Below are 285,716 nucleotides of genomic sequence, written 5' to 3'. Positions count from 1 at the left end.
TGAAATGTTAAATCATCGTGCCAGACTTGAATATTAAGAGTCACATCTGCACCCATAAATCCCCTGGTCCATCTACAGGCAGTAACAGTGCCAGAGCTACCGAGTCACCGTGTCTTCTGCTGGGGGGGGGGACAGGCATTGAAACAAAATGAGCGACTAATTTAAACATGGGCTTTGAGGAGAAAGGAGGGCAGTGTAACTCTGCCTTCTGTCCTGCTTCCAAAGATACAACTGTCCATATCTATGGCTTTTTGCTGCCATCTATAGATAGAGATCAGCGTTTGTACTCGGTGCTCAGTACATCTGAGTACAACATACACGGATTTCAGTATTAATATAATGTCAATACTGCAAAAAACAGTAAAATGTATTTTTAGATAAGCATAACAATGATTAAATCCTCCACCAACTGTCTGAACAACGTGCAGAATGTTTGAAATTTCCATTATCAACCCTGAATTGACCTTGAAACTCAGTGCTCATCATCTGACCTTGTTCTGAAGTGGTATCTGAAGATTTAAAAAGTACTCTGATTCCTCAAAACAGGGGACAGTTGTTGTATCCCTGCTTAAGACCTCTAGGATGGTGACGGTTTGATACCCGATACTTAAAGAGCCTTTGAAATAGCAGAGTTATGACGGTTCCCTTGACTCTTAGCACTTAGCATTTTATTTAAAGCGCTCCGCATACAGTATGTCCATGTGAGAATGTCTCTGCCGCTGTGTTTGACACGGTTGGAATCAGGTTAACTTGACACACACAGAAGCGACGGGACTGACACTATTGTTATCTGGGTTACTGAAGGCTAAAACGGAAAAGAACCTGCCAAATTATTCGATTTTGGGGAATAAGGGAGATGTGGGATTAATCAGCATGCAAAACCCTGGTCACGTGCATTTCCCTCCCAAAAGGGAAGTAGGCCACGCCTTCATCCCCACCATCAAATCAAATAATAGCTTTTTCCCACCTCCGTGTGACTGTCATGTCAGCTTAAACAATCTGGACCACTCCAACAGCTGCACTGGTTATTTGAAAGAGCAGTATGTTGCATGTGTATCTCACAATGTGCTTTTTCAGGTACAAGCACTTACAAGACTGGATATTTTTTTGGCACTGCCATAAAAAGCTGTTTTTGACTTCAACAGTTGTACAAAACTGAAAACTCGAGGGCTATGGCACCTAGAGACCCAACCTTCAGCCTTATAATTCATGTCTCGCTGTGCAGCATTCAGTTTCTCACCAGTGCCACCTACAGGCCGGCGCATGCAGAGCTGCCATTCTATTAACCTGGTGTGGTTAGCCTAGCGTGCTCGCTCAGACACACACCATTTTAGCTACGGAAAAAAAATGCATTTGTATTCCTTTTAAAGGGGAATGCATGTTCCTTACAGGGAGACGAGTTATTTCTGCTGTTCAGCTCTTCACTTGATGACAGACGAACCACTGAGCTTAACATCTCCCCTAGTGCCGTTGCATAAGATATGCTAATAGGACTAGTTTCCTCTGTTGTCGCATTGTACATTTTCTCCTTCCATGCTGTGGTTTATCTGCTTTTACTCAGAGGCCAATTTTAAATGCATAACAATCACAGTCAAACAATGTTTTTTAAATAGTTAGTGGAACAGGCCAAAAAAAACTAATTAAAATTTCCAGAATTTTTCTAAATGCAAAATAGTGTAGAAAAAAACAGTATACATTTGGTATACTTTAATTAATGGCATCTGGGGAAAAAACTGCATTTAAAATCATTCCAGATGCTTGTTAACAAATTAAGTTTAGCTTATGCTGCTATTTGCACTCTACCAAGTGTCAAGTGATATGACAAATAATGCAATTTGATTGGTCAGTTCTGACTTTGCATAAGCCAATATAGCAGCAGTACATGTCTCATGGGTCTTACAGTTTGGGGGAGGGGCACCTGATTGTATAACACTCAAGCACTCTGATAACTGGAAAGAAGAAGCCGGATAATTGATGAGAGACCTTCGGTGACATGTGCGTGCGTGTGCTTGCGCGTGTGTTTGCACACCCTCGACACACCCATAATCAAACATGAAACCCGATGACAAAACAAAGATTGAACGCTGTCCCGTCCTCGCTACAGCGAGACCTGAGGAAAGACCGCTTTAGTGGAAGTTTACGGCCCCGCTGAAAGAGCCCTTAATTACTTAAACCTCTGAGGGCATGCTACAGTAATTACTTTGTCTTTTGATACCTAACCCTGGCAACATTTTCCAGGGCTACAGCCAATTACCAGGTGGCAGTCCTGTAGCTTCCCCATAATGGAATCTCTTTGTCACAAGATCCCAGTTAACCAGTGTCATTCTGCACTGGTAATGCAAACAATGTTATGGTTAAATTGCCATCCCAAACCACCCCCCCCCCGAGCACCTGAGTTTTGGATTTTAGCTTCTCCCAAACACTCTTCCAACCTCGCTTTGCAAGACTCGGCTCAGCATTTACCTCCAGCCCATGGAGGTCTCTGATGTTTGGAAGACTCGCTTCTGTTGGAGGTTAAGTATCCTGTAGGGATCATCAAGTGCTCCTGAAGGTAATCACAATCCTCCACAATAGTTTGCGGCCCAGTCAAGCAGAGCTGAATCAAAGCAAATCTAAATTGGGATATTTTGCTAGCAGGGCCTTATTGATAGCGCTTTCCGACGTGTGTGCATCAGCCCACCCCCCCAGTCTCCACCAGCACTGCCATACATGAGAATGTTCTCCAAATGAAATCTCCACCGGAAAGGAACGTTACTGGCAGGCTAGCTACATCCAGTGAGGTTTGCATACTTTACAGGCTGCTCTCGTTTCCATCTCAATGACACCCCTCCCACTCTGCTCAATACAAGGCGTATTCACCGACCGGCGAATAACGGTCTCGGGGGTGGGATTCCGGACGGGACGTCCGTGCATATTTACCCGCCCTATTTAGCTGATGTGACTGCACGGATCCCTGTATGGGGTGCTGCTTCCATCGAAGATGATTTAGCGAAGACTGCAGTAGTGGCTTGATCGGGATGCTTCACTTATACCGTTAATCTTCATTTCAATATGAGGAGAAGAAGCAGGTTGCTGATTTGAGGTTAACCGCAGGGAGGCTCGGCTGATCCTGCCAGCCTGTGAATGTGCCGTCGCCCTCTGCTTTTAACTGCTTCAGTATTTATAGAGCGCTGCATACTGCAGGTGGCTAACTGGCTTATCGACCTTCCGGTTCATAGCTTAGCGCAGGGGGCTGGGTGCTTGAGCCAGGCCGCAGAGCGAGAAGCGTAAAATTGCTCAAGCAATAATTCATTAATGATTATAAGATTATTTAACGAGTAGACACTTACCCAATGGGTTCTTGTATAAAATCCCCACTATGTTGTAAGCATGTAAGCAGTATATAGCAAAACAGTTACAGCTGTTCATTGATCCAGGGTGAGGGTCACGTTTCCCTGCTTTCCTTTGGTTAAGCCAGTTTTCTCGCATGATTTGTAGCCATGCCATTTAGGTAACTGCAAACTGCCCTCAATGCATAAATGAACACCAGAGTATATGTATTAATGGAATATAGCCTTTTCTGATCAGTCCCGTGCCAGATCTCAGTGAACCACGTGTAAATGAACTATTACCAAAACAGGAAATACCGATGATTTGAGCACGATGGAATTCGCTGCCCTTCAACGCTGCTGTGATAGCAAACAAACATGATCAGAAGCTTCAGAATAGGGTCCTGCTCTCTATCTTGCCCCACAACATTGCCATTTAGCTGCAGTCAGGCAGCTTAAAGGGACTGCTTTACATCCACGCATCGCTGTCCTGCATGAGCCCTCATCGCGATCAAAGAAGCCAGACAGAAGCACCAATAAGTCCCCCAAACATGGTTGAAGGATCCTTGTAGTCTGATGTAGCCTATCGCCACCATTAGGTTTAGATGGTATTACGGTAATATGGTATACCGCAGTGTTTTGGGTTTGCTGTGGAATTATGGGAACACCATAGTATTTCGAAATCTTGGTGATAAAATTAGTCCAGTAGGGTCGGGGGGTGGTGGTTCTGTGAAAAATATCAAATTTTATCGGCAACACAGAAATGGTGTTACTCTTGGAAAATGGCATCAAAATACCATATACCACAGTATAAAGTCACAGTAAGACGTTATGAAAAGTTAAATACAGGCCAAGCTTAGCACTGACAGAATAAAAAAAATGCTACTTCACATGAATGTAATATTTCATTCATTCCTGACTGGTTAAAATTAGCTAAACCAACAAGAAACAGTATATCCATGTAAACTAGCTGCCTAACGGACATTAGACCGTCTCTCAGGCAGTTTATTTTATGTGGGGAAACAAGCAAATCTAATTTATACATGATAAGTCCAACAAGATGGATTAGAATTTCAGTCTAGGTATTTCATCTTACACCCCATGAACTCTGACAAATGGAGCCGGGAGATGGATAGGGTTCTCTCAGGAGGGTCACTGCGAAGTGAAGGCACTGGAGGTACCACCACAAGGACGCACACTAACGCAAGCCAGACCTACATTAAATCCAGATTAATTTAATTTGCTTCCTGGTTGAAACGAACATGCTACCTTTTTTTTTACCATAAGCTGCTCAGACATTGGTGAAGTGGTAAAATAGTATTTAAAGACAAAGTTACATACCGACGCTCCCCGGGTTACGATGGTCTGTATTACGATATTTCGACTTTAAGATAGGTATTCAAATTCCATTCTGTTTTTCACTTTCAGTACATCATTCAATACATTTAGGGATGGGAACCGAAATTAAGTTCCAAATAAGAACCGATTCGAAAATACCCGGTACCCGGTTTTTATTTCGGATCTGTTAATCGGCTCTTAAACACCGCATCTGCTAGGACGTGTGTGGTTATCTGCCAGGACCTGTTTTAGTTGAGATTCGCTAGGTTTGTTTAAAAAAAAAAAAAAAAAGTTAAGCCCAAATACACATTTATTTCACGTGATGTTACTTTCTTAAGTTATTTATTTAATGTAAAATTTCAAATTGTTAAAAAAATATATCACGTGCCTAACGTCACCACTAAACGTTACTGCCAGAGAAGAAGAGTGCTAGCAGTGTTCGACATGGATCGCAAACGGTCAAAAGTGTGACTTCAGTACACTAAAAAAAGAAACGATAAGGCAGCATGCAACATATGCACAAAATTGATAAGTTGCTCAAAGGGCTGTACATCCAACCTCACCAAACATTTAAGGCAGCACGGGATCGATCTCAAAGAGTGCACAGCGTTTGATGTTTTGCAGTCTCTGAGCACGAGTAAGCCCTCTTCCGCTAGCGATATCACTACCAATCCGCAATCACGGAGTACTAGAGGCGACACACCATTCACGTTAGCAATAAAAGGAAGCATGACCTTTGTGGAATCGAAATAGGGAATCGATAAGAACCGGAATCGATTAAACGGAACCGTAATCGGAATCGAAAAAATTCAAACGATACCCATCCCTAAATACATTACATGAGATATTCAACACCTTACTATAAAATAGGCTTGTTCATGTAGGCTAGGGCAGGCTATAATGTATGTTACGATATTTTTACCTTACAACAGGTTTATTGGAACATAACCCCATCCTAACTGTCACATGTGTATGTTTCCTCTACTTTGGTTAATGCACTTTTGGCTAATGTACTTTTTTTACCCCCTACCCCTCCTAGTGTGTGAGACCCAAAAACAGCACGATTTCCTGCCTGTCCTGCTTCCTGCAACACCTCAGCTACCTGTGATGTCCTTCCAGCCTCTGCTGCCAACGTGCATTTTCATCTGGACTTAAATTAAAGCATATAAATCAGGACTTTGTCAATTCAACTTCCTATTTTGGCCCCTGGAGGATGGGCTTCCCCTTTGAGTCTGGTTCCTTCCAAGGTTTCCTCCTTCTAGTTGTTTTTTCCTTGGCTCTGTCGCCTCTGGCTTGCTCAGTGGAGGTATCGGGCAGGGACAATGTAAAGTACTTTAAGACAATGTAATGTGAAAATGCGCTATACAAATAAAACAGAACTGAATAACTATACATTTAACACGTAAATGGCTGCTGCTTTCATACTTTAACTGCCTAAAGCATACTCTTTTTTTTTTTGTATGTTTTGCCATGTCATTGTTCAGCTGAGGTCATTTCCAAAAGAAATATTATTGTGTTACCTGGAGGCTGTTTTAGGTCAAGCTTCCCCCCCCCAAAGTTCTGCTGGAACCCATGTCCACCTCAGAATTGGAAGGGTCTGAATATTCTCTCAATATCTGCTCAAGTCTCCAACAGATGTTCTGGCTTGCACAGCGCGGTGACCTACAATCCAGGTGAGACAGTGCCTTCGCTTTCCCTGTAACGTGCTTTTTGCCAGATGGACGTTTTCGGTGGGCTGCCGTCCAGTGTGTACCCCGCTTCATGCACTAGACTTCCTGAAATAGATTTTGGATCGCCACAATCCTGATGAAAAAATTGGTTACTGGAATTAGGAGGTTATAGGATACATGGATTGATGTTACACAGAGGTGGCTAATTCAGGCACAGAGAGTAAAAGTCCAGACCAGAATTTTGTTTCAACCAACTGGTTGAGCATAAAGAGTCACAGAGTACTCTACTGGTTGGTTGAAACAAAATCCTGGTCTGGACTTGAATTCTCAGTGCCAGCTTCAAGTTCACAGAGCATGCCGCAGCTCTCACCAAAAAGGCCCACCAACGTCTTTACTTCCTCAGACGTCTGAAGATAGCTAGGATGTCTACCTCAGTCCTCATAAGCTTCTACAGGTGTGCTGTGGAGTCCATCCTCACGGAGAGCATCACATCCTGGTATGGTGGCTGCACTGCACAAGACAAAGAGGCCTTGCAGAGAGTGATGAAGACAGCGCAGAGGATCATCGGCACACCATTTTCTGCGATAAAGGAAAAGACAAGGCGCATCATGGAGGACTGTAGCCACCCTGCACTGCCATTTTTCACTTTTCTGCCATCTGGCAAGAGAATCAGGACAATATATACACACACAGCACGATTCAGGAACAGCTTTTACCCCAGTGCTGTAAGACTGTTCAACACCCAGTAACACAGTAACAAGAGAGGCTTTTCTTTCTCTCTTTTTCTCCAGGCAATAAAAATTCTGTCTCCTCATACCATGCGCAATGCTGTAGCACACAACACTTTAAATGGCACTGACACTTTATGTTATATGCACTATTATGTATTCTATGTTTTGTCTTAAGTCTTATATGTTTTATCTGTAGAGATGGTACTCAAGTAAGAATTTCATTGTGCTTTGTACACTGTACGCTGTACATATGATAATAATAATAATAAACTCATAAACTCAACTCTGATGTTACACTACTTTTACGCAGAAATATTGCGCTCAGACTTTCAGAAGAGTGCTAAACAGCATAGCATGTCTGGATTATACAGTAACCCCATTATATTAGCGGCAACCGAAAATGGATGGATAAAAGATATGCCCTCATCCCCCAGTTTTTGATTCAAAAGAGATAAATTTGACTGTGACTGTTACCAAATCCTCTACAGTTTTGTTTCTGCGTTTAGCTCGGCTCACATTTTTTGTTTGAAGCTTTTGTTGCACGACTCTCTTAAAATACTCATCCAGGCTCTGAAGATCTGAGCGCTTTGCTTATTTTCTGCCTCTTTAAATTTTAAATAGCTTCTTTCTCTGAAGCGCAGAAAGTAAATGAAAGGGAGATGATATTTCCTTATTAATGGAAACCTATTTTTTTGAACACGCGGGCCTTCATTTACCGTGAATGTAACACTTTCCCTTTTTTTATTTGCCGAGCTCAATAGTGTTGATATAAATTAATATGAGACATGATTAAATTTACAGTTTTGCAAATAACAAAAGATCACGTTTCAAATATTCAATCAAAGGAGCTGTGTGCACATTAATCTTTTCATTGCTTGCGGTAGCATTTTAAGGTCCTACTTTGTTTTCAAAGCTCAAACTTATTTCTACAAAATGTCGGTTTACAAGCAGTCATTCTGCTACTCTTTCTACTCTCAGGCACTACAAATAAGTTATCAAACAGAAAGTATTACAAGCCGACTGAAACCAGGAGCCGTCAGCCAATGGGGTCCTTAATTCACATCGACGGCTGCTACTTGGGACGCTGACTAAACACCATTCTTAGGAACTCTTTTTTAGAAACAGGCTGAACCTCAGCATAAGAGCTTGAGCACAATGACAGCAGAAACGATGGGAGACAGGGTCACACGGTCATGTGATTATAACAAATGACGTCATCATCACATGATGCGTACACGTCATTTTGACGTGCATTTCGAGTCACGATGTTCATCTTGACATTTCACTGTGGACTGTGTGATAAAGGAGAAACATTTCAACAAATCATTTACAGAGCCATAAACCAAGAACTTTTACGAGCATTTTGACATTTATAGAAAGGCAGTTTTAGGCGACAGGCAGGTCTTTCATCTGTTGTACACTCTGGGTGGGCTGTATACTGATTTGTGTTCAACAGGACGTCATTTAAGGCAGTTTTTCTCAAACCAGTTCTCGGGGTCCATGTTTTTGCTCCCAGTAGGGAAGCTGGGAGGGAGCAAAAATGTGGATTGTCTAGGGGTTCCCAAGGACCTAGTTGAGAATCACTGAAGCCCAGGACAAAGCACCAATCCCAAAACCCCATAATGCAACACCATCTTCTTGCTTACGGCCTAAGACATGACAACAATCCCATAATGCAACACCATCTTCTTGCCTAAGGCCTAAGACAAAACATTGACCCCATAATTCCCCCAACCCTATTACCATGTAATCTTTCTTCCACAGAACCTTTTCGCTAAGGCCATGTGCCTTATGATTTGCTATTTCAGATCTACCTGTTATGGTAAAATACATATGCTCTTTTGTTCACTCTGTTTTGTTCTCTTTGAAGGCCTGCTTGAGTTCTGCCAGGAAGTTTAATTCAATTCCCTTGTCTACCTGATGCACATATTCAAAGTCAGTTGTGGTTGGTCATTAGCTACCAATGGAAAAAATAGGCATTTGAACTGTTGAAGCACAATGACAATGTCAGATGGACTAACACAGTGCAAATTCTGTAAATCAGCGGCTTTGGGATGCAACTTCACATTCACTCTCTAAAAGAGAAGTTCCAGAAATAAGGAGCTTTATGAGTAGAATGTTTATTTGTCCTTATACAGGTTTACTAGGGAAACAGTCACAGATTATAGATAATAACCGCAGACCAGCAAATAAGGGTTAGGGCCTTACAATTTGTTTAACTGGCCCAGTTACTAGCAGATCATTAATTAATTTCTGAAAAGTTTCAGTCAACAGAAAGGATATGATTTAGTTCTATCAATGTAAACAACGTTTTAGAAATACATTTCTTTCATTCACATGTAAAATCCAAAACTAGAACACGCTCTGAATCTGCCCTTTCCGTCATAATCTAAAACAGAGGACAGAGTTTCTGTTATTACGGAAGGTTCCCTACTCTTACACATAACACAACGGACACAGCGCGGATCACAAATTAATTGCCCGGCGCAGAAGCAAATGTCACATATTCGGAAACCATCTGCAATATCTTTTCCTCTCCCATCCATCAGTGTGAATGGCACAAATAATGCAACCTAATGCCCAGATAAGAAGATCGCTTCCAGGCAAAAATATTACTCTGGCTGCCAGAAACCCTGCACTTTCACACTTCCTTTTTCAGCTCCCTTTTTTGGGCTATTCATCATTGGAACATGTACCATGTTGAGAGGGTCATTGTTTGCAACAGGCCGAGTCAGTCAAAAGTTCCGGAACACCCATTCAAGGGATTTTCTCCTTTTTATGCTGTCTGTGGTTCTGTAGTATTTCCTGGGGAGACAAACGGTCAAATAAACAAAACAAAAATGAAGACGGAAATGGGGCCAAGGTGTCATGCCGCCCATTGCCCAGATTCACTCGCAGACGCATCCGCTGGCTTAGCGTTAAACGAGAACAACACCTGAAATTAAACGGGCTTGGATCTGAAAGCGGCTGCCAGATGCTACTCCTAGACCTGGATGCCGACAGTTCACACCGCGACTGATATCGATTTCAGCTTGAATAATCGTCTATTGCCTTTTCCATTCCAGTTTAAACAAAAAAAAAATGAAAAGAAAAAAGATCCAGTTGAAGTAAAAACCCATTTTCCTTCCCAGGCTTTGCAGGCTTTTTCTGCTGGTATCTCAGCGTATTAGGAGACAAAAAACCGAAACAAGAATCAAAAGAGGACAAGGTCAATAATGGAGGGTTGGGATAAACTCAGAAAGCTTAAATCCATTATGTTATTTCATGTAATGGTTTTAAAGAGGTTTAACAATATAAGAAATATTTCAAGGTTTAAAAAGCGTGATGTAGCAGGCAACCACAAAGGACTACAAAAGAGCATGAGACACCTGATTCAAACACAGGTGGAGGACCTTGTTTTCAAACACGTACTCGCTTAAGCGTTAAAGTTGGGAGTGGGGGGGGGGCACTTTATGTGAGGAACGAACCGCGCGGAGCTGTGAAGCCACGGCTGCCAACGATTGCTTCCGCACATCAACCCAAGTGCCGCCTCCCCAGACGGTAAACCCCGCCCACACATGGATACACACAGACCGGTGAGGAAAAATGTGCTTCTGCTCAAGGCCTGGATTGACCCGATGGGAATCAGCAGAGTGACCAATGAGAAGCCAGGGACTGACATCCTACTGTAACCAGGGCTAGTCTCATTTATTCGATTCACTGATGCAGAAACGCACAAAAACACTTAACAGAGACCAAGTGTCAGGGAACAGGCTCTGGACGAGAGGAATAGCGACTCATCCACTATCCATCTGTTCCTTTTTGCTGACTTACGCACCAGGTTTACAATATATTAAGGCCCCATTTCCGTGCACGTAATCAAAGGCCATGGTGCGATCCCACCCCCTCAGGTGCCTGGGAATGCAGCTCCTCAAAGAGATTTTTCTTTCCAGGTGTGTCAGAACCAACGATGGAAGCTTCACTGCAAAAGTCAGCCCAGGGGAGCCCATTAAACGAAGGCGCTCTTATTTTTTATGAGCTGGGGAGGGGGGGGGGGGGGGGGGACGAAAATTCGAGTGACAGAAGGTGCATGTAAAAATAGTGTGCCATCTGTTTAAAATGCGGGGATTGAAATTCCTCCGTTGCAACTCAGAAGGGACACAATTAAAACGTGGATTCGGCGGCCGCAGAAACGGCGGCTCACCGGCGTCGTCGACCGCTGTACTGACATGGGGGCTGCGGGCTTTTTAAGTGAGACCCTCCATCTCGGGTTCAAGCAATGTTCAGTGGGCTGTCAGGTGGTTGGAGTGCACTGCTGGCGATGTGACAGGTGGTCTAACAATACTGAAGATAGAAATCCGCTCTTTATGGTTTACATAAAAAATAAATACAGCCCTAACAGGTTCCTTAAAAAAACATCATCAATCTACAGCACACACACACACAGGTTTGTAATTATATCTTTGTGGGAACTCTCCATTAATTTCTATGGGGAAAACTCTAATCCCAACATGACGACCTTAACCCCTACCCTGACCTAACCTTAACCATAAGTAACCAAACAAAATACGAGACTTTTGGCATTTTTACTTTTTTGATTGCATTCACAAATCTTTGTGGGGACCTGAAAAATGGTCTCCACAACATTAAAAAACAGGTTTTTATTACATTGTGGGGGGCATTTTGTCTCCACAATGTAATATAAACCTAATCCACACACACTCTAAATGATCAATTTCCATTACCTCTCTGCTTCTTCTCTTTTTCCAAACTTAAAAATTAACATTCATTAATTTTGCACAACTGTGATTTTGCTAATTGTCCTTCTCCAGTCGGCTTTCGCCATGGTCACGGTAAGACCCGCCCTGCGCTAAGTGCCTCGGAGCTCCCGTGCTGGGAAAGGTCTCCAATAAAAATAATCCTGCCACGGTACTCCGGTTGATCTCGAGCAGGACCCATAGTTCGGTTCGCTTTCTTTTGCCCGTGTGGGATGCGATTTAGGTCTCCGGCACATAGCTTGGTTTTAAAGAGCATCACGAGTAGAGTGATTTTGAGAGTGAAAACGCAGGCACTCGTTAGGAGCGGCCTAGCTAGACTGTGTCACGACGCATCCTGCAACATCACAGCTTTGGGGCCAGGAGCACTGGGACATGACCCTGACTCTACCTACCGCTTTTTTTCCAAAAGTCTGCCATCCTCCTCACCCCTTGAGATCTCCATTACAGTCATCGTTCAGGCCCCCAGGATACTGGTCGATGCATCGGGCTTCGTGAGAGTTAGGAGAGCGTGAGTCTTTGAAATAAACACTTAAAAAAAAAAAAACAGAGCAGGCCATGTCTGACCTCGCATCGATCAACCCGATACTGTAAACACGGCTGCGCTGAAATAAGAACTCAGTAGCCGCTAGCTAACTAGACGAGTGGTTCAAGGTCGCCGTGGAAACAAAAAATGGGTCTCAAGCTGATGGATTAGCCTGAGCCGTCAGCACGGCAGAGATCAGCCGCTGGTCAGCTTCCACTAGTAAACCTCTGCTGATCCTAATGATCTGTCAGAGCGCAGCAGAAGTGCGTAACGGCAGGGTGTCACGCCTGTACACGCACGTGCAAGTTTGCAATCCTTATAAAGTTAGCCGCCGGCCGCTATCTGTGTCCCACGGTTGCTCCCGCCCCCCCCCCCCGCATTAATCCTCCACCTCCCCCGCCACACCAATGGCCACCGCGTTAGTTACGGCGACAGCGGGACAAGATCCACCAGAAGGTAATCCCCACCGGTACAAGCTCCACGACCACCCGCACGCTAACCCCCTTTTTTTTGGTGTGTGTGTGTGGGGGGGTGATAAACATTATCAAAGAAAAGCGAATGAAAGTCACGGCAAATATTGCTCATGTCTAGGATGACAGAAGAAAAAGATGAGATTATAAAGCCTCTATACCTTAATATACCGCGTTACTGACCCCTTATGGTGTGTATTTATGATGTGGATGAAAACACCATGTAGCAATATATTTATGGCACAGGGGGAAAAAATAATCTGCAAATTGTGTTGTTTTGCCTTCATTATTAGATTTATGTACAAGCTTGGCAATGACCCAAATCCAAGAAGCTTGGCTGCCGGCCAGGCCATACGCCGTTGCTAGGCATGAAGATGGCGGCAAACGACACAGGAATGACCACCGGAATCGGGCCTCCGACTGCAACACCCTGTTCATTTGGCTCCCACGCCCACCCCCACCCCCAAAGATGACAAACCACTTCCTGTCCAGATGCCAGTTTAAGATGCCCTCCAGTGTAAGCTTGCAGTGTAAGCTGGCAGCCTTGGTGGTCCCCCTGTATTACAGCACTGCATAAAATGAAATACAAGACACCAAAGAACTAACCTTGCTGTAGTATTTTTACAGAGTTACCGTGGATATAGAATAGAATAGAGATTTTTTTATTCATCCCTGTGGGAAAACTGTCTCTTTGCCTATCCCATCATGCTCTCCATGAGGCGTATTTACAGATGAGAGCATATTTGGGGGTCAAAAAAAAAAAAAAGGGCTGGCCAACATCCGGTAATCCAGGAGTAATCTGAGGTGGCATCACTAAGCCAGGCGTGGGATTTGAACTGGCAACCTTCTGGTCATGAGTCGAGAGTCCCAACCACAAGCCGCACACTGGACACGCACACAAACTGCACGTACACAGAGCTCAATTATCATTTTTAACATTTTATTTTAAATGGTCAAGTATTCAGACAGGGGCGGCAGGGTGGTGCACTGTCGCCTCACCCATCTGGAACTGGGGTTTGAGTCCCAGCTGGGGCTCTGTTTGTGTCTGTGTGAAGTTTGCATGCTCTCGCTGTGTGGTGGTGGGGCTTCCTCCAGGTCCTCTGCTTCTCCACCCAGCCAAGTCCAAAAACATGCTGAGGTTAATTGGTGTGCATGTGTCCGGTGATGAGTTAGCGCCCCATCCTGAGTTGATCCCACGTGACCTTCAACAGGATAAGCAGAAATAATTATTTAAAAAAATGGAGGGATGGATGGAAATATTCAGATAAAACTAAATATGGTCATAACAGACAGGACAGGAAGCACCAACCAGCTGCAACATCTGAAAGGGCCACAACATGACTGAACCACCTTTACAAAAGCTGTCAATAATAAAGGAAAAAAAGCAGTTGAACTGACTGACCTACGATGGCTGTCATCTCATTCTCATGTGTGGTGTTAAGGGAGGCCTTGTGGCTATCAGGCAAACATCAAACTACAACCTGGACAGTCTTGAGATGGGCGGGAGAGAGAGAGAGAGATGAGGGAGAGGTGGTGCAAGAACCGCCATGTGACAGGAGGCCGATGAATCTCTAGGGTAATTGGCGGGGGGATTTTCACTTTTCTCCCCCCCCCCAGCCCCCCGATGTGCAGTTCATCAGCCTACATCCTGTCTCCTGGCCTCCGTGGCCCGGCTTCCCCACACTTTTATTGGTACCTTTCAATTAGTCACTGATTACAACCTGCAGGTGAGTCAGCTCCTGCTTAGGCATAATAGCTCTATGTTAAGAGTAATTAAGGCCTGGGGAGAGAGGCATTGTGGTCCAGACGACTGTAGCAGAGCCCGGGAAAAGCCCCCACCCCCCCCCCACCCGTGAATTAAAACAGGCTTCCACTGCATGGTGCGCCCCCTGGTGCTCCATCAGCCACGCCTCCTCCCCGGCCTGTTTACCAGCTACCGCGGAGGAGTGCTCTTCAAAGCACGCCACCTGCGTGGCAGGGAAATTGCCGTCTCGCCCGCAGATGCAAATCCGCTTTTCAGCTAAACGCACTAATTGGGCTCCCGTCTTGTGCCATTGTTAAGTCTCAGGTTCAGAGAAGACCGCGTTCGGGGGCATTTACCGGCACAGCAAACAGCTACGGTTTAATCTCGCCCTTTTGGGAATTCTGAAGCACAAACGGTATCGCATTCGACTTGAAAACTGACAACCGCCTAACATTCAGCATCACAACCAACCTGAGGAGATGAAGAGCGTTTTTTTTCCCTACCCAGTCACCCCGTTCAACGTCGCTGCAAACCAGCAGAGACATGGGGGGGGGGGGGGGGGGTTACAATAAAGCCGGGATTTTGCCAGCTCAGTCACACGCAAATCTGCACCATGTCAGATGTAAGCTTCAAATCCAGATTATTCGATACGAGCAGGTAAATATGGAACGCAGTGGATATATGAAGCGCAGGAAAAGTCCTCCGATCTGACAGCCAGTACCACCGAGGCACCGATCTGTGGTCCAGAGTTACCCAGAGAAGGTTCCATATCATCATATTAGCGACTTACAGAGAACCTGCAAGCCTCTCATTCACCTGGCACTCCTGGCGATGCGTTCAATTTTGAAAAAAATTTACAGGGTATAAATAATAATTAAAAAAACATGTTTTCTTGGAGGCGTTGTCGGGCAGCCTGGCCACCCACCGACAGGCATGACCTTGCTAGGAAGCGCAAGCGAAATGTCAGCCAGAGAGGAGCAGAGCGTGCAAACCCTGCGGATGACCCGCAAGCACCCGACTCCCGCAAACAGATACGATATTTTTTCATTAAATATTCAAATCACCCTCACCATTACATGTGCACGCTCAAACAGTTTGAACAACAATGACCAGCCACTCTTCCTCTTGATTATGAGAAAATTCAAAATGCGATAATGGTTTTCCAAACGACTTTTCATGGTGGAGACACCTTGCCAGTAGTTTTACTTGCCAGCCTTTACTGGACCTGATGGCTTTCAAAGACGTGCAGAACTATCCGGTTCAGATATTTTAAAACGAGATCTGAGATCAGCCAGTGGGCACTGGAGTGACATTCTAGGGATGTGTCAGCAGCCCGGGGTGCGGAGAAAGGGGCCACAGCTACCCACTTCTGTACCTCACCTGAACGGTAACGTTGGAGCTAAAGGACAAGGTGTGAGAAATTTCTGTTTTCGATGAGAATAGGATGTGACCTGCCGGGGACACTAGCAAGGGCGTAACTTTGGGTTGAGCACTGGGGGAGTTGAGGTCTCCAAAGGGGGCATGCCGGGGCATTGATCATGCTACATCGGGCCCAATCAAAAACGCCACCCAGACCCATTTAGAGCCAAACTGAAAATCACGCCAGCTTCTGGTAAACCCCAAAATTCTGGAAGGTCTTAGTTGAAGAACCGTTTTTAACGACCAAACTCAACATGGCTGCGTTTGCCAAGCGCCGACAGGCATCAGAAAACCTTTAAGATCTCCATCAGGCATGCAGTTTGGGTTCAGTACTTGGGACGTTACTTCTTAAGAGGATTTTGGCAGCAGGGGAGCTGTTATGAGTTCCAAATACCGAGAAAAATTATTTTAGTTCAGAAGCCCATCAGCTCATATTAAATTAGTGGTTTAACCATTCTTCCAGAAGAAGAACACAATCACATTGATCGAGATGTCAGTCCAAAGAAGGCTAAGTGACACTCCCCACTACAAACTCAACCCAGATGTGTAACAATATCTAACAACAGCTGTTTAGTTAGAGGAGCAAAGCATGTGGAAGTATGGTCACTCCATTTCTGATTTGGAAATCCCAAGTTCATAGCTATACAGGGCAGGCTATGGATATGAGGCACAGCAAGAGAATTCAGGTGAGGCAATCTGAGTCCCATTCACCAAAGCACATGTAGGCACGCCCACCAATGGAAACATCAATGCAGAAGTCAAAAGGGGGCGGGGCTTAGAGCCTCCGCCACAGAGGAATGCAACACCGGCTGTCCTGACAGGATTTCAGCTGATACCACAGATACATTCCTTGCAACAATCATCGCCATCCTTACCAGCGAGTTGGGGGAGAACCCCACACCCTCTTGCAGGATAAACAGATTTACGCCATTGTCCCTCCAGAGCAGGGGTCTCAAACTCCAGCCCTGGGGGGCCAGAGGCCTGCACATTTTTGGGTTTCCCCTCATTTAACACACCCGATTCAACTCCTTGTGCTAATTACCACGCAGCTCTTGAGCTGAATCATTTGTGGTGGAACAGGGAAAGAGCTAAGCTACACAGGGCTCCGGCCCCCCAGGATCGGAATTTGACACCCCTGCTCCTGAGTTTCCAAAACAACTCAACGACAACTCAAATCAAAGCTTAAACAGCCACCACAGAGCACAGTGCATGTGTCTGACGAAACTTTGCATAGAATCAACCACCCCACACATACCCATCACCGGCTGGCCATGGGATCTCATGTAAGGTACCTGCGATTGCTCAAATGGAAATCCAGGTATATACACCTTAAAGAAGCACCCAATGATGCAAATGTTGCAAGCCTACAAATCACATGCGGCAGCTAGAGATACATGACATCATCAGCAGCTGTGTTGCCATTATCACCCAGTCAGCTCCAAGTCTCAGCCTCTTTGTGAAATTGGCACGACAGGCATGGCACTGCAGCATAGAGTCATTTGGGTTTCTCTGTTGTACCACCGTAGCCTACAAACTCAACCCAGATGCAAACCACCAGCTGTACAAAAAAAATTAAGTGGGTCATTATATAATATAAAGTTGCACCATTAAGTGATAAGCATTATTCAAAAATACTATGTGTATGGTCCCACCCTCCCCACCAAATCCTAGTAATAATCTGTCATCAAGCACATCACAAAGGAGAGGACATAAAAAATGCAAAACGCCCCCCGTAAAAGTGACTATATACGACTTTTGCACCAGGTCAGCATATGGGAACTTCAACGCGATGCACCTTGGCGGGTGTTGAGGGACGTCCTACTTTGATCATGTTTCCGGAGCAGCCCTGACAAGCCGTCCACACAGACAGACACACACACACACACAAAGTGCACAGACAGCAGGAACCACCGCGATGTCCCCTCCGGAAGGCAACCCACGGACAGCCATCGCGGGAGGGGCCCGACGCAAATAGGACAGAGCTTGGCTGCATATTAACAAGGCGCCGGTCCTATACCGCGGTACGGGAAATACACCAGCGGCCGGCGGAACAATGATTGCTCTGAGACCGTGAGGCCTGTCCTAAAAATAAATAAGCAAATAAATAAATAAAAATAAGCACCTGCTTGCCTTTGATCTCTCTGAACCTGTGACGCAATGATGTGGGTGTCATTTAATTACTGTCATTTGTATGCACAAAACAATGCTTGAGTAAGCAGATCTGGAAAGAAGCTTTGGGATTTTTTCTTTTTTGTCAACTAAAGAACAAACGGATTCAGACGGCTACGTGCTTCAGGCTGAGGACTATTCAACTGTATGTCAGCGTCGAGTCAGCAGGCAGAAAATGACGTACTGCTAGCAGCCTTCGGCGTAAACTAAAAACACAAAGTGTTATGGCCGATGACAGTTATGACAGTTTAAAAAAAAAACACCCACTTTGAATTGAACCTACCCGTTATCATCGATCTTGCAATTTTCCACCGATTATTCAATGCAGAGCCACGGAAAACCTGGAGCCTGTCCCAGCAAACGCAGAGATGGGGCAAAGAGCAGCAGCCCGTGGCAGACCAATGACAGACTAAGGGCAAGTTAGAAATGCCCTTTTCTAATGGTGATGACCTTGGAATACCAGAAGGAGCTGCACTCAAACTGAAACGCACATACGTGGATGATTGAGGCCACTGGATACGCTATAATAGGACTGTGGGAGCCACGAGGACTGCGGCCCCCCTGGAAAGCCACCAAACACATCGCCGCTTGCTAATCGCGGAGGGGAATAATATGCGAGATCAATGAACCTGCAAAAATGCGCCGCATGCTGACTGCGATTAAATACAGCCGACTTTTCCCGCAATTAATTTCTGTTCTTTGGCAATTACAGTTATTAACTATCAAAATCATTGTCATAAGCGTCGTCTATTTTCGTCTTCATTATCTTGTAAAACGCCGCGCAGTAAACATTGCTTTGCAGAAGTTAAGTGGTTTCGTTTAATGAGGAAATGCTGCCACCTAGCGTCTGTGCTTTGTGACAATTACCGGCTGCATGAGCACTACAATAATTTGCTGTTATTTGATTACATTTATGTGCGGGCAAATTAATTTAAACTCTCAGCAGAAAGAAATACTGTGACAAAAATGAACAATAAAATTCAGGGGTTGCAGGTGTATGCACAACATCTTTCGTCGTTTTGACTACAGGTGCAAAACAGGAATATAGGCCAACGCGAAATACGAATAACGGCACATTACCGGTAGTTCAAGAGGATACTTTCATGGATTGTTAAACGTATCGCTAGGTCCCAAATGGCTTCAAACATCAATTATGTAATGCAATCATTTGTTAGATGATGATCTTACAAAAACACTATAGTCTGAACTTGGCGCCAGGAGCTCTGATCCGTCGGTATTTATAGAAAATAATGGAAGAGAGATTCATGCACTTTACTGTAGATAGTTGCTCACTCTGATCAGTTACAGTAAACGGGACCTTTGAGAATAGTGTGCGGCGAATTTTGCAGCGTTGGCAAACGAAACTTGTATGCAAGACTTTGACATTGCCCTGTTCCGTCGGTTTTATTTATTAGAAAATGCGAAATATGATTTGCTGCAAACTTCTGACAGATCATTAAGTGCAATGACCATGAAAATTAATAGATTTCCTTCACGCGTTACGTCCTGACAGTACCAACAATGAAATCTCCACAGACCTTACCCGTGTTTACTGCCCGCTTTTTTATTATTAAACTTTCAAAAAGCTGAAATCTATCAACATGCTCTAAATCGTCGAAGCGTTGATGCATGCTGAAAACATTAAATAATGTTTAACTGCACTTTCGGAGTAATAGTTTCGGTGTTAGTGGATATGCGATTCCGGAATATGATCGATAAATGACCCTAAACCTAACGGTAATGGGGAATGCCAAATATAATTCCTAACCTGCAGTTTCAGCTACACTGCCGTCGAAAGAAGAGTTAAACACACCCTTATTATGCTCCTGGCAAAATAAAACTACCCAGTACGACCCTCCATTTGTCAGAGGCTCGTACTGCCTACGTAAGAAATGGAATTTCGACGGAACAATTACAAACGGTGTCATGGCGACAGTGCACTAAGTTCGTGGTTCGGTGCATCAATGGTTGCCAACTCTCACGCATCTGGCGCCAGACTCATGATTTCAGACTCTCACGCAAGAAATCTTACAGAAAACCTACATTATTCTATTATTAAAATAATATCACCTACATCAGGAGTGTCAAACTCCAGTACTGGGGGGCCGGAGCCCTGCACAGTTTTTGCGTTTACCCTCATTTAACACACCAGATTCAACTCCCTGTGCTAATTACCACACAGCTCTTGAGCTGAATCATTTGTGGTGGAAAACAGAAAGAACTAAGCTACAAAGGGCTCTGGCCCCCCAGGACTGGAGTTTGACACACCTGACCTACATCAAAAATGCAGGGGGTATTTTGCAAACCCTACAGAATGTTTTCAAAATGATAACACTGTTATATGCATGTAAACGCATGTGCATGTGTGTGCAGACGTGCCTCAAATTGAAAATCTCCCTCCAGCCAGCTGACCAAAGTTGGCAACCCTGGTGTGTAACATGGAGTCTGTTAGCTTTCGTACCAACGACGACATCAAGAGCGACACAATTAAACAATATTCCCAGGTTAAAGACAAGTTAGAGTGACTGGCTGGGAGGAACAGGCAAACAGCATAATGAAATTCGCACTTTGTAGTTTATTTCAAAGCATTTCTTCTGTACACTGGTAGGGCGGTAGTTGATGTATACATTTGGTTCACCTATGAGGTTCCTTAATGCTATGTTGTTGTTACTACCGAATCCTCCCGAGTTGTGGCCCCTAGGTAATTCTGCTTGGCAGAGTAGCTCAGATAAAAGATAACCAGACTTTGCGGGAGCTGGGAAAAGTTCTCTCCTTTGGGTGCCACTTCTCCAGAAGTATCATACAGCAGTTCTGTGCACGAACCCTCAGGCATGGAAATTAATAATGAAAAAAGACTTGGACGAGAGCCCACCGACTACAAAAGATGTAACTTCTTTGTCGGCCTTTTAAGTCGCCAGTTATTATTATAATGTTATTTTCGCAAATTTACACCATCCAGAATGCGTCAGTGACATCAGAGAAAAGTGAAACGGCCTGAGAATTTTACCATCTGATCAGAGTTCTCATTATCACGGTACGAAGGACGCAAACGTGACTCGTCTTCTGCGGCAGCAGCAATCACGTGGCCCACTTAACGTAACCCGAAATGAGTCATTTTTAATCTGTGCACGCTGATTAACACACAATTTACAAAGGCGAATACATGCCTTTTTGAGATTTAAAGATTATAGATTTGCACTCCTGCATCTCTCTCGTTTCTCGTCCTTACAGGAGCACCCATAATGCGATATACGAGGCGAGTGAATACACGGCGACTGCACCGGCCGCTTTGATCAGGTAATCTATGATCTGCTCAGAGTCTACAAAATGGTCTGCACGGCTTCCCATTCGCAGGAGGTCGTTAGAAGAACGTCTCTCTACACAAAGGGCAAGTGGACTTGTTGCTTGATGTGAACCACTTGTACTGTAAAGAAAAAGGGGGGGGAGGGGGAAGAGAAAGTGTAACAACAGTTATTATAAAAGCTGTGGCTACATGTGTGATTGAAGAACATCATTAAAAGACAGGCTAATGAACATATGTCTCTATACATATACAGTGGTGATGTCATCTCAGTGACACATTGTAAAACTAACTGAAGCAGCTCATTGGTATATTTACATTATCAGTACAGACATCCATCCATCCATCTACCCATACCTACATCCATCCATCCATCCATCCATCACTTTTAACCAAAACAATGTGCATTTTAGAAAGCATGGTCAGCCAGCTCCTGGAGCAACTGGGGTTAAGAGGGAAGTTCAAGGGAAGTTATTCTGCTGATCATGGGATGTAAGCAGGCAACCTTCTGATGATGGTCATAGTGTCCTAACCCAGTGAGTCGAGCCACGCACTCAGCTCTCATTAAACAGCATCTTCAACTATCCATTATCTGAGTTTGTTTTTCTGTTTCGTGAAAGAAAATTAAAATGGCGGAGCAATTAAAATAGGAAACAAATGGTCCATCTGTTTCAACTAAAAAAACTTAATTTTTAGAAATGTTTGAGTTCGTTGTGTTTGGGCTTAACCACATTAAAGTCGACATGCAAACTGGAAAGCATATGTTCAGGGGCGTGTGCGTGTGCGTGGACTCTGACCAGACACGCCGAGTGGAACTTCTTCTTGCACGTTCGGCAGGCCTTCTTGGGCAGGGAGTAGTTCGACCCGTGGATGACAGAAAAGCAGATCATGCAGTCTTCCACACCCTCAAAGCGTTTGTCCACGTTGTTCTTCCACAGAGCCAGGCCCTCCATGATGCTGCCGTTCTGAATACACACACACACACACACACACACACACACACACACACACACACACACACACACACACACACACACACACACACACACACACACACACACATGGTCAGCTGACTCAGCCATCATCAGACCCTCCACTTTCAGTCATCTTGTCTGATGGGGAGTGGCCTGAGGTACTGTGACCTCTTCTGATTGGTGTGATTTATATGGTATTACGGAAAGAGTCATTACCCAGACTGCACTGCTTCTCGATGGCCTGCCTCACTGTAGCCACTAATGGCTGCTTAGCAGCTTCTCTTCCATGACAGTCTGACATTATGCAATCATGGCCATAAAATGACTCCTATTATACCCTGAATGCACTGGGGAGTATGGTGGTTCAAGTCAGACTTGTACCCAGGCAGCTATGGATTCAAGTGCAAAGACTCCCTGCTGTTATACCAAAAGAAAGGTGCTTAAACTGGACTTACCCAGTAAAACATCCAGCTGTTTATAAGGGGTGACACTAAATCGTCTCGGATAAAACACAGTGGTATAGTAGTGGAGCATATTATAATATTTATCTGAAGGGCCGCCTACTGACAAGCACATGGCTGGGTCAGGAGCAGATATAGGGGCGGGACCACAGGGGCTGAAAACATATCATTGGCTAATGATACTGCTGGACCCCCTAAATGAATTTTGGTCCCTCTCATGTCCCCCACTGTGTGCAGCTATACCTGGTGCGTCAGGTAGGTGCTCAGCTGCAGCGTCCAGTTGCGCCACTGCTGCGCGGAGACGCCGACACGGCGTCCGCTCTCCACCGAGATGGAGCCCAGGGGGTAATTCAGAGGCAGCTGGATCACCAGCTCGATGAAGATGTCATCCACGGAGTAGGTGGCAATTGCTTCCCTCGCGGCTGACCGCGCCTTCACCTAAGTGTGCAGAGATACCCAAGCTTTTTAGAGCTAGACCCAACCAGCTAACATTTGATTTAACTGATCAGAGGCCTGTACTACGAAGCGGGGTTACTGGCTCATCAGGGTAACTTGTAGGATTTAAGGTAGCACAGTTTAAATGGACTTCATATTTGTTCACTTTTTGCCCAGACTACCTTAAATGCGACAAGTTACCCCGATAAGCCAGCAACCCCGCTTCATAGTACAGGCCGCAGATTAGCGTTTCTTAACATAACTGTCCAGTTAGGACATCTGATTATAATAAAGACTTTTTCATTTAAGGAGTGCCTTAAGAAGTTCGGATATCCGGGAGGGCCTCGGAGTAGAACCGCTGCTTCTTCACGTCGAAAGGAGCCAGTTGAGGTGGTTTGGACATCTGGTGCGGATGCCTCCTGGGCGGCTACCCGGAGAGGTTTTCCGTGCATGTCCTACAGGGAGGAGGCCCCGGGGCAGGCCCAGGACTCGCTGGAGGGATTATATCTCTCGGCTGGCCTGGGAACGCCTCGGCATCCCCCCCGAGGAGCTGGTGGGGTTAGCTGGGGAGAGGGAGGCCTGGGTGCCTCTACTGAAGCTGCTACCCCCGCGACCCGAACCCCGGACAAGCGGAAGATGATGGATGGATGGATGGATGGATGGATGGAGTGCCTTAGTTTGGTTTTGGTTTCATCTGGCCCCGAGGACCGGGTTGGCAAACACTGGATTAGGTAAATAATGGACGAATGACCAAAAATCTTCATTATGTACCTAATTCTACACAGCTCTAATGAAGAGGAAAAACTGGATGGGGGAAGGGGGGCATGCCAAGAGTGAAGTGAAGTGAAGTGGGCTTCACTGTCATACAGGTACACGGCGGCACGAGATAAGGTGCCCCAAGGACCGTGGCGCAACACAGGCAGCCAGCGAGGAGTGGATTCACAAGCAGTAAAAAAAATAATAAAAAACTAGAACAATAATAAAACAGCAACAATGACAAAAATGTAATAGTCATTTGAAAAAGTGCATAACAGAGCGGGACGAGGAGAAGGAGCGGTTACCGTGACTACAATGAGAATGAACACAATGGACCCAACTGGTTGGGGCACTCACCGTCATGTTCTCGAAGGTCTGCGTGCTGCCGTGCACGGCGGCGATCTCCTGGGAGGACAGCACGCCGCTCACGTACTTGCTGGTGAAGCGGTCGACGGCGGCGGAGACGCGCTTGTCCTGGCCGTTCCACCAGAGGCGCACCATGGCCGGCATGTCCTTGAGCGTGGCGTAGTACACTGAGCAGGCCAGGTGGGCCAGCTCCCTCTCCAGCCCCTTGCTTCCTAAGGAGGGGGGTGTCAAAGGTTAAACAGATATACCAAAAAAAAAAAAACGACCCCGGCCAAGGTCATCGCAATAATTTGTCCAAATTATTTAGCCAGCTGACTACTGTGAGGCAGCCCAAACCGAATTCAGGTCACTGCTTCAAGTGGTCACCAGCCAAAGGCTGACAGCAGGGGGCGCCGCTAGGGCTGTTTACTCGTAAAATTTCCTTTAGCCCCTCAAATAAAACGTATACTGATTAGTTTAAAGTGTCTTCTCATTCATTGTCATTAAAACCTGGCCCACCTAATAATGGGGGCTGTAATTCTCCTCCCGGTTCTTTATACCGGAACCCTTTATGCCTCTCTTTCCATACACCTCTAGCGCCACTTTAGGCTGATAATGAACCCTCAGCTTACCCTTGCTGACTTAAGGACGCTGAGCGGGTTGTGGGTGACTGCTGGAAGAGAGCTGACACCCACCAGGTAGGGGGGAGGCTTTGCCACATCCTCAGCGTGTACGGCTTTAAGTCAGCCCCCACCCCCCTTCCACATTTTGGGAGCCCCCACCCCCCCCCACCCCTCACTTTGTCCCGATTTCTTGTTTGAATTTGTGTTTAACTGAACCTTTTGTTTTCCCCCAAACCCCCGCCGCGTGTTCGTCCTGCCCCGCGGCCGTCCTCCACCCCCCATAACTTGCCGCACTACAATAAATCACAGCGGAAAAGCCTGAAGGATCTGGGTTAGCATGCAGTATGAGACAAAGCGGGCTGCTGCAAATAGTTCAGCCCAGTAAATTCAAAGTCACACCCAGAGGCAGGGAGCACAACAATAGGTATTTAACCTCATGCTGTACCGATGAGATTTTACCGTGAAACGAAACAATACCCACTGTGGTCTGGAGAGTCAAGGGAACCTCGACCTGAACTCGAAGCCCGGACCTGTTGCTAAGCAGCCCCCCCCACCCCCCAGCTTCCGGGGCCAATTGTTGCATTTAGGCCTCTCCCGTCACTCGTGTGACGAGCAGAGCGTGTCGACTCACCGCGGACAGACAGCTCCAGAGCCTCAGTGAATAAGGTCTTGGCGTCACGGGCGCCCGACTCGGCCGGCTGCCCGGGGAGGACGGGGTTCTCTGGCATGAGCCGGAACAGATGCTGCAGCAAGCAGTGGAGGGAGCCGCTCTTCCGCAGGTACTGCGAGTACTGCACACGCAGCTGGAGACACACCCGCAGATGCTTGCAAGTCTAGTATAAAATATCCTCTTGGATGCATTTTACATATTTGACATTTTATACATTTACTTGATGCTTTTACGACGTACATTTTTGAGAGACAGCAGGGTCAGACAGCCCCTGGAGCGATTGGGGGTTAGGGGCCTCGCTCAGGGGCCCAACCGTGCAATCACTCTGCCAAGTCTGGGATTTGGACTGGCGACCTTCCGATCACAGGCACAACATGCAAACCCACCAAGTCGCACCACACTATATGAATACATGAACTGTGGTTTGACAGTTTGCTAAGAATTTAATTTTGTGCACGAATGACAACAATGTCACAAAATAGGGCGCAAAAGCTGACAGGTTCAAATTCAAAATTTGCTGCACCCTACAGCGCTGTACCAGTGGTATAACTTAGTGAGCTAAGAAACACCACAATGTTACTTAAACAAGAAAAATTGAAAAATAATAAAAGCTAAAATAATTGCTCTCTGACCAGGTGAAACAGCAGACGCTCACCTGGGAGGAAGAGGCTTTGAAGAAAGTGAGAATGAGCTTCCAGATGAGCAGGTAACCCAGGATGCAGCAGGACTCGTCGCTGAGGGGCTGCACCACGGCAAACTCGCCCACCTGCAGGGCACCCAGGACACCGTCCATCAGCTCCTCCATAGCCACCAGGACGGACATCAGGGCGGCGGGGGGCGAGCTGCGGGCAGGCAATGAAGGGTTAACGAAAGAATAAGGCCGTTAAAGGATGAATGTGGGAGTTAATGAATGAGGGAGTTGATGAAAGGATGAATTAATGACGAATGAGGGAGTTAAAGGATGAATGTGGGAGTAAATGAATGGGGGAGTTAAATGACGAATGAATGATAAATGAATGTGGGAATTGATGATGATGGATGGACAAATGAGGGAGTTGAATTAATGAGTTAAAGGATGGATGGATGAGTTGGCACCAGACTGTTACTGTAATACATTTGTAATTAGCACCTATTCAGACCTCGGAACCCCAGCTGGGCTGACTGAGCCCCATGTGAACCTGCAAAGCCGTTACAAAAACAGTGTTTGTAAAGAGAGCGGAGGGCTTACAGGCTGGGCTCTTCCTCATCGTTGTCATCCTCGCATCTGGCATTGTTGCTGTCGACGTCATACTTCGGCAGCTCCGGCATCACCCTGATCGTGAATAAGTATATGGGTTCCGTCACAAACAAACACGCGCGTGCGTACGTGTACACACACGCACATGTAGGGCATACCTATCCTTATGGGGGCCGCTCATTCATTTCAATGGGAAAAATGCTAACGCTAACTATGACAACCTTAACCCCCACCCTGCCCTAACCATAACCATAAGTAACCTAACAAAATACAAGAGTTTTTGCATTTTTAGTTTTTTCATAGCAGTCACCGATTTTAAAAAAATAGGGTCCCCATAAGGGGAAAAAAACGGATATTTATCACGTTATGGGGACATTGTGTCCCCATAAGGATAGGTAAACCCGCTCGCGCACACACAAACACACACACGTGTCATCATACTTGTGAAGGACGTGGAACACGGCGAGCTGCACCGGCCGCGCCTTGAACAGCAGCAAAGGGGCCAGAGTGTTCAGGAGGGTCTGCAGCGGTTCAGGCAGGTTGGTCCGCTGGGCCACCACAAAACGAGGTGGCAGCTTGTTCTGCATGACCATCTGCACCGGCATGTAGCACAGCACCTCCCCGACCGCGCCCAGCACAGGCAGGGGGAAGAGAGCATCATCTGGGTCTGGGAACTCCTCTGAAGACCGAAACAGGCAGGTGTTAACATCAAACCAGAAAACCACCCGCGAGCAGAAGAGATGTGCTGCGTTGGCATCCGACCCGTGATGGTGACCAAGAGGGGCAAGAGCCGGGTGTGGATTCCCTCAAGGAAGAACTCCTCCCACTCGCTGGTCAGGTTGGCAGGAATTTGGTCAGCCGCTCCAGCAGGGGGCGATGAGAAAAACTGGCTCAGCTGCACAATGAGGTCACAGTTCTCACAAACAAACAGCTGCACCCAGGGGTTCCAGAATGAGGCCGTATTCTCAGTGACAGTCTGGCAAAGAGGATCAGCTTGTCAGTACTTTACAGATTTAAAAACATCTGTAATTTTACATTTAAACTGATATAGAAATATCTATTGCTTGGCATGTACTTTTATTCGTTTAAAAAAAATAATAAAATTACTGCCCTAATGCAGCTGCAAGTTAAGTACCTTACAACAAACTATAGTACAGCTCCTTCTGGGAGAGGAACCAGCAATTTTTAGGTTACAAGTCGACGTCATTAACCACTATGCTACCTGCAGCCCCGGAGTTAAGTAATTATGTATTATTATCCCCTGAAGAAGTGGCCTGTTGCAGCAGGATATTTTCCCATCATTAATAATGTTTTTGCCACTTTCATTCACCTCCAGCCAGGCCAACATGGAGCAGAGCAGGAAGTCCCACTGTGTATCCAGGAGGATCTCCGAACATTGCGTGACCCCCCAGCACAGGAAGCGCCCCATCTCCACATTGAGTGACAGCAGCCCAGCAGGGACCTTCTTCAGGTCACTGAAACCAGGTCAAAATACATATAAAAAATGTATAAGGGGAAAAAACCAGCCACAGCACTCATTAGCAGTCTATTCACAGCTATACAAAACCAATAGCTTCAATTACAATTATCAACACTGCTGATTCTTAATCTTGGTTCACAGCCAACGTTTATAATTAGCTGTTAATAAGCGAAAAGCTGCAATTTCTGACCATTTTCTACTGAATTTAAATGGCCCGGTGCAACAGAGCTTCTTACGGAGGCTGAGAAACACTGATGACATTAATAGATCCTCAACTCATTTTGCATTTTTAATCAAAAACTAACAGCCACTGAGACAGATCCATTTCAAACATCTACGTCTGTTGCCTTCAGTTTGCGAATTAAAACTGCAGATTGTCTCCCACACGTACACGTACACACGCACGTACACACACACACACACACACACACACACACGTTTGTATTCATATATTTGTGGGGACTCTCCATTCATTTCAATGGGGAAAACCATAATCCCAACAACGACAACCGTAACCCCACCCTTAACCTTAACCGTAAGTAACCAAACAAAACATTTTTAGTCATAGATTTTCATAAAATTGATGTCTCTTAACAGCTGCCACTCTTCTGGGAAGAGTTTCCACAAGATTCTGAAGTGTATCTGTGGGAATTTTTGCCCGTTCATCCAGAAAAGCATTTGTGAGATTGGGCACTGATGTTGGACATGAAGGCCTGGCTTGCGATCTCCATTCCAGTTCATCCCAAAAATGTTCGATGGGGTTGAGGTCAGGGCTCTGTGTGGGCCAGTCAAGTTCTTCCACACCAAATTCACCTAATCATGTCCTTATGGACTTTGCTTTGTGCACTGGGGCACAGTCATGCTGTTCCCACAAAGTTGGAAGCATAGAATTGTCCAAAATGTCTTAGCATGCCAAAGCATTGAGTTCCCTTCACTGGAACTAAGGGACCCAACCCGGGAGGTACAGCCCCATACCATTATCCCTCCTCCACCAAACTGTACAGTTGGCACAATGCAGCCAGGCAGGTAACGTTCTGCTGGCATCTGCCAAACCCAGACTCGTCCATCAGACTGCCAGAGAGAGGCATGATTCGTCACTCCACAGAACACATTTCCACTCCAGTCCAGTAGTGGTGTGCTTTATCTGACGCTTGGCATTGCGCTTGGTGATGTGAGGCTTGCATGCAGCTGCTCAGCCAAGGAAGCCCATTCCATGAAGCTCCCAGAGCACAGTTTTTGTGCTGCGGTTAATGCCAGAGGAACTTTGGAACTCTGCAGTTGTTGAGGGAACAGAGCGTTGGTGACGTCTAACGCACTATGTGCCTCAGCACAGAGCAACCCCGCTCTGTTACTTTACGAGATCTGTCACTTCATGGCTGAGTTTCTGTTGTTCATAAACACTTCCACTATTCAATGATACCACTACAGTTGATGTGGAATATCGAGCACAAAAGATATTTCATGAACTGACTTACTGCAAAGGTGGTCGTCCTATGACGGCACCATGCCTGAATTCACTCATTCACAATGACCCATTCTTTCACAAATTTCTGTAAACCTGACTGCATGGCTAAGTGCTTTTATATACTTGTGGCAATGGATTTGAATGAAACATCTGAATTCAATGATTGAGAGACGCATCTCAATACTTTTATCTAGGGTTGAACGATTAAAATATTTCCATGATGTGCTTTACAGAGAGATCGTTAGTATTGTGATGCACAATAAACATCCTATCAGTTGCTGTTCTATGGCTTGTACATGCATCTGAAGTTGTTTTGTGAGTCAAATCTGTTTCAACACACCAATAAACTGGTGACAGCCAACAGCAAGCAGTGCCTTGGATTTCCTCCTCACTCTCTTTCGCCCCCTTGTCCCAAGCAATGAGCAACATGCTACACATTCCCTATTTGGTAACGTAGGGACAGAGACGACATGGAGGAGCTGGTCCCTAAAAATAATTCAACATCGGTAATATGGAACTTGTTTGGATTTTCCAAAATCCACACGGTCACTGTAGAGTAACTTGCAAACCAACATGAAAAAGAATCGTGATAAGATCGTGGATCATGAAAAAAAAACCGTGATATGATATTCGATATTTTTGCTGTATCGCCCACCCCTACTTTTGTCCATATAGTGTACAAACCCACACAATACACAGTACATCTCTTCTCAATCTATGATCAAACGTTCTCACCTGCCAAACAGAAAGCGCTCTTCCTTGGAGTTGCGCCATTCCATCAACATGGCCATAACGCCCTGCAGCACCTCCGCGCCGACCTCGGTCCCGGCGCGCAAGCAGCAATGCAGGGCCGCCAGATTCGCCGTCGCAACTGTAAGCGAACCATCCTCAGACCGCTGACCAACGCCACACCTCCAAAGAGCTGGTTCACATGCAGCACCTCGCCTACCACGTTTTATCAGTTTAATGTGGACTGGCTATGTGTCAGAGCTTACAGCTATTACTGGAAACTACGCGATTAATAAGTTGATTTTTTGTTATCGATTCACACCCCTTGTAAAATGAAAAACCAATGAGCCCCTTGGCCTGAAAGTGTAATAATTAGATTTCTAAAACAGAGCTTACCGTGCTCGTTGTCCTGGCTCCCACAGTGCCAGTCTAGAAGGGCTGCCACACTCAGGGTCGCCATGTGACCCCTCTCTTCTGGGGACAGGGAGGGACAGAGGACCTGGGCGGTGCAGAGACCCGGCTCTGTCAGGGGGAAAAGGCTAGGAGGAAGAGGAAGGAGAGGAAGGAGCACAAACACTGGCTAAATAACTGAACAGTACTCAGATCCCGTCGTGTGGGTTCTCTATAGATGTCTGTGTATACACAGTGGTTACAGAACCTCTTGGGACGCTTGCTTAATAATGCTGCAAATTTACTGGTTTCATAACAAAACATATCTGCACATACCCCCACACAGACATATTAAACACAAATGTTTGGTCTTTTATGTCATTACAAAGGTGTTACTAATTAAAAAGCACCCACTGAAACTGCTTGTCAATGAACTTTTTAATTCATAACTTTTAGACCTATAACTTGGATTTCAATTTATTAATACTTCAATGTTTTACTTTAAAACTTGTTTTTTCTAAGGTGATACATAATTTTTTGAAACAAATACATGAAGCGATGATTTACATGATATGACACTGCAAATCTGTTGTCCTGCGATTGATATCAGTACCCAAGTCCAATACAACGCAAAACTGCATTTGTGTTTGCGCAATTTTCTGTTGGAAATACTTGTTGTATATCTAAGTCAAAGTCTTAGATTCTAAAGATCTAAAAACATTTTAGACAAATCATATAAAAACACACAGCAAACTAATTCACTTACAGGCACTTTTCATAGGCTGTCTGTAGCCATGTTGCTTTCAGCACCCCCCCCCCCCCCCACCCCGCATTGTATTTGTGCTGCGTGCATGGCCGGCTGCATTGTGGCTGCGGCTCACTACTCCCGACTCAGCAATCGACAAGTTTGCGAGTTCAACAAGTTTGGTTGAAGTGGATATTAGACAATTCTCAGGAGACTTATAAGACCCGTAGGACATGTTAATATATTAATACATTATATCATAATTATTATTTCTTACCTAAAATGCATATTTTTACATTATCGGCCACTGGCATCATGACTTTTATTATTTAATTCATTTTATTTGGTTACTAAGCTTTGGACTCATTCCCATTGTGACATTTTCCCATAGGATATGTGTATTTTGGTATGTGATTTTAGTGAAATCATTAGTCGCATTTAGTTTGTCAGAAATGTATTAGTGGCTTTGTCGCAGGGTTGACCGTATGTGCAGTACTTGCACACTAAGATTACCCACCACCTCATTTAGTTGTGTATGCGCACACTGTCAATGAAGTTGACTTTGACTTTTACCTCTCGACGCTTTTGCAAAGCTTTTGGACATCAGCACTGTCGACTTCTGACTGGATGTAGCTCTCCAGAGTCAAGGACCACAGCGCCCCCTCGTTTCGCGACCTGGGGGTAAATGGGAAATATGTCCGGTTACTGATGGGCAAAACGATGATTCATGAACCATTTGCTGCATTTTCTGCTCTCTATTCAAAAAAGGGCTCAGTATTTGCCCCAACACAAACCAGGAGCTCCATCTAGTGGAGGTCAGAAAATACAGGAAATGGTTCATGAAGCTTCATTTGGCCATAACTAAAGGAATATGTACTGGTACAAAACTATACAGTGACCCATGCAAACTGCAACAAGGTGCCCAGCCTGCGTAGAAGAATCGGCGAGTAGGCATTGCGGCAGATTTAATGTAGGGATCACCGGGGGCGGGGGGCGGGGGGGCTTACCTCTCAAACAGGGTCTCTAATACTTCACATCCTCCTTTGTGCCTCAATCGCTCCGCGGTGACATTCAGTTCCCGGAGCATCCCACAGAACTCGGACACCACGACGGGGCTACCCTCCATCTCCTCGCACCACTGAAGTGCGTACAAGACCTCAGAAACTGGGGCAGGGAGTCATTAAACAAGAAATCAAACTTCATTACGAAGTCATACAAAAAGATTACACACATGTACATATCGCAGGAAATGTGGGACTTCAAACTGTGACTTTACATCGCGGCTCTCACGGGACTGCACTGGATTACAGCGCTTTTCCGGCTCATCTTGGATCTTGGGGTCATTCATTACATTTAGCTGCTAAGCAGATGGTTTTACCCAAAGCGGCTTAAAATATAAACCCTTTTGGACCAGCTGGATATTTTACGACAATTCAGGTCAAGTGCCTTTTCATAAGGGAAGTACGGCTCTTCATGGGAAATGAAGTAGAAACTCCATGATTTCAACTATTACATCCCTTGCTAACCAGTTACGGTTGAATTATTCCATATCGAACGACGTAGGAAACACTAATAATGAGTCATTTTTTTTTTGTTTTACCACAGTCGTGTTGCAATAAGACTCATCACCACAAGATGTCAGCACAGAGGTCACAGGAACTCTGCGTGTCGGCGGAGGCCAGCTTACCTGTGTGCTTGGCATCCGGCGGCCATAGTGAGGCCACACCCTGCTGCTCTTCAGGAACCATGCAGAGGAGCTGGCCCAGAAGGGCTACAGTGGACAGGTGGGAGGGGAGCCGGGGGGAGGCGCGGAGCTTCCACACATCCGCGGGGGGGTAATCGCAGGTGATCCTGAGCCGACCTGACAACAGCGGCCGCTTGACCCACTGCGAAGGCAAGGCGGAGGGCAGGCACATAAGGGACTCAGGCAGGCTGGCCTACTTGCGTAACTGCAGGGCTTAGAGTCTCAGGGTTTGTCGCGAAATCCGGAATTTAAAAACCAGGCCACGCCGCTCTGTAAAGCCCCCACCAGGTGCTGTCCTGCAGATCATATAAATTCCCCCCGGGTCTGTAGATCAGGGAGAGAGCTTCCAGTGTGAGCAGCTGGTTCAAACTTGGAGCTCCAGCTGCATCAAGCCGTACATCATGTCATAAGAACATTAAAGTGACTAAGAGTGAAGGTACAGGCGAAAACCACCCAGCATGCAATGGGGCACCTGGGTTGCCCAGCACAGGTCTACAGCAAGACATCCCCGAGTGTCAGGATACCCTTCATCTGCAAGAATGAACCCTGAGTGAAGACGAGGCCTTTGTCGAGGCAGCTGCAGAACACAACAACCACCAGGATATCCATCCACAGAACACTGCTGTCAAGTCGTAACTGCAGGTGGGATCGCATGTAGGTCAGGGAGCCACAACGAATTAGCCAATTAACGCCGGTAATTAATGGGATATGCGAACACAGTGGTGGTACCCGTGTCTGCCATGCCAAGCACGCACACAGGCATAAAACTTGTTTCCTCACAGCTTGTGAATGGCCGCGTTTACCTGTGGGGGCAGTGCCTGTCTCATCTTTCTCCATTCCTCCTCGGTGGGGGTCAGGTGGGAGATGAATTGCACCAGCAGATGGGGGCCGCGCTGCCCGGCATTGATAACGGTCTCCGCCAGGTTCTGCACTGCTGCTATCAGCACCTGGAGGCTGGATAGTGTGTCGGGATCCAATTAGCTGACAAGCCCCGCCCCCAAGCCCTGCCCACCAAGCCCCGCCCCCAAGCCCTGCCCACCAAGCCCCGCCCACCAAGCCCCACCCCCCAAACAAGGCAACCTTTCATCAGGCAAAAGTTTAACTGGATCCTAACAATCATATCCCCCTCACCTCTTCATCCCAAAGGTGCACGAGAACAGCTGGTTTTTGACCCACAGGGCGGCGCCATAGAGGAAGCTGCCCTTCCTTATCTCCGGGTCAGAGTGGCCCACCAGCGAGCTAGCTCCGGTGAAGCAGGCGTGCCTCAGCTTCAGCAGGGATGAGTCTGCGCCCACGGAGAACATACGAAGCTTTAGAAGGATGGCTCAAAAAGACTTGTTGTTCTGAGAACTTTCTCTGAATGATATTACATTGTTCAGCCCACTGGTTGACACAGTATACTCTCCCACACTCTGTAATGGAATCATAATGCTGTAACAAATACCCAGTCTTGCCCATAATACTGTAACCAAAATCTATTCTTACACATACGTCTACTAGCCTGATGCCTCTTTACGTCCCATGAATGTTCTTGTGCTGCACTTTCTGGTCTCTGAATAGTCTTACCATGTCCTTGCTTTATTGGATGATGTCGTGCGGCTCTTGCTCCAATACTCCTCACATTCGTACCTGGACATTCATTGGAAGCTCAGCCTAGCTGCACTTATGCCTATTTGCCTCACCCGTACGTTGCTCTGGACAAAAGTTCCTGCTAAATATGTTACATATAAATGCAAATGTAAATAGAACCCATTGCCGATTCGCGCAACTGTATTCTCTGCCTGAGAGGCAACGTAAAGAGTAAGGAGCTGTATAATGGGACGAGCATTCAGCAGCTAGCTAAGGGTTACCAGAGAGACGCGTGGCGTCCTGGTCCTGGGCGCAGAGCTGGAACAGCGTCAGCAGGAGGTCTTCGGCCGAGACCAGCTGCAGGCAGCCCTTCATGGACGAGAAGAAGTTGGACGCCACGTCGCAGATAAAGGAGACCAGCGGCTCCATGTCGCCAGCATCCAGCAGGCCCTTGGCCTCCGAAAGCGTGGAGTGCAGCTGCTCGATGATCTTCTCCACGTACGACTCGCCGATTACCGCCTCTGTGCACAAGGGGGAGGGGGTGCAGTTAGGGTCTGAAGATCCATCACATTAAAGATGGGTAACTCTAAAACTATTTATCCAGCTGGGATCCAGTGAAGAAAACGTTTCTTAATACTGATTGAAATATTGATTCAACATGAAGAGGAAGTTGGCAAGGTCACACTGCCACAAGTGTGACATCATCTTAAAGCCCCACCTTTCCTCTGTATATCCTGTATAGTACAGGGTAGGAAATAATTGCTGGATTTCAGGTGGATGTGCTTGAGCAGACTCAAAAAAAAACAGTGATGCACAGAAAAAAGAAACTATAGCAACTAATATGTATGACTGAGGTTTGTATTGGTAAGGGGACCCAAGAGGGCGTCACAGTTAAGGTAAGACGTCACAATGCCTGAATGAAATGATCAGATTAGATGAAGAGGTGAGAGAGTCAGGGGAATGAGGAATGGGAGCCCTTGCCGTTGTTCAGCTGCTGGGAGAGCACCAAGCTAACCAGTGCCCAGCTGTGTGTGTGGCTGCCCGCACTGGGGGAGCCCCCCATGGGGCCCCTCAAACCGGCCGTGCAGAGCCTCCCGGCCAGCTGCACCAGCTTCTCCCCCAGAACGGGGCCCTTCATCCAGCTCGCAGCGGCATCCAGCAAGTCTGTGTCTGCGCACGCCTGAGACAGACGGAGAGGGGGAAGGAGGGAAGGAAGAAAGAAAGAAAGAAAAAGAAAGAGAAAGAAAGAAAGAAAAAGAAAAAGAAAAAGAAAGAAAGAAAAAGAAAGAACTATCTATTACAAACATGAATCACTGGTTCCGTCTAGCCAAAAGACAACCCTTGTTAAACACAAACTGAATTTCATAACCCCGAGCCTACCTTCTGGATGATCTGGAGGAGGACACCCCAGCTGAGGTCCATCTAAGTGAGGAGAAAGACCCATTCACTATATACGCTTTCAGCACTTTTTTATTTATCTCACAGTCCTGTCCAGTTTATCTGAAATTTACTCTGACCGTCATAACATGTCCAGCAGTCCAGCTAATTTGATGTCCAGCTTATGTTGACCACCCTTTGTTTGGCAAATTTTGCCACCCATAATTCAAAATCCCGCCTTACCGTAATATCGCCCAAGCCTAAGTCACAGTTATTCTGGCCCATCAAACATCCAGAGTCTTTTATAACCATACATCAGTGACACAAAATGGGCTTTAATGATCCTGTAGTTTTGTTGCGGGTCTTACATTGGTCATGTGGTTGAGAATGAGGGTCTTCTCCTCCTGTGTGCTGCAGCAGAGGAGGGAGCTGAAGACCATGCTGACCAGGAGCTCCGTATCCTCCTCTCGCTCCCGCCTCAGCCAGACGACTACCTTCCGTAGGAGGAAGAGAACGGCAGGGTTTTGGGTCAGCGCCTCCCCAGGCTTCCTCAGGCCTTCGAGGCTTGAGTCCATCCCTCTGTCCGCCTCCACATCCGCGTCCAGCAGGGCCTGGAACAAGCGAGGCGAGGCGAAGGAGCGCAGGAGGGCAGAGAGGAAGCGTAGGTGGTGCGCGGAGTCGCGCTCAGTCACGTACGTCACGGCCAACTCCGCCAGTGCGCACACCAGCCCCTCCAGACGGCTGCTCTTCAGGGGGGGCGGCTCCTCAGTCCTCTTTCCCTCTTCCCGAACCTCCTGCTTGCCATCTTCACCATCTGGGTCAGCGAAGCAGAGCTTCACTGCCTTCTTCCCGCGTCCAATTGCACCAGATCCAGCCCTGGGGTCCCTCATGGTCCGTAGCAGCACCGCCACACCCATCAGCGCCCCCTGCTGTGCCTCCTCACTGTCCACACGCTGCACGCACAGCCGCTCCAGGCCCTCCCAGAGGTCAGACACCAGCCGGCAGAAGGTGGGGTCAGCAGCCTCGGCCCCGCCCTCACCGGGGGGGCCCGCTCCCCATCCACCTCGCTTCTCCCAGGAAGCCAGAATGTGTGTGACCTGTGGAAAGAGGGGCCCGTTCTGTAGGGCAGAGTTGCCGATCGCGCTGTCCACCAAGGGCAGGAGCTGAAATGACAGACAGGGGGCGCCATTTCAAACCAATGCACAGGGAGAACCACACTTCAGACTAGATGCAGACTGGTAACAGTTTCAAAAATAATAAAGTATCACAGGTGTCAAGTCTCCCAATTTCACCTACACAGTTTATTATTTAGCCCATATTGCCATCTCACAGATCGTCGTGCCACCAAACCAGACAAAATGATGGTGTGAGTCAACGTGGAACATGAATTAATCCAGCAAGTCTCACCATCTCCAACCCGCCGTCTCCGCTGGCAAGTTTAAGGAGACACCACCTTTTTCCGATGGCTCACTGTTTTCAGCAAATCGTGCAGGTTTTAATTTAATCACCCATCTCACCGTTTTCACTGCAGCTGAGTTGCTATGTGAGAAGCATCAAGCAGAGAATGTTGACCTGATCTGCATCCCTGTCAGCTTGGGGGTTCGGGTAGAGATACTGCCCTTTACCACTAAGAAAATCCCAGAAAAATCAAAGCCAGAGAGAAGCCGCCGCCCCACCTGGTCTCGGAGCATCATGTTCTGGACCCTGCGATGCTCCTCATCCTCCGTCGCATTCTGCAGCACGCTGTACCGCAGGCACTCCATAGTGGCGGAGATTATGGCTGCGCTCTCCGATGGGCTGCAGGCGGCCCGCTCACTGGACAGCCTGGGGTGGGTGGGGGGGGGGGGGGGGTGAGCACTTCAAAGGCAGTGAAGCTTTTGTGCATTCAAAGCCTGGACTGGACACTGTCAGAGGCAGGTCCAGAAAGTACAAATCCAGAGCAAAATCTTGGTCCGGATTTGTTCTTTCTGGACCTGAAATTTCCACCTCTGGATACTACGTTCAATTCCACAGTTTATTTTCCCTTCAATAGTTCCTATCTTTTCACACTCCATTTTGCAAAAGCTTATCCCGTGCAGACTGGCAGGGGCCTGGGAGCCTGTCTCAGGCAGCACTGGCCACAGGATCCCAGGAAGCTCACACACCAGTTACCCAAACTGGATTTGTCTGGAATAGTAACCAGAGCAGCCAAACACCATGCATGTGGGGGGTGGGGATGAAGGCGACCGTAGTGCCCATTGAGGCAATACGGCGACAATACTTGTCATTAGGAAACTGAAATTTATTGCCTATAAATTACAGATTAAGGCCCTAATTGCCCTTACAAAATCAAATGCTCTGCGCCGTTATCAGACATCGTGTGCCTCTTGACGTTTTTCCACTGCCGCCAGGAACCGAGCCGTACCGTAAACCGACGGATTTCCACTGCAAATTATGAGAGCCGGACCCGACCCGACCAGGGCAAAAAGTGTGGCCAAACCCAGCTGGCTGCATCACCGCCATCTGGTTTGTCAAAAATGGTCGAGATATGGGTGTTCTGTGCAGGAAAAATTATTAGCAGTATTGCACACCCAACTGTATTAATGCATTTCTGATAACTCGGAACTTGAAAATTTCCAACCTCCTACTTAAAAAAGCACTACAGCTAAATGGAATGTATTTCTAATGCAAATTCACATAAGCAAATGCTAATTCCACTAGAGATTGATTGATGCTAATATAACACAACGATTCTCATAGATGTGCGAGTGGGAATTAGCACAGAGTAGCTAAATATCAATAATCATTGCATACAGTAAACCATGATGTACACTGTATGGACAGGTTTTATGTTACTGTCACTCCCCAAACCCGGCAATGCCTTTACTGATCCGACCCATCTGCAGTGGAAAACCGAAGGGAGCAGTAACCGCACTGTAACTAGTTTCTCTTCGCGGTACGGCTCGGGTACGGCTCGGGTACGGCTCGGGTACGGCTCGGGTACGGCTCGGGTACGGCTCGGGTACGGCTCGGGTACGGCTCAGTCCCTATATGCCAATGAAAAAGCGCCATCTGTCCGGCCAGAGGCAGCAACAACCAATAAGGGCCAATGGACTGGGAGGCACGCACCCCTGGATGATGGAGGTGAAGAAGGTGCTGTAGAAGTCCAAGCCCGGGTCAACAACCTCCTGAGGAAGCTTGCTGATGAAGGGTAGCAGGTTGGGGTAGAGAACGGTGGCCAGGCCCCGTCCACCCTCTCTCAAGAGGAGCCAGAGCTTGGGGAGAACCCCCTTCCGGGCATTAACATGGAGCCAGCAGTCCTGTCGGAAAGTGGGGGGGGGGGGTGATTGTGAACGATTAACGATAAATGATAAAGTTGACACAGAGGTTAACCTTGGATATCGGTGTCGGTAAGCAAGCTGCAATTCCATTAATTGTCACTAGGTGGTGCTAACTAAAGAAAACACATGAAAGTGGAGAGATCTGAAATGCTCTCTAAAACCCGCATTTTTTTTGGGTTAAAGTTTCATCCATCCACCTGTGTTGGTATAGGCGTGATATTCGGAGGGGCACAGGATTTCTGCAGCGTGTGCATGCCTACACACACTCACCATCAGAGTATGGTTTCAATAATGTCGAGACTTCATTAGTATTTGTTGTAGCGAGGTATCGCAGGTGCATCACTGCTCTGCCGATGATTTAAAACAGACGGCTGCTTCCCTCTGCCCCCCCCACAAAATACATTTACTTTGCCTGTTCTGACACACCTTTGCAAGATGTACTTTTCAGCACATCTGACGGTGGCACCAAATCTTACATTCCTTCAGCACAGGCACTCCACCACCCCCAAGTGGAAATACTAAGAATAGCAGGCTGGATTAGAATTTTTATTAGCTGAAGGAGGAATGAAGCAGTGCTTAGAATTCAGCTCTTGAGTTTAACATCTTGTGCTTAAGACCATATGTCAGCTGACCACCTGCTTCTAGCGTCAATCAGGTGCTAATTACACCATGTTCCAATAATTATTTTAGTTTTATTAATTTAGCAGATGCTTTTATCCAAAGCGACATACTGAGTAAGCAAGGTCTCACAGCCCATGGAGTAATTGGAGGTTAGGGACCTTTGCTCAGGGGCCCAATGGTGACATCACTCTGCAGACCCTGGGATTAAAATCTGTAACCTTCCTAAACCCCGAGTCACACGCCACACCTAAGATTTGTAGCACTCAGTTTCTCAAAGATCAAGGACATTCAACTGCGGTGCAAGCGGAAGCTTAAAGTTCTCCCTCAGCAGACAACACGTTTTAAATTATATTGCACTACGTATTACCAATATCAAGCCCTTTCATCTAAACTTTATTAAACAGCCATAATACGGGAAAACGACTGTATACTGGGAGGTTCATCCAGCTCCAGGACCAAGGGTGTTTATCAAAACCAAGATCGCAAAGAAGGTACTTAGTATTCTTGGCAAGAGCAGTCTTGCTAACTTGTCTCCCAAGAATGATCTTGGGATGCAATGAATTATGGGATCGTTCCCGTTTGGTGATGTTGCAACTGATGCATGCCTGATATTTGAGGCAGGGCAAGAACATCATCCAAGGATTTTTACTGTCCTCTGTACTTATGTTCTTGAGTATTGGAACTGTACTTCAACAATGGAAGATGACGTCAAACAGGTATGTGAGAACGCAAGTACAGCTAAATACGCATACTGATAAACACCCCTAGGGAAGCTGGTGGACCAGGGAGGGGGCACTTTGGAGACACTCACGGGGACGCTGGACAGAACGTGCAGGACAGCTTCCCACAGAGCGGGAAGCACCACAGGGTCCGTGTCGTCGATGCTGAGGAGGACCATGGGGCAGGCGCGGGAGGACTCGGCCAGGATCAGCTGGGGCGTGCACTCGCAGAGCGCAGACACGGCCTCGAAGAAGGCCCCGCGAATCTGGCGAGACGGAGAGGGCGTACGATGATTTAATGAACAAACCTGAGACACAATGAATCATGGGATTGGTCTTGTTTGGTGAGGGTGCGACTGATGTATCCTTCACATTTGGGGCAGGGCAAGGATGACATCCGGGGACTTTTACCATCCTCTCTTCTTAGTATTGGAACCTCTTCAGCAATGATAGACGACATAAAACGGGGAACCGAGAAATACGTTCAAGTACGCAAGAGAAACACCCAATATTGTTAGCCGGCTATGCTAACGCAAAGCCCAAGGTGCTGCTGCCGGCGCAGAGAACACGGCCCACAGATGGCACCCCTGTGTTCCCCCCCCTCACCTGTGGGCTCTTGTGCTTGCCGTACTTCCAGAACTTGCTCTGCGCGAGGAGGTGGGCGAGCTTCTCTGCCAGGGGATCCAGGTCCCGTTGGGGCAGAGAGGTCAGCAGCTTCTTCACAGCCAGCAACGAGCTGGTCAGCAGGCGCGTATATTTGGCCGTCCTCTCCTCCTCAGGCACAGTCCTGAAGGGGGCAGTATTGAGCGTCAGTCTACAGGACAACTCTTCCCTTGCATAACAAACTCTGCTGCATTCAGGAGCTTTGCACTCTACCGTGCTGTGCTGAGGGTCTGGGGGAGGGGGTGCATAAAAAGGAGAGTGATGGAGCGTCGCATGTCGCATCACATGACCTGGCTACATGACCAGTTTGACCAGAGTGAAGGAAAAGCAGCCAATGAGAGCTCAGCATATGTGGGAGCTCCATCAGGACAGATGGGAAAGGATCCCAGGAGGCCACTGGTGTAGAGGAGACAGCAGGGTCAGCCAGTCCCTGGGGCCCAATGGTGGCATCATTCTACCGACCACGGGATTTGAACCAACAACCGTCTGAGTCCCATCCCACAGAACCAAACAAAAAATTACATTGTTTTGCCATAATTTAGCCACAAACACAGAACAGTCCTGTGGCAGGCATGTTTCTCCCTATACGGACAGGTTGATGACCCCTGGTGATGGGGTTAGTATTTAAGCTTGGGTAGTTTGGACAGAAAACCGTGCTGACGTGTGTCTGTGGCTTGCTACTTACTGGGGATCACTGACGGTCTCAGGGGTCTCCTTCAGCAGGTTGTCGAGGAGGATCTAAAGACAACAATGCTCACTTTGTAGATAAAAACTGCACCAAGGTGACGTTTCATCGCTGGGGCGAATGGAGGGGGCAGGGATGCTGCTAGAGATTACAGGCCTCATGAAAACTCATCATATTAGGCCCCCAACCCAGACTAATTCAATTAAAAAATTTTAGGGCCCCAATATCCAATACTTACACTGAGCACTTCCTCCTTGCAGAAACTCAGTGCTTCCGTCTGCTTGTTGAGAGGGAAGGCCACCTGGAATGCCACAACCGCAGCAGAGGCCGCCGGGGGATACGTGTCGCACTGAGCGATGAGCCAGTGTCCCATGATGCTCTTTAGGTACGGGGCCAGGTTCCGCCGGACCTTCAAAATCAGCTGTTCGAATGCCTGCTGTGTGGCCTCTCGGACGCGACGGTCGTGATCCTGATGGAATGTGTTTCAGAGCAATAACCGTGTCACCATTTATGGACACACAATTGAGATGAAGACATCATACACAAAATGGAACCAGACTCACATACAGCGCTATGTAATCAGTGACAACACATCTTACCAGAGATATCCTGCAGTAGATCCTGGGCCAGTAAGGAAGAACACCTTTGACAATCTCAGATTCCCGCTCTTGGCACATGGCACCAAATTCCTGAACAGCCTTTAGGGAGTAAATTTCATTCACCAGTTCAGTCTTGCCAAATTAAAAATAAATGAAACTATAGTTGACAAGCACAGACTCTATTTCTTCACGCATATTCTCATAAGAACGAAACCATATGTAAATATAAAAGGACCACTTCGTAACAAACCTTCAGTTTGGTGACGGTGTCTCTTTTGGACAGTTTTCGCAAAACCATCCGGAAATCGGCGTCTACTAGGCTGTCGATCTCGTCTGCCCCGTGCACCGCGGGCACGTAGCCCATATCGCCGGACGAGGAGGTGCTGAAGCCTACGAAACCGGGTACGGCACCCGTCTCCCTGGCCAGGAGCTCGGCGGCCCTGCCGCTGCTAGAAGGCTACCAGCAAAGCGAAAAAACAACGTATAAACACACACTGTGTACAGCTGTCGCATATACGTGGATTTAACAAGTACTGATCTCAAAGAGTCACTGTCACTTGACAAGACATATTACAAACATAAGAAACATCAGACTTAAAGGAGGTTACATCATGCATTCTGAAATGGATAAAAGTACGCGAACGCACCCGAAAGTTTCCTTTGGTCCTTTGCTTATTTTTGCCTCCCATTTTGTCCGGTTCACGAATCCTGCGTGCGACGGAACTCGGAGACTCACATGTAAACTCTCGTCACTCCGCTGTGCGACAGCGTTGAGCGGCCGGTCCCCGGAAACACGTGATGTCTGAGGGCTCTTAACCGTAAGACGCCATTTTGACTGCTGGCAAACGCCTGTAGAGTGGAGTTTCACCGGAAATACGTCACCTCCACAGGAAACACGTGATCTTTAAGGACGTAAAGTGGAGCTCCGGTTAGGGTTAGGGTTAGGGTTAAGGTTTATTTGCTGTGACACAGAGTTGAGGCCACGTGTTTCCTGTGGAGGTGACTTATTTCCGGTGGAGCTTCACTCTACAGGCATCTGCAGCTGGACCCTTCTCAACCCAGTGGAGACGCTAGTCGTATGTGATGTATAGTTTCTCGTTCGTGCTGCCATATTATTAAACTTTAAGAAATACACTCACCTAAAGGATTATTAGGAACACCTGTTCAATTTTGAGCGTGGCATGGTTGTTGGTGCCAGACGGGTCGGTCTGAGTATTTCACAATCTGCTCAGTTACTGGGATTTTCACGCACAACCATTTCTAGGGTTTACAAAGAATGGTGTGCAAAGGGAAAAACATCCAGTATGCGGCAGTCCTGTGGGCGAAAATGCCTTGTTGATGCTAGAGGTCAGAGGAGAATGGGCCGACTGATTCAAGCTGATAGAAGAGCAACTTTGACTGAAATAACCACTCGTTACAACCGAGGTATGCAGCAAAGCATTTGTGAAGCCACAACATGCACAACCTTGAGGCGGATGGGCTACAACAGCAGAAGACCCCACCGGGTACCACTCATCTTCACTACAAATAGGAAAAAGAGGCTACAATTTGCACGAGCTCACCAAAATTGGACAGTTGAAGACTGGAAAAATGTTGCCTGGTCTGATGAGTCTCGATTTCTGTTGAGACATTCAAATGGTAGAGTCAGAATTTGGCGTAAACAGAATGAGAACATGGATCCATCATGCCTTGTTACCACTGTGCAGGCGGTGGTGGTGTAATGGTGTGGGGGATGTTTTCTTGGCACACTTTAGGCCCCTTAGTGCCAATTGGGCATCGTTTAAATGCCACGGCCTACCTGAGCATTGTTTCTGACCATGTCCATCCCTTTATGACCACCATGTACCCATCATCTGATGGCTACTTCCAGCAGGATAATGCACCATGTCACAAAGCTCAAATCATTTCAAATTGGTTTCTTGAACATGACAATGAGTTCACTGTACTAAAATGGCCCCCACAGTCACCAGATCTCAACCCAATAGAGCATCTTTGGGATGTGGTGGAACGGGAGCTTCGTGCCCTGGATGTGCATCCCACAAATCTCCATCAACTGCAAGATGCTATCCTATCAATATGGGCCAACATTTCTAAAGAATGCTTACAGCACCTTGTTGAATCAATGCCACGTAGAATTAAGGCAGTTCTGAAGGCGAAAGGGGGTCAAACACCGTATTAGTATGGTGTTCCTAATAATCCCTTTAGGTGAGTGTATATTCCAGTAGACTGCTTGAAGCGCTGTAGCATCAAACCTCCAGGGTTATTTAATTTGTGTGATAGGGTTATCTATAATGTGTGATTATATATCTCATTTACTTGTTAATTCGTTCTAGTGATTTGCCGATAAAAGTCATTTGATTTTTTATATTTGCTTTATGTTGGTCAAAAATCCAAACCAGTGACCTTAGCCTCCTGCACTTCAATAACATCATGAAATTGCCATTTATCAAGTTCATACAGCTTAAGGTCAAGTAATCCTACTGCCAGATTGCTAGTAAATTCAAAGGTACAGCATGACCATTTCAAACATTAATCAGTTAATAAAGTTATTGGTCAAAAAGTTAGATTAAGAATGCTATGGAATAATGTCGCCCTTTTTATGACAACACTGGACAAATGTTAAATCTGGTTTTTAGTTCTGTTTGACAAGTTTAAACATGAGGCTCAATTTCAGAAACAGATGACAACAGCTCAAGTGCCGTTTATTGGTATAACAAAAAAAACAACGCATTACCAGCCATATATTGTTACTTGAACAATGAATAGTTATTCCTAAGGGGAAAAAATGTTGTAGAGCAGTCATTAAATAAACGTATACAAGTGATTCAGGGAGACTGAGTGTGAGTCAGGGTCTGTCCATGAGGGAGAAAAATCAGCTCAGTCTTCCTCATCCCAGCCTTTCTTGCCCTCAGGGGCTTTGGGTCCTCCTGCGGGTTTAGCCATGATGATCTGCATCAGAGGGAAAAAAGGCACAGATCAGTAGAGACTAAGATACCACCGGACAGTCTGTCAGGCAGGAGCAACATTTTTCAAAAGTTCTATTTCAATGCCACCCCAGAAAACTAGCCTGTTACTACACACGCAGCATGCATAAGTGCATCAAGTGGTCTGCATTACACGCAAAACGCTTCTCTTCTATATCACACTTCAGTTAAGTGAAACTCGGCGCCTCATGCTTGCCAGTGTCACACCGAACATTTGCGGGTTAAGAAAAATCACAATACGTTAGCTTCAGTGAGAATAAGGAGACCAGGTCACGTGCTCCTGTGGTACAAAACATAGGTGCCATAACGAGCTTGTTATTTCAGCACACACACATCCCCCGAGTGTGAACATATCCATGCTTTTTCAAACTGTGCGTGCTTCGCTCCAGCACCTGTCATGTCCAAATACGCCTAATAATGGCTGTCAAATTTATCAGGCTCCTCGTCCAAACCATCTTTGTCCCAGTGTCCCTGCTGCTTGGGAGCCTTAGGTCCACCGGCTGGCTTAGCCATAATGATCTGATACATCGCACACAAGACCACGTTAACATCCCAAATGAGAACTGTCTTCGGAAACATGGTTTTAACTGCGTGCGCGATGCATGGCCTGACCTGGTCTACTCGGAGCACGGTGATCGCGGCGTTGGTGGCCAGTTTGATGCCCCAGTGCTTCACCAGGTACGGGTCCAGGATTCCAGCCTCCAGCATGTCCTTCACTGTCGCCCCCTCAGTCTGAGGCAGAAGGAAACACATTGCCAATGCCCCTTGGATTAGGATGGTTCAGCTTTACGACGGTCTGACAGTCATGCATATTTAGTCATCAACTTTGAATTTTGATCCATTCCCAGGCTAATGCCGTATGATAATTCCTGCTGATGCTGGGCAATGGGAGCAAATACCCAGCCACGCTTGAAGTGAAGTGTTTGACAACACATCATACAGCGCTTTACTTTTCAATAACTGGCATTTAGTTACAATAATTATTTACTTATTCAGTGACTTTTTTTGTTTTATCGTATCATTCTCATATACGACTGATATTTTCCACTTACGATGGGTCCGTCGTAACATTACCCCATCGTAAGTCAAGGAGCACTTGCATTTTTAATGTATTGTATTTATTTTTTTGTGCTGTCCCACCCTCCCTGATCTCACCTCGATGTCAAAGCCGATGTTCTTGTTCCCCTCGTGATGCGCCGCGTACAGCTTAGAAACAAGCTCGTTACCCTTGACACCAGAGTTCTCCGCTAGGGCCCGCGGCAACGCCTCAAAAGCCTCTGCGAACTTCTTGATGGCATACTGCTCCAGGCCCGGACAGGACTGCAAGGAACGACAACCAAAGTGAGGCCCTGTGACCATGGCGATGCTGGAACAGAGACCAGGACATCAACTGCCGTTCACTTACCTCCCCGTATGATGCAATCTGTTTGGCCAGCTCAATCTCAGTGGCTCCTGCGCCCGGCAGAAGGCGTTTATCCTGGGGTGGAGGGTTCAAGAGTTTTGTTTTTTGATCATACAGTCACATCTGTTGTTTATACACCTGCTGCTACGTTAATGATCAGCCTAAGCGGGCCTTACCCGGATGAGAACCTTGAACGTGTTGACGGCATCGTCGATGGCCCGCTCAATGTCATCCATCATGTTGTCAGTGGACCCACGAATCACCAGAGTAGAAATTGCGCTGTCCTCTTTCTCTGCGAGTGACACGAAGCCCGTGACCACATGCGTCCCCCGCCCTCCTGCCCCCCCCCCCCCCCGCCAACAGTTTACCGATTTCCATCCTTTCCGGAGGCATTTAGCTACGAGTCTCACCGTGTTTGAAGACGACAACCTGAGTGTCGCCAACTTCTGTGAGGTAAACAGTGTCACAGTGGCCCATCTCCTCGGGGGTGGGGACCGTCTGTGAATGGAAAAAAAAAATAATAGTTAAGACTTATTCCAAAGGGTTTAGCAGGCAACCAGGCTTATGTTATATATATATATCCATCCATCCATTTTTTTGAAAGCACCTGTCCTATTCAGGGCCGGGGGGGGGGGGGGGGGGTAACGCTGTGCGCTACTTACCAGTCTGGGCAGAGCTACGGCTCCCACAGTTTTGCACAGTCTTCTTAAGTCCCATTTTGAATTCAGCCTAATAGAATGTCACAAGAAACTCTTATTAATGCAAAGCCAGTCACTTTCATTCCTTCACTAACAATCAAGTGCATCAAAGCATTGCAAAGCACCTGCAGTGAGTGGACCGAGGGATGTCAGCAGTGAACAATGTCCACGTCGCACATTCAGAAGGTATGGCAGATAACTGTGTAACATGTACTAACAGAGTAACATTTGCTGCTAGGAGTAATAACTTGCTTCATTACTTGCCCTCATGTGTTCTCTTGTATTTGCAGACACATTGTAACATGTACATGACAATAACAGTGTAAACGGCGTCGGCAGGGCGACGGTGCCTCACCTGACCACCATGAGCTGGTACTTGTTGGCGTAGTGCAGTGCCATGTCGGCCACTTTGCCCCCGGTCACCACCACGTTGGCGCCAGCCTCTGCGACAGCCTTCACCTGGGCCTCCATCAGACTCTCCTCGCCCTTGCTGAAGTTCAGGAGCTCGTCCGCGTTGTTGATCAGAACTGTGCCCTAGTGCAGAAAAATGTACATAGTTTTCCATCTTTTATACAGAGAACCAGACCTCACACTTAAGTGCAATGGGGATTTCAAGGGTTTTGTCACATGCAAGGTATACAGTCAGACCATAACCTGCAGTGAAATGTAAGGTTAACACTGCCATATGAACAGTGACAGCAGGAAGACATTTTAAAAGAGTGACATGGTAATAAACAGATATGCATGTAACTGGTGTGCAACTATGCATTCGCCGTATAATGCAATACGTGCTGCAATTTTCAGATGCGTATTTATACACATTCACTCTGCGATGATGAGGAATCACTGTGCATTTTAACATTTAAACTGCAAATGAAGTACAAATTAGCTGTATAAAAGTTAAAATGCACAGTAATCTTCTAGCAGGGAAAATGCATAAGTATCGCATTATACAGCGAATGTGTACTTGCGTACCAGTTATGTGCATCTCTGATAAAAAAAAAATGAGTTACACTAAAAAATAATAATAATTACACTGAAATCAGAAATTAAAAGAAAAAAAACACAAGTTATGCTGTTAAAAAAGTATATGGGCCTTAGATGTCCAACTCAGCTCGAATTAAGTGGTGGCGCGTAGAAAGGAGGGGATATGAGTAACGAGACCTCGGGGATCAGTCTCTGGCCAAAATGAGGTCCATGAGCGATCGGCTTACTTTGGTCTCAGTCACCATGCAGTCGAACGGACAGGAGAACACCGCGATCTTGGCGTCCTTCACCGACGTGATGTCCCCCTCAGCTTCCTTCTTGAACACCATCCCCCGCAGCACCGACGAAGCATTCAGGCCGCTGCCCTGAGGTCGCAGCAAAACAACGGAGTCGCATCAGGTGCCTGCTGCAATCTGCTGGAGACCCGTGCGATTCCGAAGTCAAGGGGACTTACCAGTATTTTGCACACCCGGACGTTGTCCACGTTGAAATTTCCAGACTCTGGGAAAATGGAAACTGCAACACAAATAGGATGTTTTTCAAGTGGGGAAATGGCCAGATCATGTTTAACCAGAGGTCTCCAACTCCGGCCCTGGACAGCTACTGTCCAGTCCATTTCCTATCCTACCTGGCTTCTGATGAGCCACAGCTATTCCCAGTTACATACCAGGAACAGGTGTGGCTCATGAGAAGCCAGATAGAATAGAAATCCTACTGGCTAGTAGCTCTCCAGGACCGGAGTTGGAGACCCCTGTGTTAAACACGTAACTCTAGGAGCACAGAGCCAACCCAACCTCAAAAAAAGATTTAGAGTATAAAAACAGAAGGCAGATGTGACTCATTTTAACATTAACAGCAGACACAAACAGCACTCACCACAGGCCTGGGCGATGAGGCTGGCCAGGAAGTCCTCGTTGCCGTACTGCTTGCTCATGACGGCCGGGCGGATCACAGCAGTGGCCTCATTCTCGTCCCGAAGGCTCTTGGCTGATGAGCACACGCAGTCTGGCAGGATTTCCAGGGCCTTCTTGCAGGCCATCTCGTACCCCTCGATGACCTGCCGACATTGACCCGGAGCGTCAGAAGATGGGTCCCCCCAGGGCAGTGTAGCAGTGCTTCCTTTGTTTATTCATTTTGTCGCCCACTCACCTCAGAGACAGACAGCCCCATCCTGAGAAGCTCCTCGGCCAGCTCCAGCAGAGCCCCGGCAAACACCAGGACAAAGTTTGTGCCATCGCCCACCTCCTGCTCCTGCATATGGGATGCCATCACGATCATCTTTGCGGCGGGGTGCTGGACCTGAGGAACAAGCAACGCTTCAGTCAGCACATAAACAAGTAACCATCTAGTAGTGATGGCCAAGAGAGGTTTCATTAACCATTTGCTGTATTTTTTTGTTCAAAAAAGGGCTCAACACATGTCCCAAAGCAAACCAAGAACACCATCTACTGGGGTCAAAAAAATACAGCAAATGGTTCGTGAAGCCTCACTTGGCCATCACTACCATCTACTCCTGCCACACCTCATCAGGGCACTGTGACCTACCTCAAGCTCTCTCAGGATGGTTGCGGCATCATTTGTGACAAAGAGCTTCTCCAGGTGGTTGATGACCATCTTGTTCATCCCTACAAAAAAAAAAAACACATGGCATTCATACATATATAGTCAGCTGCTGCTGCACTACTCCACAGACCGAACCCAGAGCCCCGAGATGTGTTCAACCGGGGAAGCAGTCCATACCATTTGGCCCATAAGCAGTCCGTGTGGTCTGTGCCAGCTCTTTGCATGCCTGAATGTTCCGGAAGACAGCTTCCTCCAAACCAGAATAGTGCTGAAAATATCAGATAAACCACATTAATGAAACTAAAATTATCCATATCATCATAAATTCACCCTCTGCTGTCTTTAACTTAAGATTTTTAACATGAAACATATCAGAGATAACAATTGCTAGTTCAAATAAACAGAATGAATACACAATTCTATAAAAAAGAATTTTTAGAGAATTTAGCAGGTGGTGGGGAGGCATGATAATATTGCTGCAAATATTAAAAACAATGGTGCAGGCCACCGCGCAATGCTTTAATGTATGCAAGTGTACCTACAAATAAACACCGGAAAACAGAAAAAAATAATATTTTAATTCACACATATCGATAATATTCTTGCAAATAACATAATAATCAGTAATCCGCTACTTTCATCAAACGAAGAAGAGCACAACACCAGTCAATCGAATTAACTTTACACAAAAATGTGGCATCTAAACTGTCATGTCGGTAGTTAAAAACGATTCGTCGCCTGATTTAACACGAAGGACTCACTATCAGAGGAGAATGAATGAGTTGCTAACTAGCATCCGAGCTAACTATGAACACATGCACGTGTGGGATGCCATAACCAGGAAAAATAGCCGTGCGCTGGTTAATAAATCCCCGAAAGGCAATACTGTCTCTAAAATAAATAACATAAAGATAATGCATATAAAATGCTGAGGTTCTCTGTTATCGCAAAGGATGAAACGAAAAGAAGGCGATGCGGAGCCAGAGGCTGGGCCTACTGTTCCAGAAACGTCCAGCACATGACGGGACAAAACTGCTGCTGCACAAGAGAACCGCGAACAAACAGCAAAGACAAAGATGATAAAGTACAATACCTTCGCGCCATCTTTCAGCATTTGGGCAAAGCCCGGGGCTTTGGGCACATGTAGAGCCATATTTGTCGTCTCTGTTCTTTACAGTAAGATTTCGCCGCCCCAAGTACTTAGAAGAAAGAACCAGCGGCCGGCGCACGAGCTCAAAATTCAGCGAAGGCAGCCCAGCTCTATCGATAGTCGAACGGATCGATTCACAAGGCAGTCTGATGAATCGCAGAATGATTATGGATCGATTACATCCACACCAGTTTTGTATTGCGACTGTGCACCTATAACCCATCAGATTAATTTATAATTGAACAAAAAAAAACTAATCGCAATTCATATTTTTTATTCTTTATTTACTTTATTGGCTATATTTTGTCGGTCGTTACAGTATGAGTAGTAATTTGGTCAATATTGTAAATTCCATTATATATATATATATATATATATATATATATATATATATATATATATATATATATATATATGATACACGTGTATATATATAAAACATTCAAAATTTGTTGGTTATTTTTTCATTAATATGAGTTATTTGTATTTGTCTTATTTGTTTTGTTTTATTTTATTTTGTATTTTTATCATCTAAACACAAGTAAAGATTTTCCGTAGTCTGAATTACGCTTGCTTTGAAATTTTCTCATTATTCTGCAAACCTACGATAATATTCAAGTGCATTACTGGTAAAGAAAAACAAGCTATTATTTAACCAAGCAATTAGAAGAGACTCATTCTGGTATACTGCATCATTGCACAGCTATTGCATCGCTAACTCAGGATGGCTGTGTCACTCAAAGCTGATTGGAGCCGTGAGCATTTTTCTTGACTAAAGTCATGCCATCTGAGCCATTTAATTGGGACCCAAATGACAGACGAAGTACAGAGAGCAGCATCCCCGCTGTCCAAGCCCCTTGTTGCACTTCACCCGGCGTGGATGTTAACATGTAACAGACGAACCGGCGTGCTGTGAAGAGCAGATTTCAGGCACAGCGCGAAGCCATTTCTGTCCAATTATACTAGTGGCCACAACTATTGGTTAACATTGAAAAGAAAAAAAAAACACTTAGCCTGTACTTGGAAAGCAAGGCGGCAGCTTGCATATATAAAAGTCTTGCCGGCCCCGGTTGAAAATTAAAGAGGATAATCCTCCTTTGAATTTGGACGTCCTCCGTGAAGCCGACCTGAGAGGTAAGTCGGCGGCTTCAGGTAAGCACGTGCTTCACGGCAGCTTCTGCCTGCTGCCTCCCCGTTTCTCATTGCTGACTCGCATCCAGATTTACCCATTTACGATTATTTTGCATGCTGGTACCGTTTCAGTCGTTTGTATCTTACCGACATTTACACGTATTGTGTGGAGATTTCTCTTTCTGGACAACACTGAACAATCCTCTATTTGAAAGTGAAATGTACAGTGAAATGTACTCATTCATTTATTATTTTTAATGTCAGGCAATGAAAATCAGCCTGGTTCTAAATTAAAAAAGAAAAGCACACATTGCCAACTTATCATTTGAGCCTCAGAATGTGTGGCTGAGCTCGTAAAGCGAAGCCTGACCGCAAACAAATAGCTTCGATTTATTTGTTGCCATAATAATAAACGGGTGTTTAGTGGTTTTCATCTACTGAGCCAAAACGTCTTTATTAATTATATATGAGACAATACTAAAGGAACAATAGCTTATCCATATTTTATAACAAATACCACTTATAATAGCTTAATCTTTAATGTCGCCTCGGGCTGATGACCTTGTAAGAAAGAAATAATGTAGCAGTGTGATCTGTTCTGACAAAGTTGTCCCCTAAATTGCATTGTTTTTCTCCCTTACGACTTTCACCTTTCTCCCCCGCAAGGAATAAATGATCACTTCAACAAGACGGGTATCGCCTGACAAACCTGAATATAGAATTGCCTTCAGTCTCGACGAACCCTCAGGTAAATCAGTGTCATTCACTCAATGCATTCTCGCACGCATGGGCGTAAATTATGGGGGGGGGGGGCTGTGTTTTCATTTAGGGAGTTGTACGTATGGAGAGATTCACTCAACAGCCATCTCTCGTCGGCTGCCCTCTAAAACAAAACAGACCACCCCCCCCAATGAAGAGCTGAGGTTTGGGTGTGTGTGGGGGGGGGAGTAGATGTACAAAATTCCTGACCCCAGAACAGTGCCTAGAAAACCCGACACGAGCCACTCTGTGCAGTATAAATTTAACTGTAGTCATTCTTTTAGCAAGACAGGTGTTCCCTCTATTTTGGTATACTTTGGCATCTTAAAAAGCGAACATCTACCTAGCCGCACTGAGGGGCTGTCTGGGTCCAGCGCTGTCAAAGTGTTTTACAGCTATTCAGCCAAATGCTTGGACGGCAGCTGCGGCGGAGATATCTCGGCATCAGGTTTCCCTCCCCCTTTAATACCGCGGGGGCCTGTGCTTCTCTAGTTTGCTTTTTGAGCACTGACCTATATTTAAAAGCATTTAACACTCTGCACTCCTTTCGAGCCCCAGCGCATCATCACATGCGCGATGTTTCTAGCGGGAGGTGAAGGGCGACATTGGCCGAAGCTCTGTTTAGAACCTGTAGTTTACGCTAAAACAACGTAAATTGTGGTTCTGAATGTACAGTGTCTTGTAAATGTAGTGTGATATTTGCCAATATCACTAACCAGCGCTCAATCCTTTTCCCAGCTCATGCTCAATAAGACAGCATGTACTTAAAGGCCTTTGGTCTATACTCAATATAATGACATAAAACTGTATTCTCAAAAATAATACAGCCTTATTCCATGTATATTTATGTTCTGTCTTCCGAGATTTGTGTTGGAAAATGTGTTTGACCTTCCATTTAGCATCTCAGACCCGTCTGTGTGTTACGATACTCAGTGGTATCTAAAATCACATCAAAGTCAGCGTCTGCTGTCATATTGCCATGTTATTTTAAACACTCGCCCTTCAAGCCATTAGCCTGTGGTGCTTTATACCATGTAGTATCTGTGTCGCGCCCACCCCTCAAAGAAATCCGTGCTTTTGGGAGGTGTAAAAAAAGGCATTGGACTGGTACCAGGTCAAAAGGAAACAAATAAATAAACACACCCTTGAACCCCTTAATGAAAAAAAGCCCTTTTAGATTCTTAGTTCATGGACAAAATGTATTGTACCCGCTTACAGTTGCAGTTACAGTTAAGTTACAGTTTGCAAATGAGCAAAAAATAACTGTGATCATTAACTTTTTCTTTCCCCTCAGAGTTGAAAGATGTTGAGGACTTCCTTCAAACCTTTCCTGACCTCGAGCAGCAGTTACAGGTTAATCGTCCCAACCTATTACACATCTCTCACATCTCACCTAACTTGGTGAAATACCTATGATGTTATATATCCTCCAGGACACACCAGTGGCAATATTTGGTTAGTTTGTGTATTTAAAATATGAAATATGCAGTGATGAGAAATAAAACCGTTTTATTGGGAACTAAAATGCAGGTTGAAAAGTCACAACTTGATAAAGTGCAGATAGATGAGGTAATGCACATGTTTGTTAGGGTTAGGAAATTCATATATCAATGAAGTTGTGCCCCCCACCCCCCCAGCATATTAGGGGTCCAAGCCCTAATGACAGAGCTGTGTTCTGCAAATAGTTTTATAGCGTTGCACAACTCAGTGCAATAACATCGTCACTCTGTTCTCATTCACAAGATTCATGGCAAAACAATTCGGGGGAGAGAACGGGCCCGAGCCCGTCGCTGTATCCCTCTGAGAGTCTGATTTATGAGTGCTGGATCCCTGATGCTATTGAGTGGGGCCATTTTTAGAGGGTCATGCCTGCAGTTGGAACCGTGCCCGGGGTTGACAAGAGGATGCCGACTAGTCAGGCATGCAACCAGATTACAGTTGATGTGGCCAGTGGTGGTACGACTGGTGGTAGAGACTGTGGAGGGGGGTCATGACGGTCTCTTTCTGTCATTGTCATTGTCATTGTGCAGCTGTGACTCACCAACATTTCTCACCTTGACATTCAACATACCGGGCTCCCAGTAAAGGGATATTCCCATTGTGACAACGTGGCTATAGTCTTCTTTAACTTTTTCTCCTCCAGTTTTTCTTCTTATAATTCTCCATTTTCACCTCTTCTTGGTGTCCACTTTCTTCCTCTTTTATAATACGCTGTCTCCCACTCTTTTCTTCTCGTCCTTCTCGTTATCGTGTTTTCATCATCCTTCTGTTTCATCGTCTTCTCCTTTTCCTCCTTCTTAATGCTGTGCTAACAATATAGTTGTTGTTGTGGTTGTTGTGGTTGTTCATCCAGCACGAGACTTCCAACAGACGCAGTGGGTCAGGTATCTGCACCACTGCTAAAATGTCTGATGTGTCTTGTGTCTGTGTGTGTGCCCTCCTTTACCACTAGGTGGAAGCAGAACCAGCTTTTTTTCCTCCAAAAGAGGCTCTTGGCCAATCAAATCGCTACAGAATACATTTTATCTTTAGTTCACTGGGTCAGTAACACTGAGTCATGCCAAAGGCATAAAGCACTTGGGCAACTACATTTTTATGTAATTAAAGAGATATAAAATGTGCAGTGTAATTTAGAAAGTGTCATAGGAAAGGCAAAGGGTAGTATTTCTTCATAATGTTGTGTAACATCCATCATTTTACTCTCAATAACATCTTATCCAGTCAGCAGTGAACTGGCACCTATCCCGGGAAGCGTATGGTGCAAAGCAGCATATATTTTGGGCTGGAGATCAACCAAGTGCAGTACAATGTAACAGTGTACAATTAGAGATGGTGACTGAGGACTAGTGAGTCATGGAAGGAGTTGGTTGAGCCTGTACAGACTGTTCTATTTTCTTGAGTAAGATGGTTGTATTTATGTTTTTACATTAATGTCAGTACGGGGAACTAGTAACAATTGATTTTGGAGCATTTTTGACCCTCATCATTCTGACTCGTTCTGTTCTACCTGCTGTGTATTGGGACATGTAATTAAGAGGACAGTTGGGTTAGAGACAGACCAGGCACTTTCCTAAATGCCTTAGAGAAATGTGAGCTATGACTGGCCAGTGGGGGGAAGCTGAGATGTGTCTGGCCTGAGTCACTCCGAAAGCAGAAGTTGCAGCCCTAAAAAACATGGGGAAGTGACTTAGCAGCTATTTTCCAAATGTTGTAATGTGCAGCCTCCTGAGGTCTGGTGATGTATGCCCCAAAAATGTATTCTGTAAAATAAAGAGGCATCTTTTAACCAAGCTGACAAAGAGGCATCCCATAAAGCAGATGCTTCCCAAAACATGCCCAGCACAACGTAATACACAAACATCTAGCAAATTTTTACATGACAGGATAAAATGATATTGCATCATCGTGACAAATAAACAACTTTTCCCAGAATTATTCACACGGCAGAGAAGTCAATATATTTATTCAACTGAACTAAAAGTTTGCATTCCAAATCATTTACACTCTCAGACCATTGATGGTGCATTAATGCTGTTCGTACCTTTGGGATGTTCCTCAGAGTCCATTTCTGTACCTTAAAAGGTACAATTACAAGGGTACAGCCCCAGTGACAAGCAAAGGTACAGTTTTTTACCCTTTTTTCTGAGAATGTATAACAAGCCTGTTCCTCTCAGCCAATATACCACCTGTTTTACCACAAAGAACCTTTACTAAGCCATTCATTAAGGGTTTCCCTTTGTTCTTAAATTTATTTATTGTCCTTTGCTCTTTTTAAAAGGCACATATGTTTTAGAAAATCTCATGAGTCAGAAGTTGCTGATATATTTACACGGTTCCAGTAGCAGGGCTACACGAGGGCGCAGTACCACATGAGTATGACTAAGGAATTCAATGGCTCCTATGTTGCTTTAACGTGTCATGGTCCTCTGTATCTCCGTGCTCCTGTCCATACTGTGTGGCTTCATGTCTCAGCTCCCCGCCATCACCTTGGCGCCCATTGCATCAACGCCGCTATCGTTCTCCCCTCTCGCTACCAGCCACTGCTTCCGTGCCAGGCCCTGAAGGAGTCCGTCCAGGTGTACAAGGACCACTGCAAGATGGCCAAGGAGTTCCACAAGGTCAAGACCGAGATTGCCCTACTAGAGGACCGAAAGTGAGTGAAGGCAGAGACTGATTATGACCCGTGCTGCTGTGTTGATGCAGGATATTAGTGTCTGTGTCTCTGTTGTTTATAATCATAGTAACATTTATGTTGGGCATTTGATTCATTTAGGGGAAACAGTAAAGAAAGGTATGGGTGGCCATTTTTGATGGGAAGTCTATTAACCACACCCGTCGTTATCCATCTGTTTGCCCGGTCAAGTTCAGGTTGAGAAAGTACAAATCCAGACCAAGACTTAGGCCCAATCCCAATTCTATTTTCTACCCCTTTGCCTACCCCTCGCCCCTTCCCCTTGCCCCTTGAAATGAAGTGGAAAGGGGTAGGGTTAAAAAATTTCCCCTAAGAAATGGGACACCACTACTACACTGTTATACGTCATTGTCACTACCTCCTAACGTTAAGTCAGAGGACATGCGCCGATGTTTATCACAAATTCCAAGATGTCGCCGTCAGCATCGTAGCATGTAAAGATTACTCACTCCCAAAGTTTTTTTGCGCCGTATTTGGACTTTAAAAACAGATGTTCTTCGGGTTTCCTCAGCTGTCCCTATACAGAATATAATTTACAAAAATGTTGTCATGTTGCAATAAGTACGAATAGTGTAAGCACCGTTCATTTACATGTACACATATGGCCGTAAGCAAAACAAAACAACGCGTTACCACATGCAGTCAGTTACTGGGTAACGTTATATGACATAAAAATATATTTCCTAATAATGTGCAATCAGTGCTATCCGCAAGCAAACTTTAGCGATTTTTTTTCAAACGTTTCTTTACAGAACATCACCGTAAACACAAACACAAGATTGATGGTAATATACATGTAATGAAAAAATGACATAAAAATCCTTATTAATGGCAAAAATTACTTAACATTTATGGGTCTGCTTGCTCGAGTGGGCAGTCATGTTGTAAATTTCTCTTAGCCCTTCGTTTGAAGTGAGGTCCCGAAAAATCTTCGTTTCGAGGGCTATCTAGCCCTTCCCCTTACCCCTACCCCTCCAATCAAAAGAGAATTGAGACACCCCTAGCCCTACACGTGAACGCGCCAAACGGAGGGGTAGGGGAAAGTGTAGGGGTAAGGGGTAGAATTGGGATTGGGCCTTAGTTTCAACCAAGCACTTGAGTATTCTGTGACTGTGACTCTATTTTTACTTTCTCAACCTGAACTTTCCACCACTGGTGGTAGTACTAGAACTAGTAGTACTGTTAGTAGTAGTAGCAGCAGTAGTAGTACTGATTTTGCACACTTCAGAGGTGTGGGGGGGGGGGGGGGGGTGCTTGGTAGATTTTGCCAGCCTGGGGGGCAAATCGAAGGTGGTTCCCATCAGTACATTTATTACTGATGACCAGTTGCAGAAATGGTAAAGGGAATATTTATTCATTTATTATCTTAATTTTAGAAGCATACTCTGGAAATCATCTCATGACCCCCACTTTGGGAGCCCCTGGTATTAATGATGATAGTATCCATGGCAGTAGTAGGAGTGGTATATTAATCATAATTAATTCCTGTACATCAGAATTATAATCCTTTATTGGAGTGGAGTTTGGCAGCATGTTAGTGGCACTGTACAGGGTGCACTGTACAGGGTGCACTGTACAGGGTGCACTGTACAGGGTGCACTGTACAGGGTGCACTGTACAGTGTGCCATCATCAGTGACTAAAAGGTAATGTTCAGGTGCTGGTGAGCTGCACTGTGTTGTGCTCACTTACAGACATGCTCTGATGTGAGCTTCAGGCGGGTCACGGTGAGCTGGCTCTCACCAGCCACCTTCCATTCGGTACTTGATCCTGCCACAGACTTTACTTCCCTGTTCCTCCCCCCACCCACCACCTCCTCACGCCCACTCCCCCCCCCCACACTCGTGTGGTGTGCCGTGTAAGACTACTGAGAGGCCCTGTTCAGATGGGGGATTTTGCAGGACATGCATTACTACCCCTTTGTAGTTTCTGAATGGATGAAAAGCACTTTTTTATGAGGGACTACTGTGGTCTACAGTACAATTCAGCTGACAGGATGCCTGTGTGTTATTTTTGGTGCTTACATATCTGACAGAAGCCTTGCCAACAGCCCTCTTCCCTTTTGTGCGTACACACACATGCGCACACACACATATACACACACACAGACCTGTATATGTTTGTGGGGACCACTCACTTCTTTGGGAAAAGCCTAATCCCAACATTGACAACCTTAATCCCTACCCAGCCCTGACCTTAACCATAAGTAAACAAACAAAATACAAGACTTTTGGCATGTTTGGCTTTTTGATAGCAGTCACTGGTTTTTATAAAATTGAATTTCCGCTTTTGGGAACTGAAACAATGGTCCCCACAATATCAAAATGACAAGTTTTTATTACATTAAGGGGACTTTTGGTCCCCACAATGTAATGCATACCTGGACCACACACACACTCAAACTCCAGCCACAAATGTAAATACATGGGTTATAATACACTTTCAGAAAAGTACCAATTTGTATCGCTGCTTGTCACTGGGGCTGTACCCTCAAGGGTCTGCCAATTGTACCCTGTAGCTGTAGGTCGATGAGGAACATTTCTGTACCATTGGGGGTACATTAATGTTGTTTGTACCTTGGGGAGTCAATGTAAGGTACAGCCCCAGTGCCAAGCAAAGCTACAAACTGGTACCCTTTTTTCTGAGAGTGTACATGTTGAATATCGTGCAAAGAACTGGGATTTATTTTGTCATTTTTTTCACACCAGAATTTGACTGTGCACTGGACATCAGAGTGGGTGACGGTTACCATGTTAACCTGAGCTGGAGTGGTGGTGGTACTGGTACTGCCCCCCTAACCCCTCTAATGCCCCGCAGATGCAGCATGACACGCTAGCTGGGGCACTTTCTTGCGTCACACTCCGTACTGGATGACAAGGGGGTATCGGGGTATCCTCTCAAGTCATTCCCCTTTGCCTGTCATCTCAGTTTTAACGCCACTACAGATAGATCTTCCTCATCTTCCAATATTAGCATTTTACGTTATTATTAAATTATTACGATAAAAATAATTGCGACAAAACATGCTTGTTGGACACATGTAATAATTTTCTTCCCCCTTGGAGCACTGAAACCACTGATACAAATCAGTTGCCACAGAATAGTTTCTGAGGTCTAAATAGAGAAACAGGTGATTCAAGGTTTGTTTTAAATTTGACTCCCAGGGTCAGGGTCAGGCCTTCATTTGGATGTAAAAAGAGCCCTTTTCTATGGTCAAAGGCTTCACAAGAAATTCAGAGAAATACAGACTTTCAGATGTTCCTGGGTACTGCAGCAGAAACTCATAAAGAAACACAGAAGTACAAACTTTTAGCTGTACATGCTCTCAAGGTAACTGACCGATACTGTTGCCAAGCAATGACGTGTCTGTTTACCAGTTTTCAGATACCTTTTTTGGGCAAGGAAGTATACCTCCCTTAAGTGGACACATAGGGGAAACAAAATATCCCATGGATAGCCCTGCAAACATTCTGGGGCAAAAATTATAGTTTGGATTCACCAATATTATATCCAACCAAAAAGGAGATGCCCTCAAACTGAATATCTGGTCATGTTCATCAGTATAGGTGAATAGTTTGTACTCCTGAGAACGGAGACTCCATTAATTCCCCCTGGCAGTTTATCCAAGGGAGTGTCAGTATATCTTAAAATAAGCAACGTCCATCACGTTCTGTGCCGGACGTGAACATTTTGTTCACTCTTCTGTTTTCCCATATCTTCTATCTAGAGCTTACAGTATGTTCTTCAGCCAGAAATAGGAAAGAAACAAAATTCAGCACCTTGAACAATTGGGAGAGGTAAAGCAATCAACAGGGGCGCATATTAGTTTAATGCCGCATATCAGTAAAATCTGCTGACTCTGATATCCTGTCTATCTTGTTTTCCATTTGTACTTTGGCAAAGGATTTTTTTTTCATGACGTTGGCTCGCTGGCCAGCTTATGTGTGCCTCGTGGCTTGAAGTCAGTTATCTTTTCTCTGGAAGCAGGCCAGGATTGTTGCAACACCTCCCACAGTGTCTCCCCTTGGGGCAACACAAATAACCGGTGTGATGAGAAGGCAGGCAGCTTGACGGACACTGTGCCTCACCAGGTTATGGCTAACAGATCACCGGCAACTAACTAAGCCATCTTGAAATCCGACATGGAGTGTGCTCGGAAAGTGCAGAGTCGGGTAATTCAGGTCTAGAGATTAAAAGTCTAGACCAAGATTTTGTTTCAACTGACCAGTTGAGCATAAAGAGTCACAGTAACAGAGTACTCAACTGTTGGTTGAAACAAAATCCCGGTTTGGACTTATACTATCTGGATCTGAATTACCCAACTCTGAGAAAATGTCCATAATGTCAGGCCCAGTACAGAGTGGTCAGGCACAGAGATGGAAATTTCAGGTGCAGAAAGTAAAAATCCAGACCAAGATTTTCTTTCAACCAACCAGTTGAGTACTGGGACTCTTTATGCTCAACTGGTCGCTTGAAACAAAATCTTGGTCTGAATTTGTACTTTCTGCACCTGAGATTTCCACCTCTGGTCAGACATTCATTTAAGAATGCAACATGGCTGGTCTGTTTTGTTCTTGTGGCATTTCATACAGGAAAGAACTGATTGCAGAACTGATGGAGGATGAGAAAGCCAGTGTGGAGATTGCCCGTTTGGAGGAGGAATTCCGAGTGCTCTCAGAGGAGAACCGCACTCTGGTGAAGGTCCACAGCCAGCGTCTGGAGACCCTCAGGGTGCTTAGCCAGAAGAGGCAGGGCTCTTCATGACCTTTGCCTACCCAGTGGTCCTCCCCAACTTAGGAGGTTCTCCTCTTATTTGAAGGTCTACTGGGATCACATGATCTGAAGTTTCTGTTAAGGGAAATGAGGTCCCTATATTAATTTGGGTCCTGTCCTCAGGCCAAGGTCCATAAGGTCCACTTGCTTGTGAACAAGCAGTTCCGAATCCTGGATTTCTCTCCTAGCTGTCAGCCGCAGACATTCAAAATGATTTTTTGTTTCTGTTCAACAGTTGAGTGTATGTTATGATTATACGCATAGCTCTTCAGTGAGGACAGTTGCTCATAGAGTGTATGTATACATTTTCTGGAAAAGTATAATGTCTGATCTACAGTGTTGTGAAACATGTAAGCATGTCTTGTTTCATTTTACGTATTTTCATGTTCTATTAAGGGTTAAATGAAGGGTCGACACATATTACTGGTTTGTATCTATCTTAAAGCAGACATTTATGAATTGGTAAATAAAATACATTAAATGTTACAAATTGTTTCCCTTTACATGTGTTGTTTTTAAGCTACATACATGGTACCTGAAGAAAAGGAACTCGACGTTTCCCGATGTGTGCAGTTTTGTGTCATTGTGAAAGAACCCCATCAAGCTTATGTTTCTTTACTTAACCGCCCGGCAAATTTCACCGGCACAATTGCGGAAAAACTTTGGGAATTATTATCAAAAATACACGGGCTGTTCCCCATGTAGCAAAACCACAATAAAATTAGACCATTACAAATATCAGCATTATGTGCCACTATTCAATACCTATGACATGGCCTATATATCATTTGTGTGTGTGGGTCATGTATGTATTACATTGTGGGGAGATTTGGTCCCCACAATGTGATAAAAACCTGGTGTTTTGACCTTATGGGGTCATTTTTTCAGTCTCCACAAAGGGAAGCTCAATTTTAGAAAAGTCTGTGAACGCTATCAAAAAACTGAAAATGCCAAAAGTCTTGTATTTTGTTTGGTTATTTATGGTTCCTTTGTCCTATGTTACCTTTCTGTTCCTATTTCTTATGTTAAACGGGTCAGTGTCGACGACCCGTGTCTTAAATCAGCCATAAAATACCCTCAGAACAATAATTCATCATCCAATTTGTTTCTTACCTCTTGGTTACCTTGTTAGGCTTCCTTATCCATGAAAAGATTAGTTGTAATATTTTTGGTGTGGCTTTCTGGACCTTTCTTTGGACAGCATTCCTCTCGTTTTCAACAAAAAAAATAATGGTAAAATAAACCTCAAGAGAGTTATATAAATAAACTGAATTGGTCTTATCTTGCCTTACATGTATGGGCATGCCTTGCCTTAATTTTGTTTTAATTTATTTTGTTTAAATAGAGGTTCCTGACAAAGTCAAAAAGCCTTGATGCAGTACGCAAATTTATGTGGTGCTTTTATGCATTTTAAACTTAAAAACCGTTCAGTGCTGACCCCAACACCAGAGCGGATATAGTCTTGACCAGAGCATTTATAATTTAGTGAATTTTTTTTACTATTATTTTGTTTAAATAGAGGTTCCTGACAAAGTCAAAATGCCTTGATGCAGTAACACGATAGCAAGGTTAAGGTTAGGGCTGGGTAGGGGTTAAGGTCATCGTAGATTAGGGTTATGCCCATAGAAACGAATGGAGGGTATGCCCCGAAGATACAGATAGTAAATCTGCTCCGGCACTTCCTGTGTAGCTATAGCTCTTTAAGTAGAAATAAAACAAGCACAGACATTTCTGGTTTACCTTTGTGAAATAAAAACGTACAGATGGCCATGCTTCTCTATCGAAACCTCATAATACACACTCAATATGTACGGCATTTGCCTAAATTAACACCAATAACTGTCAAAATAGCTGGTATGAGGTAAGGTTCCCACAGAGCAAGATCAGATCCGGATCAGGACCAAATGTTGTTCAGATATCGCCACAGATCTGTAAACCCGGATCTAGCCCACTGTCTTTTTTCACAATAACCAATACTGGTCTGAATCCGCTTTCTGGATCTGAAACAGATAAGGACCCTATATGGGACAGATTTACATTGAATATTACCGAATCTGGCCCATATTTGCACCAGAGTCAAAAGTTAAATTCAGATCTGGTCCGAATGTGGCTCAGACTCATTTTTCCAGACTGACTGCCGACCAGTTCTGCTACAGGATCCTAACTTAACATAAAATAATAAATAAATAAATGCTTTTATTTGCCAAAGTACATCAGAATGCGTCTCTTCATCTACTTTTTGCATAGGGGTCACAGCACCTGGTCAGCCAATCCACGGCGTCCCTGGAGCTGGGGGTAAAGGCCTTGCTCAAGGGCCCATGGACATGTGACTGTTCTGCCGAGAATCGAACCAGCAATCTTCTGATCATGTGCACAGGGATCTAGCTGAGACACTCACCACCCACATATATTAAGCTAGGATCCTCCAGCAGGACTGGTCAGCAGTCAGTCTGGAGAACATGAGTCTGAGCCACATTCGGACCAGTTCTGAACTTAGCTTTTGATTCTGGTGCAGATACAGGCCAGATTTGGTAACATTCAATGTAAATCTGGTCCAGATATGACCCTTATCTGTTTCAAATTTGGAAAGTGGATTCGGATCAGTATTGGTCCACTGTTCAAAAAGACACCAGGCCAGATCAGATTTACGGATCTGCGGCAATTTCTAAACAACATTTGGCCTGAATCAAGTTCAGATTCATCTTGATATGTGGGGCAATCGCTCCTCAGATTCTTTCTGCATCAGTTGCACATCCGGTAAGTGATTGATCATACATATATCCAGAGACGATTCTGGGAACTCTGGGGGCCCCAGGCAAGAAAACTCCTCCCCCCCCCCCCCCCCCCCCGGCATGGTAACTCGTATTACCTCTACTTTACTGTAAACTGTAAATACATACAAACTGTTAATAATATCAACAAAGAGAATTTAATAAACTCAAGACCTACATTTTCATTTTTGTGAAAAACAGAATATACAAATAAAGCAAATTTGTCGTTGCAATGTACTATGTAATTGGTGGCCCTCGGAGGCCCCCTACTAGATCGGGGCCCCAGGTCATTGCCTGCCTTGCTTATCCTGTTGCTATGCCTATATGTATATGGTTAGGCAAAAGCGTGCTGGATCTTCAGAGCATACAGTATACAGACCATCTGTATTCATTTAGACCTCTGGGTAGATTCTGGTGCAGACTCTCCTGCCCAGATTTAAGGAGAAGCAGGTAGATCTGGCCCACAATCAGTTACTATGTGGGTTGGTCCACCGTGGCTTATTAAGAACTAGTCATTTGCGTTAAATGTGTGTGGGAAAGATTCCACTTCCTTATGGTAAAATTGAAATTAGGCACTACTTTCAAACCGGAAGGCTTTTTAAAAAAAAAGAATCAATCAAAAATTTATAATAATAATAATAATAATAATAATAATAATAATAATCTTAAACCGTAATTATTATTGATTATTATATAAAAATCGAATAACAATGGAGTGCCTCAAATTTTGTAGGCCGACTATGTCAGCAATACACTAGGCCTACAATAAAGTTAAAAATTGTAATTGCATTTTTAGTCATGCTGGCACTTTAAATCTGGTGAATTTGCGATACTGAGTAGATAAGCAAACAGGAACGACACTTTCTGTTTTAAACGTTCTTGAAATTGTTCACCAGAGACAAGGCCCATGGACAGATACGGAGTGCTTCCTTCGGGTGACATAATGACATTTAATGACAGGCTGAAAACGAAGAACGAATGACGGAATAGAAAGCTTGCAAGAGAAGGCGCACAGAAGAGCGCAACAAACTGATTACAGATAAAGGCAATTTCATTGAAAGGGGCGGAAGTTAAGCTCCAGTACACTAGCTGACTTCGAACACGACCAAGGATAGCGTTTCGGTGCGCGGAAAGGGGAACATTTTGGTTAATGTCACATGATTCCAGTTAGGGGAAAAAACGCCAGTCAATCGGACCTTTATTTGAACTGGACTGTACACATACAATATTGTTTACACTTTAGGGGACGGGTCGAGAATTATTAAAGATCGGGGCTTACGTTCTCTGAAATTATATGACAGGTTTGTACATTTTTTTTACAATACTGGCTTGTATAGAAACTATTTAGATTTGTATTAAACCTTATCTGATACAATAAACATTGTTTTTCAGGGACTTTTTTTTATCCATCTGCCAATGAGAGGGGGACGTTCACTTTAAATCTTCACAGGTAGTGTAAGTCTGGGTGAAAGAAATGTCGCAATAAATAAAAAATGTAATATGAATTTGCTTAAAGCGTTTGGTTAAATTGTCTTAGAATGAACAGCCGACGTTTCTTTAATTTATCGAAAATGTCATAAACTGGAATTTGTACTAATTTTACTTTTATAGTTCTCAGCATGGCAAGAGAAAGTACCACGTTAAAGCTAAAAGACATGCTATGTGTGCTGTTGCTTCTGTGCCGATTGTAATGTTTTTTACACGGAAACAGCATACGCGGACGACACTAACCACTTATAAACCAGTAAACTAAAACAGAGTTGAATTGTACTGTTTTAAGCATTTCGACTTACTCGCAGTGTCATAAAAGGAGAAAAATATGTTGATGTATAGCATATATACATGCATGTGTATAAAATAAGCGTATATAATGCTCCTAACAGGCATAAATGATTTTAAGCATTTATTGCACACAGGAGCATGATTTATTCTTATCTGTAAGCGCAGCTGCATAGACTGGCTTTTGGAAAAGTGCTTGCTCATCCTTTATCAGCAGAAGCGCGTGAATCAGCGGCTCGAGCTGTTGCACCGCAGCGCGCAGCCCGCGTGACGAGACAGAGCGGCGGTCATCCGCTGCCCAGATACACGCAAGGTGTAGGGAGACGTCCTCTTTTTTGGATATGGCTTATTCACCCAGTTGTTTATTTTAAAATTATACTGGGCCGTGTTGGTGACTACTGTTTATTGAAGAATTCATACGAGTCTGGCTTTACTTGTCTAATTGTTTTGGAGCCGTTTTGGAGGTATTTTATCAAATGCAAATTCCACTCTCGCCCGGGTCTACTTAAACATTTAGCGTCTTTAGCATAGTCTGTCTTACTCCGGTAAGTCACTTATTTCAGCATAAGTGAGCAGCCTAGCATGTTGTGTACATGTAGTCTTGTTAATTCAGCGCAAGAATCACGTGAAATTCACGGTTATCCTTAATGAATTTGACGTTTATGTGAATTGTGTTTTTCCTGTCTTGTACACAATAGATGTCCCAGATAATGTCTTTCGAGAGCCGCAAGACCTCCACGTTCACTTTCCAGTCTTCAGTGCACAGCACGCGGGTACTCCAGTACTTGGATGAGCAGCGGCAGAAGGACGTATTGTGTGACATCACTGTAGTGGTGGAAGAAAGGAGTTTCCGTGCCCACCGCGCCGTACTGGCAGCATGCAGTAACTTCTTCCAGACCAGGATTGCCAGCCATGCGGGGCAAGGGCTGGTCATCACACTACCCAGTGAGGTAGGTTATGATGATGTTTGGGCTAGTTTAACTCAAAACTGAGTTACTTTAAAGTTTTACCTCTTTTGTGAGGGGGGAAACAGATATGTTTTCCTGGGCCTGGGACTGGAGGGGGGTCCCATCATCAAAATCTACCTAGGGAAAACATTTTGATGTAAGTGACTATACATGTTCTGTCCTTGTTTGTGTGGGTTTCCACTGGCTTCCTCTTCAGTTTCCTCTCTTAGTGAAAACAATTTTCTTACTTGAACTGGATTTGACCATTGTGTTTGTGTGTAAGTGTGTGTCCTGCCATGAACCAACATCCCATCCAGGGTGTCACCTGTCTTGTGTCTGGTGCTACCCAGGATAGGGTCTGGGTGGACTGGAAGATGGATAGATAGATATATATTTTCTCTCTTTATGTAGGTCACAGTGGAAGGATTTGACCCATTACTGCAGTTTGCATACACAGCAAAACTCCTCTTCACCAAGGAGAACATCTTGGAGATTCGACGATGTGCAGCGATCTTAGGTTTCCGCAACCTGGACAAAGCCTGCTTCGAGTTCCTGCTTCCCAAATTTTTTGATGACACAAAAAATGAACAGTCAGTCTATCGGAAATCGTGGTGGAAGAAAAGATGCTGCAAGCAGAAACCTCAGGGAGCCAAATCCAGTAGCGTTGTGGACGACAATGACAATGTTGAGGATGTAGACATCGAGTCTACCGATGGTCCTCTGAAAGAGCCAGACAACAAACCGTGTTGGTATGCCAGACCATCCATAAACGCATGTGGCCACTGCAGCCCTATCAATCAGGAGAGGACACAGAAGGGGGACTTCCCCACAAGAGAGAAACCCTGTCTGGGAACCTGCCCAGGGCTGGCCATTGAGAGCAACAGTGGACAAAGCATCAGTGAAGACCTGGTCCAGTGCCAGCTGAGCCAAAGCAAGTCAAACTCAGACCACATGACACGTGAGAAGGAGGTTGCCATGGCACCCAGCTGCCTCCAAGCACTTTCAGAGAACACTACTGCTACCAGCTTCAAGGAGATGCAACATTTGGGCTCTAGGCATGATGTGAGGTCAAGAGGAATGAAATTTAAATGTTGTGTACTGGATAGTTTGGATACACCCTTCCATAAACTCTCCCGTAATGTTGAATCGATACATCAAGGGTCTGTTGATGGATTGAATTATGTAAACTCCCAGAGTCTGACTCAGAAGAACAGGGAGAGAGATCAGAGGAGCAGCATTGAGAGGGAGGTAGCTGAACACTTAACTGCCTGGTCCAACTCGTGTGAGGCAAGCTGCTCCATAGACCCCAAAAAGGAGGACTGCCCATTTCTCCAGGAGCTGAGAGATGGGAGCGCATGGCTCCCTGAGTGTGAAAGGGCTACCATTCCTGAGAAAAGCCCTTGCATCTCCGCCATCCATTCGGGGGAGGACTCGGACGCTGACACAGAGGGAGACAGCGAGTGCTGTATCAACGAGAGGGCTCGCAAGGTGGGCGAAGCTTTCCCTGATAAAAAAGAAACAGAAATAACATTCTTGAGTCATTGAGCCAGTCTATATCGGTCAGGCCACTGTGGTAGAGATGGGCTTTTGTATATATTAGTGTACAATACATTTGTGCTTTTGTTCGCCTCCTGTTCCCCTCATCTCCGTTCTTGTTCCCTCTGCGTGGCACAGGTGCAGCTGCCTTATTCAGTGGAGGAGATCTCCTCCTTGAGTCGCAATGAATTCCAGCAGCTGCTGAAGGTGCGGCAGTTGACCCAGGAACAGATGGACCTTGTGCACGACTCGCGGCGACGCAGCAAGAACCGCATGGCTGCTCAGCGCTGCCGTAAGCGCAAGCTGGACTGCATCCATAACCTGGAGTGCGAGATCGACAGACTGGTGCGAGCAAGACCCCTCTGTTGTTCGTTTGTGTTTTTTATTGCTTACTAGTCGTCTACAGAGGTGGAAAATCCAGACCATTATTTCGTTTCAACCAACCAATTGAGTACCCTGTCACTGTGACTCTTTATACTCAACTGGATGGCTGAAACAAAACTTTGGTCTGGATTTGTATTATCTTGACCTGAACTTTCCACCTCTGGTTATCTAATGCATGATCTATTTGGTCTCACTATAAACGAAACCTGTACTGTAGTCCTCTCTTCTGTAGCAATAGTTATCTATTTCGGTTTCCATGTTTGTCGTTGTCCTGCAGAGGTCTGAGAAGGAAAAACTCCTCCAGGAGCAGAATCATCTTAACCAGCTGAGGCTCAGGACCCGGCACAGTCTGTCAGACCTGTGCCAGCGGGTGTGCAGGGAAGCCAGGCTGCAGCCGGACCAGCTGGAGGTGCTGGCCAAATACTCGTCACCAGATTGCCCCCTGTCGATGGTCATGGCAAACATGCCCCCCGTAGGACCCCCTAGACTGGACCGAGACCATGTCCAGGAGTCCCTGAAAACGCATCTCGTGGACCCCCCTGTGGACACCCCATCGATGAGGCCCCCAGAGTGCCCTGGAAGCCACCTGCCCGCAATGCCCAGCTTAGCAAAAGCTCACAACTGGTCACTGGATGGCACATCCACAGGACACTGCCACCCTTATGTCTTGGACACGAGGAGCAAGTCTCCCACTGATTCATGAAGAAACTTTTTTCAAAAAAAAAACTTTTTTCTTTTTTTTTTCTTGAAGAACATGCGAGCAGTCACTATGCCACACAACTGCCAGCACTCACCTTTCAAAGAATATGAATGCAAAGTACACAAAAGTGTCCCGTGCACTGGACCGGACGGCAGAATCACGGGACGTGGGGACAGGAAATAGGAACGGGAGGCTTCTGTTTGAGTAGAGGAGGGGAAACGTGTTCAACAAAAAAAAAAAGGGGGGGCAACTTAAACGATTGTTTCTGCATCAGCACAAGTGAAAACAGAAGTTAAAATGGGCATTGGATTGTGGGTAGAACTCAACAGGGATGGGGGTTCTGGGCTGAACCAAATCCTGTGTGACTGGTAATAAGGCACAGTAGAAGTGAATGAATGTGCTCATCCCCTGCACAGGACATCCATGCCTGACCGTCTTACATTTACTAGGAAGAATGCATTCACAAGCTCCATATAGGATATTGTACTATGTCCTTTTTTGGAAGGAAGTAGTAACTGTATCCTTTTATTGTATGTTATTGGAAGTCTTGCTTTGTCGTGTACAGTATTAACATGCATTCCATGCTCTTCCAATACCATTCAGAACCTCATCAGGAGCAATTTCCTGTAGGCGGAACTTATTTCATGGGTAGATATTAGCAGGCAGAGCCTTGATAACCTGTCAGGAGATGTGATTGTCCTCTGGATTGAGAATATGGTAAGGGTAAATCATATCATTTTAACTGTCAAACCCAGACTATGTAAGCAGGAGGCGATGATCGGCAAACTTGGTTAGAGCGTGCCTGTGTATCAGAACTGCCTAACTTCCAGGCGTGCCCTGGTCTTCGATTACAGGGGGACGTTTTTTAAATGTACAACCTCTACAGCCTCAGGTCCAACACACCAACACATACCTCAGCAGGGCAGAGACTGCATTTCCAGGTAACAAGGATGAATGTAATTTCTGCACTCAGCAGAGCTGCAGAAGCTGCAATAACAGTTACAAACAAGCCCTTTTCTTGGTGGCACAGCATAACTATCTTTCTTTATCGAACTGAATGATGGTACGTTTTTTGACTTGAGGGCTCACAATCCAACATCATGTAAGTTTCAGTCATCAGCGATCATGTCGCCGTACGTTCTGTTGAGTGTCCACTGTGTGCAGGGGCACCGTAAAGGGGGGAATGTTTGGATGATTCCAAGGGCGCCAGAGTGACAGGAGCCCTAAAACGTTTGTGACATAATTGTTTTGTTCTGGGATAGGGGCCCAATAAGATATGCTTTCCTTGGGTCCAAAACATCTAAAGGGTGCCTCTGTCTGTGTTTCCTGCCTAGGGACCAGGCCATGGGGACAGACGCTCCATCATTCCTCAGTAACTCAATCACCTATCATTGTTTCTATTTGCTGAAACAATTATTGAGAAGCTGTTTACTTCTGGGCTCTGTAAATGTCTGAAGCGTAGAAGATACAGGTTCAGAGATGGTCTGTCTTGACTGCACCCACAAGACGATTGTATCTAAAGAAAGTCTTCACAATTATCCTGTTGCTATTTTGATTCTGCTTCCTAGTTTGGGTGCTAGAGGTGGGGGGTGAGTACAGAGTAATGCTGAGTCGCACCCACCAAAATATTTAATTGTGTCAGACGGAAGCAACAAAAATCACAGTTAAGACAGCTTATAAAAGATTATTTTAAAAAGTCATGAAGTAATTAATCCTAGGAATCCAGAGTATTCCAGAAGGGTTTGACGTTTGAAGTTTGTTGACTTCCAGCTCCCAAAAAAGGTGACTATAACATTGCGACTGGCCTACTAAGTCTGTTATGGTAATGTCTCAGCTGGAGGGAATAGTGGGGGGGGGGGGGGGGGGGGGGGGGGGGGGGGTATACAGCACACGGGTATACAGTTAGACAGCAGACTTTGTAATAGCACAGGTGTCTCTAGGCAACGTGTCCCCTTTATGCAGGTCACTTGACCAGGACATAGACCAGACAAACCATGTAACCCTTCAGCGTCACACTTCAACTAAAATCCACAACCTCTGAATTTGCTTGCTGTTTTTTTAAGCTTGCTTCCATGACCTCTCTGTATTGGATCTATTTAATGTAAATTCCTTTTTACTGGATGTTCTTTTTTTCCTATTTCAGTTATGTTTTCTCAACACAATTAAAAGAAAATCTCTTGCTATTCAAAAAAAGTTCATAATGAGGTTTAGTTTTGATCTTGCAGGATTCTTCACAATGTCAGTGTAATGGATGGAAGCTTTGATTATGCTTTGAATTCTTTTTGAAAATATTCGTTCTGTTCAGACACATTTCATTGCAGCCGCTGCTCTCACTTGGTAAAACTGAGCTAATGTGCTCACAGAAGCACTGCACCAACCAAGTTACAGCATTAATACATCCAACAGCTCTGTATCCCCCCCCCAGATCTTAATAATCATTATTTTAATTTTTCCTACTAGCTGCACTTCTCATGGGGGCTGTTATTTACATTGATTTTGTCTACATGAAAATCAGTTAGAGCGCGCTTGTGTACCAGAACCGCCGAACACAATCCTGTATACTCAATAAAATCTTCTTTTTTTTTGTATTTGGTTTTTATTTGGAAAGCTTGTTTTTTATTGCTTTAGTGCAACCTTTACAGTCTCAGTGAGCCGCTACACCTTTGGACTCCATGAGTTTAATAGCTGGATAAAAGAGGTCGTTCAAAATTTTCCATCTTGAGATTACAAAATACGAACAAAATGCCTTTTGTTGCCATCTGGTGACTGTAATAAGCAACAGCAACAAAGGAGCAAGTTCTAGAACAGGGGTGGCTGATCTTACCTGCAAAGGGCCGGTGTGTACGCAGGTGTTTGGGATAACCTGTAGGGCAGCTGTTCAAACCTAGGTGTGAGGACTCTTTAGCCAATCAGTCCTCTAATTAGTAGTCTAGTTAGCAGTGAAAACCCACGTATCCAACGGCCCTTTCTGGATAAGATTGTCCACCCCTAGAATCTAGAAAATGAACTACTTACTCTTCCAATAAATCCTCATCACTTACATCTGCAATTTTGAAGATGTAATATCGTATTATTGTTCTTTAAGAAGAGATCCTTTATAAATCTTGGGCTACCATATCCTGATTTTGAAGTCCGTTGGTGTTTCAGGTTCAGCTTCGTTTTAGCTCTGGACACGACTAGCTGACCACCAACACATCCAACCGATCTAAGAGACCCACTAGGCTTATAGTCTACAAACATATCTGGGATATAATTTGGGGCTAAACCATTCAGAGATTTGTAGACCATAAATAGTACTTTAAAAGCAGTCCCTAGCAGCAACATTTTGAATGAGCTGAAGCTGTAGGAGGGACTTTTGGGGAAGACCAGTAAAGAGACCATTGCAATACCCAATCTACTGGAAATAAATGCATTCATAAGGTCTTAGGAATACAGCCTCTCATTTGAGATGCGTATCACTGCAGCCAGGAGCTGAAAGTTGAGTGGGTGGGGCAATGTCAAGTAGGAAGGGCTATGTGGAATAGGAGGGGCAATGTTGAGTGGGAGGGGCAATGTCGAATAGGATATAGAATGTGTGAGGGGTTTATGATGAGGGCCCTTTTATCATCTGATATCCTAACCCAAACCCTGCCCCTCATTATAAACCCCTCCCACCCCTCACGATAAACCCCTCCTACTTGACATTACCCCTCCCACTCTACACTCTGCTCCCAGCTGCAGAGATATCTACTTGTCTGATTTTGGCTATATTTTTATGATAAAATAGCACCTTAGATATGGTTGCTGAAGTTACGGTCCTCGTCTATTATTACAGTAAGATTTTTAACTTGCCCTGTTGTCTTTATAGTCTTAGCACCCAGAAAAGCATTTGGTTTGAGTCTTTCAGCTTTATTACCAAAAATCATTATTCCAGTCTTGTCTTCCTTTAATAGGAGGGAATTTTGTTGCATCCAGCCGTTTATTGTCTAGAGGCAAAGACAAAGTGATTCTATTGGACTATAGTCATTTGGTATCATCCGCATAGCATCCATAAGCTACCTTGCTGCCTCTAAGAATTTAGCCAAGCTGGAGCGCATAAATATTAAATCAGAGGGGCCCTAGATTTGATCTGTGAGGGACTCCATAAGTCATGGTAGTACGTTTCGACTTATAACTGCCTGTAGTGACAAAAGATTCCCTGCAACATAGTTTTCTAACCTATCTAAGAGTATTTTATGGTTACCCATGTCAAAGTCCGCGCTGATGTCCAGTAACACTAATTTACCTGAATCCACGTTTAGACAAATGTCATTTATTACCTTTAATTGAATAGTCTCAGTACTGTGATGGGGGTAGAAGCCAGACTGAAAGCAATCAAGGCAGGTGAGGGAGTTTGGAATTTGAGGAAGGACTGCTTTCTCGATAACTTTGCCCATTAATGGAAGATTTGCGGTAGGCCGTAAGCATTGCGGCATCTAGGTTTCTCCTTTGTAGGAAGGTCTTAATAGCGGAAGTTTTCAGTGATGCTGTGAAAATGCCCAACAGAGAGCATTTGCAGTAAATATTTGTAGTAAATCTAACGTCACTGAGGACCACAGCTTTATGACCTCATCAGTTTGATTATAACCTTCTGCTTATGTAATAAACGTTTTACAATGTGAGTCTGGCTCCCACCAGCTTTTATTATGTCATATGCGATGCTTTAGGTTGTATCACCCATCACTATGGTGATGACACAGGTCTTGTTGAGACTATAGGGTTTTGTTTTTGTTGACATTTTATTTACTTACACATGTATAAAAGCATATTGGTTAAACCCAGATCAATGGGGTGCTTGCTGATGTCCCCTTGAGAGAGTGACTTGTTGCTTTGGTTAAGTGACAAGTTAGTGGGTAAATGTCATTCAATGAAAAACAATGATATTGATTCCAGTGGAAACCCTCATTAACTTAAATGTGGCATTTATTGTCAGTGCCAGATGTGGTGTTCACTGTGTCATGCTAAGGTGCCAGATGTGGTGGTTCACTGTCTCATGCTATGGTGCCCCCCCCCCCCCCCCCCCGGCACCCCTATCAATTGCTAAGACGGTGCCCCTCTGTAATGGCTAAGTTCGCAGCCGCCCCTACCAATTGCTATGTTGCCATCCCCCCTCAATGTCCCTTGCAATTGCTTAGTCCAGCCCCCCACCCCACAGTCAGTTGTTATGCTAGGTAGGCGCCTCTACAATTTGTTACGTGACCCCCCCTGGAATTGCTAATCTGGCACCCCCTGCCCCCACTCCTGGCGCCCACCTTCAATTGCTAGGTCGGCGCCCCATGCTCCCCCCTCTCCATCAGTTGTCGATGCTCCCAACCCGCCAGACGAAAATGTGCAAACTCAATATGTGAACTCAATGTGAACGTGCTGATGTGAACTACTGGCACAGGAAACAAAAGCTGAGAATAAACATCCATCAGTCGATGTCGGCGACAAGGACAAAGTGCATAGGTAACTGCCGATCGATGAGCTGAGCACTGTGTGAAATGTTTATGTGGACCCTCACAATTTTTGCTACCATCCAAATGGGCTAGTTCAGTACAAATGTACTAGCCTAGATAATTTTTCCTAGCCCTCAATGGACACTTCAGGACATAAAGACCAAACAAAAATCATCACGTTTTACAATAATACATTCATTCATTCATTCATTTTCCACCCCTTATTCAGGGCTGGGTTGCGGGCGCAGCAGTCTAAGCAGGGATGCCGAGACCTCCCTCTCCCCTCCCTATTCCTAGTAACCACTAAATCTTTTAAATGTAGGTCTATTTACTAATATTAATAGCCTTTACACCGTCATGCAATGTATAATTTCCGCGCAAGGAAAAAGAACAATGAATCTTTCAGTTGAACGATCTCCAAAGAATCAACTCGATTACATAGGCTACGTACAAATTTTACGTTCCGGTTTTACTTTCACCACCAGATGTCACTGCGGTTCAATAGATACGACGGTTTTCAAGCAAGTTGACAGTTTCCTGTACCGACAGGAGTGCCGTCGACATCGTCCCTCTAACTCGAACATAGAAATGTGACATAAATGTGGTTGTAGGCAATCTAAAATTATTAAGAATGGAGTACTGTCTTATCTTTTATATTGTCCACCTAGGCGGATCGGAAAATGACGTAGGTGAGTATGGGGTGACATAGGCAGGCAGGGAGATTGCAGGTGGGGGGTGACCTAGGCGAGCAGACAGATGACCTAGGCAGGCAGGTAAATGACATAGGCGCCAGGCACACGGGCTAGGCGGGCCAGGCGGTGACATGGCTGTAGTGGAGCCTGTAGAAATTTTTATCTGATTTTAAATTAGCCCTGAACCCTTGCTCCCCTAAACATACATGCTTCTCTTACAATATTGTTAGGCACCTAATATTCATACTCATATGTATGTCCTTAACATGTTGCCAAATACAGAGGGAAAATGGGAAAATACAAAGAGTTCTGGAAGACAAGAAATAAAAAGTAAATCTCAAAAGTAAAATAATCTGTTATAGTTCAATGTTAGTTTAACTGCCAGGAACATGGTCATAGCAGGATATCTTACACAATGATGGCGCTGGTGGTTCGAGAGCCAAAGCACAATTGCTGCTTTAACTAAAATTTTATCTAGTGGGTTTATATAGTGAGTTAATCATTTGAGTCCTTCCAAGAAAGGAAACCATGTACACAGTTATAGTGACCAATCACTTGTACGGATCAACAATCTGGGAACAGAATCATTTCTGTACAAGTACTGTTTAAATAGTTTGCTTATAGTAATCAAGTAGTCCACTTACAGTGTTCATTTTGGGTCCTTTTGTACATGACAACATACACAAAGAATTAAAACTACGCTAATCCCTTTTTTCTTCGATAACCTCACTTTGCCTTACCGTAACCCGACTACTTCTGGCTAGCTACCTGCTGCATGCACAGAAAAAATGACAGGAAAAAGAAAGTAATTTTCTCTCAGTGACAAATATAGACTCATCAAAGCTTATGATAAACTGTAAAAAATGAGTCGCCGAGATGCAGCAGCGAAACTACAAGCAGCTGTATTTTATGCACAGTACTGGACTGTATTATAGCGTATTTGAATTATACACAGATCAATAATAATTTGTATACTACATTTGTACATAATGATCATCCGCTTATACTGATCAATTTTACCCAGACAGACGTGATCACTATAAGAAATTTCCACTTAATTAATATACCTGTATCATTCTACGAAGATTTTTTTCATTCTTCATTCTAGCGGTCAGATTGTGAAGTGTGGAAGGACAACATTGCAGTCTTGCATTCCATAGTGGAACTTGTTAATAGCTGCAATGATTTGCAGTAATGATATATTTTTTTTATTACATCTGCAATATGAATCAAGAACATTTAAATGGCACTTTCATAAGACATGATCAAATCTAGCTCTCTGTGCATATATCTATTTTACTAGTTTGCATCTCTAACAATTCAATTTAAAGTCTGTTCAGTTCCGAGGACTTTTACTATTATTTTATTGAGGTTAGAAACATTACAGATTTAGTATCACAAGAAAAAACAAAGAGGAATATCAAGGTATCAGGTAAATATCAAGGGGCACAGCACCATAATCCATGACCTCATTCATGAAAGAATAGAAAAAAATCCTTATGGAGAGTTAATATTAAGACCGCAGGGGGTGGAGATTAAACTCCAGCAAATGGCATTACTGGGGTTCAGAAAGAATCTCAGAGTTAATCAAAATAGCCAAAACCCTTAAGCTGTAATTACAACATGAGATTGTCAAAAAGCTTTAAGTTTTCCCCATTTATTTCCCTATATTTTCTATGTAGGCATTAATCTGACTTCACAAACAAATATTCCAGTGCTGGGTTGAAGTTTCATCTCTCTTCTAATATTTTAATGTTTTAATTCAACTAGCAAAGCACTCACTTACCTGAAGTCATGCCAGAAACAAACAAGCACTGATTGGTGGCTCACTATATTCAGAAATGCATCTAATATAGGTATTTGGATCTCTCTCTCCTTAGTCTTCCTTATGGCCTGTCTCATCTGATAGTCACATGGTCTCATTTTCAAAGGCTGAGCTCAGATCCATTTCTCGCAGGTTTCGTTAATACCCCCCCCCCCCCCCCGCCCATGTCTCAGCTCACTCCTGTCAGCCACTGCCCTGCACCCCTTACATTAATTGCCCGTGGAGGACAAGGTCAAGGAGGTAGAGAGTGAAAGTCATTGAGGAACCTCAGGAGCTGGAAACATCTGTCTAGGCTGCAGGATGCAGAAGGCATAAGGTGAGGGTGATGGATACGGCCGGCCTGGAGATTACGACAAGGGCCAGATGCAGGAAGTGTCTCTTTTTGCCCCAGTGCTGATGGGCGATGTGCGTGACACCCATTGGATACATTTCAGTTATTCAAGAAAAATTAATAAAAGTATTATATTTAACAACAAAGTGAAACACTGTCCCAACCTGTTGAATTTTCAATACATACATCTAATATGGCAATGTGAGCATTTACTTTGCTCACATACAAGTCATCCATTGACCAACTGTGCAAAGTTTGGGGATACCCATCATCCATGTGAGAATGGCAGCAATTTAAATTTTGCCATTGTAGTCAATGAGTGAAATCTGATTGGCTGTTGGAAGCTCCCTCCACGTTGTTGAGCCTTGAACTGCAGTCACATGACCAACTGTGCAAAGTTTGAGGACCCTGCCATTAAAAAGTGTGAGAATGACAATGAAGGCTTTATATGTACAGTAGAGAGGGGCACTGCTTTTGTAAAGAAAGTTTAGCAGCAGTACTGAAATGGCACGAAACACAACTTTTTTCCATTTGCAGTAAAGGTGTATGTACAAACCCATCAAATAGTACTGCTGCGTGTCACTGATCCCTGCCCAGTTATATTTTTAACCTAGGTGTAGATACGTATACAACAGAGGACATCACAGCTGTCTGAAAGGCAGATTTCTTCAACAAAAATCAAGTTACCTGAATGTTTTTTCTCTCGTTCCTTACTTCCTTCAGGGGCTTCTACAATCCTAAACCAAGCCCAGGAAGATCTTTACACTCCAGCAGAGCTGCATCATCGAGACAACGGCAAGCTCTCGAAGCTCTTGCCTGCTCTCATCCTTCTATCTGTTAGCGAATGCAGTGGGGCGCAGTTAAGCTTTTGTGGAGAATTACAGACCATGGCATGCAGTTCATTATATAGATAATGCACTGAAGAAAATAAAAGCTTCTGTGCCATTGACAGTGTGGAAAGAATAGAGGCCATAGTTCTGTAACAGCCCAGAAACTTCACATTAGGTTAGTGTAGTGTTTCCCATCCCAGCCAGACAGTCCACTTTTTTGCCTCCTCCCAGGTCTGGGCCAAAGAGGAACACTGAATACCTGCTACGGGCATGTTGGGAGCTGGGAGAAAATAAAAATGTGGGCTGTCTGCAGGTTCCGAGAACTGGGTTGGGAAACTCTGGATTAGTTGATTTCTCATCTCCAGAGCAATGGCTAAAAACCATCACCACTATATGTTTTGTATGGGAAATTTTAAACACACTCAAAGCTAATCTGTCCATCCATCAATCCATCCATCCATTTTCTGTAACCACTTACCCTATTCAGGGTTGCAGGGGGTCCAGAGCCTATCCCGGAGGCTAGGGATGCAGGGCAGGGAACAACCCAGAATGGGGCGCCAACCAATCGCAGGGCACATTCACACACCATTCACTCACACATGCAGAAACTGGAGTACCTGGAGGAAACCCCACGACAACACGGGGAGAACATGGGTGTTTCGTTATTATACATTAGCCAGATATTACATACACAGGAAATCACAAAACAACTGTCTCTAAATGCAACAAACACAGAAACCCCACATAGATGGAGCCATGGCAGAGACTTGAACCCTGGTGTCAGAGGTGCAAGGCAACAGTGCTAAACCACCATGCCACAGGCTATTCAAGTTAAGTACAGGCAGAGTCATCACAGAAGTCCCCAGATGAAAGGAGATGCCGTGATCTCTAGTTTTGAATCAGAGTCACCTGCAATCAAAACAGGAGAGGCTGGCAGGAGGAGATGGCGTCACTGCACAGCAGGGATATTAATGATGTGCCATGCAGCTCAGCCGGTCATGTTACCTCAAGCTGTCTTCAACAGGCCCATTTCTTGCATGATCCTTGTGCTAGGGGCTGATTTGCAGAGAAAGCGTACGTCTGTTTCTGTGACTGCTGATTGATTAGCAAGCAAGTTCTCACAGAGATTGACAATGTTGAAGATGTACATTATTATACATGATAAAGCAAGAAATATGCACTTAATTCTTTTTTCAGGAATTGTCACTCCGTGTGTGCATACTTTATATAATCACAGTAACTCGTTACTTCATTAAACATATTAATCCCAGTAAATTTACGGCTGTTAAGATTTTGACTAGCATTCAAGTGGATGACTCAAGATTTTCTACGTTTCATTCAATAAAAAAAATGGTGCCCAGACATTGGTAAAACCAGGGATCACCAACCTGTCCGCATTTGGCAAGACTCGTCTGTATCTGTGATTAAAAAAAACTGCATAGGCCTCCGTTTTATATACCATGTTGGTAATAAAATTTGCATTTTCCCCATGACCACTGATTGCATTCACTCATGACTTCAAAGACCATAGAGAAGCTTCAGGAAAATCTGTAAACCTGTTTATTTGAAACATCACAGGAAACAAAGATTAACACATAACAGGGCTGACAGCACACATACAAACATATTTTTTTCATATTCATCCAGTCATCAGAAATATATTTGAAATCACCTCATTAAGAAGTAAGACTCTTATTTGCCAAGGGGGCATCCTAAATTCTCACAGGCAGAGTTCAAAAAAGATAAAAAAAAAAGAAAAAAAAGAAACGCATACAGATATTTTAAGTATGGAGTGCAGATATGGAAGCTGAGCCCTCCACCCTCGACAGAGAGCAGCATGTCCGCAGTCTATGTCATGCTTTCGTTCCTCAGAGTGCGTTTTGGATGCCACGGGCAAGTACTCGACAGGCCTAGTCGTCCCTTGACTCGTGACTTTCTCTTTGTCAGGCTGTGACACCTAATGGGAATGACCAGCTCCTCCATTACGGCTCTAAAGGAAATGCACTGGTAAAGACAACATGGCGGCTTCAGTAACCAGCGCAGAACAGCTTAGAATAGTAATAATAATATATTACAATAACAAACAACTTATATAGGTATATAATAAGCATCATAATAAAATAAAAGAACAACATTAATAGTAATAAAAAATAATAATAATAATAATAATGATTTGGGATAAATTAGGTTGCCGTGTGGTTTAAGAAAAAAAACTATACAGAAAATAATAATGTTTGAAATGGCTGATTTTTTCCCCAGCTTAAATTTAGTCTGAAGTCAAAATAAAATCCTAAACTCAGTATGGCTTCTATTGGTCATTTAAACCATTAAGGTGGCCTTTTTTCTTTTTTGAAAAAAATGTACATTTTAGCAGTTTTTTGGCCCAAATGATATATGCTACTACATTTCGGGACAGACCTCACTTTTTTCGGCTCCAAATCATTCTTTCCTCCGTATGTTGCAGATATGAGGGGAAGGATGTGTGGTCGATTCTCTACTTTAGGTCCAGCAGAAATATGCCCACTAGAAAAGAGTTCTCTTTTGCGAGCGTAAATTGGAATTTTATGAAGTAAATGTTTTCTGTGTTCGTCCATGTGTGATACGACTGGGCTGCGTCCAGGAATTTATAAATGTCATATCAGAAAATAGATTCCGATTCTTGTGTCAAACGATAGAAACAATGTTTGCTAGTTGCTTTTCAATATATACTTCAAAAAGCAATTCATTTAAACTCTTGTGGAAGACAGGTTTATATCAAATGCCCAGGGCCCTGAAACAAAAAGTTCAAATCATCTTTCTGCTCTTTCATTTCTCACCAGGGAGAAGCTCGGGGCGTTCCACTGACAGGATCAATGCGACCAGCTGGTGGCGCTGCATGCTTCGCCAGCCTGCCAGCTCTGTAGAGCCTGCTAAAATAGATATGTGCATGCTGATACCTACCCCAGAGATCGCCGTCGGTGATGCATGTGTGTGACCTGCAGGCAGACCTAAGGGGGGGATTTGCAGGGAATCTGAGGGGAAAATCCCACTCTGGCCGCAATGCAGCACTGATTCACGCCTGACAGTTTCCTTCATGTAAACCTTAATCTTTAATCTCAATAACAAAGCATGACCGAATAAATCATTTTTAAAGTTAATTTTAGAACGTATCGTTACGATTAAAATGTGAAATGTGCTCTGTTTTCCATCTGACATGTTCAAACAATTTGCAATTATGTGAAAAGCCCTTAAACAATTTGGGGGTAAAATATTTTCTTGCCTTTAGTTTTTGTTCAAATCAAATCAAATCGATTTGATTAGTTTAAGTTGGTTTTATTTATTTTTAAACACAAGTAAATCTTGTGTTCATTCTTATAACTTCCAGGGTTTCCAATCTTCAGTCTCAGCTTCTGTCAAGGTTTTAAAACAAGTTGTTCAACTACTGATCACACTTTCTAATCAATCAATCATTTTTAGGACTTAAGTCATAGGCAGGCAAAAAAGGTTATTTATACAGTGTATTTGAGATCAGAAAAAAATATATTATTAGAACATATGAAAACTGACAGCAACACAATAAAAAGACACAAGAATTTCTTACCCAAAAGGTTATCGAGCTCTTGCTGGATGGCTAGATGAACACCACTATGGTTCCCAAACCTCTCCTCAGAGGCACCTCAGCCATTCCACATATTCGTTTAATTTGTCCACCAGCTCAATTAATTAATTAATTTGTTACATAACTAAATTTGTTATTAATTAGCCAAACAATGTTGGGTAGTGGTCGATTAAAAAAAACACATGGGTGTACTGGATGGTCTCTGCAAACGGCGAAGACATAATATAGTTTTACACCAACTTGAAGATCATTTAAACATCATTGACTGCCTAAGACTTTTCCACAGTACTGTACCTACCAAAAAAATGTAGCAGAGCAACGTCTGCAGGAAAAAGACACAGCTCATTTTCAAACCACTGCAGTATGGTCTTCTGCATTCAAAATGTCCCTTAAATTTAATTTTTAGATATCAGACATGATTATTCTTTTATAGCTCGACTCGTCTTAGGAAAATATGTCTTTTTTTAATGGGATATCACCTGGAATTGTGCACAGCACTTTTAAAAATATATTAGCGGTTCATTGTTTTGTTTCAATCATTTCACAGGGCAATGCTGCAGACCCATTACTACATGCTTGGGTCTGAGGTTGAAATTACAAGTTCAGTTTTATATAAATTCAGTATGAAATGATAAGTTCGGTTTTATAGGCTGCATTTCTAACATACTCATTAGCCTACGCTAAAGTAAGGCGGCTCAGCTGAGCGATACATTTTAAGCCTCTGCATTACTATTGTTCTTTTGCCCCCTATAGCCCAGCCGGTACTCTGCAAGATGTCACTATCATTTGCAAATGTTTCTTATACTGTAAAGAGTTGCATATCCCATTAAAGCTGGAAAACATATCTTCTTTCTCCCTCAATTTTCTCAACACTACTTCAATGTTGAGTCCGTGATTCATCTTGCTGGACCCTGAAAAAAGAGGTCACCTTTCATGTAAGCTAAGCCCCAAATGGAGCTAATGAGAAGCTTTATTACTACAGCCAGCCAAGATACCCTGGCCTTTTAGCACTGTTTCTCTGCAAAACGATATACATTCTCTTCGCATTATGGTGTTTGACTTACGACATTTCATCTTTACGACGGTGTACGAAGCATATTCAGTAACCATAAAACTTATGCGATATGCCCTGCGCTGTAGTGCTTGCAAGCATAAACATCACGTGGCTCGGCGGGCTAAGCTAAGCGGGCTAAGCTAAGCCCAGCTTTGGCATGATAGTTGCGTGTCCATGGGTCCTTGAGCAGGGCCCTTAACCCCCAGCTCCGCGGGTGTCACTACAGGTGGCTGTCCATTGCTGCCAAACTTGCTCTCACCTACTTTTTTGTTTTTCTGTGTTTTACCAAATTATACCAAGCCCACTATGTCTGCTAGACACTCAAGGGTGTCATATTCATCTTATGATATTTTCAATTTGCAATGTGTTCATCAGAATGCAACCCCACGACAAGTGGGGCACAACTTAGATCTGAACCATAATCTGGACTGGGACGCTCATCATTGACATTCGCAAAGACAACCTTAGGTTGCGGAGATTCAGAAGACTTCCTATATTCATATTTCAGAAATCAATTTATTTACTGTTGTTTCAGTCAAAGAGAACAAGAATATATATATCAACACGGGGCTAGCTGTCCTTCCTCGTTTCTCAAATTAAATGGCTCCAGTTTTGCAGTTTTCATGCTATTATGAAACAAAGCAATTCCTGACAGTGTAAGAACAAGCCAGCTTAAGACAGGGGCCATGAAATGTAATTTCTACAGTATGTAGCTGGCAATCATTTAACTGGCCATGACCCTGGTCTAAAAGAGAGCACTGGAGAAAAAATACTTTTCAAAAATTCTGGTTTATCCCAGCGGATAAAACCAGCAATGTGAGCTGGGCTACTTTTATGCTCATGTGAGTTTTACTTGCTCAAAATATTCTGAGGGCAGAACAATAAATTATTGGTCCAGTGAGATAACCAATCATATTGTAAAGGAGGTGGCTCCAAGCAACTAGAGGAGGTGGGACCAAACAATCAGATGTCTTGGTCCCGCCTCCTCTAGTTACTTGGATCCACCTCTTCTACAATCTGATTGGTTACCTCTCTGAACCAATCATTATTCTTTCTGCTCTAACACATTTTTGTGTTAGTAAAGCTCTCACAAGCTTCTTTCATCATTTTAAATATATAAGGCTGAAAATCCTAGACCTCACAGCCTGAGAAAAGAGAAGATACGAAAGAGGAGGAACTAGGGGGAAACGACGTAAGCTTTTAGCAGGTTTCAGACATACCTTACAACAAAATGCACAGACAGTATGAGAACTAGCATAGAGAGAGGATTACATCATCTCGGAGAAGCTTCCCACACGCGTCCCACAAGTCCGACAACAGGTACAGTATGTGTCCGAGGAATATACGAAAGGGGGGCCTATGTGATCGCTGTGGCTGTACATCACAAGCAAAACAAAAGGCCTTTGCATATGAAATGAATGGCAAAGGGTCATGACAAAAAAAATTTATCAAACATATGCAAACAAATAATAAAAAATAATGCATTGACATCTGACAAATATAACCTCTAATCCAGTGTTTCGAAACCCAGTCCTTGCGGACTCCCAGAAGGTGCACATTTTTGCTCCCTCCCAGGTTCCACACATCTGAAACACAATCAAACAATCAAGAATCCCGAATACCTGATGCAGGTGTGTTGAGAGCTGGGAGGGAGCAAAAATGTGGACTGTCTGGGGGTCCCTGAAGGCTGGACTGAGAAACACTGCCTTAATCTATCTGAAAAAAAGCATCAGATACAGAAAAACAATGGTACTTGACCCATCATGGTACACTCAAAATTATCCAAACAACCACCTTGATATGGGGTGGTTTACACAACACTGCTGTGCAAACCATCACCTTCAACTTCACAAATAGTTCGAAGTGTGAATAACAGCTGTCAGAATTCTTGGACTCACTTATTTTGGTCAGGAAAATGATCTACTGGATACAGGTCCAGATCTCTCTGACCTAAATTACTACTTATCATTAGTAGATTTGATTAACGCTGTGTTATGCTTTTGCTGCCTAACCCTGTGTGCAAAACAAAACAAAACATACACAATTCAGGTAAAGAAGCATCCAAGATATAAAGATTACCCATGCTAAGGCAGTGAAGTGGCTGTCAAAATATTAGCAATCTAAACCAAACTCCCACAAAACAAATTTTAGGGTTCTTTTTTAAAAAATAACATCCAAGATTACCAACTTTTCACAGCATTTGTCTGATAATACAGTTCTTCATACCACCTTTGCTGGCCACATAAAGCAAAATTTCCCATTTCCGTTCATTCTCTCCACCTACACACTGAGCAACTCCTAAAGTGACGTCTGTTCTGACGCCGTACTGCATCGATGCTCCTCTCCTGCCCTGAGAACTTCCTGCGAGGTGTTCAGCACTTGCTCAGCCACGCAGGCTGACTGGCACTCACCTCCTCCGCATCGGTCTTCTTCCTGGCTTTGTAAACGAACTCGCCGATGGCCACGAACACCGAGAGCACCAGACCGGCGGCCAGCACGATAAAGATGCCGCCGATGTTCTCCACGCCCAGGGCACTGGCCTCCTTGTTGTCCTCCTCCGGGCAGCCGTTGCCTCGCCACCATTTCTCTTTCATCATATGTAGCTTCCCCTCCTCCTGAAGCTGAAGAATGGCAATGGTCACCTGGTCTCTGTAGGGCGAACCTGGAGACAATGGGGCATAGCACAGGAGTCAACAGCAACACAGAGTAAGTTAACCTACATCCTAGAACCTGGTGGATAGGAATCCAGGCCCCCAACTACTGCTATCTACTGATTTTCCTTCTAACCCACCTCTTAATTGTTTCATTATAGTGTCATCGATTGGATATTAAACCTGCCCAAATGCTCTTCCAGGAGTAAATCAATGACCAATCCCACCCTGCTGACATTGCTAACCCTTGTGGTCTGGAGAACCCTATCTGCTCCTTGAAATAACAACAACCATCTCCGCATATTGAAAAGGTAGAGGAGAAACAGTGAGTAAACTTATTGCATCCATTTCGCGACATGTTGTACTTGTATTGCCATGTACATGACAAATCAAGGAATCTTGGAATCTTGAACAAAATTCAGTTAGAATCGAAACTCCATGGACACCAACTTCATATCAGTTATTACTGATAACTACATATCAGTTATTGTCCAAACCTGGACCTGGGAAGGAGCAAAAGACGGACTGTCGGGGGAGTCCCCAGCGACTGCGTCGGGAAACACCAACAGAATATCATAAAAGAGATTGTAAGTAGCAGCGTGTAGTGGTGGTCAAAATGACACTTTATGAACTATTTGATATATTTTTTTACTGCAGTAGATGGTACTATCTGTTAAAAAGAGGGGCAAACCATGCCCCAACGCAAACCAAGAGCACCATCTAGTGGGGTCGAAAAATTCAGCAAATGGTTCATGAAGCGTTGTTTTGTTCATCACTAGCAGTCTGAGCTCTAGAAGTTCCATTACAGCTTAACTTTGCAATGCCATGTGGAAGGTCATTTGCTAATACCTCATAACAATCCCTTAAAGGAAAATAGCTGTCTTTCTAGAACTTCAACAGTGCATTGCATAGGACCACAGTCTGACTAATCCCTCTGACTGTCTTACCAATGGGAGTCCCAACACCATAGCCTTTGGAGTCGATTAAGCCCCCAATCTGGGTGAGGTTGCAGTTCCTCTGGCTGATGTACTCGATGCTGGTGGACTCCATGAGGAGCGCGTAATCCGTGGTGAGGACTCTCTGTATCCCCTCACGGTTGTTCTTCACCAGGGCTGTGTTCTTCCTGCTGCTCATAAACGCCCACATCTTCTCGTAGGTGGAGATTTTGGATTTCTGAAAGTTACGCGAGCAGGTACGAATTAAATCATTAAGCCAAATTTTTTTTTAACATAAACACACGCATATCGTCACAACACTGCTGCTAGAACCCAGACGCTACTGCCGCTCCAGACAAACGACAGGTGGCCAATAATCTCTATCACCACCACGGACAGCAGCCACCTGTTAAAATTTCAGCATCTCTGTTTCAGACCGGCTGTCCGGAGCTGCTCTTCCCCTAATCCACCATTGTCTGGCTTCCACTAATGGCTCCAGCTGGCTTGTTTTTGGGAAGGCTTCCTGAGCAGCCAAAAGGAAGACTCCCTCAGAGAAGGCTTGGCAAGCCTCTGGTATTGCCTCTAGCCCAACTGTAACCCTACAATGGCCATGCTGACGCAAATGATGCATTGGGCAGCACTACCAGCCTGAACACACAGAACGCCATTCAGTCCCATTATATTCGAGAGAAGCCTGACATTTCTACGGCTGATATCTTCAAAACTAGGCAACTGCCAGCACCTATGTCCAGGGCATCTTAAGATCCTAGCGATGATCCTGACCCTTATGCTCACATTTTCTAATGAACACTTCCTTCCTGGGGCGAGACTCCAAGAACTTGTGCTTTCCTATACGCCTCTATTCCGGCAGCCTGCCACAAGATATACTTACACCCAGCAAATCATTCATGCACACAAACACCCTTGAACGCGAAACACATCACGGACAGACAGGTTTCTTTCTCAAGAGGATGAAATTGGACAGTTGTGTGCAAATCTCTGCCAGCTGATATCATTTGTCCTCCAGGGTCCATGTTCTCTAAGATATATGGGCAAGTAATCTCCATAGATAATGCTCTGAAATGCTTCAGAACGAATGGGATTTGGGCTAGGCAACATATTCAGTGAAGCTGTCATCTGTACACCCACGGTCACACACTTCTACATATTACAATAATCTTTCTACCGCTGTCAATCACAGGGACGCCCAGTGCTGCTGTCCGAGAGACTGTGACAATGTCTGGCTCAGTTGCCAAAACCTTCGCTTTTTCTAACAGTGAAGTATGCGGCAGACCAGCGGCCGTGTGACTTCACCGAGATGCAATAAAATGTCGGTGAGGATGGAGTGGGGGAAAAAAGACCTTGAAGAAATCTATAAACGCAGCAGACATATGGATTAAAAAAATAATAATGCAAGGCATCACAGAGTTTGCTAAATCCAACGCAGAGGCTCTGGATTGGTGAAATTGCATTTCAGATGAGATGAGAAGAGTTTGAGTCACTTTCTGGGCCAAAACTGACTAGCTAAATACAAATACAGGTAAGCAGAATACACACGTCTGGCTTTGCCTGAACAGCTTCCATGTGCAGAGAAATATTACCAAGTATGTTACGGCACTGAAAAGCCCAGCATAGATTACAACAGGGGTGCCCAATCTTATCCGCAAAGGGCCGGTGTGTGTGCGGGTTTTCGCTGCAACTTCCTAATTAGATTACTAATTAGAGGACTGATTGGCTGAAGAGTCCTCACACCTGGGTTTGAACAGCTGACCTACACCGGCCCTTTGCGGATAAGATTGGGCACCCCTGGATTTCAACATATATGCTTTACATTGTAATGACAAGCTTGCATTTAAAAATGATAAAAGAATCTATTCTACAAGTTTACAGGCGTACATTCCTACGCCTAAGTTTCACTTGTTTGTTTTTTTGTTTTCTTTTCTTTTTTAATTGCGCGAATTAAGGTCTGATCTTTGGCTTGTAATATTGATAGTTATATAAATCATATATATGAGACAATTTTCAATACTGACTTAGTCCACAGGACTTGCTTTCAAGAAAATTTTGAGAAAAGTTCTCCATTAGATTATATGTGGACTGAGTGAGTTTTGGTCCCCAGCACTGCTGGCAGAGGCTACACTGTGAGGCAGGCTGCTTCCAGGCTCAAGGCTTCTAAGGCATCATACACAAGAATAAGGTGAAGGAGGAGACACTGGCAGTGACTAAATCCAGTCAGATAGAGGGCGGAAGCAACTTTCTAATGCCAGAGATGACTGTTAACCTATCCGACAGTGTCTCATAAATTGGCGGATGACCTCAAGTGACCCTCAAAAAGAATGGGATACATTAAGCAGTGTGAAGTGCACTGTAGGACAATACATAACAGCCTCCTAGAAATAGGACTGAAGACCCATATGGGAAGGCGGGAGGGAAGCAGGGGACAGCGAGGCTGCAGTTTGCAAAAAAATGTATATTTTACACAGATACATACCCATAAATTGAGAAATGAGTAAAAGTAAAATTTTTGCTGTGGTCTCAGTTTTTTCCAGAGCTGTACAATGAGGAAGCCTGACTTTAGGTCATTGGTGGTCTCATCTCACAAACAACAACAGACAGACTGAGTGAAGTTTGGAAATTGGGAAAAAGGGACATGAGCCCTTGAATATGCACCCTACACCCATCTTGATTTATGAGACAGAGAACATTAGGCTCACCTTGAAGAAGGTCATGGTGGAACCATCTCTCACAGCACCATACTCGATTTTAGTCTGCTTTGCCAAATCGTCAGCTGAATCGATGGGCGAGTCCATTCTCTCGACCGTCAGGAAGGCGGCCAGGTTGGCCGTGTAGGACGATATTATTATCAAGGTAAAAAACCACCAGATGCCGCCAACGATTCTGGTGGAGAGAGCTTTAGGCATCAGTTCTGATCCTGTCACAACAGCAGCAAGGTGAACCAGTTAGACACACGGCAAGAAGGAAGGCACAGCAGAACATCATCTCAGTCTCCCTGGGGCAACGTCATCCTTTTCTACTTTAAGTATAATGAAGTCATGATTTGATAGCTTGGGGCCTGCATGGAGATGATTGTGTGGAGGTCGAGCCCAAACCAATGGCAGTTTTCACCAGGGGGGAAGGCCATGAAGATGCTGTAACGTCTTGATTTATCGCTGTCTTTTTGTTGTCTACAGTTTTATGAGTGTTGCTCTAATCTCACTAAGGTGAGATGTTGACGACAACCTTGACATGATTCATAATACAGCCTAAGTCATATTCCAGATAACGCCAAAGAACCCTCATCCTATCGGAGCATGTGTTCAATGACTCGGCACTGCCGTCATTACTTCAGTCATCATTTACACGGGATGTCAGTTTTGTGAGTGCTGTGAGCAGGGAAACCCAGGCTTGCTGGTCTTTTCTGCACAAACACACTGCAAAGCTCATGACAGCACGTAAGCCATGTCCATCTAGGTCACATATTTCTATGGAATTAATCTAAAACATGAAGCCCAGTAAAGCACAAGGTTCAAACATACCACTAGTGTTTTGGAAATTCAGTTACATACAGGGGGAGGTATCACAAGGGTTGGCATATTTGGTAGCAAGTATTCCAATGAAAAAAATTCATGCATTGCATACTGAATGGTCAGGAAGCTCACCATCTGTTGGGCCATAGTGTGATTGATTGCCGTCTTAAACAAATAATTTTATTCTCCCCGAACTTCAATAATGAGCTATAGCTCTGGACTACTGAAATATGACTGAGAGCTTCGTTCGCCAGCTTAATTTGTCATGTAAGTCCATTAGTTATGAGCCTCAAATCACACCAAACCCAGAAGCATGCGCAGTTCTAAGCTTTGACTGTTGTGGCACACTGTTGTCACGGAGATGAGGCTATGCCTACAGCATGGAAGTGGATTCAGAAACAGCACAAGTAAGGCTGCTCCACTGACTTTACCAAGGGCCTGGTGGCTTCCCACAAGAACCAGCTCACAGCACCACAGTGTGGGCACTGTAAGGGCCAAGCTGAGCACACGGTGCAAAAGCCTGACGTGTCAATCAGGCAATACACATAGTAAACTGAGTCTTAGTCTCTTTCTCCTTCACGTTTTCTTATGTAATTTCTGTTCCACCCACCTCCTTCAAATAAATCTATAAACATCTGAGCCATGCAGATATCACCGAATCAGACAGGAAAGACTGGGCTGAACAAGTTGATAAGAGTTTGTGAGCGGTGTGAATGGAAGAATGACAAAAATGACAGCGCAGTGCAGCATCCAAGTGAAGATATTCCATCCTGGAATGCGGCATATTGCAGGCACTCTATCATAACATCATGTTTGGCAGCAGAGTGAAATGTGAGGAATGGTACTTGTCAAGACAGGAAGTGACCGCACGGTGCAGTGCTGATTTGGAGCGGTGTTTCAGAACCAGGGGTGGTACCATTCAGAATCAAACAAACAGGTTACTATGGCAACACTCTGGGACAGAAGCAGTATTGCTGAGGTCCCTTTAGTGCTGACTGGCAGGCGTGAGAGCCAATCCTGGCCAGACTTTTCTCATGTTCTGCAGGAAAGAAAAATGCTGATAATCACATTGAATAGCACTGCTGACACACAGCCAGTGAACAGAAAGAACAAAGTGCACAGACAGACGCTAGGTGAAGAAGGTCAGAAATTACACTACAATTCTCTAGTTCTTTTTATACCCCAACCCCCAAAACAAATCAGAAAAGATTTAACTTACGTCCATACTGTGGCATAATCTCTTGCAAATGTTTAGTTGGGCTCCAAAGCCATGACAGGCAGAATCTGGTTGGTGCTGACTATCATGTACCCAAGGCAGTGGTAACTGGAGGACACGGCATCCCATAGAATGCTGCGGACGATGGGGAACCCCAAGCAAGTGGGAATGGCTCATCCGAGTCACGTGCTGTAGGTCTCTGAGGCCGCAGGCACACTAACAAACCTACACGCGCGCACGACTGCAGGTTAACCTGATGCAGCCCAGTGAGAGGGTGCGATGGTGCTGGCAGGAATGGCAATTCCTGGGACCCGGGGAAAGAAGGGGTCTACAGTGTAAATGCAAGCCCACATTACAAAGCAATGACAACTAGCATGGATCCAGAGATCAGTCTGAAACACGGCTTTAATACGTGAAAGGCGTTCACCTGCAGTACAGGTGCCACAAAGCAGTAAGTTGCTACACTCTCAGAAAAAGGGTAGAAATTTGTACCTTTGCTTGTCATTGGGGCTGTACCCTTGTCATTGTACCTTTTAATGTAGATAAATGGACTCTGCGGAACATCCCAATGGTATAAACAGCATTAATATACCATCAATGGTACAGAATTGCTGCTAAGAGTCCATTTCTGTACCTTAAAATGTACGTTTACGTACAGCTAAGGGTATAGCTGGCAGACCCTTGAGGGTACAGCCCCAGTGACAAGCAGAGGTACAAATATCTACCCTTTTTCTGAGAGCGTAAATATGCAGGGTTTTTCAGAACGTTGCATACATACAGCAGTATGTGAACAACTTTCTGCTCCAGTGCAGCTATGGTTCCAGGAGGGGCATCCTCTGTGTTGCATTTATGCTGCAAAAACGCACACATAGCAAGACAACAGCAGAAAGATGTTTCAGAATGGGAGGGGGGGGGTCAATAGGGTATGTTAGCGGGACTGGTGTTCAGTGTGCATCAGCCGTTCTCCCAGTGTTTCTTGCACTGTATTTTATTTACATTTACTTTAATTTAGCAGATGCTTTTTTCCAAAGCATCATACAAGTGAGGAGCAGAGAGTAAGGCTACCTAGAGTCTGACTAACTGTAAGAGTGAAGGGCCTTGCTCAAAGGCCCAACAGTGACATCACTCAGCCGATTAAGGGACTTGAACTGGCAACCTTCTGATCATAAGTCCTAGCCCTCAGAGCCACAAACGCAGAGGCGCTCAGTGCCACAAAAACTGCAGGCGTTTAAAATTTCTGTATGGCTGGTGTCATTTATCACATAGCCATAATAATGGCGGGAGCCCCAGTAGGAATGGAGATCAGGTTTTACAGTGGGCGTTGAGGGGACGGGGCATAACAGTGGGTGGAGTTTACCGGCTCAGAGGCTCCAGCAAACTATGGGATGTGTGCAATAATGACATGTGACCCCTGTACCTTGCTGCATGAGAGCTCCAACTCCAAACCAGAAACTATTAAGCAATGTAAAATTGTTTTCCACAATGTCTGAGTCAGGGTTGCAGGGATGAGGATTATACCACTCATACGGAGTAAACCTGTGGGCGGTAAAAAAAAGAAAGAAAGAAAAACAGAAAAGAAAAGAATACTCTTTAAATCACTGCTGGGGCATGTGGTTTGAAACACTGCAATAGCAAAATTTATAAAGAAACAAAAAGAAAGTGCATCTTAGTATGACACAATACGAGAACAAGTTAAATGTCTGTGACATTTTCACTGTCAATGTTTACTTATTATTATTTACTTATTATTACCTCTGCAACAAACAATGTGCAGAAACACAGAACTAAAGTTTAAAATAAACACCCCCCCTTGATAAAAAATGAGCTCAAACGTATGGAAAATTTTAGAAAAATACTCCATTATTAGGTCAAAGATCCGTTTCAACAAAACCTGAATCAATCTGTGAGATTAAAACAAAACAAAACAAACAATAAATAAACCCGACTTGTACAACACATGATTTTTGCCAATTCCACCCACAGACTGAGATTAAACAAATGCTGCATTATTGGTGATGACTTCAGAAAAGCTATATAACAGTCACCATTAAATTACTTTATGGTTACAGAACTGCACACCGATTAACTTGATTTAACTGCAAGATAAAAATTTTTGAATGACCCTGCCCTGTAAAGCAATCTATAGTGTAATTATGATGCTAAGAATGTGATAGTCAAATAAGTAATCAAATTCAGCATGTAACTTTATAGAATGTGAACATCTATGGGTTTCGTAAGAGATACTGCATTGTGAATAAGCAATGCAGCTGGTCACCATCCATCATGCAGGTTCTGTAACTTAGAGAACGGTATGTATGAGATTTTCCTGATCTTCCTCAAAGTCTAGTCACTCAAGAGACACCAGCATATCTTGCCTCCTAAAGAAGTTGCCCCAGATTTAGAATGAAAGCAAATCAAACACCCAGGGGCCGCGTAAGAGATTTTGGCCCCTTGAAAACTTATCATATTTGGCCCCCAAGTTACGGTTCATTTTTCAGAAGACAATAATTTCGGTTAGCATTGAATAATATTCCGCATGGCTCTCAAAGATGAATAAGGACAGAACATCTGGACAGGCTACTGACTGCGAGCAGCAAGTTCATTATGTTATCATAGAATCCATCAACATACAGGCACTTGTGTTGAAAGCAAGCAAAAATATGCTAAGATTGACTACGTATGAGTGTAAAGTCTCATAGGTTTTTATATTAACATGGTTAATAAAATATTAAAAGGCATTAATATAGAACTGTAAACAGGCTGCCAGAACCAACTGAGGGGTTACATGTAAATTATAAACACCCACTTAACATTTCTGCGCCAATAATAAAACACTTTTTATTACTGTGTTCATTTCTGATTATGTCAAGATGGACAGCAGGCATCAGAACTCAAACATCATAAGATCCATGCTATTGTTACGTTTTTTTTTCACTACTCCAACACTTCAAGCACTCAAGGACTGCTTTGTCTGCCTATCTTGCTATTTAGCTATTTTAAACCAACTGGATTCTTTTCCTTTGTCTGATTTTAGCTAGTGCAAGTTTAACCCCCTACATCAAAATGAAATGTAACCCCAAAGAATCACTACACACTAAGTGATCATTTTTCAGATCCTTCCAACCAACAGCAATACATTTCCCTGGCAACACCTATCCCCCCCATGCCCAACCCTACCTGGCAATGACAAACAGCACGCAGCTAACGCCAAGGCAGGCCAGCAGGACGTACATCCAGATGTCCGGGGAGAGTGGGTTCAGAAAAGAGAACACCCCAGGATTGGTACCGTTAGGTTTGCGGTACAGGATGCTGATTCCCAGCGTCATAAAGGGCTTGGAGAAGTCAATGACCTTCTCTCTTACGTAGGTGATGGTCAGGGGGGCCACCGCCAGGTCGGCAATCTGTCCCAACAACAGAAAATTGGGTTGGTATGGGTCGGGGTAGATCAGGTTGACCCACAGCTGCTGGCTCTATTTGCAGTGTGTGTTAGTCCTTCTAAAACAGCTCTTTCACTTGTTACTGGTCAGATAGCAACTCCAATCACATTTAATCGATCACATATGTGCGCCTTATGTCTTCAGCTGCTATTCATTTTTATAATCTGGATTTTAATCTATGCTAATTGAATCCAATTATCCAATAAAATTAAGTCTGCAATATTACGATCTGATGTTGAAACGTGATTGGATGATTTACGGTGGCTTCCCTAGCGTCCTCTGAACAGCTTTATCTAGATCCGAATCGCAATCTGGAGTGCAATTTGGAGTGCCGCTGAGTCGTGTCCTGCAGATACTCAATAAACCTCCGTTAGATGCTCCGTGAAAAGAACACTGCAATGGCAGCAGGGTAAAGGAGTTCTAATTGACTGATTGATCGCTTAAGTCTGCCACATGACAGTCAGAGTCAAAGCAAATTATCTCGTCTGTTGATCTTAATTGAAAAGCCTTCCTATATATTAGGTGGAGATAAGAGGATCCCAACAGACAGCACAAAATTGGTCATGAAGACCTCATTATCAGTCTGAGAAGCCCATCTGCTGCACGGCAACAATTCTTTAAGATACTAAGTGTGATATACAAATGGCTGTCATGTAAATTCGGCATCATAATTAGATTAACAAGAGTTTTTTTTGGGGATAAAAACAGACTGTGAAAGAGGAGCAAGAGGAAACTCACGTGGTCGATGAGCTCGCGCACCATGCCGTTCCACTCGCCCTTGTCATTCTGCGCTCCGTACTTGCCATCGGAGACCAGCTTGACCTCATATGTAAAGCCGAGGATGTTTGACAGCTCCTTCAGCAGATCCATGCAGTAGCCTTCGAAGCGATCGTTCCCATTCAGAGCCTTGTCCGACTTCTTGTACATGACATATGGATTTTCCTGCGTGGAGGTAATTATTTCATTTTTAAATTACAGTGTATACGAACAATGCACATGCTCCCTTCCAGGAAGGAGGATGGTGACCAGAACAATATTGATGAGAGAAAGGAATAGAGACTTTATTTCAGATGGAAGTGAATTCAATCAAGTCAGCGGGGAGGGGGTGACAGACACCAAAACTAGACAAGAGAAGATAAGATGAATAGGTGATCTGAAGAGGTTCTCTCATCACTTGACTTTGCTCTGAAATGGGACAACATGCTGTCTTCCTACCATGACCAACAGAAGGAAGGTACTGAAAGTCCATTCTGTATGCAAAACCAGAAGATACACTTCCCTGCAAGCTATGTAATATAGTCTTACCAAAATTGTGGTGACGATGAGGGTCCTGTTTGCCATTGAGTCCGTGACATTGGTGACTTTCTCCTTTTTGGTCTCAGTGAGATTTAGGCCATTGATGGAGTTCCAGACAGCAATCTGTAACACCGAACCCAGTGCGTTGGAACCCACCAAACCCAGTGCGTTGGAACCCACCAAACCCAGTGCGTTGGAACCCACAAAACCCAGTGCGTTGGAACCCACCAAACCCAGTGCATTGGAACCCACCAAACCCAGTGTTGGGAAAGCACGAGAGAAAATGCAAGGTTCGCAACAAAAAGGGAAGGAATGCAGGCAGATAAATATTCAAAGCGTGTACAGTCATTCATCCGTATTCTTGTTCAAATCATAAACTGGAATGTTCCGGTTGACCAACAAACTGTCATGACTCTGTACCTTTAAACTGATAATTATACAAACAATTCAGTGCCAAGAAAAATCTGTCAGGTAATGTGAGTGGGCAAATATTCAATGGCATGAAAATTCTACTTGGAACACTGATGGACACAGATAGAAGAATGTTAATTAAAAAGTTATTAATTCAAATTTTCTGAGGATGTTGATACAACTCAATTGAATGGATGAGCCTGGAAAAATAATCCAAGCAAGAATCTATAAAAAATACACTAAACATTTAGAAACTATTGCTTTTCAACACATATAACTGGCAGAGAGGCCTGGAGAGAGCATGACTGGGGAAGAACCTTTTTATCTAAGCCTGTACTGTCTCAAACAAAACAATTCTGACATGATTTCAACCACGATTTCCAAATCTCTGTTAGTTCACAGGATATGTTTTTGAGAAAAAAATGTAAATGAGTCAGTTTTGGTAATTTAATGAAAGTTCTTTGTTGGGTTGAGTGATGAGGAAGCCTGACTTTAGGTTATAGGTGGGCTCTTCTCAGAAACCACAACAAACAGACAGAGTGTTTTGGACATTTGCTCTTCAATTTTTCTACCAGCAGAATGCTGGCCAGTAGGTATTATCTTGGGCGCATTGCAGAAAAATCAAACAAGGGAATCGTGCTGTGCATGAAAACCCAAAGTTGAATCGTTAGCAGCCGCAGTAATTAATTTGCGTAGAGGAAGAGCTGCCACTTTGCTGGAGACTAGCTGTGCCACAAGATTTGATGATTCTTTTGCTAATGAGGCTATAAAACCCGCATTTCACACACGCTGTTTGTCACACAGCTGTAATTCCTCCAAAGTCCTCAATGCGAATGATTGGTCGAGCTAATTATCAGGGGTCCTACAGGCCTGTCGCAGGATCGGCGGCTCGATCTGGCACGAGATTGACGTCTTGGCTGCTGCCACGCTAGCGCCGAGGCTAATTCTGTGCCGCGTGCGGGACGCTGGCCAAAAACAGGTGGTGGGGGCGGAAGGGGTGAGACGGACTCCTACAGGGCATTTGATGGGGGCAAAACATCACAGGGCAGCGGGGAAGGCGTTGCGGTGTACAGACCTTTTTCCACACTTTATTTATGCTGCCCATGCCCTCGATAAAAGGCTTGTAAGATAAAAAATAGCATGATGAAAGATAAGTAATGGATCTGGTATACATCTAATGAATGTCACAGTAAACTATAAGACAGCTTAATGGGAAACTTTTAAATAATCTAACAAACTGATTCGTTTATCATTTGTTACTAAAGCAGACCTAGACAGGGAACTCATAAAACTCATAGTTCTAAATTCCTAAATATACATCCCAATATTGCTCTCCGGGAGGTGTAAGCATAAAACAAATGTTTTTAGCCAGAGTTTATAGCACAGCAAACCAGAGAGACTCCCTCACCTTGCCCAAGCCATCCTCCTTGAGGCTGATTATATCCAGGTCGAAGTCTCTTCTCAGTCCATCTGTTTTGTTTAGCACTATGCGTCCAGTCAGACCGTCCCACTGAGCCTGAGAGGCAGACAAAACAGAGAAGCCGCAGACAAAAGCTACTAACAAACAACGTAAAACAAGCTGGCAGCTAAATGACTGATATTAAGCCAACCCTGCTGAGGTCATTTTTATTTAAAAAATGTTTACACTACCAAATTCCGAGCCACCATAAATATAGCTCATTTGGCTTATGCATAACTAAATTTAATATATTGTATATGACTCCCAGTGCATGGATATGCATTGGTAACAAAAAAAAAACAAAAACAAAATAAATTTCAAAATCTAAGCATAAATACAGTTAAACATGTTTATAAAAATGTGAAATTACAAACATAGATATACTACCAGATAAGTAAAAACACTACTGCACTGTGTTTTAGATGCAGAGCTGCTTTTGGCCTGTGGTTGGTCAGATTTCTGTCCTGATAACCTCTGTCCTCTTGTGTAATATGACATGGACTGATGTCCATTTCAAGTGCAGAACACTGGATAGGACTGTGCATGTACCATGGCTGTCTGAGGGACTGTTTTGTCCCAAGGCCTTCTGGGTAAAGCTCTTCAGTGTGGTCATGTGACAACTCTGACGGAAAGGACAGAGGAATGACAGATTCCTTTGTCCAAAGTACAGCGAAACAAACAGCTCGCTACAGTGAACAGTTTCCGCTAATCAGCAGTAGATGGAGATTACGTGGTTAAAATATTATACTTTATGTCAAATCTCATAGATCAAGAGATCAAGACATCACAATTTTTAAAATATTAAAAAGCTGAAAAAAACTGCTAGAAATTATTCCACTGAAATTTTCTATAAAGCTTCTGCAAAGCTGGTCGAAGCCCATTTAGAACCTGAGGCGAGTTCCCTGCCGGTGCCCCTCCTCACCCGCAGCAAACTTCCTCACCTAATGTCACTTTGTCTCTGAGGGTATGTGGTACGTTACACGCACCTCACACCAGCGGGGGTGGTGGCGGGACCAGTGGTTTGCTAAGTTGGCGCCCCCTCAAACGATGCCGTTCAAGGTGGCCGCCCGTGTCGCCTAATGGGTCGAGCGACACTGGTGAGAGGATACCCAGTGTAACGGGGAGGAAATGCAGAATCCATACAGAGCCGGAAGCGAGACTCAAACCGCCAACAGTGAAGGTACGAGGCTATACTGCTCCCCACTGGGGCACCAGGATACTCCAAACTAAATAAAGCCAAACATTGAATGTTTAGAGAAGAGAAACAGCTACCAGCTACCCGCCTATTCTCCCGACATCGTCTTGGGAGGATCAACAATCTCACCTCAGCAGATTCCGAGACAAAGAGAATCTACTACAGACTGCACAAGCATATTCATTCTGTGGTACGGAGAAGCCACTGTATTCTGTTGGAATTAAACGGTTAATGGCGGCTTGGGGGGGGGGGGGGGGGGGGTCACGTTTCCACACTGACCTCCTTGAACTGGCTCATGAATCGGGCGCCGAAGCGCCACGGCTTGTGCCGATGGCACTGGAGGGAGTTGACGGTCATCTGGCCGGACTGCTGTGACGACATGGCCACCATGTACACGGCGTCGTACATCAGGGCTGCCTCTGTCTGCAGGGGGCAGCAGAGGACACCGAGTGACACGCTCAGCTACAACATGTACATGTGACACATGTCAACATGTGACAAGGCCTATGATTGCTATCTGGAACACCATACATATAAATACACACACACACGTTTGGAATTACGTCTTTGTGGTGATTCTCCATTCATTTCTATATGGGGAAAACTCTAATCCCAACATGACGACCTTAACCCCTACGCAACCCTAACCTTAACCATAAGTAACCAAACTAAATACGAGACTTTGGGCATTTTTAGTTTTTTAATTGTGTTCACAAATATTTGGGGGGACCTCAAAAATGGTTCCCTACAACATCAAAATAACAGGTTTTTTATCACATTGTGGGGGCCATTTCGTCCCCACAATGTAATATAAACATAATCCACACAAACACAGACATACAGGTATCCATGGACTTATGTCTGGGTAACATTCTGGAAGGGATGCAAGTCAATATGGATGTATCTTGTTCATTATAGGAGAGAAGTCAAATATACCGTATAACATAAGATACAATATCACACACATTTAACCAAACCTCTATAGTTGCAGTGCAAATCATTTGTTTTGTTTCTTGCCACATGCTGCACATGTGGTAAAATACTTCCACTTCAGACCCCTCTCAATAACTTTTATTAAGGCTCTTATGGAACCTCAAGTACGATCGGACATCACTCGATAAAACGTACATCAATGGATGACTGTGTGTTTATACACACACACACGCACGCACGCGCACACACACACACACACACACACACACACACACACACACTCCACTCCTCAGTCAGTGACCGAGTTCCATTCCAACAACCAGGCCGTTAAGAGAAATGGTTACCAAGTGAAAATCACAGAAGCCCAGGTGTCACCATGACTATGTGGTCAGCCTTCCATACTCAGTTCCTTTTATCCTTTACGAAGACGATATTTTATATTCGTAAATGTGCATATCATGTTGGAAAAATACTTTATTTATTGCCGTTGTGTTTGCAAATGGTCGCTAACTGAGGTAGTCACTAAAAAAGGAGTGATTGTGTACGTGCATTCCAAACCCCTAGCGTCACTGGGAGTCGATTATCACGGTGCCCTGACTGCTAAAGGGCTTCACGTGGAACCTTGTATGTGTACGAGGGAGATGTCAAGATTGAAAGTAAAGTGAAGTTTGACTAAGGGAAGAAAAGAGATTCAGGGTGCAAAAAAGAGTAGAAGTGAGCCAACGAATGTGAACAAGCAAATGACCAGGGATGGGGCTGACCGTCATTACTCCGTCCAGAAGCCCCGTGTCAGGACTGGGCGGACCCTGCAGGTGCTCCATGGACCAGCGGTCCATCACCGCAGCCACCTGCGCACTGTCAGTGTTGACCAGGCGGAAGCCTGTCATGTTCACGCCACTGTAGCGGTAGGGCTCCAGGTCCAAGGCGAAGAGGTCCTACAGCCAGGGGGGAGTGATCATCCAGCAGATACCATAACTTATCCTCCCCAAAAATCAGACCCCTTCAAAAGCCTACAGATGTAACGTATGGCTAGTCATGAGACCCCTATGCAAGGAACGCCTGAGGAGCTACAAACTGGACTTACCAGAGTTGTGAAGAAGAAGTGATAGTGTTCTGTCATCATCCCCAGAGTCAAGATCTGTGAATAAAAGGTACGTTTGTGCACCTACATTTTTACAAACTTATATTTTATGTGGTTACTAAACTGCTCCCCTTTTGACTTTGGGGCGAAATCATAGTTAGAGAAAGTGGAGCCAGAGTATTACCATGCCAGCACTCTTGGCCCAAGAACAGTGGATGGTGTTTCTGGCAGAGAGAACGACCTTTCAAAAGAAAATGCGGAGGTTGCAGCATCCAGCTGAGGGTCGACCAGGAACTGCAGTCACCTGTTTGAGGATGTTTGCAGCGGTCTGCCAGGAGCAGTCGAAGATGACGAAAAGCTCTTTGCCCTTCTTCATCTCCTTCAGCAGCGTCCGAGCGTCCTTGCTCCCAAGGGGCAGCTGTCGGATTTTGATCTTGATGTTGTACCTGGATGGGGCTTTGATCAGCTCCTGCAGTCGCATCAAACCTACAGACAACATAATGCAAGAATATTTCAAAAATTCTTAACTGAAAAACTTGTGTGATATAGTGTGTGCAGAGGACGCTTCTAGAAGATCATCATGAATGATGTCACCGGTAGGGGTGTACATTTATTAACATTTATGCAAATAAAGCAAATTTTGTGAATTAAGACATCATCTGTGCCATGCAGAGACTTTTGGAGGGTTAAGTGCTCAACATGGGGGGTGTTCACCTTGGTAAATTTTGCTGATTTGGGGGGGGGGGGGGGTCTTCCTCAGTAAACCGGTGTTCGGTGAACTTAACCAACCAGGGATGGGGACATTTTCAGTTGTTTGGACGAAAGGGGTAATTGTTCAGACATCCTCAGTCCCCCCCCGCCCCCCGCACTCAATAACTGTATATTCAATTAGGGGGGGGGGGGGGGGTGCAGTTCCCTTAAATCTGTCACACATAGCATAGGGCTCAGGTCAGGTACTGGATGCCAGCCCATCAGATGATACTGTCATACATTAAAAATAACTGTAGGTCACCTAATCAGCATGTCTAGACTGGGAGGGACCACAATCATGGGAAAGCATGCGCACCCTTTACAAAGCCTGGACTGAATTACAGCCACTAATACTAGACGAGAATTCCAGCAGGCGAACCTCATCTGATCCTCAAATCTAATTCAAGTGCACCAGTATATGAAGTATGAACCAGATACCATGATATGCAGCATAATCTGATAAAGTGAACAACAATATACTGGGAAAAAAAAGCACCCAGAGAAGCTGCAGACGTCAGACTAATATTGATTAAACACACCTGTCAGAGGATTGTGTTCGGCTTGGACACAACGAGCGGCTACTCAACCGTCAGACATCAATTTCAAGCATATTGCTCATGTTTACACTCTAAAGCAGAACTGGGCAGACTTTTCAATCTTTCATGAGAGTTGCTATTTTGAACAATGGAATTTAGACAGGAAGACCAATCTCAGAACCGCCTGTCCATATCTGTTTAACAGAGATATACTCCTTACCTGCCACAGAATTAATGGCTACTGACTTGACTGTAGCTGTACAATTACAGACACTTTGTTATTCCATCCAGTATGTAACATCCTATCTCATCTCCAACAACATGCTATCTTAGAGGAGAGGATCCCAAAACTTTCTAGCCATCCCTTATATTTGGCATATTTCGCCCCTAGATAATCTGATTCAACTAATTATGGAGTTATTCGATTGTCCGGTGGTGGAAAAGAATGAATATACAGAGTGGTTGTGGGCACCAAAGACGATTGTCAAATGTCAAATGTAGTCATTGAAAATGACTACATTTGACAGACAGATGTGCCACTGAATTGTTAATGGCCCTCTCTCTGGCATTATGGGTTTCAGCCAAACAGAAGTCAATCGAACGATGCTTTCCTCATCACCTCAAAAGGAAGAAGAGGAGGAGGAGCTGCAGCAGACGGCATGGACCATAAAAACGATAATGAGAAAACCTTGACCGGCCATCACTCTTAGCTTATTTGCGTAATGAAAAAACACTCTCTGAGGGCATGTGACAAATTAAAAGTGGAACAAACTCATTTAGGTGGCATTTCTTTCCCTGTATGACCAAAAAACAGTCATTTCCCGCAAACACAGCCAGTAGGTGCCATTTCCATTATAATGGTCACAGGATCCAATCAGAGGCATAAATCTCTCATGAGGGAAAGCGATGTAAATAATTCATTTTCCAGAATGGGAGAGCAGACAGCATCGCTGCTGTTTTTCTTTTCCCCTTTTTGAGATACAACTGATCCATCAACAGATTCTTATTTAGAAACTTGCCTGTTTAAACATACATGATCAAAATGGAGAATTCAGCCGTGACGACCAGTGTGTTTAGTTATCCTCGCTAAACACAGCAAAACTTTTAAATGTTCCAAATTTGGCAAAAAAAAAAAAGGCTTGAATCTGGAGAAGTTGTGGGTAAAGTAGGGCAACATCACATTATAACCTGTTGGCCTGCAGTGGAATTCGAGAAATCTGAACTGCATGATTGATGCTGCCGGGTTTAATGGGATGGATTTCTCACTGGGGACTAGTTGAACATTAGGTCCTGGTGATATGGCCAGTCGTCATCTTCCCGACAACTCGCTGGGGAATGAAATCAATAGATGTGTGGTAATACTACAGCCACTGGGGAACCTCAGACCATTATCTGACATTAAATTAATAGTCACAAACACAGGCTGTCATTGGCTGAAATATTACGTGAGATCTGGGGGCAAAGCGGACCACATTCACAGTCGATGCTCTGTTTATTGTGTTGTGAAATATTAAATCAAAATGTGAAAACCACTGAAATGTAAAAAAAAATGATTGCGACATATCAAAACTGCGATTCAAATTTTCATCTCTACATACTCAAAAATCATGGCGATCAATTGGTTTGACAAATTATTCAGAGTAATGATCCAACGTGATAAATTGTCTAGATGAACTGCGGTTGTAACAATTAAAAAAGGCCATTTAGTTCCATTAGCGACACGGAAACGCAGTCAGCAGCCCCAGTGAATGCCATGTCGTGCAGACAGGTAGAGTTGTAATCGTACAGCTATTTCTGCTGTAATTGTAATTACAATCGACTCTGTAGCTCAGTACCACATTAGATCATTCACAAAATGTCACATCAGAGTCACACAGAGTGATTAATTGACCCACCAATAGATTACAAAAGCAGCAGCATATGCTATATACAGTACAGATGGAAATCACAATTCATTGAATCAAATGATTCCTGCTCAATCGAGCATTTACTGTTGGGGGTGGGGGGTGCGGGGAGGGGAAGTAGAATTCCTTCAGTACTTCATGCAAGTGCAGGTTTATTATGGCAACATTTTTTTGCCCACAAGTTCAAAGTTTCCATCTTGAACAATGACTTTATATTACCACTGTTATTGCGTTTTTTTTTGTTTTTTTTTTAATATTTGCAATATTTCTTGCAGCATTTTAATTTTTAACTTAACAATGCATGCCTTTGCATTTTATTTGTGATGTTATTCCTGTCTAAAATTAAGTATTGAACGGGGTGTCATGTCTGGTACTTGTGTACTAAACACACATTTAGCAGATGTGTTTGCTGAAAGTAACGTACAACGTGGAAGCTTCCAACCCGTATCGGATGCAAATTAGAGTTAGAGCAGGAGCTAAACAAAAGCTTGTCAAATTAAAAAACACCACGAGGACTCTGTCTCTACTAGACAAGTGTGAAATACAGAAAAGGGACATTCAGCGTTGCCAAGAAACCATAATCAACAAACATTAAGACAGTGTTCAAACACATATTGGGGGCCTTTTTTTTATTGAAAGGCATGATCAGAAATGAATGGCCTTGTAGGTGATCTTTTGTCATTGTTTTAAACAACTGTGCCATAGATCGCAACTGTGCACCCCCCCTTGGATAATCTATTACTCTGACCTCTGCTTTTTAAGTGCGTGTTTTGGGATCAGTGATCCAGATTATCCCGTTCACAACTGAGATCATTTCATTCACTTCAAGATTATTTTTAAAAAATGGAATGGAATTTTCCACTGAATATTTCTATGTTAAGATTTAATAAGAAAAGTATAGAAAATCACTTTTGTGCAGAAGAGTCGGTCAGTGAATGAAGAATCACTCGGTTAATGAACTGAACGAAGAGTCGGTCAGTGAACAAATTGAACGAAGAGTCGGTCAGTGAATGAAGAATCACTCGGTTAATGAACTGAACGAAGAGTCGGTCAGTGAACAAATTGAGTGAAGAGTTGGTCAGTGAATGAAGAATCACTCGGTTAATGAACTGAACGAAGAGTCGGTCAGTGAACAAATTGAACGAAGAGTCGGTCAGTGAATGAAGAATCACTCGGTTAATGAACTGAACAAAATGAAATCGAATGAATGACTCATCTATGAATGACGCAAATCAAATAAACACCAGGAGCAACGGCAGGGTGATGAGCCAATACTTACATCATGTGCACATGCAGCGTCACTTAAAGAGATTCCGGGCTCCCTGACAAAATGTTACATTGGGCCCCCTTGGGCCCGGGAAATATACAGTACCAGATTCCCCGCTACAATGGCCCTGACTTAAAGTGCATAACCATCATGCAACAAACATGTTTGGCTTGTACAAATTTCACTGCATTTTGCTTAGCATGGGTCAATCAGCACAGCACTTTTCTGATGTATATTAAAGCAGGACAAAGTAAATATGCTGAGTTTACTTCCTAAACAAAGCATCATCTCCCTGAATTACACAGGAAAATATACACGTGTGATAACTCAGACAGCATTTCCTTACGTCAGGTTGTAATCATATAGCCGAGAGATCTAATATCATGAAAACATTGATTGTAACTACTTGGTTTATCTTAAAAAACACATTTTCATCAGCATTAGGATGTGCATTTACTTAAATGTCACTGCATTTCACTGGGGGGATTTTTGGTGTGTTACTCAGGAGGTTAGGACACTGCGACTGTGATCAGAAGATTGCCGGTTCAATTCTCAGGGTCGACAGAGTGATTTTGCCATTAGCAAGACCCTCAACCTCCCAACTGCTCCAGGGACTGGATCTTACCCTGCTTTCTTAAAAACAAAAATACGTTTTTTTGTTAAAATTAAAGTCTCTGCAAAATGAAAAAAAATATCAATTCCACATTCACTTCCCAGAAGGGGAACACAATCTTATACCCTGAAACAGAACAGTTCCTCCAAGCATAGGAGCCGCTATAGTAAACATCTGCAGTAATGTATGTTAGGATATGCAAAGAGGGCACTATTTTCCAAGTTGAACTGACGACTCTAAAAATTCTGCAAGTGTGTTAAGGTGTGCCCCAAGATGGACTGCCGTCCTATCCAAAGTGTCCTCTGGAGATGGAACGTTATTTTAGATAGCAGTTCCTACACTAAGCCTATAAAATGCAATACATCTTGAGTCGTCAGATGTTCTCAGAATGCTCTATCTTCAAATGTTCTGCAATAACTCTTCAACCCACCAGAGCTGTCCTCATATACCACGGTGACAGCCTTCCACTTGTAGAACTGCACCACATCCAGGATGGCGCGGCTGATGGAGGAGTACTCGGGGTACAGGTTGACGTAGAAGGTGTCTTTGTTGTCCGTCGATGGGTGCTTCCATCGCGTCTGCACATGCGGCACCTCCAAGGCGTTGCAGATCGACTGGACGGCGCTGACTGAGGAGCTGTGGGAGGGGCCAAAGATCGCTGCCACACCCAGAGCCAGCTGGTCACAGGCTATTGGACAGGTAGAGGGAGACAGACATCGGGTGTCTTTCAATACCAAGAACACAAAGTACATGTTTTTATTCTCGGCAAGAGCACTCTTGCGAACTTGCCTCCTAAGAATGAACTACTGTAGTGATGCAATGAATTATGGGATTTTTCTTGTTGTCAAGGATACAACCAATGCATGCTTGATATTTGAGGCAGGGCAAGAACGACATCCAGGGATTTTTGCCGTCCTCTGTACCACTGTTCTTGAGTATTGAAACCAAACTTCAGCAATGTTAGATGGAAGAAGAAAGAAACGGGTACACAAGTACGGTCAAGTTGACATATTGATTAAGACCCTGAGAGAGTAGGGAGGATTTAGAAAAAAGAAGGAGGGATTGAAAGGTTACAAATCTGCTCAACTCCTGAGTGACACACAATTTTTTCAGCTTTTTAAGACACTCTTGCATGAGGATAACCCCTTTTGTCCTGGTAGGTCATATTTTTGCATTTAAGCTGAGAGCTGGAGATTGGGAGAATCTTTCTGAAAAGCCTCTTTATATATTCATTAAATACATGACCTGAATATCAGTACATGATTGAGGAAGTCATGATACTCACCGGCCTGGATGATTTAAATCAGAGACGAAAACACAAATTGGAGTGAGACTGAAACAGGAGGAACATATATTCTAAATGAACGAGGCTGGGGGGGGGGGGGGCAATGGTGAAATACCTCTTCTAGAAGCTTCAAAACTGTCAAAGTAGTTGATTCTCTGAATGTCGTACGTCAGTGTAGTGTTCGGCATCAAAGTCCTGTTTCGGTTGATGTTGGTCACAGCAAATTTGAAGGCCAGTTCTTCGACGCTTACAGGTTCACTCTCAAGCGTTTCAAAAATCCCCCCTGAAAAATAAAAACAGGTTTCAGCACAAGGGGAAATATTGAAAACAATGTAAAAATTCCTTTTAAATATTTATTATGTAGGTTTATCATTATACCTGGTTAATTCAAGTCACTGAAAATGTACACTAGTGGCCAAAATTGTGGAAACACCATGCATTTTTGGCATTACTGGCAGTAACATTTATAAACAACAATAATAGAATGTTTACAAATATCATACATTGGACGATTAAATTAGTTACTCAAGCAACAGCTCTGCAGTCTCTAAAAATTGGAAACGTTTCCACAATTTTGGTCACTAATATACGTGAATGTAACTTTTAGTGTTCATTAGTGTTCACTTTTGTTTAAAGTAAGTTCAAAAGGGTGTGTTCACATTTTAATTCAGGGGTACGGTACAAAACAAAAATTCTTCACAGTTTAGAGAAATCAGGACAAATGATAAACACAAAATGGTTTTGTTTACGTTGAGGGGTTTCGGACACTTCGTATCTGAGACACATTTAACTTTACTTCCTGTCCTTAGGGTGGGACTATAAACCTCATCATACAACAACCTATTATTACAACAAAAAAACCCTGATAAGACTCTGCTGGAGTGATTTCCCAAGTCCTCCCCTGAAAGTATAACCCAGGTTGCTGATCCCATGATCGTTTATCACCTCTTCTGAATGGTGGAATGACTAGACTTAATCAAACAAAGCAAAAACCTATTAGAAAATTACTGGTAACACTTTACTGGATGGGGCAGAAATACTTAGTAATAATTCAAGTACAAATCATGAACAAATCTTATAGTCACTACTAAAGATGCATCACGAATCATTAATGATGAACAAGCATGACATCAGCGTTTCACTTGCGTTATTCATGACTTGTTCCTTCAGTAATTCCTTAGTAGTTCCTTCAGTAGTTTACAGAATTAGCAACAAATATAGCCTGAGATAAAACGTGTCATGATTCATTAATGAATTAACATGCGATCAGTATGTAACTAAGACTTAGTTTGTGGTTAATTAATACATAAGTAATATCATAATACTATATTATTTGTGCCCAGTCAAATAAAGCATTACCAAAATACCAATAGTGAGTTTCACTCGAAAAATGTCTTTAAATGATGGAAACAGGGTGATTTATAGTGGTGCAGAAGGCTCCTATATGCTGTGTCTGAGTACAACTGGAACTTTAGATGGATGGCAACACAGAAGTGAGCGGTGGGTTCAGTCTGTGCCTTACGGGTGATGGGATTAAAGTACCACCGATGGCACAGCAGGACTGTAATTTAGGGAGGGGGCAAAGAGCTGGAGAGGGATATAATAACCCGCTGTGGATTGGGAGACCCCCCCTCCCCCCCGCCTTAAGGGAGAGGAGGAAATTTGACATCCAAAAAATATAAAAATGCAATAATGTGACGATAAAAGTGAGCAGAGATTCTGCCTGTCAAGATGAAGATAATTTTGTCTTTAAGCAAAAGGGGTGGTGGTAGTGGGGGTGGGGGGTGGGGGGGGGGGGGTGGAGATTATCCCAAACCCTAAAAAGCTTAAAGCATTCTGGGGCTTCTGAAAAGAGATCACATTTTAGCATGAAGAAAATTGTGGCCAGGAGAAGTAATCTATTATCACCTAACATGGTACAGAATGTTCCCAGACTCTGCTTTAGCATTCATTATAAAATTTCGTTCAGAAGATTTCAGGGATATTTGGGATCTGTAGGTTCTGTTCCCTGCCTTTGGTACCATTCGCTCACATTACACCAGTCGGCCCTCTTCTTTCAGTATTTAAGTTTTACTCTTACAGAGGTTTGAAATTATTGGCAATTGGGATTTGTCACCAGGTGAGAGTAGAAATGGTTTCTCGTTTTTATGGTCACTGGTGCCCTTGCGATTTAATGTGCTAAAGGATTATCACCATTGGTGATTCTGAGCCACACCAGTGATCACATGACCATACTCACATCTATAAAGCTAAACACCGTGTTGGGATCTCTTCTGGTCGTAACGTTTTTCTTAAGATATTTTCTTCCCTTAAACACCGAAATATGCTGTTCCAGGAAATTATCAGAGGTGCAAAGCCTGGCTTTGTGCTCCAAAATGTGTGTAGGTGTGTGTGAGCATGTGTATAAACAGGCATATGTGTAAGCATGTGTATAAACAGGCATATGTGTAGGTGTGTGTGAGCATGTGTATAAACAGGCATATGTGTAAGCATGTGTATAAACAGGCATATGTGTAGATCTGTGTAAGCATGTGTATAAGCAGGCATATGTGTAGGTGTGTGTGAGCATGTGTATAAACAGGCATATGTGTAAGCATGTGTATAAACAGGCATATGTGTAGATCTGTGTAAGCATGTGTATAAACAGGCATATGTGTAGATCTGTGTAAGCATGTGTATAAGCAGGCATATGTGTAGATCTGTGTAAGCATGTGTATAAGCAGGCATATGTGTAGATCTGTGTAAGCATGTGTATAAGCAGGCATGTGTGTAAACATGTCGCCCACAGTGCTTGGCCTTTTCTCTCTCTGTAGAATTGCTAGCAAAACTGATTGACGATTGTTTTGGAAGCTTCAAAAGGGCGAATGAAAAAAAGCGCAAAAGCAGTAACCCCGCCCACCTGCCAACCAGCTAGGCCTATATGCCGGTCAATGACCTTTTTCTTCTCTAGCCAGCACTGAGAGGTCCTTGTCCGTCTCCCTCCCAGCCCACAATGAGGTGGGCTTCTGTGAGCAGATACTAGGCTGCGCTCAGTTCTCCATTGCTATTCATTGGCACAGTCATTTTTGATGGATACAAGACAGCTCATCTACTGATTACCAGTAATGCAATTCTGTCCCCACCACCCTCTGCAGCTTTGTGCAAGGCCAGCAGTATGTCGAGTTAATACAGACTGCCTGGATGTTGGGGTTTTTTGACACGCGTGTTTTTGCGTGACAGTGAATCTTCGTATAGAACGAGCCCCCTAGCAACACAGACCACTCCTAAATCTGACTCCTGAGCTGTTTCTCGATATCAAGAACGTGAAGATCGTACTTGTGGTCTTGGCAAGATCGGTCTTGCTAGCTTGCCTCAGAAGAACGAACTTGGGTTACAATGAATCATGGGATTGGTGAAGTTTGACGAGGATGCAACTGATGCATCCTTGATATTTGGGGCAGGGCAAGAACAGCATCTGGGGATTTTTACCGTCCTCTGTACTTATGTTCTTGAGTATTGGAACAGGTCTTCGGCAATGGAAGTATGGTCAAGTATGCATATTGGGAAAGACCCCTGGACTTGGCTCTGTGCTGGAGTGTACTGCTGGATATGGATCTCATGCGACATGTCCCATGAACCCTACAGCTAAAAGAAAGAGTGAGGAAAACTTGCCTTTAGTTCACAGTGTTCCAACTGAGGCTATTCAGATCAAACCCCCGGAAAGTTCAGACCCGTTACGAATGTCTGTCCAGCTCGCCATCTAAGCCTACAGCACCTTGATGCACCTCAGAACAGGGATCCAGAACAGGACTTTTGCCTTGAAGGTGACAGGTTCAAAGCTCCTTGGTGGAGATGTACCGTAGCCCAGACCATCACGTCACACTGTAAGGAGCGGCCAGAACATTTTTTGACACTCCGTACGACAGCAATTGCTCTGCATAAAAGCGATTCAGAAAGTCTTTAAGAAGAGAGAAATACAGGTTTGCCGGCAGATATCTGTAAAAATGATAAAAAGCTTGGAATACAGTGCCCCCCACCCCCAGTCACCTTGGGGCCTGGAATGGATGCGATCATCTCTCATCCCATGAGAAGCCGCCCCTTCAAACGAAAATTCCAGATACTCAGGTGACCTCCATCTCCCCAGTGCCTTCACCACTCCTTATTGCCAGTTTATTCGCATGGCGACTTTGAGGCAGCAGTGAATAACAGCACATTCTTATAACGGCATGTTCTTATAGCGGCGCACTCTTATGACGGCGCGCTCTTATGACGGCGCGCTCTTATGGCGGCGCACTCTTATGACGGCGCGCTCTTATGATGGCGCGCTCTTATGGCGGCGCGCTCTTATGACGGCGCGCTCTTCGCTGCTTGGTCCTGATGGGAAACAGGTGAGCTTGCGGCATGTTCCCGCGACCGATGCCACACGCGGCCCAGAAGACCGAATGCCTGGAGGCTCTTAGAACTTTGCCTCTATAGATTTATTTTAAAAGCTGTTGCAGTGTGCATGCACATACACTACTGCGCGACACATAAATGGGTTTGTGCAACATATATGGCGCTCTCTCTGTCAGAGATGCTTTTTGTGGGGCAGGAGAGAGCCACAAAACATCTTGCAGCTCTATCTAATTATCAAATTAACCTAAATAAAAGGCATACCCAATAAAGCCTGTTTAGCCTTGAGCAAAGGAGACTAAGGGGGGATATGATTCAGGTCTATAAGATTCTAACGGGTCTGGATGCTGTTCAGCCAAATTACTATTTCAATATTAGTCTAAATACTAGAACTCGTGGCCATAAGTGGAAATTAGCGGGAGAACATTTTAAAACAAATTTGAGGAAGCACTTCTTTACACAGCGTGTAGTTAGAGTATGGAATAGTCTTCCTGCTAGTGTAGTGGAAGCTAAAACCATGGGTTCCTTTAAATCAGAGCTAGATAAGATTTTAACAACTCTGAGCTATTAGTTAAGTTCTCCCCAAACGAGCTTGATGGGCCGAATGGCCTCCTCTCGTTTGTAAATTTCTTATGTTCTTATGTTCTTAATGCCTATTCTCTAAACAAATACTGAATAATGCTGATTATGGGTAACATTAATACAATGAGCACCAGCATGGCTCAAAACCCATACAAATGTGTAGCAGGTTGGTGATCTAACTTAAAACCCTGTGTCAATATTAAAGCTGTGTTCATCTGCTGCAGCGTCTGTGCGTGACACACAGCGGCCTATTCCAGCTGCCGAGTGAGTGAATCAAAACGGAAGATGTCATGAGAAGCTCTCCCAGACCTATTGGGAGTGTCCCCGGCAATCATAATGCCCTTTCCTACCCCAGGAACTTTCCTCAGGAACTACTGTCACATTCCCACTGTAGGAACTCAGCCTGATCATAGTTCCTGGGAGGTAGTTCCTAAAACGTGTTTAGTACCTACTCTAGACTTGTACTTTCATTCTACCAGGAATTCATCCTCCATTGGTTAGGGGTAATTATGCGTTAAGTTTTTTGCATCTCCCATGCAAGTTCAGCATAAAAGTCCCAGTTCCAGTTGTGCAGTAAGAGAGTGACATACAAATGCGGACAGGAAGTGCAAAATTCAGTCTAAATAAAATGAAAAAACAGGAATACAAGACAAAAATAGAATAAAAGGTCAAAAACATAAACAATAATGAAAACTAATAATATAGTATAAACAATAATTTTAAATATATAATATAGTACTATATAATATAGTAATAATATAGAATAATAGGGACTGATCAACAAAATCGTAAAGTACATTGGTGGTAAAGGAACACAAGCAAATAAAAGACAAAAGTGATAAAAGAACAATAAACAATGACGGGAGTATAGTGCGGAATGAAAGCCCGCCGACGGAGGAGCGCCCTGAGCACAGCCTCGCCGGCTTCTTTCATTCGCTTTCAGAACGACATCCAATGGATCTCCAGCCAATTCGCAGCCATAAAAGCCACTGTGTGTGTCCTCTGATCCGGGGGCGGGGGGGGGGGGCACGAAGAGGGGTGACGGTCCTCTGGGATTGAGGTCCATCAGCTCCATCCAGGGACTCACTCTCTCAGTTAGTGTTGTATTTCCTGAATGGTGGAGTTGAGCCCTTTAATTTGTCATTAAGCAGAAACAGATGCTAATGCCATTTCTCCCCCCGTCGCACAGGGTAGACGTATCTATCAGTGCCATTCAGAAGATGAATAGTCACTAGAATTGCCTCTTCTGATGGCTCTCAATGGGAAAACAAACGCCCAGCAAATCACACCTTGCTGCTGTAGTAGACGTCCCATACAAAATTTATCATCTGAATATTATTCATGGTTGCCCACTTCCACGTGGGTGAAATACCTAAGCATTTTTATGTGGGGAAGCATATTTATTGCATTGATTTTCACTGGTGTGTTTAATTGTGTGCCCGCGGCTTCTCCAGAAACGACCACCCAACGTGTGTGAGTGTGCAGGGGAGGCCTCCGTTCAGCTGCCCACGTTTCCGTGTGCCTCCACTTAGCTGATGAAGCGCTGTGTCAACAAATTAGCTGCGAGATGAAAGTCTATTACTCCAGAGCCGGTATACTCTCTCCAACCCGAGCCGTGGAGAAACGTTCTACAGGCTAGGGTGTTGTGCCCTTTTGTGGCTGCAGGTGGTGCGATGGTTAAGGAAATCTGTCTAGGAGGGACAGGAATTCCCGCAAAGCTGGAAGATGTCTTCATAGTGGGTGGAGAAGTGCTACAGTATTACTCAGCTAAGTGATGACTTGATTGTTCTGTTCACCAGCATATAACTGTTTTGGATACAAGCATAGTTCGGATACAAGTGTAGTTGCTCCGTCACTGAGCATCTCTGTTAGGGGTGGCTAACTCGTTCAAGATGCCACCGTGGGGGTATCAAAATCAATGATGTTTGTCTTGTAAGCCCGAGTACAAGGAATCTGTTGTGGTATAACTGGCTACAATATAGCTATAAACAAAATAAAATTGCAAAAATAACATAGTAATAAGATACACAACAGCCAACCAGCAACAGAGTATATACAGAAGCAAAACAAGATATTTTGATACGACGCAGTGGGACAGAATGACATGGGATGTGAAAGAGAATAGAGAGAGACAGCAGTATAAAAATAGATTTATCTTTTTTCCACCAAAGTGGATGACTGGACCCAGTGTCTGATATTCTGCTTACCCAACAAACGCATATTGTTGGCAAGTCAAAGAAGAGTATATAACATTCTCTGCTTTGCTGCAGAGAAAAAATTACCCAAACACTGGATTTACGGAAGGATCCCTTCCTTAAAGAGATGGCAAAGGATCATACCAGAATGGGTTACACTGCGATATCTCACAAATGTACCGCACAATAAAGCCAGTGACTTTTAGAACTTATGGCAACCTCATTTTAATCATTCGCACCCAGGTCTTCCTGCAGTGCCGTTGCAGAGCTTCTTAAAGGAAACAGCATACACTGGATGTGTGGTGGGCGAGTTGATTGCGTTAAATATGCTGAGCCAGTTTTACTATGGTACTATGTGTAATGAACCCTGTGTAACTGAGCTGAGCTTTTTTTTTTTTTTTACTTTTCACTTTTTTGTCCATGGTTATGTAATTTGCGTGATGTTGTTTAATTCTAAAAATCCAAATAAAACACAATTGACAAAAAATGTGGATGAATAATGAGGAAGATGGAACAATGGAATGATTGACTGGACAGAATGAGAAGGGGGTTGATTCCATAAGGTGCAACGAGCTACACAGACAAGGCCGTTATGAGCTTCTCAATCATCCACCAGAGTCTCAGAAGTTGCTATAACTGCCACTGTGCAAATCAGAACCAGCCCTTGGTTCAGAATGGTGCTACTGAACCACCAAGTTTTAAGTTTCTCCATCCAAATCAACCCTAACCTTTATGACAAACTGATTATTTAGTATGATTTACAGAATCAGATGGAGGATCAGGCAAGAATCTGTCAGAAAGATCTTTATAAAGTGGCCATAAGTCTCTAGGATTTTCCATTCAGTCCATAAATTCAGTATTTCATGATGAGAGCCTCCGTGTGAAAATAATGAAGCGAGGCGCGATCTCTCCTTACTCTGGACCCAGACAAGTACATAGATGGGTATCAACACGGAAAGCAAGTATTTATCGGTGGAAGAGTAAAGGTAATTGAACCACTTAGAGATAGTACTCTAATAGATGTGTATAGCCTTCCCGATCTGTTTCTGGGCAAATCAATTACATTGAAGGGAAAGGGGCGATCCCTTTGTTGTTAGGCAGTCCACAAATCGGTCTCAGTGCGTTTTTACAGTAAACTGTCTCAAGGATACATTCATCGAGCTGCACGCATCGATTTATACTAAGTAGAAACTGGTTAAACGCTTATGGTTTTTTCCAACTGTCCCATTATGTCTTACTTGGTGACAACTGAACACTTGGCAACAAACGTGGCAAAATAACAACTGACTCAATTAAGACCTGCGACAGGTAAACTGTATTTGGTAACTAATTACAACATACAATGGCACCCTATAATAAAGACATTTTAAAACAAAGCCAGATGTTACCCCTCCAATGATACAACTGAATACGCATTAATTCTGAAATTTCACTAAGGGGGGTTATGACAAGGCTCTGCTGTGAGAAATAATTAAACAACCACATAGTCCCACACGTAATTATCGCTGTGTTGGAATGTCGGGTCCTCAACTTCTCTATTATTGTAGCCTAGAATCGTAAAAACAATCCGAATCACAGCACTCAATCGGATCAAAATCCAAATTCTGAGGATTAGGACTGTTTAGACAACAGAAACTGTTTCCCCAGCATTTGATCTTTATTTTACTAATTTTACTCCAGTCACCCCACAAAGTACGTTAGCAGATTTCGACTGAAAGCACTTAGACCTTAACAGGTGGATTTAAAGGATTTAGTGCAGGTGAACTGCTCCGCATTACTTAAATATCCATTAATTCTTCTCTAGGTACAATATCAAAATATTTAAAACCAAAACTAGTTTCTGTACTTCTAAATAATAATAAGCACATTCAGAACCATTCTGAAAAGCATTTGCAAATTGTACTGGAATATTCTCCACGGTCGGGTGCCGTGAGTCACTTACCGATTCTGAGTACTTGCTGAGAACTCGGACAAAACTCCGCCATAAAGTAAAATAGGGAAAATAACAGTCTCTCCCTTTTTTCCATAGTTCTAGAGTCGAATTTATCAATAATCATTTTATTATCATTTCATTTATGATGATAATCTGCCGTTCCTCTGCGCATTCCGCAAATAATTTGTGTTCCAAACATCCATCGCCTTTCAAAGACCATCCTTCGGTCAGAAGAAAAAGAACATTATTTGTAGGGAGCTTTTTCCACTTTTTACTTCACTCATGGTTAAAATGCCAGCTGTGAGATGTGAATGCATCTCCTGGCTTGTTTGCCTCGCAGTCCAACAGGCAGGGAAGAGCGGCTCGCTGCCTGAATGGAGCTTCTTCTTACGCACGAAATAAATGGGCGCCCGAGGAGCCCCCAGACCCCGCGTCAAGGCTGGGATTAACTTTGAAACCAGGCAGCTTTCGTCTCCCAGCACTTGCCTACACAGAGGGATGATTACATCTTTGCTTGAGCACTGGTGAAAACGCTGACCTAATCTTGATGGTGCGCGTTAAAACTAGAATAATTTTTTATAACTGTTGGCAGGAGATGCATGCCTATATGCTTACACAGTGGTGTTTGGGAAAGATACCTACGCGTCGACACGCCAAGATATTTGAACCGAGTATCTAGCAACAACCGTATAGAGACAATGAGATCTATTTATTTCAGTACTACTTGTGTGTAGCATATCAAACGTGATAGGCCTTCCTTAGCCTGAAATCGAAGGTATACAAACTGACATAGATGCGGGACCGGTATTAGGAGCCGTTACCTATTCAGTTTTACAATATTTAACTTTTATTTGTTGTCAATTACAAGCGTGTAAGTTTTGTTGGATGATTTGGGCTGGTTTGACTAATTAGAATCATTCAGCTATTTTTTCCTCTCCCAACTAAGAATTAATTTCATTCTAAGGGAAATTGTATTTTTCAATGATTGATCGTTTCCAGTAAGTGAAGTTACTTAAGAACAGAATATCGGTTAATATCTAGCGCCATCATCTGGCCCACTATTTCAGTACAGCGCTGAGTATTTGTAGTGGCTTGTATAGTGCTGTATTTCCTCAGAGCTCCTTAGTCGAGATATTCTTTGGTCATTTGTACTTTTGTATTTCACTAATATCTACTAATATTGAAAAATTAGGACATTTATACAAGTCATTGTACATTTCATGATACAATAGTATATAAATATAAGCCTGCTTCACCAAATTACATACGTTGCCACATAAACTTTCGATGTGTTTTCATATCTATACCTGTAAGATGTTCCTGTCTCTCGTCCCCCATCCCAAGCAGTCCTTTTCAGAGGGCATCCTGGAAAGGACGCTAGTGCGTCATAGGACACACACACAAAAATCATGGACATTTGAGAGACAATAGTTCACTTACAGTTCAGACTCTCACATACAGAGCTAATGTTGGAAGCAACTCTAGAGTGTTGAAGGTATGTTAAACTCTACCCTCCATCCATCCATCCATCCATCTGCTTATTTTGCTTGAGGACCTGTAGCATCCTGGAGCCCATGTCAAGCAGAATACAGCACAGGGTATGGATACACTCTGGAATGGATGCCTTTCCCTAACAGGGCTTTCGCTCTAACTATACATTAGTAATTATTGCCCCCTAGTGGTCACTTGGCCACAATTCAACATCCATCCGTCTTCCAACTGCTTACCATGAATTTTTTTTTTTTTTTTAAATGGACATTGTATATCTAATTTGTTTACATAAGTATACAGTAGCTTATCTAGCATGCTGAAATCCCTCTTCTTGATTTGTACAATAACACAGGTCTCTCAAACAGGCCAAAGTCTTGAACCTTCACTAAACATTCATTGCCCTTCCTTTGCCTTTCCCGTGACTCCGTGTTCATCCTGATATTTTTTCTCATCCCATTGTATTCATTACCCCCTGCACATGATCTCTATCTGTGAAATCTCTAACCGGCTAGTATCATTCCTGTCCTGGGCTTGACCCGCAGATGCTAATTGTGCTAATCAGCACGCCCGCTTCACAAACCCTCTCAAAAACCACCAGGCACGAATGACACCCACGGGGATTGAACAAACGGACAGAGTTCCACGTACATTAAGAAACAAATTTATTTTAATAGAATATTAATGCACAGTCCTTTGTATGTACACAGCTCTAAAAACTTGATAGGGCGGCAATAAATCCTAAACCGTCTCCCTGCGTCTTCCCATTGATAAAACACATTTCACAAGGAAGGCCTGATTGCACTTCACACTAGGGATTCTTTATTTCTAATAAAAATATATAGCTATATATTTAGGTTTGTTGTGGGTAAAGCCTACAATTCAGTTGATAAAACCATAATTTAAAAACAGACCATAAGGAAAGCATGGTGTTCCCGTCCCTTTGAAGACACGTCCCCCCTCTTGGAAGTCAAGGCTAAGAGTGACAGTCCTATCACTACTGCCAAAACGCAAGTGTGTTTGCTTTTGCGTGATATCTGACATAAATAATGATCAAAAGGTTCTTACGCCTGTTTCTGTTTAACGTTGATAAAGCGTGTTGGCCGGTCAAGTGGTCATCATAGTCCTGAAAGCGCAGAATAAAATCTAAAGCGCGTACGACCTGCACTCTGTGATTCTCTGCATTGTACTTTTGTTTCCCTCTTCACTTTCTTATAAACTAAAAATTCAAGTAAAACAGGATTGGAAATATTTTTTATATGAAAATGCCTTCTTTCTGTGAAGGGATAATACTGCGAATTTGGTGCTGTGTAAACAGAAGACAACATAAGACTTGATGTTACGCACCTTTTCATCATGGCAAAGAAATACACAAAATAGACTGGTTTAGTTTTGTGCTTCAACATTTCGGGAGCATGAAGCTTAGGAACTGGGTAAAAATTGGGGGGGGGGGGGGCATTGGGGTGATTGTGACAACTGCCTTTCCAAGAGCCCCTGAAGGAAATAAATAACACAGCCCTTGAGTTAACATCTTTCCATCCGGAAGAAAACCCAAAAAAAAAACAAAAAAAAAACACCCATATTCTGAAGTTCTAAAAATAAAGATTTTGGCAACGTATCGCAGTCAGACAAGTGTAGCTGCCCAAGTCCATGTGCAAATCCCGCCCATTTGAAACTCGATTCACCATGGTGATTGTCCGGAGGTCTCCCCGCCTCCTACGCAAGGCCTTGCTCTGACGAGGCCCCAGTTCACTATTGCTCCGATTCCGAGATCTCACTCCGCCAAGCGTTCTCGCCGTTAGGCTCCGGAATATTCTCCTGTAGTAAGAGGAAATTGTCTTCTAGGAATTTCATAAGTAGCCAGAGTGACACACGACGCAGATTCGGTCTGGGTCATCGCCGACGCCATCTCCCAGATGAGGATTTTTGTCGAGTCCGCCCCCCTTGCCTTGCCTCAGAAAATGTCAGTGTTGGCCCCCACACCCGAGTCCTCCCTGCGTACCCATACCACCTCCGGGCTGCCCGCCTCCTCTATGGCACAGTGCTTTTTGAGGTGTGCCAGCCTCTGAGCTCTGCAGCTTCCCGTGTCCTGCGGTTCCCCCCCATCGAGTGAGAGGGTCTTGAGGGGGCCCTCGGGACCAGGCTTGGGCCCCAATGTCCTGACCGAGGAGCAGTACTCGTCGTCGTCGCTCAGAATGTCCGTCTCCTTCACCTCCTCCTCCCGGCCCTCGTAGCTCTCCAAGTTGAACTGCTCCTCGACCCAGCGGTCGGTGTCGCCGGTGGCAGCGGTGCCGGCCGGCTGCTGAGCAGGGGAGGGGCACGACCGAGACGTCGCACAGGGGTCCTCAGCTGGGACGCCGTCGAACACGATGTCCGTGTCGATGGTGAAGCGGTTGCGCACTAGCTTGCGTCGGCCAAGGGTGCGAGACGGAACTGAAACTGCAAAGAGGACGATCGACACTAATCAGACAACAGCCCACAGCCTCAAACAGCTCAGCAGCTCAATATAACCACAGTTACTGACTTAACAGATCTGTTAAAACAAGCATAACAATCATCAGCAGACAGCAAAGCCTAAATCATTCGCTTTTTTTTTTTACTATTTTTCAAACTTTTTTTTTATCCAAAGCCACATAGATGTATGAGGAAGTTGGGGGTTAGGGGTCTTGCTCAGGAGGCCAACAGTGAAATCACTCTACCGATCTTGGGATTTGAACTAACAACCTTCTAATCGCAGGCGCCACATCCTAACCCCCTGAGCCAAACATCTCACCTTCACATTATATGTTTCAGTGACAAACCAGATAGATGCACTAAGTTACTCCCAAAGCGGAGCCCGCACATACACGGTGATGGCGTGTTCAGGGTTAGGGTTAGGCGGCCGGGGGGGGCGGACCTACCTGCCCTGTTAATAGAGGGCCGCGAGCCTTTCAGTGCACACAGGCGCTTCCCCCCGAAGGGCACATACTGCTGGTTTGGCGGCAGACTCTCCGTCTTGAGGAGCTGCCTGCGCTGCTTGTCCCTGAGGATGGAATGCACCGTTTTCAGGAAGTCCTTCTTGCTCTCTGGGGACCTGCGGGAGGAGGTGAGCACAGGCAGGAGAAGCCAAGACGGCGATCAAAAAACAGGAATAATCAGAACAACAGGAATAATTAGTTGTCAGCAATGCCTGACAGTGACAGTGATCATCACACATGAATAAGTGTGGCTTTTGCTTCTGTTCAGCCTAGGGGGGCCACCTAATCCATGTCGGGGGTGGGGGGGGGGACACTATGAGCTACGACAGGGTTTGTAAACTAGCATTGCAACCATTTCTATTAAAAGCACCCGGATGTCACTTAAGCATGGAGTTCTTGCTCTGCGCTGGTTGGTCAGTCTCCGATAATCATACATGTGCCACTAGCGTTAACGTGAAACAGCTGGACCAGTCGTTCAATGAAGGAAGCAAACCTGTAAAAATACAAGCTGGACCGAGCAATTCAGCCGAACACAAGAGCCTTTAAAGTAGTTTGTGAAGCCTGAAGTAGCTCAGTGTCCCTCGTGATGTGGGTTAGGTTGTCACTCTAGCTCAACCACCCTTAATGCAGACTGACCTGCAGCACAGATGGAATGTCCTCTCCGGCCTCCCCTCCGACTCTGACTTGACATGGACGATCTCGCACATGGACGACACCTCCGAATCTGGGGAGGAGGAAACACGAGAGCAAGGTTTTAACCTGACTAATGTGACAAGCATAGTGGGTACCGCCCACTGAACCCCAGCCAATAGACATGCAAGTTATTTATTGCTTTTCGCAGCAGAGCCAATGGCATGGGAAGTTAGGAATAAGGGTGACCAATCAGATGCCTGAGCCTTAATTGTTTCCTACACACCAACTCCAACTGAGCATCTACAGGCAGGGTGGGGGGCAGCTTTAGCCTAGGCCTGGCAGACATATCTATGGGGGGCGGGGGCTTGGCACATCTAAGTCCTGCAGTCCTGACCTCAATTTTGACAAACATGGGAACCAGCCCTCCCATCCTGAACATCCAAGGATAGCCCACCCAGTAAGAGCAAGTTCACTCCTCCAGAGAGCGAGGGAAAGAACTGAGAATACACATACGGGCGAACGAGAAGAAACAGACACATTCCGTGATGGATAGTCTGAGAACGGATGGAATTCCCAGTTTTGTGTCTAGTTTTATGTTTTACAAATAACCTCTGAATTGCCAACTAAACCTCAATATGCTTCCATATAAAGTTCTAGAGCAGGGTTATTCAAATCACGGTCCTCTAGGGTCGAGCCCTGCTGATTTCCCAGCCTTCCTTTACCAGTGACCCGGGTGTGAAGCCTCTGTGGCCAATCAGAATCAGTAATTATTAAACCAACTACCCGGGAGAACTGAAAACAAGGCCTTTAGAATTGAGGTCCAGATTTGAAGAGCCCTGCTCTAGATTATGCTCTTCTTTAAATTACGGATATTTTTTTCTTTCCACAATGTAATGCTGTGAAACTGCACTATACAAATAAAATTGATATGAATAAGCAAAAATACCAAATAATTTGATTAACTCTTCTTTATTACCTTTATAAATATGAGAAAACATGTATAACTTCTGTCACTTCTTGTCATTCTGCATAATTTTGTGTAGCGTTACCTCCTCTAAAGAGGCTAATATCAAATGCAATACTTTTAAAACTTAAGAATCTAGTATGGACTCTTTCAACAAAGAATTTTGGTTGAACCTTCTAAGACCTTCTAAGATCACAGACCTCAACCTACACATACTTGTGCAAATGGAAAATGTACCTGTGCTTCCTAGAGCGCGAACCTGAAGGGTATCAGTGGAAATCATGTGACGGAAGCGGAAGGGATCCTTGTCTTCAGCTATGGAGGTGCGGTGTGATGAACCCTGGGAGAGAAGGTGGTACATGCCAGGTTTTATAGCGAGACAGGCAAGAGCAAATGATGATAGAGTTTATAGCACCACAAGTACTTGAGAGCACAAGAGGCAGTAGGGAAATAGTAGATGCGGATACAAAACTTATACTCTAAAAGCGGATAACAGTACACACTGAATCAGGAACCTATATCATACAGTTGGATTTTTAAAGTCCATGTAAACTGGGGTACTTTAATCCATCAAGTTATCTAACTAATCAACAAATCCGGCTTCCTGATACAGGCACCAGGAGTACTCAGTACTCAGTACTCACCCTCCAGCGGCAGCATGCAAAGCCACCATTAACTACTCCACATTAGGAGTAAATGTGGCATCTCATCTCCACACTCATGCCTTTGCACACAGGAGGAAAGTTCAGGTCCAGAAAGCACAAATCCAGACCAAGGTTTTGTTTAAACCAGCCGGCTGAGTATAAAGAGTCACTCAACTGGTTGGATAAAAGAAAACCTTGGTCTGGATTTATACTCTCTGGACCTGAACTTTGAAGCTCTGCCTTGCATGCTTGTTTCTGCAAAGCCATTTGTTTTTTGTAACGGAGTGCGATGAATAACGAGAAGAACACCGTAAAAGGACTTCTATGGCCAGAGTGCTTCAGCTAAGATCTAAGTAGTCGTGGTTTTTAATTTTAAGTTATTCACTTATAGGAAGTGATGGAATGGGATCCGGAAACTCACTATTTTCTTCTTTTGCTTGGAGCAGTCCTTGTACACAAAGACAACCGCTGTTTTGAAGACTGAAATAGAAAGAACATTTGGTTCAGGGGAGAGAAAATATAATATACACTACTACACCATATTAAAAACCCTGGAGGCGAAATACCTTTATTTTAATGTCAGTATTTGAAGCCTTAAAAAAATAAAACCAAATGATCATCTGCCTATCGCCTCACAGCACGTTCGGCTGAGCTGCCAAAGCGATGTGGTCACATGCAGATTTCCATTACTGCTTTTCTAATTCCATCCATCCAAATAAATAAGTAATTTGATATAGATGCTTTAAAAAAAAAACAAGATAAAGGTGATTTTGTTAGCGAGTTTTTTTTTTTTTGAGATTATTTCCTCGCTGAACACTGCAGAGTACAGGAGGGCTGATCTGGGAACAGCGGTTTTACTGCAGGTGAAACATACCGAAGGCAGCCAGCTCTGGCTCCTTTTTCCACTTCCCCAGCGAGGAGGGGGGGTTGATCCAGGTCACGGAGGTGTGAAGCAAGAGATCTCCCATCGAGAGGTCGGCAACCTGCCCCAGAGGGCGGAGAATCGGTGTGAGGTCTGTCCTGCTCTGACTGGGGCAGAGAGACGCCCACGCACACAAACACAGGCAGCGGGACGTGTTCGAACATCCCAGCCCCTCCCCCGGCTACGAGGCTCACGTTACCCCCCATTACGTTACTCCAAAAAAGGCACCGTAGCGACTTTCAGGCAGCGTGAAATTAACTGGGATCATTAGCCGTGAAAACAGAGCTGAGGGAGACGCTGAGAGGAGCTGACCTCTTTCTTGTTGCCAGTCTGCTCGGCGATGAGCTGGTCGAACACCGCCCCGTACTCCTCGTGGATCTTCTGCATCTCGTTGATGTGGCTGGCCACCTTGTTCATGGCCTTCATGGCCACTGAGGGTGAATTGGAGGATTATGGGATGTCAGTTAACAACAGCCTGCTTTAAGAGTCTAATCACGATACGCTGCTTCACATTAATTGGGGGCGTCGATACAGCCACACACAGAGAGGGGCACTTGCCCCATAGGAAAGCTGATTAGCCCCTGGAGTCCCCCTCCTTCTTCACTCACCAATTCAAAACGTATCATTGGCCCCTCTGGGTGAATTATCATCCCTCTTATGCCCCCCCCCCCCCACCTTAAATAAATCCTAGAATTGCCCCTGCATGCAGAACACCCCAATGTGTCCCCACCCCCCCCCCCCCCCCCACCCCCACACACACAGGCTCCCTCACCGTCCAGGTGGTAGTGCTCCTCACTGTCGGGGTCAGTCAGGGAGTACAGCTCCCTCAGCAGCAGTGGGTATTTGAGGACCCGCTGGATGGGCTTAATCAGGTATGATTCCAGGGTGGACGAGTGTTGCTGTTTGGGGTTCCGTTCATCCAGAAAGGCCTTAAAATCGGGGTCTGTTTTGGCTGGAAGGCAAGTGGACACGCGCTGTCAGCGTCACATCTAAAACAGTCCAGGTGGTTCTAATTAAACACTAAAATGTATGGAAACAGTGGCCGCTAGCCTGTAGGCCATGATGAGCCAGCAGAAATGAAAGCTGTGCATCTCTCAGTGTCCTTAAATGTCTCACGTCTCCCCTGAGAAAGCCCAACCTTAACCTTTCCGCTATCAGAACAGTAATTGCTGGCAGGGAGAGAAAGCAGAACTGCAATGCAGCACGGCCCAGGAAGAGAGAAGAGAGAACTTTCACAACTCCAGAGAGGCCAGCCACGAAACCCCAGGGTGGCAGCGAGGCCCAGATGGCAGCCAAGGCGTCAAAGTCAGCAGAAAAAAACCAGGGGATACCTTTAGCGAGAACCTTGGGGACCTTGGTGTGGCTGGCACAGAACGCGCTGTAGATCTTGAAGCGGTCGGCATAGTACAAGAAGGAGCCACCCAGGGAGAAAAGCACCTTCTGTGAAGGAGACGCATCAGCAGACATGAGTCTGGATTCATCTAAAGTGCTTTTCTGCATGCAGAGAGTCACGGCAACAATAATAAGAGTAAGGAGGAGGCAGACATGCCGTCAAATATACTTATGATTAATGAAATATTATTGGATATTATTATTTTGTATCACTGTTGATAATGATGATGGAAAATGATCATTAGTAATCGTGACTATAACAATGAGAATCCTCTAAAGCGACATGCCCGTCGTGGAAGTTCCCGTAATCGGACGCGTTTCGCTTTGTCACACTGGGCTTTTTACAAGACGGCTCCACCTTAAACTGGTCCACGCTCTCAAGCTTCTCGAGATCCGGAACCAGCCTGGTCCCATCCTCCAGAGTCTTGAGAAACTCCAGCTGGAATTCGACCATCTCAGGCAAGTTTCCAAACAGCACGTCCAGCTACCGGGAGACAAATCGATTTCACTCTCAAGGAGTATGATATATTTGTGCGTGTACATAAAGTGGAATCCATATTCACTGTGGGCCTGTTTGAAAGCCATCTACCAAAATACTAAAAGACAAAATTCTCTTACATATCACATGACCTAGTAATCTGGTTATTTTAAATTCAAGACCACAAGATACAGGTTTTACAGACACCAAATAACACCACTGGGAGTCAACTTTCCAGTTTCATCTACTGCCCAGAAACACATTATATTACATTTATTTAGTAGACGGTTTTACTTTATCCAAAGAGAACATAAAATTGAGAATCCAGGGTCAGATACTCCCAGCACGTCGGGGATAAGGGCCCTGCTCAGGGGGTCAACAGTGAAAATAGTCTGGGCTTTGACCCGGCAACCTTCCAACCACAGGCATAGAGTCTTAACCCACTAAGCCAGGGCTATTCAACTCCTCAAGGGCCGAGCCCTGCTGATTTTCTAGCCTTCCTTCACTTGTGAGCCAGGTGTGAAGCCTCTGACCAATCAGAATCAGTAATTATTAAACTAACTACCTGGAAGAACTGAAAACAAGGCCTGGATTTGGAATTGAGGGCCTGAGTTGAATAGCCCTGCACTAAGCCATAGAGCAGCCCATTTCATAACTGCGAAGTAGCCGTAATGCGGACAGAAATGCGACGCTGCCATACCTCATCCTGTGTGAGGAAACTCTCCTTCTGCAGGGGAGTCAGGTACCTCTCGATAAGGCAGTTCAGGTCCTGAAAGACAACCACAGTTTCTGGAACAGGCGACTTCTTACGTTAAACGACCAGAGAGGAGAGCCTCAGTGCCGCAGTCACCTTAGACGGGCTCCGAGGATCGATGTGACCAGCTTTGGGACGTCTGCCTCGAGTTATATTTTTAGTATTACGACTCATCACACGACCATGGGACAGAGTCAGCCTCCTCCTCCGGATTTTAATTACACGTCGACCCGTTAATTGCACACATCGCATTTGGAGAAGAGAAACTGAACCTGGAAAGCTTCTCAGACAGGCCGCTCAGGGGCTGACACAAAACTGAGCCGAGCTTAAAGAAAGAGACACGTTTCAGTGGCTGAGTGTCAGCTGAGCCTCTTAGCCACGGGGACATGCCCTCGGAACAGTCCGCTAAAAATCACTCAGCGGCACAAGACGGCAGAACAGCGGTACTGACTTTGACGTAGGTCCTCTCTGTCTCCACCAGCTCGCAGACGACCTTGCGGAGCTTGTCGGCATCGGAGAGCTGGCGCGGCGTGGCGGCCGGCGGCAGAGGGGCCGAGTCGGGGGTGCCGGCGGGGGCGAACTCCGACAGATTCATGTCATGGAGGCTGCGGCAGAAGGCAGTGACCTGATCCGTGCTCTGGAAAAAAATGGAGAGAAAAAAAAAAATTATGGAGACTGAAGAAAAGGAGGGACATGACACACACCCCAGAGGAGAAGTAAGGACCCTCTGAAAGCCTTATTCCTGCTAAAACTGCATACTTCACCAGCTCTCGCCGCCTTCCTCTGAGGCTTAATTGGGACGCGTACACCGGTCTGACAGCGAAGCACACAGGTGTAGAGTGACAGCTCCAAAAAAATGAATAATTTACACTCATTTGATCTATTTCCAGCTCCTATCATAGCTGTCTGCTCATCACCCCGCCTCTGCCTCCATTCTGATGCTCTGGTTGGGGGGTTTGCGCAGAACACACTCCACAGCAGGATAGCCCCCAGGATGTGACACAGGAAGAGCCCCAAGGGCATGAAATGGGCATAGGTGGGTGTCCCTGGGTCAGTGGGCATGACGGGATGCGAGTGCACCAGGGAGCCCACAGCTTTACCAGAACCTGAGGATTGCTATTCGGGGACTGGGCAACCAGGTTTGGTCAGCCCACATCCATTAAATCAGCAAATTCATAGTCCGATTCCCTCACCACTGCTCCACCTACTGGTCGATATTATAATCGCAATCCCACGCCTGTCCCACAGGAAGTCAGTTAAACCTCCATCTAGAGAAGCATGGCTAGCATCCCACTGCTAGGATATGTCAATGTCCAAATTTTACCTGCTCACATAGACCACACCCACCCCCAAATATGGTATTGTTGAGGCATTCAGCCTGACTGCATTAAGAGCCAAGTGTTGCGCGCTTGAAGCCTCAGTCTCCCTCACAGATGTCCCTGAAGGACAAGTAGCTGGAAGCATCGCACTGCGAACGTCAGGAATCTGTGGGGTGCAACATGCACGTCCTCCATGGCGTCGGTATAAATAGCTTGCACGCTCTCCCTGCCCTTTCTGATTCTCCTCGCTGCCTCTGCTCGTACACTAGGACTCGCCTGGATTGAAGAAGTGCAGGGCCGTTAGCAGTCGGGGTGGGGGGGGGCAATGCAGCACAAAAATAGCCCGGCTGTGAAGCTAAACCCGCCGTGCGATCGATGCTCCGCACCAGAAGCAAGAGGAGCCAAAGCTGCCCCTCCCCCCCCCCCCCCAAACACAAACGCTTCATGCAGGATGAAATGAGAAGTTTACAAGAATATCCTCTTAGATGCTCCGCAGAAGGGGGCGGAGAATGTAAAGAGATATTTAAAGATGCTGTATAAGAAGGAAAAAAAACTACAACAGCCTCATCTGGGGCAGCAACCGCCTCACAGTGTGGTGCCATTTCAAGGTCGTCCATGTTTACAGACTCACTGTTGGACTTCAAAGAACCCTGCAGCTGAGAGGAAGTGGAAGTTCTGTATGTGTGTGTAGGTGTGCGTCTGTCTGTACGTTGGATGGGGGGGGAGGCAATTTCCAGTCTTTCTGAAGAGATCAGCAAAGGCTAAATGGGATTAAATATGAGGATTAAGAGCAAATTTTTAACCTCCACCGTGAGCAAGTGGCAAGCTTGTGGTCCGGCCCTAAAAGTACAAGTGCTCGGCTGAAATGGGGAGATAAGGCCCGAACACTTCGGCGTTCTGGACGTGCGGGACATTAGGACCCATTCTAGTAAATGGGGTGATTATGACTTTGCAATTGGAAACAGCTAGTTTTAACTAACATTAAAAACACTGCTGGAAAACTAGCCTAGTATGTCACCAGATAAGTTGACGTGATGTGTTACATGATCCTGGGGTCGAATCAGCTGCTCATTATATAAATTCTAGAATCAGAATCAATATTTTTATTATCACGGAGGAAATTGTTTGTAATTATAGATCATAGAGTGTGCAGGTACACAACGACTCCCGCAAACGCACATGGATGATGAGAGCCCAGGGCACGTGGAGAACATGCAGAATGCACAGACAGCCTCCTGGAGAACCTCAGCCAGGAGTCATTAGTGTTGAGGGGAAGGTGAGCTAGTAGCAGAAGGTTGGGGAGGTGGGGATACAGCGACTCGAACCGAGGAGCACGGATGGCGGCTCTCACTAACGAGTCTGGACAGCGAGTCCAAAGCATGAAAATGGAGGGTGGGGGGGGGGGGGGGGGTGTGACTGCTCCAAGATGTAACCACATTGAACAAAAAGGGGACCCAAACAAAACAAATTGAATAACCACAGTAAGGAAAAAGGGGACCCAAACAAAACACATTAAATGACCACAGTAAACAAAGAGGGGAGCCAAACAAAACACATTAAATGACAACATTAAACAAAAAGGGAACCCAAACAAAACACATTAAATAACCACTGTAAACGAAAAGGGGAACCAAAGAAAAAACAATAAAATGACCACAGTAAACAAAAAGGGGATCAAACATAACACATTCAATAACCAAAGTAAACAAAAGGGGGACCCAAACAAAACAAAAGCAGAACCACAGATAACAAAAAGCAGATCCAAACAAACCACTTGACAGGGCATCAGGTCAGGACAAGACAACAATACCAAAATGCCAAAACAAAAAACAAAAAGCCCAATAGCATGAGACATTGCTGCCACGCCCACCCCACTGCCCCCCCGGCAGCTCACCAGGTGCAGCATGGAGTACAGCGATGAGCGTTTGCTGTTCCGGCTTCTCCTCAGCACAGACATGGTTGCCACTCGCGGGGGGTCACGGCGCTCGGGGTAGGGGGCAGGTAGGGGGGAGGATGAGGGTGAGGGCAGATGCGTAACCACCTGCCAGAATCCTGGGTCACGACCCTCGGTTCGAGCTCGGCGCCACGGTGCTACCAAACAAATATCATTCGGTTTCCTCTTCCATTGGAGATTTCAAACCACAGCGAAACACAGAGAAACACGGTGCTGCCAGAGAGAGGAAGGTGTCTGGGACAGAGGCCGTCCCAATCCAAAGGTGCCACTTCCTGACACTTGAGCCACGCCGATACACTCCTTGGGTAATTGCCCCCTCCTGACAGCATGCTAGCGTGCACGCAAACACACAAGGACCCACAGCGGCGTCGTCAACAACAAAACAACGACGACGACGACAATGCCTCCGCAGAAGGGGAGGGCTGGGAGATGAAAGGAACAGGAAGGTATGGAGCAAGGGAGGGAGAGATAGAGAGAGAGAGCGGGAGAGTGGGACGGACGGGGGTGGCGTCTAGAGCCGTCCATGCAGTGTCGCTCACCCCCGCCTCTGGGGGCTGAGGAGGAGACAGAAAGATGAGAAGCTTCCTCATTCTGACCCCGAGACACTAATGAAGGACCTACGGCTCTGAGCCGATGGGAACTGATCCAAATATGAACTCAAGGTGCTCGCCTGACAACAGGACAGCCAGCACAGAAAGCTAGAAAAGAGACCCTTAAAGATTCCCCCCCCACACACTTCTTATTTCCCACCCAATCAATCCCATAAGGAGACTGAATTGATAACCCTTCAGATTTGCAGGATTGAATTAGGGGTGCAGATACAAAACTGCAGGATCCACCATTACAATTGCCTCCTGGGACAAATTTATTCAGTCTAAGGTGGACAGTTAATTGCAGTGGCCACTGCAGAACCTGGTCGGGTGCCTGGGCTTGCTCTCTCGAGGGTGTCACCGAGCACCAAGCCCCCCACCCCATGCCCCCCAACAAGCACACGTGTGTGCACACGCGCTTCTAAAAAGACACTGATGTCACCCAAATTCCTGACTCCCCGCACTCCGGAATGACGAGCGGTGTCAGTTCAGAAAGCCCGGTCTTTAACAAGATTCATTGGGCCTCCCGGCTGGGAGTTTTTGGCTCCACTGGGAAGCATCTCCCCCTGAAAAAAAAAAATGCCCAAAAAAAGGCACTCCCAAGAAGGCCTGCACATCCTCCAACGTGCCTCCCCCCCTAAAAAGCCGACAAGTCCCTGGGGCGCATTCCTCGCCAAGAATTTGGCAGACCAAAAATCATGCCCCAACATCCGAAACAAGAAAAGCAGTAGCAAAGAATTTCAACACACATAATCGGACACACGCTGCCGGACAACTAGAAGGACAGAAGTACAAATTCCTCTTGTCCAGAGAGGATGAGACTGGTACCAAGCCAGCAGATCAAAGAAGAACCAAAAATAAAACAGAAAAATAAAAAAAAGCACAGATCCACAGCAGGGACTGCAGTAAAGCTGGAAGTTTGCAACATTTTATTTATTTTTTTAACAGAAAGGAGAAAAGGGAAGCAAATAGATACAGCCTTACCTTCGACCAGAAACACAGTGACAGGGAGACCGCAGATGGGCACGCTACAGGCTTAGCGAGGGCGGAGACGGCACGTTCCAACCTGTTCCCTAGCCCCTATAGCAAGAATGGAATGTCTCAGCAGGCATTTTCCCTCCCGCACACAAAGTCTCTGTGTCTAGGGGCACAGCATAAACGCCAAGGTATTTCTAGAGACGCGCACTGTCAGAAAACACAGAATAATTCGAAAAGTCAAGGATCTCGAAGACCTTTCCATAGCTGTTGTTCATTCACCTAGGCATGTTTGTTCTGAAGTTTGTTCACCCCTGGTTTTACCGGCCTGAGCGTGTCAGAGCAAGAGCAGTGACCTACGGCCTCAACTGTGCAGGAATGGCACTGACCCGCAGCATAACATGAAAAGACAAAGCCCTCCGCTTATCTAATGGGACGCAGGAAAGGAAGCCGCACAGTCTCAGGAAAAGGGAGAGAGCTGGTCTTCCTTATCTGACACTTTCAAGGAGGAAGCGTTTTTCTCATGGTCAGTGTCTGCTTCCGCTGACGCAGAACGCCAACAGTCAGACTGATTCTTGCTCTGAAGCGTTTTAAACACTCCACAGCACATGCTTCCTGTATCTGGAGACCAGGTCCTTCTGAGGAAGGCGCATGACTGATAAGAAGGAACCCGTTTCTCAGGGGTGCTTTTTGGGTCCCTCACCCCTTCAGAACCAGGCCTGGGGACACCAGATGGATCACCGAGCTCGAAGCCCCGTCACGGTGACAAACATGGAACTGTGCTGTCACTTCTGGAGAGTTATCGAGTCTGTCAGCCGGAACCATGAACTGCTGAAAATGCAGGATGCTGAAAGCACCATCCGCCCATTTCTAACAGACATCCAAAAGCTTCGGCACTAATGACTGTAAAATTTATTTACGCAAAAGCTCGCTGTTTAAGGGTACCACAGGAGAGCCTCTCCTCAGATTTAATCTATCAACCTTCAGATTATTAATACATCCATAGTCACTGAACTTCCAATGGAATGATGAACATGCAAATTACAGCCTGACCAACACTAAAACTTTGTTTCAAGTAGTTGTACAGTTTAAATGGAGCTAAAAACCAACCAATAACACAAGGTTGCTAATTTTGCACAGCGGGCTGGAGTGAGATTTTCAATTTGAGACTAGTCTGCACACTCATTTACATTACACTTTTATTACCTTTTAAATAGCCTGTAGGGTTTGCAAACTACCCCAACGCCTTTGATGTAGGTAATTTTAGGTTTATAATGGAATAACATAGATTCGCCGTAAGATTCCTTGCATAAACGTGAGTGAAAGCACTTCGGTCACGCCAAATGCCCTGATATCATAAGCTGATATAATTAAAACAAGTATATGTTATATAATTTAATGATATAATTTGAATTAAACAGACATCAATAGTTTTAAACAGAGGGCTGAGACAAAACAGTGGATGTGAGTCAATTTGTGTAACTCAAACTGCAAAAACTTCCATTAATATAAACCTTCACTATAAAATGATACCTTCTTCCCACAACTTGTAAGATATCAGTAAATCAACAGCAGGCGCCCCTCCCACAACCACAACCACAAATACAGAAATGTTTCCATTAAAAAAAACATACAATAAAAAGAACTACTTGCCATTTCAAAGTTTTCAAAGTGTTTCAGTGACAAGAAAACAGAATGGATGAGGAAACGAATAGTGGAAGAAGCACAATTAAGGTGTATCAGGCAAAAAAGTTGCTTCCTTGTGCTTGTGCCCCAAGTAATGTTACTCTCCTGCTTTTTATTTACGATATCAATACTTCCTTCCTTAAATACTCAGCCCTTACTCATAACCCTAAAAGCACAACTGAACCAAGAGCTAAATTAGTCATCTGTAGCTTCTTTCTTACACTCCATCTCTCACACTATAAAGCTTGCAAACAGTCGTGCAGCGATGTGGGAATTTTGACTGATATATATCTTTGTCTAACATACCGACACCTTACTTATGCTGAGGGTGAAACTTGCCAAGCAGGTTGCCAAAGCTCGCTGGCACAGATAAGCGGAATGGCACTGCCTTTCTTTTTTTTTTTTTTTTCATTCTGTGGAAAACACCAGATCGACCGGCAGGATTTAGTGATGAATTAAAAACATCTTCTAAGCAGTGAATGAGCTGAAGAAGCCCCCCATTGTCCGTCATAGGAACTACAAACATCGCCGGTATTTCAGTAGTTACGTCTTCAGCTCTTATGCTCCTAACTTTGACTATCGATTACGTTTAAGTATCAGCTGGTAATATCGGCCTGGGCTGACACATCGGACTGATGCCGATATCTTGATTTTAACGAATATCCGCCAAGATGTTGGGCCTCCCGTGCCTGTTTTCACATATTTAAATGTAGATTAATGTCTTTTTCCCGCCTTTTTTCATTCCTTGTTGCAAAATTACTGAATACCTTTAGTAGGATGAGGCTCTTTGCTTTTTTTTGATGAAATCCATGACCAGTGCTGGTTGCCTGTTTCATGTTCTGAATGTCTAACTGTTGTTAAAAAAAAAAACACAAATTAAAAAAATCACTGCAAATGAATTTTCCCTGCCCCTCAGAAAATATAACTGCATTCACTGACAACTCAACCCTAGACTGATCTGTAAAAAAACTTAACACTTACCAGCTATTCAAGGATGAAAGTGGTCTGTCATAAAGCAGGGAGTACATCATCATTTCTCGCCAGTTAGAGAGGGTCGGTGTGAGGCATAGTGGGTTAGACCTCTGTACTTGTGATCGGAAGGTTCCTGGTTCGAATCCCATGCATGCCAGAATAGTCACGTCCAATGGGCCAAGGTCCTGAACCATCTCCCCCTCCCCCCAAAATACCCCAGGAGTCCTTCGCTCAACCATGTGTACGTCTCAAAGGAGAGCATGATGGGATATATGAAAAGAGGCTTTCGACATACTTGTGCAAGTGGAAGGTGAAGCATCACTTTATTATAAGTATGTAGAGAAACATTATCAGTGGGATTTTAGCTGATGCCCAGTCTAACATGGTTTGGCTAGATTTGTTTTACCCAGTTTAGCTAATTTAGTCACACTTAATGCTGCAAGGAAGACAACCTACAAGACTTTCCTCCCACATACCCACTTTTTCCAAACCGCCTAAGCAATTCAGACTGTAATTTATCACCTTAAAGTGTAGCAAATCAGAGCATGTAATCAAGCAATTAGAACGCGGGCATAATTAAAAGGCGACCCTTCCCCCCAAGCCAGAGATCACCAACGCCATCAGATGATTATCCATGGTCACGAAGGCTGCCTGCAAGATGCACAGGGGGAGGGTCAGGCTTTCAGTGTGCGGGGACAGGCATAGAACTGCTGAGAAAGCATCTCATACCAGCTCCAGCGATTGGAGGGAGCAGAAGAGGCCACTAAGATGGAACCGGTTTTGTCTAAGAAGGAAGTACAAATCCAAGGTACTGAACAGATAAGCAAACAAATAAGATCAAGATGATGCCAAGATGAGCGCGTATGGTTACAGGCTACGCAGCAGACAGCGTATTCACACCAATAACACTCCGTTACACTCTCACCTCACCCTCATTGAGTGCGTATGGTTACAGGCTACGCAGCAGACAGCGTATTCACACCAATAACACTCCGTCACACTCTCACCTCACCCTCATCGAGCGCGTATGGTTACAGGCTACGCAGCAGACAGCGTATTCACACCAATAACACTCCGTCACACTCTCACCTCGCCCTCATCGAGCACATTCATGCAGCCAAGCACATTCTGAGCTTCAAAGCCAACAAACAAAACTGCTCTACTTTACCCCACAAAAAAACTACACCAGTTGCAATACTGTCAGGATAAAAGAACCAGCAGCAACCTGAGGAACACCACCTGATCCACACAATGCGGTGCTCATATGTGTACTTCAATGTCGCTCGCCCAGCATCGAGCTTGACACGCATGTGCAAAACTAGCGCAGGCTGACTTAGACCTGGCTACGTAGGTCCAGCAGTGAACTGGCTGTTCTGTGTATAAGCAGGAAAAATCAACAAACAACATTTAGCAGGTAGGAGAGGGTTGCACTCTCAATCACAACAACTTATTTCGCACAGACTGTGTGCTACACCTGACCAGCCCTTAAAGCAGCAGTAAAATAAATCAAACAGTACATTAGATACCCATACAGGGTCTTCTCCAGCACCAAGGAGAATGAGACTGACAGGCACTGCTCAGTCCTGCGGGCTGGGCTGGTCTTCTAGCACCAAGCTGAGGGGCTGAGGAGCATGTTAATCGAACTCCGCATCCACCTCATCGACAGGCAGCGGCCTTGCTAGTTTCCCTCCAAATTCAAATTCAACACGCCAGAAAATGAAAGCAAGGAATGTTCCAAAATGTTCTAGAAATAACAATACCCATGTGAGAAGGGCAAGAAGCCCATACAGTTCCTGCTATTACGTTCCCCCACCACCAGTCTCCATTGTCTGCCAGCTACTGCTACAGGCGGTTCCGTCTGTCTGTCCAGATGGCAGCCAGTGGGGGGCGCCAGTGTCCCCATTTGGTAAGGCTGTCATCTCAGCGACACCCCTCCACCCCGCCCCAGCACCGGCTGACCCACCTGACCTTTGTGGTCCTTGCATCTGTAATGAACGCATTCCACGCTGCCCGTGTTTCCTGCACAGCCGCCGAGTCACGGCCCATCAGTCTGCGACTAGCATGTTTGCCCCCCCATCCCTGCTCCCCCCCCCCCCCCCCCCCCCCCGGGTGACGGCGCAGGCCGACAGTCAGGCAGATCCCCACATCTGCTCCCAATTCGCCTCAGCTCACCTCACGACCTTTAATTAAAGGTCAAGGCTATCGCATGGAGGAGCTCCTGTTTTCTTAACAGCTATCGCTTTCCCTTCCTGCCGATTTACAACGCAGGAACAGCCAACCCCGCTGAGGTCATGCTTTCATCCTGTGCAAACAGACACAGAGCTTCGCAGGCGTCATATTCAAGGCCAGTTCACCTTCTGGCTGGCGGGAGCTCAAAGATCTTTTTTGGGTCATATAAAGAGATACTGAACTGAATACAGCTGGAGAATACAATACCTAGCCTGGCCCCCAAGTGATAGGCCTTGCGGACTGTTTCATTCCAAATGCAATTTGATCTTTTCATCTAAGCATGAAACCTTTCATGCATCTTCAGCCAAACTGCTCTCAAAATTTAAAAAAAAAAGCTTCACCTTTTATTCAAACCCAGCACAGTGCTGACAAATTGGATACCTTTGCATATAAGTTTTTTTTTGGGAGGATGAGGGGGGGGGGCAATGTTCTCACCCCTATCCCTCTATATGCGTAATATGACATCTCCTGACCCATGGTTTCAAGCTACTGAAATGATCAGGGGCTAAATCAAGTTTACCTTTTGAAGGAAGACTGGCATTGAGACTAAAATACTGGGGGCAAGGCTATAAAATACTGGGGGCTATAGCCCCGAGTGATCGGGCCAAATGACACCCATGCTCCTGACCTTCACAAAGGCAATATCTGCCCCACTGTGACTCCCCACTGTAACTCAACCCAGCCCGGACATGTGGTCATCCCAATAATCAGCTCGACCATACCTTCCGGCCCTCCTCCAGGTCGCCAAAGAACTCGGCCTCGCCTTCCAGACAGTCTCCTGGGCCCAGCGCCACTCCGTCATCCAAAATGTCCTCTGGACATCCACGAAGGAAAAACAGAGAGAAAGAAAGAGAGAGAGAAAGAGCGAGAGATGTCTACTAAGAATGTAATTACAGTACAAACTGCACAGCCAAGACTATTACTATCAATCCATGCATCACTTTGCAATAGCCTCTTAGTAATAGCCAGTCAGAGTTATTCAGGGTGAATACAGGGTGAGCACACCTAAAACAGGATGCCAGTTCATCACAAGGCACTCAATTATAACTGCTTCCAACTTGCAGCTACAATCCTTTTGAATCTATAGTGGTTCCCAGCATTACACCATTAGCAAATCACATCAGATCGGTTTCCTAATTTCATGTATAATCGCTACAGAGAGGAAAGGTGACGTGGAGTCCAGCAGAAGCACAGACCTTGGCTCTGGGAGAAGATGTCAGTGAGGAGCTCCTCTCCGTCCGAGCGGCGCGGAGGCAGGTGACACAGCAGGTGCCGGTCCACCGCGGGCAGCGTGCTCACGGTCAGGCAGAGGGAGGGCTGGACGAATGCGGCCCGCAGGTTCGAGAGATCCAGTGCACTGGCATCTTCCCCGTTCAGCTGCAGGATCTCGTCCCCAGCCCTCAGACCTAAGAAATGACACGACCCCAATAGCTAAAACAAACGAAGCATACATTTTAACTGTTCCCAGTACTGTAAGGTGCTTTGAATAAAAGTGTCAAATAAATGTAAACGGAGCGATGTTTTATTGCCCATTTGCACAAGGTTTGCATATCTCACTGTCTCTGCTTTGAGACATAAACACACACACAGAGTTGAGAGTAAAGCTTGGCGTTTAAATGCAGGGATATTTAGGGGAGTTAAGGGCCATGTGACTATGCTACCAAGGATGGCATTCAAACCAATGACCTTCTGAAGACAGGCAACAGAGCTCCAACCTGTGTTGTGCTATATATCACGCTTTTACGTGTGTTAACCTCCAACCAAAACTGAAGCCGAGAAAGGTGAAGAGCAAATTTGGATACTGCAAAGAGCTCGATATTCACGAGAGAGAGATGCTGTTGGACCCTTGAGAGATATTTTCTGTTCCACAAACAAGTTATTAATGGGCTTAAATAGAATATTTGCAAATCACTCATTGGGGGGGGTACATCCAATAAAAATATGGCACAAAACAATACAAATTTTAACAAAAGTAATAAGAAAAAGTGCCACATCACATAAAACAGTCTCGGAGGTCCAGCCATTTTCTTTTGGATTCCAATAGTACCGCTGAATCTCCAGCCCCCTTTAATGACCAATTAGCACCTTGCAAAAGCCATAGTGAGACACCAGCAGCCCTTCTAACACCTAGTTTTCTGAACGACCGACCTTACTCAGCGGCAAGAGCCGACAGAGCTAAGTTTTCAAAGCTCTGTAAAGGCTTATTTTTAATCTTAGGGAGTGACATCAATGCGACTCACCCTCTGGGTGGGTGTTCAGCTGTGGAGGTGAAGCTACGTGGATTCACAAGCAGACAGCAAGTCTAAGCTCAGACTGTATCAGTGGGAGAGACACTTAACCCAACTGTCTGTCTCTCACATATAACAGACTGTATAATCTGATTTAAAAAGAAATTAAGGTGCCACTTAATTTGGATCACTGGCGAGGCAATTAAAAAATGCAAATGAATGAACGTGTGTGGGTGTCTATGCAGCAGCGACGAGGGGTTCAGATATTGTGAACTGTATTTCCAGATGCTGTAATCCATTCCGCCACACTGGGAGAGAAGTCCCGCCCCCTCACCATATCAGCCAATCAGGTAGCAGCATGGTGATTGTGACAGACAGCTGACTAGTTGGTGGTGGCTTTAAATACAAGAATCTCCAGATCATAGATGGTAAACATTTTTTTTTTTCCATCTCCCTAGTAAATAATGCAAATTTCTAGACAAATGCTTGGGAATCGGTGCTGAAAGCTAAATGAAAGGAGAGGTAATGCAGAGTCTCAGAGTAATGGCTTCTTCTCAGCAAATGAATAATGCAGCCATCAAAATAATGCAGCAACCGTGCCTGCATAATCACTAGATTTCATTAATCTTTGAAGATGTGTGGCGCAGCCAATCAGATGCTCCCAAAACGGCCGGTGAAGGTGAATCAGGGACAATTATTCGTCTCTCTGCTTTACAATCATTCCAATTTCACATTCCGCCTTGGGTAAATACAGGACTGCAAGCAGTCACTCCAGATTTGCACAGTAATAGCCATTAGCTTCTCTTATTCTTCCGGCTTTATCTGTTAATTCATGTTAATTTAACTGCCCTAGTGAGATTGAGACTGTCAGACTTTGTCACATGACACGGAATTCCTCCTCCAGATTCTGAAGCATGGTTCCCCATGTCCCTCCCCTTCAGTAATAGATGAATAAAAGAAATGTTTGGTTATGGCCCCAACTTCAGACACACAATGATCGCACACACCTCGAGCGAACGCCAGGCCTCCCGCCTTCACGTCGGTGATTCGCAGCTGCTGCACACCTTCCTCTTCCAAAAGGGTTGCAGAGAAACCTGGGAGGAATAAGCAACAATGAGTAAGTTGTCGACACAGCGCCCCCTGGTGGTTGAGGGATAGGTGTGCGAGTTTCCCAGAATTCTGCCAACTTGGAGTTCTGAGCCCCGGTGGAAGCAGGGGACATAGGAACTGCTTCTGTATACATTACAACCATCTGCTAGGCAAATCAGTATAAGTAATGGCCCTGGGTAAAAGGTTATGATGACCACAATGATCAATACGCAGCAAGACATTCCAGTCTAAGCACATTCTTTCTTCTCACTGAAGCCTGGTTCACAGGTCTCACAGGGACCTACCGTAACCGATGGGGCATGACTTGTCCCGCTCAAACTGGATGAGCCTGGTGCTTCTGGAGCAAACTTCAATCTCTTGGTAGAGCTGAGGAAAGATGACAGTTTGGTGAACATCTCCTGTGTCCGTTTCCTCATGTGCTACCTTCAGGAAGGAACCTACACATCTTATTGACTTTGACATGTGATGAATCAAGAACAGGGGCGAGCAGAAGTGATCTGCTGGAAGGGGAAAGGGAATTTTAGCCAGAATCCTCCCAGTTTTTCCATAAGACCCTTAATTTCGCAAACCCTCTATAAAAATAGCAGACAAAGAAATAAATGCTAGAAATGCTCACCAAGTCAGAGACATCCTCATCAGGCTTGGGAATGTAGAATTGCACTTGGTTCTCGATCAAAAACTTCAGGCGTAAGTAATGTTTGGCAGGGTCCAGTTGGTGGGCCTGTGGGATGGGAATGTATCAGGAGATAGCTTTGATTGGTTGATGGGTAACAGGAGACGGCTTTGATTGGCTGACACCCGCATTTAAGAAATCTCATTTCAAGCTCATTTCAAATGCTAAATGATAATCGCCTAGTGAAATGGGAGATTAAACCCTCTTTGGCAGGACAGTCTAATTCGCCTAATTCATGTCTCCACTGAACAAACCGGGGGGGGGGGGGGGGGGGGGGAGCATGAAAGCCAGACATGTTGTGAAGGCTTTAAGTTACAAAACGCAGCTGGTCAACATACATGCTGATGCTGCATAGAACCAGCTTCACCGGAAATATGTAGATAAATAAAAACTAAGCCTTTTTTTTTTTTAAATATTACTCAAACACAGAATGGGAAGAAAGCGTAAAATCCATTAATATCATCTGAAAATGAGAAGACCATCTCGTTTCATCATCTGTGCTAGATCATCAGAGGAATACAGAAAACTTTTATGACGGATCTATTACTACCGAAAGGCTGATACTGATCTGATGAGTTATTGAAAAAACAGATCAATCTGTCGTTTTTTAAAGTCTCTTTTGTTCTCCCCTCCACACAATGGAAAAAACAAAACATTTCGGTAGCTGTGTCAGTGATTGCAAAGACCAGAGATAGTGACCATGTGGCTGGATATTGGATCGTCTGTTTGAACACCATCTCTCGACCAGATCTGCCTGGTTCTACGCGCCAGCACAGATATCAAATAGCATGACAACAAAACAAAAGGAGGGCTAAAAAAAACACAAAGCGAAATTAAGCTCTGGAAAAAAAAAATGGTGCACAAGGAAGGAGTCGACCACATCAGTGACCCGTCAGGTCCAGCCTCGATGGATCCTGCAGGTGCAGCCGGATGAGGACGAGCGATAAGCAAACTCTACCCGACAGGCAAAGCCCCAATGTTGCCGGAATTAGTTTCCATCTTCCCTGGGCGAGAGATCCCCCGCGGTGATCTTGGCACTGAACCGGAATAAAACGCAGCGACGGGAACCTGAGACGCCACACCTGCGGAGGCCGCTGGACCCGAGCCATCGCGCGCCGTGTCGCATATGTCGCATTTAGGGGGGAAAAGGGTGTTAGGGTGGTTATTATGATCCTGTGCCATGGACTCGTAACAGATGTTCGTAGCAGTTGAGATGGGCAATTCTGATATCAGATAGCAGCAGGGCGGGCCATCGTGGGAGACAAAAGCAAATCATGGGGGGGGAAAGCTGCCAAAACAGACAATAACAACAATAATAAATATTGCTATTATTATTGTTATTGTTACTATTGGTGTTTTCAATGAAAAAGCGGTTATTCTTATATCAGAGTATCATTCTGTACACCAACAAAATTATGCGAGGCAGAGTGAAAAGACTTGGAGAACAATGCCACCTACTGAACATCGGAAATAGGCTATGAATAACCAGCACCTCTCCATCCTTCTGCCCAGAGGCAGCGATAGTTTCTGGAGCGTGAAGCTGCTCTACACCAGAAGGAGCCCCTTCCTGGTGAATTCCCCAGGCTCTCACCTTGCAGATGGTCTCCAGGGCGTCGAGAGCAGTCTCCTCAGGTTGGATGATGGCCAGCACCGGTTGGTCGGTGGGCAAGCAAACCCAAGAAGGCTTGAGGTAGTCAGAAACCCAAATGTCAGTGTCCGCGTTGTGCTGGGGGATGTTTTTCACAGAGCCTTTTTCCTTCTGCAAAGACATGGATGGCACTGTGACGGGCAAGACCCCAGAAACTCCCACTGACCACAGGAAGATCTCTAAATCACTTCTGAGAGATTTGTTTATCCCCTACAGAATTAGGTTGGCCCATACGTCCTCAAAAACACAATAATAAAAGTGATTTTTATTGAATTACGCTTTTCACAAATGGCCTTTAATAGCAGATGACCAAAGATGCACCTCTTGGCATCTTTCCTGAACAAGTGAGGATGGTGCGCTCTGATTGGCTGGCTGGGGTCAAGGCCTCTGCAGAGCTCAGACTGCCTGTATCAGTCTCCCACTGAGCCCTGTACCATGGAGGTCTGTCACCTTGCCGTCTGTCAATATTACCCAGCGTGCCTTGCAGATGAGTTAGACGGCATAATCGAATGATCCAGTGATCCGGCCCAAATCACATCATACATGCGATGTGTGAGGCTGGCCCCCCTCGTGAGCCACCAAAGAGCTCGCATTCGGGAGTAAATAGGGGGAGATCAGTTTGCATAAAGCCCCCCAACTGTACCGCACCAGCCATCCCTGCCATCTGTCCCCTTATCAGCCCTTAATGGACATGCCAGAAATCCGAGGGTGGCACAGAACTGGGTGGCTCCCTTGTTCAGCAAAGGCACACTGCTAACGTGACACAGTTCAGCAAAGGGTTTTAACCCTAGAATGTTCCGGGTTAAAATTCCAGCTGAGAACTGGTGTCGCTACCACACGCGCCGACTGGCAGGCCTGAGTAAATACGAAACTCTATAAGTGAGAAAAATACAGCGAACTTTAAGACACAAGGCTGCTCCGGACTCCTGCATCAGTTAAACCAATGACTTAGTGATCAATTTAACTAATTCATTATTTTTATTATTATTAGGTTGCTGGGAACTGGACGCCTCACCACACTGTCCCGGGATGAGTTGAACATGCGGTCCAAAGGCTTCTTGTCGGGCTCCATACCATCAACGAACACCTGAAGGAATCACAGAAATCAGCCCCTCACACCCCAGATGTCGCTATCAGTCACTATCTGCTCATGATTACATCAGGACTGATTTTCTTATGGTCCATTTCTATTCATCTCCATTTAACAAACATACGTAGCAGTGTTGTGTTTCTCAGTGTTCTCACCCCCAGACAGTACACATTTTCACTCCCTCCCAGGCTCCCAGCCAATCAAGAACAGCCAGTACCTGGAACAGCTGCTCGAGGAGCTGGGAGGGAGCAAAAATGTGGACTGACGGGGGCTCCCCGAGGACTGCATTGAGAAGCACTGATAAAAAGGTGTTTTATTCAAATTAAAAAATATATTAAAATGTGACTGGGTGGTTATGCAAATTATACAGACATATGTGTATGGATGTGTAAAATAATACTGACAAAATAAGAACAGTAGAAACAGAAATGGGGGGGCGATGATGGCGCGTGACGGGACCTGATTGAGACTGGGTCGCCCCTTCGTCTTCTTCTTAGAGGTAGTGTCCAGCCCCCAGAGGGAAGAAAACCTGCTCTTCCGTTTGCTGGACGAGCGCGATAATGCCTGGGTTCTCCTCCGCACCCCGCTCTCCGTGCGTGCCGCCACCTGTGGAGAAAGGCGTTCCTTCAGGGCCGTGGAGAAGGTGGGGGCTGGGAGGCTACGGCTCACCGTGTCCTCACCCCCAGCACACCCTCCCCGCCCAGAGCCTTGCCTCGCACCCTTAGGCACGTGAAGACGTGGCCACGTGAAGCCCTGGTGCGCGAATGCTCGTGCCATGAGTGTGAAGTGTGCTGATACACACCCACCCTGAAATTGCATGTGAATATTGTGGATTGTACACAAAGGCTGGATTGAGTAAAATCGGCTATGAACTACAGACATGGATCCAGTCGGTGGAAATCGCCCCGAGCCAAATAAGCCAAAGCAACAAAGTCGATACAAGACCTACAGGATGCATTTGACCGATTACTGAAAACCGATAATGGCACTGAGATCTTCTTAACTGGACATTCACTGATATATTAGCAGATTGATCCCATGTCACCTTACAGCCACATTAGCAGGAGCGGAACTGAGTCTGCTGCTGATTATAGAGGGCGAGGAGCGGACAGACATGCTCATCTGTCAAGTGCGAGTCACACGATAACAGAGAGCAGCACATCTGGGTTTGAAGAGGAGGAGGAGGACCTCGCAGCCCTGCTTATATCCGGCAGAAACCCCTTATGAAGCATTTCTTGGAATCTATGGTGGAGGTTTAAGCTGCTGCAGGTCTCACATGCTACAAATGCAAATTCAGCAAAAAAAAAATTGTTGACATTTTTTTTTAGTATGCTACTTTGAAAAAGGACCTGAGGGCAGATGGGGGGGGGAGGGGGGGGGGCATGGAGGAATCTCTGTTGCCACACTACGGATTAAAAACACTTCTCCCCGTCCCTCCCAATTTAAAGACTCTGCCTCTTTAAATCCGTGATCAACAGACTTGAGGCTACAGGACAAAGGATGTTGACACAAGCCCCTGCTCTCACCCCACCCTCCTCTGAGCGCCAGACTCCCAACAATCAATGAGAGACTGGTGATTTTATGCAACTGTGACAAATCAGAGCAATGAGTCCCAGGGTGTGACTGGACGCCTCACATTCCATACTAACACATGGAGAAATGAATTACGGTGAAAATAATGGCACATTTAGCTGCAAATTGAGCATTTAGATGACATGGCCCTGTTTAGGGTGACACTGCAGGAACAGCTCATGCAATGACTACAGGGGTGTGTGCCAGAACGTGCCCCATAAAGCATTTACTGCTTTCCACGAGTCAGTAAATTCAACTTCGCGTTACTTAAAGCCCCGATGGCTTCCTTTCGGTCCCCATGAGCGTAAACGTTTTATCATCCCGTCAAACCACCTACGCAGGGACGAGCGTACCAGAGCGTGGAAGGACGAGACGGAGAAGATCCCCAGACGGCCCATGACCAGCTTGGTGGGGCGGGAGGCGAAGGCGAGCAGGCGCTTGGGATTGGGCAGCTCGCCGCCCTGCAGGCTGGCCAGGTAACAGCGGAACCGGAACAGATCCACGTGGAACTGCTCCAGGTTCTGCTCCCACAGAAAGATCTGGGTCGGAGGCAGAGAACAGAAAGAACGTGTAAGGGTTCAGCCACATAACTAACCTTCATTGCACATAAACTTGGACATAAACTGTCACCTCATATTGCCAATGAAATCATTCCATTGTTCTCATTATTCATCATTCTAATTATTTGTATACTGTTGTATATTTTCTGCACTGGGCTGTCTGGGTAGTCCCATTGCACCTTATCCAAATGCCTTGTTTTGCTTACCAGTATATATTCTGTGTTGCTGATTGGTTATCGCTCTATGATACCACTTTGCTATTTCTGTCATTTTTGTTACCAGTTACCCCAAAACAAATTCCCTGTACTCGGGCTGTACATGGCGAAAAAACTGGATAAAACTGAATCTAATTCTGTGGTAGTGAGGGTTTGTGTAGAGCTCCATCCTGCTTCTCTGACACTTCCAGACTTCACGTTAGGGATTAAGGACGGTGCCATTCGGCTTAACCGCAGCGCCGGTGCAGATGTACTGCCCGGGCGGAATGGGACTGCGGTGACTGTCCGCTGGGACTTAACCTATCAGTCACAGAACTGTAGAGACAGAGATAACAGGACTGCCAGATAAGGAGAACAAAGCAGGGTGTTGTGCAGGCAGCTAAACAAAGGCTTGGTCTGTACTTCTCAGCTTCAAACAGACCAACACACAGGCTAGAATTCACTAATGACTGCCCAGGTGGTCCCTGTTTACCGCCACAAACAGACATGAGCTAAAGTCCAAGGTTTAGGTGCGATGATGACAAAGAATGCAAAAGTAAACCGCTTTCAGTAGCTAGTAATGCCACAGATTCAGGGTGTAGTTATGATTTTCATAATCTCATCTGAAAACCTGCTTTTAAATTACTGGAGTTACGGCTTTGTGGGTGGGGGGGGCTACGCCTCACATCAGGCCCCATTGTCTCACACCGCTCAGGCATCCACTGCCTCCCAGTACCTGTTCCAGTATGGTCTTCCGCTTCTTGCCGTCGGTGACGGTGGACAGCTGCATGTCACCCATCTTCTTCATCTTCTCGTCCATGTCGATCTTCTGCTCCAGCTTCTTGATCTCCGAGCGCAGCAGGCGCACGGTGTCCTCGCGGTGGTGCTGTCGGGCCACCGCCGCAGCGCAGGCCGAGTGAATCGCCGTGATCCAGTTCTCCAGCTCGGTCTGGCTGGACGTCTACAGACGAAATGAGGAGGGGGGATGGAGAAAGCGTGAATGCCAAAGAGCTTACTGAGAATTCCAGCTTAAGGCGAGTACCGATCTCAATGGCAGAGATACGCGATAAGTCACCGCTCTCAAACTTAAATATCATCTACATGTGACATTAAATTGTGGGCAGTGGTGGCTTGATGGTTAGGGTAGCGCACTTGTAATTGAAAGATTGCAGGTTCGAATCCCCCACCAGCAAGTCACCACTGAGGTACCCTGAGCAAGGTACCGTCCCCAAGCACTGCTCCCCGGGCCCTGAATTAGCTGCCCCCTGCTATGTCACGAAAGTCACATATGGGTCAAATGCAGGGGTCACATTTCGTTGTTGCGCACTGTGTGCTGTGGTGTGTTGACAATGACCACTGATAACTTAATTCTGAAGGTCCAGAGGCTGGGAAGCCTTCTCCAAGGCAGACAGAATGAGATATTTTTTTATCCAAGAGAAACATGTGAGAGAACAAAAAAAAAAAAAAGATGTAAAACAAAAATGAGAGATCGATCTGCAAGCCAGATTTAATATCAGATTAACCGCATGTCATGCACGGCCCATATAAAACCGTATCGCAGGCTAGCAGTTTGAGACCTCCATCATAAGGAATATGACTCAAAACGTCCCACTTGAGGCGGTCTTCTTTGTATACACTTAGGATAAATCACATCACTTTGGAGTGATGTAGCGTCCATTTCCAACATGCCTCATCTCTGTCGCTTGTGTCTGTGTTTTACATATTTCTGATTGGGTTCCTGTGTCTGAATAGCACGCTTCACAGAATGCCAAATACATTAGAGCAATCTGGATGACAGAAAAACCTGACAGGTATCAATCTGTGTTCTTAGAGTACCAGGACCTCATTTTGTTCCAAAGGATCATTTGTTAAAACTAATTATCTCCCTTTGTGAGTATTCACAATCCTCTTCTCAGTGGTGAGACTGTCAGCATATCAAATAGTCTATAATAAAAATAAGAATAAACCACATGGGGGGGGGGGGTGTCTTTGCTCAGGAATACTGGACAAGGACACAGATGTGGCAAGAGCAGAATCTGCATTGCAGACACGGCAGCGTAGCAGCTAAGCTGACAGGACGGAGAGTACACGCCGCTCACGGTCCAGCCACCTGGAAGAGGAAGGCGTCCCCCAGGGAGTTACTGAGGCAGAACACAAAGTCCTTCTTGGGATGCTCGGGCACAGCCTGGACGATGCTGTTCTCCACCCAGACGGCGTGCTTAGGAACGCTGTTGTGGTCGATCCCAGAACGTCCATCCGTCTCGTAGAAGAACAAAGTACAAGCTGAAATATGGGACAGAGAACCAAATTATCAGGTTAGCAATGTGTCCCCCAGTCTCGACCACTGGGGTGAGACTGTACTTCAACTAGATCGACAGGAGAGTGTGCGGTCTATCACAAAACCTCTCGTTTAAGGTGCAGAAACGGGAAATGAATCTGAGAACACAAACGGATCACACGGACCCAGCCCTGCACTTAAGGATCCACTCCTTTAGCTGTAAGCGAGAAGTTCTGCTCACCAGAAATCAAATCCAAATCAAATCACTTTACTGTCACTTGACACTTGGTAAACACAAGCCAGTGAAACACTTGTGTGCCACAAGAGCAATGATTAAGTGGCGCAAATAAAACAAGAAAACAAAAAGAGACAAGACAATAGTGCAATAGGAAGCATACAGGAAATAGTGATATACAGCATTGTACTACTAAACAGTGCTCAAACTGGAACAATAGATAGACACAACAAACAGCCTTATGAGTATGAGGACGGGTGGTGGATATGGATGACAGAACGGATCACTGAAGCCATGATTCCAATTAATCGCATGTCAAAGACAGGCACTTCAGGGTTTAGTAATGTTCTGGGATAAATTAGATTACATTGTAGCAGAGGACGACATTGGCGGGAGGAGTCACACATCTCATTGTTCATGCATTGTATCAGAGTGTGAAATGTAATTACGTGGCCCTCCAGCAAAAACAGAACAAAAGCTGAATTTAAACAAGAACCCACCTTTGAGGGAGACCCAATAGCGTTTCCACTTGCGCCGGGCCGCCGGTTCTACCTTCTTATTCTTCTTATGCACCAGGAAGTTCTTGACGGCAAGGGCGCCAGCCTTGCGCACGGTGCCCTGGACGGTGGTGAGCAGGGCGTCGGACTGGTAGGCGGAACTCAGGGTGCCGCTGCTCTGCTCGTCGCTGACCGCCGAACCGGCCTCCTCTGGGCACTCCGCCGTCCGGTACGAACTCATCTCCAGCTCCTGGCGGAAGTTCTCGTACACGCCCTGGATACTGTCACTGGGGCCCGGTCCACCGCCGCCACCGCTGCTGCTCCCGCTATCGCTACCGGCGAACATGCTGCTGCCCACCGTCGAGTACATGGAATAGGATGCAGACATGGCCTTGCAGCGCCGCGGCTGCGGCTCGGCCTCCGCCGCCACTCCGTCGATGCCGCTGTCGCCGAATTCGCTGCCCTCTCCTGCTGTGACATCCTGCAGGCACAGATACCAGCTTGGCTCTCTGTGGTCTATCATCTGCATGTGACAAATTCCCTTTCCCTGGAGGACTGAAACCGTCTGTGTAATTCCCGAATTATACGCAAAGGTGATCAGACACGTCTTCATACATCAGAGCTGGAACACTGTGGATCAAGTCGCATCACACGGGCCCGGAACAGGTGCCCAACCCTTGGGATGATGCAAGGCCGCGGGGTATGTATGTGTAGTCATGCAACCCGGAGGCCAAGGGAAGCCAAAGGGTGAGGCAGCGTCACAACACATTAATCAAAAGTCAAGTGCAATGAGCTCTCTGAATCGGATTGCTAACTCATCCTCATTACAAAAGAGCGAGCACTTCCCAGAACAGAGAATACGAAAAAAATGTTGCACTTCTAGTGACCTCTGAGTGAACTCAAGGGAAACTGAACAGCGAGCCTCTCGGACGCAGGACTTGCAAGCAATTTAAGCGACGTGCTGCTGGCTATGTGAAAGTGCGGCGAGGCGTGTGGTGCCGATGCCATGGGAAACGGTGGGGAAACGGTCCAGATGATTTGAAATTGAAATGAGGGGGAATGTGTTTGGGCCAGTCTGATCATAATAAGACCTTCTCTGTGTTTTTACATTTGACCCTTTCGGCTTCTGAGAGACGCACAGGCAGTGTAAACGGGGGGGGGGGGGGGATGACTAAGCTTTGAGATTGCCGCTCACCCTCTGCAGATTGCCGCCCCCCCCCCCCCCCTAAATCTGGGTTATTCACATCACATTGCATTTCACATATATAGACAAGATGGCAGAAAGCTGCAGTCCAAGGTCCACAAGGGCAAACAATACACATTCACATAATTGCTGATGTTCTCAACAGTTGTTCTAGACCAGTGTTTCCAAACCAGTCCTTGGGCTCCCCCAGACAATCCACATACTTGCTCCCTCTCAGCTCCCAGCACACCGGTATCAGGTATTCGGGTTCTTGACTACATGTTTAGTTCAGGTATTCTGGGGACTGTCTGGGGGTCCCTGAGGACTTGGTTGTAAAACACTGTCCTGCACTGCAAATACTGAAAAGAAGCTGCCTGGAGGAATTGATTAGGCAATAATGAATACAAGTGAGAGAGCTACTCACGTTAGTGGTCTGAGCCCGCCGGACCTGCATGGTGGTGCACAGCACCCCCTGCTGGCTCTCTGACAGACAGTGCGAGCGGCGGCAGGGCAGTGTGTACGCACTGTAGGCACTGCCATCGTCGTCAGCAGGAGACAACAATTTGTTGTCGCCCTCAGCGGTCGCCCTGTTGCCGTCCCGGGAGTACTTGGGAAGGCGGTGCCGGGGGCCTCGCAGGGAAGGGACCTTTGGGCTGCAGAGTCGGTCCAGGGAAGCGGCACGGTCGGGAGTAGACAGCGGCTCCCCAGTGGGCGTGGGGCTGGGTGGCGGCGGCTCATCCACATCGCCAAAGTCCTTCTCGTCGGCGGTGTCGATGATCTCCTCTGTGCTGGTGAGGTTCTCTTGGCTGAGGTCAGACAGCGAAAACTCCAGGCTGTCCTCACGCCACATGTCGGCCGACTTGGACCTCTTCTGCTTAAAGCCTCCATTGGCGTCTCCGCCAGCTTCCCGCGGCCCGTCTTTCACCCTCTGCAGGTAGGTCTCCTCCCTGGGTAGCGGTACCTCCAGGTCTGGGGTCACCACCAGTGCCTTGTTGGCATTCGCAGACGTTTCCGCTGGGTGGTGGTGAAATGAGACGGGCCGCAGGTTCATTGCCACGCGGTCCACCCAGATGGGGCTTCCGAAATCTCCCAGGACGTCACTGTCGTTGTAGAGGTCCAGGCCGTTGTCGGCCAGCGACTGGGGGATGCTGGGGGTGCTGCTGGACCTGGTGCTGGTCTCCGAGTTGCGGTGCTCCGTCTTGCCCGTGGAGGCGTGCCGAAGCCGGCGTGACTGCTTGCCGGAGATGCGGAGGGACCTGGACATGTGCTTGCGGGAGAGGTGGCCATGCTCATCGCCAAAGAAGGCGTGGTCCCCATTCTGACTCTCTACGTTTCCCATGGCTCAACGTCTGCTGACGGCACTAGAGAGGGAGAAATCACACAAAGGACTCCATGTTTACTTCAGAAAATCCATCAAAGGTCACAAGAGGCAGGTCGTTCCCAAGGTTCCATTCTGCTGTCCACAAGCGACATTCTCATTCCGCGTTCCCTACTCTAGCAGAAAGCTCTTCGCCTCTCTCTTCCTCACTCCCGTTATCAACAACACGGCCTCAGAGTACTCATAAGTACCACGGGAACATGTGAGCAATGCTTGAATGCTGGAAATAACTCTGACGTACAGAGTTAACGGAGGAGTGAGAACTCATGATAGAACATCTCGGACTGCCTGCCCCCACAGCCCATACAGAGAAGCCATCTGTGTTCAGCTTAGAGTTTGGAGTTGACAGTTTAACACTGATGAAGAAAGAAGAAAAAGAAGATGACACAGAAGATGAAGAAAGACAAAAGAAAGAAGAGGAAGGAAGAGAAGGACTAGGAAGAGGAAGTCCAGCAACAACAAAGCAGAAACCCACTTCAATAAGGTTGTATTTAAGGCATAGATACCATTATATAGACAGAACTGTACTCTTCCTATTATCTGAATCTGAAACCTGTGGGACTTTAACCACAGCGCCACCTGCTGTCCACATTCACCATAGTATGCATGAAAGATGCCAGACAGACAAACAGCAAGCGGATAGGGCCTTACCTGTGGCAGGTTAATGGGTTTACTGACATCTCCAGAATATCCGGTTTCCCTCTCTTAAAGACCACATGAAAACGAAGGGCGTGTCTCCAGGCTCTGGGAAATAAGAAAGAGAAAGCCTAATCTTTAACCACCCACATGCATCGACAAGTTCAAGAACTCCCAAAACATACCAGAGCTTTTTGGCAGGGCAGCAAAAGCCATATTAATCCGAACAGCCCATTAGAACATCGGAGACTGGAGCATCTCTGATGAGCTACTACACTGAAGACCGTCTGCAGCAGAGCTTGCAAGAGCACACAGTGTGACCACAGCGGGCAAGACTGTGAAAAACGCCAGCAACCCCACCCAGTTTTAACTTGAAGAATGGGGAACCTGAACGAGCGAAGAAGTGCGCACAGATCGTAAATAAACTAGCAATACTGGTGGATGATGCCCTGCAGCAGAAACACTGCTGCTCTAACGGCCACACACACAGAAATCCACACTAATATTTACACACAGTTTCTGCACACAAACACCCCCTCATATTTACACATGCCTACACACTCTCATATTTACACTGACTCCTGTTTCACAGAGATACTGTCTCTCTCTCACACACACGATCACACCCCAACTGATGTTCATGGACAGACCTACGATGCACCAGTATGCGTGAAAGTGCAAAACGTGCACATACATTATTTAAGCCCACCTGGTCAGGACGATGCCCTTGAACGCCGCGGGCAGCTGCGAGGGGCATTTAAAGCACATTAAAGCTCTTAAATGGACGCCTGTCACATATAGCTGAACTCTTGCTTGACAGTAGTGGAATACTAAAAATGTTTGGGGGGGGGGGCTCAATGACCTAATTTCCACTTATCTGACCCCCGTGGTAATGGGTGATGCTCATGTCTGTCCGATGGTGACGCAGGCAGCATGTGCCATGAGGAAATGAGCTCACCTTCGCGATGGCTGTCAATAACCCTTTGCCCTTCTGGGGGTCAAACACCTAACCCTGACATTCCCATTAAGTGCCTATATACCTATAGCATTCAATTAATGACATGCGCCACCTAGTGTACACACCCAGAATTACAAACCTCCCAGCGACATTTGGCTTCAACACCATGAATGACCAAGGCAGAGTGAGAGTAAACAGACAGTGTTAGATGTGCATGCGCAAGATGGGCTAGCAAACAATGGTGGCTGCTGTTAATCTCTGCTATCATGCTCTTAAAATACCATCTCAACAAATTAATCGCCCCTCTGTGACCTACAAAGTCAGTCGACTCTTTGGAAACTCCACTCTCCACTAAGCCTTCTTCTCAACGCACATCTGCTGAGTTTGCAGGGCGCGGTGTCAAAAAAACGGAGAGACAAACATAGGGTAACATCCACAGCCAGCGTCAGCCGAAAGGTCAGATCAATGAGGAGAGTCACCCAGCCCAGTGAAGCACCAGCCTCGGGGAGAGAAAAACTGTAAACAATCTGTTTGTGCCACATCTCTCATGGGAGAGGCAGGCAGTTCTATGCCATACCAACCCCCCCCAAAACTTCAACAGCCAAAGCACCACCTGCCCTTGGCTCAGTACCTTCCCTCCAACTAAATAAGCTAAATAGGACGCCCCCCCCCCTCATAACTCGGGGCACTGCTTCAGGGATATGAGCACTTTCAACTGCTATGCTACCTGGTGCCCCCTTGTGGTACAAATGGAGTGCTGCTATTTCACAACATCCCATGTTGGGGCGGGGGGGGGGGGGGGGGGGGACACGGGCGTGCTACGTCCTCAAGAAGTAATGAATTTGAAGTGACGCACTAATTGGCTGCTTAACAAGCACTCAGGTGCCTGCAGCCAGAAGACTTGAGTTCAGCGTTTGTGCTACCAGGCTAACATCCACATTTAAAACTTTTAATCGGAGACACCCCAACACGCCCCTCCCCGTGTGGAGGTCAGTGCTATACATTGGCATAGACTCCTTCCCAACCCACAGGAGCGATCTCATTTTTCCAGGATGTTTCACCTGTGCGTGACGACGACCGAGGGCCCAAAATGAAAGCAAAAAAAACAGCCGTAGAAGTTGCCTCCCAGACCCATGCACCAGTGAGATTAACCCTTTCAGAGCGGAAGGTAACTCCAGCCCCCACAATCCCAGACCCTATTCCAATGTGGACTCCCCGGGAGGATGAATTCACAGACACAATAGCACCAGGAAACAGATAACTCCTGCTTCCCTGATTTAACCCCCCCTCCCCCCCCCCACCCCCAGGAGCTCCCTGCTGTGGCCAAACCGACCTTCCCCACTGGCCTCAGGCTGCGGCCTTTTCTTGTTATACCTTCCGAAACCTCTTTGTCTAACCCTGCATTAGGCCCACCTTCATCTCCACATGGGGCCTTCATCACCCTCACGGGCAAAAGCCCCCGCCCCCCCCCAAGGGCATCGATGGACACAAAGAAGCTCCGCCTGACTGGTGTGTGTCATGGCCAAACAAAAAAAAAAAGACCAAACAAAACATTTAAAAAGAAATAAACAGGCATAGCTAACTAAGCAACAGTGGTACCATAGTACCAAAATGCCGCCAACCCTAGAATGGCACTGAACAAAACTGAACAGTAACTGAACAAAACTGAACAGAATTCAGCCATTTCAGACCTGTCTGCAGAGTATTTCATCCTGACACACCAGCTCTAGTCCAACCTCATACTTCACCTCTCCTCTCCTATCCCCACAGGCGAGTTTGCAGTCCAGGTTTTAGGTTTCGATTTCATCCCAAGCCCCAGTGAGCAAGGAAGCGGGCAGCTTCCCTCTCCTGTCGAGTGGTGGGGGGAGGGGCTGGGTCTTTGTCTCAGTTTTTCCTGAGTAGATTTACCCACCACAGGACAGTGGGTTAAGTCCCTGTGCAGAAACGTATAACGGCAGATGAAAAGCACATCTGACTAATGATGGAAGAGCAGTCATGACAGCATAAGGGGCATGTGGAATAGGTCAGCCAGCTCTTCAGCTTCTCACTGTTACTCAGAGCCGGCGGACCCACTGCTCCGGCGTCTCAGCTCAGTCTTCTAAACCTGATCCCTTTCCTCCAGATCTAAAAACAAGTCCACTGCATTCTTCCACGCACTTACTACACACCACATATCTACAGATGACCACAAACTCAGAGGAAAGTTAATAGCAGTCTCAGCGAACACGTAGCTTTTTTGGGCGTCGCGAAAAATTGGTGTTTTTACCACTTGCGGTCTTTGAGTAGGACTGCAAGCGCGTTGGTCAGCAGTTCTCCTCCCTCCCTGACTATCGCAACACAGAAATGAGGTATTTCGCATTTACAATTGACAATTACACTCACTCATGCTGCTCTGACTCTCAGACACACTGCAGGATAATTACAAGATTGTCCGGAATATTCTCCTGTCAGATTAATTAGGCCTGCTTAGGACCCCTGGCGTTTCTCCTTTCAGTAATATCAGTGAAGCATGTCTCCTGGGGTCACTGAGGTCCAGACGCTCCCTCTAGCGGGGATGTCGCCCCCTGGCTGCGGAGTGCAGGTAAAGCGGTGTAACCGGAGCAGCCTGGCTGACAGAACTCAGGTGTCTGATACCATCGCTGCCTAGCCTAAGGACATGGCCCTCGCTTCCGCGAATGACAGGTAGGACTCTTCACGCTTTATTAGAAGGCCCTCGCAGAGGTGGGGCGTCGTCGTCCCCGTCCCCCGTCCCCCCCCCGCCATCTCCCAGGCCTGTCGGGACAGGACTGGAGTTAGACAGGTTCTGGGGGTTCTGCACCTGCCTGTAACCCCCCCCCCCCCGCCCCAGGTGGCTAACGCAACGACAATTACAGAGAAAAATAGTAAGGAGTTGCCCCACAACTGAAAGCCTGAATAATGGATATTTATGAAGAAGAGAGAGAAAAGCAACAGCCAGCAGGAAGTCGCTGAAAGAGACAGAACAAAACAGAGAAATGTTCATAAAATAAAGTCAGTCCCTGAACAAAACAAGGAAATATGCTCATAAAGAACCACACACCTCCTGGTCGAGAAAATCTCTCAGGAGCTGAAAGAAGGCAAGCAAAAAAAACAAAAAAACAACCCAACCCTCAATAGCTCCGTATCACCTGAGGCAGCGGAGAAAATCCAAAATCTCCTCTGTGTTGCAAAAAACCTTCTTTCCGGAAGCATTCCTGCCTGGGCCGGCAGATGCAGGGTCCTGCAGAGGGTCATACGGCGTGCTGAGTGAATTACCAGGACAAAACTGCCCACCCTGCAGGACACCTACATCCAGCAATGTACATCCACCAGGGTGTTTAGTATAATCAAAGTCACTCAGCACATGTGCCAAAAACTGCTCCAGTGGCTGTTCTCAGGTTGGCCTCTCTGGAGCCTTATGGCCAGAACTGAGAGGCTGGGGAGAAGCTTCTGCCCCCAGGCCACTAGGATCATCAACTCCCCCAAGTGAAATAGGCTTCAGCTGCTCCAGTGGCTGTTCTCAGGTAGGCCTCTCTGGAGCCTTATGGCCAGAACTGAGAGACTGGGGAGAAGCTTCTGCCGCAACCTGCACTTACCTCAAATATTTTCAGAAAACTTTTTATCTTTACTATATATTTTTATTTTTCGGTAACTTATATTACCAATAATATTTTTTTTTGCTATCCATCTACCTTGTATGTTGCACAGTCTGGAGCAGCAGCAGTCCCTGCTGATGTACCGCCCACTACATTCATGCACGTGACAAATAAAAATCTGGAATCTTGAATCGGCGGCGGAAACTTCCAGAGAGAAAAAAAGAAAAGTGGCGGAAAGGTCAGCTGAGTCAGCCGACGAACTCTTCCCCATGTCCCGGTGAGCGAGTGACCACCCCCTACCGGGTCAGCTCCAGGAATTCCGGAGCAGCCCCCACACACCCCCCCTCCGTGCCCTGAGGGTCTGCCCCTTTTCTGGCATGCTTCAGTGGGATTCCGGCAGCGTGTGCGGTTACACGTGGGTGTGCGGGTGGCCCGATCGTAACCTGAAGCCGGCCCGCCAGAAGCGACGTCCACAGAGCGACTACTGACGATTCCCCTGCGTGCCACAGACTTTACCTGCTCTGATCTGTAGATGAAGCTCCTCTCCCAAATAAGGTGAACGACATCCGGCACAGCAATAACAAAACAAATCGAGCATAAGAAACAAAAACACAAACACAAAGGGAAATATGCCTCGCCACTCCCGTGACTGGCATCACAGCCTTCCAGTGACACACGGGCCCTACCCACACGATCGCTGTGATAGGCAACACGCTACATGTGGGACCATTGACCAATTTACCTGGAAAGGGAAGGAAATGTGGAATGTCGAGATTGGCTTCTAGTCACTGATCATATGCTTCCTCAGAAAAGCCCCCCCCCCTTGGAAATATCTACACAAACAAGGCAAGTCTGAAATATTTATTGTGCTGACACTTTTGTCCGAAGTGACATTTATGTCCTTGTTTATGTTAAACTACAGAACTAAAGAACTTGGTTGATTTAACCTCCTAAAAGGTCATACGTCAGACAGCCCCTGGTCGTCTTCTGGGGTTTTCCAGCCCGCATCATTAACCGCTATGCCCCCTGCTGCTGTTGTCTGGAGAGGAGCCCCCCCTCATAGACAGACTGCAGCAGAGCCCTGCAGAACCAGGTCACTGAGAACCCCCCCCCTCCCCCCTCCCTGCCAACCCCAAGCGTCACTGGCTGGGAGACCCTCCCCCCTTAAAGTCCTGTCTTTTATCTTATTGCAGTCTCTGTGACCCAGCCTTGCTGTATTTGAAGAAGTTACTGCATGCCGTGTCCCCCCCCCCCCCAAGCACGAGGGGCCTTTTTTAAGTTTCTCTAACTGCGAAACGGGCCAAGTGAATTTCTCTCAAATCCACCCCCTCCCCAAAGGCTTCCCCCCCAGCCCTATTTTTAGCTTGATCCCATTTGAACCTGTAAAGCAGAGTCTTTCCTAATTCGTTAAATCACTAAACTTGAATTTTTAATCGCGAGGGACGTTTCTGCATCAGCCTTCATGCAGGACCTCAGTGACTCTGAGGCAAACGGGCAGATTCCCTAAGAGCTGACCACCACTCCTCAGACTTGCGACCAGACCCCCCAGGTAGGATTTCCTGCCGAAGTCGTCAATAAAATGCTCGTCTGCACAAACAGAAATCTTTTGTCTACGTCTGACTAACAGCACATATATACGACGTAATAAACAATGTGGTGTTTGGCTGCATCTGGGGATGTCTGTCCTGGCCAGGGTCCCGGGGGGGGGGTTCACAGGTGGATCCTGGATGAGGTCGGAGCCAAATCACCACCCCCTTTCAAGGGGGGGAGGGGGGTCATTTTTCTGCCCCCCCCCATGACATGGTAGAACAAAAGGCTCTATGTAGGCGGGGGCCAGTGGGCCCTCTAATTGTGGGAAGGTCAGAAGCACTTGTTTGATGAGGTGTGCGGTTACTCTGCAGGCCGGGACAGGAGACGAAATGCAGGAAATTACCGGCCACCCCCAACCCTCCAACCCCTCCATCATCAGCTTACCGGTCTGAAGATCCCAGTTACAGGGCAAAGCCATGCAGGCAATGACTGGAAAAGACTGGTAGCCACAATGTTATTACATCACACTATGTGTTTATATTTGTGCATTATGTAGTCGTGTACACATAACGCACGTCCAGCGCTTATTTCATTGTTATTTTCATTATATTTATACAGCTGGCTGTTCTACAGGAGCAGTTCAGGTCAAATATCTTCCTAAAGGGTACAACAGCAGGACCTGAATCAGCAGCTGCGGACACAGCAGAGCCTCAAGGGCATGACAGGAGGGTGCTTCCCGCCTCTGGACAAATGGGACCAGCCCCAGCAGAGAAGTGGCACTTGGATGTGCGTGCGTGTGTCTGTGTGGTGGTTAGGGGAGGTATCTCAACACCTGGGTCAACAAACAGGCCCCTCAAAGCAAAGTGTGTCTCCTGGAAAAAGAAAACAATGCAGATGGCTAAAGAAGATGAGGAAGAAGATGGCATCTGCGTTCCTTGTTTTTTCGGAGAGAGAGATAAGGAGACGTCTCAGAAACAAAACAAAACACTTACAGGCTGGTTGGGATGGGCAACTGGCCGCAAGTCCGCAGCCACTTCAAGAGATTCCCAGATCGTTAATCACCCACTCGAACCCTTCTGACCCCGCCCACAAACCCCCCCCCAGCACCCCTATTAAATCCTCCTTTCTGCAGTGCAGACAAAAAAACAACAACAACAACAACAGCAGCAACAAAAAAAATCAGGCCAGCAGATCTGTCTTCTCTCCTTCGTACGTGTCTCCGCCCTCTCTACCTCTTGCAGGACCCGTTCCCGTGAATCTGGAGAGGAACGCCCAAGGACAAGTAGCGACAATGGTCGCACTGGGAGGCAGGAATGGAGCGGAATGGAGCGGAACGCCTCGAGGTTTCTGTCTCTCCCCGTCAGACGCCTCTGGGCCGTGTTTCCCAATGACACACGGCAACGGAGCAGAAGCAGCTGCAAGGACATGAAGGACAATGCTACGCGCTTTCATAACAGAGCCCCAGGGTAACTGCCGAGGAAGTGCGCGTGCGCACACCAGCGTCACAAACAGGCCCCGACTGTCACTAATCCTCTTCAGGAGGAGACTCAGGTTCCGGGTGCCCGGCCCACAGGGACACAGGAACATCCCCCCAATCAGACATGTGACCTCCGCTGAGAGCCGTACCTACGAACACAGGGCCTCTCGGGGGCACTTTCACCTGCAAACACACAACTCCCAAGTGTAGAGTTTCCGCCCAGCCAGAGAGATGCTGGACAAGGAGGGAGGAAAAAATGATACAATAAAAAAAGAAAAAACAGACAATTGACTTTTCCCTCTGACAGATATCAGAGATATGCAACCACACCTTCGGTATGAGGAGAAGTAACCAGGTTCAGATAAAAAGCATAAATCAGCTCTGCTTCCTGTTCCCCCATGAGCGTCAGATCTGCATGGTAACTGCGCCCCATTGCTGACCTTTAGCTGACATGGACCCAGCCCATCCGTACACGAGGCGGGTCTGTGGCGTAGAGGTTCAGGACTGGAGGGGGGGGGGGACAGTTACAAGTGGGGGAAGTGACAAGCTCTCTGTCTGCTACACTTCCTCGGTTTTCAGATACCGGCATGTCAATCTATTGGGGGGGCTGTGGCTGTCCTTCTGCACCAGGTGTTTTTGTTTTGGTTTACACAAACCAAGTGAGAAATGCCCCCCCACGTCCTAGAAAAACACTTCTCTGACCCCGCCTCCCTAGCTCCCCAGCCTGCTCCCGAGACCCGCAGCTCCCTGCACGGGGGGTGAGGGGGGGGGGATCAGCAGCCATGCATGGTTTCACAAAGCTGGCCTGCACTCCTAGGGAGACCTAGATCACAATCGGTGGCTCGGGCTGCGATAGCCATACGGGCCGTCACCGCGGCAACGGCATGTGTGTGTGTCAGTGTGTGTGTGTGTGTGTCTGCGTGTGAATGGCACAAGAAGACAAATTGCATAACCATGTATGAATATGACAGAGACAGTAATTCTGGATGTGTGTGTCAGTACATGCGTGTAGGAATAACAGAGACAGTGTACAGCTGTTGGATTAACCTTTAGTCAGCTGATCAGACGTCTTCTTTTAACTTTCAACCCACCCACTCAGCTGAGGAACCCTCTAGAATCTGCCCGAGTCACAGAAACTACGTGCAGGGTCAGCGCCCAAGGACCCTGCGGCGTCGCCGTTCCGCGACGTCGCCATGGAGAACCCAGTCACAAGTCAGAAAATAACCTCACAAAAGCGGCAGAAGAGCAATGCTGATGGCACAGTTTCGTCAATTCACACCCAAGCATACGTACGTACGGACACACCCACAGACACAAACACGCATCTGCGTCTCCATCTTCCGGGGAACTTCCTGGTGAATCACAGCTCACACCAAATGATTATTCTGGGTAACTGAAAACAAAACCCAGGTAAGCTGATACCAATCTAATGGTTTTTGCACTTATCCCTAAGTATGAAACACGCACACACGCACACACACGCACGCACACACACACACACGCGCGCGCACACACACACACACACACACACACACCGGATTGCACCACCTTTCCCGGCGCAGGAAGCTAAGTGTCACCTGACCCCACAGCAGCACAGGCCAAAGTTCAAACTTGGAGACCAGTGAAGCTGAATGGGCCTGCGTGGGGGACCCCTCCAGCCAATTAGCATGGGTGAGGCAGCGGGGGGGTGTGGGGGGGCAGTCAGAGACAAGGCACACATTAATCATTAATCAAAAGGGGAGGAGAAAAAGTAGAAACTCCAGCTTTCCTCCCTCTCTCTCCCACAATCCTCTTGGTGCCCAATCTCCCCCAGGCCCCTGCCTCAGTAAAGTGGCTGGACTTCTCCAAAACATTCTTTGACAAAGTAGCTTTTAGTATCTATGCGTCTGGGACCCACTCTTAACTGTTCACGATAAGAACCGGTTGAAGCAGCGGAATGATCAAGAACTTGCAGTGCCTCTCCTCCGGCCAGGTGTAGCTGGAAGTTTAGCCATCCGGTAGGTCATGGATTGAAATCCCGTTGTCGACAAGGTCCTTAATCCCAGCTGCTGCAGAGATTCCAGCTGATCCTGCTTTCTGATATTCACTTGTATGTCGCTTTGGACAAAAGTGTCAGCTAAGCAAATAAACGGCTATTTTTACTGCAGCAATTTAAGACCTTACCTTGATAGGAGCGGCCCCCACACAACCCTACTAAACTCCAACTCCCGCATCATCAGTACACACCCATGAGCCAGCATACTACAACCCTGCCTCCAGCAGGACTTAGGAAACAACAGGAATGTCATTTTGTCAAATTTGTGGATGCCTGTACGTGCATGTGTGGGTGAGTTAGTGTGTGTGACTGTGAGCGGGGGGGGCAGCCACACATGAGAGATTCACCGAAGTGGGTTACAAAGCGCAACCCCCCAGGTTCCGAATCACCTGTCCCCTCACTGTCAAGCCCTGGCTCTGCCAGGACCCATTTCTGTTCAGTTAAATTCAGCCCCCTCCTCACCTAGAGGGGGAGGGGGCAAAAAAAAATAAAAAAAATCGACCAGATCCTGCCGCTAAAATACTCCTTACATTACTTGCTCGCTGGCATCAGCCCAACAGATTGGTCGCGTGGAGCAGGAATCGCCAGCAGAGGCAGTACTCAGGTCAGGGGCTTGATATCGGATCGTGTTACACGGAGTTAAAACGGCCCGGACGGACGGACAGGCGAGCCTCACCACCAAGCGTGACCATAAACACGCCCCGTTTCCCGGTCAAACAATGGCCCGAGACGTCCCACGGAGCTACAGTTCCCAGGAAAATGTTTACTTGCCCCGATTTTCCCCCTCAAAAGACAGGTGGTGGTGGGGGGTCTACAAAGGGGGCCAGCCTAGGTGTCCGCACCTGGCGGGACCGTGGCGTAAAGGCGCCACACAAACGTGCACTTGTGTTTTCACAAGGTTCGGGGATGAGCAGGAAGCAGGGCAGCAGATCAGAGCAAATACACTGCAAAGAGTCTCTGCTTGTGGGCTAAGAAGAGTGTGCGTGAGAATGTGTGCGGTGGTGGTGGGGGGGGGGGGGCTTTTCCCCACTCCTGAGGCAATGTCTGTGCTCCTTGCATGGCTAGCACAGCTGACCCCCCCACCCACCCCCCAACAGCCCTGAGCGACACCGCGACCTCCTGACCTGAGGAGCCTAAATCTGGCCGGGCATTTTCTGGAGTCGTTGCAAGACTCCCATCTCTCCCTCCTTCTTTACAGCACAACCCCCCCCCCCCCCCCATAGCCCCACATTCCCCATACCCCCCCCCCCCCCCAGGCTAGGAGAATCCTCGCTACTTTTACCATCTACCCCCATTTGCATTTCACCCCTCCCAATTCACAATACAACCACTTCTTCTGCATTGTCATTATAACGATGCACATGGAGGCAGGCTGCTGTTGTCTGTCATGCAGAGCAGACCCCTACAGTGACTTACAGCACGCACACACACACACACACACGCACACACGCACACACACACACGCACACACACACACGCACGTGCACACACAGCTGCAGCCACCAAAACAATACACGCTCCGCACATTTCTACCTAACAGCAGCCCACAAGCCTCGCTGGTGCAAAGTTCGTACGGCTGGGGTTACAGCAGAGACCACAGTCAGTCAGCCCGACCGGAGAATATTCCGCTGTGTTCCATTCTGGGCAGACGCAGAAAGCCCATATCTTCTTATATCTTAACACCACCTTCTGGAGTTGGTGGGGGGGGGGGGGATTTGACCACCATGCCATTTGTCTCAGACAACCAAAGCTGCGACCCCCCCCCCCACAAAATACACACACACACAAAACTGAAGATAAGGCAGAGATAAACACACACACACACTGGCGATAAGACAGCAGGGCACGGGACTGCACACACACACAGATGCCGACAATGCCTCACCTACTCAGCGACTAGCCTGCCGGCGCTCTCGCTCCCATCGGACGGCTTGCCGAAATCCCACACTGGCTAACAGGACGACTTCACTCTGCTTGCAGGGTCATTCCCAACACCGTACTCACAACACAGTGAACCGAGTCCTGCGTGTGAGGATGAGTCTGCCGACTGAGAGGGAGAGAGATGTATGAGCTTGTATCTCTCTCTCCCTTCCCCTCCTTCCTGCTCTCTCTCTCCCATACACACACTCCAACTTTACCCTCCCTCTCTCTCGCTATTTTCTCCTCCCCCAGACTGACAACTGACTGCCAGTGTGAGTGTAGCTTCTCTCTCTCTCTCTCTCTCTCTCTCTCTCCCCTCCCCTTCCTCCATCTAACCCAGAGAGATCCCCCGTCTCTGTTTTAATTGCCTGCACACAATCCCATGATATGCTCACTCGCACACGTATGTGAACAGCTCTTGGCTTCCTCACGTTAATGCGGGAAACATGTCATGGATAGCCGCGAGAGCACGGATGACATCACCGCCTGGCTTCCATACTGGTCAGGGGCAGAGCGTGGGAAAATGGATCAATCGCCCCGCGTGACTCAGCGCTTATGAAAACAAAAACGCGGCGGTGAGGGGACACCGCGAGTCACCGCGCTCCGTCTGGGCCGCGAAACGCGCGGGTCGCCAAGGCGTCGGCGGAGCCTCCCCCGCCGTGTGGCGCGCATCGCTCCCCTCCACTGCCCCCACTGCATTCCAAAATAGAACCTTGCCGCATCGGGGTTCCGCCGTTGCCATGGTGACGACGCCATAGCGGACGTCATAGCTGATGAGCACAGGTGTGGTTGGTTGATTGTTTTCGGGACTCATGTAACCCACCGGAAGAGGGGGAGTCTTTCTCTGGCGTCTGAAGAATGGAGAGGAGGACCCTGCGTGGGCGTTGATGTGGAGGGGGCTGCTGAGATCGCACCTCCACTGAATGTACTGTTGCCTGTGGGAGGGGGGTGCTCTGCCAGCACCACCCACAAAACAGGGACCATCGGGGGAGGGGGGGGGGGCAGCCCAACCGAACAGCGACGGCCACCAGACAAGCCTGGTTTAAAACTTCAGTCGTTTGCACCCGAGCCTTGAATCCTGGCATTCCTGCGTTTGCTCGATGCTCCTTATAGGCCATGAATGCAAACCAAGAAGGAAAAACTCAAGACAGAAGTGAAACAGGAAGCACCGATGTTAAGGGATGTGATTTACATCAATTAGGTCGCAGGTTCGAGTCCTCAACGAGGAAGTGTTTGGGCACCAGTGAAGCACAGATCTCTGTATGTATTTTCGAATGTAACCTTTCTATACAAATATCAAAAAGGAGCCCAGGTTTCATTCTCACGTGTGTTTATGCATGTGTGTGAAAGCCGAGCATGATGGGATAGCAGCGATGAAAGGCAGCTTTCCAATCTATCTGTACTTGTCTATCTATCTATCTATCAGCTTGTGCTGATGGAAAATAAACCATCATTTAATTTTTCCATTTAATTTTTATTTCATTAAATAATTAAACAACCTTAAGAAAGCTAGGAGTGTCAAAGCACAGATGGGGGGGGGGGGGTCTGAATGGTGGGGGCATGCTGGCCCCCTCCCACAAGACAAACAATGGGACAGTGGCACACCTTTGTGCCCAAGGCTCAGGGCAGCATTCCAGGCTGTCAGAGAAGACAAAAGAGCAGAGGCCAACCCCCCCCCCCCCCCATGGAGGGGTGACGTTTGAATTACAATAGCCCTGGCCTAGAGGGGACAACTGCAGATCGGTGCTTCTGTGCAAATGACCACAGGGTTGCAGGTACAGTGGCGGCAACTACAGGATAATAATGTTTATTCGAACGGTGACCGGGAACGTCACGGCACCAGAGCAGGCAGACAGACGCTGCGCCGGGACAAAGCCCGTGTGGGCGGAGTGCCGGCAGTCCGAGCGGCCCCAGCCAACTGCCTTTCGCACATTCACTGGCCCGCAAACACAGTTGCGCAGTTAACAGGTACACTGAGGGGGTGTCCGCCGGGTGCCAATGTTCTTACTGATTGTTACTCACGGCGTTACAGTAAGGTCGCTTCTTTGGCTCTGCCGGCAGGCATTATATGGCGACCCGGATCATTTCGGGGTGACGCTCCCCCGCTCGTCCCCCTGTTCCTGGTCCATGGAGCGTCGTGAGATCCCCTCATTCCCTCGGGTCGCAATAGCCACCCCCGCCTTGACAGGCTATCATGCGAGGCGCGATTGCCGTCACCGTGGCAGACACAGAACGAGCGCGGCTTTTTAAGACTTGCCGTTCCCACGGAAACATTCCTCCCCGCAACCACGCGGTGCCAAAGCACCCGGAGCTGGTGGAAGCGACGCCGCAGCGTTGGGTGTGACGCTCCAACGCATCCGCCGCATGGGGGTCACGGCTGCGTGCGCATGTGGAATGGGAGCAGCCTCATAGAGATACACACACCACAGACATTAGGTTCATGGGGACTCTGTGTGTGTGTGTGTGTGTGTGTGTGTGGGGCGGAGCCCAGGCCACGAGAATGCCTGGGCCAAAGCCCCTCCCCCATCTACTGATTGGCTTAACGACTCCCTCCCTGCATGACCAGGACAGTAGGACAAAGGCCTCAAACAGTATGGTTACTTGCTTATTACCTACCAATCCCACCCCCCCCAACATCCAAACATCACCTCTTACTACAGCAAACCTACCAGAGCTGTTACCAGCTGCTCCTGGAAAATTAATATTATAAAAACATCAACACCACAGACAATAATGCCACTGTCTGTTGTTAATAAAAATGAACCTGAACTCCTTGTCGTGAGCCATTAAATTCCCCATTAGCACCCTCCTTCCCCCCCCCCCACCCACCCCCACGCAGACAGGAAGTGCACCGACGTTTCTGTGCTGATGTGCGCCGGTCAGACGCTCCAAGGTCACATCCCAACTTTGCTCGTGGCTATTTTGGGACCGGCGAGTTAATTCTTGAACATGTCTGCCAAAGAGGCAATGCCCCCCCCCCACCAAACCCCACCCCCTCACTCAATGGGGGAGAACAGAGATACAAAAAACAGAATCAGACGACAAAAATACGGAGAATGATGACATTTAGAAGCTGAACCAAATGCGCGGCGACTCCTGGCCAGAGGTGACCCAGTGCCCTGTCGAACAGCTACACTGGCGACGGGCACATTGCTGGGCATGATGGGTAGAAAAATATGAGCCATTCATGCATATCCCTGCAGCTGCTAATCTAAGCTGTTCATCTCCATCAGACCACACTGTCACTTAAGTCTCTGCTAAGAGCGATTAATAATCACAGATGTTCAATTACAGCTTCCAGAGAAAGACAAATTAAGGGGGTGTAGGTGGGGGTGGGGGGCAAAGTCTTTATTTTTTTAAACAGTGACAGCTCTCTTTACCCCCATGCCGGCGTGGACACAGATGAACATCGGGAAGAAAAAAATAATAATAATTAAAAAGGTGTTATCAGGAGGAAAAACATCTCAGCCAATTAAGGAAGATTTACGAAATGGGGGGGGGGTGTATTTATTCTTCATGGATTGCGGAGCAACACACTTTTCCTCCTTACGGACATGATTACGACAGCCAAGAAAAGAAAGGAAGGAGAAAAACGACAAGCAGATGAAGAGAGCGATATGACAATGAGAAAAAAAAAACCTCAGGCGGAGTGCAGAGGGAAAGATTCCATCTCAGGTTAGAATTTATTTTTAATATATGGAAATTTAAAAGGGTCGACGTCACTGCGGTAAAATGGGCGCTTTGGTGCGACCGGAGGTGAATGAGCCCAGTAACATGGTGGACATTGGCTGCCAGGGGGTGTCATCACAAACCCCAGCTTAGGAAATGGCGCAATCTGAGGCAACCCGAGCAGAGGTACCAGAACACGATCCCGCTCTTGCTGGGTGCCGTGCGGGCGCAGGGGTACCGGCGTCGCAGCCGCGGTCGGGATAATTAGCGGAGAGCCGCTGAGATCCGCCTGAGCGCCGCCCACGACTGACATCAAAGGCCTGGAAGGGGGGGGGGGGAGCAGATTAAACGCGGCGCTGGCCATCCGAGGTGAGAATGGCGAATGCAGAGCATCTCACGGCCCACGGGGAGATCGCAATTAGCATGCAAAACGTACACGTGGCAAAAAATGCTGACGAGTCTTCGACCGTCTCCATAGTCCCTTCCCAGAATGCTGACTCACAAAAATGGGTACATTTCAAGCAACATAAGAGTTTACAGGTCAATGAAGTATCACGAATTGTGGTAAGACTGTGGTGAGAACGGTGTCCTGCTCAGGGACACGGGAAAAGAGAAACACACTTATTTAAATCGAATGCTGTGAAGTGGACAGGAGTTTGCATCCACCCCTCCCCATGACCCTGTAAAATCTGCTCTCCTACTCTGCTCTAAACTACATTCACTTATAAGGTAGGGTCACCTTTTACTCCAGGCAGAGAAACTCTCTTGTTGCATTACCCTGCCCTACTTGTAGGGGGCACTGCGGAGTTCTGACAGCCCAGGATCTTGTGATTGTCACGGAGCACTCTGTCCCCCATCCACACCGAGCATGTGGGAACGCTTGTGACGACTCCATAAAGGGCCCGTGCGTAAAGCCCCGCCCCCAACCCTAGGGGACAGCAGTGAAATTGGCCTGTATCTGAGGCATCCAGTCTTCAGCATGTCTAGCAAACAGATGCTACTGGGGCACAATAGGAGCCTGGATACCCTGGAAGATTTTGGGGGCACGGCACTTTACAGGGGGCCTTGAATTCATAAAGTTTCATACAAAATTACCTGTAAAAATGTATAGGGGGGCCCAAGGTGATATTTTGTCAATGGGTCCAGAATTTCGAGTTACACGGGATTCTCACCTGAGAATTCAGATTAAATAATCTGTCCGGAGACACAAGATACACAAACGGTGTCTTCAAGACCATGCAATGCATGGATTCAGCTTGCCTCAGTCTCCCAGATGCACCCAGCATCACCAAAACTGGGATTTATAACCAGTTGAAATAACATCTATCTAAACTGCAATGCACCTGCAAAACACAAGGGAAGGAAGCTTTCTTTTGGAATAATCGGAGCTTTAATTGTCAATTAACGTGCACAGAGTACAATTCCCGGAGGAGCAGTCTTTCTGGGCCGCCTTCCAGCAAACCTTGATATCTGGCTCTCGGAAAATGGAGGGACGGACATAACGGTTAGTGTTCATTTCGATTTTACAGAGACACTCTGAGCTAATTGCGGAAAAACTGTAAATCGTTCAGCGCTGGTATGTCATTACACTCCTACGGTTCACTCAGACTTCAATTCACCGCCACAGACTGTGGGACATGTTAAGCCCCAGTTGAGTCTGGGAGACTCCACCGGTTCTGGCTGCACAGACCTTAAGCCTGTCGGAGCACGTGTGAGTGCAGCAGAATGCCGCATATTGTCCCATATTCATCCTGCAGCCTGAGATGAGCAGCGGACGTGAACCAGACTAAGCAGCTCTCAGTTAATTCACGCATATTTATTAAACAACGAACAAAACTTAGTGTATAATAAGATTCTCTGTGTGGGGAGACATTTTTTAACTGTACAGACATGCTCTGTCCTTGTCCATCCTGCAGCTCTGAGACAGAAAACAAGCCTTCCTTGTTCCTGATGGGGAAGGCGATTCCCCCCCACCAACAAGGCTGTACTGGCAGCCCACCCTGACACAGCAGACGGGCTGTTGAATACGCAAGACCCAAGCCTGGGCAGGACAATCTGGGCTCATCTTGCTGGGTAGAATGCTGGAAATCGGGCTGTGGGGTCCTGTCACTGTGGGGGGCACAGTGTTTGGCATGGAAGTGGGGAAGACATCGCCCAAGTGAGCTTCACTGCGTAGCCAAGTGTGTGGACCACATCCCCGCGATAACGTTGAGGACACGTGTTACCGAAAAACATATGCAACAGATCACCGCGATACGGCCAAACACGCTCAAGTCCATTGTGCCAGTTCCTGCAAGTCGGGGAACCCCCGTTAAACCAGCCATATCAGGCCAAATAAATAAAAAAAAAATTTAAAAAAGGACCTGTTTCAGCCATATTTGTTACGTCGTTTGGAACGACTGGTTTAACACGAGACAGGCAGCTGTGTAAACGACTAAAGGTCTTAGCGATAAGACACAGGCAGATTGGGTTTTTATATATATATATATATGTGTCTTCCAGGAAACTGACTCCCAGCACTTGAGAATCTCAAGTCGCCTGTGAACATGAATGGAAAGTGAGAGCAAGAGGTGATACACGAGGGCATGAGATGCCAGACGGGCACTTCCAATCAGCACCGGACAGCCCGAGTCGGCTATTTTGGGAGGCCAGCGATCAGAGTAGCGGCACTCGATGTGTTGACCGTAATGGCGCCACGCCAGACGTTTTCCAGTCCACGAACAGCCACTCAGAGAATGTCTCAAGTGTTTGCTGACAGGCTGTGACCGCCGGTGCAAATCCCCCTGGCTTACAGCTGACTTACATCAGATGGCGTCACGCAAGCGAGTCTCTGCAAGGCCTGGCTAAGCAAAGTCAAGCGAGGCGCTTCAATCTGATCACTCCCCGACTCCGGAAGGGTCACCTGTCGGAAGCTCCCTTTAAGCGGCGGGAAATGGAGGCAAAGCCTCAAATGGTCGGTTGTGAACAAACACACGCTTTTGGCTGAGGGGGGGGGGGGGGGGGGGGAAGAGTGATGTAGAATACCACGTGGCTTCATTATCTCTGCTAGCGATGCCACTGAATCCAGAATTTTATTCTCCTCGATCTCACTGTGGGAAATAAACCATGGGGGCGTTAGCTGAGCTGACAGGACCTCTGCGGGGCCATGACGCCGTTCTCACGGCCTTTTTTATGCGTCTGGTTAAACAAAAAGCGAGAAAGACATCTATTCCAATTATTTAGTCATTTTATGCTATTACGCACCTCTATTCGGTAATATGATTCTGTAATATAATGCACTGGCAACCCGGGCAAAGTCAAAAAAAAAAAGTCAGAGCATTATTGTCAGCTTCAGATAAATGGTGCGTGGAGTCATAAAGTGAAGAACATATCGTTCTCGTTGGTCATAGCGAAAATGTGAACAGAATATAAACACTGGAACATATGGGCATGACATTTCAAGTTATGGATGTTAAGGCACAGACGAGGAGAGACATGATCTGATTCGTGGGGGAAAGACTGTGCAAATTTCGCATGGAGCTTTGGAATGGAAAGCAGGATGTGCAATAAGTAAATAGGTCTAGATTCAGAGTTAAGAGGCTAAATCTGCAGCCAGATGGAGCCCTACCTTATAGCCACTCCCTGCAGTCCATGACACGCACACCAGACCCTGCCTTAAAGGCAGATAGCATCATACAAGGACACCACTCACCCGAAGCAGCCTCCTTCCTCCATTCCACCCTTCTGGCAGATGGTGCAGGATCTCAAGTCTTCTGACCACGAGATTTAGGGACGATTTTTACCGCCAGGCAATTAGGCTCCTAAAATGCTAATTATGCACTAAAATTATTTCTGCTGCCACAATCCGACACTTTGAGGCCTGATTCCCAGACTCTACCTGCGTCTGTTACACATGCGATCTTATTATTTGTTTGTTGTCGCAGTTTTTAGTGTCAGTGAAGGATGCACACAAGAATTTCAGTGGATTATGCGCCAAAGGCAATAAAACAGCCAGCACCCACCATGATGGACCGCGGTATTAAAAGTGGGTAGTAGATGTATCTTCTTTAAAAAATATATATGCAAATGATGTACATTTTTCCCTAAGTTTCAAAATGATTATTTCAGGCAAAAACAGGAGAACAATCAAAACTGTAACGACTGGACAGAGACGGACAGGAATCAGAGATGAGCAAGATGAGGTCTTCCGTTCCTGCTTGTGACAGCGACATGGGGAATCCAAACCCTCACCGCCGTCCCTTTGGTAAGACCCAGTGACTGCTGGCTACCGTCTCTCCGTTGCTCCTACCACAGCTCAGGCTTTATGCGAAGGGAAGATGCGCACGGCATTTGCAAGAGACACGGAACATGCAAATGGGTTCAGGTGTGACAGAAAATCCACCTCTGTTTATTTTGACTCCCTCCTCATACGTCCCCCCCCAAAGCCCAGCCTAGCCTAGCCTAGCCTAGCCTAGCCTAGCGCTCATTACTTATATCACAGCCAGTAACAGCAATGTATTGAGGGCGCCATTCGAGCTCCGCTGTTACGCTCAGCCGTTACATCCCATTACCAGGACCATGGTTTGACACCTCCCAGATCTTCCACCCGGTGGAAATGGGAAGAAAAAAAATTGCTTAACCATTATTTGCAGAACGAGGGGAGTGTGCACAGTGTGTGGTGGTAAGGAAAGGATTTTTTTTTTGCCTAATATTCCTACCAAGATGGAATGATACCATATCCCAATGGGGGGGGGGATGACACCACCCTTGACAGGCAAGTTTAACTGCCATCACCCACCACATTGTGTCACTCCGTTAGCCATTCCATCAACATGCCCCCCCAGCCCCCACCACCAACACAACAACAATACCTTGATCCAGTTAGAGAGACCTCCCCAGGGAGGACCGGGGACGTCAGCGCAAGCTGAGACACAACAGCCCTAACCCCACAACAGAAGCCATTAATCTTCAGCCCCCTCCTACGCGTTCCCGCCTGGCTTACAGTATAACGCCAGTGTTCAGCAAAAAAATAATAAAACAAACTGACCAAAAAAAAAAAAACCGCTAACAATAACCCACTGAGAAACAGTGACCCCCCCTCCCCCCTCCTCACACCAAGATCTCCACATGCTTGCAGAAGATTACCTAAACGTAGGCGATTTTTGGAACAACATTCCGTGCCCCCCTCCTCACCCACTGAAAAAATTCCTAACCCCTCAAACCTTTTTTTGTGCATGTGTGTGGGCATTTCCGTAGGCGCAACAATCATGTTTATGTATACGCTTCTTTTTCAAAATTCCTGCCAGAAAATTCTTAGAGATCAGAATAAAGGGTGAAAAGGAGAAATGGAGGAGTTGGTGTGCATCATATGTTGTGTATATATCACACCTATATATATGTTTTTCTTCACTATTCTGTCATTTGCCAGTTATAATTCATCACAAGTCTGCAGGGAGGTATGCAAGCAAGTATCTCATTGTACTTGTACAAATGACAATAAAGCTTTTGAATCCTTGAACATACAAGATGGATACACACAGAGATGAAAGATTCACCAGTCACCACACACACACACACACCGAACCAGCACCACCAGCTACAGCAGTCATCATTTATGGGAAGAGTAAGATGCAGATAATGCAAACTGGTCATACAGACGAGTCCACTGCCCAAGTAACAGAAAGCGTAGTCTGGTCTCCAGATATTTAACAGGAGTGTGGCTGCACTGATACCGCTAACCGCCACTGTGCTATCAGTGGCTCTGGCTGAACAAGCGGAACTTTTGGATTTTCTGCATGGGATATGTCACTCGCCACTGGTGACGGACCACCCCCGGAGTGCGACTGGAACCTCTAGGAACGTCAGAAACACGGATCAGCAGAAGGCCCATGTCCCGACCTGCTTTATAAAGACCCATCTGCATATGTAACGAGGGAAAGAGCGGATCTGAGAAACAAAGCGTCGCTCTTCTTAATAAATAAACAGCGGCTTTTTCTGACGTTTGTCCCGCAGACGCTCATTCAGGTTCACCGTGTGTTTGACTCGCCATTGACTGGCGTTCCATACAATCCAACAGCGGCCACAGATGGAAGACCAGTGAATCGGCCCCATGAACAATGAGGTCAAACAGTTCTGAAAATGAGCATAACTAAACCGTTTATTACTATGCAGCCTCTATTAACACACACCCACCCGTGTCTGTGGGAACTCCAGCACGAGCAAAGGACTGGATGGTATCATGCCAAAGGCTCCAAGGGCCCTTTCAGGGCTACAGCGAGATCAGAGACAGCCACTCGACAGCTCCGGACACGTCCTGGTGATGGATTGCTTTGTCCACACGCTACGGAAACTACAAAGGAGTCCCCGACAATCATTACGCTCCCAGTTCGATCCTGTCTGTCAATCAAAATGGAAAACTGTCACCCCGGCACCTGAAAGTGAGAAAATACTCCTCCTGAGAACCACTGTTATGAAAAAAAAACTGGAAAGGTTCAACCCTGCACAAGTCCCCGTGGCAACAGAGGCAACGCAGAAGCCTGACAGTGAGATACAGTAATTACCTGGGTGTATTACTGTCCTTGGCTAGGGAGGAGAACATGTTTTGAAAGATTTTTTGGGAAGATGCCCAGCATTCGTGCAGCCATTACACAATGCGCAGGCAGTATACTCCATCGTGGATTACCTGCTGCAATGGGCTAAATCTGTTTCAATTCACTCAAATACTTTCACCAGTGGAAGTAAAGGAGCTCCTATGGAATTCCATACGAGTTCTGCGCACTCAGAAAAATGGGCGTGTCAAATAGTGAAGGTTCAGCTTTCTCAGCTTAATCAAGACCTTTTCAGACATTAAATCAACAGCAGTGTGTGTGTGTGTGTGTGTGTGTGTGTGTGGGGGGGGGGGGGGGTATTAGTACACAATAAGACTAATTTCAGTTCCCTTGGAAGAAACACACACACACACACACACACACACACACTTAAAACACAAGTCTCAACAAGAACAGTAAACTCCTTACTTAGGAGTCTTCTTAAAAATGAAAGGGTGATTAAAGCAAAACGTGAGGAGAAAATGAATTATTCACGGTGGGAAAGCTTTGGAAAAAAAAAAAAGTAAAATATGCGCATTTTAAGAGCTCATCTGTGTTTCATTTTACAAACCTTTTTTTAAAGAACAACAGCATTACACACGACATAAACCGCTGGAATTATCATAAGAATGACAGCGTATTCATTCATGTAGGGGTGTCGCCATTCTACGATTTCATCTATTTCCGAACTGACGGCAGTAACTTCACAGAGGGATGGGGCCACTGGGCTTCCCCTTGGACGGCAGACCAAAAAACTCCGCAAGTCTTAGCAAGTCTCTCTGCAGGAGCATCAGAGTACTTCACACCTGTGTGGAAGAATTTGCACGCAGATGAGATCACCTTACAGCCCCCTGGGACCACCTACAACCTGCTCCCAGGCCATTTTTCACAGGAAGCCCCCAATTTACCACCAGTAAACATTCACTGGTTTGCAGCCAGGTTGTGGTCTACATCTGCTGGTGAGTCATTCTGGAATGTCGCTGGATACGGCGAGATCCTGAGCACCCAACTGCCACAATGGTGCTTCACCCTCGCAAACTGTTTGCACTTCTCTGTGGTTTCCAGGGCTGTGGAGTGCTATCTAAACACATCAGCGTGTGCATGCAAATGCAGTGGGACTTAAACAGCTCCCATGCAGAATGATGACATAGGTTTTTTTTTTTTAAATCCCCTTCCAGTTGACTTGGCCTACCTAGACTGGGAAACCAGGTCACACAAACAAAGCCCAGCATGCGCCTGTCCTGCCTACGGCCATCTCACGTTCTCAACTATCTCCCGTCCAAAATCTGGCTTCTCGAAATGCCATGGGAGGGCATGTGGTTCGCTTTTGATTCCGAAAACATGAGACTTATGACGCGCAGAATACCTGGGTCCTGAATCGGACAATTTAAACCTCTAAATGTGCTCATGAGGAAAGAGGAGAGATTGGAAGAGAGAGAGAAAAAATCTAAATCCAACCTACTGACTCATATGTTCCACTAAACCATCATAGCTACCAATCTGGCAGGAGAGAAAAGCCAAAGCTCTGAATTATTCTCAAAAATAAAAACCTACTTCTTGCGAGGCACTTGGTGCTTTTATTTGAATGACATTAATGCCATTTGGCATTAAAATACAACGAAGGGCCACTGGTGTATGCCTTTCAGAAAACAGCATCCCAGCAGCCAGCCCAAACCCGTAATCGCAGGCTGGGTGGCATCCCCTCAAATCCTTTGCACCAGTCCAACTTCGCAGGTGCTCTTAGGCAAGTTCTCACTCACAGTGCAGGCACTTCTGAATCACTTCCTGCCTACTAACTTTGCGGGAAGGTTGCTAGGTGACCGATGTCTAGTCAGACAGGACAAGGAAGCCGCCCCCCACATATTGATTCGTAAACAAAGGCTATCGAAATGTAGCCCCACCCACTCCAAGCACTTATTGAGTCATCTGTAACGGTGACATCGTTTTATTTACATAGTTCCGGGTACTTTACGGGCTAATAATGGAGACCAGTGTTAGGCTAAAAAGGGAGTCTTATCGCCGTTGTAAGAAAACGCACCGCTTCTATACTGTCAGTTTTTAAGTAGTGAGTAAAACAAAAAAAAAAATCAGCATTGCTATTTATACAGGCAAGAGATTTGACGCTCCGCTTTTTCTCTGAGTCCATTGGGAGAAACTGCAGCATTTGCATTCTGATACTTGTTTCGAACATCTGAATATTGCAATGCGAGCTGACGTTTTCACACATCCGAAACCATTGCAGTGGTCTTGACACAGATTATGCAACATGTCTGCGGAAAAAGATGGAATTTTCAAAATGAAAGTATGATTGCTAAGTGAAAATACAGTGCTTGGGGAAAATAGCCATGAAGAACATAGAGGACGTGTATTTTGGATCATATTGTAGAGGGAGGACGGTCTGACTCATTATCTGACGAATGCCCCCCCCCTTCAGAGCTGTGTGACTGGCTGTCATTTCTGATGCTATGTGCTTCAGTGGTTTGGAGGGGGGTTGCAGCCCGATTTGAGTGGCAGCTCACTGCCCCTACATCTCTGCAAGACCGCCAGCTCCTCACAGCCCATAACTAAAGTGGGAATCCGGGAAGGTGGGGGTGCGCTACTGAACACCCGCCATCGAAACAGGCATTCATTAGGGAGCTGATTTCTGACGATATAAAGAAAGCCACACTATCAGGAACGACACTGTTTCTTTTCGAACCGACGGCCACGTACCCGGGGGGTGGAGGGCTGAGCGCCCAGCGGCGTGCGGACTGTGGCCGGTCAGCGGGCGCCCGTCGGACAAAGCGCCGCATTCCCGTCACACGGAGCCCCTCTGGCAACCCGGGGCGCAGTGAGCCTGCATGCCCGCCCCCAGGCGCCGCGGCGCCCCGTCATTAGGATAATGTGCCGTGAACATGCGCATTCCGAAAGGCGGGACACAAGCTGGCAGATCTGTCACTCCTGAAAACTACTGTTTACCTCCGATTAAATAAATGGACACATGTTATGAACCGTATCGCGCTCATTACATGTTTAAATGAAATAGAGACACTATAGGGGAAGGGAAATGGTTTAGAGGGCAGTCAAGGGAGGGATAATATTAAACCGTTATTAGATGGCCTTTCCACTTCTCGCACACATGCATTTTTTCCTCTCCCATGACTGACTCCCACTGTAGGGATCAGTGCACCCTCTCCACAACATGCGTTTTACCCGGCCCACTAGAAATAAGGGCAGGTAATTTATAGGGCCGAGTTCATCGCGTGTCCATCTGCAGAAGGATCAGGTACCACGCCACATTCTCACACGGCTTAAAAGCTATTCGCTCGTTTTCACAACCAGCCATCAAAAAAAACGTGTGAAATTAATGAGTTTGGCATTTCTCCTCACCTATTTAAAAACAGCAACCATGTTATTACGGATAACCTTGACTACCGCTGTTTCCGTAAGCAATCGTTTGTGGAAGCCGGGTTTCACGAAGGCATATGCCCCAAAAATGAGATGCTTACAGAGGGATCGCACCGGTAAAACGTTATATTTTCATGTTACTGCATTATTATGTATTCAGTTATTGCGGCAATCATGTTTTTTTCCTCAAGTCTATCGCTTATGGTTTATACCTACGACGTTTCGTCGCTGACTTAAGTGACGAGCCGCCGCTTCTGTAATTCATATAGAAAGCATTTATTTTTGGCTCACACTCCTTATAATGTACATGCACACATATATAAAATGGCTAACAGGTATATTCGACAGTGTATAGGCTGAACTGAGGTTTGTCTTCCTAAAAGTAATCAAAACACATGCATTAACACGCGTCGCCACCCACAATGAATGGACTTAAAACAACCGACAGATGTAGAATTACTTGCTGTGCATGGTGTCTTAATTTTGTTATAGACATGTTTTGGTATTTAAAGCGGACAATACCGTTCTATTACATATTGTTTGACATTCCCAACGTGGTTGCAAAGACAAACAATCCTATAGAAATGTCTCTATCCCCTGGGAATATTCGACATAGTGCACCGGACTCATATTTCTACAAAAAAAAACGTTAAGATGACAAGAGCTGAGGTTTAAGAAAGCCAGAGCCGTCTAAATACCTTTTAATAAAACGTTTTCAAACACGATTTGGTTAATTATGTAGCCGGCGAAACGTAAAGCAAATTGGCCCGGCAGCATGTTTAATGGAACATGTGAGGCAGCTCGCCAAACTGCGCCTATCGGGCAAATGTGTTGCACCTACCGACAGACTATTGACGCGTTTATTTGTAATTAAACATCACCAATGCGCCTGCAATTTTACACTCGCTATTGGAAAACATCAATGTATCATTTTGCACTACGAACGAGACGTCGGCCAAGAGGGGAGACTAGATGGTGCGGACACATAGCAGCAATGATTAAGCACAGTTACCTGCATTCCTGCGAGATCGCAAAAAGTCGCAGGCTGTCGGATCTGTGAGGTACGATTACTCAATTGAATTAGCCTGTGAAAGGGGAAATTGGTATCATGCAAGACCTTAACTGCATACTACTCACCTGGCATCCTCGTCGCTGTAATTGCTGACATTCGATTTAGCAAAAGCGAAAGGTAGCGATGAGAGGCATCACCTGCTGCTACCGCGGCTTCAGTGCAGCGCACGGTCCATAGAAGCTGCCATGTTGTTTTTGCACTATAGCAAAGGGAGGAGCTGCCGGCACTGGCAGTCCTACGCGCTCCTCAGCCTAGCGGACCGGCGATTTGCCCCTAGTCCAATATTAGGTTTATCAAGGATACAGTAACTGCTTTGCGTAGGAATACACATACCCTGTATTAGCATGGACGTGCATAATGACGACTGTGATTATCTCTTGTGTACGCGTTTCATTCAGATGAAGAATATTATAACTTTGAACGAAACCCTCCCTCCAGGACATGCCGAGCTCCTCGTTATAGACTAACATTGGAGACTACCCACTATCTTCCCTTCCTGGGGGGGGTTTGGAGAGTAATTTCAGGACGGTGGGCCACACCGTCTGCATGTACAGCTGCTCAGCCCTGGTATCAGATGTAAGGTCGGGAGACCACCTGCCTCAAATATCGATTTGAAGCTAATTCATTACGCCCCAACCCCCCTTTTTAATTACATCGGAATTCTTAATTGTTTATGGCTCAGAAATTCAAATGAAATCCGCACTTAAAGAAAAAAGCCAAATTTCACCGTCGGTTTGAAAATGTCCATACGCAGATTAATTTTAATTGTATCCAACATGTACTACAGTAAGAGATGGCATACTAAAGATGAAGTCAGGATTAAACTGAAGTCAGGAAGTGGATTAAACGTTCTAGACTTGCAGTTTTCAGGATAATCTTAACAGTCCCGTAAAACTCGTAAATGTACTGATTTTTTAAAATCCAATTACTAAGCTTATAAGGCTCACAAACAGTCTAACAGAACAAATAACTGAGTAAATCTTAGTCTTCCAACTTCGCGCCGACTCTGGAGTTAATAAGACAAAGGTGCCCTCTAGCGGTTAACAGACGTTAATTGCGTAATTTTTGATTAAGAAAAAAATACTGCCACCTAGTGTCAGACCTATAACTTAAACATCACCAACACATTTACGACGTAAAATGTGGGGCTTGAAATTCTATGGTTATGCACTTAGCGGGGTAAGATTAGCCACCAGTAAGAATAAACGAAGCAACGGCCAGGACACACTGAACCAAATCAGTGACTGACAGTGGACACCAAGTTCACTCACATCCATTTAAAGCCCAAGCTCTAGGACCAGGAATTATCACATGGTCATTCAATGGCCAGGAACAAATACTTGAATGTTGACATTTTGGTCCACAGACATCTAAGACTCTAATTCTGTCTTCAGAGACAGAATTAAAGTCCCTCACTCTTGCAATGTGCATTTTTAACTACGACATACAAATAAAAAGAAAAACACTACAAGATCATGGATTACAAGTACATTTGGTAAAAGGGTTAACAATAGTCATTTGAAACTTGCATTTGAAAATGATACTTAGCCAACTCACACTGAAAAACTTTGGAAATGTGAAAAGAACAAGTGAAAATGCATTACGGGCCACTTTTTATAAGCGAAGTTTACTGGGGAACACAAGCCCAAAAGCTTACAGAGCATCTTATAAGAGGGGTACGCCGTCAGCTACTCTACAGTGGTTCCATTGCTTCGTGTTGGGGTCGACTTGGACAATCACTGAGCGATGCCTATGACACCACAGGCCAGGCGACCGCCTGCATTGCCCGTCTTCAGACTCTCATCATCACCACCCTTTCCCAGGTCATCAGCCTTCTCATGAATCTGCAACAAATGGGAGGGGGGAACATTTTACTGCACCCGTCTGTCAAACATAGGGCGTCTCTCAATACACACAATTGACCATACTTGTGTTCGTGTACCAGTTCTGCATCATCTCCCACTTCCATAGTCCCAATAGTTAGAATGAAAGGATGGAGGATGGTAAACGCCCCCTGTACGTCATCCTTGCCCCGCCCCAAATATCAAGGACACATCAGCTGCATCCAAGCCAAACAAAAACAATCCCATGATTCACAGTCTCAAATTCGTTCTTGGGAAAACTTAGCAAGATGTGGTCTTGGTGAGAACAAACTACAGTCTTCGCATTCTTGGTATTGAGAAACACCCACGGTCAACCGAGAATGAGGGGGGGTAAAAGGAAGATATTTCCCTCACCACCATTGTCCGGCCAATAATAGAGTGTGGTCCAGTCAGGCTTATGAGCTTGTCAGTAATGTCAATTTTGGCTACGTTATCTTCAGCAGTCACGTTTCCTAGGTCACCAACATGCCTAGGAGGGAAAAAAAGAAACGAAAAAAGGTTAGATACCTCAACTATAGCATTTAGCATAAAAGGAGAACAGTAGTCAGAGTGCGTGTGACTGGAATGTGCTACTGAGGAGCTTGCAGTAATAATCAGGCTAGTCTTGCATCAATTTCTGACTTCTGCAAGTAGATCGGTGGGATAAAGCAGAGTAACAAAGCAGAGATGAGAAAGCAAGACTGAACAAATTATTCTTGCTCAAATTAGTCTCATACCAGCCCGATTGATGTCGACTTCCCAGATGTTTCTTAAATTATCTATGCAAGTGCAATTTATAAATCCCTTGATACCAATTTCTTCCATTCTAACTGTGGTTTACACATTTCTTTGCAGCGGAATTTCCCAGACTGCTCTTAATTCACAGGACTAAAAAGTTGACTTCAAAATTGAAGTGAAATAGCTCTGTTGGAAGAATTATTCCAATCCAGTGCAATGTGACCCATGGCATGTTGTAGAGTAGAGGGTCCATTATATAAGGGACACGAGATCGACACATATAGCAATGAGCTGGATGGGGATTATATACCACAAGGCCGAGGGCTAAGATACACATCCACCTTTAGTTACTATGTCAGACAAAAGTACACTTAAGACTCGCGGAATCAGCCGGGAAAAGGGGTTGATAAACTGGTTATTTATAGCAGTGTTTCCCAACCCAGTCCGCAGGGAAACTCCAGCCAGTCCACATTTTCTATCCCCTCCTAGCTCCTTGTCAAACAGTGGACCATCTGCGGGTCCCAGAGGACCAGGTTGGGAAATCAATCTATAATAGATTTACGATAAATGCAATTCCTGTGATTGGAAGGTTGTTGATTCAAACCCCAGCAGAAGTCGCATGTCTGTGGGCCCTTTAGCAATGGGCTTATAGGTCAGCTTCAGGGGTGCTGAACCCCCCAAGGGTTACTCTCACCTGTGTGCGTGTGTGTCAAAATCGGGGAGGCATAACATTAATCCCTGTGGGGAAATTCAATGTACCACTATTCTATTCAATCTTGAAAGTCGCTATAGCACCTAGAACTCTCAACATCCTATGCAATATACTAAAATTAATTTGTAAATGCCCCATACAGTGACTACGCATCAGTTATAAATTCCAGATCATTCCTCAGCAGTTACCAGAAAATCCTCTACTGCTCGCCAGTGAGGAAAAAGCAATGGATCATTCAGACAACGTGGAATGGTGCCCAAATCGATCATGGCAATGTTTGCCTCACCTGATGTTGTCAGCTGGTCCCCCATGAGTCTTGTTATGTGGGTTGAAGTGAGGGCCAGCGCTCATGCAGCCTGGGAGCCCACAAGAAAAAGACACTAAGGCACAGAACTGAAGCAGAGGGAGACCAATATGCAGGTGGAATAATGAGGTGCACGATAAGTAAGCGCCAAAATTTTCCTTAGAGCTTGCAATTTACAGGTTCTCTTCAAGTGCAAGCTAAAAAGTACACACAAGCCCCCCCACGAGGACCAAGGCTGGCCACAGGGCTCACCGTTAGTGTTATCTCCGAAGGTGTGGACGTGAAAGCCGTGCAGACCCGGCGTTAGGCCCTGTATCTCGCCAGTCACCTTCACAGGAGCCGAATCATCCTGCCAGTCATATTTCACACCACATCCTCTCGTTACAAACTCAAGTTTATCATAGGGAGAGTAAGCAGCCAGTTACGCAATGCATTAAAACCATACTCTGCATAACCAACTACAGGTAAACATATACAAATGCAGGTGTTTCAAAGAATGACGTAACCAGCGTAAACACAATGCAGCGTACACATAGAGGAGCTTTCGCCAGTTTTTATACAAGTACACTTGCTCATAGAAACTGGACGTGTACATAATGGACAATCTAAGAATCTTAACAGCAACGCCTAGCCCTCAGATGCTAGCTGCAGGTGGAAAATGCGTAATGAAAGCGGATCCCCAAGGGAGTACGTAAGGAGTAGGTAGGGAGTAAATGTCAAGCAACGGAGCCTCGGTCAGCGGCGCGTTACCCTCGTGCGACAGACGGAACTGGATTTCACTTCGCAAATGAATTGCATAATTTATTCACATTAGTCTGCACTATGGTAGCTAATACACCTGGAAATATAAACTGTGCACATGAGGTTATGCGCGGAATGTAAATAACACAACAGATACTAACAGCTACAATTATGCTGAGTCACTATGAACTCTGCATACGAACACATACTATGCTGTATGCCAAGTGGATACGCAGGATAACCGACGTTTTAAAAAAAAAAAAAAAAACTTTGAAGCGCGTATAGAATGACATGCATATTTAACTACCTGTTGCGCTGTCAAAGTCATCCGTCTATTCGCATCCCAGCCGCAAAGGCTTCCGCCACATTGTGGATTTAATGACCCCGTAAATGCACGAAGCCTCATGTTCTTTCCCACCAGTTTCGTGCGAAAAACGCGGACTTAAAACCGTCATCACCCAAGAGAAAAAGCGCGTCCATGGGCGGCCAAGGCGACTCGGCGGGCCAGTTTACAAGCAAGCAGAACCAGTATCTGTGCGGAATTAATCACAGCATGCGATTTAAGCCTGCACTGCACGATTTATACGCTGCTTATTTGAAAACGCTACTTGCGTTAAAAAAGAGCATTTTCAGCGTGAATCAGTCAGAATATTCATGTTACCTGAAGTCCCGGAACTAAACTACACCAGGGACAAATCGATGTGCATTGATGAAGGGAACACTAAATAAACGTAAAGTTAAAAAAAAAAAAAAAACTAAGTATTGAACTCCAGTCCATGGTAGCACGTTAGGCCTTACAAGAAGAGAAACGCAACATAGCATCCAACGAAAACGCCAACTACAGCAAACAATTTAAAAATTAACGAGTCATTACGTTACCTGCTGCTCAAAAAACACAGTCCCGAAAACATCCCCAGAACCCTTAAGAACGCATACAGCCTTCCGCGCCATTACGTCTATCGTATCACTGCCTACAACACAAGCGAAAGCGCAGGTCGGCACAAGCGCAGCAGCATAAATAGCTAGCGGACGGGCTGAATATCCCCTCAGCCAATTAGCTGTGAGCAAAGTGACGCCTCCCTCTCTGCGCATGCTCAGTTCCTCGCATCCAAAGTCAAGATATTATCGCGCATGGTCAGGCGGTGCCATGTTGCGGTCGCAGGTGTTTCCGCATCTGATTGAGTTTGGGTAATGTATTCAAATATGGCTAAGTACCACATAAACCGCAGACTCACAGCCAGGCCTGTCAGCTCAGTCACTAGCCAGGGAAATAGATAGTGCGTGGTGTGTTCAGCTTCGTAGGCAGGTGAATATGTTGCAAAAGGTTGCATACGTGAACTACGCTTCTTGGTGAACGAATCAACCGTCCTTGAAGATTTTCTGCCCTATGTCTAAGAGTCACATGAACTACGATAAGTATGGTGATCGTTACTTCACGTCTGTATGAATTGCTCGTAGTGCGTTTTTTGTGTACGCGCATCCTGCCCGGATCTGACTGTCAAGCCACCGCCGAGACCCTGATTTGAATAAGCGGGTGGAAGAAACATGTATGATATTCTGTGGCCTGCCAAAGTAGATATACTAAATAATTTCAGTTAACCGCAATAAAGAAACGATAATGACACAAAATCGGTACGAAAATAGTTTATTAAAAACAAATCCCTAAAGCTCAAATTTTGGAGGAAATTTAATTTCATGTTTTTCTTTATTAACTTAAAAATTATAGAAACATCTAATTTCCTATGTGTTGTAAACATTTAAAGTTAAAAAACTTTACTGCAAAAGGGCCTTTTGTTTGTTTTCTTTGTGTCATTTGGATTCTATTTCTTCAAAACACAAAGGGGTATGACCAAAGCTTCCCCCTGAAAACTACAAATAGCTGCTGAGCCGCATAAGCATATTTACAGCATTATTCTTTGTTGGTTTCTTTTTTGTTTGTTTTTCTTATGACATTCAAACTCAAAAATGGGACGTTTACAGGGCAGCGCTCCACGTGCCAAGAGATTCACGGTTAGATATATAGTTTTTCTTTAATTTGTACGTGTGAAGCACGTCTATTTGAACTCTAGGATTCTGTCTCCTGGGCTTTTTCTGCAGGTTTTGTCACTGCTGAGGGCTCTGAGCTCGTGGGCTCCGCAGTCACTTCTGAGGGCTGGGCCGGCAGTTGTGGTACTGGGTCCTGCTGGGTTAGTTCTTTAACAGAGTCTGCAGAGGGCTCGGTGCCGTCAGTGTCACGGTACCGGTCGGCACCGTCTGCCTCGTCGGCCTTGTCCCGCCGGTCATCCCTGTCCCAGCGTGTGCTCCTCTCCCTTGTCCCAGGCTCACGGTCCCTGTGGCCGCTGGTGCGGCGCCCCCGCTCCTCCGGGTCCCGGGCACGCTCTTGCTCCGGGCTACGTCCCCAGTCCCGGCGTTCCCGGTCCCAGCCTCCCCGCTGCTCAAATTCCTCGTGCCGGTTCCCGAAGCGTTCCCGTCCCTCCGGCCGCTCCCCGCCACGCCCCTCACTCCCACCGGCGTAAGGTGGCCGTCGCCCCCCAAACCGTTCCTGATCCCTGTCCCGTCCGAAACCAGGCCGCTCATTTCTGAAGGGCCTGCCCTCTCGTTCATCAGGCCCCTCTGGGCCCCTAGGGCCACCGGGCCTTAGGAAAGGGGGCCCGTGAGGGGAGAAAGGTCCCCTGATGGGGTGAGGCGGCGGCATCCCGAAACCTCCTGGTGGAGGTTCTCGATGCATCATCTGAGGGGGGCCCCTGTGCATCATCTGGGGAGGCATGGGGGGCATGTTGGGGCGAGGTGGGTGGAGGGGAAAGCGCTGCATGTGCGGGGGCGGCACTCCTGGGGGGCGCTGCAGGGGTATCATGCCGGGCCGGGCACCCAGGAGACCCCCCGAGGGTGGACCTCCTGGAGGAGCAGCCACCTGATTCCCTATAACAAAAACAGATTGGCCACTTATAGTCATCAGTACTTTTCAGGCACAAATACAACAAAATGTCCTCCTCTAGTCTTACTGAAATTTAAAAAAAATAGGGGAAGAACTGGTATGGATATTTACAGAATTTACAGCATGACTGTGACCAAGGAGAGACGGGAGGTACCGACCCATTCCGGCCATCTGCTGGGGCATGCCCCCCTGGCTCAGCCCCGGCACCGAGCCATGCACAGCTTCACCACTGTTCCTTGCCCCAGGATCATTGGACGGGTTGGAAGGGTCGTCCGAGCTACCAGGCACAGTTGCTGCATATGGACCAACACACGTTTAAATTAAGTGGAAAGCAAAATATGGAAGAAAGAAGGGAAAAAAAACACCAGGTGAATCCCACCCTGACTCAGGATGGAAAAGATGTGCCCTTTTGCTTACATGAGGGCATGTTCACGGCAGGTGGGGGGGGTCCTGTAGATCCCAATGGGGGCATGGCATTGGGCGGGAGAAATCCTGAAAGAGTAGAAGACTGGTCAACATTTAACTACCCCCTTGGGTCTAGTTATCAACCAGACTATAATTCCATACCCTTGAGAAACACTAGTGTACCCAGGAAGATTGGTAGGTCAGGTACCTGGAGGCATCTGCATAGGGTTGAATCCTGGTCGCATAAAGGGGGGAGGGGGTGGCGGTGGCACCCCAGGAGGAAAGGCGGGGGGTGGTAGCCCCATGTGTGCTGGGAAAGCTGGGGGCTGAAGACCACCGACGGTTCCCATAGGCTGAGGACTGGGGGGCACCTGAGTGACAGAGACGTATGTTTACTGATAATCACGTTTAGTTTTATACTGCTTATTACCAGTCCCTGAAAATTAAAAATAGCCCTGGAGTGTCGGGGGGGCAGGTATGGGGTGGGGGTGGGGAGTCCTCTTCATGAGTATGTAAGCTGCTGCATGTCTTTTTATTGGCCCACTGTAATGAAGTCAAACCAGCAACCAAAATGCACACCAGTAGCAAACAGTATACAGTACTTAAGAAATTAGCCTACATTTACACAAGTCTGGCACAGAGAAAATGGTTTTATTGCACAACCCCCTATCCTCAGTGTCCAGTGTAGCAGAGGGGGGTTAGTCTAAAGCCCTGAAAATGATCATCAGACTTAACTGAACACAGTACTGCAAACAAAATCCGGATAGACGACATCAAAAACTTCAGTGAAAATGGTGAAAGTTCAGAATAAACTTCCAAGCCGAGCAGGGAAGGCAGGTTTCTCAGATTCATTCCAATTAACACTTGAAAGAACCTAAACACATCCTCAACTTCACATTGACAGACAGCTTTTCTTCATGCTGTTTTGCAAATCAGTTTTGAAAAGCTTCAACCTTAAAGTTATAACAAATGACAAATCTGTTATCTGTTTAATTAAGAAGTGCGCCACGACCTGTGAACCATACAAGCCCCTCCAGATATCACACTCTTCTCCATTTATGCATGGTGCATCCTCCAAATAATAGTAGTAATAGTAGTTCCACTCTCCTGGAACTATAGTTTGTCACAATTACTTACCTCTACACAGCCAGATGGATGTACGCAGCAGTTAGTGACAGTGATGGGTGTAGCATGCTCTTACCTGGCAAGTATGGTCTGAAATTACCAGCTCACCACCACTTCACCCATAGCAGATGCAGGACTTTTCTCACTCTTTAACAAAGTTCCACATATTTTAATCTATTTCTTATTGTGCCATCAACAGGGTCAGAACAAAACCAATCTGCTTCCTTTATCATTTAACACGTTCCTATCGTGTAACATATCATGATGCATGAGCTCTTCCCTGAAGCACATCTCATGTATCTTCTCAAAAAGCTGTTGCTGGGAAAGGTGTCGTTTCTATGGGGATTCTACTCGGAGATGTCAGCACCAACATGTCTGCCTCCCTGCCAGCCATGGCTTCCTGACGGCCTGCTTTCAGAGTAAGTGGTGTCCTGCTGTTAGGAGGACAGTACAAGCTGACAGCCTAAGGAGAGTCCAGGTTCAGCCCCCAGTGCCATTACCAAGGACCCCCGCTCTGCCTAAAGAAGCAAATAAGTGTGATTATCTCAGGGGACGTTTCTGCTAAGATCGCAAGTTCAGAACCATGAAGTGGTGGGCAGTGTATGCTGAACAATATCTGCCTCAGGGTTCTGCACACCTGGTGATAGTCCTTCCTCACACCCCATTTCAGACTTTGAACACACAGACAGCCCCCCCCACTCCAGACCCTTTACCCATTTTCATCTGTGTATGTAGAACTTCTCCTAAATTGCTTTATTTCATTCATTGTCTGGTGTGACATCTGATGCAAAGTTTTAGCAGTTTAGCATTTTCCCTAGAAATCATTGACTATATCCTTCCACTGTTTATCCATGAGTGAACTTTGGCAAGACTGAAATAAAATTCCACTTTAACTCACCTCTTCAAAGCCCATACCTCCTGTACTTTGACCACTTCACCAAGCTACAAACTTTGAAATATGCCCTCTGTTCATCTCAACCTGTAATCTGATATGATCAATGATCTCCCGCATACCAATTTAATTCACAGCTTGTGGCCCAAATAATTATAGACTGTAAGCTTATTCTGATATTAAATTGCAGTGCTGGATTTCCAAGATGACAGCTGGCAGTTACTCTGTGGCCAAAAATGTCACCACACAAACTAGGTATGACAAAAGAAGAAGTAGACCCAATAGTCGCATGGATGCCCATTTTCCTAAGGCCTGATTTTTCAAAAACATTCAGTTGCATAAGACTTGGAAAGCAGAATGAGGATATTTCAGTTCCATAATATGTTTTAAAAAATTGATCTGTACTAGTTGCGGTGATTTACTAAAATAATCTTTCAAGGCAGTTTTTAAAAACTTGTTACCATGATATACTTATATATTCCAAAGAGTAATTTTTTATTTGTTAAGATTTCAGTAGCATAAATTGCTGTCTATTTTTCATATCCACAAAAACCCAGATGACTTCTCCATCCTTGTAAGTCTTCTGGGATTAAAGCAGTTTTCCTGAGAGCCTTGAGGAATTTATTGTACGACTATTAACACCTATAAACACAGTTTATTAATAAATACTCTGAGGTGGAACCTTAATTCACAGATGAACATCGCAGGTCTGGGTTGAGAAACTCTGCACAAGAGACATGGTGTGAGATATACAAAGAGGGTGTGCTTGTGTTTTCAAAATGCAATGTAGACGAAACAAAGCTGAGAAATCAAACACAACACCAAGGGCTAAACGTGCCAAAACCAAGCGAGAGCACATTTCTTACAGCACATAAATCAGACACCCGATGTATCGTATTTCCCTGCAAAAGAAAAAAATATACTGTTTATTAGTTGAGGCCTAGCGTAATGTGGGGTGGGGAGGGCGTTTCCTCTTCCACCTGGGTCACCTTTAGTCTGAGGGGCTTTACCTGTACGGAGGCGGCACCTGGGTTTTCATCGGCTTGCGGGGGCTCGGAGCGGCCGTTCTGTGCCACCTCGTCCGGCTTCTCCAGGTCATTCTGGACTCCCTTCCACTCTGTGGGATGATCCCAGCACATGGAGTCACACCGAAGCACAGGAATGCCAGCGAGGGAGGAAGCCCCGATCAGAAAAGAGGCGCTACTTCTTTAAAACTGGCTATCCTGACACCAGGTGAAAATGACATCATTATGCAAGACAAATTGCAGTGACCTCAAGAAATACTGGTCAGGTCAGGTCAGATGAGGTGGGGGAGCATACACAGGTACAGCACGTTGCCATGCCCACCAAGGTATGATAAATATGGGATGGCAAAACAGACTGTCAGTCTCCTCTTGATCTTTCATTCAAAACAAAAATCCAACCATTAATTGAAGTACAATTCAAAGAAAAAAAAACAAATTTCAAATAAATGTGTGCTACATTTACTGGCATTATTTAATATTTGGAGTATGCACCCTATGCCAAGATAACAGCTTTGGGACTTTGAGTCTCCAGTAATGCTTAATGAAGAAGATGATCACATGGCAAGGGATCGAAGCCATTCCTCCATACAGAACCTCTCCAGATCCTTCAGATTTCAAGGTCCTCGCTTGTGGACTCTCCTCTTCAGCACATCCCACAGGTTTTCAATGGGGTTTAGGTCTGGGGACTAGCATGGTCACAACACTACTTTGATTTTGTGGTCAACATTTGAGAGATAAATTTGAGATGTGTTCTGGATCATTTTCCTGTTGGAAAACCCAACCACGGCCAAGTTCAAGCTTCGATGCAATACCTTGCTGATACTTGGAGTCCATGATACCCTGGGTTCTAAGAAGTGCTCCAGAGTCTTGGAAAGAAAAACGGCCCCACAACATCCAAGGCCGACCACAACTATTCACAGTGGAAATTAGGTACTTTTCTGCATGCATATAACTCTCTATACACCAAAAATGGCTCTGGTTTTTGTTGATAAAAAAATAGAGATGCATGATATATTGGTTTGCGTATCGGTACTGGCCCAATGTTCATTAAAAACGAAGACATCGGCAACCGTAAATCTTGGTATACACTGCCAGCCAGTATTTAGACTTTAATCAATATACAAAGTTAGAAGTTGTTTTCCCATCTGCTGATGCTGATATTTTACAAGCGCTAATTTAGTTTAAAACTGCTAGTGATACACTATGTAGTAATAGTGGACCAGCAGGTGTTATGCAGGTTTGTGTTTATGATCTATAGTACAAGGCTATGCTTCCCCCCCCCAGATCTTCAGTTTAGATGTATTGCAAAGGAGACTAAAGGTCAAAGTTCAAAATCAATGTACTGCCCATCTTTTTTCCCCACATGCTTTTGTTTGCTGGGTGCCTCCATTCTGAGGACTGGGATATACTGCTCATCTTGCATATGACATTTTGCCTATTACATAGCGAACAAGTATGCAATTCTGGACACACCCTAAGGAAATCTAGCCCTAAGGATATTTATAGCCTAGTGAGTCATGGCCAAATACTTAAGTGTTTCTAATCACTCAGATGAACTTAGAAACATGGAATTATGAGTATGAATATACTTCAGTTTGATTTTATGTGACTTTCTAGGGTGACAATAATTGTGGCACACATATTTGAGAAAATGATTCTTTTCTCCTTTCAATTATTTAACTTCAGCAGAAATTTTTAATAGTGTGAATGAAAGGTCAAGAGGATAAACAAGAAAGACTTTCTAAGATCTCATTTTGCTTTTTCGCTTTTATTTAGCAAGCGAGCCGATATTTGTGCAGAGTGCAGCGGCAGAGGACGGCAGGGGGGGGTAACCAGCGGGACAGATACCTGGGCAGAGCGTTTCACCATCCAGCATGCCTCCCTGGCAGAAGCTGTCCAGGTCCTCCAACTTCACTTTACTCCAAGGTATGTAGGTGACGCCCAGTTCCACATCCCAGTACTGCTTGTACTCTGGTTTAATGCCTTTGTTCAGGGCCCAGGCAATCTGGCAAAAGGAGGATGAGTAGGCAAGAATGCAGGTGTCAAAGAAAACACACGGGCTGATCCTGTAACACCATAGACGGTGATGCCCCAACGCGCAAAGTACTGGAACTAGAATTGAATGTACAATCAACTGTCGCCACCTGCTGGCTGATTGTATCCCTGCACTGACACAGTGACACACTGGCCCCCTACCTTAATGGCTTTCTGGTTTACTTTGAATGAACCCCTACTGAGTTTCTGTAGGGCCCGGAAGGCGTCCTGTCTGTGGACCATGACGATGTACGCACAGCCCCGCGGAGGAATCATCTAGAGGGCCAGAAGGTGGAGAGGGGTATTAGCAATCACACTCACCTCAGCAGACGCATTAGTAGCTACCAATGTGTGCGGGGAAAAGGTGACAAGTTAAAGCTACAATTAAAACTGTGCAGCGAGATCATTTTGGCATGCAGTGTTTTTAAGGGAACACCTGACCAAATTTAACCAGGTGAAGCCAGCCCCCTCGGCCCCCTCCAGAGCCGCGACTCACGTTGATGGACTCGATCTGTCCAAACTCCTCCAGCAGACAGGCCACATCCTGCTGTTGAGTCCGCTTGTCCAGCTGGCCAACCCACAGTGTTGTACTGCACACTGCGAAAAGCGAGGGGGGGGGGACATTAAATCACAAGGGTGACACCAGATTCCTTTCAAAAGGAACGAATGGCCGCTTCGAATTAGATTAAACGGGAAATAAACAACAAAGCGTCGGGCTGACGCACCGCTGAGGGTCTCGTTCTTGGTGTGGGGTAACCCCTTAAGCCGTCGCTCCCTCTCCCTCTCCCGCTCCCTCCTTTCCTGGGACCGGGAGCGTGGCGAGTGGCGCCGGCGGTCCCTGGACCGCGAGCGAGAGCGACGGTGCCGCGACCGGCGGCTTCGCGAATTGGACCGCGATCGCCGTCTCTTTGGCGACCTGCACCCGGGCCAGAAGAGGGGTATCAGTGACCTCCGACCATGATGTTTGACTCAGTGAGATTACATGTTTTTATGTTGTTACCTGGAGCCTGAGTGGGACCTCGACCTTCTGCCGTCTGGTCGATGCTTTCCTTCCATCTGCGGGGGGTCTATATCCATGGAAACATCCTGAAAAAAGGGAGACTAACAATTAATACACTTCTTCATTCCTGTGACAGTGACATACAGCAATCAGCAAATGGCGGTGCAATGTTTAAATAAAAGTGCAATATTTTGTTATCGAGGGCTAAACTTAAAAATAAATACTATAAAAACCAGTGGTTCCCAATCCGGTCCCCAGGGAGCCACAGACAGGCCACGTTTTTGCTCCCTCCCTGCTCCCCAAAGACCAGATTGGTCAAAAGCAGGGGTCTCCAATCATTTTTAGTGAGAGCTACTTTTGCAAAGAAACTGATCTGGGGAGCTACAGAGACCCCTGCTCTAGGCTGCCGACTGCGAACACTACGCACGATAGGCTTGGATTTGGGAAGGGTGATGCACAGGATAGGAACTCGGTGCAAAGGGTGTCGAACGTCTTCCCACTCCATCAGGCTTATACAGCCAGGCATTTTTGGGTTGTGGGGAGAGCGAGACCCTGTGCAAGTCGCGAATGGCCTTGGCTAGATAAGACCTCCCCGAGCAGGACTCTAGAGCACCAGCACAAGGCCATCAGATAAACAAAGGCCCAGACAGAGACAATTCCCTCTTCTATGTGGGCTGCCAAGTCTGTACTCAGGCTTAGAGTGCCTTGGGGCTCTTTTGGGCTACGGTGAAAGAGAAATGCTCTAGAGGGCTCCAGTTGAGGGATGCAGCCGGGTTGGTGGAGGGCAGACACCTGCATCTGATGGACCATGTGCTGGCCGTAGGCCTCGTTTTGTGGAGCGTACACCCCGGGGAAGCCCGGCGGCAAGCCAGAGCCGACCGGCATCTGCTGTGGAAGGAGAGGCTGGCTCATCTGTGACATCATCCCCGGGTAGGCCTGGGGGTGCATGAGACCGAAGTTCTGGAGCTGGCCGTTTGGAGGAAGGGCGGCCTGCTGGAGAAGAGCGCGGCAGTGAGGGGTGAGCAGCAGATCCACCCAGGAGAAGGCAGCCTCAGAGTGGCGGCGGTGAGCTTTACCTGGTGCGCGGGATCTTGTGGCATCCCCATCATGGAGCCCTGGAAGTGTTCCATCTGTGAAGTCTGCGTGCGGATCTGAGTGTATGCGGCTTGCTGTATGTTCTCGTGGAAACCACTGCGGAGATTGGAAAAGCACTGGTTAAAGACACGGCCAGCCCAAGTACTTTCGAATTATTGGTAAAATCAGGAAGTTGCAACGACGTTTTAAATTAATTTATATGCAGTTTAACAGTAATCAGGTGTGGCACAACTAAAGGGCAATCCACATAAAATAATGCGTTTATGAAGGAGACACTCACAAGGGGGGCATGGCCGGGGCACTGGTTGCCGTCATCCCCGTCACCGCTGTCGTCGCGGCTGTCGTTTCGTCCTTCTTGGTGTCCTCAGCACCATCGGGCTCGTCATCATAGTCAAATCGGTCCAAGAGCTTCTGAAGGGAGAGAAAGCACTCCAGTAAGCCACATGAAAAGAGCCGCCCAAAACAGTGCTTCTCAGCCGAGTCCTCAGGAAACCCTGGACGATCCGCAAAAACAAGGCCCAGGTTGGATAAACACTGGTCTAGAATGATCCAGAAATGCCCCAGATTCAACCCCCAGATGAGGCCGACCACACTCCAACAGACTCATCTACAAAGGTAGACATCACACACGTAGCGGCGCCCCAAGGAACCACCCTGGCACCACCCTGGCACCACCTTATCAAAAGCAGCCTTTTGTTCCACGGGCTGGGCAGCCATCGGGGCGAGCAGGGGATTCTGCATGTGGGAGGCGAGCTGGGCCCCCTGCAGCTGGGCCACGAGACTGTTGTCCAGGGCCGGAGACTGGTTTTTGCCTGGCTGCTGGAACGTCTGCAGCATCTGCTGGAGCTGAAGGGCAGAGGAGGCGCGGCATTAGCGAGATGAGGGGGTGACAAGGGGCAGCTCAATGTCCTTCTCCATACACAGCTCCAGTAAACAGCCCTCCAGAAACGCGGGGAATATGCGCTGCCACATTCCCCCCAAGGACGATGAACATCACATCAAGCAAGCACAGACAGCTAACTGAATTACACACTATCCTGCTGTATTAGTTAGCCAATTTAATGCCATAGTCTTGTCTGTTTTTTAAATTTTCTAAAACCTTGACCAAGAAAATCATGCAAGAATTCTAATGTACTTGCACTTATGTGCAAATGGCAAATAAAGTTTCAATTCAATTCAATATATACTTCATTCAAAATTTTGGGAAAGCAGCAGACTATGGCCGCTCAATAAAAATTATCACGACTATTTTGGTCAATACTGAGATCACTATTACTCACAGACTGAGGAAGTATCACGCATTTACTGAACTATGGAAAAAATGTGTCTGTGGATTTCCTTGAACTCTAAATATAATTTAACTGAGAACCAAACAATTACGAATTACGATTAATTGCCCAGCCAAGTTTTCTGTACAGTAATTCTCAGCTTAATTACGGGTAAAAAGTGCAGTTCCTTCAAATGCACACAGGATGAAAAATCTGAAGGGGTGAAAATCTGAATCTGACACAGCTACAGCAGTTTGAGTGCGTGGCGGGGGGGGGGCACTGCCAGCCACACGGGTCACCACGGCGACCAGCCCATGTGGCGGACTCACCTGCTGGCCCTGTGAGGACTGGAAGAGCTGGGCGACAGCGGCGAAGGCGTCCGAGTTCTGCAGCTGCGGCACGGCTGCCACGATGGAGTTGGCAGTGACGGCGGGCAGCGGGTCGGAGGTCACCTTCACTGGAGTTGGGGGGGACCCTGGGCAGGGAAGTGCAGAAGAGAGTTATAAAAAATAAAAAAAAAACAGAAGGAAGGAATGAGGAGGAAAAACAAAAGGAGAGAAAAGGTGAGAAAGGCAGAAGAAAGAGGGACAAAAAAAACTGGTCTATTTTTAAGCTGAAAGCTGCATCGCAGTCTGCGTTTGAAAGCGGTCTGGAGACCCGCCGAGCCTACCTCCATCCGGGCCTTCGTGGTCCACATCCGGCACAGAGGCACTGCTGCTGGAGCCCGCAGCCATGTCCAGCAGGGGCTGGATGATCTCGATCTTGAACACGCCATTCTTCTGCCACAGGTTCAGAACTCGCACGATCTTACTCTGCGAAATGGACAGGGCGAACATCACTGAGCAAGATCACTTGCAGGAAAGGAAAAATCACCCCCTTTACCATAGAAAACAAATATTTTATTAAGTTTCTACTACTGCCCCCAACACTGTCCAGCCCCGCATGAGCGCACATGCAGCCTACCCTGTCTTCAGTGGGACACAAGCACAGATTCTCAAACGTTCCTGTGATATTTTTGGTGAACCGGGGCCCAAACACATCCTTATCAGCCCCGAACTGGTGCCGGGACTGTCGTACTATGGAGTCCACCACGTAGAGACCAGGAACCTTGTACTCCGGTTTGCACTGAAAGGTGAGTAGCAAAATTAGGGTTTTCACCCAGCCACAGATCAGCCTGGTGTCCAGAAAGCTGGCGGATCGGAACTCTTCTGCTACACCTTCTAATACAATACATACCATGAAGTGCTTTTGTAAAATACCAAGTCGTATTGATAGGTAAAACCTTAAGCTCTACAGGACCAAACAATTTTAAAAAGCTTGAGGAAGCCGTTCAATTCACTGACATTGACACCTTATATCACGCGGATATTAGGCAGCTTTTTTCCATCATATGAAAGTCATGTGAAGTATATAAAATGAAAATGTCAAGAACTCTGCACACCAGTGTGCCTGTCATGGCCAGCGCAATCACTTCTCTGAGCATTGAACACAATCTGACTGGTGCTTTAAAATGTGGAAAAAGGGGAAAATGTCTCCACTTACTTTTTTGATGAACTTTTCAACTATCTGGACGACGTGCTTGTACAGCTAAAAATAGAAAAAATAATAATTATACATATACGTAAGTAACTTCTGACTATAAACTGCACCATTTCTCAAGGTAATGTGTATATTCTGCTATTGCACAGGGAGGCAAACAACAATTGTTTACATGATCCATGCTTTGCTGTTATTATGCTCTTACCTTGATGGCTTTTATGGCTGATTTTGTTATCGAAATCATCTTCGCCCGCGAAATGGGAGGTTTCATGTCCATTAAGGAGAATAACTGCAATAAAGAGAAGAAAAAAAAAACTCAATGCCATTTGCCTCTTAAGTGAATGCAGTTCTCGTCTGCAGTGCCTGTTTGCTCTTCCCTCCTAACCAAGGGATCAGACACTTCCTGGCTGTGAGTGTCAGAGAGGTGCTGGTAACATAAAGCATGCTGACATCTATCCAGGGAAGTCTTGATGTCGAGCCTACATCCCCACAGTCACCCAGCTAAACGGAATGACTGAACCCTGTCTTCCCCTCATGATCCTGTATGTCTTGAGTTGAAGAGCCCATTCTAGCTCTAGGTCAAATCACAGTGAGACTACAGGTTTATTGCTACAAAACCGGCAGCCAGTTCCTACCCAGGGCTCCTGCAGTGTGTGCTGAAAATGGACACATAGGTACACAACCATGACCTTGAGAACCTTACGCATCTGGAAGTTCTGATTCTTAGTTGCGATTTTTGGAACAGTTTGGTAGCTATTGACCCGATTCCTCTACTAACATGAGCTTGAGAGACCCCTTATTCCCACCAAACACCAACACCATGAGCTCATCATAATAAAATGCTGGATGTGCATGAGGGAAAATTAACACTTGACAGGATACACAGAGGTCCATCAAACTGACCCGCTCACTCGCACAACAGCCGTATTCATTTTGGATACCTGAATGCTTTCCTTTAAATAAGCATTCTACTTGAACCGTCTATAGCCCAGAAATTGACCCGGTTATAAGCAGTTATAAGCATTTGGATCTTTAAAAACATAACAGCTGTAGAAGTAAAGGAAACCGGCGACCCCATGAACGATTAGCCCAGCTCCGACTACGCAGATGAACAAGCGCTCTCCCATTGGACACCACAACATCCACTTCACATCTCTTTAATGAAAACAAACTTCCCACGCGTAGCCTTGGAGACAGCAGTCAGCCAATGGAGCGGTGGTGGCAGCAATGGCCGTAAACCATAGCCGAGGTGGAAGGTCGGGGGGGCTCATGCACAGTCCTAATGCTGTGATGTCAGCAGAGTGGCACACAGCTTCTGCTTTAACTATGCCAGCACTAAAAATACAAGCAGACCACCCTGCGATCCTTTATTTGCCAATCAGGGATTAATCCAACCCCCAATCATGAATACAGTAGGACATTTGCTACAAGGACATGTTAAACTGTTCACTGCCTCATGCCTCTACAGGCAGGAAATATATCGAGGGGTGCAGAAAACAGGGCAGAGCCACTGGATGTTTAGTCTTTAAGATGGCCCAGGAATGCAGAACTGAAAACCCTCAATTAACATTAATAAACTACAGCCGCTATCGGAAGGACGTAGGTTCTAATCCTGAGAAAAGAAACCTCAATTGTTCAATTGTTATCTAAGATATATAAAATACCCTAAACCTTTGGTCCAGTGGTTCTCAACTTGATTAGTCTCGGGGTTCCTTAGTCCAGTGTTTCTTAAATCAGTCTTCAGGGTCCCCCAAATAGTCCATGATTTAGCTCTCTCCTAATTCCCTGTCAGTAAGTCAACACCCAAATTCAGGGTAAGAGCTGTCAACCACTGGGGTGCCAATATATCTTGGGTGATTTTAATTCATTTTTTAGAACATCACACTTGCTGAAAATTATCAAGCAATGTATTTTTGGGTTGTGACCCACCAGTTGAGAAACACTGCCTTAGTCTGTACAAGTCTTTACAATGAGATTTTCACAGATGGGTTCAAGTAACACCCAAAGACTGTATTCTACAGTCCCAGAATGCACCACACATCCCAATGCAAATCTGATACACTACTATGGTCGTCACCACAGAATGGCAGTATAGCTGTACACTGGATAGTTTGTTAGGCTTGACAGTCACCAACCAGACTGCCAGCCCCTGAGCAAAACACCTGTAACCACTTCAGTCACTGGGGTTCGCTGTTGGCTCAGCACACTGTTTGCCCTTAGTAGATGCAACCGTAGCTGAAACGTGTTAGAGATGTGCTTAACTTCTGCACAGTTGCAGTCCACAATATATCCCTGTTTTGGCTCTTAAGTTCAAAACAAAGTAAAAAAAAAAAAAAAAGCATTACCTATAAATCAGGCTAATGCTGTTTGTTTTTCTCTAAATCAGACATTTCCCCTCATGTGTGAAGTGATTGGGGGAAAAAGCATTTTTGTTAGTATTGCAATGAACTATTAAAAACTAGCACATATTGACTTGGTAAGTGATACTAGAAAAACTAACTTAAGGTTTAGTGTGGAAACATGGCTCTGCCAAGTGAGTCCAGTGAGGAGTTTTAAACTCCCCCACTGGTTTATGTTGCCAGATTTGGCAGAAGCCAAAGCTAAGTAGGTTCATCTAAAAGTACAACAGTGTCTGCTGAACCGCTAACCACATTATTACACACTCATTTAAAATCCTCCCTTCACCATGACGCTTTACCCCCACAGTGCCACCAGACTCCATGACAGTCCTATCTTCAAAAAAGTGATGTAGGGTCACAAACATTTTGTACACTAATATTAACCATGCCAACGTGCAGTGAAGTATACAGCCCAATTACGTAACATGTAAAGCAAAGATGCACATAAAATCTACCAGTCACACAGGCCAGTACTTCACATGCAGTAAAGAGCGAGGGGAACCAAACTGAGAATGGAAATAGAAAGCAGCTTGAAAAGTGAGAGTTTTGGTGAGTACAAGGATACATGTCTCCACCCAGGAAGAAAGAAAAAGTTTTATTAGAATAAAAGTACTTATATAATAACCAAACACTTAAAATCTGACAGAGAATTTACACATTTGCTTTTTAAACGCCATTCATTCATTTTATCAGTGACCTTTGTTACGTGCATCTCTTTCAGTTGCAGATCAAGGCTATAAAGGAGGATCGCTTTGAGGGTCGCTGACACAGAGATGCAGAAAGGAAGCCCACAAAACTAACTAAACACTAAAAATCAGTCAGAATTAAGACACCACGAGCGGAGGACACAATCCCCACTGAAGCCTAACATCCAACTTTATCACCAAAGCCACCTACACGCATCATCAACATAAGGACGCATTTATGAAGCAGTCTTATGCCATCATACATGAATGTGAATCTTTTACAGAAAAAGAATGCACTTTAAATATGTCTTGTTAATTAAGCTGCAAAGCAGATAACCGCACCGTCTCTAACCACCTCTTAGCAGTCCAAAATAACATTTCCTTTTTAGTTTGAATAACCGACCAAGAGTAACAGTCTGCGATCCCCGGGAGCTCTCAGCTCGCATGGGATGGGGGATTCACACCCCCACCGTACCCCTGCTCCTTAACTAGTTAGCCGAGTTGTTAACTATCTAGATAGCGCAAAAAAAGGTAGCTGCCGCCTTGGTAACGCCATACATGCCTCTAAATAAAATACAGTTAGCCGGTTAGCACGGCGGCCTGTCCCACGGCTTGGTCTAGCATTAAAGAGTAAGCTTTGGAAACATAAACAAAACCGTAAAAGTGCGGGAGCGGAGAAGGAACGTACAGCCGGGCGACACCCACACCCAGCCCGGCCGGCTCTCACTGGCAGCGCGGCGCCTCACGCCGTCATTGGCGGCGCCTTTGGCGGGGTCGGCCGAACCATCCAGCCGCACGGAAACGCACTCCCGCAGCCGTGTGCGGGACACTGCCGTCGACCTAGTCCCTCACCGAGAGGCCACCGGGGAAGCTTTGGGCACCCCTGTGTACGTCCAGCAGCGCGGCCTGGAAACGTAAATCCGGTCCGCGGCCTGGAAGCGAACACAGCCGCCTCGGAGGGGGCGAGTTCACGCATCGGGAAGGCGCTCAAACGTGCTCATTTAAAAACTGATTTACCTCCTGGTTGAATGCGTTGACGGCATCCATAGTCTCCCGTCGCAGCAACTTCCTCCTTTCCCGTCCGACACCCTGTTACGTGCAGTGTTTATCCCCGGACAGGCCGGTCTAACATGTCCGCTTCCAGCAGCTCTCCGGAGCAGACGGTCGGCGGGTACGGAGAAAGGCGCGGAGCACCATGGGATTGATGCAGTACCGTGCGCGGCAGCAGTGTGGCGCTGTAGCGTCGTTTTTGTTACGAGTCCCTGTCCAAGCCAAAAGCTGTTTATCCCGTTTCTCCGCTCAGCATTCAAAAATAAACGAACATTTGTAGTCTGCAACTGTACATTGAAATAATTAATAAAAGATGTATAGTATTATGTATATCTGCTTATGATTTGCATTTCTTAGCATGTCTTGTTAAATTAAATGAATGGGAAAATAAGTTGTATACCTTAATTATAAATTGATACTAATAATATTTCTAAATAAAGAAAATCTGTTTGTGCTTGAAATAAATATTGCGCTGAAGTAGGTTTTCTGTATAGTCTAATTTTGTTTAGACAATAGTACACAAAGGACACAGGAACGGGAAACTGGAACAATAATACACTTGTGCTTGTAGCACAAAATATCGTACCTAGATGGCGTCGTCTTCCCGTTTTGAAAAAATTATCAGAACGTTTTCCTTTGTGAAATGCGCCAGTACCTAATACTGTATAAGTGTGGGGATTTTAGCAGCATGGATCTTAAACGTTCTTACCAGACATCAAAACAGACAATGTCTGCAATGAGTTCCCGTGTGGTCCAACGTTACACGCAGCTCAAATCACGTAAAGCCCACTATCAATTGAGAGTCAGACTGTTTCGTAAAAGTCAATTGTGGACATATTGGGGAAACAACAATGATTAAGCACATGTACTACAAAAAGCTCGTGTGTATCGTATACGCTATGAATATGACGGGGCCTCGGAGTGCTTTCGGGTTATTTATGGAAGTTCCAATTAGTTGTTCCAGTGTAAAGGCAGATATTCGGTCTCGGGACTTAGTTGCTGTTTAATTATGGAGTCTGAAAGTAAACGTGTGTGTGTGTGTGTGTGTGTGTGTGTGTGTATATATATATATATATATATATATATATATATATATATATATAATTTTTTTTTACGTGGTCATTGGCACATATTTACAATATTTTCCTATGAATTAATGTGCTGGTTGACAATAGTGTGGTTTGGCAACAGTATGACAATAAAGGCAGGTCCTTCCCGTACTTTGTGTACGACAATAGAGAACGGTCAATGGACATTGTGCTAAGATGAACCAAAATGCCTCCCATGCCAAAAATCACGTTAGAGCACTAGGTGTGAAGTTGAGATGTACTCCCCTTTCTTTTCCCTTTGTTGTCTTTGCTGAACTCGTTCAGGGTACAGGGTCGTGTGTGTGTGTCTGTGTGTGTTGGGGGGGGGGGGCTGAATGATTTACAAGCGGGGGTGAGATCACATCTGCTCCCGCTGTAGCCCAAGATCGGATTATACCGTAGCCATGTAGACTGTTTTCCCCTCTCCCTCTCTCCAAATAAGACACGCCTGCTTCCAGTCCTGGGAAACATTTACTGGAACAACCTCCATGTGTCTGTAACGGTGTACAGAGTCTCAGTAGAAGAGAGCGCTCACTGATCTGTGTGGAAAAAGGCTAAGAAGATATATTCATCTGATGCTGTCCGTTGACAAATGCAAAGTTTGGTTCTATGTATTTTCAAAAAAATCGGAGAAAATTACATTTACTTATGAACATTTAATTTTCGCTTCCACGAATGCGACCTGTGAGCGTCTCAAACTTGCCTGTTCTCCGGAGCCTAAGGTATTAACTGAACAGGTGGCGCTTGTTCCATTACACGTAGACTGTTGTGTATTAAAGACTGGGTACAAACAGAAGGGACTTCATTTCAGATGCTTGCAGCTTGGGCTGATCCCATCTGAGCGCTAAGAAAGAGGCGCCCGGCGTGAGCGCAGCAGACCGAGCGGACTCGCCGAGGCTTCGGGATGCCAGCCGCCGACAGGGAGATGGTGACTGACAGCACTCGGGCTTTTGGGCTCAGAGCACCGGCATGTGGGGGCTCGGACAATCTCGCCCCGACGTCTCTGAGCGGGTCTCAATCTGGGGACGTCCTTCGCAATTTTTACCACACCAAACGGGTCGGGAATTACCTTATTGGAAGGAAACTTGGAGAAGGCTCCTTTGCTAAAGTGCGAGAAGGTCTGCATGCACTTACCGGTGAAAAGGTATGTCCTTTTCTCTTAACATTAAGATACACAAGTAGTTTTTAACGTTTCTTAAAAAATGCAGAGCTAGGATTACAGATATTTAAATTATAGGCCTAGTATAGTGCAAAACATACTACATATATCAACAGGAGAATGGGTTTGCAAGTTCAGAGCCGAAGGTCCTGTACTTTTACGGTTGGTAGCGGCATAACCTCGAGGTACCTTGAACTTTCAGGTCAGAAATCATGGAGTTGTAATGTTTTCAGTTTATGAGATTGAGACATGAACGAATTCACGAACATCTGCAACAGGGGCTGCATTACATTTAAGCTCATCAACAACAAGAAAAAAACTCAATTTACCTTGATTTTAAAATTAATGTGCTAAACACTGTCAGTATTATAGGAGAAATCTCGCTTCACTTTACTGTATTTGTTTAAATGTATATTCACAATTTAAGAATAATGCTTGAATTTTATGATTTATGACACTATGCGCTTTGACGCTATGGCATACGTCCCAAAAACCATTACGCAGGTATCGAAATACTGAATATTATATTTTATAATATGCAGTGACTATGAGATTTTTATTGTAATTTGACAAATGTAATTATTACTATGTAAAAAAATTGCGATCGTGCTCTACTCCCTTTACTTTTCAACCCAAACAGTTACGCTCCCTTTAAAGTGAATACGATGTTGTGTTTGCCCTCGGACTGCGGTCGTTGCGCTACATGTTGACAGTATATATACTTGAAGAAAAGGCAGCTGCCGATAGTCACACCTTTATTGCAATTGGCAGCTTATCTAGGTGTTTCAACTAATCGCCGATTAGCGGCGAGAACGTAAACAGGCTCGAATCAAGGTGAAGCAGGAGTACATTATTCCTAACGACGCCAGTACAATGAGCCTTCGGTCTGACGTTTCCCGTCATCGGCGTCATTGTCCCGGACGGCGGTGTGCAGCAATACAGTGAACACATGCACCTCGTGGTCTGCAACTTCCACGGTGCACACGAGAGGCGGGTTTCCCCTGCAGCGACAGTGGAACACCTACCTGCTTAAAACCCGCACAGAGAAACAGACTCGACGGGGAAATGCGTCCTCAGCCCCACATCATTCTAACCAGCCACGAATGTTACCCTTTGTGTAGTTTTTTTTTTTTTGGAGAATCATTTATTTTCCAATTTATTTTTCGGTGGGAAAACAAGAGCTTACGCATGAGAGTTTTATTATTATTATTATTATTATTTAAAATTTCTATAAAGCAGTTGCCACCACCCATATGAGCTGTAGTGATAAGAAGCAGCTTCTGGTGATGCAAACCCCAGAAATCCTACGGCGTGTTCTCATCATGCTTTCGCCTCGCCTCCCCCATCTCTCTCTCTCTCGCTCTCTCTCTCTCGTCACACAAGGTTGAAACTCACCAGGAATAGTAAATGGGGGGGGGGGGGGGCAGAGGGTGGGAAGGGGAACGCGAGGGGGTGGGAATTCAGCACATGCCGTTTGAGATATGTGAATACATCTAACCCAGTTTCTGTCGGCCTCTTTGTCTGAGGAAAGGGAACAACAACGTGTCGCCCGGTAGCCTGTGCCCCTCCCTTCCAGACCGAGCCCCCGCCCAGTCCCGTCGACTGTAGCAGCCGCAAATCTGGTAGCATAGCTTGGTACTGGATTGTCTCATCGATGTCTTAAACACCTTGTCAAGGTGGGGTCTTGCAGAGCCTTCCATCATTTTCTGTCTGCGAACCTCCCCTCCCCCTTGTCTCATTCCATCGTCCTACAGTCAACGTAAGAGCGCTCTTAAGACCATGAAGAGTAAATGGCTTGGATCAGATGGGCAGTGAATTGCAAGTGTCTGACCCTCTTGAGAGATGAGAAGACAGATAGAGTCAGGAGTGGTGGATTATTTCCGTGAAATGTCACTGTGTGTGTTTAACTGAAGGGGCCTGGCTCGTATTAAAAGGACTTTTAGGTGAACACCTGTAAGTGGGATGAATTTTCTGCATTTTGTTGTGATGCCTTAGGTTTATTTTGTGTGTTTGTTCAACCCTGTTTGTCTGGGGCATCCATGTGTGTTGGGTGGACAAATGGGCTGAGCAAACAAGCCATTTGGGGTTCCCTTCAAAAGTGATGAAGTAGACTGGTAGTAAGGGCAGTTTGCTTTTCAACATAAACCCCACCCCCCACCTTTTCCCAATGGCCATGTGCATGTGTGTATGCACAGACACACACACATACCCAAAGACATTAACCCTGCAAATTCTCTGGTCTATCCTCAGGCTCCCCTTCCTAAGAGTTTTGCTGCTTTTTAAAGAGAATATGGAATAATGAGTCCATGGCTCTAGACACTTGACGCTGGGCAAAGCCGCAGCGTCTCTCTTTCCCATTGGTCTGTTCTTTTGGCCAATCACAGGCTGTTTTCACGCTGGCCAATCACAGAGTGTTTACATGGAGGCCACGCTTACACTATTGATCGATGAGGCGTATCCAACCCATGTTGCCATGTGTACTGTCTGTTTTGCAAACCTGGCTTTTTTCGTCTTGTAGTTTTAAGGAGAAAATCCTGCACCCCGGGTCATTAAATTTTCAGAGGGCATGCCATCTCAACATCCTGTCTTTTATCTCTTTCCTCATTTCTCTTTTAGGTGGCCGTGAAAGTGATTGACAAGCGGAAGGCAAAGAAGGACTCGTATGTGACAAAGAACCTACGCAGAGAGGGCCAGATACAGCAGATGATCCGTCACCCTAACATCACACAGCTCCTGGACGTCTTGGAAACCGAGAACAGTTACTACCTGGTGATGGAGCTATGCCCAGGCGGAAACCTCATGAATCGCATCTATGAGAAGAAACGTCTAGAAGAGAAGGAGGCCCAGAAGTACGTCCGGCAGCTGGTCATGGCTGTGGAGCATTTGCACCGAGCAGGCGTGGTTCACAGGTGAAGGCCTTAACACGTGCACCAGATACACACTGACACTGCGTACTCTAGCAAGCTTACACACCAACAGTCACATTGCGGATGCTAATTTGCAATAAACACTACTTTCTGGTAAGTGCAAAAATTATCATCATAACTCTTACACTATTTAGCTTCAGCAAACAAGTCAGGAGTCTTGGTAAAATCTTGTTTCTCTCCACGACCACACCAAGCCGCAAATCGGATGGGGTGATTTTCAGTAAAGGATGAATCACTGAACCTGGTTTTGGACAGTGTTCCGATACAGCAACAATCCAGTCCTTGTGAGTGAATGTAACAGAGGACAATGTTTCCTTTGTACAGTGTGCTGAATCGCCTCTCACATTCCACGCTACCTAATTTTGAAGGCTACGTTTGTTGCAGCCGCAGCATCATTTGGGCCTCCAACATGCTCTGCTCTGTTTGGGATTCTGTCGATTGGAGCAGATGATTGTCCTGGCAGTATTTTGGCTGGGGGGGGGGGGTCATCCAAGATCTTTCCATTCCTTCTGGGAAGTGGAGGTTTAATTTTAGAAGCCAGCAATTAAGGACATTCAATTCTAGACTGGATGTTCCACATTGCCAATGTGTAAAGAATGTTCTCAATTTTAAATTGGTAGAGAAGAAATGCCTAAGTGTTATGGTTTTGTTAGTGTCAGTTACAGATAGAAAACAGACAGTTCAAAGTGCAGGAAAAAATGTGTCTCAGCACTTCCGCAAAGTGAGAAGAAAATTATCTTTGGAATATGTGTGCATGTGTGCATGTGTGCGTGTGTGTGTGAGTGAGAGAGAGAGAGAGAGAGAGAGAGAATCAGCAACACAGGTAAGGAATACAGGAATGCCTTGGTGTTCTACCTACTGTTGGTTTTGGTTGGGTTTCTGAAAGTGAATCAGTCCTAAAAAGGGAAGCATTTATTGCCTTATACTGAGACACCCAGGATGATACCCTTCTAATGCGCATCTCAATGTTTCTTGCAGAGACCTGAAAATAGAAAACCTCCTGTTGGATGAGAACAGCAACATAAAACTCATAGGTAACTCAACAGATTGACTTTCATTAGCAGCCTTGGAAAGCTTTTTATTTTTTTTTAAATTTCATTACTTAGTTCAGTTAGCCGTGTTTAAAGTTTTCAAATCTATAACTGAAGAAACCCACAGTAAGATCCAATTAGCAGTATTTAATTGAGAAAGAATGTTTGGTCAGGATGCGCGCCCAGTAAGCAGCCCATTGAAACCTAACGTCTTCTCACATTTGCGTTAGACAGACAACAGATTGCAGCCGCATTTTACAGCTAGTGTGAACTGCGGCAAACAGGTTCAGCACTAAACACTGGAGCCCTAATTGCCCATGAGAAGTGGGTTAGCTTTAGCTGATGGGTCATCCTGCCATTCTGACTGCCCTCTTCCCACCTCTCTCTCCTCTCCTTAATGAAAGATTTTGGACTGAGCAACTGCGCTGGAATCTTGGGCTATTCTGACCCCTTCAGCACGCAGTGTGGCAGTCCAGCCTACGCCGCCCCAGAACTGCTTTCCCGGAAGAAGTATGGCCCCAAAGTAGACGTCTGGTCCATGTGAGTGCCTTCATCTGGTCCACTCACTCTACTCAAAGTGGCTTACAAGTTCCCACACATAATCATAATCCATGCTGAATTCAAACCTGCTTCTGTAATAATACTCTGACAAGGGGCATGTGCTTTAAGTAAAAATATTAAGTATTAGTAGCAAGAAAGTTTGTAGATGAGATTGAAGGTCTTTGGAGAAAATAAAACGTCTTCCAAGCATTCAGAGAGGAGATGATGTGAGCCTGACGGTGGTCATGCTTTTGTGCAGAGGGGTGAACATGTACGCCATGCTCACCGGCACTCTGCCATTTACGGTGGAGCCCTTCAATCTCCGGGCACTGCACCAGAAGATGGTGGACAAGGAGATGAATCCTCTTCCACCTCAGCTGTCCTCAGGTAAGCTCCAGCTCAAGCATAGTGTTAATTCCCCTAAAAGATACACCACAACTGCATACAGTCCGTTTCAGGTTAGGCTGCTCGGCAACAGGAAGTGCAAATTCCCAAAAGAGATTCCATTGAGGGAAGTCAGTTTCTGATTGGCATCAGGTAAAGCCATGTGGCATAGGTTCCACGTGTGAGAGGAGGAGGATGGGTCGGTGTGGGGAGGGGGGGGCAGCCTTTGTTTGTCTTTCAGTGGACATGTGCTGAGAAGCAAAGCCCTGCACAGAACTCCCCCCTGGTACTTTCAGCCCACCAGCAGGAAAATGGCGTTTTGTGTCAGATGAGCAGATTTTGTGCAATTTGGCCCGATGCCAGAACACAGAGATTACCACGTTTCGGGTTGATCGGTTGGAGGTTCGTACACCAGTTGTGTGCTGCTGCTAATGTGCTATCACGGACTCGTAGGAATCAGACACATCGGTCAATGGAATGCTTGTTCCTTCCATATCTGTTTAATCTGTTTCTTGCTGCCTGCTGTGTGTTCATCACCATGTGATTTTAGACAGGCTTCCAGGAAACCACCAACCAGAACGTTTAACCACAGTCAGTTGCGGCACGGACAAGACATGTTAGCTTAGTAGTAGGGATGCCTGCTTTTTTCCAGCTCTTTTGAAAGCATAACCCCTGCCCCCAAACTGATCCATCATTACCTTATTTTAAACTTCTAAGATATGCCCCCCCCACTTCACTTTGGGTAATTGTTGAGGGGCTGAAGCCTAATCACCTGAGCATTTGCAAGTATAATGTGTATGTGTGTGTCAATTATTAGAACTAATGTGGCAGAAAGCAGTTTTTTAAACGGAAATGTAGAACGTTGTCGTTCCCTTTGATTCAAACTGAGAAAGTCCCTTTGAGACTCACAGTGATTAGTTGTGCATGATTACAGTACTCTAATAGTCCACTGTCATCACTCAGTGATAAATCTGAATGGGATTACTGTTACATAACCAGGTTATGTAGAAGGGTGCTAATCGGAAGCTTACTGTCCGCAGCAAAACTAAGCAGACAAACAAACAAACAAAGACTATGACTCAAAGAGAACGTCGCAGAAGTTAAACATTTCTGAAGGTTTGTTCTGTTGTATGAGAGTATCAGGATTAACTATGTGCTCTGTTTTGTCTATAGCTGCCGTCAACCTCCTAAAGAGTCTTCTGGAACCTGACCCATCGAAGAGGCCCAACATTCATCAAGTGATGTCTGACTCTTGGTTGCACCTTGGGAGCCCTCAGTCTGGAACACCGTACCTGAACAGGTAAGGTAGCTATGGGAACCCGAGCAGTGGTGCTGTACCACTGCTTGGATGCCCAGACATTGCAAGGCTTTCATTTTTTTTGGGAGCATGAAGAACCCCATGAAAAGCATGTGTGCAAAAGATCCGTCAGCCTGGCTGTTCCCACTGAACATCAATTGAACATCAACTGGACAACCAAAAACTTTACTGCGTCTCTCTCTTTTCCCTCCATCTCAGGATCCACATTGAGGAGATTAACCACACGGTGCTCATGCACATGACTGAGAAGATGGGCTACAAACACAGTGAGGTTCTAAGTGCCGTGCTCACCAATAGGGCCTGCCACACGTTGGCTGTTTACTTCCTCCTCAACAGCAAGATGCAGAGACTCTCCAAGGAGTACCGAGTGAGTGTGTGTATGCATGGGACTTGAGGGGGGGTGACAAACGGACATGCGCTAAATATGAGTACTGACGCCAGGGCCAAGAAATAACTGCAGCTATATATCCGCTCTCTGTCATTATAGGAGAAGGAGATTGTAGAAGATAAAAAGAAGCCAGAGCTCTTTCAGACCCAATGGAGAAAACGAATCGAGAAGATCACCATCCCGCCGAAGCAGACGCCAATCTACCTGGCCATCAGCAAAGGTCCAACTAAGGACAAGAAACAGAAAATGGGTATGAATGTCTTCACATAACTGGATGGTTTCATCGTGGTGAAGTTTATTGGTTTGTGGTAGGTTGTGTATTGACAAAGCAACCTTCGGAACAAGGTACAAGTGAGGAGATAATGCGTTACAGCTGTCAAGGAACCAACTTAGGCTCAACCTAAGCTTCCACTGAGTGATCATTAAATAATGCAAGTTAGTTATGAGAATAAGGACTATACAGACTATACAGACACTGTTTAGCACATATTATCATAAAGGCTATACAAATAAGTAACTCCAAGTCAATCTAGTAGGAACTAACTCTAAGTTCAAAATATAAGCCTGGAGCACCCATGCAAAGAGTCTTTGATGTTTTTTTTTTCCTTTTGAAGCACGAGTTTTACATGCTGTACTATTCCTAGTAGATTTGAAAGCATTCAAGTAATATGATATGGTGTTTGAAATACCTTCAGTTTTGTACATGAAATTACAGCTCTCAGATACAAACTTTAATTTTCTCTCTGCTGACACACAATCCACAGTTCAGCAGACCAGAAAATATAGCCCAAGTTATGCTTAAAATAGAATGTTGTGAGAACAAGGGGAAAATGTACAGGATTCTTATGGTATCAACAAGTGGATATTGTCATGAGATTGTTTGTTATCAAATGATGACCATATTGTAATTACTGTAAAATAGTATAATGACGTTTTTCGTTGTTTTCATTAGGTCTCCTTCGTTCTATTACGGGAGGCAAGAGTTCAAACCTGGGTCCTGGAGGGAGTGTTGCATCGTCTTCCTTGGAGTACTTGGCGATTCAGCCACTGTTTCCCCGCACACCACAGCCAGTCAGGCGGCTGGAGACACAACAGTCAAAGGGAAGTGAGCCTAGCGGCGGTGGCCTAGACACGCCAACCGTCAACATCGCCACACAATCCTGGGACTCGACCACGGGGAGGCAAAGTGACGAGCCGGCGCCTCCGGTGGCCGTGCTGAAGCTCACTGGCGGAGCGTTCTCACCGCCCCGGCAGAATTCCGCCTTCACAACCGACACCTCATACCTGAAGAAAGCCACAATCCCCAACCCTCCTGTCCTGGCCGTCGCCCCACAGCCCAAGAAGGCCCCCACCAAGGCAGACTGCGGCACCTCGACGGACTCCCCCAGCAGTCCGCCGGGCAACCCAGAGAGCCCACAGCACCGGAGCAAATTCCCCTCCATGGGCATCGGTCAAATCCTCAAGAAACGCAGCGGCCCCTTCAATCTCCGAACAGAGCTGCCCCTAGAGATAGATTCCTCAGTGGCACCACCACCTTACCAAATGGAGACATTACTCTGTACATCAGGAGCCCTAAAGACTCTCTGCTGATGCATATCTCCTCATAGAGACCTTCTCGGAACTCGGCTCTTACTTAATCCTTGTCATCATGCTCCTCTCTCATTCCAACACATAATAATCACTCAATTCCACAAAAAACCAAGACAATAATTGTAGATTACGGGTAGCTTTCTGAATGTTCTGTTTCAGAACGTTACCCGTTGGTCCATAGAACCTCAGGACCACATCATTACTAGATCTCCAGAGCGCACATTATGAATTCAGGGATATGAGAGTAATTCTCGCATAATGCCAGTGTCGCTATCTGCCCCAAGTGACGCCGTCTGGCAAACGTTCTGTGTCCTTTAGTCACCCGCTGACACTGTATGTTCATGACACATTGAGAATGGGAGCTGGATTATTTTATTTGGACTATTTTTAGTTCAGGCGTTGAGCACACCTTGAATTTTGTCATATGGAATTGAAAGCTGTAGGTAGTAACGTGTTTGACATTACTTTGTCATAAACTCTGTAGTTTCATCTTGCTTTTATTGAATTGATTGTTCTGTGTCTCCTGGTGATGGCTGGGTGCTGGGACACCTAGACTGTTTTTGAGATAATTTTTAATCCAATCTTACGGTACACATCAGTAACTCTGCTGGTATGTGTTCTTTCAAAACACCATGCCCAGTTTGTCCTAACCTCATGGGGTGAGCAACACCTCAGTGCTGCTGGGAACAGATGCAATCAGCATACACGTGTTGTCATATATACCTCCAAGTGCTCACAAACCACAAAAATATATATATATATGTCCTGATGATGACTGTGATGAAGTAAACGACAGTCCAGATATTAATGTGATTTTTAAAACCGAAGAGTAAAATCCAACTAATGTCGCCATGTCTGGTCATGCAGGCAAACGACATTTGACGTAGCGGGGTAGGGAATCGTGCCCGAGACGCTGCTCCAGATTCAGCGGTTAGCCGTAACGCGAAAATGACCGGAAATCGCACGTAGTTCGAGGTGCGCTGCTGTACCTTTGAACTGGGTACCGAACTGTGATTAATAAACAAGAGGTTTAAAATAAAGTCTAAAACTGTAATCTACGCAGGTCGGTCGCCTTAGCGAATGTTAACAAATGGAAATGAACAGTTAAGGGAATTTCATGATGGTCGTTTCACTGTGTTGGATGTTTGCCAAACCTCGTTTTATTATTGCATGTAATCCAAATAGTTTTTTTTTAAATGTCAACTTTTCTGGATCTATAGATAATTTTTGTCAATATTTATTGATATGACTTTTTTAAGCTTTTGTAATACTTTGCTATGCTTAAGTTCAAATATTTTTATGCTGTAATATAATTTAAATATTTATATAATAAATACAGTGTGTTTTTCCTTCACCCAACGTGTTTTTTTTTCCCAATTCACAGCAATTTGGCGAATCATATCACTTAAGAATAAAAGACTGCTGTATACACAGACATTTCTGACCAGTAGCGTCGTAAAGTGGGGATGTTACACGATTCCAAGGGTCCCTAAATAACTAAAAGAATTTTACTGGTCTCAGTTGGGGACCAAATATGATTTTCTTTCATGAAACCCAAAATTTCTGATTCACCCATGAAGTTGCTTAAAATGAGAAATATTTAGTTATGCGTATCATTAACTAACATACCCCAATAAGAGAAAAGAAATATGTTCACTTGACTACAACTGTACAAAGAAAAAAAGTGTTTAACCCGAGGCTGAAAAATAACCAAAATGCACGGTGTAAAGGGTAATAATTCAAAGCAGTCTACCAACAAAATATAATATAAATCTGAATGGGGCAAACGTATCCCTCTTCGTTAAAGAGCAGTTGTCAGCACACCTAATATATTTCATTGAGACACCTGTGGACTCCATGAGACTTGGTGACAGCTGACCGTCACCTGTCCCTCCTCCCCCTCCCCGCCTAACCCAGACACGCCGCCCCGCCGCACAGGGAACAGACAAAAGGGGCGTGTGGAATTAAAAAAAAAACACGGATACTGTCGACTTCAGTAAATCTGCATGGCTAAGCCGATAAAACCTCAGGGCACAAGCACCTATTAAGTACATTAAACTCAAGCTCTTTGTTTCCAGATCCCCACAGTTATCCCGCATCAAATAAGGAAAACTGGCACAAATATTCAAACGAGCCAGTAACCTACTGAATTACATGCAGGATATACAACTGAATTACATGCGGGATATACAACTGCGGTTAAACGTGGCTGCATGCCGGCGCTTAGGGGCGAGCTATCAATGCATTTGCACAGGTTTACTTGATTTGAAAGATAAAAAGTGCAATCAGAGGCAGTCAGTTACACGGCCTGTGTGTCTCCCTAACGCAGTCATGCTTTGCAGTACAGTCGCCCCATCGTGTTCAAATCCTATAAAGATATTTATTCGTTACGTTTGACGAAAGTTGCGATGAATTGTACATTTAATGGTGTTAAGTCAAATTCTTATGATGGAGTTGTGATAATAAAATGCTGTTTCTAAATGCGTTTGGTGTCTTTCATTTATCGCAACACCAGTAATTTTCAATCAATAATTTCCCCATGTGTGAAATACCCCGAATTAAACCTGCAGAAGACCATCATACAATCAGACCATGACGGAAAAAACAGGGCTATAGATTGGCTTATGTCGTTCTTAATATACCCATTATAAACTAAAAAAATAATAATAAGAGCACTAAGATATAAGGGCTGCAGAGAAACAATCAGGTATCCTTGGCGCCAGGCAACAAAACGTAGCATATTGAGGCGCCCTATCACATCGCTGTATCCAGGAGGTTTGGCCAGACGCTTAGCGGATTAAAAAAAAAATCCTTTGGACCTTTGAAAACGGATCGCATTGTTAGCGAATCATTAACGCCGAACCCTTTGCTGGGCCGTATTCCCCTGACGGATGCTTTCACCGTAGTCTTTTGGGAATTGAACCAGGATGTAGGCTAATGCCATGCATTTGCTAACAGACCAAAAAATGTATTCGATTCATTTTGAAAACATCTGGAATCAAAATATATTTAATTTCGAATATTCGTGTGTACACGCGTAAATATATTTTGAACGTGCATTGAATATGCATGACTGTCCCGTGGTGACTGGTTATGTTTGATTTTGAGTGTGTATTATAATGTAGCATGGGACAATCCGTTTTAAACTATATTTCACTTATTCAGACTATGTTCATTTAAGCATTATGTCGTTCGCGCCTGCATCAGGGTGAAACTATTGAAAAAAGGTGATGGATAACATAATGGTAAGGGTAGTAGTAGACAAATGGGTGAAGTCATTCCATTAGAAACCCGGTTAACGGATTTAAATCGCATATTAAAATGCAACGCGAACTGGGTCACCCACGTTTTTGTGGGTTTATGAACTTAGACTCCACTTTCTGCACGCATGATGTAAGACGGGGTTTCTCCGATTGGCCAACGATGGATCAGTTGAAAAGCAGCTGACAACAAGAAACACGCGGTTTGTTTTGCTTTTTTGTTGGGAGGGAGAAAACACACACGAGGCTTGGGGATTAACCCATGCGGAAGCTGAAGCACATGCATTTTAACGCGGGATGACGCGCCGTCTGAGTGGCTGCCCGAGAGGCGTGACGCTGTGGTAACAGACACGCGGAAGCACGCGCTCCCCCCTTCCCCCTCGCGCGCCCTTAGATACAGCTTCCTGGTTGGCCTGCTATTTGCCTTCGATATTTAAGATGCTGTCGTCTACTCACCTCACCCACTTCTGTCTTAAGGTTGGGGATGAGCCAATTATGTCCAGGTGTTTACAACAGGCTGTCCATTTGTATTCTGAAAGTGTAGCTAAGATTTGTAAAGCTCGATGATCTGTAAACAAAACATGCCATCCCTCCATACAGTTTGGATTTTATTGAAAAACACTTAAGAAAAACACTTATTTTGCTCATAATCCTTTGTACTTGATCATACAAAGAACAATACAGATACATATATTCTATCTAATCTGACTTTTCCTTAACAAGGTTTATTTCTTTACAAAAAGATTTAGCTAAAATCTGAAGTAAAAATAAAACAGCAAATGCATTTTTTTTACCTCAGATTTTAACATTTATTTTTTTAATGCTGGCTTGTCTTTCGACTATAGTTCACCACACATGTCCACAGTATGACCAGCGCTATCCATTCTGGTCTGATTACTTCTTGTCTTGAAGCTGAGCTTCGATCTCCATAAGCCTTTGTCCTACCGACAGTGTCAAAGCTTTGATCTGCAGGGACAAAGTAGGAGACGTTACGTACCCTGTTGCTAACTGAATATGGAAAATACCACAAGGAAGAGAAAGCCAGTTGGTATTAAAAATTAACGTTGTGCTTTCTGATTCTGCTTCAAAGAGTCAAAACACATGCCAATAGGACAAGAAAAAAAGAAGCTGAAATCGCGTATGTGATCACAGTCTGTGTACTTGCCCTAAGACAGGCTCTTATAAAAATAACAATCGCGTGACTTTTATGGAATTATTTTTAACTGTCGTATTATAGTTTTTTGTGTTCATCCAATTTTGTTGTGCATAGCTGACTTACATTAGTCAACTGTCATGATAAGAACAGTGTTGTAGAACTCCAAAGAATTATATTATGAATTTAAAAGGACAAAGTCAAAATACACTTTTCCTTTTTACACATAAAGGTTCGTTTATTTTTTACAAAAGACTGACGAGACCCATAATAAATTCCTCAACATTCACATCCTATTGTTCTATGAATTCCGTTCGATAACGGACCGTGGGGAAAAGGCTGACACTGCCGTCACACTGGCGCCATCTGCCGATTGTTAAAGCAATTGCTTGTGAAATAAGACTAAATGAGTCCTGATCATTTTTTTCAGCATGTCCTCTTTTTTTAGGTTTAGGTTTATTTTTTTTAGGTTAGGTTTGTGCTTTAAAATGGAATGAGTGCTACATTATAAATTCAAATGTATTTGCTGTAGCCAATGATACATAATGGGTGTCTTTTACCTAAAAACAATAGATTACAGTAACCTGATGAAAACCAAAGTGACACCGACTGTAACTGAAAAACCAGCAATTAACAAAACACTATACGTGTATAGGAAGTTATTTGCATTTTACATCAAATATTAAGAAACAGCATTAATAAACCATTACACAGCACAAGCCCTGGTACAGTTACCCTCACATTGATATGAATCGAAATATCATTGCACCCAAACACTTTACCTGCGTAATCTGAAAGTCCACAGCCTCTCTATACTCCAGAGTTACAGGGGATTCCTCAGGGTCCAACAGCATTGTCTGGTTGGAGGATCCTAAAATATAGCTGCAGGGGAATTAAGGAGCAGTATCAAAGTCAGCTCTCTGCGCTTATCTATATAAAAGAGATACCTTAACTTTAACCATACAAGTTTCATAATTGTAGAGGACTCACAATATACAACGAATAAACTGGAAAAATTCAACAGCCTGAATTCAAAGGAGATCCAAAGCTCATACATTCCATATTACATCACAGTCACATGGGGTGAGCAACTAAATATTATATAATATAAACAACTGGAAGCCAAATTACCAATCAACAGTTCCCACATCAAGGCAGAACAGAGATCTCTTGTAGTCAAGGCTCTTGGGAGTGGATGTGTAAACTCTGCCAAGCCCAGCAGAGCAGCCCCGACATGAAATGTTTACCACAAGGCTGCAAGTGACGGAAGGGAAAAATGATCAGATGATAACAGCAATCAGAATGCTGACAAAGATAACACCGGAAATATTCACCCACCTGCCTAATTCCACCTGTGTTCGCGAGACGTACGGCTCACTGCTAATGACAACGTTGTCTGTTGTACCTGGAAACCAAAGTGTCTAATAAGAAAAGCATTATAAAAACTAGATAAATTAAGCCGATTAAACGCACTCAGTCAATCGGGTTTAATATTCCATAATTGGAAAAATTATAGAACTGCAATCGAGTTGAAAACTTAAATATTCTTAAATAAAGAGTTTGGTGTGTGTGTGTCTGTACACATATATAACTAATTAAAATATATGGCATCTACATACGTGCTTGAAATATGAAACATTTGGCGTGAAAACGGAATACGGCTATTATTAACAAAATCCACCACTTAGTTGAATGACACACGCGTCTGCTAGCAGGATCACTCTTGTGATCCTTCATGACTACAAGTACATGTCAAAACATAGTCGAAAATCTCTAATTTAGAAACCATGTGTACATCTGAGGCACTCTTCCCAAGGACATAGCAATTAGTTTTTTCCCTCAATTATTTTATCATTAGGCCAATATTTGGCCGCGAGCCACAGATCTCACACTGACTTGTCACGCAAGGATTGAAAGGTCATTATTGCTAAACAGTTTAACTTACATACAGCTTGTCGTTATAAGTTGCCGGTTTAGGAAAGGCACTCACGTTTCAGCAGTATTTGGTTTTGCTCATCTTCACTTCCGGCCCAAGACAACGAGTCACCAATAGGGAGTCTACAACGAGCACACTGAAACACCACGGGAGGGTCGCTGCCATCGTCTTTCATTCCTTTATCGCCCGGCTCAAACTCTGTCATGGTCGGCTCTTCGTCTGTCATGCTTTCGGCAGTGTACGTTGTGTTTCTCAAACCGTATCTTCCTTCTCCAGCCATGGGTCTCACGGAGAATTCAAACTAAAGCGCGCTTTTATCAGAACGGAAATACGTCACCAAAACAACGCGCTCCAGCGGGCGCTGGGAATCGTGAGCAGTACGCATGCGCAAAAACCAGGGTCTCGAGAAGGTAAAAGGATATAGGTAGGTGGGGTAAAGCGAATGCAAATATTAGTGGCTAATATTATTGCTAAAACAGTAATAGTGCTTTTATTTAAGATATAACAACGGTGCAAAATGAACTAAAGAATATTATGCAGTTAGTTTGCATGTTAATATGAGATGTTGCGCTTTAAGTTTCAGGGTTTTCCGCATACCAGACGTTAACTTAAAGTGACCTTTTTAACTGCGCTGTCTGTATCGTCAGGTGATGCAGGGTAACGATTAAATTACTTGCTAAATATATATACTACCTGCTAAGCCCATAAAACTTTGTTGTTGTATGTTATTGTACATTTGAGTGAATTTTGTAAACAAAAATGCTTAAATCCAACAATACAAATGGTTTTGGTGTCTATTTATTTAAACCGCTTTTGATAAAACCGTCTTGTGAGTAATGTTTAACAGTATCCCTCCATCACCAGGATAGCCGCCAATCAATCTTACAACTTTTCCTCTACGCTCTCAATTTAGGCTACGTCACTCACGCACAACGTGACTCACACGCACATACACACACACACAGAAGTTTGTAATTATATCTTTGTGGGGACTCTCCATTAATTTCTATGGGGAAAACTCTAATCCCAACATGACGACTTTAACCCCCACCCAGCCCTAACCTTAACCATAAGTAACCAAACTAAATACGAGACTTTTGTCATTTTTAGTTTTTTGATCGCGTTCTCAGAAAAATGGTCCACACAATGTCAAAATAACATTTTTTTTATCACATTGCGGAGGACGTTTGATCCCCAAAGTGTAATATAAATCTAATCCACACACATAGACACACACTCGACAACTGTCAGGATGACAAATTCAACGGACTCTTCTGATTATGACTGGAAATATGAATATTACTACGATTACCTTGATCCGATTATAGTCGATGAAAAAAAACTGAAATTTAATAAATGTAAGTATTCTTCTACATTCATATTTTATGTTTTAAGTAGACGTTGTTTTAGCTTTATATAACATTGCCAAAACGTATTACGAAGGCGTATGTGTCTTTTTCCAGACTCTATCGTAATAATATTTTGGACCGGTATGGCTGCCTTTGTGGTTTTTCTCTTCCTTGTTCTGATGTATTTGTCCCGTTCGGGGAGCCAAGCGACTGTATGTAAGTGGACAGTTTATGTGTTTTTTTACATACGCATTTCGTTTCAGTCTTTTTCATGTCATTTAAAGCAGATGTAAGCTTATTTTATTGTCAAAATAACTGACCAAGAAAGTTATAATAACTATATAATATTAATTATATAAAGTATTAATATTTAATTCAATATAAGTCATAGATGACTGTAATTAAGATGCACATTATTCTATGAGATACGCGTTATTTCTATGAAATGAAGGTTATTTTAAAATACTGTCCTCTTGTAAAGAAAAAATTGTTTTCGACATCGAATCTGTTCTGAATAATTTTCTTGCGAAAATTACAGGGGTTCCTGTTCATAAAAGCCGCGCCGCAAGGAAGGAAATCGAGCGCTCGCCCGAGGAAGTAACTTCCTAACAAATGGGATAAAACGCAAGTTTGAGTGATTTTTGTATAAAACACAAGTCAATCTAGAAACCGAAGAATATAACGCGCTTAACTGCGAACGACCATACGCAGAATTCCGCAAAGGATGACTATAATTGATCAATAAATAGAATGATCAGGAATCTCTGCATAGGGGTCGCGGACTCCAGGTTGAAAACCTATGTTCCAGACTAGCTAAATGAACGGTGGTTAAAGTCCATCTTTCTGTCTCATCCTGTCGATGGAATTCTGACTAGTCTTGTAATTTTTATAAATGAATTAAATTTTGAGAGAGAATTTTCGTAATATAAGCAAAATAAAGTTCAGTTCTAATGAGTAATATTGCAGGAGGTGTTGGAATTAACCAATCAATCTTTATTTATTTCAAACAAATAAAAAAAAACATTTCCACATTCTCCGTCATAATGTTACACCTTGCTTGAACCAAAATGAGTACACGTGACATGTTATATATATATATCTAGTTGCGGCACTCTTATTAACCTTAATATACATTAGGGGAGAGCATGTGGCTTAGTGGGTCTCTGTGCCTGTTATCAGAGAATTTCCCCATCGACATCAATAAAGCATTAATTATTATGTCATTTTATTATTAATAACAGACATTTTGTGGTTATAATGTTTCTTATGATCATATAGTTTGTTATTTATGTAAAATAAAGCTGTTACAGTATTTTAGGATGTTACTTATATGTTGCTTTTGAATGTTCTATGAATGCATTACGAAGGTGCACTGAATGTTCTATGAATACATTACATAGGCATTATGAAAGTGCAGTTAATGTAATATGTTACTGAATAATATTTTAATGATGAATACAAACCTAAAAAGATGCCAACTTCAACACAAATAGCAACCTAAAAGGCTTGAACATTTTGTGGGATATCGTAAATGACTTGTAATAGTATGAAAGTAAGCCTTAGTTTTCATATGGACACTCTCCCTAATGCTGCTAATTTTGCTGCATAACCCCCACCCCCCCGATGTCTGATTAGAGATGGTCATGGAAATTTTGCCCAGGGCACTTGGCCCTCAAAATGTCTCTGCATCTTACCCTGGCTCTTACCCTGCATCTTACCCTGCTTACCCTGCCTCTTAACACGATTCCACCTGCACTTCGTATCCAGCACAGAGACACTCAAGGACTGATACTAAGCTCTTAAGCACAATTTCATTGAATGTTTAGTGTGATGATAATATGAGCCATCAACTGCATGTAAACATTGAATGACGTTTATTTTGACAAAGGGCATCTCAGAGGTCACTGAAAAGGGTTGTAGAGCTGATTTGTAGAATTCATCTTGTTTTTTTTTTGTATTACATGATCTAAATAAAATTAGCCTGTTATATCTATCATTTGTTTTTATCAATGCACTTAACATTTAAATGAATAAATAAAATAAATGTATTTTGAGCAATATTTCTAAGACCCATTTGTAGACATTCATGGTTCATTGTAAACGTTCGTGACTGGAAAAACTGACTCAAATGCTTTCTTCCTTGTCAGATGTAGGACAGAGTGGGGAATCTCAGTCACATAATAAGGAGCTTTAAACATATAGACGGCCTACCAAAAGACACCCTGGAGCGTAGTGTAGAACGCGTGCTGTTATGTAAGTAGCCAGAGATTTTACCGCAAGGGAAGGTGCTGCACTGGAGCTAACGTTTTGTGCGATCCCGCTAACCACGGTACATCAGCTTCTCTTACTGTTATGTGAAGGGAAACAAGGATAACTTCATTCTATCCAAGGTGATTGGCGCTTTATTTGTCTTTTTTTCCACAAAGTTGTAAAATTAAAAGGTGGGTTAGATACTTCCCTAAGCAGTATACCCCAACTACATGTGTATCTGTTCATCAGAAACTTTTGGACATTATGGCCCTGACGACCACCTGGTCAAGGTTAAACAATCCTCCTTGACCACTCAGATAGCTGTAATTTAAAATAACAAACAGATACACCAATACAAATGACACTCTGGCTGTGTGATGTCATGGACACCCACTTATTGCATGGACATATGTTAATGTGAAAAATGGCTGTGGAAACCTCATTGGACAATCATTACATATAGGCCTGTTTCAAAAATCATGGGACCTGGGATCAGCCTGTACAGGAGCAAACCTGTACAAACCCGGTATGAAATGAACTAAATTTACTTTTTGGAATATTACCTTGAAACTGAACTTAATTGAATTATTTGTAGGTTGTAGTGGTTTGTGTCTGTGTGTTGCCTCCCAAACGCCAGTTAAGTACCTTGTCGAAAATGCTAGATGACATTTTTAACTAGCTAGCAAAACTAAGCATATTAGATAGAAGACAACAGACAGCTGTTGAAATGCACACAATGAAGAGCAAGTGAACACAGCGTAAATTCCGAAAAATAAATGTGTTACACAATATACCACATGACAGATCAGAATCAATACATGCAATGCAGTGTTTTTGCATGTAATGTAAAACTCCTGCTCAGCCCAGTTAATCTAGTGTTCAAGGGATTGTCCATCGTCAGTCATTTTGTCCTCTTTTTCGACTTCAATTAAAGTTTTATATATAGCTGGCAGAGTATGAATTTGCAAAGGTGTCATTCACCGCTTTGGACAACTTGGGAACTCCAGTTCACCTTGTTTTTGGACTGTGGGGGAAATCCCCACAACACACGAATGGACTGCTAGGTGGAGCAGCTGGACATCAGTGCCATAATCAGTGTCTTATTGTTCAAAATGGCTGTCAGAACTTATTACTGTTTTGCATACATGAAAGACTTGCAGTCACTGGGGGGGCCTTATTGCCCTTGGTGCCCTTTGTTGCCCTCATTGCCCTTGGTGCCCCTGTTGCCCTTGGTCCAGAGTCCGCCTCCCCTGATGTCATGCATAAATTCCGAAAAACTTGCTTGCTACTTTTATATCAAAATGCTTCTTCAAAACTGGCTTACGAAGTACGTTACAGTAAAAAATACCCTAAATCACATGGTATTTTGCCTCATAAAACTACAGACATCACAGAACATTATTCAAAAACTGTGTAAGATTCTTCGCATATGTACAGCAATCGTCAACCTGTCCGAACACAGACAAACATGTCCGTGGCAAAATGTTTTGACTGAATAAAATGTATGTGGGCTATATTTTAAACGCTATGTTCGTGGCTGAATTTTAATCAAAAGGTCTGTCAGAACCTGCCTTGCTTTTGACCCCTGCATGGGATCCCATTGGACTGTGACTGCTTCAGTACTCTGAACATTCACATATGGTTACATTACACACTTGTGTCTCACCTTATTCACACCAATATGTTTAATGAGTAGGGAACGACTACTGTTCAGGCAGAATGCGACAGGCCGGCATGCCCCTTTAACGAGACAGTAGGTGAGTTGGGGCAGAAATAAAAGACGTCTCGGTTTTTGTGACTTACCTGGATCTGTTGCCTTTTCCTCTTTCACCGCACCAACTTCCATAAATGAAGTGAGTAAAACAGATATTTTTCTTTCAAGAATGTAAAATATACACACTCATCCATCTATTCATCCATCCATCCATCCATCCTCTATACCCGTTTGTCATTCGCATGGTCACGGCAATACGGGGCCCTAGAATCAACATAATCAAAGTGAATACTTAACCATTTAAAAATGCCAGAGCATATTTTTAAGAATCCCCTAGCATCATCTGCGTTCTTTCCTTAAGGTAAAGTGACATCATACGTACTCTAAACATTTACCGCGTGCAGGGCCTTGCCACCAGGGGGGAGCATTGCGCAAAGTTCCATCATAAACTGTATTGCACAGCTCAGAATCAGAATTAAGAAAAAAACTTTATTAGTCAAGTCAGTTCACACATGCAGGGAATTTGTCTCGGTGATGCTCCTAAACATACATTTAACATTAGACTTTACACGTTAGCCGTACTAACATGATTGTTCAACAGCTCGGATTTCCGAACTCAAAATCATCTATCATGGCTGCCTGAATAATTAATTAGTTTACTATGGTTATTACTGGTAGATAAATAATGCTTTTTGTCGGCTATTTCAAGCAGGCATGGGTAACTCCACCTCTTAAGTTGCCTTATAAGGTTTAGAGTTACCTTTTCGAGTTTACACCTGGAACGCAGACGGTGATTTCCTATCCCCAAAATAACTTTAATAAAGTCTTCAAGTAAGGAAGAACAGTAAGATCCAGTAGCCTAACCCTGCGGCCCCAAAGAACGGAGTTCCCCACGCTTCGTAGAGCAGACGGTGTGAGCAATAGGGAACATAATCCACAAATGTGGGTAGGCCGGTTTCACCACACCATGCATCATGTTATCTCCACGTCCACCAGAACGTTATCGTTCCTGTTGTGACTGAAAACAAAAAAATGTGTATTCATTTATTTGCATGTTTAAATATTTACTTTTATCATTTAAGATAGCATACATTTTTTTTTATATAAGGCAAGTGCTAAACTCAGTGATAGCAGCACGAAAAGGATATATAGGTTACTGCAACTTATGTTCATAAAACCCGTAAGCGTTATGTGATACATTTATAAGCAATTTTACGATGTATCAATTAGGCTTATATTAATAATATTTATTATTTTTCCCGTAATCTATAAAATGAACAACAATAATTAATATAATTATATATTCATCGATTATATTGATCACGAGTCAAACTTCTATCCGTATATTTGATAAATTAAATTGCTCATATAAGTCGCAATTTAAATAGATCCAACTGTTTCGTTTTATTAGGAAATAAACGGCTTAGCAAAGCTCAGATTGCGTCTCCGGGCTCGATAGGACGCCGCCACGCCCCCTGTGCCAGCGGCGCCCGACGATCTCTAAAAGCTCGCCGCCCTTTGATTTAGCGCCGATCGCCAGTCGCCCGCGGCGGCACCTCATACCCTGTGGACTTTTCTCCGCATTCGGCGACTGTCCGCGTCCTTCCGTCCGGAGAGCCGCCCGCGGTTCCGGCGCTTCGGACCTGTTGCGTATGTTTTATTTCGGCTCCACGTTGCCGAGTCCAAGCCGCCGGACTCTTCGCGGCGCTAGTGCGTGGTGCGAACGGGACTTAGTTTGTTTCTCTATTTATTATAATAATTTGACTCATTTTCCATAATTAGTATTTGTAAACTTTGAATGGCAGTCGAGCACTAAGGGAGGAGGAACCCCGGGCAGCTCGCCGCCTCGGCAGGTGTAGGTGGCGTGCTTGTATGCCATTCCAATGCTGCTTTCCTTTCCAGGGGTTTGCTGCCCGTTTTGGCGTTTTGAGGGAAAATCCGAACATCTGATCATGATCTCATGGACTCGGCATGCAAACCATGACTGGCTTGGGCTCCCGGAGGCAGAGGATGTCACTCCTTAACGTTTTCTACCACATTCTTCTCCTGTGGACCAAAGAGATGGACGCGCTTGCGAACTTTTCAAGTTGGTTTATCCTCGCTGCTGATATTTAAGTCGTTAATGTTTAATTCCCTGGTTTTGGGACGCGATAATCGCCGTTTACGGCAGAGATTATTTGGCGGATAAGATTGTTTCTCTGCGCAGTTTTAGGTCCATTAGCCCGTGTAATTGCCCGGTCAGCTACTCGCAGAGTAAAGTGAGATGTAATTGAAGCTTTTTTATCCCACAGCCCATTTTACTCGCGATTATTGTGTGTTTAAGATTACCTACTTAGGATCATCAAGAGCCAGTCGGCCCGCGCCTGCGATGGAGACCAGCTTCGCCTGTTCTGCCCGCGACACTCATCGGTCTCTGTCCAGTCCGCCTTTTATGGGGCCGGTGGGGCGCTGCGCTGTGCCGACAGCCCATGGGCTGCACAGGACAAAGAGGGGCACCGAACCTGCACCGCCGTTACTGCCTTACAGGTGCTCCACACACCCGGTGTTTTTTAATTACAGCAAGCAGAATATCTGAATTCTAACAGAGCGCTATAAAGATAGGGGGGGATTCCATCGCGCGTGATCATTCTAATTATTGCCTGTTATTCGGATTGGAGGGTTTGTACTGCGCGCGATCACTTGTCTGTCATGTTTTTGCCTTTATCTGTGGAGTGCCAGTGCATTCTTAGCAAATGAGCTCATGAAGAACATCCTGTTCCATATCCTATTTTCAGAAGGTGCTTTCAGAGTGCCAGGGCCACCGGGACTGCCAGCTTCCTGTCAACCCCCATGTCTTTGGGAGGGACCCCTGTCCTGGGACCCCCAAGAACCTCCAAGTGTCATACAAATGCAAACCCAGTGAGTGAGGCCCTTTTTCCTGAGGACACCCTTCCTAAATGGCTTCTTGCACTCTTTGCATAAGCAGCGATTCCCCTATTTTAGCTGAACACAAGAGGAAGACTGGATGCCAAGCTGAGAAGTTGACTCTGCATTGCAAAAGTCCACGGCTGCTGAATATCTACTGGGCAGCGTATGGCAGGCAGCTGGGTGATGCTGACACGTGTGCCTCTGAGGAAGGAGAACCACCTCTTTTTGGTTAGTTGTTGACTGTAACTCCAGAGATTGAGCCATCGCTTCCGTTCCTCTTCCCAAATCGGGTCTTGAAAGTCACCCTTCTTCAATTTTTCTTTAGCACTCAGCATGTCAGCAAGAAGCCAGCTGTTGCTGTTTGTGTTTCCTCACAGAGTGTTCCTACCACGGGGCTGTGGACATAGTGTCCAGGGAATGTTATGGGAAGCAGAGGTGTGTCATCACGGTCGATGACCACAACTTCAAAGACCCCTGTCCCCCAGGAATGCGGAAGCAACTCACCGTCCTCTATGCATGTGGTATGAAACGATTTGCTTTCTGACAAGTAACCCAGCATGGTACTCTGGTCCATTGACTAATCCAGACTACTGCATTTTGCATTGATTACCAAGTTAATCTCCTTCATATCTTTGCAAATCATATTATAAATCATATTGCTGTTTAATAATATCAGATTATCTGGAATAAAAACACAATTTGCTACCAGTGAGTTTTACAAAAAATCTTCCAAATTCCAAGAAATGTAGTACATCCGCTGCTTTTGAATCCCCTTTCATTTTCAGTGAGTGATATTATCATATTGTTGGAACAGCTTCTAGGACCAGCACAAATCTCATACCATAGTTTTGATAGAAGTTCTGAAGCAACAACCACATTCTTTGATTTTATCCAACTTGAAGCTGAAGATTTATCAGTTGTTAGATGTTTTTCAGGGTTGATTTTTCTGTCATTTGAGTTGCAAAGGAGTAAGAGAGTGGATTGTGTAATGTGGGCTTTGTTCCTGGCACAGTGCCTCTGAGCTTGATGAAGGAGGCAGATCCCAGCATATTTACCACTATCCTGACTCCTAAACAGACCACTGAGAAAGGTAATTATTCTTTTGATTGTGACAATGACAAACATGCTTTGGGCTGGTCTGCCCATTTTGAGATAATTGAATCCTTCGTAGCAGCAGGAAATGTCTGTTTTTAATTGTAATAAAAAAAAAAAAAACTTTTCTCCAAAGTAGTGGTTTTGTATCCCAAAGGCTCCAAACATCCAGAAAACAAGGGGATTATTCTCAGCAACTCTCTGATGGTGTTTGGTTTTATTAAAGGTAATATACACTATAGACCATTTCTTTCATTCAGAAGGACCAACATAGCCTACAGTTCTGAAGCCTTTCTTATATCCCTATGGCAGCGGTGGCCAATCTTATTCATAAAGGGCCAACGTGTATGCAGGTTTTTGGGATGATCTTTAGGTCAGCCAATCAGTGCTCTAATTAGTAATCTAATTATGGTGTTCCAGCGAAAACCTGCATATGCAACTGTCCTTTTTGGATAAGATTGGCCAACCATGTCAGATGGTCACAGTTCCTTGACTAGCGCACACCCTAGTGGTATGATATAAAAGTAGTGACAACATGGATTGTATAATTCCTTTGACAGCTTGTGGGAGTTTTACTTGCACAAAAAAAAGGGCAGAAGGAAATGTGATTGGTTCAGAGAGATAACCAATCAGATTGAGAGGAGGTGGGTCCAACCTAATTGATTGGACCCACCTCTACAATCGGTTTAGTCATCTCTTTGAATTGATAATTTTTCCATCTGCCCTCAGAACATTTTTGTGTGTGACAAACTCCCATGAGCCACTTGATAACACAGCAGCACCTTCTAAGGCTTGACATGTGGCTGCTTCCCTTTAGAACACCCTGAACTGGCAGCCCTGCTCTTTGTGTCCAGTGTATGCGTGGGACTCCTCTGCGTGCTCCTAGCCCTGTCCATGAAGATATCCTGCAATGTCAGACCTCTCAGAGGGGTCCAGTCAATGGCAAGACAACACAGCAGGCATAATTCCGATGAGGAAAGCTCAGAACTGAGCAGCTTGGTCAGCGAGACGAAGGACGACGCCTGCTGGGAGGTGACCAGTACGACGCTGGAGGCCGCTGAGCTGGCGGAGAGGATCGAGCGGCGAGAGCAAATTATCCAGGAGATCTGGATGAATGCCTATCTCAATGGGACCTCACAGATCTGGCCTGTATCACCTTGCAATACTGCTGACCACAGACCAGACAGCCTTACACTACATTAATGCACACCAATCTATTAACCAAATGGACTACATTTCACCATGTAGCTTCTGTTTTGGTAATCTTGTGATCATTCTAAGAGTGTGGTAAAGAATCTGGTCCTTCATTGCTGGTGCCAAGCATTATGCAAATATACAGCTTTAAGCTGCCCATGTCGGTTGGATTAGCTATAACTATCATCACTGTGCACAATTATGAATTTTAAAAAAGAAATGAAGCTGACAGTATTTATTTAAAAGCCATGTGTGCTAGCTTAAAATTATTGTGAGACGTTGAATGAGTTTAGCCCGGCCGTGAGCAGGCTGTTCCGCTTGGTTTACGAGAAGCACTTTAACCACACCTTTGGTTCTTCCCCTGCCTTGAGGGAAGCTTTGTCGGGAAGTTTCAGCCCCCTCGTCTTCTGAAAAGCTTTCCCTGTTGAATTCTGCAACTTCCTCTCTTTGGCCTTGGGAGGACGTTAAGGCACAGTTTAGACGTTTAGAGATTTCATTGTGGCCCCGGGCTGGCCGTGCAGCGGGACAAAGGGAGGAAAAGTGCCACACCTTCGGCCCGCCCATGGTAAGCCAAGTGGGTATTGGGTCCTGAAACCAGCTGACCCCCGCCCCCTTGCTGCAGTACTATGGAAACTGGCCCCCAGGCACCCAGTTTGGTGCTGACGTCACCCCTTGGGCACCCGCCTTACTGACTTAGCGCCTTGACAAGACATGTGTGGTTCACATTACATTAGATTTATTTGTACCTGCCACGGGAATCCAGCAGGGGGTGTTACAAACCAACTTCATAGATGGACCTGAAGGCCTGGATGAGCCAATGCGTAGCACAGTTGAGGAAACACTGGGGATTAATTGTCTAACAGTCCAAGAGGAAGGTCAGCATGTCAGCCGTCCGTTTGCTGAAAGCTAACCCTACGACATCGGGGGGAGAGAATGTCCTGGAGTTCATCTGGGGCCCCACTTTATGTTGTTAAGTCCCTGAAACTGCCTCTTCAGTGCTTGCCTGTCTGACCATTCAGACTGCAGGTATGTGTCGTCATCAGCTTCTTCCAGTTTCTACAGATATGGGGAATAAACCACGAGAGAGGGGGAATGAGGATGAAGCAAACCACGAGAGAGGGGGAATGAGGCTGAAGCAAACCACGAGAGAGGGGGAATGAGGCTGAAGCAAACCACGAGAGAGGGGGAATGAGGCTGAAGCAAACCACGAGAGAGGGGGAATGAGGCTGAAGCAAACCACGAGAGGGGGAATGAGGCTGAAGCAAACCACGAGAGAGGGGGAATGAGGCTGAAGCAAACCACGAGAGAGGGGGAATGAGGCTGAAGCAAACCACGAGAGAGGGGGAATGAGGCTGAAGCAAACCACGAGAGAGGGGGAATGAGGCTGAAGCAAACCACGAGAAAGGGGGAATGAGGCTGAAGCATCATGCCCAGACTGCACTAACGAAAAAAAATCAGTTTCAGGGGTAATCCATCTCTACCTTTAGCTCCTCCTGCCGTCTGTAGTAATGCAGCATCATGTGTTTCTGTTCCTCGGCATTGACTAGCGGCTCTCGCGACGGTGCCCCCTGACCCCTCTGTTGCAGGAGAGACGGCACAGTGGACTTACATTCTGAGGGCATTACAGGGCACAGACTTAAATGTCGTCGGACATTGTTCAATCTACAGATGCTCCTCGCTTTACGACGGTCTGACTTATGATATTCCAACTTTATGATGGTGCAAAAGCGAGGACCATTCAGTGGTCAACTCTGAATTTTGATCTGTTCCTGGACTAGTGATCTGTCATACGATGTTTTATTGAGGCCGACCGGTGGCAGCACCCACCCAGCCATGCTTTCAGTCTCTGTAGCGATCACGAGATTAAACATTTCATGTAGTGTTTAACATATTGCAATGGTGTTTTTTCTGTCTTTAATGACATTTTCCTAGGTCCATTATATTTTACTACATGCCCAACCGTGTCATAATTCATACTCCACTTAGGATAGGTTCATCAGAACATAACCCCATCATAAATCGAGGAGCATCTGTAGTTAGCTGTTGACTTTATGAACAAAATGGAACATAACAACATTGCAAGTGTCATAAAATGGCCTGTTTTACTAAAAAGAACTTTTATAAAAAATTAAACTACCGCAGTATTTTTAAGGAATTGTTTAATTCAATCTAGTATCTATTTGTTAATCTATTTGCTCATACTTTTAGCATGATGTTTCCTAAGCATCTGAGTTGTCACTGAGAGACTTAATTTAGGAGAAGTGGAGAGGCATATCACCAGGGTTAGCTGCTGAAATGCTTTAAACGTCCATTCAGCAACTGACCCCGGTCTCTCCTATATGATAAATGCATCCACATAATCTATAACCCTTGACAAGGCAAGAGTGGTTTGAATGTTTGGCTAATGCAGCTCCACACACTTTCTGAATCTTGACCATGATCTTGGTCTTTTCGTTCCTCCCCACATAGTCTTGGAGCTTCTTTCCCATCTGCATCTCCTTCCCCGCCCACCAGAGCTGAGCTTCCTCCTCTGGAATCACTTGTAGTGAGGCCTGAGGAATCGTGGGAGATATGGATTAGGGAAAGTAAATGTTGCAGGCCGGCTGATGTTAACTGGGGAGACACAGTCGCGTGCAAAAGTAAACCCCAAATGAAGGTTTCCCATTTTTAACATATCAACATTGGATCTTCATTTGAAGAAAAAAAAAAAAAAATATATATATATATATATATATATATATTATATTATATTATATATATATAAAATCACAAACAACCAGTGGTTTTACGTGAATAATCTTAAATTGTATTAAATCAAAACCCAAATTAAATTTCTAAAAGAGCTGTTCTGAGTTAAAAAGTTCATTGACAAACAGTCTCATTGGCTGCTCTTTAAGTAGTGACACCTTTGCAATAACAAAACACCAAACATTTGTGTTTATCATCACTTTGGGAGACAGTGACTGCAATTGCAGTTAATAGAGGAATGGGAAGAACAGAACTGAATGAGTAAGTCAAAAAAAAATGACACTTAGAAAACGTCTGTGTGGAAGATATGTGCCTGTCAATGGAGCACTGTGTGTGTGTGTGTGTGTGTATAAATTAACACATATGCAATTTCCTTCTGTGGAAAAAGTAAGTACACACTTGGCTCTAAAAACATCATTTCCCCCTGTCCAAGAGCTGCAAGAAACAGTCGTTTACCTGTGTCCCTGAGAGATCTTCTTTGTTCTCAAACTCCATCCTGATTGGATCATGGGGAGGTAGACCCATGGGGTACACTATCATCACAGCCCCCCGCAGCATATCCAGAGCCTCCCTCACCATCTCCATGGTGACACACACCCCAGCCTGCACTTGTTTCTGTTAAGTTAAAAAGAACAGGTTAAAATGAAGTTAATGTTCAAATGAATGTGTGGCTTTATAGATGAAAAAGCAAGGCACATCATTGCAACAAGGGCAGAGGATTAACATTTCTTTAACAAATACCCACAATTAAATGAACATATCAAACACAAGATGAACCTAAGGACTACCTTGGAAACTAAAGCCTTGGCTTCTTCAGTAGTTTTACACAGCACTTCCTTCATTTTTTCATTGGGAGCTAAAGAGAGGTACACAGGTGGAAGTGATTAATCGGCAGAGGTAGCACAGGACCGCCGGGGACGCGGTGTCGGGGACGTCGAGCTGCCTTCACCGTGGCCGTTCCTCCGTCCGATCTCGTCCTTCTTTATCTCCGATCCTCCGCTCGGTGCGCACTTCTCCTCCCACTCGTCCCGTAACCGGAGATCCACGATCTGCTCGTCGGTCAGCCCTTGCATGTTTGGCGGGAGGGTGATGCCGTGGTCGGCAAGCTCCGTCATTTCTGTTCGCACGCAAAGTCGAGCGGGATGAATGCACATACAACCGGCAATTATGCCTAACTTAATAATTAACATTAGAAAAAACGAGAACATGCATTAGACTATACAGCGAAGACATAAATTCCACAACACATAGCAAATGATCTCGGTAAAAACCTCACCAGAGCAAATTCTGTCCACTTTTAGTCTTCTATTGTAAATAGCAGCAACCTGCTGAACCAGCGCGTCCACCGAAACGTCTACTGTCGTGTTAAAGAGAAACTGACTATCATCTCCCCGCTTGACGTGTAGCTGGACCATGTCTGCTGCGCAAAACTGAGGGAAAAGACGAAATTATTCAACGGCGTTGCGCCCACTGCACGGCTAATTAAAGAACACCACTGAAACAGTCTACGTTTCCGACTACTGGGTAAAAATACATGCAAAACATAAAATATGAGACGGCCTTAATTATGTTTGGATACTGTTGCCATGGGAACACAGTCCAATATTCGCGTTACCATTGGTCAATGTTGTAATAAATTTGAGGAGGTGGTAAGCATAGCAAGAAAATGACGAGGTAATGTACCCAATATCATGAAAAGCACCATCTTAGTTAAAGGGGGATCGATTATAAAACGGAAAATGATCAGAACTCACAACCCAAATCTTGCACCAGCACAAACGACCGAAGGCCCAAGGAATCTGCGTCCAAGCTAGAAAAGTACTTCCGGGTACATCACCACCTTACCGTATATCATGGAATAACATAGCCGAGGAGTTTGATCACAGCCTCAGAAAGCATATCTGACAATACGGACAATTCACCTAACAGAAAACAAATACGCCAATAGTCGCTGTTGATTGATATTTATTATTGCATACGTACAACATCAATTGCTTCATCCATAGATGTGCAGGTATCGGTGCACATAATCTTAAGTATTGTTAAATTAAATTGCAGTATTCCGTGTTAATACGTACAGAACATGATCAGCAACATTTTCTACCAGGTTACAGTCGCAAAGGGACACCAATCGCACAAAATAATTTTTTGTTTCTTATAAAATCTCATACGTCACACAAAGACTTAACACCATAGCTCATACTAGACCCCTATAAGCAGTTCCTGCTATGAACGGCACACATTAACAGCATAGATGTCTTTTAGTGGTTACTTAGGGACAACCAAAGCAAGAAAAATACATTTTCTCCCGTTGTTCGACAATACACAGACCCCGGTGTGTTTAGGGTTGTCTTATTACAAGGTGTGATTTACGACAGTAACATGGATATTGAGAAAAGCATTGTTAAACTGGTTTAAAGGACCTGTTAAGTGCTCAAACCAAACCATCTAGCTCTACTGTAAAAGAGGAGGCCCAAAAAGACTCGCAAAAAATCAAATGACCTATAGAAAATCTCCTTTTCAATGTTTTTCTCGCCCCTTAGGCTTCAATTTTACCAAATTTGACATACCGCAAGTCACTGTAATATTCATGAAACCTTTGTTGGTCGACAAATTTTCAAAGCACAGGCAACAGACTGAAGGTAGTACAACAACATTACAATACCAAAAAATCTGTCTTGACACCACCTTATTTCTAGCCTACATAAAGCTGTGTCACGATTCACTTGTATTTCAAAAGTTTCTTTCTCTTTGAAAATGCAAGCCTTGGTTGGGGGGGGGGAGATGGGGGGGGGGGTGGGGGGGGGAGATGGGGGAGGGTTTGTAACGGTTACTACAGCACTTCTCAAAACACAGAAGGTAGACTGAGCAAAAAATGATGAAAAAATGCCTTTGGACAACTGCCAGGAAACACACACCAGAGAATAAAGCTCACAGCACGTAGCACAGATGTAGGGGAACTTCCTGTATACATGGTTTCTATGACAATGATTCAATGAGAAATTCCTGAAACGCTGATAAGACTTTGCTGTTATCAGCTGTAGTTCCTAAACACACCCAACAAGACTGACATGTAACACAGAGCCCCTACTTCACGATTCTTGCCACTTCAATAACATTTGTGGGGGGGGCACTGCAGCCCCAAAATGTGCTCATCCTTAATCCACCACTGAGCCAAGGTAAAATAAAAACAAGACTGCAAAATCAGCAGATACACCACAAAGCACACTACTGTACAGTAAGTAAACCTCAGGAAGAATGTTTCCCCTTCCAAAATAAAGCTCATTTTTTGAAACAACTCAAGTTAGACACTTTTTAAAAGCATAAAAGGTCATCTTTTACTTACAAAAGTATAGTCACTATACTCCGCTTTTCCAGCTTGATATTCAGACCACAATAACAGACATAGCACATTGACTGGATATAAATCAGTAAATCTTTCTGGCTTTGGATCGAATTAAGTACCTACAGCTATGTAGTAAATGAAGATTTATTTTTACTGCACAGCAGATACACACACCCCTGGAATATAAGTTATTTACCTCATCACCACCTTTGAGCCTCATACCACCTATTAAAAGCCCAAAGAACACCAGTCAGTGCAAAAATCAGGGTGTGTATATATTTTTATATGTATATATATATTTATATATAGTGTAAATACATACATCTGTGTAAATATACATTTATATAAGTATATATATATAATTTTCCTTTTTTAGATATGTGTTCAGATTTTCAACATATCTACTTTCCAGTTTACACATTGTTCCACAATATACATAAACCCTACCTCTATGTAATTTACTGTATTACCCAGATGAGCTTGAAAATTGTGGATGCAGGAGGCTGCAGCAAAGCGAGGTCACTACCTAAAATGCGAGGTCGCACGTTATGACCATTGGCGGTACCGGGAACGACACTGCGGTTAATATACACTGGGCTGCATACATTCAGGCGATAGGATGCGAAAACCAGGAAGAGAAACTGGGGTGTACTGGGGCGAGGACAGAGGAACACAGAGGGGGGCAGCAAGTCAGAGGTCAAAGGTGTCCTGTGACTTCTGGGGAGAGGAGTCACACCTTAGTGGTCACTTATAAATAAACAAACACACAGTTTGCTCTCCAGAGTACATTGCCAATACATTATTAAAAACCTCCTCGCTAAGTGACACACTTTTCCTGCATGGGGTGCATCTTTCCTGAAGCAAAAAATAAAGAATAATAAAAATACAAACTGCATGGACATTCAGACGCTTGTATTCAGAAGCGTGCCAGTTGCCAATGTGCAGACACGCATGTCTTGAATATTGCACAAATTAAACAACAAAAAAATGGATATGTATATACATATAGTGACACACCAATGTGCATCTAAGCAATACAGGCAGGATTCCAGTCAGAATTAATGAAGTTTGAGGCTTTGGTGAATCACTAAAACCACTGTCACCTTCGCACTGCAACAAACGAAAAAAAGAAACTGGAAAAGCTCCTGGTCCGTCTGCATTTGAACCCATGTTGCACTCAAATAGACCTAATTCAATGATCGTACAGTCCTTTAACTGTGTATGATACAGTTTATTCAAACCGTACATGAGTTTAAACAGACGCATACTTGTCACTATTCAGTTATACGACATGCAGCTCCTAGATCAATGAATTTCAAAACTGTTGTCCTTCAGTGATCTCCTTAGATACTAGAAAGCTGCTTTCTAGTCTCAAGGAGGGCTGAGGGTTTCCAGATTTAGTCCTTGCAGGAATGGGAGGGGGGATGGCTGGGAATGTAGAGGAGGGAGGCTCTGTGCACAGGTCAAACCCAGAGCCGGGGAACAGGGCTTGTGGGTTAGGGGGCCCAGAGATGGTGCTGGTTCCAGTCAAGGTGGGGAGAGTTGTTTGCGTTGCCATTGGTGGAGTCCTCACTGGAGCGGGGAAATCAGAGTCGTCGTCAAACTTGACCCACTCTTGGGTGCTGTCTTCTGCAGCTGAAGGGGATACCACCGTGGAGACCTTGGAGGGGATGGGGCATGTGGTTGGTTGGAGGAGAAGCGACTTTGAGGCCATTGCTTGCTGCTGGGAGTGGAAGTCGGGTGTGAGGGAACGGCGTTGCGTTGCGGACATTTGGCTGGTGAAGGGATTAGTGCTTCCTGACTGGATGTCGGATAGGAAGGGGTTGGGAGACGTACGCAGAATCTCCTGGGATCGACTGCGGGAGGGTGTGAGAGAGGAAGGCCAACCTGGCAAATCCTGCAGGGAGGACTGTGACGTTGGCTGCAGGGTGCAAGAGCCAGGCGGGGCCAGAGAGGCTGGGGTGGGGCTGCTGAGCAGAGAGCAACTTCTCGTCAGGGACTGCGTGCTGGACCAGGAAGTGGGCGTGGAGGGGAACAGGCCGAGGGTGAGACTCTCAAAGGGGTCGGGCTTTGATTGTGCTTCTTTCTGAATTCCATTCATCCCATTGATCTGAATTGGGGGGAGGGAAGATATGAAACATCAATAATGGCATTTTCAGCAGGAGAAGGTAAACCAATGGCAATCAGTAATACACGTCTTTTTCTGCCATGACTGGCACAAACTATTTAAATTTCAGGATTAAAAATGTCTAAATAAAATATGTAAAATTCCACCATGAACTATGAAATGATTAACTCAACTCCTTTAATAAGCAAGTTACTTGAAATTCCTCATCAATGTTATGAAAAATGGTGAACATTTCGTGGTTACCTAGTTCTATAATAAAGCATTTTTTGTTTTAAGGAAAAGACAAATATTTGAGAGAGTTCATGTTTTAATTGAATATCAGGGGTATATAGATGTCTTGAAATAAAAAGTTTAAATGTGAAGTTATCACCAAAAATTGAGTGGAAAAAGATGCAAAACTAGTGTGGATGCTTAAATGATGTAAAAAGAAGGACAAAAACAAAAACGCAGGTTATTTCCACATATGGAGAGAAGTCGTAAGGTGCTAATGATCTGAAGCTAAAATGCTCTTAAATACCTGTCACCCTGAGGATTGGTCCTGCTTGCGAGAGAAAAGAGGGGGTAAGAAGAGAGATAAAAGTCAGACAGAAGAGGCTAGTGTGCAAGTGCCACATCTCACAGGAAGTGTGCTGCAGAAGCGTCACTTATCTGTCCATTGGTTTCGGGGAAAATGAGTACAAAGGCAAGAAACGAGACAGAAATTGTGTGTTTTGGGTCCTTTCAACGAATTGCACTTAATTTCTCCAAGCCGGTGCTTCCCCATCCGGTCCTTGGGGACCCACAGACAGTCCGCGCTTTTGCTCCCTCCCACCCCTTGGAGGGAGCAAAAACATGAATCGACTGTGGGTCCCTGAGGACTGGATTGGGAAACACTGCTCTTAGGGATCAGGCCTGACTAAGACTCATGGAGAGATGCTGGTAGTCCTCGCTCCATGATCGAGAAAGTCCTTCCCATTTCCTGTGCTGTTTGCTAATGGGGGTGGGGGGGGATTGTGGAGGGGATGGAAGGAGCAGATGACTAACCTGAGAGGAGGGAGGAGGCAGGTTATGGGCAGAGCGGCTCCGGGGAGGTGGCTTTGGGGAACCCAAGCTTGCTGAGGCTTGAGGGGGAGGGGCCTGAGGGGCTGCTGCAGGCTGCGGCTGCAGTGGGGCTGCCATCTGTGGCTGCAAGGGCGGAGCCAACTGTGGCTGCAGGGGCGGAGCCATCTGAGGCTGTAGGGGCGGGGCCATCTGAGGCTGTAGGGGCGGGGCCATCTGTGGTCTCACTGTGGGAAGTCAAAACAGGTAAACATGTACATTTATACATACACACTGTGGAAAAGCAATCTTCAGAGTAGTATTCATCCAGTACACTGGCTTTAATTTGCCATATGGTATGAATTTAGGCAATAAAAATGCAACACCTTCAATCCTGACTTAATACATTAGCAGACACATTTAATTACAAAATATATTTTTTTATGAAATGATACTCTATCAAACTTCATTTTACGACATGCTATTTCAAATCTATCAAGTTTTCCTTGAATATGCCGATACATTCGAAATTAAGTTCTTAAAGCCAATTCGTGTTCGCATGCAGAATCAAGCGGGGCGAATGCACATATAATCGGCAATTATGCCCAACTTAATAATTAACATTAGATAAAACAAGAACATGCATTAGACTAACTCGCAAAATGAAAATCACTAAAATAAAAAAATTTAAAAATCAAATACGTGACCACACGACTCCTAAAACCAACAAATACCTCAACAACAATGGTCCAGACACCTACATACATTTATATTGATATGGCCCCTTGTTCTGGTAATTTTTTGAAATTCTATCACAGGAGATCTACCATACTAACATTATTTCCCATGGCCAAAATTTATGCAGACAGTCTTCAAATGTGGTTTTATGCAATGTCTAAATGTTCTAATGATTTCTAAATCATATTCCAGCTGTAAACTAATAATTATAACTGTAGGTTGTCTCATTTGTATGACAAACTGTGTCACACTGTAAACATACAAAACTGGATGGAATGACGTCGCTCTACGTCCATTGGCCCACAGCTGGAAACTTGGCTGTCATTTCTAGTAAATATATGCCATTGAGTTAAACACTGAAGGATATCATTTGTAGCGTGGTGTTATCAGATTTTGATACCACATGCAAGCACGCAGATGGCTTGGATCTGAGCCGGCTGCCCTGTAATGCGGCGAGGTGCGTGGACAGGCAATGTGTTCACTACATGGATGGCCACTGAAGGAAGGCGTCCTCCCTGGGGACCCGACCGGACCCGACCCACTTACCCGGCGGCTCTGGGGTGGCCCTCGGCGCTCCAGGGTGCGTCTCTGCCATCGGTCTGGGGGCCCCTGGGTGCACCTCTGGGACAGGCCTGGGAGCCCCGGGGTGAGCCGGGGGAGGTGGGCGGGCTTGGGGGGTCACGCTGATAACCCCCGCTCGTGGGGGGATGTTCTACAAGGACAGGCAGCAAGAGCATCAGCTTTACAGGAGGCATGAAACACACAAACATCTAAAATAAAATAGTACACGAGCCTTCAAATGTCCAACATATATGCAATTGCTGGGAATATGACTAAACACAATGGTTCATACAGATTCATTTTTAAGACCACATGGTATCTATGTGTAAAACTTAATCACCATGTTAATGTGTACCAGTATTTTTACCAGTTTCCTAGTATATTGCTGCCTATATCAGTGATATCCCGAGCCGATATCAAAGACCACATCCGCTTCGTTTACGTCAGTTGCGCAGACTGTGAGACATTGTCAGGCTCCGTCACGCGCTACAGTGAGCCTCAGGCATGTGGCTTGAAACTACAAACTATGGAGATGTCAGCTGTGAGGAAATTCTTTAAAAGAGAAACTCAAAGTAGCCCAACAGCTACATGCAATGCCATCCATTCGAAAGGAGAGCAGAACAAAACGTCATTTAATACAAGTATTCTAATTAGGCACTAGAAGAAACATCACGAAGAACAATACTGCAAAACTGACGTTTACATTATCAGGATACTCCTAATCTATATGCTTGGTGATACAAAGTGATTACAACTAACAAACAGACAAAACACTACACTTTAGTGCCAGCAGGTGGCACACTCCTCTCTCAGACCACATGGGGTCTAGTAGTGCATTCCATTTGGAAACGGGAGCGTGCATGTCGTCACTTCCGACTTCAAAACTCGGACTCCGACTCGGAATCCGAGTTCAGAGGGCAAATGGAACGCACCACTAAATCCAGCCTGGTTCAAAACACTAAACCGATATTTTTCAAACCAGTCCTCAAGGACCCCCAGACAGTTCATGTTTTTGCTCCTTCCCAGTTCCCGCAGGGAGCAAAAATGTGGGCTGTCTGGCAGGGAACTGCGAGGGAGCAAAAATGTAGACTGTCTGGGGGTCCCCAAGGACCACACTGGGAAACACTGCACTACACAAGAGGCACTGTTTATTTAACAAAAACAAAGGGCAACATACCGGTCTGGCAGCCCCTCCAGCAGCAGGTCCACCTGCAGCTTGGCCTCGACCTGAAACAGAGACACGCCTCCAGTCAGGTGACCCCAGCACAGCGAATCACGTCAGCTGTTCATGGGAACGCCTTCATCACAGAGTGAGGATGATGGGACTTTTCTGGGGAAAAGGCTTTGGAAGGTGAAATGGTAAAGAAAATACACAAAAAAGAAAATCGAGACAAAATTTGTCTTGAGTTTTGATATGGAGTATAGAAAAGTAAAGGTTATTATTTAATAATAATATTTCATCACCTTGTCTGGACCATTGAAATTCAATGCCCAAGTGTTTTCTAGAAAAATGTTTTTTTTTCTATTATTACCAAATAATAAAAACTTTATTTATCCCGGAGGAAATTGCTCATGTTACTGTGTGACCGTTTGTAGTAACATGAGCAATTTCCTCCGGGATAAATAAAGTTTTTCTGATTCTGATGTCTTTCACTTCCTAAAGTGAAAGACTGAGCAGGATCTGGGTTCCTAATCATCCAGCATGAAGCCCCCCATCAGAGGATTGGCATAGATACTCAGCACAGCTGGGCTGCGGAAGGGCAGGGGGTGTGTGGGGGGGGGACACTGGTGCCAGGACCGGGCCTTTCACTGGGGGGGGGGGGGGGGCAGTGCGGGAGGGGCAGTTTCCCACGCGACTTGGATGACTGGGACGGGGGTGGGGGGGTGGGGTGAAGGAGATGGGGGGGGGGGGGGGGTGAGAGACAGGCAGCCAGTTACGGAGGACGAGTCGGGTCCTGCCAGAGATGCCAGGGCATGAGCTTTCCGCCATGTTCCATGACACCAGCACAACCTGAACAAGGGAGCAAAGGGGTCCAGCGCACAATGGAGCCCAGTGTTACTTACCCAAGTCACTTCGAGGTAATGCTGGACTTTTTGGTCCTTTGCAGCAAGTGGAAGGAAAATAGAGCATCCATTACATCCTGCTGTCACCGAGGTGACACTACAACACTGCCACTGGCAGACTTTACATACTCTAATAAATACTTCCTGTACCTCGCTGCTTGGTTTTAATGAAACTTAATAAACAAAAGAAAAAAAAAAAAGCTGTCTAGATCCTTCCACACTTTACTTGGTAAAGGTGGAAATCAGATGCTGCACAAGTCAGGCACGAGTCAAATAAGGTGGAACCATTATGGCTTGCTATTAAACAACCAATCAGAATTATTATTTTTTACCAAAGAATTCTGATTGGTTTAAATGGGACAACACCTTAGTTACAGAAATGAGTTGCAAGTCACCCCCAGAAAAGAGATGGTGACCGGGCCGGTAGCTTTACCTTCAGAGGTCCACAGAGCCATTTCCGGGCTCTGAGGATCTCCGACAGTGAACCACTCCAATAGACATGTAAGACGCTAACGTAACCCATGCAATGAGGAAGGTGATGAAAGAACCACAAACGACACAGATCAAGCAAGTTGTTCATGCAATGGAATAAAGATGTTAAAGAACATAGATATGGTTTAAAAGCAGAACACACACATCTAAGATAAGCTAAATCAGTGGTTCTCAAACCTTGTCTGCAGACCCCCCAAAAAACACTGGTCAAGACTTGAGACCCCTTTCTCTCCCAAGGCTGGGGGGGGGGGATTATGTCGTAACCCACAGCCTGAGAACCACTGAGCCAAATGACAGTTAAATATCAATGAATAGAAAGGGGAAAAAAAAGACAGCATCAGCGGAAGCAGCAGGCATGACGGACACTAATACAGAAACAAAAACACTTGGAATAATCTAAGGAACAATAACAATCACTGTAACTGTACAAAAGTATCGATGCCAGGATCACAAACTAACTGCTCTCTCTCAATGGGACCGACTGGACCCCGGGTGAGAAAACCTGCCCTACAAGCTGTGCTTTTCGCCCTGAGATGAAACGTCACATTTTATTCTCATCCTAGACTCCTGCGCACGCAAGCCGTTATATCTGGCTCTCCGAAACGGCACCTCCATCCTGCCAATTTGGCGTCTGTCGACATCTCGCCATGTTAGCGCATAGCGGGCTTGTCTCCGTGACAACCGGGGATTCGAGCGACCCTGTGAGCGACAACTGGCTGCGAAGGTCTGACTGATCCCTCTGAATGTGGCGGGAGGCGGGACATGATGGGGAGGGGAGGGGAGGAGCAACTACGGGCGACTGACGACACAGCATGACACTTCACAGCGAGACAGGAATGCGATTTCCAATGTGACATTTTACCTCCCAAGTCTTTCCTAGCTGGTGTGGGGCTTCTACCTCCTTTAAACAGAAACGGCAGCGTCAGGCGAATCAATGGGCACCAAAGCATACGAGTCCGGTACACTTCTACACAGTAACGCCTGCAAGGACACACTACAGGGGCCCAAACTGCCGTAAAGCCCTGACAAGCAGCATAACATGGCTGTACATCTGACTCTGGATCTGCGAGAGGAGGATATAACGTGGCGTTTGTGCTGAACGGCAAGGCTGTCTCATACCTGAAGGAGGTGGGGGTCGCTGTGGGGGAGCGGGCCGGGCAGGGGGGGCGTTGGGGCGCGGGGGAGGGGGTCGCTTCGGCTCCAGGCCCTGAGACGGCGGGGCGATGGGCTGGAAATCCACCGGAGAGCCTGGGGAAAATGGTCAAGGGAGCGGCCCCCACACATGACTCCCCATAACTGCATCAGAGGCCCCCCCCCCCCAACCCCGCAAAGGCGGGGGGGGGGCTATCAGTTTTTAAACAGTACATCACAGCCAGCAGAACACCTAGAGCACAGACAGACACAGCTCCACACAAAGGCACTTATTTTACCTGTAAGCTCCCTCCTACACGCTGCTGGACTTAAGCATCCTTTCCCAAATAAAGATAGAGCAAAGAATAAAGAGTTTCAACAGATGAAGCCGAGAGCCGGTACACTGCTGCCAATGTCATTCGCTTGGCACACACTCTGATCCACGTTATGTAATGTAGCCGGCGAACTTTACCTTTTACTCATTCGGACACCTTGACTTTGAGAGCAACTCGGCAAATCAAGTTAAGCAGCCCGGGTTAGTACAACAGGAGATTTTATCAGTGGATTAAAATCTGCAACCTCCCGGTGATAAACCCATTCCCTTTAATCGGATCTTGCCGGGGAGTTTGCTGCTAGCACTGCACTCCTCCTCCCTACTCAGAAGGCCGTACCTGGAGGAGGGCCGGCAGTGCGTGGCGGTGCGCGACTGGGCCGGCATGGTGGCGCCGCTTCGCCGTGGGTCGGTGAAGGGCAGGGGCTGCTTCTGGGCGATGCGGAAGGTGATGTGGCCAGGCCTGAGCTGGAGTTCAGCTGGAGGTGCTGGGGGAGAATCTCCTCCAACTCCGCGCTGTCCTCGTCCACGTCGCCTGTCGGCACAATTCAGTAGCACTTCAATTAGATTAGCTGAAATTTAATACATAATACTAATACAGAACATGTACTAATTCAATGTTCCTTCTACAAGCTGAGCTAAATAAGATATTAATACGGATGTCCAAATGCCTACTAGTTAAATTAAATGATATCAAAGGACATTTTTTTTTAGCCATCCCGCTGAACACTCACAAGGGCCTTCCATTCACCAGGAGACCCTGTGGCTGCTCATAAACCCCTTCCATTCACCAGGAGACCCTGTGGCTGCTCATAAACCCCATCCATTCACCAGGAGACCCTGTGGCTGCTCATAAACCCCATCCATTCACCAGGAGACCCTGTGGCTGCTCATAAACCCCATCCATTCACCACACCTTTCACAGGAATGTTTCTCAAGTTCCTTCCATTCACCACAGGAATCCTGGTGAACATACACAAGCCCCCTCCATGCACCACAGATGAACCCTCACATACCTGCGAATGTGAACCCTCATCCGTTCACCAAGGTTCACAGGAATGTTGCACAAGCCCCTCCCACTCACCACAGACATCCATATGAACGCTCATAAGCCCCTCCCACTCACCACAGAGTTCAGTGGGATATCTCACAAGCCCCATTTAGTATTATACATTCTGCTGTACCTTCCATGTCATAGTCGGCACCTGTATCCGCATCCTCGGCCAGCAGGCTGGAGCTAGCAGATGTGGGAACACCCCCAAAGACCCTCTCGACGCTCATCTCCTCCTCCAGGCTCTTGATCCAGTCAGGGCTCTTCAGCCGAATGTCTATGGTCTTCCCTTGGACCTATGGGGAACCGGAGCAGTACTGTTGTGGACAAAAAAAAGGCTTTTCTAGCTCACAGGGCACTCCATGCTCTCATCAGAACAGGCTTACCGTGGAGGCACTGAGAGAGAGAGCAGCCAGGGCGGAGTAGCCTTCTAAGAAAGTCACCCACATCTTCTCCTCCACAAACCTAAGCAGAGGAAGAGTGAGTCAACCATGATGGAGAAGTATCACATAAAAAAAATCCATTTGATGCCCATATGCAACACCATGGAATCACCAAGATGAAGCTACTATCAAAGTCACTTAGATTCAGGCTACATGTCCTGGCTCAAGGTTCCAGAGCCAGTAACAGTAATAGGACCAGCATCCTTCAAATTATGAGTCTAATTAATAAACACACCACATGCAGCCTACACTTCTCCAGCTCAAGACTCTCGCTGTGAAACATCAGGGAACCTTGGGAGCCGACAGATTTGTGAAAGTGAGGCAAAGAGTTCTGATGTCTGCAGAGTGGATGACAGTTGTCTGGACGACCCACCTGATGAGGATGACCTCCCCGAAGGCGGCAAACTTGTCCAGAAGCTCGTCGATCAGGCCATCATCAAAGAAGTTGTCATCGCCAGAGCCGCAGAGGGACACGAGCACGGTGCCATCAGGCGGGCCCTGCTGGGCGATGACGTCCTTGTATACCTGGTGCCGCGCCTCGGGGTCCACCTCCAGCACGTCCACGTCTATGACGGCCACCACAGGCCTGGGGTGGGGGTGGGGAGAGCGAGGATGGCCAGCAGTCTCAGGACAAGCTGCGAACGGGGCTAAGCATTACCAAAATAGCTAGCACTTTGGGGGGGGTCGGTAGGGCATTGTGATATATCGAATTTTTACGGTATATCAGTGCTTTCAAACAGATATGGGATGACATAATACCCTTTTTTATTGATATACCTTTATTGTGTATTCAAAATTAGGACCTTATTAAAGATTTTTAATTGAAGCCAATAGTATTCCTTCCTGGTCATAAACAACGTGAAAGCTGTAGACTCCCAGAACGCACCGCTAAAATCAATCCACAAGCGGCTTTGATTTAAAATTAAACATTAAGCCCAATTCATAGAAAATACTGATATGTCATACATCCCTAAAAATATTCAGGCATGGTTTTTGGTCCATATAGCCCAGCCCTAGGTGGCGCTGTGTGGCTAAGCAGGTTAGACCTCTGTGCCTGTGATGGGAAGGTTGCTGGTTTGAGTCCCATCCGCAACAGAATAGTCACATGTTTGTTGAGCCTTCGAGCAAAGCCCTTAACCTCCCCTCCCCCAAAATGCTCCAGGGACGCTAGATAAATGACTGATCTTGCATTCGACACCCAAGCTTAACTCTCAGCTGCATATATGCGTCTCGAAGGAGAGCATGATGGGATATGCGAACAGAAATGGTGTCCTGGCGCCCTGACAACATTCCAACCTGTACTTGTTCTGCAAATAATTCTACCCCCCCCCCCCACATATTCACTTTAAAAAGTACCCAAGCATTTAAAAAGTATGCAAGAGTGTGAGCCAATAGCTTCTCTGTGTAGAGGACGATCTCACTGTAACACAAAGCAGTGGGCCTGGGAACTGAGTGAGCCTAATGGTGACTCATCAGCAGCCAATCAGAGATAACCATGTACAGCACTGCCAAAGCAAAGCGCCACCTGTGATCCGAGGTCTTTAGCTCCGCTCTGCCATAGTACTGAAGGGTGCCAGGTGTCCAGAGGTACTGCGGCGCGTCGTGCTCATCATCCTGAGCTGTGGACACCAGGTTCATCTCTTCTGCTACAGGGAGACCCATACAATACGGCGTCAAAGCCAAACTCCTCCCAGACTTTTGTGCTGCCGGGGGTTACAGCATACACGTGTCTCACGGAACGCGAACGCGGATGCACCCCCTCACCACTTTTATCAAAGTTCCACTTCCTCCTCTTCCAGAGAATACGGTCCGTCCAAGCTGGCGTGCGGCACTTCTCGCTGGTGTCATAGTCGTCAGAGAAGAGGTCATACTTGTAGGTGGGCGGGAAGTTAATGTCGCCTTCGATGAACGTGCGGAAAATCTGCGGAGCGACGAGAGCGACGCGGATGGATCAGGGTCATGGACTTCCGCGGCGACCGCGCTCTGTGACGGAGTAAGGTGGCCTCGCTTACGTGGCCTGCGCTCTTCTGCTCCGCCAGCTGGTCGCCGGCAATCAGGGCGTCCCACTGCTTCTGCCGGATGAGCTCCTTCACCTCCTCGTTGGGCAGGCTGATGCGGTAGTTGAAGTCACCGCACCAGAACACATAGTCATGGGAGTACAGCAGCCGGCCCTTGAGAGGAGAACATACGACAAGACGTGGGAGGTGAGTCAGAACCAAGAGGAGGCGCGGCGGGAGGATGTGACATCACAGCCCGAAAACAACCGAGAGAGACAGACATTCAGCAGGAAGCCACGGCTAAATGTTAAAAGGTTACGTTATACTACGTAGGACAAGGCAGGTTAACAAGCTACAGAAGATCTTATTACTAAATTGATTAGGCGAGCTACACACAAAAAGAGCTTGGTTAAAAGATGCAAAATAACTGGCAAAATGCAATGATATGCGTCGGCCAGGGGCTATAATTTCTGGTGGGCAGACTGTTCAGTGACGACAGTTTGATGCAGCGGTCTGTGGTATTTCTGCTGCAGTGAGGCCAATGGAGGAACCACTAAAGCCATATACATCCTTTGGGTAACGACATTTCCCGAGTCACATATTATTATTAGTTATGATGTCTGATGCTGAAAGTGCATGGTTACCATGGGGAAGCTGAGCTTGCGGGTGATCTCATTGTAGTCGTCGTTCCTCTCCTTGACCTGGGACTGTCCAGCAGCGAAGTGAGAGCAGATGAAGCAGATGCTGGTAGTATGGAACAACATGCGGATGGCCACACCCCCCTTGTTCCCTGTGGCTCCTCCCATTCCAGTCTTTACCGTGTCCACGGCAACATCCCTGAAAGGCCCCAGGGCTTGGCTCAGTCAAGCACAGAGAAACACGTGCGGCGTATTTTATTGCAGCGTTTCCCGATCCGGTCCTCGGGGACCCACAGTCGGTCCATGTTTTTGCTCCCTCCGAGCTCCCTGCCAGACAGTCCACATTTTTTGCTCCCTCCCATCTGGGAGCTGGACCGGATTGGAGAACACTGTTTTATTGGATTAAAGCTTGCAAATGATTCTACGGGGCTGTATTGAAGTTGGACGAGAAGAGTAGAAAAGCAAAGACTAGCAGTACAAAAACAGTAAAAAAAAAAAAACAGCATGACAATGTGGGAATATCGGGGATAAAGGAGAACTGGCGGGTGCCTACCGGATGAAAGGGGCGTGTTGGGGCCGGATGAAGACGAAGAGGCAGACCCCCACGAGCTGCTCCGAGGCCAGCAGCACGTACTTGTGGTCCCTGGAGATGTTCTTCTGCAGCTCAGCGGCCCACAGCTTCTGATTGGTCGTGCTGCGGGGGAGGGAAGGTTGCACTTTCACTGTTTCGGCCCGAGTCATGGATTCACTGACATCGCGGGAGATGCTGCCGATGTTTACCTTGCGCTGACGATATTGCCGGCGTTCAGCTCTACCATTTCCTCAAACCCAATAGCAAAGATGTCTACTGGGCGAGCTTTGCTGTCTGGAAAGAGGGGAGGAGTACAAAAGCATTGGGTCAAAAGAGATCCGTCACATCCACAAAGACAGCAAAACAACATCAGCAGATGTAAACAAACCGCAACGTTACACAAGACTGCATGCTGTTTGCACAGTAGGGATTGGCAGCACACACCCTGGAAATCAGGGAGTCCCGCCTTCTTAGGGGCATCTAAGAGCCAGTCGTTGAGGGTCTGGTTGCGGAAGGCGATGCTGCGGAATTGCTTTCCCCCGTTGACGTTCCAGGTGCCGACACAGACGCGCACCTGCTTGGGCTGCGTGTACTTCTGGTAGTTTTGGCACATGCCCAAGAGGACTCTGGGAGATGCTGCGACACGAGGGAAAACAGACTGCGATTATTCAAACCGAACAATGGGATACATTAGCAGGGAAAAAAATATTGCAGGGAAAAAGACAAGCAAGCCAGGCTTTAAAAACAAAAAGCACTTAAGTGCTCTGCCGTACGGAATTTACTGTACCTGATTGCAAAATGGTCTCTGAAACTAACATCGTAAGCATTAAGGAAAAGGAGAAGAGAGTGAAAAGAAGGCCATGGTCAACCAATGATGACACACACTCATTCATCCGGAGGAAGTTAGACAAACATTTATTTTTTTTGCTTCCCTAAACTCTCCCAGCTGTAACCTTGGCATGACCTTGATAGTCCAAATCCACAAAGAATGCTGCACACGTATACTGCATCAACTGGTGCAAGTACCAGAAAAACTAAAGCGTGTATTAATATATTAAAAATATATATTTTTTTTCTTTAAATAACCTGGTTTTAAACGCCTGCAGAGATTTAGCCAAACCTGTGACCGTCTTGGCAGGAGGAGCGATTTCACGGATGTATTTATAGAAGTAAACAGAGCATGCAGCTAGCGATCGTGCAGACATGTGCGGCGGTGCTGGCCGCGCACCGTAGAGGCTGCTGGTGGTGAGCAGGGCCCGGGCCTTGTCGGCCAGGTCGCTGTTCAGGGTGCTGCCCAGGCGCAGGATGTCGATGGCCTCCTGCTTTGAGCTGTCGAAGAAGTTGTTCTGGATGGTCCTGGTGACGGAGCGAGCGCCGTCTTTCAGCTTCCCAGCCTGGAGAGCGATTAGCAGCTCTTAGATACTGTCTCTTGTTACCATCACAAGCGAGGCAATGAATAAAGCTACAGTTAAATACACAGACAAAACACAGACGACAAAAAAACAAACAAAAAAAACCACAAACGTACACAGAGACAAAAAACATGTGCATTAATTCATAAAGTCTATGCTTAAACAAAAAAATAAAAAACAAAACAAAGGAAAGATATTTCTAAATGATATGCACCAGTTTTTACAGTCCTGCCCAAAACCCCTTCAGAGAAAAACCCTTTGTACAGAAGGTCTTAATTGTCTACATGTTAGAATCTGGATCATTTTCATTATTTAAGACCGGAAAAGTTAGCCAGCAGAAGCTCTGGACGGTATCGCAAAAAAAGAAAAAAAGATAATGGATACACCGGAAGGTACAGCAACAAGACAGACGTGCAAGCCGGCTTCATCGAACCCGGCACCGTGGACTCACCAGGGCAGGAACATTATCCAGAGAATGCAGGAGAAAGACAGAGCACATGCAAAGGGAGTTAGACATGAGGCAGCGGCCGCTGTCTGGGGCTGCCACAGCCCCCGGCTCCCTGGACACGGGCACCCTACCTTAGCCTTGCCGTCCAGGGCACCAGTGCCAGCATAGATTTTGCTGATGGAATCGCCGTTGATGGACCACATGGAGCGGAACACCTCCTGGAATCTGGCCACTAGCTGGGGTTTCTCTGACAGACCCATGACCTCCAGCTGTTTGGGCAGCATCTGGACAGGAGAGGGAAGGCAGAGCGACGATGCTAACATGGCCACTCACAAATCAGCGGGAGACCAGTTCCCATTACAGAAATCCAGGAATATCAAATTACATCACAAAAGGAAAACGGCAGGATTGTAGTTGTCAGGGTATTACCTTCTTACATGCAAAACAGCAATTAGCATTTAAAAGCATAAGCAATGGCAAAGGTAACATAATACTTATAAACCACAATCGAGCAACTTTTTTTTCTGCAGCATAATGATGTTTTTTCTCCTGAAGTACTAAGCAACCAGGTAATTATACCAAACAATACCATAAATGCAATACTTTAGCTTTTGTTCCCATTTTGTAATGGCTTGACAAAAAAAAATAAAAAATAGGACTTTCTGTGAACTGTCATACAAAGAGTGCATGTTTCAAATTTCGTAAAATTATTTTTTTTGTTTTTTTTTTAAAAAATGTATCGATAATCCATCTCTAAAAGTGACATATCGAAATGTTGATGGCATAGCATGACAACAACACAGGTGTTCCTAATTGCGGCGATGACAAAAGGGAGCTGCAGATGCCTCAAGTTACGCGAGACACAATGCAGTAAGTACACTAGAGCTTAGCCAAAGTCATGAACCTCCATTTCTGTGCCATAAGTCGCGAGACACAATGCAGGAAGTACACTAGAGCTTAGCCAAAGTCATGAGCCTCCATTTCTGTGCCATAAGTCGCGAGACATAATGCAGGAAGTACACTAGAGCTTAGCCAAAGTCATGAACCTCCATTTCTGTACCATAAGTCATGAGACACAATGCAGGAAGTACACTAGAGCTTAGCCAAAGTCATGAACCTCCATTTCTGTACTGTAAGTCGTGAGACACAAAGCAGGAAGTACACTAGAGCTTAGCCAAAGTCATGAACCTCCATTTCTGTACCATAAGTCGCGAGACACAATGCGGGAAGTACACTAGAGCTTAGCCAAAGTCATGAACCTCCATTTCTGTACCATAAGTCAACTCCAGGTTTAGAGCTCATAGTAGAAGGTCCATCTGGCTTCACAATCACAGGTCGTTCTGCCTGAATGCTCTGTAAACGTCTCCCAATGAGCATGTTTCGAAATGCTCTGGATCAGTGCATTCCAGAAGCTGAAGTGGCACAGCATTCCACAGGCGTCACTCAACAACTTGGTCAGCTCTGAGATGTGTAGGGCTGCTACAGGCAAATAAATGGTGGTCACCATTTATTACTGAGGGCAATGGTGGCTTGATGGTTAGGGAAGCGCACTTGTAATTGAAAGATTGCTGGTTCGAATCCCTGACCAGCAAGGCACCACTGAGGTACCCTGAGCAAGGTACCGTCCCCGAGCACTGCTCCCCGGGTGCCAAACGCAGATACCACATTTCGTTGTTGTGCACTGTGTGCAGTGGTGTGTCAAAAATGACCACTGATCTTCTAAATTCATGAATGTGGGAATTCTTTTCTATGACCCCACCTTGTTTTTTGGTATATATGTGACCAAGAGAGGCTAATGAATCCATTTTAGTTGTTGAATGAGTGGATGAGTGTTGTGCTTATATTTCAGTTCACTATATCTTAGCTAATAGTTTTTGTCTGTTTGATTTTCTGTTTAATTTGACTGATCACCTGCAAATACCAGATATGACTGCTGAGGGACTGATTAATAATACAATAAAATGGATGTCCATCCTGCAATATGTAACACACCAATGGAAGCCAGCCTTCATGTTCAGACACTCTGCGTACCTCCAGTGCAAGGAAGGCCTGGACACTGTTGGTTCTGTCCAAACAGTCCAAACAGTTGGACCGGATGGTTCCAGTCTGGCACCTGAAAGGACAATAAATTTCAATTTAGCCTGTTGTTCTTTATACTTCTTACTTTGGGGGGTGGGGACCTTTAAAGTCAAAGTAGATTAGCCCATAGTACTCTTAGAAATAACTGGACTAAAGTATCCATGGGGGGAGATTCTAATCTCCAGTGGGAGGGCCAATGGTCTGCTTCATGCAGAGTGGGAGGAGCTTTACCTCTGAACCCCGCCTTCCCCAGCGTAGTAGAAGAAGTCACAGTCCTCCAGGAATTTGTTAAGCTGCGGCTTCAGCGCACTGAACAGCTTGTCTGCTTTGCCCCCCTTCACCATCTGGTGGTAGTCGAAGTTGATCATCTTCACCGTGGCGGCATGCTCCGACGCTTTCAGGTGACTCTGCGGATGCACACACGTGTACCTGCTCTTACATACCCACTGCATGCATGAGGTACCATAAATCAAAAGAGGGAAGTGAAAATTACAAAAGCACAGTGGCATCCAAACTTTTTACAGTGAGAGCTACTTTAAAAAATGAAATTAAAATTAAAAATCTGACGAGTTAACGAGTCATGATGGTACGTTTTTGCTGACTGGGGGTGGGGGAGGATATCGTCATGATCGACTGGGAATGACTTAGGGGTCGACCAGTTGATCGTGATCGACCGGTTGGCGGACCCTGCTCTAGACAGCCAACCAGCGACACAGTCAGGGAGCGAGTCCTTAACAGTAAGCTTTGCATTCCCCATGTTAGCACGAAAAAAAGGTTCCGAGACCCGCAGGAAGCTGGATCATTATATTCAGCCAATCACTGATTGCATTTCCTAAACAGGAACCGATGGAGTCACCTATGCGGCTGACGCCTGATGGAAATCCCACTCAACGGGAAATTAAAGGCCTTGTGTTTGCCAACATGACATTAAATCCAGGCTGGATCACTTTCTCACTAAACACACTGAAGGTGGATGATGCCCCTTTAGTGACAGGTCCTGGTGGTACCACGGACCCCGGGACGCCTCGCTCACCTGGAAGGCCTTGCTTAGCATGTGCTCGCCCTCCTTCATCCCCAGCAGGTTGACGATCATCTGTCTGCCGTACAGCCTCCGCAGCGTGCAGAAGTGCCTGGGGAGGGGCGGGCAATGCATTGTGGGATGGACAAGATAAATATTCTACATGCACTAGTATCTTTGTACATCCTGTGACAGAGTGAGTTTTAAAAATAAATGAAAACATTTAAATAATTAATTGTGAGTTGTACAGCCATGATGTCCATCTGCACACGGCTGTCTCAGAGCCCTGCCGACTCAGCGATGACTCATGCACTATAAATGTCCTCCATCTCTCCCAGAGACTGGCTCCCTGGAGATGTCCGTTGACTTTAAAAACGCCCTTGCTCGGGGAAATTATTAACAATGTATCGTGGTTAGCTGTTAAAAAGAGCCCTTAGGGCACAAATATTGAGGACAAACAGAGTAGGTGTGACTCGCTTTGCCGGTTTTTATATGCCAGACAGCCCTGGCACAGAGCAGGTGGACTGTCTAGGCCTTTGTATGAAGTGCTGCACAGGATGCCGTCTAGAAAACCACGGACCCCTTTCCCCGCAATCACTTAACTGGTGAGTCATAAAGAATTCATAACTCAATGTTACGACCGACTGTAGGGGACTGTAATTAAAATGGTCTGTAGATGAGAGATCAGGAAATGCCTTTTATTTAATTAACCGTTTTCCTGTTTATTTATTTAAACGCTGTCGTTCATAAATGCCGCTGCTTACACAACTCGCATCAGACGATTGGCTATGGCCGGCGGAGTCCCGAAGACTGACGACCCGAAAAGAACCCGGCTGGAAAAACACGCCGCCCAGATAGAAACGGGCAGAGCGGCGTAAGCGCAGGCGTGACCATGCCGGCACGGCGCCACCCAGGTCCGTAATCCTCTCTCTTGGACGGGAGCCAGGCCGCTGGATGACTCCGCCGTTTTGCCAGCGAGTGGAGTGAGAGTGTTCCTCGGGAAATGCTGCAGCAGATTTTTTTTAATTACCTCTCGAAAGCTGGAGCGTTTGCCTCGAAGCCTCGGGACAGCTTGACCCGGTGTGACCCGACCTTGAGAGAGAGGACACACGGAGGGGCTCATCCAGGTGCAAATATATACATTATGAGTTAACATACCATATACTTACATTACATTTACTTATTTATGCAGTGATGAAAGTCTGAGGTTAGCCAGTATCCCCGGGGGCACTTAAGGACTTTGCCCACGGGCGCCGGGATGGGATAACCCTACCAGCCATGGGATTTAAACCCACAACCTTCCAAAAATAGGCCCTAATGCGCAAATGAGCTATTCCACTCCCTATACCTACCAAATGGCACATTTCAAAGCTGAAATTGCAGACCCCAGCTGTGCTAAACATCTGAAATACCATAAAAATCACATAATAAAGGGTTACTGAGCAGCTATTTACAAGGCTTGGGTGTGCCGGAGGTGAAATTTACTGACTGCATGGATTGGCTGTGGAATGAAACCTGAAGCCAACAACTTAGACATGTTCAGTCAGAGAACCTGAATATTAGTCTTCCCATCATGCTGTATTATATATGACCTGGTTAAAGAAGAAATAAAGAAAAAAAATTGGAATTTAAGCCTGTGCTACACATTCCACTGTTACTGGTCCTCAGTACAGTACTGGTCCGCAAAACAGCCTACTCTCAGACAAAGGAATGTATAAAATTTCCCAATAATGCAAACATTGTTTAACTGAATAGGACAACCGGAGGCTTCTGCAAGCTGCCCGACTGATGACCTCACAGACAGCAGAACGATCACCGAGGAGATAACAGCAGGCAGCCGTTACTGGTTCTGACAGTAAATTATCATAATGATCACAGATTACCAGAGCCCACAATAAGCCCATCAAAACGCATCTCCATAGAGACAGAACACGTCACCATAGAGACCCGTGGCTGGAAGGAGGACGGGTGTCATTAATCCAGACTTCAGTTCCCCACAGCAGGACACACACGCATCGCTGGCCACCCTCACGCACCACAGCATCACCAAATTCCATCAGAGCTTGCAGGCCCTGCACTCGCCCCCATCTTCCATTGTTAAGAAAGCTTCCGCTTCTCTCCCTGAGGGTTCTCTGGCGTGAATATTTCATGCAAATCCGAACCTCCACGTGGACAGGGGCTCGGATGACAGGCTTGCGTGTGCTGCGGTGGAACTGGCATTCTTTCCAGACTGTCCACTTCCGTTTCCCAAAATGTTTCGCACACCATGCACCGGTGGTGTAAATGACACGGTATCAAGGTCTTGAAATTGAGCGAGTGTTTAAACAGGACGGTCCGATACACCACAGAACCTTCCCCAGTGGATAGTTTTGGAAACAGCGAGACTGTGGTATTTCACATAGCGATCGCCAACTCTCCCAGGGAGGTGAGACACTGATATGTGCTGTCACACTGCTGGTAATGGGTTTGAGCCAATTATCACTGCTTGTACCAATACGCGGAAAGAAACCGATTGTTTCAGCAGCACCACACACCAACCAAGCGGAATTAAACAGCAGGCAAACCATTAAGGGAAGGTTGTGAAACAGCGACAGAGAACAGAATGCCAGATTCTTAAAGCACAGGGCGTGTAAAAACATTTACATTCAGTGCTGAATATCAGCTGACAGAAATTGTGGAAATGGAAATTAAAAAAAAAAAAAAAAGTGGGGAGAATAGAGAGAATGAGAAAAAACTACAGTGCCCAGTGGTGGTCATCTGTTTAAAAGAGAAAAGTGGCCGATTAAATGTCAGGCTGGCTAACCCAGCAGTAGCCCTACTCAGTTCCGGATAATGACCTTGTGTGCCGTTTTATGTTCATGCGGGCCAAATGTTTCTATTGAAAGAGGGGCTCAAACACCACAAGCGTGAAAAGTGAAACTAACATCTGTTATGCACCTGACACTGTGCAAAACGATTTTGGCTAGAAAGACATTAGCAGAACAACACTGAAATAAAAAGCCTTGAACCTCCCATGAGTAACACAATCACATAAGCATTATACAGTAAGAAAGCTTCCTTAAATTCTTTAGAGAACAGGATGTTCTGCAGCACAATTCTACATTTACTTGCTTCATGGACAGTTTGTCAAATTTAAAAATCTGTAATTTTATGTGTACACACATAGGCTTGCTGTATGTAGGCTTGCTCCATTTATTTCATGACTGTAGTAATTCTGATTAAGTGCGGATTAAGAAAAAGCACTTCCTGAAATCATATAGTCAATTCTGCATTCTTAAGTGCTTTCACTATGAAAGAGCTCTACCTCAATCATATGTAAATTGGACAAAATTAATTAAGAAACAGAATCCAAGGCGATGCAGTGAACCTTCTGAATATGAAGCCCGCAGCATTTAAAAGGAGGACGTCTCACCTGAATGCCAGGCTGCTCCCAGAACAGGGGAATGGAGCCACGGATTTGAATGAAGGAAGAAACTTTATCATCCAGGAAAATTACCTGCAATGCAGACATGTAAATGACTACAGTGGACCGAGAAGACCATCCCTCCCAACACACACACGGGATGGAATGAATCAGAAGCAAACTGGCGCAATAGGTATACAAAACATACCTATCCATATCAGTCCATTGACATGGACAAATGCAACCTAGGAACAGTAACATTAGAAATCCAGACAGCATAAACAGGTGACAGGTGGCAGTGACAAACTGCAGGAATCCACCCATGGACCGAACACTCAACCTGAGGTGCCACAAGCCTGGGGCATTCGGGGCTGTAGCCCCAAATTAATCTGAACGAGCCCAGATGCTTCAGCACCCATATCTGAGAATTCCATACAGTATGACAATCTTTGTCCGGGGCTGTTTCCCAAAACCTTCCTATTGCTATAATCATCAGATCTTCAGAGATAGAAAATTCAATATGACAACCCTCGGACAGATCAGGCCTCTGGGCTGAACCGCGGACGTCTTAAGATCCTACCAACACCCTTACACTCAACACTTCACTATGAATAAATCATAAGGTCAGCCAGTGACTTCCACGTCAAGCATTTATACCAAGCTGAGAAGACGCATCGTGCAGAACGGCTGTTCACCTGCTCAGTCTCTACGAAGTTGGCCACTTGGCCGTCGTCGTTGGTGCCGCGCACGTTGAAGCGTGTGCCGGCCCGCTCGGAACTGAGGCGGGAGATGACGCAGGCCTTGGCCTGCTTGTGGCCCGCGTAGATGGTGCGGATCTCCACCCCTCCGCACATGAGGCGCAGCAGCCAGTCGTCACAGTTCACCCCATAGTGCTTCAGATGAAGGTGCAGGGATTGGTTCCTGTCATGGGCGCAGCCACACATTACATGGAGACTCGGATTTTTATGTTGCTATGTTTCAAACATTTCAATAGCAATTTGACATGTATTGTAAACCAGTGACCCACCAGAAAAAACGGATGTCAGTAGTGTCCTCCTTGACCTTGCGATGGGCATTCAGGCTGAGGTCCATGCTCACTCCGGTGGCGGACCAGGCAAAATAAAAGTTCCCAGAATTCAGGACCTTGCGCACGTCCGAGATCCTGTCCTCGTCCGTGGGGTCGTTGCGAAGGGACACAAATTCGGTGGCAGTGACCCGGAACACTTCCGAGTCCTGGACTTTCCCCACGGAGCTGCAGCCAGTCACCACAACCAAGCTGTGGAGCATAGCGTCCCCTACAGGGTGGGAGAAGCCAGAACATGTTTAACATGCCAGTCAAAAGCCAAGCAAAAACCCTCAATACAATATTTAACTTTTTGACCACAGTTCACACTTTGGGCTTCTTGTATAATGTTAGTATGCGGGGAGCTGGGGGGTCAATTGACCTTGGAGATTTTTCTTCTCCTTACTTGGGAGTATTTAGTTTTTGGTTAATCTCTTCTTGTCATCTGGCTTTCTACCTTTCATTTGTCTTTCCTATTCTCTGCTTTTGAATTATTCTATATGAATGATGCAGGAATGTATCACAACACACCCATGTAAAGCACCTTATAAAAATAAAATGAATTAAATATTAAATATTAATATTTAATATTAAAGTGATTATCGGCCCTACTACTTTAATTCTTGCATAAAAAACAGGTGCATCAAGCACTAAATTTACCCCCCACAGCCAGCATTTAAAACAACGCCACTGTTTCTGCACACTCGGTCGTCCCACCAACTCACCGAGATTGAGTCGGAGGACTCCCAGGATCCCGTAGGCATCCAGCATCTTACTGTACGTGTTCTTAATTGCTTCCTTCTCGGCCGAGGCTAGAAAGCACATTTGACGAGAAAAAAAATAATAATAAAATCATAACCAGGAAGGGGATTAAAGGAAACGACATTTACTGCTGCACCTTCCACTAGTGATTACAAGAACAATGGAATTCAAAATAGAAGGATCTGGAAAGAACCATTTTAGTATGCGGTAGCCCTGCTGAAATTGTTAATTGGGATAGCCATCATGGCCAACGTTTAGACCTGTCCCTGGTACTATGACTGAACATAACAACCACAGGTTCCCTTTAAGGTAACATCTAAAAAAGGATCTGGACCAGTCTTTTCATGATGCACAGGACCTCCGTAGGAGGATATCTAGGGTGTACGGTGACTAAGACGCAAATCTGCCAGGCAGCTGAAGATTGCTAACGGGCAGTTGTGGTGAATGAGACAGGCTTCCACCAGATGTGACTTGCTTGGTAGTTGCTAAAGACAGCAATAACTTGGAAGGGTTGCATTTTTCATGAACATCAAGTGAAAAAAGACACTTACACAGTACAGCAACAGCCCCTGACTCAAACAGGAGACATTCCTCACGATTCCTGGTTTCCACGATTACACTGTACGGGGGAGGGTCCAGCTTGTGGTAAATACGATAACCCTTGCTGAAGGCCATTGCTGATCTTCAAGGAAAACTGGACCAGATGAATCACACCTGAAAGAAAGAAAGCAAAGAGGAAGCTCTCATTTCACATACAAATGAAAACCCTTCTAATTTAACTAGAGGAGACTGAACAGGTACCACATAAATCCAGGCATGGACTTTCATCTTACACTCAAGCTATCAATACCTTGTGTAGAGAGAGTGACTTGCAACACATCAGCAACGCCCGAGTGTCTTTCAGAAGCCAGCTAAATATGCCAAATCGGCAAAAGACACAGCCTTCACCGCAGGAACTAGGAAGCGTATATTTTAATACAAGTTATAACCGCTGTTATAACCATCAGGCCGCCGATGATGATCTACAATCTACTGCAGCATAATCTCGGGTAGTGCAGAGTCCGAAATATCCGGCCGCTTTGCTCGGTTAAAATGATGACTGAACGTTTATTTATAGTATTATCACTGCTTTCGCCGCATGCAATAACCATCCATAGCATAAGAGATAGCAGGCCCTGTGACACCTCTTCCCTGCTGACTTGGCTCAGCTTGATGCTCTACAGCAGGATTAGCCGCCAGTGACATACGGACTACGCGTTTACCCAGCCAAGCTGGAGAGATTCACCAAATTTACCACCATGTACCGGTACTCAGCGAATCTTCATCCTCCTCCTCATCATCATCACTATCACGACTGTTATTATTACTGTCGGCGTGCCAACCGTAAAAAAAAGGCCAGATATTTAAACACAAGCCAGAACGTCATAAGCATTAGCAAACTATTTCCGATTATTAGTTTATAAACGGAAATGCAGTGCGAATTAAAACCGACTGTGATAAGGTAGCTAGCCGCCGTACTGACATTTTGTACTGTATGTACCTAGCCGGACACTGAAAGTCCTTGGGATTTAACAGCAATTTTCGGGAATCCGTTTATTTTTCCCTGGTGTTGTATAATCGTAGTCGGGATATTGCCGATATTCCCCGGCGTTATCTACGGGACGCCGTTACCCAGCGGTTATGTAGATAGCCAGCAAGCTACCATTTCGTGTCACGCTTTAAAATGACACCTGCCCGCCAGTACGGCAAAATGCCACGTCGTTTGACAAACCAAAACCAGGCACCTTTAAACGTAATACTGGTTTTAGCATATATTTTAAAAAAAAAATACATGGGCTATATTTCAAACAGGAACACTTACTACCCCTTCACACCGCTTCTTCGCCGCCGGATTTTGTCAGGCACAGGATCTCAGCGGTAACAACACGACCCTCCTCCCACTGCACCGGTGACGTAACGTACGTAACGACCGCGTATCCCTCCCACTACACTGTCGGCAGAACAGGCGTAACGTCCACGTATCCTTCGTAATCATGCGGAATACGGCTCTCACACATTGATCTGTTCGTAAATCACACGTAATGTCCGCAATCAGCGTAACCGTGCAGCTATGCTCAGAGTGGTCTCCTGCGTCCAGAGGAAAACGCAGCCCACTATACCGGAAGCTTTGAATTCTTTGATTGTGGGATGAACATTCTTTTTCCTCATGTATTTAATTTTTGAATTAATTCATGAAATTCACGTTGTGCAGCTGCATCAGCAGGTAACATAACGATATTCACTGTACATAAGGAAATTAAAGGGACTGAGTTGCCCACATAAATACAAATTATCCTAACATTTTACGGTAGACTTACTATTTTCATTTTTCTGGCGCTTTTTGGACTGTTATATCAAATTTATATCGTCAGACTTACGTATATAAATAAATATGTAAAATTATATTCATGCTGGATGACTGGTTAGAAGACGCAATGATTAAATGCACATCGTATTGAAGAAATGTATCAATATTCTAATTTACTTTTTTCCCCTGAAAATATGATTTCCATATTATGATTAACAGTGCCTCATCTACACTTGAAACAATCTAGTGATGCCCACGCACAGGATTTACACGAGGTGCAACATCTCTTGGTTAAGAATTTACGTGCAAAGTGTGCAGTAGTGGAAGACAGAAACGCGTTATTAAAGAGATGGTAAAGATGTTGAGTAAAAGTGCAAAGTGATTGTCATCACAGACAAAATATACAAAATATGAAGGCGCAGGGGAGTTTCTAGCTATTGAAAAGGTCAGGGGCTAAGTCGATCACGTTTACCTGGGGCTTGACTTTGTTTCTTTCTGAAGGAAAATTGGCGTCAAACTACAGCCCGAATGATCGGACCTACCGATGCCCATATGAAGGAGCATTTGTCATTTGCTCAGAACCGTTCATTCTTGGACATGTGAGAATAACACCTGCAGTTACATAGGCTACCTAACAAAATCCCCTTCCTAGCTCAAGTAAATTATTCTTTAACGTTTGGGATTAAAGCCACGAATTTGTACCGGTGCAGGTTTCTGGGTTTAAAATGTTAACAATTGAAACGCAGCTCCCTTGATCAAGTCAAATCGGAAGGCCGGACCCACCCCGCCCCACCCCGGTAGCCTGCCCGGATCGATATGGTATTATCTGTACGGGTTTACTGAGAATAATCTTATCAGAAAAAAACAGTAAAAGACAAACAGTGAGGCAATAAGCTCAGTGCCGGGCACTTTTTTTTTTTATAAATCGACGCACATTTTGACTGAATTTCGTTTTCTTTGTCTTATACGGTCACGTGGTATATTCAGTATTTCCAAACAGATTCCTTCAAAATTTATTTAAGCATTGACAATCTACATAAGCGCTGCAAAGAAGTTAAACATCATTGGATCATTTGCGCAGGCTTTCTCAGACAAACTGCTCGGCTGCGAGTCTCACGTAATTGACATAAAGTTAAACCAATCAGCGATTGACTGATTATTTTTTAACAACAAATGTGTCCAATCGTAAGCAAGATGATGGCATCGCAAAATGGACGAGTCATAAGTTCAGCGCTGCAGTTGCAGAGGGAATTAAACTAGAGTGGAATCGATGAAGCCTATTAATCATAATGTAAGAGTCACCTTTTAAATTGCGCAACTCAACATAAGGTAAGAAACAGGACGCTTAATGTTATTTGTCAAATCCGCAGTTTGAGCTCTTTAGGAGAAACATTAAATAAATCTTTCGTTTGTACGTTTTTGTTTGCTTTCTGGATATGCTGTTTACAGAAACTTGATTTTGATTGTCATTAAGGGGCACCTGACAAAAAAGTGAGATTTGTAAAGTATGTACTTTGTTGTATCTTTGTACTGAGATGGACATTGATGACATGCCGTTTGTTCTTTACTTTTCCAGTTATTGAAAAGTTTCAGTTTTCTTGCCATTACTTCTTTGTTAAAATGATACTTTCTTAAAAATAATATGTAATAAATCTATATATTTCCAGACGTTTTCACTTTAAAAAGCGTACTGAAAGGTTCGCAACTTTGTTTCACGGTCAAGTAAATTAATTTCTTTGCCAGTAGTTGAAATACACTTGCCTATGTATCAGAATCCTTGTAACTTGCTGCCTGTTTGCATATTAATATGATAATGGTGTTTCAACTATTAGGCTTATGAATCACACCCAGCAATATATAACGCTCATGTAATCTTATGTTCCAGTGAATTTGAAGCAGAACTGTGGCCCGAAGAATGAAGGGACTGTACTTTGTGGAGCCTGTCGTGGCTCTGTACTCTTTCGCCTGTTTTTTGATCTACCCGCTAGTGTCCCAGTATGTTTACCGGCGCATGTGGCAGGATCTGACAAATACGACTTACCCAGCCACAGACAATGCTTCCAGCTGCATGGTCAACACTAACCAGTCCAGTCATGAGGTCAGCAATTTCATAAAAATGACATGGACCTATGTAGCCTCTGATATTTGTATCTGATGTCTACAGTCTTGTGATTTGGATGATAACAGGCACACTTCTGCTAGTAACTGTTTCAGTTTCCTAAAACATAGAACACCTACTTTCTATGTTTAGGTTGTTCTCAAATGTCACTTCCATTTTTTCTTCTTTTCTTTTTAACTTCTTTAAAATTTTGGCTTGTATTATTGAAGGTCTTCCCAGCATGCACTGTACTGCCTGCTTTTGCTAACAGCGCGTTTTTTGCTTCAACAGAAAGTGCAAAGGGCAGCTTCGCTGTTCTCCCTCTACAATGAGCTGTTCTCCATGATTCCCAGCCTCATCGTAACCCTACTGCTGGTGGCGTACAGTGACCACCGGGGTCGCAAAATCTCCATCGCTCTCCCTCTGGTGGGCAGCCTCGTCTACACGTCCTCCTTCTTGGCCATCTCCTTCTTTGAGCTTAACATCTACCTGCTCATCGTAGCCAACTTTGCCAGCTCCCTGTTTGGTGGTGTAGGCACCATGCTTGGTGGCTGCTTCTCCTACATCGCCGACCTGTGTAGCGACGGCAAGCAGAAGACGCTACGTATGGCTGGTGTGGACATGGTGCTTGGTCTTCTCTCCGGTGTGGCTTCCATCTCCACGGGCTACTTCCTGAGGGCGTCCGGCTTCAACTGGCCCTTCTTTACCGCCTTCCTCTGCCACGCTGCCAACTTGCTGTATGTCATAGTCCTGCTGGAGGAGACGTGGAAGTCACCTGACCTGCAGGAGATGCAGCCCCCCTTGAAGAAGCTAGTCACCGGTGTCTACCGCCTCTTTGCCCTGGCCAGTCGGAGGAGAAACATGGTGCTGATCCTCTTGCTCCTCATTTTCTTCACCTACTCCTTCTCCAACATTGGCGGCCTGGCTCTGGTCACGCTCTATGAGCTGAACGAGCCTCTCTGCTGGAGCGAGATCCTCATCGGCTACGGCTCTGCCCTCTCCACCCTCGTGTTCCTCACAAGCTTCATTGGTGTGTTCATCCTCTCCCACTGCCTGCCCAACGTGGCCATTGTCTTTGTTGGCCTCCTATCCATCATGTCTGGGCTGATCATGACTGCGTTCGCCAGAACCACCCTGGCGATGTTCCTTGGTAGGAAGTCTTTTTTCATTCTTCTATCTGCCTGTAGACTGTGAGCAGTAAAATGGTTAGAGCTCTAGACTTGGGTGGTCATAAACGTTCAGGTTTGAATTCCCGATAAGGCTGGTTCCTTGTAGTAACATTATTGTTCCTTAACTTAGGAAACTGTATCCATCACCTGCATGCTAGTGCTTAACCTTTCCAGCTTTGTGACTGTATGTTTGCACTAATTAAATGATATTCTCACATCAGATGTTTAGCTCTGGGAACCTTTATGGTTTTATGGTGCCTGAATGTGCAATTAAAACATAAATACTATTGCTCCATTGTGTGTAAATGCACACTTTCTGCCAACACCATCGTCTTATAAAGTAACATGCATTCGTTGTTGCATTTTCATTATGTTTTCTGATAAAGGAGAACATATCAGCCTTTTTATAATCGTCACTGAAAATCTGGTAATTTAAAATAGTTTTTTTTTTTCAGCTCTAGCCAGTCTGTGATGTTCTTTTTGTGTTGTTATGAGGAAATTTAGTAGTGACACATTCTTCTTGGTCAGAGTGTGTGTGTGTGTAATAGCTAGTAATTAATTTTCCTAATGAGGCTCCTGTCATTATTTCTAACAAGGGAAAAGTCCCATATGAAATGTTTGTTTTCCAGTCAGGGTGCCTATGCTGCTGGCCATCATGCCGGCCCCCGTTTTACGTTCCATGATGTCAAAGATTGTCTCGAAGTCAGAGCAAGGTAAGTGGTCTGTGTGGCGGCTTCAGAGGTGGAGTGGGCTGGGGGGGGTGACTGAATGGAGGTGACTGGGCTCTCCGTTCCCCTGACACAGGAGCTCTCTTCGCCTGCGTGGCCTGCCTGGAGAACCTGAGCTCCAATGTAGCCTTTGCCATCTTCAACAGCCTGTATGCAGCCACCGTGGCCTGGTTCCCTGGATTTAGCTTTCTGCTGGCGGGTGGCTTGTGTCTGCTGCCCGTAGCCTTGCTGGGGTGAGCTGCTGTCATCGTGCTTATTTTACAGAAAGCGACACACATAGCGTGTAGCTCTTTGATTAATGCATATGCTGACATATTTGGGGACTCGCAGTTATTTCTGTTTTAACTTCCCTAGCCGCTATGCTGCATTTATGTGACATGGAGTGATTTAGCTGATAGATAGAAAAGGTGTTTCTTTAAGTCGCCTTCGGAGGGATGAACAGGCACTTAAGAATGCGTCCACCTGCTGAGGATTTGGGACGCTGAACACTGTAGTGCCATTAAAACAGAGTAACCCTGCCAAGTGGTGGGAGCTGAAACATGAACCTGATTCTTACGCCACATTTCCCCTTCAGACCTGTTTTTTTGGGGTCAGCAGTGTGTGACTACATGTCCTGTGTACAACGGCTTCTGAACCGTATAGTTCCTGTTTCCTGAGTCACTGTGCCATAAGCTGACAAAGGCCATATTGTGAGGTACTAGTACTAGCTTATGAGATTCCAGAGTCGGTGGAATATTTTCTTACCGCCCCAAAACACCACTTGGCCATAAAAACAGAGGTGAGCTAATTAGTCCAGTAATTAGGCCGTATATGTTAAGGGTGACGGTGAGCACAGCAAACTGGGGCTCCAGCTGACCCCATTTCAGAGATGCAGTATGCCTTTGTGTCCAGTTGCTGGTCCCAGTCCAAAAAATATATATCCCAGTGTTGGGTTTCTCTCCCGGACAGTGTGGTGGCATTCCTGGGCCCGGATGAAGCCGGTGAAGCAGAAGCTCTCATCGCAGGAGAGGAAGCTGGAGATGCACCTTCCATCTGAGATCCATATGGCGGTGTATCATCTGACCAGCAGATCTTCCCCAGACGCGTGTGGTGTCCAAGGGCAGCGTTGTAGAGGGACGGCTGATGTGCCACGAGCCGCACCATCGCTGCTTGAGACCAAAGCTCACTGTTAGCACTTCTTTGGAAACCCGCTCTTCGTAGTTGGGGGTTCTTTCTGTGGATTATGGTGTGCTGTGTGACATACAGCAAGTTGGCCCCAGTTTCCATGGCACGGGTGACACTTGGGTGAATATTCAGCACTTTGCGTAGAAAGCAAAACATGTAATTTAATAAATAAAATACTTCAATAAGTAATTAAAATGCACTTCCATTGGGAAGTGTTCTAACCAATAAATTATATACAGCTGTAGTCTGCCTAGGTCAGGATTTCAGGATGATGACTAAAGATGAAAAGCACCTTAAATTTTGTCAGTACAGTGCATCTTTTTTTCCCACTGTAATCCTATGATAAGGCTAGTTCAGTGCAATTTTTGAATTTTCTAAAATTTAGATGAATTCAAATGACTATTTAATTATATAAACCATTTTTGTTCAGATGTAACATTGCAAGATACATGTGCTTATGAATTATGGCCATCAAAATGATGGCTAATGGTAAAATTTTGTATATTTTTATATATGTTTCTTTTCAGATGACTTAATCCAAACGTGTGTGAAATCATTTAAGCAAACAGAATGTATTTCTGCTTTAATCATTTTATGCTGGCAAATCTTTGGGCGAAGCCAGGGAGACCGATTATGGTTAATATCATGTCTCTTGGAAATATTCTGCTCAAAGCCTGACCAACGAGGCAAATCCAGTTTGTTGATCAAGGCACTTTCAGATAACTAGAAAATACTTTAAAAGTGCTAAAACTAAGAAACTCCGCTTTACTGATTTAACAGCCTAACCATAACATAATGGAGCTGCTGTATTTCAGGTTATTCTTTTCCCGAGGAAATACCCTTGACAGCGGTCAATTGTTCAGAGCTCGTTAGCCGTTTAGTTACGCAGGACTCGTGACGCTGAGAGTAAACTACAGTATTTTCCGAATGCAATATTACACTTTACCGCAAGATGTCAGGCTTTGACAACAAAACCCATAATTTCTTTAACAAAGAAGTTGGGGTTTTGTAATATAGATTAGTCAAAAATCATAAATCTTCTTAGCATTACATTAAAGCTTGTATATGTTGTAATGAAATTTCGATACTTAATGTAAATCCCGAATCAACGGGAAGCGCAACCGTAAAATAAAAAGCATAAGTAGCATATTTTCTGAATATCATTTCCTGTCCATTGATTGTTGCCTGTAACGCATGACTGTTAAAGCGTCGCTTGTATTTGTTGACCATGTCCTACTGTTTCCATCTGTCTACTTGTTGGGAGACTTGTCGTTTATTGTTAGCGAAGGTTCTCGATCCGTGAGTTCAGTGCATGGAGGCGCACATGCTAACGTACGTGTCATGGCGGTGGATAATTGGATCTTTTGTACAACTGACATGTAAGCGTGTGCTGTACTGGGAAATCCCATTACAAAAATACTTGAAGAATGATTTTTCATTTTTTTTTTGGGGGGGGGGGGAGATAGGGTGGGTGTTCCTTTGGGTCTTGTTTTCTTATTATATATGTAGGCCTAACAATTAATTAAATTACGCCACCATTAACTCACAAGATAACGTCACAAACGCGGAAAGACGCTTCACTACTCCGCCATTCATCGATAGGAAAATGACGGAATTTCAGTGAAAATTGGCAGTGCACAAGACCCTCTCACCAGTTATAGCTGGTCATCAAACATCAGTCTTTGTCGACAGATTGTCTCAACGTAATTTATATTGTGTGTGCTGTTTAATATACAGGAGGCTTTTTTTGCCAACCTATAGGCTATAGTTAAAATCGTGACCTAGTTGTATTACAAATAAAGTTAAGCTACGGTTAAAAGTCCAAAAACAACGATATATTCTCTTATTTATTTATAAGTGCATGCATTCGTGAAAATCGGAGTCAAAGTGAAGCCGTGTGATTCACTGAATTGATTAAGCTCAGGTTTTGCTGGAGATTGCATTAATTTTTACCTCCAAGCTGCACTGGAATGCGACCAGACCCATAACTGCTCACAGAAAACGCAAATAAACTGTGTGCTGATTTATCTCCATCCGTGACAGACGTCCAGAAAACAAATGCTGCAGATAGGCTACATTACTTAAATAGATGTTAGATATTCAGATTGTGGTAGCGGTTTCAGCGTCGCAATCATTAGGTCACTGTCGCATATGTCACTCATCGGGCGGTCAGGTGTTTATTATATAGCCTAATAACCTTTGGGTTTCTCTGCTTTCATCAAGAGCGTGTTCATTTGTGATACAGCTTTGGGTATAAGCACTCAGTTTGCCTTGCTGAAGGTGTAGAGAAAGCTTATCTTTACCATATCACACTTCTTAACAATAATAATAATCGAACTGGAATCCAATATTAGTTAAACTGGATTCTGTAAATTTCTCATAATTGGCGTGTGTGTTTCTGCGTACCTGCATGCGCTCGTTGGTGGACGGACGTCCTGTTCTGAGTGCAGTCCTGCCTTTTACTCTGTATTAGTGGGAAAGTCGGTACGTTTGTGACCCTGTACTGGATAAATGTTTGGAAGATTAATGGATGTACTCTATGTATATATCAAGGCTGCCAGCCAATTTCGAGGAATCTGTTGGACTGAGATTTATTTGGAGGTGGGCGTCATATAACCGGAAAGCGTTCACTTTTGTGGATATTCCCATATGCTCTAACGCGTGATATCACACCGCTAATCTTGTAACGCAACTGAAATATTAGTACAAGTCTATTACAACGCGGAATGGCATTTGATTTCTGACCTTTGACCAAGAAGGTACCCCGCCCCGCACTGCTCCCTGGGTGCTAAATAAAAGATACCTACTGCTGTGTCACATATGGGTTAAATGCAGGGGGCACACGAATTTACATGAATGGGACAGTTTTGTTACATTGTGAATAGTTTGTAGGGTTTGCAAACTACCCTAGCTTAGCTAATTTTAGGTTTATAATGGAATACTATGGATTTGCTCTAATATGTCTTTTGGAAGCGCGAGAGTCTGAATGCGTGAGATTCGTGAGACCTGGCAACCCGGGGGCAGGAATTCTTACCTGCGTTCTTCAGGCAGACCACAGTGCCAAAAAAATGCAGGGAAAATAAGTATGTGAGCCAACAAGAAACAGCAAATAACAGAAAATGGCACCGATTTAGACAAGCAAAGGGCATTTACATGTATAATGAACAGCAGAATCTAGGGAATAATGTCAGGGCATTAATTGTAGCAGAATTTAGGGTGAAATTTAGCTTTTGTTGAGTAATTTACTTGCCTGTGGATTAAAACTGTTTCTGAATCTTGTGGCCTGAGTGCTTAAGGTCCTATACTGTCTACTGGAAGGGAAGAGGGAGACCTATCACTGAAGTCCTTTATGATGTCGTCTTCCTGTCTAAAGCAGTGTGCTGGCTGTGTGCCCTAGACTGCTGTGTGTGCCCTAGACTGCTGTGTGTGCGTCAAGCAGTTGCCACGCAAAATGTTATGCAGCCAGTCAGAATTGACTCAGCAGTACATTGTTGTTTGGTAGTACACAACTGTTTAGTTATCCTGGTGGTACCTAAGGAGGTGGTGGGTCTTCCTGATGAGGGTTGAGGCATGATGTGTCCTTGTGAGGATGTCATTGGTGGTGACTCCCAGCTTTGTGATGCTGCTGACCTTCTCCATACCATCCTCACAGATGCAGATGGCAGTGTGGGCTGCCGTCTGCAACGTGAAGTCAATTACTCATGCTTTGGTCTTGCTGACATTTAGGGAGACACAGTTTTCCTGGCACCTCTCATATTTTTATTGGAATATAGGGTAATATTATTGCATCAGCTACAGTTCCTCTTCAGACCTACTAGGGCTGGCCCAATGTATAGTACAAGCCTACATAAATTGTAGATTTGAAGTGCTTTGACAGTAACGAGCGAGTATTTTTCCAGCTAAGACAGTCTATTGCTAAACCAAATGTAAATTTTCAGTAGGTATATCTCCCCATCTCAATGGCTATTAGACATGTAGCCTATATTCAATGATGTATGCGATTTATAGGTGAAAGTGATGTAAATATGTGTATAAAAAAAGATTTTTAGGTTTAAAAAATGCCTTATGATAAATATTCGATCTTGGCATTTTACGAAGGGGAAATATATATATATAAGTTGCCACCTTTGTTTGGAGGAGGTATTTAAAGTCAAACATATTAACCCTGATTGGAGGCTGTTTAATGAGATATGCAACATAATCTCTATATAGCTACTTAGTCCATCTAATAAAGTACATAGACTGTTATATAAAAAATTCAAATTAGTAATACTTTATGAGTATGAGCTATTGCAATATTTTTTATTAACGTTTTGGTATGGGAGAGTTTCGTCTGATCCCCATGCGCAATGTTTGTTAACACCACACAAGAATATGAGGCACGTGTGGACGAATGAGACCCCATGATGGGAAAATCATTGGAGATGCTGTCTCTCTACTAGGCTCTGAAAAAATAAGGCGTGTAACTGCCCCCAAAGGTGTACCAAGATACACGAATTTTCATTTTTTCAATATGGGACAGTAATATATGGGACAGAAGGCAACTCTACTCTCTTCTCACCCACCAGTAATATTTTTTACGTTTTTTTTTCACAGCTACTCTCACCAGGAATAGCTTGCCGTCTGCCGAAAGAGGTGATTTATTGACGCAATTAGGCACTTGACACAGAAATATCAAGTGAAATTCCCCCTAGATATCAACATGAGCTGTGGGCTTTTATTGTTTTGCAGCCTTGGTGGTGGTAGGGAGGTTGGCACCCTAACTATGTTTTTATAAATTGGCTTTAATTTACATGCGGCTGGCTGTACAGATAGGTGTGGATTATGGAATCAGCCACCAGGAGGCCTAATACCGGCCACTGGCTTGATCCTTCCTGTCCAGATGCCCTGCCTATTAGACTCAGTGAGGAGTGGGAGCGGTTTGCTGCTTAGGAAAACAGGCAGTAATTTGTGTACTGGAAACAAAATGAAATGTTTCGAAACTGTCAGATGTAATTGAAACTGTCAGTCGCCCAGCTGGGTTGATAGATGAGGATCTGAGCCGGTTTGGTGAAAAAGCGATGAATGTCTGGTGTAAAGTGTGAAAGCTGGATCGGCCAGTGCTGCATCTCAGCCCCCACTGAACACTTTTTTTCAGTTGGGTAAACGCAGGTCGGTGAGCCGACGGGCAGCTGACCCCCCCCCGAGGTTAAATGCCCCTCCACTGCTGGAGCGTTTTCCATTCCCCCCTTTAGCCCTCCTGTTGGCTCCGATCAGCGGCATTTTTTTTTTATTATATATATTTTTAAAACTCTCCTAATGGCCCCATTGGGGAGAAGGTGTTTAGGAACGAAATGGACGTCGGCGTTCCTGCTGGTGCACGGCGGCAGGACCTCCCTGATGAGGCATCATTTTCACATTTCATCTTTCCATGGTTTTTATTATCTTTTTTTGCCGCACCATTTTAAAATGTAAAACTTTTTTGTACATTTTCCCTTCGTTCCCCAGTACTTAGTGGAGGGGCCTCTCCACTGCCGTTGCGTATGATTTTTTTTTTATTGGGTGTTGCAAGTAGCTACGAGGTATGTTCAATTTCCAAAATGCGCAAAAATTTGTTCATGCTGATTCTCCCATGACACAAGATAATGATCTTGGGAAGAAACCGCCAGCGCTGACATATTTCCATCAGGCAGCCTATTAAACATCTAATTTTACGCAGATTCACTATTATCTCAAACAGTCACCCAGTGCATTGTGGTCTTTCCAGGAATACAATGAATAATGTGCAATAAAACTGACAATAATATTTTCCCAGGCTCAGTTACCGCTGATTGTGAAGTAGGTACAGGTACAATTGTTTAGTTTTTCCAATTTTATTCTTATGTAAAATATAGGAGAATGAAAAAGGAAGAAACATTTTTTTCCTATCAAGGTACAGTTGTACTAGTTTGCTAAACATCAGTGATGTTTGGGGGATTGTAATTTATGCAGGAAGGTTTACTGTATCCCGTCTAAAATCTGACCCCATTCAACAATTGTCCCTGGTCTCCCCAATAACTAAACCGCATACTCATCACTTTTATTTCTTGCCTTTTATGTGTTGTTGGGAGTTGAAAGTTACCACCAGAGTACTCTGTGACAGTAAGGTGAGGATATATTTTTAATCAAACCGCTTTCCCCAAAAAAATGCAAATGGCTGCCATTTTAGACAGTGGTTACTCCATGCAGAATCTGGAACTCACCCAATCATTTTATGTATTTGCTTATGTTTGCTTATTTTTGCTTTGTTTTTAAACTCTCACTCCTAACGTTGTATGTCAGGTATCACACGGGACAAAATATGCCAGCACCACAGGCAAGATGAGGTGTAAATTGCGGCACATATAGGGAATATGTATTTCTGTGTACCGTGGCACCTCTGAAAGAGTCTTTCTGGGGGCGTGGCTGTCTCAGGAGCCACATGGGGGTTTTGGAAGTGGTGGGAGGGAGGGCTAACCGTGGTGCCTTTTTCTGGAGCATGAACGTCGTATTTATTGTCTAAGCTTTGGCCCAGAACACTCAGCTACTTAAAATATCCTCTTCCTCTTGCAGGCTTCAGCAGGAACACAGGATCACGAGCCAGAATGACTTCTGACACCAGGAAGTGACCACTAGGGGCAAACGCTGGCCATGCTCCAACCTTCCCCATACAGCTCTCCCGCACGTAACAGGATTGTGTGCGTAGTGGCTGCTATGACGTGTCCCAGTGTGTGGGTCGAAGCTTCGTTTTTCCACATTTTTATAGGCATCAGGTCAGATGGAAGGTCAAAAATCAGGAACATGTTCTGAAAGTCTATGGAAAGTGTCAAAGGGCGGGGGGGGGGGGGGGGTGTAAGACTAAAGTGATTCACAGCGAAAAGAAGCCACGTTAACAATAAAAACACGGCAACATTTTACTTAAGGCCATGTTTTCAGCAATTAATAAACACATTCATAACAAATAATGCATTCATAAAGCATTATAAATATTTATATGAAGGTATAACACATTATAGCCAAGTTTATTACGCATTATGAATGCTTTATGATGCTCTCATCTATAATGCACTATATATACCTTCATAATGCATTATAATGGTCAGTATAAGAATGAGTAAAGCATTACAGAATCTTCTATTGACAGTCATAAGGCATTATAGTGTTAAGTATACTATAATACTTCAATGAAGCTCTCATCTATAATGCTGTATAGATACCTTCATAATGCATTATAATGGTGGATATAAGCACTATGGATGCTTTGTACTGCATTATAGATGAGAGCTTCATAAAGCATTCATAATACATAATAAACATGGCAATAATGTCTTATGCCTTCATAAAAATATTTATGTTTATAATTCTTTATGAATGCATTATTATTTGTTAGGAATGTGTTTATAAATTGCTAAAATTATGGCCTTAAGTAAAGTGTTACCAAAAATACCTGTGCTCTCATGCTAAATACCGAACAGTAGTACCATTTGATACATGCAGAGATGATGAAGCAGAGCGAGAGGACATTACGTTATCACGTTAGTTTCTTTGCTCACAGCGGCCACCGCTTAAAGAGCTGGCAAACTGTTCGGAAAAAGAAATATCTAGAAGATATTGGAAGCAGCTTTTCTAAATATCTGTGAAACGTTCCCATCCCCAGAGCCCATTCACAAAGGGGAGAGCCGGGTCACACGTCCAAAGAGGGTCCAGCAGTGTCACCACAGTACCTTTGCCAAACCATATGCTGAGGCTGGGGGTTTGGGGTGTGTCGGTAGGGTATAGGGGGGACTGGGGGGGACTGGTGCAGTTTCTGGTAAGCAGATTGTAGCTACGTGCAGGTGATGCTGCTAGATTGCCCTCATCACAGAGCTCAGGCGAGAGCCCCTGGTGTCACCCAACACAATGCCCCCCCCCACATCTTATTTCAAGATAACACTCATTTCCATCCACCATCTAGACGATCAGAGCCTCCACACTTACCCCTGCAAGTGGGCGGTCACGCTGGGCCATCGCAAAACATCTGGGACCGGTTGGGCACAGCTGTCGGTGCCTCGCCCCCGACCACAAAACCGCTCAGGCCCAGCCCACGCGTGGAGAGATGGCCCGGTCACGTGTGGTACATCTGTTACCTCCCTGGGGATTCCCGGGGGGGCATTGCAGTGGCCTCTGAGACCCCAACAGCTCTGCCCTCATCCGGAGTTGCTTTGTGCTACACAGGGTGATGAAGCAGTACCAAACGGGTCGGACACCATCCCGGTCTTGGCAATTTCAACCCCTAACTGTCAATTAGAGTCCAAACCCTGAAATACAATCGCAAAGATGGTCGGATGCGATCACTTATTTCTCATTTAAACAGTTGCGTGCTTCAATGTGATTAAATGAGTAAAAACAGTTTTAAAATATTCTGGGGGAACAGTGAGCATGATCAGAAAATTTTGAGTACAGTAATGATGTTTTGGAATGGTTTGCATTACACATTTGTTAGAGTGACATAAAAGTGACCAGAGATGACATAGGTATGACGGAAGGGTGACAGAAGAGTGACACGGCTGCCATTCTGGGATGCGGTTTTCTTTCTGAATGATGACTGTTGTCATGGTCACCACAGCCTTGTTACAGACTGCTGGTAAATACGAACTTTCCTCTACATTTGGTGGAAGTCATTTTTTTCCCAGAAGGTCGGAGTGTTCAGTAGAATTCCCCAAAGTTAGTGTCTGGCACGTTCCACATATAATTTCTACCAGCCTTGTTTGTATTTAGCTGTCGCTTCTCCGATAGGCGACTGTGTTAGCCCACATCCGTAATTACAATGCTGTCGTGCCCTGGAGCGCGGCGCCGTCAGGGCCTGCAATCAATCACCGCTGGCCTCCCAAAACGTGCCTTTGCAAGGATGGCAGCCGATCGCAGCCTCCTCGCCCCCCTCCCTCTCGACGCCACGAAAACACGACTGTGCTCGGAGGGGACTGATTACAGTCTGGCTCTCTCTCAACTCAGATGTGCTTAGATAGATGCGTCCCTCTCATTCTGCAGTTAATTACATTCAGAGCCTGATTGTCTTTTTGTTTCCAGGCACAGATGCACCAAAAGGACGTTACAAAGGCCACATAACACGGCCTCATGTTATCTCTCCCGATCTTATTACCCTGACATGCTAGAACAGGGTTCTCTACTTAATGTTTACCCTGAGGGTAAAACTGATGATTAAATTTTACCAGGTTGGCAGTGAGGGTGTTTCGCACTCATGGGCCACCTATCGGGGAAGACGACCCAACTGGGCCGCAACCCTGCAATCGATTTTCACTCCTCCATCGTCACACAACGCATAGTAGCTGGAGAGGAGTCATCAGTCTCTGTGTTTCTCCAGAACGTAATATTCTTCATCTCTGCTATCATCATCACAGGCCTGTAGCCAGAAATAAATTGCAGGAGGAAGTCCCACTCTGAAGATTATGCCAAATTTGGGGGTTGGGTCCCCCCCTAGATTTTGAGACTGGGAGACTGAAGAAAATTTTGAAAGGAGTTCAGAGTTGTCATTTTACTACGTGGCTACATGCCTGCATTATCCCCAACATCGTCATCCTCGTTATTTTGCTGATATCTGGCCGTGCCTTATCTCTGGGAAAGTGGCCATCTTGCTTTGCCTTTCTTTTGTGGAGATGTCGGCCTAGACTCCTCCCTCCAAAGACAGCCTGCAATGCATGACTGGTATTGTCTTCCGATTACTTCACATATTACCCGCTTGTGTGGGGGTGGGGGGTGGTGTTTTTTTTCTGCTGTGCCCTTGTCTTTTTGCATTTGCTGCAGTCATTCTTCCATATAATTTTTTTTGTGTTTGAAAACAGGGCCCCTTCCAGATTTGTTTCACTGATGTATTGTGTAAGCTTAATGCACTAAAGAAGGACAAATGAGGTCAATGAGGTCTCCAGTCTCTGCGGTTCACTGTGCATCAAGTCTAAAGCAGGGTGAAGACTTCTCTCCGGTGTGGTATGTTAAGCCTGGCACACCTCCAGGAATGAGGGTGGTGCAGTGGAGCCCCCTGCAGCGTAGAAAAGGAAGCTGTGACGGGGTGGTTTTTTTCAGAATGAGAATCTTTACTGCCCACATGACCAAGGCCGGTGGAGAATCTTGTTGGTACCGCTTGGTGCTGTTGGAAACACCATTATAATCGACAACTGAATTACGGAATAACGCAGGCAGAGAGTAAATACAACACACAAGATACACAAGAGGAGTAAATGCAAAGTGTGTGACACAGTAGTTTAAGTAATGCAGTGTGAAAGTTGACATAGACACGAAACAAATCAACCTACATCTACTGTATACATATAGTACATAACATGCATTATGTGCGATGTTCCTGCCCCAAAAAGAGCTCCCTCCCCATGCTTCCCTGTGTCCCCCCTCCTGCATCTCACCCAGGGGCACTGCTGATGATTTTGGGCCCCCAACCCAGACCAAATTTTTGGAATCATCCTACACCCCCGCCCCTCCCTGACGCGCCTGACTTCACCAACCCTAATATCAGAGGTATCCATCCCTGATATTACCCCTTTTCACACTACAATTATCTGCTATTACACTAACAGAGGGGTGTGGGGTCTTTTCCCATTATTTTCCTGTGGGAGGGGCATTTATTTTTGAGTTTGGGCTTAGATCAGCGCACCCCCCTCACCCACACCGCATTTCGGTGGTCTTGACCCCAAACCGCGTCTCCAGCACACAGACTCCCCTTGTCTGAAAACCCATCTTCAAAAAGGTTTTATTTTCCATCTTGGGTTTGACACCCCTCCCCCTGCCTCTACAGCCGTATGTGAATCTCAGTATATGAAACTATACTGTGTATCTCCAGTTGATGGAAAATACTGGAAGAGAATCTGAAACCCAAGCGGGATAGTCTATTACCCTGTGACACTCGTGGTGAAGTAACCTACACGTCTGATGTGCATGGAGATTAAATTTGGCCTGAAAAGAGGATTTACTTGCTTTGACGACGACAGATCAGTGGTTTTGGCTACACAATTAGAATTTTTTATACTTGATGACATACTTTTTATCTACTTTATCTTGTAGTTTTTGACATGGAGGGGAAGTAATGTTGGTATGAAAACTGTTGACCTTTTACAGTATTTCCTCTTTTGTAATATTCCTTCCCTCTGGATTTGTCTCATGAAATAATTTGTTCCCTCTGTTGTCTTTTTTTTTAAATGTGATGTTTAAATATTTTTTGGGTGGTTTTCAAGTATGTTTACCTAAAACATTCCAAAAGCACTGGCACAAATATACAAAGCATCACCAACAAACAAGATAAAAACCAAATCAGCTTGATGATTTAGAAAGTTGCATCCACAATAATTAATAAATAGACACACTTGCCAATTTATGAAATGATGTTACTTTCATTTCATAATATCAGTTAAAGTTACAGTGCAGTAGTTAAGTGATCACAATTGAATGATATTTGGTGTTAATGGGGAAACATCCATCTGAGCATGAAAAATGTTTGAGGTTAACACTTAAATTTAATTTCAGTAATATAGAATATGACGTTTTTAATGGAATTTCTGCATAGACGTAAAAATCTTGAAGTAAACCATTATCATTATAATATATTTGAAACTGTATGTAAAAAATTCATTTCAATGTATCAGTTTATGCTTGGCAAACAGTAAGTAGCACATTTTTGGTTAAAATAATATGTCGTGGGCAAAAATGCCACTTTTCTCATGGAATAAGTCATTTAAATCCAAAGAAGCACATGGGGCACTGAAAATGGGCTAAAGTTAGCTGGGTATAGGGTGCAGACCCCAATGACAATATTCATGGCCCCCCCTAAGCACGTATACTACTTGGGTCTGAAATAAATTTATTATTTATGGGCCTATTCATTAGGCTTATTCACAGTCAAATGCACTAAAAGTCCCATAGGAATGCATTTAATGCTAACGTTTTACTAGCATTAGCTTATATCTAACTAACCATGTGAAGAGTAATATGAATCGATCTTTTCATTGCAGTGAATGGCCCATTGACTGTAATGCATTTCAGTCAAAGTTTTTCTACTCGGCCAGTGTTCATGCCACAGCAACAAGACTTGATACTCAACATCAACCCTTATCACCCAACACCTTATGACCACCATCTTGACCTACACTCGTCTTTTCTTACATTAATCATCCCTCGTTCTCTCCCATTGACTTCAATGAATTTCAGTCAAAGTTTTTCCACTCGGCCAGTGTTCATGCCACAGCTACAAGACTCAATAATCAACCCCAGGCCTCATCACCCAACACCTAACAACACACTAGCAACCACCTGAAATTGCATAGCAACAACCTAGCAACCACCTAGCAATGCCTAGCAACCACCTAGCAACCAGCTACAGACCAGCCACTTTATTAGATGCACCAGCTCTTCCACGGTCAGCAGAATAGGCCCATATTCAAAATTTCTTCAGGAATTTTCATTCTAGTTATTACTGTTATTATTATTTACATTTATATATGTGGGCTAAAATGTTGTGTGCTGGGAACAGGCAAAACACAAACGTAAGCATATTTTCTTGACAGACTCTTAACGTGGGTGCGCTGGGGGTGTCGAGTTGCTTCAGTTGGTGCAAAGCAAAGTTAAAGACAGAAAAAAAATCAAACTTGTAGAAGTTTAAACATGAAATCAGTGTGAGTTACATATCCATAGAAACTGTGAAAATGTGTCTACAAAGCATTGCATAAATAGTGGTTTTCAAAATTGTCTTTTGCTTCTTAATACTGGCAATTTAGAGTAATACTTCGAGGAGTTTAAGGTGAAATGCTTCTGGCCCGCCTAATAGAAGAACTGGCTCCAGTCTGCCCCCCCCCCCCCCCCCCAGTTGAAATGGACTGGAACCACCCCACTGGTCCTGTGCTGTGGAGTAACTGGCATTCTGGGGCTCGGTCAATGCAGAGATGGTGATTCTTTCTTTATCCTATTTGGGTTGCAAGTAGGAGAAAAAATCCCCACAAGGTTCCTGGTCCATTGTTAAAAGGCTTAAGTGTTCCCCAGAAAAGCAGTGCCCTCTGAATGTCATCTGTCCTGTTCATCATCACCTGCAGCCCATTCCAGGAAGCAGAGGGCGTAACACTGGAGTGCACTGGATGCCAGCCGCTCACAGGCAACACAATCACACTGCACGCAGTCATACACTAATCAGCCACAATAATCAGTGGTGGGATTTGAACTCCCAAAGCAAGAAGTGTAAGACAACAGCACTGACCACTAATCCACCCTCTAAATACTATTCAAATCTATTCAATTTAGTATTGATTTTCCCCTATGCCCTGAATAGCAAGGACTTCATAATAATAATCTTACATACATTACCCACCACTTTGGTTACATGAAAGGACAGTATATGGGATTAGGGTGTTAAACCACTTTTTATACGCTGTGCCTTTTATGACCTCCAGGGGGCCCAAGCAGGCATCTCGTGGAAGCTGCCTTCATTCAGCTGTTCATTTATGCCCCTATTTATTGCATCCTGCCATAGTCAGGCCTAGTACCAGTCTCCGCAAGCCAGTCATCTATATATCTATATTTGTCATTAAAGACATGAGCCACAGACATTGTGTGTGGGCCGTGTGTGGAGTATACCATATATTCATATGAAATTAGCCCCTCCCTTCTTTAGTAGCATCTTACACTGCCCCCCCCCCCAACGTCTCCCCTACAGGTCTTCTCCTCTACGGTAGCATCTCCCCATTTTATTTGCCATGAGCTCTTCCTTCTTTTGGATTGAAGACTTATCGCAGCCTGGAAAGTAAATCGACACCTTGGATAGGTACCACTGCCAGCTGCTGATTTTCATGTCTGATTTTGGGCCATTTCAGCGGCGGCTGGTGTTTCTGCAGAATTTCTCTAATTGTAGTATTTTCATAAACTGAACACATGGCTGACAGAAGTATTAGGCTGTGTATAAATCTTGTGGGTGGAATAGTGCAGAGCCGTGACATAGTAATGAGTTATGGTAATGAAAGTTCTGACACCATCTGACATGTGCTTTGTATTAATTACACTCTGGCAGGCCTTTAGATAAACTTTTCTACCAGATTTCTGGCATGTTATTTTTTTTTTGGTTTGACACCTGCTTTCTCAGCATTGAGTTGTATTCATGATGTAAGTGTTGCCTTTGAACTCTTTGTAGGGCACAACTACAAGGTTTTGCCAATTTATGCTTCCTGTTATGCATCCCTGAAAAAGTCAGGCTCTGCTCGGATGATTTAAAGATCTTCGAAGAGCAGGGACAGCATAACAATGCAAGGATCCAAGAAAAATAACTAAACAAAATTACATCTTCAGTTTCTTATATAGTTTGTTTGGCAATGCTTTACAGTAACTGTTCCCTCATAATAACTTTATAATGCATTCGTAGGACATTCGTAAGCATCATGTGAGTATACCTTAACATCCTAACATACCTTAACAGCTTTAATACAGATTAATAGCAAACATTGTACATTTATAATGTTAGTTATTGTGAAGGTTGAGTTAATGTAAAGTGCTACCATTTGTTTCATCCCCAATCTGTGGTCTCTGTTATAGGATAAATTGTGGATACATTCACGCAAACCACTGGGAGCCATTTAATATCCAATCCTCATGTTCTTCAGAAGGGAAGAAATTGAGATTTTGGAACTAATAAGATTCAATTCCTCAAGAAGCTTTTTCTTTTGAAGTGTGGAGGGGTATTGGTACCGCTATTTTAGGTGGATTGGGTTTCCTTTCCGCTCCGGCTTTCCTTCGTCTCTCAAACATTTTTCTAATACAGCAGGAATTTCTAATACAACAGGAATGTAGATCATCAGGAGATATCAGAGATGCCCTTAAGGCGAGATCTCCTGGCTCTCAGATTTAAACATGAATTCCTAATGAAATACCCAGCTTTTCTTTTTGAAGAAGCTCACTTTGACCTCTGGAGAAACGGTCAGCTCTGTTACCCTTTAAATAATGAGAAGAAGGATCTGATTACGCAGTGGAAGCGGGTGTCGGATGAGATAACGTTATCCAGGGTGAATGAAGGCCGTGTGTGTGGATGCACGTGTGCGTCCTATGAGCTGCATTGTTTGACATCAGGAAGGTGTCCAGTGTGCACCTTTGCTACGGGTTTTACATGTGTGCGCTCACCTTCCTCTTGGTGGAGAAAATCATCAAGGGTCATGAGCAAACAAAGGTCAACAGGAGGCAGATCGATCAAAGCTTTGCTCCCATGTTATCTAGTATCTAATATCTCACAGAGCCACATCTTATGATGCTTTACTTGGCATCCTTGAGGACTTTCTGCAGGAGACTGGAAATCCTGTCCTTGTCCCTCTTCTCCACGCACACGTGCTCAGGTCCGGTCACGTCCACTCCCACACGCATACTCACACACTTGCATGCATGCGTGCACTGGTGTTCATTTAACTTTGTCTTCACTTTCCTTTTTCTTTGGCAAGTAAAACACTTCCGTTCTTATCCCCGTCAGTCTGTGGTGACCAGAGCGTTTTCTTCTGGGAGACCACTGGAAGTGCACCAAGCCCCAGCAACGACATCTGCCGAAGGAACGACAGCGGAGACGAGATATTCGAAGAAACCACAGCGCAAGCCGCAAACCAGCGATGGATCTCACAGGCGGGGGACCGGACATCTCCAAGCTCGACTCCTTGATGTGCTCGTATCCCCAGGCAACGGCAGTCAAAAGAGGGATGGCCACCAAACAAATAAAAGCTGAAATATTTTCCCCTCCTCTGTCTTTTATTCAGAGCCTCAGAGAGCTTCCTGTGAAAACATGGCCTGAAATCGAACCTTTAACTTGTTCATCTGTTTATTTTTAGTGTTGTGTGCCAGAGTTGCCGGCTGCTGACAGTATGGATAGAAATGCACGTGCTTGAGGACTGCAGGATCAAGTCCATCCTTGGGATTCGGAGGCCCCTCACACCCCTGTGGCTTCGCTAGTGGAGGGAGCGCACGGATCTTGTTCCGCTTCTGCCTACTTCCCTTCCCAGTCGCCGAGGACGTTCCTGCACAGTTCCAGTACAAAAGAGTACTGGGTGAAACTCCCACTCACCCCCAATCCAGTCTTTTTCTGTGGAAGAAGCTTCCTTCCAGTAGTTGAGTGATGACAACTGCAGCACTTCCTTGACGTGTGCCGCACCTGGTCAGCTGGCCCGCTTGCCGGGTCGTAGACCACCATGGTGTGGATGTTGGAAAGGGGGACTGTGCGTGTGGGACCAGTGGCCAGTTCTCATATTGCAAACAGTATGTGACATGTACTGTACTGGTGCTGCTGCTGAAGATCACACTTGCATAGGCACCGGTTCCCATGCCACATAATATAATATAATATAATATAATGACAAAACTATGATAAGATATGCTTTATCATGGTATTTCTCAATTGGTGGGTCGTGACAAGATCATTTTTAAAAATGACCCCCCCCCCACACATACTTTTACTGTGCAAAGGCAGCACACAAAGGAATATTCTGCAAACCATAATATACTGCAGGAAACAAACAAACAAATACAACTAAATGAACAGGTGTTGCATGCACAATTAAAGCAGCACTGGACTTTTTCAGTGTAAATGATGAAATAATATTTTTAATCCTGGTTAAAGTCCAGATTAATTTGCTTATATGTAGGAATTCAGTTTAATAGACAGGAGATTCTATTGAGACATGTGCCAAAGCTTCATATTTTTGCACAATCGCTAGATGTTTCCAGTGGTCTTTTGTAGTGAGGGTTTCCCATTGCGTTTTTGCACGTTGTTGTGGAAACAGTGTCGTGGCAATGGAGAGTCATTCCTGACACAAACCCTTATTGATTCGCTTAGATTGACCCACTATGAACAGCCCTGTGTGTGAAAAAAACAAAACAGCTGCTTATTCTTGCTTACAGGGTGGGACATTAATGGGCCATTGTGAACTTATCTGTACCAAGTAATAATAATAATTTTGTAGCATAATAAGAAAATGGAATGCAGAAATAACGAATTAGTGTACCTGTTTGACATTGAATTGTCATTACTCTATTAATCGGTTGTCAGATTCCATCAACACTCAGTGATAAACTGCTAAATAGCGTTACTTGCAACACAATTGCAACTTGACTGCCAAAACACAGAAACAAAGGCTAGAGGCTTAATGTTTCTGTGCTGGAATTCCCCTTCTGTGAAATTACTAACTTGTTGAAACTGTTTGTATTCTACTTGCTATGATGGATTTAGAACCAGCAATGTACATTATTGTGTAATAATCTCCTGTGGACCATTCTGATGACTATCTGGACCATTTTGTTTAATTGAAAAATGTTTAATTTTTCTAGTATCTAATGTTTAATGTTTTGACAACCATTTCTGATAGAACTGTGTGACACATTGAAGAAGAAACCCATGTTGTGCCCGAGTTTTCCTGAAAAATGCTTAAAAATTATATATATTTAGCTCTCAGTGAACAACCCCCAAAGTGGCTTCCTTTGATGGAGGATCCAATAGCCAATACTATTTAGAGCGCTCTGTGCACAGTGTTTACCCAGAATGCAGTGCACCATCTCCATGGTAAATTAGAACGTTGGCCAAACCCCTGGGCTCTTTGGCACTGCAGTGGACAGTGTGACTGATACGGCATATTAGCAGTCATGTTGCTTTGTACCACACGGATATGCAACCCTACCTACACATGTACTTGCGCAATATACCTTGGCTTTGCGTCTGAGGTATAGTCTTTCGGTTATGTGAAATACAGAGATTTATTGTTTTTCTGCTTGATTTCATTGAGACTAAAAACTTGTATATTTTACACTTGTACATCTGTCCATCCATCCACACATCCATCTAATTACAAATACCCACTGCTCTGTGCACTTAATTTCATGCAGACAGCACATTTGACAATCTGCATGCAGATGCCAGCAGCTGGATTCCAGGACCAAGAAGGGGGGGTGATTAGGAGATCCTTGAAGGATTAGGCACCTGGGGATGGATGATCTTCTCTACCACAGAGGACGAGCCCTGAACGCACCACAGGCCCGGATGTGGCCAATGGCACAGCAGTAACGGCTGCAGCTGGTCCTCCTGGCACAGGATTGGCTGGACACCGGACTGGCACCTGTAAATTTCCCAGTGTGTGTGTATGTGTGTGTGTGTGTGTGTGTGGGTCAGATATACATTATACCAAATGTCCCCACCTGTTATTTTGACATTGTGGGGACTATTTGTCTGGTCCCCACAAGGAGAAATTCAATTCTATAAAAATCTATGACTGCAAGCAAAAAACTAAAAATACCAAAAGTCTTGTATTTTGCTTGGCTGCTTATAGTTAAGGGCTGGTTAGGGGTTAAGGGTGTCAATGCTGGGATTAGGGATTTCCCAATGAAATGAATGGTCCCCACAAAGATATGAGTACAGGTCAGAGAGTGTGTGTGTGTGTGTGTGTGTGTGTGCGTGCGTGGCTCGCCATGTGATGGATTGGCATCCCCTCCAGGATGTCCCCCAGGCTTGTGCCCATATCCTGACTGGGATAGGCTCCAGCCCCCAATGACACTGACCAGGATAAGCAGCTATTAATGGATGGATGGATGGAAATTTTTGCCACTGCGCTGCATTGTAAATAACTGCGACAAACTACAATTAACAAATACAGGAAGATTGTTGTTAATATCACATCCTGTACATGCAGTATATGTGTATATCCATACTGCCACCCCTTAAACGTTACTTCTGTATATACAGCATATATACTTTTAACTTTTATTGTCCACCTTGCCACCTCTCCCCACTTAACCATTTCATCTAATTCATTCATTCATTCATTCATTCATTCATCTATTTATTTGTTTATTTTTCTTTAACTGTTATCTTACTTCACAGTCTGAGTAACCAGATTCACATTTCGCTGAGAGTTGTAGCTGCATAACTTTGCATGTGATAAATTAATCTTAAATCTTAAAGTAAATATGGAAACGTGCAACCTGGACAGGGCACCAGTCCGTCTCACAGAACTTACATGCACAGTCTTTAATAGAGGAAGCTTACAGATGCACGCAGAACTGCCTGGGACGCTGCCTGTTATTTTATAGTTAAATTATGTCATTTTCAGGGCTTTGTAGCAGGTTTCAGCTGTGATGGAATAAATAAGGATTTTAACCACACAATAGATCGGATCACTGTTTTCCACCAGCGTTACACTAGTCTGGAATTGACAGTAAAAATATTCCCATCTTCTATTGGTTTGGAAGCCTTATATCTCTCCTTACCTGTTTTTAGTGCAATTAATAAAAGTCTGCTGTCCCGGTAGGCCCACAACAGAGGGTCAAGTGAGATTCACACGAAAGGTGTGAAGAACAGAACCGACAGAGGAATAACCAAGCAGCTTCAGACAACAGCTCAAAAGAGTTCATGGAGAAGAGTTGAGATCCATCAAGCTCTGAAAAAGGAAAGACAACAGCAGAGGAATCACAGGGGCTCCTGAGGGAACCGTTTCACCTACTGCATCGATGTCGACTCTGGGAATATCTTAGAAATAAGAGCATCACTGTTGCTACCCAACAGCAGATGGATACAATTTTGAAAGATTAAACAGATAAGTATTTACATTTCTTCCTCTGCCCTTTATTTATGTTATGAAGAGAGCGCATGCCAAGCCAAGCCAGGCCAAGCCAGGCCTCCTTTTGTGCTTTTTATGGTGCTTTCAAAGTAGGAACAAATGAGCTTTCAAAAACAACACAAGTTCACCAGGAGTTTCTAGCTGTCTAATGTAATAGGGCTTTTAACGAAGGGATGCTAACATGATGAACGTGATGACTGAGTATTATTATGAGAATGAGGAAACTCACAGTGGAGAGCATCTTTCACTGGCAAGTGCATTTATTTGTGGTAATGGGGCTGCTATGACTATGTACGACATAGAAAATATTTATGTTATTGTTATGTATGCTTAATGTTTAATTACGAAACAGCATTTCCTCCAAGGCATTGTAAGCCTCTTGCAGTATTTTGACACCTTCCCATTGGCTGTCCAGCGAGTCCTTAAGATGCCTTTTATTTGGGAACATAAGTGAAGAAAAGCCAAATT

At 45.2% G+C, this 285,716-nt stretch overlaps 14 protein-coding genes and 1 long non-coding RNA gene across 45 annotated transcripts; 5 read left to right on the top strand and 10 right to left on the bottom strand.

Annotated features, from left to right (window-relative positions):
- Nucleotides 1-13,716: 13,716 nt before the first annotated feature.
- LOC140579386 (uncharacterized) lies at nt 13,717-19,884 on the bottom strand. Its single transcript, XR_011983450.1, has 2 exons — nt 18,413-19,884; nt 13,717-13,999 (listed from the first exon to the last, which is right to left on the bottom strand). It is a non-coding gene; the product is annotated as an uncharacterized lncRNA (long non-coding RNA).
- An 800-nt stretch (nt 19,885-20,684) lies between these two features.
- On the bottom strand, nt 20,685-43,836 carry ltn1 (listerin E3 ubiquitin protein ligase 1). Of its 2 annotated transcripts, XM_023805310.2 has the most exons (31): nt 43,685-43,836; nt 43,288-43,494; nt 43,038-43,136; nt 42,677-42,907; nt 42,439-42,491; nt 41,697-41,877; nt 41,183-41,356; nt 39,539-39,729; nt 38,107-38,254; nt 36,799-37,593; nt 36,434-36,475; nt 36,035-36,233; nt 35,335-35,574; nt 35,051-35,113; nt 34,616-34,769; nt 34,288-34,438; nt 33,428-33,626; nt 32,748-32,904; nt 32,314-32,415; nt 31,002-31,144; nt 30,612-30,747; nt 28,262-28,406; nt 27,694-27,907; nt 27,373-27,610; nt 26,923-27,006; nt 26,350-26,536; nt 25,656-25,827; nt 24,414-24,634; nt 23,109-23,303; nt 22,228-22,395; nt 20,685-21,553 (listed from the first exon to the last, which is right to left on the bottom strand). In XM_023805310.2, exons 1-31 carry the CDS (start codon nt 43,724-43,726, stop codon nt 21,491-21,493), a joined length of 5,394 nt encoding a protein of 1,797 aa, XP_023661078.2. In that variant the 5' UTR covers nt 43,727-43,836; the 3' UTR covers nt 20,685-21,490. The 2 variants fall into 2 exon arrangements, with proteins under 2 accessions (XP_023661078.2, XP_023661079.2); XM_023805311.2 differs by lacking the exon at nt 35,051-35,113.
- Nucleotides 43,837-45,705: 1,869 nt separating this feature from the next.
- cct8 (chaperonin containing TCP1, subunit 8 (theta)) lies at nt 45,706-51,951 on the bottom strand. Of its 2 annotated transcripts, XM_023805215.2 has the most exons (16): nt 51,765-51,951; nt 50,849-50,939; nt 50,654-50,733; nt 50,258-50,407; nt 49,985-50,165; nt 49,563-49,624; nt 49,336-49,473; nt 48,477-48,655; nt 48,086-48,152; nt 47,834-47,921; nt 47,600-47,715; nt 47,427-47,498; nt 47,177-47,341; nt 46,634-46,753; nt 46,414-46,540; nt 45,706-45,986 (listed from the first exon to the last, which is right to left on the bottom strand). In XM_023805215.2, the coding sequence occupies exons 1-15, from the start codon at nt 51,822-51,824 to the stop codon at nt 46,433-46,435; spliced, it is 1,677 nt and encodes a 558-aa protein (XP_023660983.1). In that variant the 5' UTR covers nt 51,825-51,951; the 3' UTR covers nt 45,706-45,986; nt 46,414-46,432. The 2 variants fall into 2 exon arrangements, with proteins under 2 accessions (XP_023660983.1, XP_023660984.1); XM_023805216.2 differs by lacking the exon at nt 46,414-46,540 and having other exon boundaries at nt 51,765-51,950.
- Nucleotides 51,952-52,483: 532 nt separating this feature from the next.
- Nucleotides 52,484-63,411, top strand: map3k7cl (map3k7 C-terminal like). The gene is made up of 5 exons (XM_023805223.2): nt 52,484-52,955; nt 53,619-53,700; nt 55,006-55,064; nt 57,749-57,864; nt 62,495-63,411. Exons 2-5 carry the CDS (start codon nt 53,625-53,627, stop codon nt 62,664-62,666), a joined length of 423 nt encoding a protein of 140 aa, XP_023660991.1. The 5' UTR covers nt 52,484-52,955; nt 53,619-53,624; the 3' UTR covers nt 62,667-63,411.
- Nucleotides 63,412-66,308: 2,897 nt separating this feature from the next.
- Nucleotides 66,309-72,648, top strand: bach1b (BTB and CNC homology 1, basic leucine zipper transcription factor 1 b). 4 transcript variants are annotated; one of them, XM_023805389.2, is made up of 7 exons: nt 66,309-66,747; nt 66,839-66,896; nt 67,440-67,538; nt 67,924-68,175; nt 68,584-69,660; nt 69,847-70,053; nt 70,370-72,648. In XM_023805389.2, the coding sequence occupies exons 4-7, from the start codon at nt 67,924-67,926 to the stop codon at nt 70,793-70,795; spliced, it is 1,962 nt and encodes a 653-aa protein (XP_023661157.2). In that variant the 5' UTR covers nt 66,309-66,747; nt 66,839-66,896; nt 67,440-67,538; the 3' UTR covers nt 70,796-72,648. The 4 variants fall into 4 exon arrangements, with proteins under 4 accessions (XP_023661157.2, XP_023661155.2, XP_023661154.2 ...); XM_023805387.2 differs by having other exon boundaries at nt 66,839-67,689; XM_023805386.2 differs by having other exon boundaries at nt 66,839-67,770.
- An 8,861-nt stretch (nt 72,649-81,509) lies between these two features.
- Nucleotides 81,510-118,599, bottom strand: grik1a (glutamate receptor, ionotropic, kainate 1a). 7 transcript variants are annotated; one of them, XM_023805360.2, is made up of 17 exons: nt 118,165-118,599; nt 109,190-109,357; nt 108,220-108,477; nt 103,024-103,205; nt 102,723-102,776; nt 102,400-102,573; nt 100,985-101,128; nt 99,460-99,567; nt 97,650-97,763; nt 97,083-97,286; nt 96,085-96,308; nt 94,325-94,443; nt 90,879-91,096; nt 88,177-88,402; nt 86,990-87,240; nt 82,743-82,835; nt 81,793-81,930 (listed from the first exon to the last, which is right to left on the bottom strand). In XM_023805360.2, the coding sequence occupies exons 1-16, from the start codon at nt 118,277-118,279 to the stop codon at nt 82,776-82,778; spliced, it is 2,619 nt and encodes an 872-aa protein (XP_023661128.1). In that variant the 5' UTR covers nt 118,280-118,599; the 3' UTR covers nt 81,793-81,930; nt 82,743-82,775. The 7 variants fall into 7 exon arrangements, with proteins under 7 accessions (XP_023661127.1, XP_023661131.1, XP_023661128.1 ...); XM_023805361.2 differs by having other exon boundaries at nt 82,743-82,832; XM_023805359.2 differs by lacking the exon at nt 82,743-82,835 and having other exon boundaries at nt 81,510-81,930.
- Nucleotides 118,600-120,291: 1,692 nt separating this feature from the next.
- On the bottom strand, nt 120,292-180,185 carry tiam1a (TIAM Rac1 associated GEF 1a). Of its 8 annotated transcripts, none has more exons than XM_023805231.2 (27): nt 179,542-180,185; nt 153,410-153,502; nt 151,805-152,741; nt 150,201-150,678; nt 149,298-149,470; nt 147,924-148,148; nt 146,787-146,972; nt 145,321-145,467; nt 144,787-144,858; nt 143,715-143,882; nt 142,067-142,171; nt 141,735-141,816; nt 141,348-141,434; nt 139,309-139,518; nt 138,835-138,926; nt 128,839-129,024; nt 128,334-128,402; nt 127,514-127,639; nt 127,095-127,203; nt 126,536-126,715; nt 126,076-126,194; nt 125,716-125,824; nt 125,263-125,321; nt 124,435-124,537; nt 123,237-123,324; nt 122,544-122,716; nt 120,292-122,082 (listed from the first exon to the last, which is right to left on the bottom strand). In XM_023805231.2, exons 3-27 carry the CDS (start codon nt 152,717-152,719, stop codon nt 121,598-121,600), a joined length of 4,746 nt encoding a protein of 1,581 aa, XP_023660999.2. In that variant the 5' UTR covers nt 152,720-152,741; nt 153,410-153,502; nt 179,542-180,185; the 3' UTR covers nt 120,292-121,597. The 8 variants fall into 8 exon arrangements, with proteins under 8 accessions (XP_023660999.2, XP_023661000.2, XP_023660998.2 ...); XM_023805232.2 differs by having other exon boundaries at nt 179,667-180,185; XM_023805230.2 differs by lacking the exon at nt 179,542-180,185 and adding an exon at nt 164,873-165,145.
- Nucleotides 180,186-181,074: 889 nt separating this feature from the next.
- Nucleotides 181,075-184,992, bottom strand: sod1 (superoxide dismutase 1, soluble). The gene is made up of 5 exons (XM_023805242.2): nt 184,838-184,992; nt 183,470-183,566; nt 183,200-183,269; nt 181,839-181,953; nt 181,075-181,445 (listed from the first exon to the last, which is right to left on the bottom strand). The coding sequence occupies exons 1-5, from the start codon at nt 184,907-184,909 to the stop codon at nt 181,338-181,340; spliced, it is 462 nt and encodes a 153-aa protein (XP_023661010.1). The 5' UTR covers nt 184,910-184,992; the 3' UTR covers nt 181,075-181,337.
- Nucleotides 184,993-185,587: 595 nt separating this feature from the next.
- Nucleotides 185,588-201,581, bottom strand: scaf4a (SR-related CTD-associated factor 4a). 2 transcript variants are annotated; one of them, XM_023805241.2, is made up of 20 exons: nt 201,379-201,581; nt 197,482-197,565; nt 197,280-197,324; nt 196,701-196,862; nt 196,408-196,549; nt 196,067-196,212; nt 195,145-195,315; nt 194,750-194,877; nt 194,451-194,565; nt 194,167-194,367; nt 193,375-193,460; nt 193,100-193,290; nt 192,871-192,971; nt 192,537-192,650; nt 192,189-192,345; nt 190,326-190,432; nt 187,507-187,669; nt 187,311-187,385; nt 187,052-187,186; nt 185,588-186,877 (listed from the first exon to the last, which is right to left on the bottom strand). In XM_023805241.2, the coding sequence occupies exons 1-20, from the start codon at nt 201,406-201,408 to the stop codon at nt 186,024-186,026; spliced, it is 3,207 nt and encodes a 1,068-aa protein (XP_023661009.1). In that variant the 5' UTR covers nt 201,409-201,581; the 3' UTR covers nt 185,588-186,023. The 2 variants fall into 2 exon arrangements, with proteins under 2 accessions (XP_023661009.1, XP_023661008.1); XM_023805240.2 differs by having other exon boundaries at nt 194,750-194,880; nt 201,379-201,579.
- Nucleotides 201,582-202,944: 1,363 nt separating this feature from the next.
- Nucleotides 202,945-212,585, top strand: hunk (hormonally up-regulated Neu-associated kinase). Its single transcript, XM_023805221.2, has 10 exons — nt 202,945-203,221; nt 203,311-203,643; nt 206,275-206,567; nt 207,564-207,619; nt 208,021-208,156; nt 208,416-208,543; nt 209,714-209,840; nt 210,057-210,225; nt 210,346-210,496; nt 211,199-212,585. Exons 2-10 carry the CDS (start codon nt 203,404-203,406, stop codon nt 211,834-211,836), a joined length of 1,938 nt encoding a protein of 645 aa, XP_023660989.1. The 5' UTR covers nt 202,945-203,221; nt 203,311-203,403; the 3' UTR covers nt 211,837-212,585.
- Nucleotides 212,586-215,691: 3,106 nt separating this feature from the next.
- mis18a (MIS18 kinetochore protein A) lies at nt 215,692-218,613 on the bottom strand. The gene is made up of 5 exons (XM_023805335.2): nt 218,240-218,613; nt 217,588-217,654; nt 217,381-217,503; nt 217,032-217,131; nt 215,692-216,062 (listed from the first exon to the last, which is right to left on the bottom strand). The coding sequence occupies exons 1-5, from the start codon at nt 218,463-218,465 to the stop codon at nt 215,991-215,993; spliced, it is 588 nt and encodes a 195-aa protein (XP_023661103.1). The 5' UTR covers nt 218,466-218,613; the 3' UTR covers nt 215,692-215,990.
- A 6,349-nt stretch (nt 218,614-224,962) lies between these two features.
- On the top strand, nt 224,963-230,578 carry eva1c (eva-1 homolog C (C. elegans)). 4 transcript variants are annotated; one of them, XM_023805332.2, is made up of 9 exons: nt 224,963-225,215; nt 225,401-225,584; nt 225,822-226,024; nt 226,273-226,396; nt 226,481-226,633; nt 226,783-226,926; nt 227,418-227,495; nt 227,634-227,723; nt 228,315-230,578. In XM_023805332.2, the coding sequence occupies exons 2-9, from the start codon at nt 225,470-225,472 to the stop codon at nt 228,698-228,700; spliced, it is 1,293 nt and encodes a 430-aa protein (XP_023661100.1). In that variant the 5' UTR covers nt 224,963-225,215; nt 225,401-225,469; the 3' UTR covers nt 228,701-230,578. The 4 variants fall into 4 exon arrangements, with proteins under 4 accessions (XP_023661100.1, XP_023661101.1, XP_023661099.1 ...); XM_023805333.2 differs by having other exon boundaries at nt 224,964-225,148; nt 227,655-227,723; XM_023805331.2 differs by having other exon boundaries at nt 224,964-225,148.
- cfap298 (cilia and flagella associated protein 298) lies at nt 229,406-233,260 on the bottom strand. 2 transcript variants are annotated; one of them, XM_072701828.1, is made up of 8 exons: nt 233,194-233,260; nt 232,716-232,869; nt 232,389-232,556; nt 232,228-232,295; nt 231,896-232,054; nt 231,112-231,243; nt 230,173-230,268; nt 229,406-229,747 (listed from the first exon to the last, which is right to left on the bottom strand). In XM_072701828.1, the coding sequence occupies exons 2-8, from the start codon at nt 232,852-232,854 to the stop codon at nt 229,637-229,639; spliced, it is 873 nt and encodes a 290-aa protein (XP_072557929.1). In that variant the 5' UTR covers nt 232,855-232,869; nt 233,194-233,260; the 3' UTR covers nt 229,406-229,636. The 2 variants fall into 2 exon arrangements, with proteins under 2 accessions (XP_072557929.1, XP_072557930.1); XM_072701829.1 differs by having other exon boundaries at nt 233,123-233,199.
- A 2,422-nt stretch (nt 233,261-235,682) lies between these two features.
- Nucleotides 235,683-260,100, bottom strand: synj1 (synaptojanin 1). Of its 7 annotated transcripts, none has more exons than XM_023805250.2 (33): nt 259,994-260,100; nt 258,684-258,846; nt 258,096-258,182; nt 257,335-257,602; nt 257,003-257,228; nt 256,317-256,400; nt 253,935-253,996; nt 252,920-253,016; nt 252,118-252,293; nt 251,839-251,920; nt 249,939-250,091; nt 249,176-249,341; nt 248,735-248,758; nt 248,392-248,583; nt 248,157-248,241; nt 247,930-248,070; nt 247,383-247,575; nt 246,754-246,912; nt 246,506-246,662; nt 246,267-246,387; nt 245,115-245,327; nt 244,685-244,763; nt 244,432-244,594; nt 243,588-243,782; nt 243,216-243,254; nt 242,905-243,033; nt 242,648-242,686; nt 241,294-241,329; nt 240,407-240,456; nt 239,215-239,380; nt 237,937-238,178; nt 237,431-237,454; nt 236,759-236,895 (listed from the first exon to the last, which is right to left on the bottom strand). In XM_023805250.2, exons 2-32 carry the CDS (start codon nt 258,805-258,807, stop codon nt 237,434-237,436), a joined length of 3,969 nt encoding a protein of 1,322 aa, XP_023661018.2. In that variant the 5' UTR covers nt 258,808-258,846; nt 259,994-260,100; the 3' UTR covers nt 236,759-236,895; nt 237,431-237,433. The 7 variants fall into 7 exon arrangements, with proteins under 7 accessions (XP_023661011.2, XP_072558453.1, XP_023661017.2 ...); XM_023805251.2 differs by having other exon boundaries at nt 237,431-237,451; XM_023805243.2 differs by lacking the exon at nt 237,431-237,454 and having other exon boundaries at nt 235,683-236,895.
- Nucleotides 260,101-260,222: 122 nt separating this feature from the next.
- Nucleotides 260,223-266,796, top strand: LOC111840481 (lysosomal proton-coupled steroid conjugate and bile acid symporter SLC46A3). Of its 2 annotated transcripts, none has more exons than XM_023805371.2 (6): nt 260,223-260,395; nt 262,365-262,577; nt 262,869-263,727; nt 264,376-264,459; nt 264,551-264,707; nt 265,423-266,796. In XM_023805371.2, the coding sequence occupies exons 2-6, from the start codon at nt 262,395-262,397 to the stop codon at nt 265,508-265,510; spliced, it is 1,371 nt and encodes a 456-aa protein (XP_023661139.2). In that variant the 5' UTR covers nt 260,223-260,395; nt 262,365-262,394; the 3' UTR covers nt 265,511-266,796. The 2 variants fall into 2 exon arrangements, with proteins under 2 accessions (XP_023661139.2, XP_023661138.2); XM_023805370.2 differs by lacking the exon at nt 260,223-260,395 and adding an exon at nt 261,304-261,808.
- Nucleotides 266,797-285,716: the final 18,920 nt, after the last annotated feature.

The sequence above is a fragment of the Paramormyrops kingsleyae genome, chromosome 18 (genome assembly GCF_048594095.1).
Source record: "Paramormyrops kingsleyae isolate MSU_618 chromosome 18, PKINGS_0.4, whole genome shotgun sequence".
Classification (NCBI taxonomy): domain Eukaryota; kingdom Metazoa; phylum Chordata; class Actinopteri; order Osteoglossiformes; family Mormyridae; genus Paramormyrops; species Paramormyrops kingsleyae.
This window is presented reverse-complemented; position numbering and strand designations above follow the sequence as displayed.

Coding starts and splice junctions, on each gene's coding strand:
- cct8 (XM_023805215.2), bottom strand. CDS start 51,824: ATGGCTCTACATGTGCCCAAAGCCCCGGGCTTTGCCCAAATGCTGAAA. Junction 50,408..50,653: donor CCATCCTGAGAGAGCTTGAG/GTAGGTCACAGT, acceptor CTTGTTCCTCAG/GTCCAGCACCCCGCCGCAAA. Junction 50,166..50,257: donor TGGGGCTGTCTGTCTCTGAG/GTGAGTGGGCGA, acceptor CAATGTCGGCAG/GTCATCGAGGGGTACGAGAT.
- ltn1 (XM_023805310.2), bottom strand. CDS start 43,726: ATGGGAGGCAAAAATAAGCAAAGGACCAAAGGAAACTTTCGG. Junction 35,575..36,034: donor CTCCCAGCAGCTGAACAACG/GCAAGGGCTCCC, acceptor CCTTGTGCACAG/AGGCGGTAATCGGCGAGTCG. Junction 21,554..22,227: donor AGTTCCACTCGGCGTGTCTG/GTCAGAGTCCAC, acceptor TTTTCTTTACAG/TACAAGTGGTTCACATCAAG.
- hunk (XM_023805221.2), top strand. CDS start 203,404: ATGCCAGCCGCCGACAGGGAGATGGTGACTGACAGCACTCGGGCTTTT. Junction 203,644..206,274: donor ATGCACTTACCGGTGAAAAG/GTATGTCCTTTT, acceptor TTTCTCTTTTAG/GTGGCCGTGAAAGTGATTGA. Junction 207,620..208,020: donor CAGCAACATAAAACTCATAG/GTAACTCAACAG, acceptor CCTTAATGAAAG/ATTTTGGACTGAGCAACTGC.
- bach1b (XM_023805389.2), top strand. CDS start 67,924: ATGTCCCAGATAATGTCTTTCGAGAGCCGCAAGACCTCCACGTTCACT. Junction 68,176..68,583: donor TCATCACACTACCCAGTGAG/GTAGGTTATGAT, acceptor CTCTTTATGTAG/GTCACAGTGGAAGGATTTGA. Junction 69,661..69,846: donor TCAACGAGAGGGCTCGCAAG/GTGGGCGAAGCT, acceptor TGCGTGGCACAG/GTGCAGCTGCCTTATTCAGT.
- map3k7cl (XM_023805223.2), top strand. CDS start 53,625: ATGATCACTTCAACAAGACGGGTATCGCCTGACAAACCTGAATATAGA. Junction 53,701..55,005: donor CAGTCTCGACGAACCCTCAG/GTAAATCAGTGT, acceptor CTTTCCCCTCAG/AGTTGAAAGATGTTGAGGAC. Junction 55,065..57,748: donor ACCTCGAGCAGCAGTTACAG/GTTAATCGTCCC, acceptor TCTCGCTACCAG/CCACTGCTTCCGTGCCAGGC.
- mis18a (XM_023805335.2), bottom strand. CDS start 218,465: ATGGCTGGAGAAGGAAGATACGGTTTGAGAAACACAACGTACACTGCC. Junction 217,655..218,239: donor AAACCAAATACTGCTGAAAC/GTGAGTGCCTTT, acceptor TTTGGTTTCCAG/GTACAACAGACAACGTTGTC. Junction 217,504..217,587: donor ACACAGGTGGAATTAGGCAG/GTGGGTGAATAT, acceptor CGTCACTTGCAG/CCTTGTGGTAAACATTTCAT.
- scaf4a (XM_023805240.2), bottom strand. CDS start 201,408: ATGGATGCCGTCAACGCATTCAACCAGGAG. Junction 194,566..194,749: donor GCCCCGGCCATGCCCCCCTT/GTGAGTGTCTCC, acceptor CAATCTCCGCAG/TGGTTTCCACGAGAACATAC. Junction 190,433..192,188: donor TGGTGAAACGCTCTGCCCAG/GTATCTGTCCCG, acceptor ATCATCCCACAG/AGTGGAAGGGAGTCCAGAAT.
- cfap298 (XM_072701828.1), bottom strand. CDS start 232,854: ATGGTCCAGCTACACGTCAAGCGGGGAGATGATAGTCAGTTTCTCTTT. Junction 232,055..232,227: donor CCAAGGCTTTAGTTTCCAAG/GTAGTCCTTAGG, acceptor TTAACTTAACAG/AAACAAGTGCAGGCTGGGGT. Junction 230,269..231,111: donor TCATGGTCAAGATTCAGAAA/GTGTGTGGAGCT, acceptor CTCCTGCAACAG/AGGGGTCAGGGGGCACCGTC.
- LOC111840481 (XM_023805371.2), top strand. CDS start 262,395: ATGAAGGGACTGTACTTTGTGGAGCCTGTCGTGGCTCTGTACTCTTTC. Junction 263,728..264,375: donor CACCCTGGCGATGTTCCTTG/GTAGGAAGTCTT, acceptor TTTGTTTTCCAG/TCAGGGTGCCTATGCTGCTG. Junction 264,708..265,422: donor CTGCCCGTAGCCTTGCTGGG/GTGAGCTGCTGT, acceptor TCTCCCGGACAG/TGTGGTGGCATTCCTGGGCC.
- synj1 (XM_023805243.2), bottom strand. CDS start 258,807: ATGGCCTTCAGCAAGGGTTATCGTATTTACCACAAGCTGGACCCTCCC. Junction 246,388..246,505: donor GTGGAACTTTGATAAAAGTG/GTGAGGGGGTGC, acceptor GTCTCCCTGTAG/CAGAAGAGATGAACCTGGTG. Junction 243,255..243,587: donor CACTGCCGGCCCTCCTCCAG/GTACGGCCTTCT, acceptor TATTTGGGAAAG/GATGCTTAAGTCCAGCAGCG.
- eva1c (XM_023805332.2), top strand. CDS start 225,470: ATGCAAACCATGACTGGCTTGGGCTCCCGGAGGCAGAGGATGTCACTC. Junction 226,025..226,272: donor CCGCCGTTACTGCCTTACAG/GTGCTCCACACA, acceptor TCCTATTTTCAG/AAGGTGCTTTCAGAGTGCCA. Junction 227,724..228,314: donor GGTGTTTGGTTTTATTAAAG/GTAATATACACT, acceptor GCTTCCCTTTAG/AACACCCTGAACTGGCAGCC.
- sod1 (XM_023805242.2), bottom strand. CDS start 184,909: ATGGCGCGGAAGGCTGTATGCGTTCTTAAGGGTTCTGGGGATGTTTTC. Junction 183,567..184,837: donor CTGTGTTTTTTGAGCAGCAG/GTAACGTAATGA, acceptor TATGACTGGCAG/GATGATTCGGCTCCTGTGAA. Junction 181,954..183,199: donor GGACCAGCTGACAACATCAG/GTGAGGCAAACA, acceptor TTTCCCTCCTAG/GCATGTTGGTGACCTAGGAA.
- tiam1a (XM_023805231.2), bottom strand. CDS start 152,719: ATGGGAAACGTAGAGAGTCAGAATGGGGACCACGCCTTCTTTGGCGAT. Junction 145,468..146,786: donor TCTCGTCCTTCCACGCTCTG/GTACGCTCGTCC, acceptor CTTTCTCCACAG/GTGGCGGCACGCACGGAGAG. Junction 127,640..128,333: donor GTTTCCTCACACAGGATGAG/GTATGGCAGCGT, acceptor GTCTCCCGGTAG/CTGGACGTGCTGTTTGGAAA.
- grik1a (XM_023805359.2), bottom strand. CDS start 118,279: ATGATTATTGATAAATTCGACTCTAGAACTATGGAAAAAAGGGAGAGA. Junction 103,206..108,219: donor GGTATATGAGGACAGCTCTG/GTGGGTTGAAGA, acceptor TGTTGTCTGTAG/GTTTGATGCGACTGCAGGAG. Junction 99,568..100,984: donor TCATGAGCCAGTTCAAGGAG/GTCAGTGTGGAA, acceptor TCTGCCTCTCAG/GCTCAGTGGGACGGTCTGAC.